Genomic DNA, 286525 nt, shown 5'->3' with positions numbered 1-286525 from the left:
GTGTGTGTGTTTGCTTTTGTGTCTTGAGTTGGGTGGCGTGTACGTGTATAGAATTTTGTATATCTTTTGGGGGGTGTGAGTGTTGCTGTGGTGGGTATGTGTTTTTGTGTGATGGTTTGTCAGTGTGTATCTTGGCCCAGTCCCAGAAGAAGGCCCACTGAGGTGATGGGGGTGGGGACTGTGCCCAGATAGGGAGCCTCCAGCCAGGAGGTCTGACTGGGAATGGACATGTCCTCTCTGGCCCAGAGAGCATCACAAGCCCTCAAAGAGCCCCTGTCCAGCTTCACCACCGGCTGGAAAGGGGGCATGAAGAAACCAAAACAACCTCAGCCCACCTCCCACACCTTGCTGGCACTTGAACCTAGTGGTGGTGGCCTGGTGCCCTGGGCCTGCCCTCCTAAGGCTGCAAGCGCTGTGTGTTGTGGGGGTTGGGCAGGGGCCAGAGACACGACTCAGTTTGGCCCTGGTGGCCAACTTCAGCTTATAATGGACCACAGAGGCAGAGCTGACCCCAGGCGTTGTCGGGGCTGGGGCTGGGGCTGCAGGGAGAATCAGCCCCATTGAGCCAGGCCTGATGCTAAGTTCATTACGTGTGTTATTCATTCAGCAAATATTTATTGTATGTGTGCTTGGTTCTCGGTCTGGCTTTAGGTGTTGGGAGTATAGCAGTCACCTCACTGAATTAGCTGGGAGAGAGGAGACCACTGTGTGTCTCACAAATGGAGAAACACATCCTGAAAAGAATAGCTTAAGTCACAAGAAAGCTGAGATTTGAAGCCAGGCCTGTCTCATGCCAGAGCCCTCTATCCCCTGCCCTTGATTCTCACCATTACAGCCTGTGTGTCCATTGAGCTAGGACCAGCAGGGTGAAGGGTAGGCAGATGATGCTTGGCTAGCCTTGAGCTCCATCCAGGCTATATTGGTTGATGCAGGAGAGCAGGTATAGCAACTAAATCAGCTCCTAGTGGCTCAGCAGGGAAGGTGGTTTGCCTGGGGTGGTCCCTCAAGGTTGTGCATAAAGGTGGTCAGGTGGAGATTCAGGTGTGGGAACGGAGTGGAGGGTATACCTTGTGTTTCTAGGATGCATTGGGACCCAAGGGAATGCCTCCTCACTGGCTATAGGACCTGGGATGCTTCACTCTGAGCCTCAGCTTCCTTATCTGTGAAGTGGGCATAATGATTGTCCCTCTCAGTGGTACAGTGCTTATGGCCTGATGCCTGGTGCACAGTAGGGCAGCTAGGGGGATTGGGCAGAGCTGGAAGTTGACAGGGCCTCCCTAGGGCTCTCTACTCAGTCCCAGGAAATGGGTAGTGGGTAGGGAGGAGGAGGAGCAGATGTGCCCGCGTCTCACAAGAGCAGCCACATTTAGCCACCAAGTCAGGATTGAAATATTCCTGAGGGAGAAGAACCCTCAGGCTTCAGGGCTGCAACAGCTCGTCAGTGGGGAGCGGGGAAGGGATGTTGTCACCATCTGCCTCGTGTCTGTCTGCGACTAAAATAATACTGGGGTGAGACTCGCCGCAGGCACGGGCCCAGCCGCAAGGTTCCCCGGAAGAGGGAGGGGCCAGGGGGTACTGGCAGGCTCCTGGAGGGATCAGCCTCATGAGTGCAGGGCCAGAGGACCCCCCAGACCTGGCCAGCCTCTGCTCCCGAGGGGAGACAGAGCATGTGCTGAGATCCCAGTAAAGCAGGGGCAACAACAGAAACAAAACAGGAGGGACAGACAAATCGCCTGATTCAGCTTCCATGAGCTGATCCAGAATATTGAAACCAGAAAACGTAGCAAGAAGCTATTTTAATTTCAGCCGACGTATAAGTTTTGGGTCTATGGTTTACTGTGGTTTTTATTTTGAATCAAATATGGAGAATGCTCCATAATCTCAGAGCTCAGGGCTCTGGGGACTGAGTGCCCGCCTTTCCCACTGGGCACAGGGGTCCCTTGTCAACTGCCTCTAGGTGTTGGTACCCCTGGGCCTGGGCAGGTGCCCCTTTAGATCAGGACCTGGCTGGGAGCCTGATGCTTGGCCTCTGGGTGGTGAAGCAGTCACGTCTGGTCTTTTGCTGTGGGTCTCACCAGACACGAGCAGTTGGATATTTTTGTTTTTGCAGAGAGAACAGACCCATGACCTCAGAGGTTTATTTTAACTGCGGAAGCACCCTAGCTGCTGGTTGCTGTGTGCTGACATAGCGCTGGGCTGTCAGTTCAGCAGGCAGCACTTGAGTACCTATTGTGTGCAGGCCATGAGCTAGGACAGGCTGGGACCCCTCTCAGCATACAAGGCCAGCCACCTGAGTGCCAGGGAGGGGGATGGGAATGTCAGCGAGGGATTCAGGATATGGCAGGAGACCATGCTGTCGTCCTGGAAAGGTGACAGATGTACTCAGCCTTGAAGAGGAGAAAGGTGGTGACAGCAAAGGAGAGAGGGGAAGATGCCCAAGGCAGAGGGAACCTGGATTACACAGACCACCACTCTGGGGGGCTCTTTGTGGCGAGGGTTTGTATGTCTTAGATGCAACTTGGAGCCCTTGCTGTAGGCCTGCCCCCATGCTAACGCCTTTACATGTGTTTTTCTAGTCAGTCCTTACCAACATCTCATGAGGTCAGTATGCTCAGTGCTCATCTTGCAGATGAGGACATTGAGGCTCAGATGTCTAGTGACTTGTGCAAGCAGTAGAGGCATGGCCTTGAACTACAGTGTGCCACCCCCGGACAATGCCTTCATTCAGCAGGCGGTAACTCAAACCCCCAGAGCACACTGTAGAGTATCCTCGGATGGTTGGGGTCTCTCATCTCCATCTGGTTCTAATGACCAAAGGAAACTTTCTGGAGTGTGTGAGTATGTGTATGTGGGGGAGAGGGATGCGGGTGGGAACCCGGACACCCCTGCTTTACAACCTTTAGTAAATCTCTTGCTCCTCTGAGCCTCAGTTTCCTCATCTGTGAAACGGGGCTACAGTACCTGCTGTGCAGGCTCCTGGAGAGGATTAAAAGTGAAAGCAGGTATGAGAAGTCCTCTGTGAGTTCATTGAGGCCTCAGTCAGGGCTGATTCTCCTCAAAACACCAGGAGCCGTCTTCCCAGAACAATCCAGCCACCAAGCTTTCCCTGCAGCTGACAGGCTCCCGCCACCACAGCAGCCACCACCCTGAATTATTCAGGACCCTCCAGGCCTCTGTGGCAGCCCCTCCCCTCCCCCTGCACGCCAGGCTGTCAGTACCAGCCTCCGAGCCTCTGCCAGGGCTCTGCTGACTCAGGGCCCCAGAACTTCAGCTTGTTCAGGTGTGGCAGTGAGTGTAACAGGGTGCGAGAGTGTGAATATGGCCGAGTATGAGAGAATGATAGTGTGTGGTTGCACTTGAGTGTGCAAGTGTGTGTGATGGAGTGTGTGGTGTGTACCTGTGTGAGTGTGAAAGTATGTGAACATGGCTATATGAGGGCACGTGGATGTGTGAGGGTGAGTTTGTGAGTGAGAGCCTCTGTATGTTGTGATTCACCTCGTGTGGGTGAGGATGGCAGTATCTGGAGCCTCTTCAGGTGCAGATCAACTAGGCTCAGGGCTGACGTCCCTGTGGTTAAGAGTACACAGTGACCTGGGAGTCAAATTCCAGCCTAGAGAGGGAGGGAGCATCATCCCCCTATTTCCAGAATCCCTTAAGGGTTGGGTACGGGGGTGGGAGGAGAGGTTTGGGAAGAAGGATATATAGTCGTTGGATCACAGACAGGACCTGGGGGTCCACTACCTTGCGGGGCTCAGATGACTACCAGACTGTTCCTGGTGTTATCTCATTTCCTGATGACTTGAGACCTTCAGAGGACAAGCACTTCCCTCCACTGTCCCTTTCCTCCCCCTGGCTCAGGGCTGAGAGCCCCTAGGTGAGAGGTAGGGGACTGTTCTCTTAGATCTGTGGCCAGATGGCAGCCCTCCAGGTCTTAGGGGCTTTCAGGAGGGGGCAGGCGTCCACTGACACTCTTGCTGGAGGGCCCCCACCCATAGGCAGGAAAGACAGAGCAGACTTTTATCTGCTGGACCCCTTCTCCTACCTAGGCACTGGCCCTCCTGAAGGTTACTTTCTGCTGTGTGGCAAGATAGAGCTCCTGGGGCAGTGGGAGTGGGATTGAGGAACTAGGAGCCTGCAGTGTGCGGAGGTTGGGGGTGGTCTGTGTGTGAGCTTTGCTGTGGGTGGTGAAGTCTGTGTGTTGGTGTGAGGATGTGGGTGGCTGTCTGAGTTTGTGTTTGTATCAGAGAGTTTGTACGTGTGTGACTGTATGTGTGTCACTGTATGTGTGACTGTGCTTGTCTTTACCTACTCGTTCGTGTGCAAGTACCTGTTTGCGTAACTGGCTGAGCACATGCCATCTGTATTTGAGTATGCATGTGTGTAGAGGCGGGTGACAGATGATTGACAGGGAGAGGGGCTGGTGCAGGGGCCACACTCAGCCCCACAGCTTCATCCCTCCTCAGGCCCCGGTTGGCCCGGGCTGCCATCCTGTTGGACTGGCTGGGACCATGCCCCTGGGAATGTGATTGCCTGGCTTGGGCTGGCATTACCTCAGAGCCACATGGAGCAGAGCTACAGGTAGGGAAGGTGAGACAAGTGACAGACTTGATGACTACAGGGGACAGATAGAATGGGCTACAGGAGTAGGGCTGCTGGAGCCTGATGCCTGTGTCCAAGTCCGAGCTCCTACACTCACTAGAGTTGGACAAGTCACTTCCTTCTCTGAGCCTCAATTTCCTCATGAAAGCAACGGGGGTCATGAGAACTTGGGGTGCAGGGCCCACACACTAAGCATTACTCACCAAATATCCTATGAGCCTGTCTTCTCATTCTGGCTCTGGGAAGTTGGTCATTTGGAGGCCTGGACCCTGGCCTGCCAAAGGCAGTGTCAAGCCAAAGGCAGGGACAAGTCTGACTTGTCCCTATACATGTACATGTGGAGGGCTCATAGGAACTAAGTCAGCAGATCACCCTGTCCATCCCCCTACATTTTGGGAGGGTCCGTCCCCAGCCCCCAGACCAGGGCGCATTTTCCATTCCTCTACTCCCGTGGTCTGGAATGGAGCAAGTCCTGTCTGACCTCACTTTCTCTCCTCTGTAAAGCCAGGCAGGTAAGGTGAGTGAGTGGAACAGGAGGACCAAGTGTGTCTGCTGCCAGGTCCTGAGAGCTAGCTAGCTCCCCTAGCGCCCCACACCCTCTCCTCTGTGGAGCTGTGGCCGGGCAGCTGTCCACTGGGCTGAGCGGGTTAGCAACACAAGACAGATGGCGAGGGATTATCTCAGCTTCTCAGAGAGCAATGGTGGCAGTGGTTGGGGCGGGGATGGGGGGAGGCTCTCACACTCTCCCCGCGTGTGTATACATACACACTCACAAATGCATGCAAGCACATACAGCTCCCCACTCCTGCCCCAGACCCAGCCCAGCCTCCTCCTATTATTTATGAGGCGGGCAGGGAGATAGGAGGAGAGAGGAGATTCTGAGAATTGGTGACAACTGTTGGACTTGGCAATTTTGTCCCTGTCCCACTTGACCCCTGGACAAGCAGGGACTTTGAGAAAGCCCTCCCAGGCCCCTCTTGGACTCTGCCCTTGCTTCTGGGGTTTCTCTGCACTGCCTCCACTCAGAATGGTATGTTTAGGAAAGCATAGACTTGTAGAGAAGCTTGAAGCTCAGAGATGTGTGAGACGTGCCCAAAGTCGCACAGTAAGTTTGGCACATCAGCAGGCTGAGCTCTGGGACTTGGCAGGTGGTGGCCTCTCAGATGTCTGTGCACTGGCTGTGGGGTCTCTGGGTCTTCTGTAAACTGGAACTTGCTACTGCCCAATGTCCCACAGGGTGCATAACCTGTCACAGGAACAGCTGCTACACCCAGGACTCAGGCACAGCCTCTCCTTCACATATACTTCAGGCTCTGGATGAAGGCTATTTGGAGTTGAGTGACAGAGCTGGCTCTCCAGGATATGTCACTGGGAAAGAAAGAAAGAAAAAGAGGTTAGAGCCCTACTAGAGTGAATTCTCCCACATGTCCCCCAGTTTGCCATAGGCAGACAGTGGAGGGACTTTCTTTTCAGCTTTAGCCACAGATTTAGTCCCTCCCCCCCCCCCCACACCCTCTCCTCCCCCCAGGTCTGAGTCATCTGTGCTGGGCCCTAGGGAGGGGTGTGGGCCAGGAAGCTGGGCTGGATTTGTACATGGTTATCCCAGGGGACACTTTTTTGAGGGGGAGGGCAGAGTGAAGGCCTCAGGACAGAAACTGGTTGTCCACTAGTAGTTGCCAAAGTCCAGACCGCTTTTCCCTCCCCTAGAGTGACTCAGGACCTGCTGGGCCCAGGAGTGTAGACTAGAGGCAGTGTAAGGTTGCTACGGTGGCCTGGTCCCACTCTCTGCAGAGTGAACCCGCTCCTCTAGGCCTCTGAGGCTTCTGCCTGTCACTGGACCCCCATGTATTCATGTGTGTCTATCTGGGATTCAAGGTCAGGCTGGCCTGGGGGTCAGCCAGGGAACCACCTGGACCTACCTTTAAAGCTGCGTTATTTGAGGGCCTGCAGAACTTGGTGACAGGACCCACACTGTTCCTGTCACAGACAAGACTCTTGGCACCACAGGCTTCCCACTCCCAAGCCAAGCCAGGCCCTTTCTATCTCCCAATTCCAGTCTGAAATGACCCCTCACCACACATCTGGGGATCTGGAGGTGGGCACAGGGAAGGGTGCTGGTGGAACCCAGGTGCTGGGTTCAGGCCGAGCTCCACCTCTCTGACCGTACAACCTCCAGTTGGTCACATGTATGCTGAGGGCTGGGCGAGACCTCGTCAAAGCTCCCCTCCTCTCCTCAGAGCTTGGCCTGGGGGGCCCTACGTGAACCTGAGGAATCTGAGCTTCGTTCTCTCTCTCATCAGTGGGATTTTTCTCATCATTTTCTTAAGGTTTCAAAGTAACATTCTAAAGAGGCACCGTGAGAACCAATCAGAGAGCCTATGTAAATGAAGACTCGCTGATTGGCTGTCTCCTTCACGCCCTTTACGAAACTTCAACTTCATCAACTCAGCAAAGATTTTTTTTCCTCTGGCCTCTCGCTCCCTGCAGGAGGTGGGGCTGGGGTTAGTCACCCGGGCCGTCCCCCCTGCTGCAGGCAGGCTGGCCCCGTCAAGTCGGGCCTCTTAGGACAGAGGGAGGCGAGGGCGCCGCTCCCGCGGGGCTCTCGGGGGTTTATTCTGGCACAGAATCTCCGCGGGGGCGGCACGGGGAGTGAGCCCCCTCCTCCTTGTAGGACAGCTGCAGAGAGGGCTGCAGGCCGCGGGTATCGAGCTTGGCTGGACCGGATCGATATCTGCCCGCTGGACTGATGCGCCGCGGAGTCGGCTCGACAGGGTGGGCTCTGCGGCAGAGTGATGGCTGTGCAGGCCTCCCCCCTCATCCTTTTCACCGGCACTTCTGGGGAAACCGAGGCGGGGAAGTGGTTTTGGGATGGAGGGCGCGGCCTGAGGGAGCGACATTCTTGTTCTGGGTCAAAACCCTCATGTGGGGGCGGGGTTAGCCCGGGACCGCGCCCTGCTCCCCAACTCCTCTCGTCCGCAACCCCCACGATCACGCACAGCTCGAGGCGGTCCCCGCCTGTATCTCGTCCCCTTGTTCTATCCTTCGCCTTCCTCCCATTCTCTTTGTATGTCTCCTTTCTGGCTCTGAGGTCTCTCCCTCCCTTCTCTGTCGGTGGGTGTCTCTGTGTCTATCTCTACCTCTCAGTCTCCATTTCTGTCTCTGTCTCTGGGTCTCTGGCTAGGTCTCTTTTTCATCTTGCTCATTTTCCCTTTCTCTCTTTGTCTGTCTGGCTCTCTTTTCTCCCTCCCTTCAGCCCCCCCTCCCCCCCAACACACACCTCACAGTCCTGTTTACGACATCCCCAGGGTTGGCAGGTGGGCGGGGCTGCAGCAGAGAGGGGGTGAGGGAGGGAGACGCAGCCTCCCCCCCAGCTGTTAACCTTCACGCTTCAGGCCTCTGCGGATGGCAGAGGAGGGGGAAAGCCCAGCTGCCAGCTTGGCGGAGGTGACCAGGCGGGGGCTGGGGGCTGCCCCTCCCTCTGGGTTTGTCTCTGGGGAGATCTAAGGCCGGAAGGAGTGTGACGGGAGGGCACCTCCCGGCAGAGAGAGGCTATTGGCGGCTGAGTGGCCTCCCGAAGGCTTTTGCTGGCCGGGCGGGTGCCCAAAGGGGGCTCTGAGCGGCGCCGGCCCTGCCCGCGGTCGGGCCGGACGTGGGGGCCGGCGTGAGAATCCCGCCCATCTGTGAGCCGGCCTCACGCCGTCAGACCCAATTTATCTCGCCGCCAAAGTTTCACAGCCATCTGCTCGAGTGGAACGGCTTCCAGCGCTGGCCCCACCGGGCCCCCCAGCCAGCGCGGGGATGTTTTCCAATACGGCAGTATCGCAGCCCCCCACCCTAAAGCAAGGAGGGGGTGTAGGGGGAGGCGGCAGAGCGCGGTGCGTGGGGCTGGCAGGCAGCCCTCTCCGGCGAGCAAGCCGACCCTGAATTTTAAGCGATTGATCAGGAAGCGCAGGCCGTTCCCATCACTTAGAGCAGCCAAATGCGACGGCGCAGGGATTTGAAGGGGCCTTTGCGGAGGCAGTAATGAGGTCACCGTCACCGCGCCAGCCTGCGGTCGGTGGGTGGGAGTGGGAGTGGGGGTGGGGGGTGGGCTGCGAGTACACACGTGTGTACACATGCCTGTGAACAGAGCCACACCTGTATCCACATAACCCCCAAGGCCCCAGCACTGACCCAGGAGAACTCAGCATTCATGTATGAGCTGCTCACTGGCCCCCCTACCCCCACTAGCACCGTCAGAAAGACCAAGCTAGAACCTATTCCTTGTCCCATCCATGACCACCTCAGGCAGCTTTAGCACATGAACTCCAAACCTCCTCCCCTCTCCACTATGTGCCTAAAATACAAATGTTTGGGCACCTGCCCGTTGCACTTCTGAACAAGCCTGCAGAGACAGATGTACCCCAGGCCCCAGGTAATCACACAGGTGCATACCTTCGGATTACACACCTGACCTCAGTGCTCATGCAGTGGTATGGTCCTAACTATCCCCCCCACCCCAAACATGCACACAGGAGCTCCACCATTCTCAGCCAGCACTAAGGAACATACGAGCCCACACACCTCCCTCCCCAGGACACACATGTGCACACTGGCTCCGACGACCCCTCCACCCCCCGCAGAGCTTGCTGCTGTGTCCTTAGGGTGGGCGCCTCCACTGCCTGCCAGGCAGCTTGGGTGCAGACCTCAAAGAGAACAAAGGCCGGGCGGGTTGGGAGGGAGGGCGTGCTGAGCCCCCGGCCTCGTCTTCCTTGGCGATGCTCGTCTGTCTCAGCTCCGCGGCCACTGCATCGAGCGGCTCTGATTGCCGAGTAAATCACCGCGATGATCTGAATAATTATCGTCTCCTGAAAAGGGGGAAAAAAAAAAACCAAGGGAATAAATAAACAGAGGGGAGAGCAGCCACCTGATTTCTCAGAGAGCCCTGGTGGGGGAAATACAACAGGGTGGGTGTCACTGGTTCTCTACAGATCCCAAGGGTTACGTTGGGTTGCAGAGCAGGTGTGGATGGGGTGGGCATCAGGGTAGAGTCCTTCCATAGAGGTGGAAGTTAGGGTCCTATCCATCCTCTTCATTCATCAAGCCAGCTCCTATGCCCACCGCAACCCATCTGTCCTGTCTCTGCTTCTCACAAAATCAGGCCCACTTGTCCTGTCTCTTGGGCTTGGCTGAAACTCATCTGCCCCCTGGGGCACTCTCTCCATTCCACTTCAGCTTGCCTGACTCTCCCATTTCTGAAGGGTGAACCCTATGCCACTTTCTCTGGGAGGTTCTACCTGACTGCCCAGGCCTACAGCACCCTCCCCTCCTAACATTCCACTTCTAACTCCTGATTCCATATAGCCTGACTAATTTGGGGATGTTCACCAGGTCTCCTTAGCTGGATAGAGAGCTTTGGTAAAAAGCAGCTATGTTTTAAACAAAATAATGATAATAACAACAGCAGCTAATATCCTGTCCTGAGCATTTTTTCTGTGCTGGCCCATGCTAAAACATCCTTTCATCATGAATCCTCCCCAGAATCCTGTAATATTCCTGTTTTACTAATGGGGAAACTGAGGCTCAGCTAGAGTAAAGCTTGGCACTTCCCTTTCTCCAGGATAGGTAGAGCATGCAACTCTTGATCTCAGAGTTGTGAACTCAAGCCCCACATTGGGCATGAAGCTTACTTAAAAATAAATAAATAAGATGCTCATCATCTTCTGGAGTCTTTCTGGAGTCCCCCTGATCCTACATTTTGGAGCACCATGACATAAATGCCTCAACCCCATCTTGCCCATTCCTGCCCCCGCCTTTTCCTATCCTCAGGAGGTGTGCCATCCATGCATTGTGACCCCCGACCTCCCAAAGGGCACGACCCTTCCCCACAGCCCCAGCATCAAAGGAGGGGCAGCTCAGTCCTATGCTTCTCCTGCCTGAAATGGTTCCAGATGTGGGGCCTGCCTGCAGGGGCCTGCAGAAGATGCAGGGTGACGTCTGGCACATGGCTAGGTTTCCTCCTGGAGGCTGCCCTGTGAGAGGCCCGTCTACCTCCCTCTCCTGGCACCTGGTAGGTAAATGGAAGCAGAACTTGGTTCAGGGAGGAGGTCTCCCAGGAGGCTGGGGCAGGAGAGAAGTTGAACTCACTGTGGGTTTGCATTCTACCCTCCATGGGGGGCAGGCTGTCGGATCTGGGGCCTGGTGGCTGTATCCATGGCTGATTCTCCAGGTTATACAAGGAGGCCCAGGATTTAATGGTTTCAACCCCCCATACTCCTCAGAGAAATGCAATTGTAGGTAAAGGGAAACTTGTTTGAGTCAGGGGTCCCAAATTGGCTCCTGGCTGAGGGTACTTGTGCAGACTTCTCCCATGGGGGTCCCGATTCAGGGACCCAAGTGTTCCTAGGGGAATGAGAGGTGTGTGTGGAAACCTTTGTCTGTGGGTTGGGTAGAGAAGAGACAAGTGAGACTTAGTGTTGATCAAGAAAGACATCCAGGGAGTCCCACCTTTGTGTGGGCGAAAATGAGGCAGGGCTCAAGCTGGCTCAGGGAAACCCTCAGCCCCTACTCCCCAGCCTCTCTAGAGCCCAAGGCAGTACTTCCTCCCTGGGAGGGAGGCAGAGGTGGCCAATGTCCATGGTGTGGTTTATAGGTACCCCAACCCCAACACCTCTGCCAGCTACTCTTAGCCTCAGAGCAGAACAGGATGTCTTGGCTCCCTGCTTCCCCCAACAAGTAAGATATTTCTTTGGCATTTGTTATGTGCTGGTTCAGAGCATATTCAGTAGATGGGGCAGCATACTCACTCACCCACACAGCCTCACTTCTCCCCTTTCCCCCCAGAATATGACCACTGGGAACCCCGGGAGAGGCAGTAATGAGTGTGGTAAGATGTTTGGAATTAGGCACACCAAGGTTCAGAATCTGGCTCTACTACTTATTGGCTGTGAACAAGTCAATGAGCCTCAGTTTCCATGTCTGAAAATGGGAATTCTAGTAGAAACCCATGTTCAATAGTGTGTCTATTTCATAATGCGTCTGTGAGGGTTCAGTGAGGTATCTGGCTGTAGACTCTAGCACAGAGCTCAGTCCATGGTGACTGTTTATCACCATTAGTTATTACAGAGGGCTGGAGGAGGGAACTTCAGGTTGCTCCTTGGCCAAACTAGGGCAGCCCCACTATGGCATGGCTGGTGTCCAGCCTCTCTCTTCAGGGTTGTAGGTTGTAGGTTGTTGGTCTTTGCCGGTCCCCTGAACTGTGCAGACTCCCACTCTCCTACAAGCTTGGTTCCCCTGTCTGCCACAGCCTCTCCCTACTGGCCTGGTTTGACTCTTTCTCTCTACCTGCCCATAATTCTATCTATCCATTTCCCACCCCCATCAATACATAGGGCACTCCCCCATGCCAGAACATCCCTCCACCACCAACCCCACATCCAGCTCAACTCATCAGGCCAACCACAAAACAGTCACAAACATATGCATTCACACCCGGGTGCACACAGGCAAGGGGATAGGCACAGCAGCAAAGTGGTCGAGAGACACAACTATGCACATGCTCATGCTCAAGTGCACATGGGCTTGAGGACATCCCACTGACATACACACACACGTGTACACACAGCACAAATAGGTACAAACGGGTATGTACAGACACTCAGCAACAAGCACACAAGGATATGCAAGCATGTTGCACACATAGGAATTCACAGGCATATGCGCTCACCACTGTACACATGCATACATGGAACAGACAGGCACAAACAGGTACATAGAGACACACAAGCGTGTCTGCACAGTATGGCACATGCACACACGTACACACACATAGGCACACACCAGCTCTCTCGCCCCCACCCCCTGCAGGGAGCTGGCTGTCCGCCAAGCCCGGCGCTTTCTGCTGGGTGTGCACAACCTTTCACAGGCTCTAATTGAGTCGAGGGTGATTTATAACGCAGCAGGGCCCCTGCCCTAGTGGGCTGCCCCCTCCTGCTGCAGCCCTGGTCAGATCCTTCGGCCACCCCCCACCCCCTCCACTGCAACCAATCCTCCTCACCCTGGGTCACACACACAGGCCCCTTAGAAGGAGAAGGAGGGCTTCCCTCCTAGCCACCAGTTCTTTTCTTTATTCTTGCCTTACTCCTGGGCCAAACTCTGAGCTCTGAGAGGTTTTGCCTACCACCACCACCACCACCACCACCACCAAACCCAGCGTTACACAGCCCAGCTACCAGAAGCCCTACCACATCCTTTCTAACCTGCCTGTTTAGGGACAGCCAGGACCTGGACTGCAGATCCCATGTGTTTCCTGAGCTACAGCAGGAGAAACTGGATTTAGACATGAGAAGGGACTTCCCCAGTGAGCTGGGTGCAGGGGTGGGCTTTGCTTATCAGGGGCTGGGGGAGCCTGGTTCGGGGTGATGGGAGAGGGAGAGACCACTGAGAATCTTGTTTCCTGCTTCTTTGTCCTTTTGGGTAACTGAGCTGACTGTCACCCTCCCTGCCAGCTGTCCCCATGGCCTGTGTGGCTGGGCCTGTGATTAATCGCATTAATTAGACCTTGAGGTTTGGCTCATAAAGTCCCCTTGTCCACCTAAGAAGAAGCTGCAGGGAGGGCTTTTGTCCTGGTGTGTGGAGGGGAGTATGAACCCTGACCCCTCACCTCTGAATCCAACATGGACTAGCAGCTTTACCTTGGCCTATTAGCTCAGCCCGAGAGCTATTTCATCCCACAGACTCGTGTGTTGGATGCTGATGCTGTTAACTCACTTGACAGTGAGAGCACCCAAGACTCAGAGAGGCAAAGTCCTTGTCCAAGTTATATACCTGGTTCACGGCAGAACTGGGGTTTGAAATCAGACAACAGAGTAAAGGACGCCTGACCCAGATCCTGGCTTTATGATGAAGACTTATCTGGCTCCCAAGACCCCTAGTACTCAGGGTGCTGGGTTTTGGAGCAGGAGAGGCTCCTTGGAGGGGCTAGTCCTCCTGTTCTCAGAAATGAAGTTAGCTTACAGCATGAGGGACTCAAATTAGATTTAAGAGGGACCTAACCTGGCAGTTAAAGTGATTGGGAGCCAAGACCGGTGTGTGTGTGTGTGCGTGCGTGCGTGCGTGTGTGTGTGTGTGTATGTGTTGGGGAGATATGCAGTGGAGAGTCTGGGCTGCCCCTAAAGGAGTCCACATGGTAATGGCATTCAACATTTAGTACTTTCCTATTGCCTATTGACATACACAATCCCTTGGAGAGGAGTTGAACCCCATTTTAGAGATGAATAACACTGATATTCTGACAGTTTAAACCATCTGCCCCAGCCTCATGAATTCAAGGCAGCTGCACTCCCACCCCTTCCCCCACTGCCATGTTCTCCCCCTTCTGTGGTCCAATGACCCCACTTCATCTGGGCTATGGATCAACCCAGCCCCTGGCCCTCCTGAACTCACTGGAACACATTTGAACACATGCGAGCGAAGGTGTGAGATGGGTGGCCTTGAGGGCACAGGGTGCGTCTCAGAGACTCTGTTGACTTGGGGATTTGTGCTAGGATGTGTGTGTCACTGTGTGTGCTTAATGTGACCTAAGTCTATTTGTGTGTGTGAGTGTTTGGGATGCTGTGTGGATTTGTGCTTGTCTCTGTGTATCTTTGCATGTTTGTATTTGTCTGTAGATGTCAGTGTATATCAGTGTGTCTCTGCATGGCTTGTGTCATGTGTTTGTATATTTCTGTGAATTTCCTCTTCATTTTGTGTGTGTGTGTGTGTGTGTGTGTGTGTGTGTGTGTGTGTGTATTTGTGTTATCTGTCTCTGTACCAGCTTTTGGGTATGTCTCTATGTGAGCATCTCTGTAGGCCCTGCTGGGTGTGTGTCCATGTGGCTCCCCGTTGGTTTCTGCAGGTGACTTTAGGTGTGACAATGTGACCATGTGTCTGTATCTGTGTGTGACTGCCTTACCTGTATCCGTGTAGATGAGGCACAGTGTGTGCGTGTCACAGAACAGTGCTGTCTGTGACTGTGTTTCAGAACTGGGACTAGGGTGGGTACAAAATTTCTTGGTAACCAGGGAAATTATTTTAGTGTAGTATTTTTCAAAAATCACAATCAATGCAAAAAAAAATCCATGATGAAAAAATATAAAACTATTAAAGACAGGATCAGTATGTGTGCACGTCTGCGTGACTGTGTGTGTGGCTGTGACTGTGTGCCCTCCCTCCCGCTCCCCGCCAGGTGAGCCCACCCCCCCCTCCAGTCACGCTGCGCTGGGCTGAGCCGCGGTAATTTCCGAGTCGGCGGCGGCTTTGTGTGCACCGGCCGCTGTCTTGGGGGCGGGGATGGAAGGGAGGGTTATTTCTCCCCCCTCTTCCTTTTTATTGGGTCATTAACAACGGCCCGGACTGCCGCTGCGCCCCCCCCTTTCATGTCTGCCGCGCCTCCCGCCATTATCTCCCTCCGCCGCGCGGCGTAATTCGATGCCAATCAGGTTTGGGGCGCGGAGGCGGCCGGATCAAAGACCGGGCCGCGGCGCTGGAGGGAGTGGGGTGGGGGCCAGGCTGTGCTCCCCCGAGGTCGCGGCACCCACCGTGTGTCCCGCCCCAGCGCCTAGGGTCAGACTGAAGAGGCCCCGCCCAACCCGTGATTGGGGCGGGGGTGTCAGAAAACCGCGTGGGGTGACGAGGTGCTCGTTGGCTGGACCGGAGTGCTCTGGACCAGTGGCCGGGTCCAGCGAGGCACCGGAGCGATTCGTGGGCTGGAGGTTGAGGGTGGCTTCCTACAGGGCGTGGCCTTTAGGCGGAGCTTTGAAAGATTTCGGTAACAAATGTGTGGAACCAGTAGGGAAATGGCATTCTAGGCAGAGGGACCTGCTTGGGCAAAGGCTGGGAGGCAGGAACCAGCAGTGCTTTAGGAATAGAGAGAATTCTTCTGGCTGGGCGTTTGTGCTGTGTTCCATGGGCACGGAGCAATGGGGAGTTCTTGACTGGGAGGCACAGACTCTCAGGTGGCCTTCAGGGTAATTTATCTGATGATGTCTTCTGCTTGCTGGAAGCTCAGCCCACTCGGTTTCTTCCCCTGGGAAATGGGGAAGCTATCAGCTTCCCCCAACTCCTCCACAAGAGATTAGTGAGAAGGTGAACGTGATAAAACAAATGCAACTCACATTTATTGAGCACTTACTATCTGCCAGGCCAGGCCACAGTCTTGGTTCATCAGCATAACTAGCCCTACAAGGTTAGATAGAGTTCACTTCACAGAAATGCAAACTGAGGCACAGAGAGCTACAGTGACCTGCCCAAGCTTCTGTAGCTGGTGACCTGCATGGTTGAGATTTGAACCAGGCTTATAGATCCAGAGCTCACAGAAGGAGGGTCTTCCCCTGGGAGAGTCCCTGCCCCAGCTTTGTGCCCTACTCCATCCCACCTGGGCCTTGGGGAAGCATGGGAGTGAAGGTTTTAGAGACTCCTGCCGCCTGTGTGGGGAGGCAGTGATTCCACAGTGGCCTGGGTGAGGACCAGAATCATCCTCCACAGACTCACAGCCACCTCCCTTGCTTACAGCCCTTGGCCTTGGGCAAGTCACCTGCCACCTTCCCCAAGTCTGCTCCTTCATCTGTAAAATGGGGTTAACAAATTTCTTTTGGCTTGTCCCTGAGGAGTCAGTGAGTGAATGCAGCAAAGGGTATTTTGAAAGTAAAATGCAGTATAAATTGGATTTTTATTATCACCATCAGCCAAAGACTTGGAGGGTGGGTGTCTGCCAGACATTCCCGGCAGAGGATGGAAAGCCCCTTCTCCCCCTAAGAAAATGCGTGTTTAGTCTTTGGTTCTGGAGAGAGTGTTCTCCTACCACCATTCCTGAGACACAGAGAAATAGATTTTTCTCTCCCAAATAGTGCTGGGTCTTCACAACTCTAAGTATATCAGACCTGAGAATGTTCTGAGCAAACGGTGGTATACCTAATATATGCTTCTGTTCTGAACTAAATAAACACAGGCTTCTGGATTGTGAAGGTGCCACCCAGCAAGGGTCTTCACCAAAGGTCTGCCCTCGACCCCTCAACCTCAGATCTGGGATTGGGTGTTGGGAGTTGTGGGGAGTGTGGAGGCAGGGCCCTGAGTCCTTAGAGCCTTCCAGATAGTTTCCTGTACCTGCTTGGGCTGGGTGTGCACTGACACTGGAGAGATAGATGTAAAAGTCCCACAGCGAGTGCCCGTTCTGGTGAGGGAGGCCGGTGAGAGCACAGTTCTTGCACAGAGGAGCACTCTCTTTTCCTAGAGGGATAAATAGTTGGATTGAGAAGAACAGAAGAATGAATAGAAGTTTACCACATGAGGGCTGGGGACAGGAGGCACATTTCAGGAATGTACAAAGCCTGGAGGCCTGAAGGAACAGTGCATAGTGAGTATTTCTGGAGGTGGGGAGGATGAGCAGGGGGGCTAGACTGGAAAGGGCAGACCTGAAGAAACTTGGCAGTAATCCTGAGGATGTTGGGGACCCAGGGCAGCTTCAGAGCAGAAAGTCACCCTAACTCAGCCTCCTCATCTGTAGTGTGGGTACAAGACACTCCTCCCCCGCACTCCCACCCCAACCCCGCAGGCCTGGATGGAAGGTAAATGATAGAGCGGAAGGGGAGGTGATTGTACTTTCATACCCCCCCTCCCACTCAGGGAGCTAAGGGATGGGCAGAGGGTGTGGTGAGGAGGCAGTGATGCGGGGCTCTGTTCCCACTGTTCTCCGCGCACAGGGAGACAGAGCAGGGATCCAGAGCCCCCTCCCAGATCTGATCTGAACTGCCAGATGGAGGTGGCCACGATTAGCAGCTCCAGGTGACATGGGCACGTGACTTTGGTGATGTCTACCGCCGAGGAAATAGGATCTTGGTTCTGGCTTTTAGGTCAGGAAAGCTGCTCTCACTGAGGGGCTCTGCAGGGCCCGGCCTCAGAACCGACCAGGTTCTTTCTGCCATCTATTGGTTCTACATTTCCTACCTTCCTAAAGGAGGTCCCTTGTCCCCCCCATACTCCACTCCTCCTGGGGAGTCCCCGCCTGGCTGGAGCTGGGTGCCTATGTGTGTTGGGAAAGGGGGTGGTGGCTGCGCCACACACCGCAGATCCCAGTTGCCTCTGGACGCTGAAAAATCCAATTTTCTTCCTAATTGCCACCGCCCGCGCTCTCTCTCCCCTCACAGCCTACTTCTGCTTGGCGGCGCCTGGTCCCCCACGCTCCCCCTACTCCTGCCTCCCGCTACCCACCCCACGGCAGACGCTGCCCCCCCTCGCGGTCACCCGTGTCGGGACGCACCATATATCATGTCCGCAGCCGGGAGGGGCTGGGGGAGCGGACAGGCACCCGCCCTGGGCTCCCTGACGAAATCGTCCTTTTCCGCGGCGGCGGATGACAGGTTGTGGGAACAACAGCTTGAATTACGGAAAGAAGTTTCCCCACTGAGTTAATCTGCAGTGGCTGGAGGTGACCTTCTGGAGACGGCGATTAATCACGGGCCGTGGCGGGCGCCGCGCCACGCCGGGCCCTTTGGGGGAATACTAATTCCACTACAAGATAAATCATAATTTGACAATAATCATCTGCCCTAATCACTCCAATTCTTCTGTTTAATTATTTGTATACACCGTGTTTCTTCAGCGAGGACCCCTTGTGCCAGTGGGTGGGAAGAGGACAGCCGCCTGGGTGCAGACCCCTCTCTGGCCTCTTGGCCTCTTGGCTCTACTATATGCTTGGGGAGGCCTGAGTCAGAACTGCTAGGGAGAACCTTGGAGCTCAGAGTTATGATAGCATGACTGAGGAAACTGAGACTCAGAAAGATGACAGGCCTTGCCGAGGTCCTACGGCAAGCTTTGGGTAAACCAGGGTGAAGACTAAGGACTCAGTATTTAGTCCTAGGCTGTACTCCATGGCACTACCCTGTTGAAGAATGGCCCAGAGTGCCTCACTTCCACTGTCCTATTCCCTGACTCCTGTCCGCAGCATCCTGTTAAGCCTGGTTCCCTCCATCTGCCAGCGTGGACAGGATTGTTGCCTGTTTCCATCCCCTTCACCTGAGCCCTGGGCCCACCTGGCCACTCAGGACGTGAGGATGAGGGGTTGTGGGCATCTGAGCAGGGGTTGCCTGCTTCCATCTACCGGTGCTATGTGACCACTGACAGTTGATGGGACCTTTCGGAAGCCTTTAACATCTGTAGCCTTTCTCTGTGAATTGGATGGGGCTCCCTCTCTCCCAGGGTGATAGAGACCTGGCCCCATGCCAGATTCATAGGAGTTCTCACAGATGCTTCCTGCTGCCCCTTCCTGCTCTGCCAGGCCCCAGCCACTAGAGTCCTATATTTTCTGCCTCCGCCCACCCTCCCAAATCTGGCTCCTGGTGCCGCCATGTTCATCCCTGGGTTGGGCTGCCAGGAGAGTTCCAGGGACCTAATTTTGCCCCTGACGTTTCCCTTGGAGGGGCTGGCTGGGCTGCTGCCAGCTCTGGCTCCCTGCAGCAGGAATCAGAATGACTCAGTGTCTTTCTTTTTCCAGGCCAGCTCCTGGCACCCCTTGATGGGGGGTATTGGTGAAGAGGGTACAGTGGGGGCTGTTGGACCCAGCATGGCCCGCCCCCCTGAGATGTGGCTCATGTGGGAACTGTGGTGTGCCTTTGTGGCAGTGTGAGGGGGGATGACTTCCTTAAACAAAAGCCAAAAGCCTAGCTGGGTGTGTGCTGATGGGGCCACAGCCACAGAGAATGATACATGGATGATAATGAAAATGATGGTAACAGCAGTGAATCGTTCATTCCCAACAGCAGCCTGCCAGGGGATCCTCGTCCCAAGGACAGTTGATGAAAGGCTGATGCTAGAAACAAAGCCCTTATCCTCAGGATGCCCCAAATTCAGGGAAGAGATGTGGCCCCTTTGTTCAGATCAGAGAGAGAAGAAGGAAGCGGGGAAAAATACAAACCACAGTATTACCTGCCTACATTTATGGAGCTCCTGCCATGTGTCAGGCTCCATGTTCAGTACTCGGCCTGTTTCACATCTCTAAGTTCTCATGACCACCTGTGAGTGGGGTGTGATGTCAGGCCATTTTACAGATGGGGAAACTGAGTCTCAGGGAGGCAAAGTCACTTGCTTTATGTCACCGAGTTTATGAGTACAAGGTTGGGATTTGAACTCAGTCTCCTATTCCATCCCCTTCTGCCTCCTAGAAATGTCAACAAAGCCGCTTCATCAGTATTGTACAATTTCTGGTCAGAGGGTCTGGGAAAAGCTGAGCTAGTCTCTTCACTTGTCAGAGTCTGTTTTCCCTGCTATGCAGTTGAGAGACTGGGGATATGACAGGGCATTGGGTCCCTGCCTTGGTCTTCCATACCTGTGAGTCCCTCATGGAGTCCGACTTCCCTCCCTTCTGCTGTAGTTTCCCTTCCCTCATCCTCTGTGGTCACAGCATTCCCTTCTGTGTCTTTGGCTAGATCTGTGCCCTTCCATTCTAGTTCCTCAGTGACCCTTGTCTGGAGGAGGGGATATATATGGGACAGGCAGTGTCTTGTACCTAGTGGCCTCCATCTGGTAATATTCCCTGACGACCCCTGGGCAGATCAGCCATGGCTTGTGATTCATAGGGACAGTGTTGGCTTTGTGAGAGGTGTTTTGGTTAGGCACCCCTTAGCTATCCTGTGGTCCTTTCTCTACCCAACCAGCAGTTGGAGTATTCCCGCACACGAGGCACTCTAGAGGGTAGCTGAGCAGGAATACCCTACCCCAGCTGTAAAGATCTGAAGGGGGTCATTTAGCCTCTCTGAACCTCAGTTTCCTTATCTGCAAACTAGAAGTACTAATACCCGGCACACATTAAGTACTCAGTGATTGTGACCTATCGTTAGTGTAAGTATCAGCCTGTATGGTGAGATCACAGAGGCACTCTCCCTTGGCCTGGCCCCTAAGTTGCCTTTTGTGGGTGTTCAAGAGGGGAGGGGCATCCCCCTGCAGACAGAACTCCACTCAGAAAGCCACTGGATCAGCCCCTTCCCACTGGGGCTGCCTCTGTTCCCCGCCCCTGCCTGGGGTCTGACAAGTGAGGAGAGGGCTGGCGGGGAGGTGGTGAAGCTGTGGCAGAAGAGAGGGGAGCCAAAGGTTGGCCGAGTGGGGGAGAGATGGCCTGGGGGGAGAGCAGCTGAGTCGCTGGGGAGGGTGGGAGGCTGTCGTGCTATAAATACCTCCCAGGTAACAGGACCCGTAAATGAAGGGAGGGAATTAGTCACATTCCGCGGCGCCTGGGAGAGAGGACAGGGAGCAATGACCTGAATCCATGGAAGGGAAAAAATTAGGCTAACCTTGAGATGGGGGGTGGGGGGGGGGTTGGTTAGGGCTGGATCCTGTGCCTCCTCAGAGGAGTGTCCGGGACTCCATCTGCTGGACAGGGGCCAGGGAGGAATAATCTTGGCAGGAGGGGTCTGGAAGGGACAGCTTGTCTACTCCATGCCCGGATGTGTGAGGGTCTCTTTTCTTCTCAAGGATTCCCTAGCCTCTCTCACAAACTCAATCCTATTCCTCTTGGAAGTTCTTCCTGGGGTCTAGCCTTGATCTTTCCTCATGCCACTCTGAAGCGTGTTCCCATTTGCTGCCCTCCTGAAGCCCTTGCTCACCCTGAAGCCCCTGTGTTATCGTGCGTGTACCTCTGTGTCATTCCCTGGGTTCCTGGTTCAGGCAGAAGATTCTTTGCTTGGGAAGGCAAGAAGGTTGTGTCCTGCTTCCTCTCTGGACCCCACTGCGGGGGCTGGGTCCACTTGTCCCTCACTGGGCTGATGACCATGGCCTGCCCTCCACTCCCCCAGCTCCCCTCTTCATGGTTGCCAGAGCAACAGTCAGTACATGTTCTCACTTGCTTACACCTTCCCTACTCCTCTAGGAATGGAGTCCAGGCCCCTTGGCTTGCATACCCAGCCTGCTGCATCAGCCTCCAAGCATCTTTCTTACCACATCTGCACTTGCTCTCTCTCACACCCAGCCTGCAGCTGTCAATTCTCCACGTCTTTGCACTGACTGGCCTTTCAGTTGAGGGTAACCTCTCCTTGTTCTGCCTGTTAGATTTGCATTTTCTCCCAGGCCCCAAGTTCTGAAATTCCCCCAGCTGCCTCCCCAGCTGAGTTGGGTCCTCCTCATCTATGCTCTGGAAACCCTTCTGGCAGGGGTAGTGTGGGAAAGTGGTTAAGATCCAAAGTAGAAGGCCAGCCTTGCCTCATCCTATGTGGCCTCTGGTGAGTAAATGAGCTCTCCTATGCCTCAGTTTCCTCATCTGTAAAAAGGGGTTCTCACAGTGCTTCCCAAGGGTGATGCACTTTGGGTGAGCCCGTGTGTGAGGAGGGCTTAGCACATAGTCAGCGGGTGGCTGTTGTTGGGGTCACAGTATTGATTGCACTGTTTCTGTGTCTGTCTCCTCTGTGGGCTGTGAGATGGGGGGGGGGGGGCGGGTGGCGCTGCGTCCCCGTGTGACTCGTCGCCGCAGCCGCAGTGGCCAGCTCGCGCCTGGCACTGAGACGGTCGGCAAATGTTTGCTGAATTAATGAGTGGGGGCTGCAGGGCGGGCTTGGGCTGCAGTTCCGCCTGGGCTGCTGCAGCTGGGGCGCCTGTGTACATGTGTGTGCGGTGGGAGCATGAGTGAGGGGTGTCTGTGGGGTGGGGGAGCCGTATCCGTGTCCCGTCCCGGGGGTCTGGCGGCGCCGTGGGCAGCCTGGCGCGCCCGCTCCCTGGGGTCCCCGCCCAGCGCCTGCCTGGCTGCGGGACCCCGTTGCCAGGAGCAGTCAGGATGCGGCAGCGTCTCCATGGCAACGCGGCATCTCGAGCCGCGCGCCGCCCTCCCCCGGCGCCCCGCTGTGGGCAGGAGGCCGAGCCTGGCAGCCCCTCCCGGCCCAGCAGCCAGCAAGCTGGGCCAGGAGGCCAAAGCCTGGTGGGAGGGACTGAGGAGGGGGCTCCTTATTTTTCTAGAGATGAGGGGCTGACCTGTCTTTACTTCCCTCTCCATCGGGGGGAGGTAGACAGTATGAGGGCTCTGTCCTCTGTCCATGTGCAGCAACCCCCCCCCCCCCGCCCCTTTCTGGCTAGGAAACCAGGAACAGGTCCTGGTCAGGGCAGGAGACCCTCACTGGCCAAGGGACATCTCTGATCTAAGTCCTGGCTGTGAAAATGACACAATGATCCAGGCTTGAGGGGCTGTTGTGAGGGGGCATTGAGGGACTGCTGGGGAAGTGCCATCCTGGTCTGTGGTGTGAGTGCAAGCCCAGTGACTTCCAGTGCCCACACAATGTTCACCAGTACCCCCCACTTCTCACCGATACATGCCCAAGTCCCCAGTACCTGCCAAGAACTGTCCTAATGTCCCTTTACCTTCTTGGTCATGCCGTATCCCCGAAACCCATTCAAAGCTTCCCCCTGTGGGCTCAGTGACACCCCAAGTTCTCATCCAGTGCCTTGTGTACTCAACATTTTCCCAGTGCCTCCCAGTACTTCCAAGTACCCACTTGCTATGTAATTGTTATCCATTCTTCCCTTATGCTTACTCAGTATTTTCAACTATCCATTTAACACCCTCCCCAATTACTATCCAGTAACTATGAGGTGCTTTCCTTCCAGTTTAGGCTTGGTGCCCCTTAATACCCCGCAGGGATGACCCACTGCCCCTAGTACCTGCCTAGTGGCCCCTAGTGCCCTTCTATTATTCACCCGGTATTTTGCATATCCAGTGTAGATCCCAGTACCTTTCCAGCACTCCTCTTCACCCAGTGCCACTACAACCTCAGTCTGCCCAGTGTACTCCCACTACGCACCTCCTGCTCCACTCTCTGGTTCCTAGTAAATCCCCCTTATCCTCCTGCCTCCCCGCACTGCCCCAGCTAGAGCTCCGCCAGGCTGCAGTGCTCGTTGAGACCAGGAGGGGGCGCATGAACGGTCAGCCAAAGACAAGCTGCGGGCGCGGCCGGGGTGGAGGTCGAGAGGCTGCATCCGAGGCTGTTGTCTTACGGAGCCTAAGTCCAAGCCCAGCGGGGGGCTGCATTTCGGGGGAATCCTGCCAGCAGTGACGCACCCCACCCTCATCCTCTGTTAGCCCCGCCGGGTTCGTTGCCACAGCCGTCGTGGCTTCGGCTCTGGGAGGGGGCGCGCGCCCTCTGGTGGCCACAAAGCAGCTCAGCTCTCCGGGCTGCTGCGCGGGGACAGGGAGGTGCGTTCCTTCCCTTCCTTTTCCACGTCCTAGTTCATTGGGCCTGTCCTTGAGGTGGTACGCGGAGGGGGTGGGGGTGGAGCGTTGGGATTGTCGGCAATCCAGCCTCCTCTCTGGGGGCAAGACAGAGGGACTGGAGACTGGGATGAAAGGAGAATATTGGCTAGGAAGCTTGGGACTGAGGGTCCCTGGAAAGGGACTGTGGGAGCAGAATGGCGGGAGGTGGGGGGAGCGCTGAATCTGCCAAGAAATGGGTCTCTTCTCGTGGATCAAGCAATTTGGGCTTTTATCTCGTGTGCTGCCTACAGAAGGTTTGGGGAATGATAAGGGGGTGGTGGTAGGGTGAGGTGTCTCCATGCCAAGCCTGGCAGCTCCTGCCTGGCCCTAAACCCTTCACAATGGGATCTGCTTTCATCGACCTACGCCTGGACGACTGCATTATGGCCTCTGCCCACCTGCCTTGGCGTGTTCCCTAATATTCAGCAGTCCTGGAGGTTTCTTCTCCTCTGTGTAATGGGGAAATAGATGGAGCTACAGCCAGAGGAACCCAGGTTAGACTCCTACAGTCTGTACTGAATTGAAGTGACCTTAGCTTATAGGACCATCCAGGGTCAGGTCTGTAATCTTGTGCCCATCTGTGATCTGGCATGAAGACAGCACTCAGGGAGCCTCTGCTCAGTGGATTAGTGAGTGAGGTCCTTCGAGATGCCTTTTGCATTTTCTTCCTCACTGCATGGATGAGGAAACTGAGGCACCTAGAAAGTAAATAATTGTTACAGGATCGCCAAGAATGGATGGTTTGGCGGGAATGTGAGAAAGAGCACTGACCAGTCTGGGTTTGGTCTCCATTCTGATACTCGCTGAAGGAGCTTGGCCCACCCCTTCTAAGCTCGATCTCCTCATTTATAAATGGAGAATAACCACTCTACTTCCTTCCTTGTGAGGAATCTGATGATGATGTTGGGGAGAATTATAATGATTATAGGTGCTGTTGGCTGAGTGCTTATGCCAGGTGCCATGTAAAGTGACTCAGCACATGAGATCCAAGAGGTTATTATACTAGGTTGACAAAGGCTCAGGGCCTTCCTGAAGAGGCTCTCAGTGACGACCAGCTCACAGGCAGAGTGACAAAGCCCTTACCAGGCCTGGTGCCAGACTCCAGGCCTCCAGGATGAGCTCCAGAGCTCCTCTGCTGGTGCTTGGGCTGGAGGCAGGGGGAGGGACAAGATGACCTTGGGCTGTCTCCTGTGCAATGCTCCCATGTTCCTAGGCCTGGATCAGATTTCCGGCCCCTGGGAGGGCAGAGGGGGCTAGTTGATGGAAGAAGCATGTGTCCTGGCTCGGGCAGCTGGACCTGGGGGCCTTGCCCTGGAACCTGGGGCCTTTCCTGCAGAGGGAATATCCAAGAGCAGGAAGGAAGGAAGTGGGGAGGGGGAGGAAGGAGGGGTGGGAGAAAGGACGGGACAGGCCCCAGCTGGGAGTGAGTTCTCTCTGAGGCTGGCCAAGGAAAGAAGATGTCTGCATTGGCCTGGCTGAGGCTGTTGGGTTGGTCACCCTGGCTGGAGCTTGGTTGTGTGTGTGGTGGGGGCAAGAAAAGAAGATGAGTCTCCTCATCTGTGTAACAGGTAGAACACTGCCTTCCGGACTGGATGGGTATAAACAATAAGGTCAGGAATGTAAAGGAGGTGGGGCCTGGAACATACCAGGTGCCTCAAGTCTGTTAGTTCCCCCTACCTGTCCTGGCTGCCCTGGCTGTGAGAAAATAGACAGCTCAAACAGAGGCCAGTGAACTCATGCATCCTTTCAACAACCACTACTGAATACCTACTATGTGTTGGGTCTGGGGCTATTAACCTGATTAAGAGTCAGTCCTTGCCCTTACAGAGCCCGTCGACACTGAGGGGAGGGATGTGTCACCAGGCAGTGATAGGGGGGCGGGGAGCACAGGGCCTGTGACAGTCCAGGGGAAGAGCCTGACCCAGCCTGGGGAGGTGAGAGAAGACTACTTGGAGGAGGTGATATTCATGTCTGGGCCCAAAGGATGAGTATGCATTAGCCAGAAGAAGGGGCATAGTGAGTGTGTGTGTCTGGGGGGGAGTTCTAGGGAAGGGCAGGTCCCAAGCCGATGGTTCAGGAAGAACAGGGCTATGGCTGCAGCAGAATGTGTGGCAATGAGCAGTGCTTGGAGGGGAGGCAGAGACTTGGTGCTCAGGGATAGGGCTGGGATTTCATCCCAAGGGCGCTGGCGAGCCACAGAAAGTTCTAAGTAGGTATGGCATGGTTAGAATTGGAATAAGGCCCAATAGAGGGCACTCAGGGCCTCCATGTTGTGCCCTGCCACCTCTGTGCCCTCATCCCTCATGGTTCCTTGATGGGGAACAGGCAGGCTAGAGCATCACAGCCCCCTAGTAACCCCTCAGGTTTTCCTACCCTCTTCTTTGCCAATCCTCTCACCTACGTGGACATTATATCCCTTGGATAAGCCAACACCTTACTCTGACCATGAAGCCCCATCACAGGGAAAGATCAAGCAACCCTCAGTCTCTTTTCCTTGCAGTCCTTCTTATGAGTCAGCCAAAGGTAGAGAGTGTTGGGAGGATGCGGGCAAATCAAATGAAGTAAACAGTTGAGTTAGTTTGTACAGTGTTTCCACTGCTCAGGTGAAAATAAAATACATGAGTATATGCACAAGCTTCACAATACAAATTGCATAATTTTGGTGATTCTGCAAACGAGTGAAATGTCCTTATATTTGCATTTTAAAACTGGCATTGCACAACATAAAGATGAATGGTAAAATTCATGGTAGCCGTTTAAGTTTTTAATTTTTCTTTACTTAGAATGACATTATGTAGCAAATAAAAAAACACATCATGTCAAGTTGAGAGACCACACGGGAAAGGAAAAAGCTTTATATGTATTTAGTTTTATATTTGAGTGTCTTTAATATTTAAGCACCTTGAGGGGCGCCTGGGTGGCTCAGTCGGTTAAGCGTCCGACTTCAGCTCAGGTCACGATCTCACGGTCCGTGAGTTCGAGCCCCGCGTCGGGCCCTGGGCTGATGGCTCAGAGCCTGGAGCCTGTTTCGGATTCTGTGTCTCCCTCTCTCTCTGCCCTTCCCCCGTTCATGCTCTGTCTCTCTCTGTCTCAAAAATAAATAAACGTTAAAACAAAATTAAAAAAAATATATTTAAGCGCCTTGAATGCATTCCCTTGCTCTTTGGACAAGGGGTTCCACATCCATGTTTTTTGCTGGGTCCTGCAGTGTAACCAGTCCCAGGAGGAAGACCCCTTGTGTCCACATTACGGGGTGGACCTGTGAGGGCGGGACCCAGGACTGCCCACCCTTGGGCATTCCCTCTGTGATGCAGCCAGCGTGGTGGGTCAGGCTCTCAATTCCCTGGGCCCAGGACTGCAGGTAGAAATGGATGTGCCTTGGGGCGCCTGGGTGGCTCAGTCGGTTAAGCGGCTCAGGTCATGATCTCGCGGTCCGTGAGTTTGAGCCCCGCGTCGGGCTCTGTGCTGACAGCTCAGAGCCTGGAGCCTGTTTCAGATTCTGTGTCTCCCTCTCTCTCTGACCCTCCCCCGTTCATGCTCTGTCTCTCTCTGTCTCAAAAATAAATAAAAAAACGTTAAAAAAATTAAAAAAAAAAAGAAATGGATGTGCCTCCTTTTGTATAATATGCCTCCCAACTGGTGAAGACCTAAGCCCTCCCTGGGGGTCCTGTTCTCTCCTGGTGTGCCACAGTCTAGGGTTTGGGGCAGCGAAGGGCATTTGGGGGAAGCCAGCTTCCTCAGGCCTGAAGATGATGCCATCTGTGGCCTTTGAGGGCATCTTCACTGACTATCAACCTGCCCTCCAGCCTGGCAAGCCCCATGGGTTCCTGGTTCCTTCCCTTTAAGATGGGGCTTCCCAAAGACAGGGCCTGCAGACGGGCCTCAGAAATAGGCTGTGGTGAAGCTGGAGAGGGGCTTCTGTCTTCCCTCTTCCGTCAGCTGTCCCCACCTGGGTGAGGGAGAGGGCATGGGTTCCATCTCCTCTGCTTGCTTTTGAGGGATAGAGAAGGGAGGAATGAAAACCCCCTGGCAGTGATCAGCCAGCAACCTGCTGCCTGTAGGAGGCCCTCAAGCTTGAGGCACAGGAGTGGTGGTGGGAGCGCAGCGAGGTGGGAAGAAAGGGCCTCGTCAGACTGGCTCCTTCAGGAAGGCAGGGGAAGTGGGCAGCACAGGGTGGTTAAGACTCCTATGGTGTGATTCTTTGAGCTCATCCATAAGAAGCAGTCAGTGCACTTAGCTGTTGCCATTCACAGGAACTTACCTGTTGGGAGGAGGAGGTTGGTGAATTGGTGGGGCCTCCCACCTCTGCCACCAGGAATGCCCTCCATGCCCTCTTCCTCTCCCGGTCTTCCTCACTTCCTCTCCACCCTGCTTCCCCTTTCTCTCACTGCTTTTCCTCTAACATATGAGGCTTGTGCCCACCTCAGGGCCTTTGCACTTGCTTTTTTGGGAGGTGGGGAGAGAGAGAAAGTGTACATGAGCTCACGAGCAGGGGAAAGGGGCAGAGAGAGAGAGAGAGAGAGAGAGAGAATCTCAAGCAGGCTCCATGCCCAGAGCCCCACAGACAAGGGGCTTAATCTCACAACCATGAGGTCATGACCTGAGCCCACATCAAGATTTGGATGCTTAACTGACTGAGCCACTCAGGTCCCCCCCCCCCCCCCCCCCCCCCGCACCTGCTTTTCATTTTGTCTGTAACTCTGGTCTCCTAGCTACTTGATGACTGACTTTATTGTTTCTTGGGTCTTAGCATAAATGCCACCTCCAGGATGGTGCACCCCACTGCCCAGCTGACATCTCTCTGGTGAAGCCACTCTTACATTTCATTGTTCTAATTTTCCTCACAGTACTTGATAGGTGGTAATTTTGTTTACTTGTTCACTGTCTTTCTCCCCTCCCTGCAGGCTGTGAGCCTCAAGCCTTCACCTTGTCTGTCTTGTTCCCCCATGTCCTCAGTGAGTGGCAGCACATAGTAGGTATACTTCACAGAGAGCGCCCTACTTTTATTTTACAGTTTAGTTCACAGTTTAATGAATGAGGTGGGATTAAACAAGCCGACACATGTTTGCTACATGTTTTTTTTGTTTTGTTTTGTTTTGTTTTGCTGTTGTTGTTTTTAGTTGTGGTAAGATACAACATAACGTGAAAATTACCATCTTGGGGGGCGCGTGGGTGGCTCACTTGTTTCAGCATCCAACTCTTGGTTTTGGCTCAGGTCACGATCTCGTGGTTTGTGAGTCAAGCCCCACATTGGGCTCCACACTGATGGTGTGGAGCCCGCCTGGATTCTCTCTCTCCCTCTTTCTCTGCCCTTCCCTTGCTTGTGCTCTTTCTCAAAATAGATAAAAACTTAAAAACAAAATTTACCATGTTAACGATTTCTTTTTATCTTAACCATTTTTCAGTTCAGTGGCATTAAGTACATTCACACGGTTATGCAACCATCACCACCATCCATCCCTGAACTCTCTTCATTTTTCACAATCGAAATGCTGTACCCATTAAACACTAACTCCCCATCCCTCCACTTCCTCAGCCCCTGGCAACACCATTCTACTTTTTGTCTCTATGAGTTTGACTATTCTATTTTTTTTTTTTAATTTATTTTTAAGTCATCTTTACACCCACAAGTCTAAGGTCAAGAGTCACATGCTCCACTGACTGGACCAGCCAGGCACCCCAAGTTTGACTATTCTAGATAGCTCATATAAATGTAATTATACAGTATTTATATTTGTGACTGGCTTATTTTACTCAGGATTATGTACTCAGGGTTCATCCATGTTGTGGTTGTCAGAATTCCCTTACTTAAACAATTTTTTTTTAATGTTTATATTTATTTTTGAGAGAGAGTGAGAGAGAGAGAGAGAGTGCATGAGCAGGGGAAGGGCAGAGAGAGAGAGGGAAGCAGGCTCCAAGCTCATACCTGTCAGCACGGAGCCCAATGCGGAGCTCGAACTGCAAGCTCATGACCTGAGCCAAAGTCGGACGCTTAACCGATGGAGCCACCCAGGTGCCCCAGAATTCCCTTCCTTTTTAAGACTGAATAATATATCCGTTTTATGTACACACCACAGTTGGTTTATCCATTCATCCATCAATGGACACTTGGGTTGTTTCCCTCTCTCGGCTATTGTGAATAATGCTGCTATGAATGTGGGTGTACGAAAATCTCTTGGAGACCTTGCTTTCAATTCTCTTGTGTATATACCCAGAAGTGGAGTCGTTGGATCATATGGTAATTTTATTTTTAGCTTTTTGAGGAACCACCATACTGCTGTGGACAGCAGCTGCACCCTTTTACATTCCTACCAGCGGTGCACAAGGGTTCCAATTTTTCCACATCCTTGCCAACCCTTGTTCTTTCCTTTTTTTTTTTTTTTAAATAGTAGCCACGCCCAAACGGGTGTGAGGTGATGCCTCGCTGTGGTGTTGATTGGCATTTCTCTAATGATTAGGGTACACATTTTTTTACAATTATTTAAAAAAAAATTTTAAATGTTTGTTTATTTTTGAGAGAGAGAGAGAGAGAGAGACAGAGCACGAGCGGGGTAGGAGCAGAGAGAGAGAGAGGAAGACACAGAATCAGAAGCAGGCTCCAGGCTCTGAGCTGTCAGCACAGAGCCTGATGCGGGGCTTGAACTCACAAAGCGTGAGATCATGACCTAAGCCAAGGCCGGACGCTCAGCCGGCTGAGCTACCCAGGTGCCCCTAGGATACACGGTTTGAAGATAACATGTTTTAAGAGAATGAAGGGTAGGGAGCCTCTTAACTCTGGTGGTCTGGAAGGAGGTGGTATTTAAATTTAGAAGGGAAGGAGGCAGCCAGTGGAGGATCTGGAGGAAGAACATTCCAGTAAGTGCAGGGGGCAGGCTGAAGTGTGAGTGAGCGCTGCATATTTTTGCTGGGGAAATAGTGAACAAATAATGGGCAAGAGGATGGTGATGGGAGATGTGGTCTGAGGGGTGGGTAGGGCTTTAGCCCTTGGAAAGGAGTTTGTATATGCAGTTTATAGTATGCACTGGTTTCCTCAAGTCACGTGGAGGAGGGGAGACACAGGGGACAGAGGGATGGACGGACGGAAAAACGGGCTGATTGGGGGATGATGTTGCGGTGTGTGTGTGTATCTGGACAGTGTGCGCGGTGCTTGTGGCTGTGTGCCTGTGTACATACATGTGCATGGAGGCCTGAGGGGTGTGTGTGTGTGTGTGTGTGTGCACGTGTGTGGACACTCCCAGAAGCCTCGGATCGTTATGTGATCTCTCTCAAGAATGTGCTGTGTCCACTTCCCTTTAGCCCACAATGGCCGCCCCAGCCAGGAGGGCACCGTGCTGCTTCCCAGGCTCCTACAACCAGCCTGGAACCAGCAAGAAGGATGCGGAGCCATACCTAGGGGTTGAGCCTCGTCTCTGAGAATGACGACCAGTGTTTGAAGTTTTGAAGGCCAGAGCTTGTGTGTCTGAGACCGGGAGAGGCCTCCAAGCCACTCCTTTGCGAGGCAGCAAGGGGCAAGGGGGCGAATGGCTGGGCAAGCAGGGCCGGCTGCTGCAGTACCGATAAGTGCCGCACGGGGGCAGCAGAGGACGCTGAGCGAGGAGAGGAGGCGGGAGTAAGGGATGAGAGAGGAAGGGTAGGGTGCACAGAGGGGCGGAGCTCTGTGGTTTGTTTCCAGGTGGCTGGGTGTAAGAAAACAAAGTGAAGCCAGGAGCTCATCACCGTCCCAGTGGCGTTGCATTTTATCCTCACAGGCCCAGAGAAGTGGAGTCACTTGCCCAAGGTTTTTCAGTACGGGGATTCAGACTAAGCCTGCCTGACCGCTCTGCCTGTGCTCTAACCACTGCCCCACCCTGAATGAGTTCATCTGCAGGGGAGTACCGGTTTGTTCATCTGTCTCCTGGCCTCACCCGGCCCCCACCACTCCCTGTCTCATCAGACCACCCTCCTGCTTTGGGCAGGCCCTTGCAGGCTGGGAAAGGAAGCTGGGACTTGAGACCCCTTCCTGAGGACCCCAGGAGGAGCGGTTCAGATGCATGCCTACATCAACAGGGTATCAATGGCACAGTAACATCAGGTCTCTTTCCAACCTTCCCCCTATGCTTTGGGCTGGAGAGATTCTAGAAAATCTGGCTGAACCCCTGGCCTGCCTCTGGGGCCCCCACCACCTCTGCTGGATTTCCTCTAATCACTAGGCCCAATTCCCGAGGACTGTAAGCTGAAATACAACCAGAGTCCCCCTCAAAAAAATACACCCCCCCACTCCCCTCCCCTCATATAAGTGTGTGACTAGCAGTTTGGCCGTCCCTGGGAAAAGAAAAAAGCGTGGATGGTTTCAGCTGAGACCATTGAACAGAGGGGCAGAATGAAGCCCTGAGAGGGGCAGGCAATCATCCAGGATCATGTAGCAAAGCAGGGGCTGAGACCTTGTTCATTTTTATCCAGAAAGGACTAAAGGCTCTAGATAGGGAAATCAGTAAGATATATCCCCACAGGTTGGAGACTGAGGGGTCAGAAGGACAGTGATCTGGCTTCCTCCTCCAGAAAGTCTGCCCTGACCATCTCCTCTGCCACTAGTATGAGAAATGGCCTCAGGGTTCCCTTGACATTTTGTCTGGTCAGGGTGGCTGACAAGATTGTCTGAGTTGCTTTAAGCAACCTCAGAGACCCTCAGGCCTTTCTCTCAGTCAGCCTAGAAATCCCTTCTCTAGCCCTCCTAGCAGACAGCTGCCTATCCTACTTGCATACCTCATATGACAGGGAGCTCACTGCCTTAAAAGGCAGCCTGTTCCATTGTAAGACCACTCCTTCCAATGAGAACAGACTGGCCTTCTTCTGCTGTTGGAGCTAGCACTCACCGTGGAGCAGAGAGCGTGTGCCCCCAGAGAAGTCCCCCCGCAAGATCCAGTTACACCATGAACCCTCCCCTTAACTCAAGCATCAGTTGTATCCAACTGGTGGCACTGGCGGTGTCCAGGAATGAAGGGGTGTGTCCCCAGGGAGATGCAAGGGGAAATGAGACAGTGCGTGCAGATGGGAAATGGAGATTTCCGTGGAAATAGGACAGCAGGGCCAGAGTGATAAGGAGAAACTAAAGCCCCCAAGAGCTGCAGGGATTAGGATGGGGCGGTGCGCTGAGTATCCTGTGTCACAGGGTGGGGCCTTTAGTGAAGGGCAGAGTAACTCCGGAGACCTGCTTTCCCTTCCCAACCATGTGTGTAGAGTGTCTTTCCCTTTCGGCAGGTATTTGTGACACACCGTCTTAATTGCTGCATAATACTCTGGTGCATAAAGACATCATGATTTCTTTAACCACCGCCCAACTTCAGGACATTTGGTTACATCTTTTGGCCATTTTGCAGTGAACATCCTTGTAGCTATATTTTTACCCACTTCTCTCTGTATTTTCTTAAGACGAAGGATAACTTCCTAACAATGGAACTGCTGGATTGAAGAGCAGGAACATTTTAAGGCTTTTTTTTTTTTTTTTAATGTTTATTTATTCTTGACAGAGAGAGAGCATGAGCGGGGGAGGGGCAGAGAGAGAGGGGGACACAGAATCCGAAGCAGGCTCCGGGCTCTGAGCTGTCAGCACAGAGCCAGAGGCGGGGCTCAAACCTGTGAACCGTGAGATCATGACCTGAGCAAGCCAGACGCTTAACCGACTGAGCCACCCGGGCACCCTAACATTTTAAGGCTTTTGATACACGTTGACAGATTTTTTTTTTTTCCTTAAAAGATGGCACCATATTTGACTCCTAACAGTGGTATGAACATGCCTGTTTCTCCACACCCTAACCATTGGTTGTCTTTTCTTTTTTTAATGTTTGTTTGTTGGTTGGTTATTTATTTATTTATTTATTTTTGAGAGAGAGAGAGAGAGAGAGAGAGAGAGAGCGTGTGCAAGCAGGGGAGGGGCAGAGAGAGAGAGGGAGACACAGAATCTGAGGCAGGTTCCAGACCCCGAGCTGTCAGCAGAGAGCCTGACACAGGGCTTGAACTCACAAACTGTGAGATCATGACCTGAGCTGAAGTCAGATGCTTAACCGACTGAGCCACCCAGGTGTGTGCCCCAGTTGTCTTCTTTTTCCAATATTTATTATTCAAACCTTAAACATAAAAAAAGTTGAAGACATTTTGTGGTTACCATCACTCAGGCTTTACGGTTTACATTACACTATATTTGCTTTATCACTATCCGTGCTTCCCCCCTCCATCTAGCTGTTCATCTTGTTCGTCTTCTTAAAATTTTTTTTTTTAACATTTTATTTACTTTTGAGAGAGAGAGACAGAGTATGAGCAGGGAAGGGGCAGAGACACAGGGAGACACAGAATCCAAAGCAGGCTCCAGGCTCTGAGCAGCACAGAGCCTGATGTGGGACTCGAACCCACCAACTGCAAGATCATGACCTAAGCCAAAGTCAGACGCTTAACCAACAGAGCCACCCAGGCACTCCAGTTTATCTTCTTTCTTACATGTGTTTCGAAGGAAGTTGCAGGAACAGTACACTTTACTCCCAGACACGTCAACATGTATATCACTAGCTAGAGTATAATATCTGTGTATGGTTGTTGGCTTTTTTTGAGACAAAACTTTGATATAATGAGATGCACACATCTTACCTATATCATTGGTTGCATTTTGACAAATGTCTATACTTGTATGCCCCACCTCCTATCAAGATGTAGAATATTTCCATCACTCCAGAAAGTTTCCTACTCACCCCTACCTCTACTGTTCTGATTTCTTTCCACAATAGCTTAGTTTTGCCCATTCTAGAACTTCATAAAAATGGAATCATACAGTATCTACTCTTTTTGTGTCTGGCTTATTGTATTTAGCATCATGTTTTGGAGATTCATCCATGTTATGTGTATATCAGCAGTTTTTTCTTTTTTACTGTTGAGTAGAATTCCATTGTATGGATGTATAACAGTTTGTTAATACATTTGCCTCTTTTTTTTAAAGGTTTTTTAAAAAAATTTTTTTAATGTTTATTTATTTTTGAGACAGAGAGAGACAGAGTATGAATGGGGGAGGGTCAGAGAGAGAGGGAGACACAGAATCTGAAGAAGGCTCCAGGCTCTGAGCTGTCAGCACAGAGCCGACGCGGGGCTCGAACTCACGGACCGTGAGATCATGACCTGAGCCGAAGTCGGACGCTTAACCGGCTGAGCCACCCAGGTGCCCCAATACATTTGCCTCTTGATGGACACCTGGGCTGGTTCCAGTTTGGGGCCATTGTAAATAAAGCTGCTATGAACATTCCTGTACAAGTCTTTGTGTGAACATATGTTTTCATTTCTCTTGAGTACCTAGAAGTGGAATTGCTGGATCATAGGGTAGTTCTATGTTTAGTTTTATAAGAAACTATTCAAACTTTTTTTTTTTAAGTTTGCTTATTTATTTTGAGAGAGAGAGAGAGTGCGGGGGTGGGGAGGGGCTGAGAGAGAGAGAGAGAGAGAGAGAGAGAGAATCCCAAGCAAGCTCTGCACTGTCAGCAGGAGTCCAACATGGGGTTGGATTCTGGGACCGTGAGATTGTGACCTGAGCTGAAATCAAGAGTCAGACGCTCAACCAACCGAGCCACCCAGGTGCCCCAAGAAACTGCCCAAACTTTTTCCAAAATGGTTATACATTCCCACCCACAAAGAGTGATCTCTGCCACTGAGTTCGAAGCTTAGAACACGATGGGGTTGTCATCTCCTTGGTTTTCGATGCTAGATCTCAGTGAATACCACTTAAGGTCATAATAGCAGGGTTGGCTGCAGTTTCCCTGGACATCACTGGACACCTTGGGCTGTTTCTCATAGACAGATGAATGGATGGATGCTCAGCCAAGTCTTGTTGACCCTGAACTTGTACAATTGCTTTGTTGGAACCTGAATGTCAGCTTTCCCATTTGTCCTCATTAAATTCCATCTTGTTTGTTTTGACTTAACCCTGCAGCCAATCCTGATAATGGTGAGAGCAGCAAACTCGCATACACTTACCTTGTGCCAACACTGAGCTCCCTCACTCAGACTTCAGAACAACCCTAACGGGGAGCTACTATTATCCCCGTTTTAGAGGTGAGGAAATTGAAGCACAGACAGGTTCAGTAACTTTCCCAAGCTGATCCAGTCATAAATGAGCTAGGATCAGAACCCAGGTAGTTGGGATCCCGACATTGTGATTTTAACCGTTCACTCTGTTGCCCCTTTCTAACTTCTGATGTCATCTCCCTCCATCTCCCAGTTTCTGCAAACACACTGAGCATGCCTCTAGGTCTTCATCCAAATTTTTGGTTAAAAGACAAAAGTAAAAGCAAGAAACTTATGGACCAGGTAAGTCCAGGGCCAAGGTCAGAGCTTGGTGACATGCTTCGAAAGACCTCCTTTTGCGCTTGCCTTATTTGACTTGTCCATAATCTTTGATGGTGATTACTCCACCAGAGCAAAGCCATGGAGCTTGGATCCAGGCTCGGCTTTCCACTGGTCTCAGGACAGTCTTCATCAAATACGTCTCTGGAGTCCCCGTTTCAAATCAGTCTCCAGATACCTGTTCAGGGGCACTAGGAACAAAGGGAAAAAAGGTGGGGCTGGGGTAGCTCTTATTTGAGCCCATGTGGGCACCCAGTGGCCCTTCATAGCCTCCAGGTCTTGGCCCAGTGTCTAGCAGATAGCAGGTGCTCAACAAATTCTTTTGGATTATTTTTTTGAAGGCTGCCTTATTTTTAATTGTGGTAAAATATACGTAACATAAAAGTCAACAATTTTAACCATTTTTAAGTGTGCAGTTCGGCGGTATTAGGTATGTCACAAATGTTGTGCAACCCTTACCACTATTTCTAGAACTTTATCATCATCCCAACAAAAACTCTACTAGAAGATAACTCTCCATTCGCTCCAACTCCCGGTAACCGCTAGTATACTTTATGCTTCTATGAATTGACCTATTCTAGATATTTATTTTAAGCAGAAACATAATATTTGTCCTTTGGTGTCTGATTCTTTCACTTAACATAATGTTTTCAAGGTTCATCCGTGTTGTAGCATGTGTCAGAATTTCCTTATTTTTTTGTTTTTTTTTTTGAACCTTTTTCTTTTTTTCAATGTTTATTTTATTTTTGAAAGAGAGAGAACATGAGCAGGGGAGGGGCAGAGAACGAAGGGGACAGAGGATCCAGAGCGGGCTCTGTGCTGACAGCAATGAGCCCCACGTGGGGCTCAAACTCTCCAACTGTGAGATCATGACCTGAGCCGAAGTCGGACACTCAACCGACTGAGCCAGCTGCTCCTGAATTTCCTTCCTTTTTAAGACTGATACTATTCCATTGTATGTATACACCACACTTTGTTTATCCATTCATCTGTTCGTGGACACTTAAGTTGTTTCCACTTTTTGGCTACTGTGACTTAATGCTGCTTTGCAACTTGTTGTTATTTCATAATCCCTTTGTAATCAGGTTTTTCCCAACCCTTCTCATTCAGATGGCTGTTGTGAAGGCCCCTGTGACTTTCATGTTGCTAAATTCAATGGTCACCTTTCAGTCTTCACCTCTCTTGATCCATCAGGAGCACTGGACTTGATCCATCTCCTTCCTCCTTGGTATTATTTCTTCCTTGGGCTTATAGGATCCCTCATTCTCTGGCTTCCCCTCTGCCTCTAGGTGCTCCTCCTCTTCAGCATCCAGTCTTGTTTCTCTCCTTCCTCCTCCCCTACCTCTGAATGTGGAGGATCTCAGGGCTCCATTCTTGGCCCTCTGACACATGTGCCCCCACTCCTGGGCGGCCTCATCACTTTTCCTGAATGTACCCCATAGCGCAGACTTTTCTCATGTCTATCTGCCTACATGACATCTCCACTTGGGTGGCCACTTGGTATGTCAGTCTCCACCCATCCAAAACTGAACACTTGTTTTCCTTTTCAGACACGGTCTGCCCCACTTCCCCACTTTAGCTCCTGGCAATTCTGTCCTTCCCATTGTTCAGGCCCTCCAATTTTGCTTCACTCTTGACATCTCTTTCTCTTAAACTTCACACCCAATATCTCAACTCATCTTATTGGCTTTACCTTCAAAATACAGCTAGAATCTGGTTATTTTCCCCCAGCTCTACTGCTACCACCAGGGTTCTGGAATTCAGCAGTAATCCCCTAACTGGTCTCCTGACCCCTCCAGCCTGTCCCCATACAGCAGCCAAAGGGATCCTTTAAAAATACAAGTCAATGGGACACCTGGGTGGCTCAGTCCATTGAGTATCCGACACTTGGTTTCAGCTCAGCTCATGGTCTCATGGCTCATGGGATTGAGCCCCGCATCAGGTTCTGTACTGACAGTGCAGAGCCTGCTTGGGATTCTCTTTCCCTCTCTCTCTGCCCCTTCCCTGCTGGTGTGCACTCTCTCTTTCTCAAAATAAAAATAAATAAACACTAAAAAAAAAAAAAAAAAAAAAAAAAAAAAGAAAGAAATCCAAGTCAAATAAGGTCAGTTCTTTGTCCCAGAGTTTGGGTGGTTCCTCATGCCTCTAAGAGTCAAAGCCATAGCCCTTATGTAGCCTACAAGGCTCTACATCTTTGGGCCCCCACATCATGCCCTACACTCTCTTGCTCCCTTTGCTCCTTGCTGTTCCGAGAATATGCCAGGCACACTTCCAGCTCAGAGTCTTTGTGCTGACTGTTCCTGGTCCTTGGATCGCAACCCCCCCCACATGACAAATTCCTTTACCTTTTTCTCATCTTTGTTCAAATTCACTTTCTCAAAGTCTTTCAGTATCATTCTATTTAAAGTTGCCATAGCTGTCACCCCATCCACCCTCCTTATCCCCTTTATGCTTCCCTATTTCCTCTTGGATCACTTGTCACTGTCTTCTTATAAATTTTACTTATTTATTGTGTTTATTATTTCTTTTCTCCTCTCGCCCCCACTAGAAATGATTCAGAAGGTCATGGATTTTCCTCTTTTATTTACTGATATCGTTCACTCAGAAGAGTGCTTGGTGCATGTAGGGCCTCAATAAAAATTTGTTGAAAGAGTGAGTGAAGAACGCAAGTGTGATAATTTGGGAAGAGATCTGGAATCTAAAAATGGGTTGGAGTCGAGAAAAGGTGGGCTTCTGGCCGGGTGGCGTGGACATTAGCGCTGTTTGCCGTGCAGCAGTGATCCCCTTGCTCCTGATGAACTCTTGCCTTGTTTGCCTTTGGGACATATCTGCTCCCGCCACCAGTCCATATGGATTACCCGGGCTGGCTCCACCCCTCGAGACTTTTGCTTATATTCTCGGGATAGGGAAGGCTTCTTCCCTCAAAGCTAGTCACAAGCTCAGAGCTGCCTTACCCGTTTTGTTACGTTGTTGAAAAAGACTGCTGGGAGATGAAGCCAACACACAGGGATACTGGGCTGCAGGCGTGGAGAAAGATATGTGGAAGACTAGACGCACTACTGCTTGCAGCTGGCTCTACTCCTGGACTCCTCGTTGACACGAGCCTCTTTTCAGGAAAGCTGGTTTCTGTCCTTTGCAACCACTTAACACGGTACCTGCCCGGGCTCGTGAATTGGTAAGTGAGGAAGGTCTGAGGCGGGTCTGCAGCGTGTGGGAGGTGGACGGCTCCAGTGGCAGTCTCAAGTGAGAGGGGCTGAGCATACAGATGGCATTCAGTTATTAGTGCTAAATGGAGGGAACTAGGGAACAGATTTGCCCCAGCCCCGCCCTAGAGGAGCTCTCAGTCTGTCAGGGGAGAAAGGCATGGACCCTAACTGGGGCAAGACAGACTGAGAGATCCTGTTCGATATACCAGCTGCAAGCTAGGTTGACGTGGATTGTGCCCAAGGTTGGGTGGGAAGCGGGAAGGGGAAGATCTTCCCTACAGAGCTAATTCCTGACTGGCTACTTCTCCCCCAGCCCCCAGTACATGTGAAAGAGCCCGGTTAAAATACACACTAGGGCTTTGCCATTCATTAGAGGTGTGTTCAAGGGTAGGCCACTTAACTTTCCTAGCTTCAGTGTCCTCATAGGTAAAATGGAATGAAAGCTGTCCACCTCATAGGGTTTCCGTGTGGATGAAATGAGATAGTGTGTGAAATGAGATAATGCCGAGAATTTAGGATGAACCCGGTTCACAGAACACTCTTAATAAAAATCAGCTGCTATGATTATCATCCGAGGTCTTTCCTGGCTAGCGATTGTGCCTGGTGGTGCAGGTGCAGTTCTTGTAGACACCAGCAGGTGACGCCCTGACCCCAAAAGAGCCCATTCTTCGACAGACTACTTTAAGAAGGGCTCCGGAAGGGGTTGGGCAGGGCGGCCTCTCGGATCTCCGCCAGTTAGACTCCTGCCTTCCCGGCTGTGGTGGGGAGAGGTAGCTGCGTTCCCCTCAGTTCCAAGAGCGGGCCTGGGTCACCATGGGATAGTGGAGCCTCAGTTCTCCATCCGTATTTGGGAAGAGCATGGGCTTCGGAGACTGCCTGGGTCAAGTTGAGGAAATACTCAGGTTGGATCAGGTAAAGGACTGCCAGAAGGAGCGGACATCCCAGCACGGAGGCTGGTTAGAGAGGGCCTGAGGCTGGCCCTCGGGGCACGGCTGGTGTTGAGGCAGGGGGATGACCCATATGACCTCTGTTTTCTTCCTTTCTGGAGGAGAGATGGAGAGCGGGTCTGCCCGCCACGGCTGACCCAGGACCGTGCCTGACCTGGTGACGCGGGACGCTCTGGTAATTCTGTGTTTGGCCAGCAGAGGGAAGCAGAGAGCCTCCTGGGCTTCGCGAGGCGTCCCTGCCAGCCTTGGAGCTAGCTCGCCCTCCCGGGAACTTGCTGCTCCAGGCCTCCTGGGGCAGGAGTCCGCGTATTCTGAGTCTCTCAGCGTGCCCTCCTCTCTTCCGCTGGGCTTCTTGAGGGCGGGGAGCGGGAATGGGGAGAGGAACGCGTGGGATGAGGGGTGGGTCAGCTTCAACACGAATTTAGTGCCTCCTCTAGCAGAGCCTCATCTTCCCTGGGCCTCAGTAACTGGGATGGGATCTGGCAGCAACGCTAATCCTAGGTGCTCCGACTTCCTGGTGTTATCTCTCCAAGGATAAGGATTTGGGGGGCAGAAGGGGAGCCTCTCTCTAACCCTCATAACCCAGGCCTGGAGGGTCAGCTGCACCTCCGGAAGCAGGGGAGAGCCCACCCTATGGCACTCTGGCCAGTTCCCGGCATCCTCCTGGACAGGCTCCCAGAGGCCCACAAAGGCCTTCAGACAAAGTTCTGGGCCAGGCTTTGCCTGTGCCCTGGGCCCACAGCCCTCTGGCTCTAAGGCACTGCAAGTCCCTGGCACTTCTTACGGGGTTTTGTCCACTAGCCCTGGACCAGTGCTGGCAGGGCCCTGTGCTGGGGGGTGGGGGTAGGACGGGCAACTCTCAGAGCTTCTCAGTCTCCCTTCTTTCCCTCCTGCCCATGGCCCTGCTCTCCTCCAGGACACCTTCCCCCACATCATGCCTGCTCAGGCTATGTCTTTTCCCCACTTGTCCTTCTCTTGCCTGCAAGTCCAAATCTTTGCCATCCTCAGGTCCTGCTTATATCCTACCGCTCATTTCTTCATCCATCCGTTTACTCAACAAGTATTTATTGAGCTCCTGCAATGCTCCAGGCCCTTGCTAGATGCTGGGGATCCAGCAATAACAAGACATAGTTCCTGTCCTTTTTGGAGTTCATAGTCCACGGAGAGAGTAGGTAGGAGACTAGTAAAACTCATACCTAAAACTGGATTCCATTGTGTGATAATTGGGGTGAAGCAGATAAGTTGCCAGCTTCAGGAAGCTCTGCCTACAGGGGTGTTTCCCCTGGAGAGTCATCTGATAGGTTGTGAGCTGTGGAGGGAGGGTTTTGGTTTGCCCTGCTCCTCCTCCTCCCAGGGCCAGGCTCACAGGCATGCAGTAGGTGCTCAGTAAATGTTGGTTGTACCCATGGATGAATCATCATTCTCATGGCCAGGGGCTGTCCAGTGAGAATGGCATTTCCTCCCCACATCTTCTCAGCTCACATAAGAGTCATAGGTAATGCTGGGGATCGTACAGATAAGACCCTGAGGTTCCAAGGATTGCATCCTAGGCCTCTGTGGCTTCCTGCCTCGCTCCTCACCACACAGCGTCCCTACCTCGGGCTCTGTCAGAGTCCCATGGCCCATGTATGGGTTTGTCTGTGACCTCTCATTCATCCATTCTTTGGCTCTATCACCTTTTGGGTGCTCACTGTACCCTGGCCCTGGGCTCTGGAGGAAGTGGGGACCTAGAGAAGAGAGGGTCCTTGCTGTCATGGACCATCCAGTTCAGACAGTAATGGCGCAGCGCAATGCATGCTGTGATAGGGGAAGATGATGGTGCTTTGTGAGCCTGGAGGGCTGTTTGCTCAGTCTGGGGGCATCTCCTCAAAGAGGCCTCCTCTGGTCATCTGGCTGAAGGAGCTCCCATTTCCAGCTAGGTGCTTTTACAGCCCCATTTTTCCCCCCGGAGTACTTTTTAGTATCTGCAGTTACCTTCTTTCTTTATCTGTTAGTGTTTTCATTATCTGAGCGCTTTACTGAGTGCCTGCTATGTGTCAGGCAATGTTCTAGGCCCTGGGCATATAGACGTGAAAGAACAAATTTCCTTCTCTCTGGGAGCTTATGGTCTAGTGATGATAGTGGTGGTAGGAAGACAGACAATAACCAGAATAAATAGGCATGTAGTATATAAATACATGTTATGGAGAAAAAGCAAGCAGGCAAAGGGGAGACTGTTAGTATTTTAGGCAGATGGCTAAAGGGGGTGAGGGGTGTTTTAAGCAGAGGGAATAGCAAGTGCAAAGGCCCTGAAGTGGGAATGTGCCTAGTGTGTTAGAGGATCAATGAGGAGGCCACTGTGGCTGGAGAGGAGTGAGGTCGGAGAGGAGTGAGGTCAGACAGGTGGGAGGGCCCAGATCATATAGGACCTTATAGCCTTTGTAGAGCTCTGCTTTAACTCTTAGGGACATGAGAGCCATTGGAAGCTTTTGAGCAGAGGAGTCACATGATCTGGCTTACGTTTAACAGGATCCCTTTGGCTGCTGTGTCGGAAATGTTGGTAGTGGGGTTGGGTGCAAGTGGGGGGACCAGTTAGGAGGCTACGGTAACAATCCAGGTGAGAGGTGATCGTGACTGCAGCCAGGTGGTGGCAATGGAGCTGATGAGCAGTGACCAATTTGAGACATAGTTTGAAAGTAGATCCCACGGGGTTTGTTGAGGTATTGCATGTAGGGGGGAGAGAGAGACAAGGACAACGCCCGGGTTTGGGCCTGAGCTGATGGCAGGAAGGTGGTGGCATCTACTGCGGTGAGGAAGAGGTCAGTTCCCGTTGTGATCACTCGGAGCTGCTCTTTGTACATCGTGGTGGAGCCCTCAGGTCAGCCGTTGAGTATGAGGGTCTGACCTGAGCCAGAAGAGGTTTGGGCTGGAGAATCACACAGGATGATCCTCGGGGTTTAGATGGGCTTTGAAGCCAGGTGGGTGCACCACGGAGGAGGGAGGTGGAAAAGAAGACAGATGACTGAGGTATTTGGGAGTCAGGGGGTGGAGGAGGAACAAAGAAAGGGGAGAAGGTAGAGCCAGGGATATGGGAAAGCGGTATGAGTCCTGGAAGTCAATGGGAGGAACTATTTCAAGGAGGAGGGATGATCAAGTGTTGTCAAATGCTGCCAATGAGTTAAGATGAGGTGTGAGCATTGACTTTTGGATTTGACATCATAGTAGTCACTAAGGATCAGGCCCCAGTCAGTCTGTCTAGTCCATTTGTACAAATATGAGAAAGAGGCCCCTCTAGGCGGACCTGGTGTGCAGGCACACAGAAGGGAGTCACCTCGGTATAAAGGAAAAGGTGTCTTTCCTCAGCCTGATGTAGTCTTGTACCAGGCACAGCATGGTGAGAAGACAGAAAGCTGGATTTCATCTCCTTCTCCATGCCTTGCGCCTTTGTGCAGTGCCCAGCCTGTACGCCTGTACTCAGCAGCTGTGTTGGTGACCTGGATGAGCAGTATCAGTGGAATGAGTGTGGGTGAGGGGATGAGAGTCAGATTGGAGTGAGTTCAAGAGAGAAGGAGAGAGAAATTTGAGAGCATGGACAACTTCCTCAAGGAGCTTTGCTGTATTGGGGAAAAAGAAATGGCACCGTAGCTGGAGGGGCTGGAGGGTTGAGAGAAATTAGCCAAGAGAGAGTGAGTGAAGAGAAGGCATCCTAGGCATAGGACCAGCATAAGCAAAGTGAGGTTATTAGAAACGGTTGTGTTACGTAAGGGTGGATGAGTCCTAGAACATCACGTTTGAGGTGAGAGGTGTCAGGAGAGGACACTGGACAGGTGGGCTGGGGCCTTTGTCTTTGAGGCACAGGGGCAAGGGCAGGGTTGGCTAGGTGCACAGTAGGCGCTCATTGAGTATTGCAGGATTGGCCTGGGGAATCCCTACCTAGCCTCTCACCCCCTGGCCTCAATCCACTAGCTGGAAGATGGGTGTTTCAGGTGTTCTCTAGGCCAAGCATCCTCTGGATCATATCCCCTTCCTCCGGGTGGTAGGTCTCAGGTTCTGGCCTCTTCTTCTCCCTGGATGCCCCACTCTGCTCAGGCTGAAGAAGAGGAGGAGGCCCTGCCTGGGTCTAGGGAGGCAGGAGGTCAGGTAGAGGCCTCACCGTGGCAGAGGCGGTGGTGGGCTAAGTGGATTGGGAACTAGGCCCCTTCCTCCTGTCCAGCCTCCAGCACCTGCCTTCCTGAGACTCACCTTCAGGGGGCTGGGGGGAGTGGGAAGGAGGATGGAGTCGACACTTGGAGGAAGGGGGGAGAAGCTGCTGATCCTTTTTTTCCCGGAGGGATACTGAGGAATGTATTGCATTTTGGCTGCTGGGTGGGGAGACGCTGACCCTTTTCTCTTTTAAGAGGCAAAAGTAGCTACATGAAATAATAACAATAACCCTCTCTCCTGTGTCCAGGGCACCCAAAGCACTCTCTCTCACACAGAGGCCATCTGTGGCCTTGTGACAGCTAGTTCCACTTTACATGGGAAAGTGAGATTCAGGGAGGGGTTATAGCTCCCATGGTCACACAGCCAGGAAGCAGCAGCGGTCAGGTTAGAGCCCAGGTCTCTGGCCCTGGCCCACTCATGCCCACTGCAACGGGCTCCCGCAGCTGCCAATGATGGGGAGCAGACCCAGGCCAGGGACTAGGTTTGTGTGCCAGATTAAGTGGAGAGACAGCTGTATCTCCCTCTGGGCTCCCTCCATTCTTGCCTTCCATGTATATTTATTAGGTGTGCTAGGTACTGAGCATACATTGTGAAGAAGAAGACCTTGCCTTCAGGGGGATCACAGTCCATCTAGGTGGACAGAGAGTGAATAATCCATTCCATGAGTAAGTCACTCATTACATCTGGAGTAACCGCAGCCTGTTGGGTGCTTCTGTGCTCCAGGCCTTGGGTGGGTGGGCACTGAGCATACCAGCTCCTTTTATCCCCATTCCAGCCACACAAGACAGGGGCTACTACCGTCCTTATCGGGTAGTTGAGGAAGTGGAAGGTCAGAGGGGTTGTTGAGATGTGACTTGAGCTCATGGGTTCTGAACATGGGGAATATGGAGGCAAAGCCCTGTCACCTCTTTTTCACCCCACAGCTCCTGTTGGTTGTCGCCCATCCTTACCTACAGGTAGCAGATGGCAGTAGATTAGAGGGCAGGACAGCAGGGAAGCCATGTTCCCTCTGTGCCTTTGAAGAAGATCCTGGGCACTTGGAGTAGAGGCTTGTTTCTAGGCTCTGTGGGAATCTCCTAGGGTTTGACGGGCAGTAAGGGGGTGTGGCCTGAGAGCCTTCTCAATTGCCCAGCTGTGTCTCTAGGATCTGACCTCCTGGGACCTTAAGCAAGTGGCTAGTGCTTTGGGGGCCTCAGTTTTCTCATCTGTAAAATGGTTTGTAGGATTGTTCTGAGAATTAAATATAACACATGGAAAACATTTAATGTGGACTTTGGCACATGGTAGATATACGGTTAATAATGGAAGTGTCCCCATGGTTGATGAAACCCCAGCTCCATCTGTGGCCCAGCTTGAAGACGGAGGAGACTCATCACAACTCAGACCCTGCATCTCCCATTATTGCCACTCTGCACAGCTTAGATACCCCTCATAGATCAGCAAATCTTCTCGTGTCTCTCACCCTCTGCTCCCTAAGAAGAGAGCCCCTAAATGTGTGTGTGTATATAGGTGGAAGGAAGATCAGAGAAAGCTTCTTGGAGGAAGGGGCATTTAAGAAGGGATCTGAGGACTGAGTAGGAGTTCATTGAGCACAGCATGCTCAAGGCCTGCTCAGGCAGAGGGTGGAACACCTGCAAAGGTCTGGAGGTGGGGAGCAGCTGAGTTCAGTGAACAGCCCCTGGGGGCTGGAGTGGAAAGAAAGTTGTGGAAAGTGGCCTTTTGCAGTAGGGCTGACACTAACCTGATCTCTGTTTTTAGTGGGACTGGGCTTGCTCACCCTCCCCTGCTCCCCCCAGTTTCTGGTCTCTCTAGATTCCTATGGGTGGGGCCCTTTACTACTTATCTCAGAGGTGGAATCTTGCCCTGCAGAAGCCTCACCGCTAGGAAGTTCTTCTTGGTGTCTAGCCCAGGTACATTACTGTCACGCTTCTTTAGAGCTAGGGTCCTGGGGAGGAGCTCTTTAAGCTGTTGACTAGCATGGGGGGTGGGGGTGGGGCTGTGGGGCAAGTCCCTTGGGACCCCCCTCCTCCTGACCTCTTGCTGGGAGTCCACATTCTTGATTGGACCCACCTTTCCCCTCTACCTCAGGGTTTCTCCCCTTTGTCTCATCTTCTGTCCTAAGCCCCCCTACTCTCCCCATATCCCAGGTCTGTCTGTCCCTCTGTCTCAGTAGGTAGGTAGGTAGGTAGGTAGGTAGGACAGGCTCAGTTTACCCATCTCTGAGATGGTCCACCTTGTCTCCTGTCCAGGTAGGGTCTCTCTGGGCTTGTGTGTGTGGGGCGGAGGGCAAAGAGCAGAGGAACAGACCTCAGAAGCAGGGCAAGGATCTGTTCCCTCCTTCACCTGGAGGAGGGCTGAGCCCATCCTGCGGACTCAGGGTTTGGGTCTGAGGCTGAGTGTCTTGCAGCGGGGGCGGTGGCTGGGTCTGACCTGGGGTTGGAGGACAGCTGGGGCCCAGCTGGGCAAGGTGGGGGGGGGGGGCGGAACCTCGCAGCGCTCCCCTCCCCCCCTTTCTTAAAGGGCCGGGCGCGGGGCTGAGCGGGAAGGGGCCAGCTGCACCGTCCCAGGCTGGGTCTGGGCACACAGTGGGGACCTGGGAGTTGGAGGCGTGGCGGGCGGGCCAGCCGGAGTGGCTTTTGTCGCCTCCAGCTCCGCTCCCGCCCGCCTGCAGTCCCCCCGCCCTTCCCCGCCCTTCCCGCTCCTCCCTCCCTCCCTCCCTCCTTCTCTCTTTCCTTCCCTCCCTCCAGCCTTCCGTCCCCTCATCTCTGCTCAGCTTCTCCACAGCCTCGGCTCTGACACCTGAAGGGACAGAAGCGGGCACGGGGAGTCCCGACAGGCGGCTGTGGAGTGGGACGGTCAGTCAAGCAGAGGCCTCCGCATGGCCCCGCCGTGAGAGACTGGACCCAGCGACTGGGACCTGGAGCGGTGAGTGGGGCCGCGGGGCCACTTGGTCCCAGGGCCCTCGTTCCGGGACCCCGCCCCTCCCCAAGTCGGATTGGGGGCCAGTGGGGGATGCTGGGGGGGAATGCACTATGGGTGGCGGGCGCCGCCCTCCGCCCTCCGCCCTCCATGCCCGCCCGGGTCTGCTTAACAAAGCTACATTTTGAGATCAATTCCGTGGCGGCTGGAGCATCCGAAGGATACGGTTGTCATGGAGATGGGGCCGTGAGAGGAAAGCCCGGGGATGGCCGGGTCTGGGCCGGGGAATGGGGGCGCCACTAGAGAACCCCAGGCCAGCCTGCAGGGCCAGTCAGGGCCAGCCGGTCCAGTTGCCTTCTGGGCTCTGCCTCCTGATCCCCCCCCCTTTTGTATAATCTAAGATACACGTGTGCATTGATGGGGTGCCAGTGGCAGCTTGGTGGCAGGAGACCCAGGGTGTTGGGTGGTTGCCGGGGCCTGCTGGCAGCTACCTTTACCATCGAGCAGCTTTGAGGATTTATTTCTGTTTCCAGTTTCCTAACTTTGACAGCCTGGCTTGGCGGCCAGGCCTTCTCAGCTCTGGACTCTGCTGCTGTAACAGGGGCTTACATGGGGGCGTGGCAGGCAGCGGGCAAGGCTGAGAAGGCACATAATGGCCGTGGCAGCCGCAGGGAGGGAGGGGTCCTTAGAGCCTGCTGCTGGGGCTGGGGTGGGGCAGGGAATCCAGATGTGGGGACCACCCTGCCCAGATGGCTCCCTCCTAAGAGGAGGTATTCTGACTCTTGCTGTCCCTGGAGGATCTGGGGACTCCCTGAATGAGAACTGGAGACATTGTCTCCACACAGGCTCAGGGGGCCACTGCCCCAGCCTACCCCTTTGTCTTGGGGCCATCTTGGGGGGGGGGTGCTGGAAGAGAACTGGGGACAGAAGCACCAGCCACAATGGGAGTGGGTCTGAGATTTCTGGCAGGTTCAGGATAAGTCAGTCTGAGCTTGATGGGTGGGTGAATGGGCGGGGGGGTTGGGCAGAGAGCAGGGAGAGGACTCAGGGTTTGGCCAGGGCAGATGGGCAGCCTGGGTCTAGGGGGAGGCATTTGAACTTTCCTAGGCTCCCTGCTCCTTCTTCCAGACTCTGGAAACAAGAGCTACTTAATGGAGGGTTCTCAGGCAGCTTGAGGGAGAGTGGGTAAGGGGCATTGTGACTACCTCCAAGCCCAACCCCTAACCCTGGGCAAATACAGTCATTCTTCCACCCCTTTCCCTGCGAGGTTAGGAGCCCTACCTGCCAGGGAAATTCTGTGACCTGGGATCTCTGAATCAGTAAAATGGGCCAGCTGCCCTCTGGAGGAGAGACCTGCTCACCCAAGAGCCCCCCCCCCCCCATGGCGAAATACATTGACAGGACAGAGAGGGAGGGCTCTGAGGGGGACATTACCTCACCAAACTTCAGTATATTGAGCACTACCACTGGTTAAGTACTCTCATACACACAACCACCTTTAGAGGATTATACTATTACTCCCACTTTGTGGGGGTGGATACTGATGCTCAGGGAAAAGTTGCTTATTCAAAGGCACTTAGTAAGTGGCAGGATCAGGATTTGTACCTGGGCAGAACTGTCTGCTGCTTGGACCTATGTCCCCAGTCTCATTCTCTTCTTCCCTGAAATGCAAGTCAGGAGGGAGACTGCAGGAGACTGCATGCCTTTCCATCTGGAGCAAGGGAATGACCTTGGGGGAAACTGAGGCACTAAGCTAGGGTCTTCTAGAGACGTGGAATCGAGGCATTCCCATTCAGGACATTTGCTTGCAGGAAAATGACACTGCCTCTCGTGACAGAAGATGTTCTAGGCATCCTTTGCCAGATGGTCTTTTCCAGGAAAATCTGTTTTGAGCGGCATCTTATGTCTGGGGCTCCATATTTAGCCTGGCTCCTCACACAGGAGGATACACTCAGACTGTCACCCTTTGAGGGGTGTTTGACGGGGGGAGGAGTGGTGAGCCTGGGCCAGCCCTGGCTTCTTGGCACAGGTCAGGCAGATGTGGGACAGGACTGCCTTGCTGGTCTCCCTGGGACCTGGCTGTTTTCTGCAGAGCCCCTTGTCCTTCTAAGGGAGTTTGCTCACAGGTAGGTCTTCCTTGGGGTCTGATCCCTGTTAGGTAGTGAGCCATTCCAGAGCTGTGCCTGCCTGGCCCCAATGGGCTCTAGCATCTAGCTTGTGGCCTGTCACTGTTGCCATACTGCCTCTCTGACTCCTGCCCAGGCAGGCAGGGCCCTGAGCTCCCCTCTTGGGAATGTCTCCCTTGCCTCCTTTCCTTCCCCCCTAACTTTTTGTCTTGTCACACCTGGTAGTACAATGAATACCCACCTATACACCCTTCACCTAGAAATCTAGAGACCTAGATTTGCCAGTTGTTGATGTTTTACCCACATTTGTTTTCCTCTGTCTCTGAACACTTTGGAAGTAAGTTGCAGACATCATAACAATTCACCTCTGAATAATTCAGCATGAATTTCCTGAGACGAGGACATTTTTCTACATAATGACTATATATTGCCATACTCAAGAAGTTTCACAATGATACAATTTAACGTAATATGTAATCTATATTCAAATTTCTCCAGTTGTACCAGTAATATCCTTTATAGCTGTTTTAAAAGCAAGTTTTGATCAAGGATCACACTGTTGCATTTAGTTACATATCTTTAGTCTCCTTTAATTTGTAACAGTAGCCCTGCTTTTTTTTTTTTTTTTTTTTTAAGTCTTTTATAACATTGTCAATTTTAAAGAGCCGGGGTCAGTCTTCCTGTAGAATGTTCTACATTCTGAATTTGTTTCATGGCTTGCTCATGAATAGATTCACGTTAAACATTTTTTGGCAAGAATATCCCATAGGTGATGTTTGCTTCCTTCTCATTGCTTCTCATCAGGAGGCAGATGCCATCAGCTTGTCCTGTAATAGGTGATCATTTAAGTTAGGTCACTTGGCTAAGGAGTCCCTTTGTTTTACTCTGTTCCTCTCTTTTTCCACTTCCAGAAGCTTCATCCACCTGGTCATCCATGCATCAGGTCAGCAAAACTGACCGAGCCAGTACTTCAAACCACATACTGGAGAAGGGTGATTCAGCAGACACTGATGAGGTCTTCAAGGAACTCTCAACCTCAGGGTGGTGTGGGGGTGAGCCACGACTGGGGCAGAAAGTAGTGTGGGGGCACAAGTGGGGGAGCAGGGATGGAGGGGGGCAAGACAAGAAGAAAAGGGGTGGGGCCCGGAATGTGGGCTGATGAGCAGGCCCTTTCTCCAAGGACACAGGGAGCCACCAAAGGCTTTTGAGAGGGGAGTAATGGGGGCAGATGTGTGTGTTGGAAAAGACGTGCTGAGGAAGAAGGAAGGGGATTGGCAGGGCCAGAATGTTGGACAAGGGATTGGTCATGCTGCCAGTGATGTGACCCGGTGCAAGATGCCACGCAATGGATTTGGGACCGCCGCATGTGGCAGCCAGAGGGCATGCACGGTGGGAATGGAATTGGTGGGGTGGTGGCCTTGTGGGACCGGGATGTGGCAGATGGGAGGTGGAGAGAAGGAAAAGGAGACATGGAGGAGGCAGACTGGATAGGCGCTGGCATCGGGCTAGAGGTGGGGAGAGCGGTCTTGAGCTGGCCTGGGAAGGGTGATGGAGAATGCAGTTTTGAGTGTGTGAGGTCCACGTTACTTTCCAGGTGAGAGGAACGGTGTGTGGGAAGCTCATTTTTCAGGTGTTGGTGGCTACCTGTGGCTACCCTCTCAGAAGGTCTTTTGGAATGAGGGCAGAGAGAAAGCTCTTCATGACTCAAAGTAGGGAATGGGTGGTGGACTTTCTGGCACCAGCAGGGGAAGGAGTTTGAGCAGGGGCCACTATAAAACTGAGGATAATCCATCCTTTGCAGACCCCCAACACCCTTACCTCATTTTGCTTCTTCATGCTTGCTTGGCAAAACCCCAACTCTGGTGAAATCCCAACACCCTGCACGCTCCACATCTGCACCTGGGAAGCTGAACGGGGCTGAGAAAAACCACTACGCCAACTGGTCTCACTTTAAGTTCAAAACTTTGAACTTCAGGTGTGTCCTTAGTGCTGTCCAGCAGTCCCACCATGGGTCCTGAGTCTGTCCCCTCTCCCCCTTCCTGCTGTTTCACACTTCTACCCTCAGTTCTCTCTCTCAGCTGATGATACTGCTTCCTACTTCCTTGAGCAAATGGAAGCAATGAAAACTTTCTCAGACTCCCAGTGCTACAGTCACCCATCTGCCAGCTCCATACCCACCGCCCTGCCTTCCTCCTATCCCTGGGGGTGAAGTATTCCTGCTCCTGGTGAAGGCCACCCCTCTGCTTGTGCACTAGATTCTGTCCCCTTGTGCCTGCTTGAAGGTATTGTTCCGGCTAGAGTCCCCTCCTACGTTATGAGTTCCCCCTGTACTGGATCATTCCACCGGTGGATACTTGCTGTTGTTTCTCCTATCTTAAAAGGTGGCTCTCCTGTCTTCTCCATCCAGCTACCACTGCCTCTCTTTGCTCCCCTTCATAGAAGTACTCCCCAGAAGGGTTGTCTAGACTCATTGTCTCCTGGTTCTCGCTTCCCACGCTCTCTTGACTCCACTCCAGTTGGGCTTTCACCTCCTCCCACTAATCACTCAAGGTCACCACTGACCTCCAAGTTGCCACACTCAGTGGCCAAGTCTTGGTCCTCATCTGAAGCATCTGACACATTCAGTGTCTCCCTCTTCTTGAAATATTCTCTTGGACTTGCAGGACATCCATTTTCCTGTTTTCTCCCCACTTTGTGGGTTGATCCTAATCCGTTTCTTTTTCCCCCTGCCCACCCATGGCTCATCCCTTGCACGGCATGGCTGGTCTTCTTCCTTTCCATTTACTCCTGTGCTGATCTTGTCCAGACCTGTGGCTTTAAATACACCTATCTACATGCTACCAGCTCCCACATTTTTACCCTCAATTTCGGGCACTCTCCTGAGCTCCAGTAACCTTCTCAGCACTTCTCAACACTTCCAACTCAACTTGTCCAAAGCTGACCTCCTGATCTTCCTCCCCAAACCTGTTCCACCTGGTCTTCCCCATCCTTCCAGGTGCTCAGGGCCCAAGCACAGTCATTCCAGACTCCTCTTTGTCTCCTACCCCATGTACTGCTCATCAAGCGGCGAGGCTTTTACCAGCCATCAGATCTTCTGTCAGTGGGTTATGGCTGAATAGGAGGGACTATCTCAGACACGGGGACAGGGAGGCAATAGTGGGATGGTCCACTACAGCCCATTTCACACCAGCTGGTTTTGCAGCCTTCATCCAGCCTCAAGGAGACCACAGCCTTTGTTAAGACCCTGTGCTAAAGTCCTAAAGCAGAAGCAGTATCGAGCAGGGGAAGGGGGGACAGGGGGATTCAGCAAGGCTGAGGTTAAGTGGAGCTATAACATCAAGAGGTTGGGAAGGGGTGGGGAGAAAGTGACAGGGGAGGAGGCAGAGAAGGAGAGGGGCTTTAGGGAGATGGGGGGGGCAGATAGAGAATGTGAGGATCTAGGGAGTATCGAGTAAATAAAACTTGGGCCCAGAAAAGGGAGGGTGAAATTTCTTGGTGCATCTCTCCTAGCTGTCAAGCCAGACTGGGGGGCAGCTGCTCAGTGATTGACCCCTCAGATCTGCCCTCAGTCAGGCATGTGAGCTGAGGCAGGGTTGACTTGCACCTGATCAGTCTCTTGCAGCTCTTGGGGTTCAACTATCATTCTGCAGCCTCTTGAGTCAAATGGGGCTCAAGAAGCAGAGTGAGTCCCAGGTACCCTGTGAAGCTCCAGGAAACAGAGCAGTGGCCAGTCACTTAACCAGAACAGCCTAGTCCCTTGCAGTCCCAGATAACTGAAGGCCCACCCTGTAGGGAAGCCAGCTGGAGGTAGAGTCCCCAGCCGTAAATGTGACTTGGGATTTGACGACAGGCATGAATTTCATCATGTTGAGGGCTCTCCAAACCAGCAAGCGGATATATGCAAATGCTGAGCAAAGGAGGGTGCCAAGTGGCTGGGGGATGGGGAGAGAAGCAAGCCAGGAGACATCAAGGAATGACCTTTGCAAAGCTGGGCCCAGGGGCCCTTGAAAGTCCCAGCAGGGTGTGGGGCGCATGCAGATAAGATGCAAATGTGCACCCAGCCCTGGGGACCTTTGACTGTCCAACCATGAGAAAGGGGAGACCTTCCACATGCCCACAACCTAAGGCAAAGCTGGTTCCCCAGGGGCCAAACTGGGAGGAAGAAAACCGGGTGATGTTGGGCTCCCTAATGACCCTGAACTGGCACTAACTGAAGGGCTTGGGCAACTTTTAAGGGAGGCCCAGGACCCTGGCCCTTGCCCTGCATATAGTATTGCCCTTGTGCCTTGAAATGGAAAGCTAGGAGGGAGCCTGGCCTGGGGTGGGAAAGTTGGTGGGGCCGGGACTGTAAGGTCTTCACTTGCCTCAGAAAAGGGTAGGGTGCTCTCTCTGGCCCACCTCCTGGGCCCTAAGGTTGGAGGCTTTCTCCTGCCCCACCCTCAGGCTGGACCTCTGAAACCCTTGCCTCAGAAGCTGCTCTGACAGGCTGCCGAGGGAAAATCTCTGCAGGGCCCGCTGAATGTCCTGTGCTGCTCTCAGGTGCCTTCTGTCTCCAGTGTGGGCAGCTTGCTCTTTCCCCTGTGGGCCTGAGAGAGGGTTCTGGGAAGCACTTGTGCCTGGCTCTGAGCACCTCAGCCTTGCCAGCTCTTTCAGTCCTCACTGCAGCCCTGTAAGGCAGATGCTGCCAGCACCCTGCATTTTATAGAGGAAAGTGCTGAGGCTCTGAGAGGTCACACAGCTGATGGGTAGCAGAGCTGGGATTTGCGGGCAGATCTTTCTGACTGTACAGTTAGGACACTGACCCACTGTCCTGGACTCCTACTCTGAGGCACCTGTTGCTGCATGAGATCCTCCAAGTTGGGAAGACCAAGTAGGTTTGGAGGGATTAGGGTCACTTTGAGGAATGGAAGCAGGGAAATTTCCAAGGCTCCTGGGTAGACATCACCTTTATTTCGTCCTGGTTACATCCCCTGCCCCCAAGCAGTTGGGTCATTGAAGAGACACATGACTGGGCTGATCTTTGCCTAGGGATGGTACTTAGAGCTCTGACCTCCAGACTCCTTAGCTGACAGAGGCTTGGGGAGAGCATGGTGAGCCCGGGGGACCAGGGACACCCCCCCCCCCCGACCAAGGAGGGGTCTTCCTGTAACCTTCCTGTTGCCCTTGCTGTCAGTGGCCCAGCAGGGTCCTGTGGAATCCTGGAGTGCCCAGGCCTGGGCTAACCCGGGCCCCGCGAATGTTATGGGCCTCATCTGGCCGAAATCTGTTCTGAGCACTTACTATACATCAGCCCCTAGGCATGTAAGGTCCTCATCTCAATCTCATCACCTGGGGAGACTGCCTCATGAGTGACTGCCCAGGTCCCTTCGTTCAGTGTGTGTGTGTGTGTGTGGGGGGGGCATGTATGTATGTGTTGAGAAATGCCCACACCCTATATTTCATTGATCATCTTATTTAACTGTTCCTGTGTGTATGGGCATGTGTGACTATCCCAGCCCATGTGCTAAAATCTGGATGAGCTAGGGAGTCGTGTAGTAGGAGTTTGGGGAAAGGCAGTGGGATATTAAGGAGGTTTCCAGAGTGGGCTCCCAAGGGGCAAAGAATAGCTCTGAGATGAAAAGGTTTCCAGCTTTTTTTCTCCCTGGCAAGTAGGCCCTTCTGGGATGCTGAGTGTCCACTGTTAGAGGTGGGAGGTCTTTCAAGCCTATCCCATTTGGAGTTCATGCCCAGGGCATATGGATGGGCTTTAGGAGCACATGAGCCTCTCAAAAATACTCAAAATGTTGTGCACATATGTGAGTCTGTCTGGGTGGGATCCACAGCTCCGTCAAATGTTCAGAGAAGTCCAAGACTTGGAAATGGTTAGGAATCTCTTATGTACATGGGGAAATGAGGCCAGGGAAGGGTTTCATTTGTCTAAATTCCCCTAGCACATTAGAGGCAAAACCTGATTCCAGAATGATTTTCTCTGATTCTATTCCCTTCTACACCTATCGTTCCTGGGCTCTAAGTACTCTTGGACATTCCACAGGCTCCTAGATTTTGCCTGTCCTGGGTAGTGCTCAGCACCATGGGTTCCCCACCTCAGCTTTGCCTCCTGTATCCCCATTTCCACCAAATAGGCCTGTACTTTCCTATCTCCTGCCAAACCCACCCAAGCCACCTGATGCTGCTGTATGTGGCTGTGGCCACTGTGAGTGCGGGTCCTCCCATCCTCCGCCCTAACCTGGGTTGTCCCTTTCCTGCTCCTGGCTTCTCCCAAAGCAGAATAATTTCAAACCCAGCCACCCATTGAGGTAGGTCTAACTGCCCTGAACCTAGCTCCTAGGCATGTAGGGTCTTCATTTCTGTCTCATCACCTGGGGAGACTGCCTCATGGGTGGCTGCCCAGGTCCCTTCGTGTGTGTGTGTGCATGTGCATGTATGTATGTGCCCAGAAATGCCCACCATATGCTTGTTCACAGATATGCACACAGGCATCAGCACCCATGCATTATCCTTCAGTCTTATAGAACATGTTGGGCCCTGGAACCCTCCTTGTTGAGCCCCCTTCTCCAGACCTTTCCTTGGGCTTCCTACCGTCCTTGGCTTGGATCTCTGCGTGGAAACCACACAAGGTTATTCCATGCAGAATGCTAGCCTTGCCACTTTCTAGCTTTGTGGCCCTAAGCATGTTCCTCAACTCTTAGCTTCTGCTTTTACAACAGTGATGTTGATAATCTCCAGGCTATTCACCAAACGTTTAAAACAGTGCCCGCTGTTTGCCAGGCATGGTGCTGGGCTCTGGGGCAGACAGTGAATGTGACATAGTCCCCACCCTCCTGAACTTACATCCTAGTGAGGGAGATGGGCAGGAAATAAGGAAACAAATAGAAAAAGGAGTTTCAGTTCTGTTAAGTGATGCTTAGCAGATAAAATGCTCTGTGGAGGAGTGTGAGAGGGCAGGGTGGTAAGAGAGGGCCTCTCTGAGGAGGCAGCATTGGAGTGGAGCCCTAAGTGGCAGAAGAGGCAGTCATTTAGAGATCTAGGGAAAGAGCATTCTAGGCCAAGGGTACAGCTGGTGCAAAGGCCCTGAGGTGGGAATGAGCTCAGGGAGCAGAAAGAAGGCCAATGTGGCTGATGGCGTGGGGGATGGGGAGAGGGCAGTGAACCAGCATAGACAAGGCCTTTTTAGGCCATGCTGAGGAGAATGAATTTTAATCGAAGGGCATTGGGAACTATTGGAGGGTTATGAGTGAGGGAGAGATATAATGTGATTTGTGTTTTCATAGCTCATTCCAGCTGCCATGGGTAAAGTGAGGAGGGGGACAAGATTGTTGTAGGTGCAGCTGAGACCCAGAAAGTGGCTGGTTTGACATTTAGCCCTGGCCCAACCAGTGTTCCACTGACATCATGGGTCCACCTTAGATGGAGCTCAAAAAGATGCTGCCAAGCCCAAGGTCATCTCAAGGGCAGTGAGGAGCAGGAGCCCCTGCTCGGAGTAGGGTCTGGTTTATGCTGAGTGAGAATGCAGGGGATCTAACTACTGCCAGCTTGTCATTTTCAGGCTTCTGCTTGGGATCAGTGCCCTGGGGCCCAGCTGTACTAACTCTCTTGCTCTTGCCAGCAGGGCTGGACATGGACAGGGTCACTGCTTCGGGTAGAGTCTCCTGGTTAAAGATTTGAGCCCTTACTCTTGTGGGAGGATCTCACAGAGGGCCTGGGAAACTGGGGTTTGGTTAATCCAGCACCTCCAGCCCATCCAGGCACAGAAGGAAGCTACTTTTGAGTTCTAGAGGCAGCTCCTCCACTGTGTGACCTTGGGCACATCCTCTCCTGGTTCCATGCCTCAGTTTCCCCGTTTGTTAAATGTAGTGGTGGAAAGAGTGGTCCATAGCTGACTTTTCCCTTGACCTCTGTAAGAGTTTGTTCTTCCTTGGATTTCTACTTTCTCAGTATTCATGACCTTAGGTACTCCTACCAGCCCTGGGGAATGAGAGCAGAGGTGATGCTCCCATTCTGCAGATGGGTTCACAAAGGCCAGAGAGGATGATGTATCCCAGGGCACATGAAGGTTCAGAGTGAGGGCTTGGGGCATTGTTTGACATCTCTGACCTGCAGCCCCCCCCCCCCTGCTTTATGTGCCCCTCTCTTGGGCTCAGAAAGAGAGAGGGGGGTCCTGGCTTGGCTATTTCTGGGCTCAACTGGCCCTCAGCCCAGGCAGGGACTCTGGGCCCCCCGCCCAGAGTGGAGCTCAATGCTGTCCCTTGTCTACCCACCCCAGAAACCAAGGACACGGCCCAGTGCCCAGTGTTGGCAGAACCTCCACCCGGCTCCCAGCTGCAGGAGGACATGGCAGGGCAGGTAGGGCTGGAGCCAGCCTGAGGCAGCTGCTGGAAGTTGGGGGATGAGGTAGGGGCCTCCCAAGGAGTCCTTGATTTGTTCTTAACCTTGGCTTTGAGGCTGGTGTAAAATGAGCATCAGGTGAAGCTACTTATGCTTTCAAGTCTCAGGCCTCCTGGGAGCTCAGACAGAGCCCTGACCACAGGGGAGGCACTCTGTCCTGCTGGGCTCAGCCTCCACGTGTGGGTGTGGGAGCGAGGCACCCTGGTGGAATTGGGTTGAAGCCCTGTGCCCCAGATCCAATGCACATCCAGGCCCCTGGGCTAGAAAGCAGGCCAGAGGACTAGAACTCAGGCAGCAAGCCAAAAGTCTCCACTCTCCCTCCTCTTTCCTTTAGAAATGCTCCCCCCACCCCCAAGACGTCTCAGTTGAGGAGATGACCTCCTGTTCTCCCCCCTCTGAGTACACAACCAGAGGGAACAGATTGAAATAGCAACTGCAGCAGCAGGGATTTAGGGCAGACCAGAAAGAAACCCTCACTTAGTGCCGAGCCCCTTGGGGTCCCCAGCGTCCTAGGATCAGGGCCCAGATATTCTAGAGCCTAGATCTTCAGATTTGTTTTTTAAAATAAAATCTTAAGCTCATGAGGTCTTCAAAACTCTAGATTCTAGGAAGGAATGCTCAGGGTGGGTGGGCTGAGGCCCCAGACTGCTGTCTACCCCACTCAATAACAGATTCCTATATCTGGTCCCTGTAGATTCTGGTTTAGGAGGTTTGGGGGAGGGCTCATAATCTGTATTTTAACAAGTCCCTCCAGTGACACTTAGGACCAGGCAAGTATAGGCAATCTGGGTCTCACTTAAATCCTTTTTGCTATACTTACAAGCTGTTCTGGTGCAGCCTCTCAGGCTGACCAGTCCCTCTCCTTCAGCCTCCCCTGAACCCTCAGGACCCCTTTTCAGAGGAGCCTGGGGTTGTTGGGGGGAAGTTGAAGCCTGAAGAAGGAAGGAAAGTGTGCCTGGGTGACTCCATCGGTTAAGCGTCAGACTCTTAATTTCAGCTCAGGTCTTGATCTCAGGGTCATGAGTTCAAGCCCATCACTGGGCTCAGTGCTGGGCATGAAGTGTACTTAAAGAAAGAAAGGAAGGAAGGAAGGAAGGAAGGAAGGAAGGAAGGAAGGAAGGAAAGAAGGAAAGAAAGAAAGAAAGGTGCCTGCAGTTAGTTGAACATCCAACTTCGACTCAGGTCATGATTTCAAAGTTGGTGGGTTTGAGCCCTTCGTTGAGCTCTGTGCTGACAGCTCAGAGCCTGGAGCCTGTTTCAGATTCTGTGTCTCCCTCTCTCCCTGCCCCTCTCCTACTCGCTCACTCTTGCTCTCTCTCTCTCTTACACAAATAAATAAACATTAAAAAAATTAAAGACAGAAAGAGAAAAAGAAAGAAGGAAGGAAGTCATTTGGAGGGGCTCGTGTGTATCTCCGATGACAAAGATCATGGGTGGGGTGGTGTGGGGTGATGCAGAAATAGCCTAGACTGGGTGGGGCCAGGGGCAGAGAGACAGTTGAGGGGGAGCCAGAACACAGCCCATTGCATCTGCCCTCTCATCTGGGATAAGATTGAGCAGGAAGCCTCTGGGAAATTGGGCTGGTTTTGATCAGTTTAAAAAGGGGGCAGGGAAAGGGGTGTCTGGGTGGCTTAGTTGGTTAAGTGTCCAACTTCAGCTCAGGTCATGATCTTGTGGTTCGTGGGTTAGAGCCCTGCATTGGGCTCTGTGGCGACAGCTTGGAGCCTGGAGCCTGCTTTGGATTCTGCGTCTCCCTCTTTCTCTGCCCCTCCCCTACTCACACTCTGTCTCTTTCTCTCAAAAATAAACAACAAAATTTTTTTTTTTTAAAAAGGGGGCAGGGATGGATATGGCAAGTGAAATGGGTCTCCTCATTTTAAGAGGAGTTACAAACTCAAAGCATGGCAGATAGGAGTGGGGCTGGCCTGGCTGGTGCAGTGAGGAGGCCCCGACCTGGACCCATACAGATCACACAATGAGTTAGGCGGAGCAAGGCCAAGGTCCCCTTCTGGTACTCTCCCCAGAATGCCCCATAGCAGCCTCCTCTTAAGTCCCTTCTCAAGGCTGGGTGAGCTCTGGGGGGCTGGATGTGGAGGGGAACCCCAGGCCCCCACCTCTTTTCTCCTCTCACAGCCCGGGCTTTGGGCACTGAGCAACAAAGGCAGGCTTGCTCTAGGCCAGGGTCCTGGGTGGCGCCTCACCAGCCCAGCACCCTGGACAGCGCCTCACGCTGGGCCTCAGGTTGGTTTCTCTGGGTTGATGTCTGGTTCTGATAAAGCTGCACTTCTGTTGACTTCCTTGCCTCCTGTCTTAACTGTCCGTCTAAAGGCAGCCCCGTCTCAGTTCCCTCCATTCACCACAAATTCGCTTTTGTCTGGCTCCTGGAGTCAGGGTGAGAACATGGAAAGAGGCAAGGGGGCTGACTGGTGTCAGCCTGGAGTTTTCGTCTACATCACACACCAGCTGGAAAGGAAGAGGGTTTCCAGGGATCTTGGACCCTTCCCTCATTCCTCCCAACCTGGATCTTTCTCAGAGAGCTTTGGTGGGTTCTTGTGGGCACAACAGAGACATCAAAGAAGTAACAGGGAAGGCAGGACTGTGGCACACAAGATGGCTGGGGGTCAGGGGAGAGGTGAGCGGGGCTGGCCCGAGGAGGCTACAGTCTGAACCCATACTCCAGCCAGGAGGTCCTGAGATCTTCTCAGCCATCCTCTTGTCCCCAGGCAGGCTACTTGGCACTGGTTTTGCTTGTCTTTAGACCCCCCAGCACCTGTCCTGTCTGACTTACCTTTTCATTTCTCCATCTGCCTCCAGGTCTAGTGGAGTCCCAGGAGCAGTCAGCACAGGGTGGAAGTAGTGGCTGCCATGGATGAGGATAAGCTTCCATCTGTACTACCTGGGGAAGGTGGTGCTGCCTGGGACCCCAGCTTGGAGTCTGAGGAAGAACCAGGGGCCGAGAATGGAATGGCACAGAGTCAGGACCTGAACAGTAGCTACAATAGCCCAGGGCATGAGATAAGGGGCACTCTGGTGGACACCGAAGAGCCTGCACAAGGCCCGAACGTGGCCCTCCGTGGCCTCAGCCTTGGCCTTTCCCTCACCAATGGCCTAGTCCTGGGGCCAGACTCAAACATTCTGGAAGATTCTACAGAGTCCAGGCCCTGGAGGGCTGGTGGGCTGGCAGAGGGGGACGATGCTTCCAGGAATCTATGTCTGGAAACTGAGGACCCTCAGCTGGGGTAAGTTGGTGTCTTGGGTTGGGGACTTGCTGCATTTGGCCACTCCAATGCCATATGGCTTGGGCCTAGCCACTTAGCCTCTCTGGTTTTTGTTTTTCTCCTCCATAAAATGGGAATTACATCTCCCTGTTTTGCCCGGCTTCTGGGTGTTTTGGAAGGCTGGAGCCATTAGATTTCAAAGGCTAGCAGGCCTGTTGTGCTCTCTACCCACAGCCCCCCAAACCATCATGGGCTCTTTCTATGTGGGGTTGGAGGGCCACACTCCTTCCTTCCCAGGCTTTGCAGTAGAGTTCCAAAATGCTTTGATGCAGAAGGTCATCTGGTCCAGCCTTCTGCTTCCTGGAGGTGAAGATCTCCCAATTCTGCAACTGACCTCAGAAGAGTAGGCTTCATGGGTTAATCCCTGACAGCTACCCCACCCCCTACTTGAGTGCCATCCGGAGGTTCTACCAAGAATCTCACTTCAGTTCTACTAACTGGAGTTACACTCCATTTCTATTATCTTCAGCAGGAAGCAGAGAGACCTACATGTCTTGGAGGTACTAGTTGGACAAGGAGGGTGGGAAAGGGACAGGGGAATGTCCTGAGAAAAGAAAGTATATAGAAGTCTTAGTGTGCACAGCTGCAGGCCCTGGCCTGGATGAGCCAGTGTGCATGGGTGGCATGCCTCGTGGTCTGGCCTGTGCATTATTGTGTGCATAGGAATGTGTGAACATGCTGATGTGCATGGGTCTTTGTGGTCGTGTGTTTGTGTGTGGGGGTTTGAGTGTGCCTGGCCTGTGCATTTGTGGGCACTTGGGTCTGCATGTGTCAGGGCTGAGTGTGGCTAGCTCTGTGGATAGGAATGTGAGTATATGGGGTTGGGTGCCTGTGTGTACCAAGTATGCTGTGGCTATGAGTGTTTCCATCCAGACAGGTCCTAGGGCAGCCACCTGCCTGGCCGTGGGGTGCAGGCAGGGGTCTGGGGCTTCTTGGAGCCTACGTCTTGTGTTTAGGTGGCATATTTATTTGGGATGGCTGAAATTGGGGGTAGATGGAAGTTTGGAGATTGGGCTAATAGTCTTCAGGCCTCTGTCAGAACCACCTCTCAGGTCTGCTCAGATGCATGAGAAGGTGGGAGATAGTGGGATGGGGGAGACCATTCATGGCTCTGACAATGAGATGAGAGCCCCCCACTCCCACCACCAAGGGCAAGGATCTGTATTATTCAGGTATCTCTGGGACCTAGCACAGGCCTAGCCGAAGTGTCTCTGCTGGGAAGATTTTGAGTGTCTGCTCTGGTGACCAGGGCAGTGACCCTTTTCATCTGTCTCTTCCTCCTGGAGTTCAGTAGAGGCAACCACACCAGTGCACTGTCACACTTCCTGCCATATTTTAGATTTCTGCCCTCCTCCCCAGTTCCTTCTTCAGCAAGAGAAGGCTTAATGAGACTGTGGTCTCAGAGCCTGCTGGAACTGGGGCAGGAGAAAGCTGGCTGTGACTCCAGCTTTTTCTCTCAGGTTGGTATGCTTCCCCAGGGAACACACTAGGACCACATCTTAGATCTGGGGTTTAAAGGAGGCGTTTGAGGGGTGGGGGTATCTCCCAGTCCACCTACAGTTCGGTGTCTCCAAGGCAGCAGGTGGTGGGGAAGAAGCAGGGTGCAGCTAATCCTCAGGGGCAGTGAGGGATGCACTTCCTTGCAAATGGTGGGTTTCAATTTATCTGAAATGGGCCACCTCAGCCTGGTTCTTTCTTTGTCTGTGTCTTTTCCTCTTCCTGTCTCTGTGCTTCTGTCTCTATTTTTGTCTCTCTTACTCTCTGTCTCTCTTACTCTGTCATGCTTTGTATCTCTTTTCTCAGACATTTGTCTCTCTTATTTCTCTCTTTTATCTTGTCTCTCTTTTGTCTCATCTCTCTTGGTCTCGCTCTTTGTCAGTCTTTCCTCTTCCTTACCTGTCCTTTCTACTTACCTGTGCTTCTTCCCAGTGGGTAAGAGTCTTCCCAGGATGCCTTGGTTTAGCTCTGTGTGATACTCTATTCTAGGTGCTGGGGATACATCAGTGAATAGAACCTACAAAAATTCCTGCTATCATGGAGCGTATGATCTAGTGGGTAGATAGATAATGAATCATAAAAATAATAATTATATAGTATGTAGGAAGGGGGTAAGTGCTTTGGAAAACCATGAAGTAGGAAAAAGGGGTAAGGTGTTTGCGGGCAGGTCTCAGTTATAAATGGGGTGCTCAGGGCATATCTCATTGAGAAGGGGACAAGGAAGGAGGGCTTCAGCTTGAGGGAAGAGCACTGTGGACAGAGAAACAGCCAGTGCAAAGACCTCTTCCAGGGATGGGACAGGGCCCTGCAATGGCTTAGGCAGCATCTTAAGCCACAGGGCTGACTAACATTTGTTTGTTCACCCAGTGCACCATTCAGTAGGATTAATAAGCACATACTATGTGCTGGGTGTTCCTTGGCCTTGTCGGGGGTGGGACTGGGGAACAGATGGTAAACAGGGGAACAAACAATATGGCAGACATGCTGATGGGGGCTGGGAGGAAGTGAGGAGATAACCTGAGGATTGAGAATAAAGAGAGGGGCCACAGTGGTGGGTGGTGTGGACCTGCCTTCCTCAGTCTCCCTGAGGAGGTGACATTAAGGCAAGGCCTGAGAGCTATAATGTAGTTGGCCAAGCTGAGAACTTTCAAGCAAAATTTTGACCCAGAGTTACTCTAGTTTGGTAGGGGGATGCCCATGCGTTCTGGAAAGCCTGGAGGCAGCAGGCCCTGTGCCACTGTGGAGGAAGAGGCCTCCCATTCATTCATTCATTCATTCAGACAAGTGATGTCTACTCTAAGCCAGGTCCAGGCAGGCACTGGGTGGGACCACGCCTGTCCTTTTCACTGCCAAACCCTCGTACCCAGTCCAGGACCTGACACCTAGTGCTCAGTAAGTATTGGCTGAAAGAATAAACAGGAAACAATCCATGCCTGCTTCTGTCCCCGGGGAGTTCCCAGACAGATTGGTGCAGTCCTAGCACCTGTAACGGGGGACACCACAGGAGGATGGTGACTGGTCATTGCATCCCACAGGTCGGGTGGCCCTGGAGAGCCAGATGTGCGGGATGGCTTCAGTGCCACATTTGAGAAGATCGTGGAGTCTGAGCTGCTGCGGGGCACCCAGTACAGCAGCCTCGACTCCCTGGATGTGCTGAGCCTCACGGATGAGAGTGACAGCTGTGTCAGCTTCGAGGCCCCCCTGACACCCCTCATCCAGCAGCGGGCCCGTGATAGCCCTGAGCCAGGGGCTGGCTTAGGCAATGGGGACATGGGGCCTGAGGGAGACATGGGAGCAGCTGGTGGTGATGGGGATCTGGGCAGCCCCCTGCGGCGCTCCATCTCCTGCAGCCGATCAGAGAACGTCCTGAGCCGCCTATCTCTAACCGCTGTGCCCAATGGCTTCCATGAAGATGGACCCCCGGGTCCAGGTGGGGAGGAGGAGGAGGAGGAGGAGGAAGAGGAGGAGGACACAGACAAGTTGCTGAACTCAGCCAGGTGAGGCAGGACCTAGGCTGGGAACTGGGAGAACCATTGAGCATATGGGGAAACCGAGATCCAGAGCAGGCAAAGCAAGTTAGGGCAACCCAGTGCACCCAGAGAGAACAAGGTCTCTCTGAGGTCATCGTGTCCTTCTTATGCACCCAGACTTCCCATCCTGGTCCTGAGGTTCCATGCTGCTCTTCTAGGCGTCTCCGGCCTTGGGGCCAGGGAAGTATGCTGTGGGTCGTGTAGCTTCTATGAGGGGCTCTTCTAAATAACTTGATTCTTCCTGATGCACTGGAGCTTCTTTCCCTGCTCTGGCTCCTGCGTGGGTTTTCCAAGGCCTGGGGAGACCTTCCAGCCTCCACCTGGGGCTTCTGACCCTGGGCCTCTGACCCCTTTTCTCCTGTCCCCACCTTCCCTGTGCAGTGACCCCAGCTTAAAGGATGGCTTTTCAGACTCGGACTCAGAGCTGAGCAGCTCGGAGGGGCTGGAGCCTGGCAGCACAGACCCACTGGCCAATGGGTGCCAGGGGGTCAGTGAAGCTGCTCGCCGGCTGGCCCGCCGCCTCTACCACCTTGAGGGCTTCCAGCGCTGTGACGTCGCCCGGCAGCTAGGCAAGAAGTGAGTCTGTCTCCCGTACCCCCCCTCCCCAGGCAAATCCAGTGTCCTCTCAGCCTGAAAGGGGTGTGGGTGACTTCAGTGAGGGGTGCCTGGTGTTGGGGGGCTCCCAGTAGTCCCCAGGAGCTCCTCCTCCTGCCACTGTCCTCATTCCTGGCCTTGCCCTAAATCTGTTTCCTTTCTGGGCTGCCTGGGTGAAGGCCCATGCTCTGGGGGGTGGGGGAATATAGTGGCAGGGCGGTCCCTCGGGGCTGGGGAGTGTGATGTGGCATGTGGTTTTGGGACCATGATGATGGTAGTGAGGACACAGCAGTGGGGCAGGGCAAGGGAGAGGAGAACCTGCATCTGCCTGGGACCCATGAGCTGGGAAGGGGTTCTTGGCCCTCATTAAACCCTACTCTCAGTCTTTTGGGACTGGCTAAGGGGGCTGAAGCTACCAAAGCACAAGCCCTGGCCTTGAGACTGTGGAAAGGGGACTAACCAGATGAGAGTCCTGAGGTGCGCAGTGCAGAGGGTGGGGGTGAGTAGGCGGGGACTGTGAGGGTGAGGGAATCACGTGGGGCATCCTGAGCATGTCTGACCATCAGCATGGCCACCTGCCTTTGCCCTTCCTCCAGAGGGCCTCCACAACCACATTAAGGCACTGAGATGAGCGGAGGCAGTCATAGCCCCCAAGGCAGAGGGGACAGTCCAGACCCTAGACCCCAAGTCAGAGCTTAGGTCACAGGGGGGTGTTGAGGACAGCTCCACTTGGAATCCTTCCCTCACTTCTCTCCCTCTCCTTCCTCCTCTACCCTTCTCAGCCTCCACATTACTGGGCTTGCCTCCTAGCTCCGGCCCAGACATCACAGCAGGACTTCGAAGCCCTGCCTCTCCCCCTGGGCTGTAGTCCCCACCCCCAACCTAATAGCCTTCAGGAGGCTCCTCCAGGAGCCTTGGTTGTGGTTGATCTGCATCCTCCTGTCCTTCTGACCACTCTGCTACAAGAATTTCCTTCAGCATTTAACTGCTTAACTACGCTTGTCTCTCCCATCTGTAAAACAGAAATTCTTCCTCAGTTACACTTCTTCTCCCAGCCTCTTTGCAGCCAGAATTCTGGGGTTTACTGCCCTGCGTGGCCTCAGCCCCCTCTTCCTCACCATATTCAGCTCCTGGGGCAGGCTTCTTCCCCACCCAATGCCTGCAGCAGCCCATCTAGGCCAAGGCCATTAGTGGCCTTTGTCTTTGAATCTAGTGGCTGCTACCAGGCCTCAACTTACCTGGCTCAACATCACAGACACACACCCCACTCCTTTTTCCTTAATTAAATTTTTTATTATGCGAACTTCAACCATATACAAAACCAGAGAAAATAATATATTAAACCTCCTTTTAGGGGCACTTGGGTGGCTAAGTTGGTTAAGCTTTCAACTCTTGATTTTGGCTCAGGTCATGATCCAGCCCCACAATGGGTTCTGTATTGGCCTCTGGGCTCTGTGCTGACGGTGCAGAGTCTGCTTGGGATTCTCTTTCTCCCTCTTTCTCTCTGCCCCTCTCATGCTCTCTCTCTCTCTCAAAACAAACAAACAAACAAACAAACAAGCAAAGAAACAAACATTAACCTTCCCTCCAATCTTCCACATACCCATTACACAGCTTCAAAGTTAATAATATCCACCTACCACCCCCACCCCCACCACCCCCCTTCCTTGCCATTTGTTAGACTATTTTAAGGCATATTTTAGGCACTCTATCATTTGATCCATAAAAACTTTAGTATATGTCTGTAAATGATAAGGATTTTTATTTTATTTATTTTTTAAAATATTTATTTATTTTGAGAGAAAGTACAAGTGTGGGAGGGGCAGAGATCCCATGATCCCATGCTCATGATTCCATGAGATCATGACCAGAGCCGAAATCAAGAATCAGACAGGGGCGCCTGGGTGGCTCAGTTGGTTAAGTGTCTGACTTTGGCTCAGGTCATGATCTCATGGTTTGTGAGTTCGAGCCCTGCATTGGGTTCTGTGCTGACAGCTCAGGGCCTGGAGTCTGTTTCAGATGCTGTGTCTTCCTCTCTCTCTCTGTCTCTGTCTCTCTCAAAAATAAATAAATATGAAAAAAAAAAAGGATCAGACAATTAACTGACTGAGCCACCCATGCAACCCTAACTGATAAGGATTTTTAAGTATAATCATAATTCCATTATAATTTTTAACAAAACTTACCCAAAATTCCATAGAATCTCTAACATTTAGTGTCAGTTTAATTTTCTGTCTCAGAAATGCTTCTCTATCAGGATGCAAACAAGGTCCACACGACATTACATTTGGCCAATATGTCTCTTGAGTCTCCCTCTCTCTCTTTTTTTTCCTTCTCTTAAGTCTCTTAAACAATAGTTTGCCAGGCTGCCTCCTTTTTCTTAAGGCTGTGTATCTGTTGAAGAAACAATCATTTGTCCAGAAGAATTTTCCACGATTTGGATTTGGTGTCCCCGCGGAGTTACCTCACGCTTTCCCTATTGCCTCAGTCCCTAGTCTCCTGTAAATGGGAGGGAGAGCTTGGGGCTTGAGTAGGTTCAGGTTGAAATTCGTTCTCTTTCCTGTCAAGAATTCATCACTTCGGTCTCCTTGAAACACTCGTGGCCTCCAGGATACTGTATCCCTTCTTCTCTGGCTGCTGTTTTCTCAGTCTCCTTTACTGGCTCCCTCTCTCTTCTCAGGCCTGAGAAGGCCTGCATCCTTAAGAGGGACTTCCTCTGATCTCCGTCCTGAGTCTGCACCTTCCTCTTGCATGGGCTCATCCTTTCTTCCAAGTCATTAACCAGCTCACAGCTCTCACAGGGGTACATCCAGCTCCACCTGTTGGACAGCTGTGGACACCTCCCCCCAGGGCCACCTACAGTGTCATGCCCCACACGAGTCCATCTCCCGTGGATTCTTCCTCTGAAATCTCTCTCCTTCCCAACCCCTCTGGGAGAGCCACTGCAGCCCCCAGGGGGTCTCCACTCAGCAGGTGGTGTTCCACATTCAGATCTGACCACTCATGCATCTCCTCCCTGCTTTATACCCTTCCAGATCACTAACCCATCCTTCCCTTGCCCCTCAGGCCCTGCTCCCTCCCTCATCTCTTGCTGCTATGTTCCTGCTGTCTGGCTCCAGCCACATGGTCCTGCTGAGAGCTTCTTAGACATGTTGTGCAGTTTCCTCTACTGGGGACACTTTGTATCATCCCTCTCCCTACTCCCTTCCCCTGACTGGCTTACTTTCTGAGACAGCACCTCCTTTCTGAAACCTTCCTAATGCCCCTCCCAAAGATAAGCTGTCAGAGTCCAACTTGCCAGCAGAGGGAGGCAGCCTAGGGAAGGGCAGGTCAGGTGGGTGGGTCACGGTACCCCAGGGCCCACTCCCCATGTACCTCCTATTGTTTGCTATGCCCTATTTCTAATGGACACCTCATGCTCTCCTGACAGTAACGAGTTCAGCAGGCTGGTGGCTGGGGAGTACCTCAGTTTCTTCGACTTCTCAGGCCTGACTCTGGACCGAGCGCTCAGGTCAGTGGGGTTGGGATGGGGCGGTGTCCACAGGTGGTACAGGCCACTGTCTGGATTCTCATGCCAGCTCTATCCTAAACTTGCTGTGCATCCTTGGGCAAGTCTCTTGACCCCTCTGGGAAGGCTGTGGAGAAGGGGCCATGAGCACGTCAGCAGTCCAACAACTCAGTGAGTGCCTGCTATGTGGTGGGCTGAGGATATGAAGGTGGGAATGTGGTCAGGACTTTTAAGAGAGGCAAGGGCAAAGGGCTTGCCTGTATTGAGTACTTCCTGTTTGCCAGAGGTAGTAGATCTTTATACTCCCTGCTGACTTCATTCATCCTCACCACACCCCTGTAGGGTAGGGTTATCTTTGCCATTTACAAATGAAGAACCAGCTGATAGGTAAAGTGATTCCCTTCAGTCACTGAGGGGGGAGATGACAAAAATGGGATTTGATCTCAGGTCCTATTGGTGTTTGGACAGAGTATCTTTCAGGAGGGTCAGGTACAGGCCTCGGTGTGGGGAGGAGTGGATGGAGTTCCACCCAGGGTCTAGCAGTCCTTGGTGGCAGGGCCCGCAAGGAGTCACCAGGCCACAAGCCCTAGGGGCGGGGGACAGCAGTCTCTGAGCTAAGTGGGGGGTGGTCCCAAATGTTAGATCTCACCATGTCCCACATGTCTCTTACACTTAAAAAAATGTATTTTCCATTCTTTTTTCTCTACTTCGCTTGAGATATTTTCTGTTGACCTGCTTTTTTAGTTCACTTACCCTTTTTTCTGTGTCTAATATTCTGTTAAACCCATTTACTGAGTTTTTACTTTTAACTATTATATTTTTCAGTTCTAGATTTTCATTTTGTTATTTTTTAATTTTTTAATTTTTAAAAAAAAAAATTTTTTTTTTAATGTTTATTTTTGAGACAGAGAGAGACAAAGCATGAACAGGGCAGGGGCAGAGAGAGAGGGAGACACAGAATCGGAAGCAGGCTCCAGGCTCCGAGCCATCAGCCCAGAGCCCGACGCGGGGCTCGAACTCACGGACCGCGAGATCGTGACCTGAGCCGAAGTCGGACACCCAACCGACTGAGCCACCCAGGCGCCCCTTAATTTTTTAATTTTTAAAAAATATTTTTACTTAATCTCATACCCAACATGGGGCTCAAACTCACAATGCCGAGATCAGGAGTTGCATGTATATCTGACTGAGCCAGCCAGGTGCCTCCCAATTTTTAAAAAATAGATTCTAATTCTCTGGGGGAATTTATTCTCATCTTTTCACTCATTTTCTCCACCGTTCCCTCTCTTTTTGAACATAAATGTATATATTATATATAATAAATATTTTTTATATATAAAAAATATATATTATATATATACAAAATATTTTTAAAATGTTTGTTTTTGAGAGAGAAAGAGAGAGAGCATGCAAGCAGGGGGAGGGGCAGAGAGAGGGACAGAGGATGCAAAGTGGGCTCTATGCTGACAGCAGAAAGCCCAGTGCTGGGCTCAAACTCACGACTGCTAGATCATGACCTGGGCTGAAATCAAGAGTCGGATGCTTCACCAACTGAGCCACTCAGGTGCCCCTGAACATATATATATATATATATATATATATATATATATATATATATATATATATATATATATAATGTATGTATATGTGTATGTGTATATACACATGTGTATATACACATACACATATATATTTATTTATTTAAAATAAATATTTTAAAAATATTTTTAAAATTTATGTTTATTTTTGAGAGAGAGAGAGAGAGAGTGTGAGCAGGGGAGGGGCAAAGAGAGAGGGAGACACAGAATCTGAAGCCGGTTCCAGCTTCTGAGCTGTCAGCACAGAGTTCAACGTGGGGCTTGAACTCATAGACCACAAGATCATGACCTGAGCTGAAGCTGGACTCTAAACTGACTGAGCCACCCAGGACCCCTATATATCATATATATATATGATATATGATATCATATATATATATGATATATATATCTTAATGTTTATTATTTTGAGAGAGAGAGAGAAGAATGCTCACACGGTGGGGGAAGGGCACAGAGAGAGGGAAAGAGAATCCCAAGCAGGCCTTGCACTGACAGTGCAGAGCCTAATGTGGGGCTTGATCCCGCAAAACGTGAGATCATGACTTGAGTGGAAATCAAGAGTTGGACACTTAACCACCTGAGCCACCTAGGCACCCCTCTTTTTGAACGTATGAATCATAGTTATTTCGAAGTCCTTGTCTGATCATCACAATATCTGTACTGTTGGAATCAGCTGTATCTGTTTCTATTGTCTCTTTTTCTTCTCTTGGTTTTCCATCCATATATCCTGTTTCTCTGCATGTTCAGTGATTTTTTTTTTTATTAGATGCTATGCATTTTGTATGGAATTATAGTGGCTCTAGGTTATTATATACTCCTCCCACAAAGGTTTACCTTTTCCTTTCCTGGGCAATTAGAGGGGGTCAGGGGGTGCAGTCTTAATCCAACCAGGGATGAGCTGAAGAGAGGCTGCACAAAAGTTTGGTAAAGTCAGCGTTCCCCCTTTTCCACTGGAAGCCTAATGTGTTCACTGGGGTCTCTTCCTTTGGTGGGTCCTGAATCCTAATTGCATTTCCTCAGTGTGGCAAGAGTGTCATAAAAACCCCAATCCCTCTACTTCTCAGAGGCTTTCTGCTTAGCTTCTTAGCATCTTGCCCCTCACATCTTCAGAATTTGGCCAATGTCTCTAAGGGAACACTGGCCATGTGTTCACAGCCCCTCAGGTCTCCAGGTTTGTGTCTTAAGCTCCCTGAAGCCGCCAAGTGTTCTGCGTCTTGCCTTTGCCAATAATCAACAATGCCCCCAAGGAAAAAGCAGCTGTAGACCAGCCCCTCACCCCAGCCCTTCTGGCCTTCTGGTTTTTGTGGCATCACTGGCTTCCTGATAGCTTTAGAGAGATTCGTTCTGTCTCGCTTATCTCAGGTTCTCAGTGGAAGTGTCAGTCTGCTGCAGGTCGCTGTATCCTGAGCGGAGTGTGAAGTATGCATTGGGATGAGGAAGGTTGGTTGGAGAAGATGTTCACCAGGGTCAGCTCATGATCAGAGGCGTGGGTGCTTGGCTGGAGAACCTTGTATACCAGCCCAGTAGATTTAGGCTCGACTGCACAGGCACTGGGGAGCCACAGAACGTGCTGGATATAAAACAGTGTTTTGGAAGGTAGTTGATCTGGAGGTGTGCAGGTTTCTGAAGAGGGTCTGGTGGGAAAGACAGGCATGAGATGGGCAGTGGGACTAGACGAAAGGTTGGTGTGAGGGGTAATCCAGAGGATTGACTAGAGGGATTTGTGTTGCCAGACTTCGGGGGGGGAGGTTGGGCAGTGGTAAGGCTGACCCTGGGGGCCTCCTGAGGGTTTGGTGGTGGCCATGTTGGGTTGTGGCTTGGTGAGGACCCCTGGGGAAGGGGTATTTGGACTGATGAGTAGGAGCTGGATAGATGGCTTGTAGGTAGGGCAAATCAAGGCCGAGATGGGAGATGGATTCTAAAAAGTCCTAGTGGAGTGTCGTTAGAGGGGGCAGGCAGAGCTGGGTGCCGGGTGGAGAAAGAGAACAGGGAATAGGAGAGACCAGAGCAGGGAAGGAGAGTACTAGAGGGCAGACAGAGTGGGTTGGTTTTTTTTTTTTAATGTTTATTTATTTAATTTTGGGGGGGGGAGGGGCAGAGAGAGAGGAAAGAGAGAGAATCCCAAGCAGACTGCACACTGTTAGCACAGAGCCTGATGCCGGGGCTTGATCTCACAAACCTTGAGGTCATGACCTGAGTCAAAATCTAGGGTCAGCCACTCAACCGACTGAGCCACTCAGGCGCCCGCAGAATGTTTTTGTCTGGCAGTCCTTGACTGATTGGGATTGAAGTAGAACGTGGTCTGCAGTTTGAGATGCCTTGGGAGGCTTAGAGGCTAAGGGCTGGCCAAGATGGACTCACGGGTCTCAGGGTGCCTTAGGAGCAGCATGAGAGAGCACAAAGCAAAATAGGCTTTCAAGGAACCAAATGAACCATGGCAAAGTTAGGAATGAACTAGTCTCATGAACCCTGGACAGATAGAGGCTCAAGTTTGCTCAGCTGGCAGTTTTCCTTCCCAAGAAGAGTTGTGCCTCAGCCCCATCTCCCAGCCCCTCTGGTTTTGCTATCAACTCTCACGGGCCCCTGAGAGCCAGTGACTTTTGAAGTAGGCCAGGAGAGGGGTTCAGAGCTGCCCAGTAGAGGAGTAAAAGTCCTTCCAGATAGCTTCACCCCACTCAGAGGCATGGGGTAGTGAACGTGCCTGTCCTGTCTAGGGTGTGAATATGGTGTGGGAGGTTGGGGGGAGGGGACCTTGGAGGGATAGGAGAGACAGGTGGCGTGATCATGAAGGCCAGAACATGAGAAGTTTGGCCGTTATCCTGACTGCTTTGGGGAGCCAGTGACAGGTTTTAAGCAGGGACGAGTCTCGACTACATGTTTGTTTAGAAAGGCCATTCGGTATCTGCAGGGAAGATGTATCAAGGAGGTGCAGGGGTGTACCTGTCTGGAGGCTGCTGAGGGTGTCCTGGGCATATGATGAGGGCAGAGGAGGAGGAGGATTTGAGATCAGGGGTGAAGAACAAGCTGTTGGGACTTGGCGACAGCTCAGATTTGGGGTGGGGGAAGAGTGAGGGAGGCCAGGGTGGGGCCTGGGGCTCAGCTGGTGGCACATCGGGTGAGGAACAGGAATGACTGAGGAGGAACAGTCTGAGGGGCAGCTGTGGCCAATCCAGGCCCCGCCAGAGAGGATCTAGAGAGGGGTGGGTATTTATCCTGAAGCAGAGCTGATGGTAGCCCTGAGGTGCTCATCTGCCTTTGTTCTTCATAATCTGTCCCCTGCTTCCTTCCTGGAGGGCACTGAGGACTGAAATTCTAAATGCCCTTAGCCTCCACACTCCAGAGGCTGTCCTGCGGGCCAGGATGTCCCCCTTGGCCCAGATGCTGGGGCCCTAGAGCCCTGGCCCACTCTGGCAGGTTTATGTGGTATGTGTGTGGGGGGATTCCTACCCTAGACTGGTTCAGGGACTCTAGAAGGCCTTCAACATCCTTGAATTGCCTTCCAGAACCTTCCTGAAGGCTTTCCCACTGATGGGGGAGACGCAGGAGCGTGAGCGGGTCCTTACACACTTCTCCCGCCGGTACTGCCAGTGCAACCCGGATGACAGCACCTCGGAAGGTACGGCCATCTGTCCCACCTGCCGCCCCTGCTGGGCCCTGGCTTCCTCCTACCCTTGGTCCATGTGCCACCTCTGTCCTGTTCAGTGAACATTGAATGATGGCACATAGAGTGGGGTCTGCTTGCTGGACGAGAGACCTTCCAAATGTCTTGCCCATTGTCATTCTCTGTGCCTGGAAGTCCTCGATCCTAGATTCAGTCTTTTGGTTTTTCATTCTCCCTGCTCCCCCTGGCAGTGCTGATTCTTGGTGTGGTAGGAGTCCTGGTGTGGAGGTCTGGGTTGGGGCCCTCTTCGCCCTCTTAGCAGCAGCACTTTCCTGTGGATGGACTCGAGTCCCAGGAACTGGGGGACTAGGCCAGTTATTGGAGGAGACACAGGCCAAGGCAGGGACATAGTCCACGACCCATAGCCACTCCTGGGTCTGAGTGTCAGGATAAGTTTGGTCACAGGAGGCAGGAGTCTGGCCTATAGCAGGCCCAGGGAGCTCAGGTCCCTTGTGAGGGAGGGGTTGGCCCTGACCTGGGGCAGGCAAGTGACTCTGGTGTTGCAGTGGGGGATAGAGCAGGAAGCGTCACATAGCTTCTGGGCCCTGAGGTGCATTTGGCTGGTGGCTGGCCTCTTCCTCTCTCCAAGGTCTTCAGGTTGGCTCTGTCAGGAGACAGGTGGGTGGCTGGGTTTGAAGAAATGGGTCCTCACACTGAGGGTGCCACCATCTCTGATTTAGATGGGATCCACACGCTCACCTGTGCTCTGATGCTGCTCAACACGGACCTGCACGGACATGTGAGTTGGGGAGGCAGGAAAGGGGCATGTGCTCGCACTGACCCACCCCTGCGCTGTCCTGGGGCTCACTCTTTCTCCCATCCCCCTTCCTGATCCCTGCTTGCTGGCCATGGTTCTTTAAGCAGACCTGGGAGTTGGACAACTTGGCTTCTAGGCTTGGCTCTGCCTTAGTTTATTCACCTGAGATCTGCCAGGATGCCTTGCCCCCAAGCAGAGAGTACAGCTGAGGCACAGGGAAAGTGGGGTTTGCTAAATAAGACATGCCACCCCCAGCTGTGTCGACTCCAGGCATTGCTAAAGAGCTAGTGCTCTTCCTGCCCCTGTCTGGCAAGTCCGGATGTGGCCCTGTTGAAGTGCCTCGCCCCAGGCAGCCCCCACCTGTCAAATGGTAGGTTGCCCTCAGGAGGCGGTCTCATCACCCTGACCTACCACCAGGCAATTAGTGAAGTAAAAGGTGGGTGCCCCAGGCTGTGAGGCTGTGCCATCACAGGCCTGGGCTCTCTGTGTTGCTTGTGGCTCAATAACTCCTTCTTCTCTCCTTCCTCTGCTCCGGGGACCCCCCCCTCTTTGGTCTCTCTTGCCCTCCTTCAGGTGGTAAGTGTAGCCGGTGGTGTGCATGCCCTGTGAGCCTAGACCTCGCATCTCCATGTTCCCCCTTCTGTGTCCCTCATCACCTCATCTGCCCCGTCATTGCTCATCCAGGGGTGGTCAGAGCCCCTGTGTTGGGTTGGGGATATTTCGTTGACACATGGGGACCACAGGCCAAGTCTGGTTCTGGGGTTAACCGGGAAAGCTCAGGGCACATAGGGTGGAAGAAAGAGCTAGGACAGACCCAGCTTCAGATCCTGCTCTTGCCTCCAAGTGGAGGCTCTGTGACGCTGGACAAGACATTGAGCGTCAGATTCTGCATCTGTGAGGTGGGAATAATGATTTCCTGACAAGTGGCCTGGGGAGGATGGAGAGAATTAGTATGCACAACACCAAGCATCAGGGTTGGGTACCTAGTAAGGATTTAATTATGAATAACATCATTATGTAAGAATAACAATAGGACTCATTATTGATATTAAGATTTAAATGAGGGAGAGCCCCAAGGCCTAACCTGTAGATCCCTGGAGAGTTAAGAATGTGAAGACCATAGCCTAATGGCAACCTGAGAGGGCATGGGTACACTGGGGCACCTGACTAGGAAGGGTGCCGACCTTGGTGACCTCGGCTTAAGGAGTAGTCATGTGACAGTTTCCTTTATGTCTGCCTGGGCTGGCAGCCTGCTTGTGGAACAGGAGAGTAGATGTGCGCCTTCCCTGAGAATGTCTCCAGAACTAATACCCATTAACCGGCTAATGTTCCCCCAAGACTGCTCACTCTGTATGGAGAGCAGGTATTGCTACTGTACCTTAAAAGGAGCATTAAACACACCCCTCCTCTCCCGATTCCCACCCTTGGTTGGGCCTGAGGGCAATCTTAGGACCCAGTTACTGCTTTGCCAAGTCATGGATGCTCCGTGGTTAAGAACTGCAACAGCCACTTAGGTCAAGGGTACCCCTGAGCTTGGTGGGCTGTAGCTGCCCACCCCCCACATCAATGCCGGCAGCTGAGGAGGAACATCAGCACCTTCCCAGAGCAGAAGTGGGTGGGGCAGGATTGCGGTTTCTGGAGCCAACAGACATTGAGGATCCCGTCTTTCTCTCTTGAGGCAGTATTGCAAAAGGATCAGGAGAAAGCGTTCTGGGTGAGAGTCCCCAGTATTTCCCCACAGGACAGCTGTGTGGCCTGGGGCAAGTTACCTCGCTAAACCTCCCATTCACCTTCATAAAGTTCCTGTGAGGCTTAAGGAGACAGAACTTGTGAAGTACTCAGCTCCCCCTCGGGTTGCAGTTAGTGTGAGCTCTCTCCAAAGGCTCCCAATTGAAGCAGCTCCCCCTGCTTTGTGCTCTCCCCCATCCCCCACTCCTCTGCTCTCTGGAGACTGAGTGCTGGAGACTGAGTGCCGGCTGGATGTGGGGATCTCAGGAACGTGGGGCCTGCTAGAGCCCCAGACAACTTCTCTGGTCAGAGAAAGAGGCAGTAAAGGAGCTGGCAGAGGGGTAGGTGCATGTTCTTCAGGTGGACAGTTTTAGTAGCTATTTCATGTAGGCTTGAAGAGAAAGTCCATTCTGCAGTAGTTGGTTGAAACGTTCTGTATGCAGATAAGGTCAAGTCTTTTCACTGTGTTGTGCAAATCTTACATATCCTTACTGATTTTTTTTTTTTTATCGTGGTCAAATACACATAACATACCATCTTAATCGTTTTAAAGTGCACAATTCAGCGGAATTAAGTATATTCATATGGTGTGCTATCATCACCACTCCGTACTTCCAGAACTTTCTTGTCACCCCGAACTGGGGTTGTAATGTTACAGGGTTTCCTGTACCCATTAGCAGCCACTCTCCATTCTCTCCTCCCCCCAGCCCCTGGCAACCACTAATTTGCTTTCTGCATCTATGGATTTGCTTATTCTGTATATTTAATGTGAATTCAATCATAAAATATATGGCCTTTGTGTTTGGCTTCTTTCACTTAGCATATGTCTTCAAGGTTTGTCCATGTTACAGCATGTGTCAATATTTCATTCTTTTTTATGACCAGATAATATTCCATTTCACGGATGTCCCATGTTTTATGTATCCATTTATCTGTTGATGTATATTTGGGTTGTTTCCTCCTTCTGGGTAGTGATTATGATTTATGCTGCTGTGAACATTTGCGTCCAATCTTTTTTTTGTTTGAACACCTGTTTTCAATTCCTAAGAGTAGACTAGGTATATCATATGCTAATTTGGTGCCTAACTTTTTGAGGAACTGTGGAAATGTTTTCCATAGTGGCTGAACTGTTTTAAATTCCCACTGCCATTACATGAGGGTTTTAGTTTTTCCACATCCTCTTTAATGCTTCTTTCTTTTTTGATAGCCATTCTGGTGGATATGAAGTGCTGTCTGATTGTGGTTTTGGTCTACATTTTCCTGATGACTAATGATGTTGAGCATCTTTTCATGTTTTTTTGACCATTTGTATATCTTCTTTGGAGAAATGCCTATTTGAGTACTTTGCCCATATTTTGGATTAAAAAAATTTAACAATTGTAGTAAAAAAATTTTTTTTAATTGGGGTAAAAGATGTATAACATTAAAGTTACCATCTTATATAATGTAGGTCAGTAGTGTTAAGTCTGTTCACATTGTTGTGCAAGTAATCTCTGGAACTTTTTCATCTTCCCAAACTGAAATTCTACACATATTAAACAACTACTCCTCAACACCCCTCTCCACCTTGCCACTGACAACTACCTTTCTCCTTTATGTTTCTGTGAATTTGACTATTCCAGATTCCTCATACAAGTGGAATCATACAGAATTTATATTTTTGTGACTCATTTATGCCATGTAGCATAATGTCCTAATGGTTCATCCATGTTATAGCATGTGACAGAATTTTTAAGGCTAAGTAATATTCCATTGTATGTATGTATTCCATTTTGTTTATCCTTTCATCTGCTGATGGACACTTTGGATTGCTTTCACCTTTTGGTTTTTGTGAATAATACTGCTATGGATATATGGATGTGCAAATATTTCTTTGAGACCCTGCTTTAAATTCTGTTAGGTATATGTTCACTTTCTGAACAACCATACTGTTTTCCATAGTGACTGAACCATTTTACATTCCGACCAGCAGGGCACAAATTTTCTAATTTTACTACATCCTTGCCGACACATATTTTCTGTGTTTTGATAGTAGCCATCCTTTTTTTTAAATGTTTATTTATTTCTGAGAGAGAGAGAGAGAGAGAGCACAAGCAGAGAAGGGGCAGAGAGAGAGACACCCACACACAGAATCCAAAGCATGTTCCAGGCTCTGAGCTGTCAGCACAGAGCCCAACACAGGGCTCGAACCCATGAAATGTGAGATCATGACCTGAGCTGAAGTTGGATGCTTAACCGACTGAGCCATCCAGGCGCCCCAATAATAGCCATCCTAATGACTGTGGAGTTGTATCATCTCATTGTGGTTTTGGTTTGCATTTCCCTAATGATTTGTGATGTTGAGCGTCTTTTCATATGCTTATTGATCATTTCTACATTTTCTTAGGAGAATCGTCCCTTAAAACCCTTTGCTCATTTTTAATTGCATAGTTTGTGCTTTTGTTGTTGAGTTTATATATTTTGGATACTGTACCCTTATCAGATATATGGTTAGAAAAAATTTTTCCCATTCTGTAAGTTGTCTTTTCTCTCTCTTGATATATCTTTTGGTGCACAAAAGGTTTTAAGTTTGAAGAAGTCCTATTTATTTATTTATTTATTTATTTATTTATTTATTTATTTTTGCTTGCTTGCTTGCTTGCTTGCTTGCTTGTGTTTTGGTGTCATCTAAGAAACCATTACCAAATCCAAGATTACAAAGATTTATCTCTATGTTTCCTTTTGAGAGTTTTATGGTGTTGGGTCTTATGTTTAGATCTTTGATCCATTCTGAGTTAATTTTTATATATGGAGTGAAGTAAGGGTTCAGTTTCATTCTTTTGCTCTGGGTATCCAGTTGTCCCAGCACCGTTTGTTACAGAGACTATTCTTTCCTCATTAGATGGTCTTGGCCATGTTAACTGACTGTAATATTACAATATGTAAGTGTATCAAAGTAACACACTGTATACCATAAATGGATGCAATGTTATATGTCAGATTTACTCAGTAAAAAACATTCAGATGTCTACAGAGGTATGGGTGTGTTTATGGGCTCTTAATTTAGTGCCATTGATCTATATGTCTATTCTTAGGTCAGTGCTCCACTATCTTGATTACCTTTGTCTGTAGTAAAAGTTTTCTTTTTTGACTTTTTTTTATTTTGAGAGAGAGCGAGCTAGAGAGAGGGAGCGAGCACAAGTGAGGGAGGGGTAGAGAGGGAGAGAGACAGGGAATCCCAAAACCAATCTGTGCTGACAGTGTGAAGTTTGAACCCAAGAACCATGAGATCATGACCTGAGCTGAAATCAAGAGTCAGATGCTTAATGGATTGAGTCAGCCTGTAGTAAGTTTTGATATCAGGAAGTATGAGTCTTCCAACTTTGTTCTTTTCCAAGTTTGGGCTATTGGGAGCCCTTACAGTTCCATATGAATTTGAATATAAAGTTTTACATTTCTGCAAAAAAGGCCATTGGGATTTTGATACGGATTGCATTGAATCTATAGATCAATTTGGGAGTATTACCATTGTAGCTATATTAAGTCTTCCAATCCCTGAACACTAGATGTCATTCTATTTATTTAGGTCTTTAATTTCTTTTGTCAATCTTTTGTAGTTTTCAGTATACAAATCTTTTACCTCCTTGGTTATATTTATTTCTAAGTATTCTTTTTAATATTATTGTAAATGAAATTGTTTTCTTAATTTCATTTTATGATCATTCTTTACTAACATAGAAATATAATTGATTTTTGTGTGCTCTTATGTTCTGCAACTTTCCAGAATGTGTTTATTTTTTGGTATATTCTTTAGGATTTTCTATATACAAGATCATGTCATTTGTGAATAGATAGAGTTTTCCTTCTTCCTTTCTAATTTGGATGCCTTTTACTTCTTTTGCTTGCCTAATTGCTCTGGCTGGAACTTCCAGGACAATGTTGAATAGAAATGGGGAAAGTGGGCATTCTTGCCTTTTCCTGATCTTAGGGGAAAAGCTTTTAGTCTTGTACCATTGAGTATGATGTTAGCTGTGAGTTTTTCATAAATGCTTTTTAGTATTCTGAGGAAGTTCTATTCCTAGTTTGTTGGGTGTTTTGTTTTTTTTTTTTTTTAAGTGAAAGAAGGGTTGAATTTTGTGAAATGCTTTTTCTGCATCAGTTGAGAGGATCATGTGGTTCCCCCCTGCCTTCATTCTATTAATGTGGTGTATTACATTGCTAGATTTCTGTGTGTTGAGCCACCTTGCATTACTGGGATACATTCCATTTGGTCATGCTATATAATCCTTTCAAAATGCTACTGGATTCTGTTTGCTAGTATTTTGTTGAGGGTTTTGCATTTATATTCCTAAGGGATATTGTTACGTAGTTTTCTTGTGATGTCTTTTTCTGGTTTTGGTATAAGGTAATGTTGGCCTTATAGAATGAGTTAGGGAGTTTTCCCGCTTCAATTTTTTGGAAGAGTTTGAGAAGTATTGGTGTTAATTTTTCTCTAAATGTTTGGTAAAGTTTACTGAAGCCATCTGGTTCTGGACTTTTCTTTTGTGAGCTTTTTAATCATTGATTCAATCTTTTTATTTCTTATAGATCTATTCAAATTTCCTATTTCTGCTTGAGCATTTTTGATAGTTTGTGTGTTTCTAGGAGTTTGTCCATTTTATCTCATTGTTGTTAATGAATTGTTTAGTATTCTTGTTCTTCCTGTTACTGAGAGAACAGTGTTAAAATTCCCAACCAAGATTGTGAATGTGTCATTCTCTTTTTTTGGTTCTCTAAATTTTTGTCTTTTATTTTTTGAGACTATATTATTAGGTGCATACACATTTAGAATGCTTATATCATCTGACAGATTGGCCCCTTTATCACTATGAAAATGTCTCTTTTTATCTCTAGCAAGTTTTCTTGTCTTCAAGTCTATTTTGTCAGGTATTAGTGTGTTTATACTGGAGTTCTTTTGTTAGTGTCTGCATGTACAGTATATGTTTTTCCATCCTTTGTTTCTAAGATTTCTGTCCCCTTTATTTAAGAGGTCTTCTTGTATGATATACTTAAAAACAAGTCTGATAGTCTTTGCCTCTTAATTTGACCATTTAATGAATTACTAATATAATTAAATTTAAACATACCAGGATATGATTTGTTTTCTCTGACTTACCTCTTCTATGTTCCTTTCCCCTCCTTTTTTTTTTTTTTTTGCCTACTTTTGGATTATTAAAGTATTTTTTAGAATTTCCTTTTATCCCAGGGGCGCTTGGGTGGCTCAGTCAGTTAAGCGTCTGACTCTTGATTTCGGCTCAGGTCATGATCTCACAGTTCATGAGATCTAGCCCCGGGTCAGGCTCTGCACTGACTGTGAGGAACCTGCTTGGGATTATTTCTCTCCCTTTCTTTCTGTCCTTCCCCTGCTCACACTCATGCTCTCTCTCTCTCTTTCTCAAATATTAAACTTAAAAAAAAAAAAAAAGAATTCCCTTTTATCCCATTAACCTGTTAAGTTGTTCATTCTTTCAGAATTCTTTTGTTGGTTTGCAATGTGCATCCTAACTTATTAATGTACTTTTGCCACTTCCTGAGGGATGAAATAACCTTAAAACACTTTAACTTCATTTCTCCATTTATTGCCCTCTCAACTTATGTATCACCATTATCATCTTTTAAACTATTATATTTCTCTCTATACTTTGTTCCCCAGAAAACTCTCTTATTGTTGTTTTATACAATCAGTATTCATTTAGATGTAGCCACCTTTTTGCTGCTCTTCATTCCTTTCTACTTTTTCATGCTTCCATCTGGGATAATTTTCCTCTTGTCGGAAGAAGTCCCTTTAGTGTTTCCTTTCTTTTTTTTTTTTAATGTTTATTTATTTTTGAGGCAGAGAGAGACAGAGTATGAGCAGAGGAGGGGCAGAGAGAGAGGGAGACACAGAATCTGAAGCAGGCTCCATGCTCTGAGCTGTCAGCACAGAGCCCGATGCGGGGCTTGAACTCACGAGCTGTGAGATCATGACCTGAGCTGAAGTCGGCTGCTCAACCGACTGAGCCACCCAGGTGCTCCTAGTGTTTCCTTTCTTAATTTCATCTTTTTTTTGTTGTTGAAATATGACTGGGGTGTTGCCCAGGGCCCCTTGTCCTTGCTGGGCCCTGCACTCCAGTTTTTGTTCTCCACTCCTCCTGACCTCGCAGTTGTTCGGCCTTTTGGCCACTGCTTGTGAGTTGGCAAATGCTTCAAGGAGGAAACCTTCTTATTGGGCTCACGTCTCCATGCTTCCTTTCTTTGTAGGATCTTTACCCTTGAAGTCCTCACTGCTCTGTATTTCTCCAATGCCTTCCCGCAGATGTTTTATTAATATCTTGACCAGCAATTGTTTCTGTTAGGAAGGTTCATTTGCAACAAGATAGCCTGTCATTTCTAGGATTAAAAATCTTGCCTGGTTATTTTTTGATTTTGAACTCCTGACTGGTGGCTGGGGGATGTTCAGTGTGTGGAACTCAGACATTATTGCCTCATATTCCTGTTATGAATGCGGACATAAATGGCTATTATGCATGTACATATATGTCCATGTAAAATGTACACATAAACATAGGAAACATACCTTATTGAGGCACATACAGGATCTTGTCTCCTTAACCCTTTGTAAAGGTATAGAAAATTCTTGCTTGTCAACTACTTACAAAGCCTTATGTTCCCTTATATTCTTGTTTTCTGAATTATTTTCTGTGGTATGTGAACGTCCCACATGATATTAATAGATTCTCTTTGTTAAGGTGGGGCTAAGGTCAATGGATATGGGAAGCTGTACATGGAATCCTCTCTTTGGAGACTCCCAACACACAAAAGCACATTAAGCACTCTGAATCATGCACATAAACTTATTTGATTATGAAGTCTTTTTTGGGGGAATCCCTATTCCCATCTGTAGGTAAGTCTTGGGAAATATTGTCTTAAAGCAAACCGAAATCCACAAAATCCTACACCAATAGGTATCTGGTGTTCAAGGGTCTTCGTCTTTACAAAGATGAAGTGCCACCCAGTGTGTCCTCAAACATGGATATTGCAAGAAGAGTCTGAAAGTATGTACATCAGCTGTTGGGTTTGGAGGACTGGAGCCCCTCTGCTATTCAGTGGTTTAAAAAAGGCAGAACTTGGGGGTGCAGTCATTCTCAGCTCTTTGTCTGTTTGTGCCTCCTGGAGTGAGACCATCTGCTTGGGTTCCCTTGGCCCCAGCCCAGCCCAGCTCAGCATGGGGTACCCATGTGTGTTGATGGAAAATGATTTTTGATTCTCTTAAGACCAACCTCTCCCTCACTTCACCTACCTCTTGGAGGTCTTGCCGCCCCTCTGTACAGGTGAGAGGGTGAGACAGTTGTGACGGAATACACAGAGCTTCTGCTCAGCAGCCAAGAGGCCTGGGTTCAAGTCCTGGTGCTGTGTGACCTTGGGAGAGTTAACCATGGAGTAGCGGGTGAGAGCATGGGCTTTGGTGTCAGACACACTCAGCCCTTCCACTTCCTTGCTGTGTGATCATGGGCACGTCACTTCACCTTCCTGTACTTCAGTTTCCTTAACTGTCAAATGGGGATGATGATAATACTCACCTCGCCTTTTCCTTGTTGTGAGAGCGAAATAAAATAATGCATGTCAAGTACAATCCCTGGAACACACTAGGCACCTGGCAGATATCAACTATTATATAATTTAGTCCAACCTGACTCCATCTGGGCGAGAGGAGAACTCCAACTTTTCATGATGCTTGAGGGTGAGATAGAATCTGGAAAGTGAAAAAGAGTTTTGTAAACCCTTGGAGACAAAGGGAAATCGAGGCAGTATTTTTCATTACTGCCCTTGATGCTGCCTCCACCCTTCTGGCTGGGCAGGGCAGGGTGTGGGGATCGCATGAGCCTCATCCCTACTCTCAGCTAGAACCATTTCTCCATTACAGAACATTGGCAAGAAGATGTCCTGTCAGCAATTCATTGCCAACTTGGACCAGCTGAATGATGGCCAAGACTTTGCCAAAGACCTGCTTAAGGTAAAATCTGTTAAGGGTTCCCATGCTCACAAGTGGGTGGGGAATAGGTGGGGAGGAGAGAGATCTCTGCTCCACTAAATCTTGACAGTCTAGAATTTTTCTTTTTCTTTTTTTTTTTTAAAGTTTATTTATTTATTTATTTTGGGAGAGAGATTATGCAGGCTGGTGCATGAACAGGGGAAGGGCAGAGAGAGAGCGGGAGAGAGAATCCCAAGCAGGCTCTGTGTCATTAGTGCAGAACCTGATGTGGGGCTTGATCTCACAAATGGTGAGATTATGACCTGAGCCAAAATCAAGAGTTGGATGTTTAACTGACTGAGCCACCCAGCTGCCCCTAGATTTTTCAGAAATGTTTATTTATTTATTTAGTGTATGAGAGAGAGATAGAGAGCAGGGGAGGGGCAAAGAGAGGGAAACAGAGAATCCCAAGCAGACCCTACACCATGAGTGCAGAGTCGGATGGAAGGCTTGAACTCATGAACTATGAGATGATGACCTGAGCTAACATCACGAGTTGGACACTTCACCAACCCTGCCACCCAGGAGCTCCTAGATTTTTTTAAAGTAATCTTTACAACCCAACATGGGGCTCGAACTCGTGACCCAGAGATCAGGAGTTACATGCTCTACTGACTGAGCCATCCAGGTACCCACCTGACAGTCTAGGTTTTTAATACTGGGGTCAGGGCCACCATGACTTTGGGACAGAGTTAGTGAACATCCAGTTCAACATTTGACTGTTACGTGTTCCCTGAGTTAGGCAGAGGGATAGGCTTTATGAGACTTGTTTGTGGCACTCCATTATCATTATTGCTGTTATGGCAATCCTCAAACCTTCCACCAATTGTTACAGCTGCCATGGCCACGACCACCACCTTGATCACCGCTGCCACCTCCACCACAACTATTAATGTCATCACCACAGTGAAAAACCCACCCATTTTTTCAACATCACCAGGAATTAAGGGATTCTAGTTTTCTTGTGAGGTTAGAGCCCAGGGCAGAACTCAACAAGCCTTTTAAGCCTGGTCAGTTCTCTGCCTTGGGGGAAAGAGGAGCCAGTTTATGGGGGTGGGGTAAGTGATGAGTTCAGTTTTAGACAGTGGGTTTGAAGGATATGGTGATGCCAGGTAGGTAGTTGGATAATGAGTCTGGAGGTCAAAAAATAGAACATTGTCTCCATCACTCTTCTTACCATAATTATTTTTTTTCACCATCAAGGAGTGCTTGTTAAGAAGTATATGTGAGGGTCACCTGTCAGCATCTGTTGTGCTAACCGCTCAGAGCCTTCAGCCTGCTTCAGATTCTGTGTCTCTCTCCTTCTCTGCCCCTCCCCTGCTTGTGCTCTGTCTCTCAAAAATAAATAAACATGAAAAAGAAAAAAAAAAGAATGTATTTGTGAGATCAAATGACCCCATCTCCCCACCCATGCCATCTACCCAACCTCCCATGCAGCCATCCTTTCATCCATTCACCTACCCAGAAGCTCATTTACCTGCCCCTATGCCCACCCATCATCCACACATACACCTTCTACACCCATGAACACTCACTCACCCACTCGTTTCCCCACCCATCCACCTACCCACCAACCTGTCTGCCCAACTCATCATCAGATCTATTCACCCATGCATCTGAACAATCATCTCCCCACCCACCCCACATTCATTCACCCATCCAACAAACAACTGTGAATCAAACACCCATTTTGCCCCACTGGCTGAAATGATACTTCACTACATCCACATTACTAGAGATTCAGATTTCTTTGACTTTTCATCTGAAGTCATCTCTTTTTCTTTTTCCCTGTTGTAGACCCTTTACAACTCCATCAAGAATGAAAAGCTGGAATGGGCCATGTGAGTAGTGCCCATGGGCACAGGTATGGGGAAAGTGAGTCACTGGGAAGGAAAAAAAGGGAGTGGCTGAGGGTGCAGGGAAGTCACTTCTGTCACTCTCCATGGTGCTGATATCTCCCAGCCCAGGACTCTGGTGACCCCTGTCCAGCAGGTCAGCACCACACGTTGAGTTCCCCTTTGGGTACATTTTTTATCTTGATAAAAAGTGTGAAGTGTTTACACTGGTATGGAATAGATTAAACTGTGACTTGAGTTTCATGATGGCCACAACTTGTTTTCTATACTGCAATATTGCCACTATTCCCAATGATGATAGTTTCCTTCTTGGGAGGTAAGCAGGCAGGAAGCATGAGACCCCAGTGTAACTGCTCTTGGTAGCGGGGAGGGGCAACTGTTGCCATAACTTGTTCCTCTGCAAAGGCAGTGAGACCTGGAGGTGCCCAGCCATCTGGAAAGAGTTGTGGTGATCTTGCTGGGTGGGGAGACTGAGAGGCTCCTGGGGAAAGCGGCTGCCCCACCCTCCTGTGCTCCCCAGGGCACCTTGGTCTTTGGGTACATGTAGAGATCCCAGGTAGGAATTGTGAGGAATTCCAACAACACTGGGAAGATCTGGCATTTTTCTACCAGGGCTCTAATGGGGATCCTAGACTTTAGGGGCCTCATCTCCTGGCCCACCTTTCCCCAACATGTTTGTGGGGCTTGGTCAGCAGCTTCAGGCTGGCCATGGGTCACTGCTCCCTGGGGCTGGGCTTTCAGGGTTGGATGGAAGAGAAGAAATAAGGAATAAAACCAGTAAGGTCTCCAACTTTGTGGTCAAAGAGTGCTTGGAGGATTGGAGCTTGAAGGCCAAAAATCAAAGCTCAGAGGACAGGGGTCAGAAACAAAGACTAAGGAGAGGGGTCAAATATATGGATCTGTGATCTGGAATTGGAACCTCTTTACCTCTTCTCTTCACCTCTGACTGCTTCCCAGAGGAGTGGTTGGTGAAGAGGGAGCATGTCCGTGTGGGGCTTAGGCTTTCATGGAGGTGGTGTTCAGGCCTCCTATTTTCCTAGTGATGAAGACGAACTGAGGAAATCACTGTCTGAGCTGGTGGATGACAAGTTTGGGACAGGCACCAAGAAGGTGACACGGATCCTGGATGGTGGCAACCCCTTCCTGGATGTTCCACAGGCTCTCAGTGCTACCACCTACAAGCATGGCGTGCTGACTCGGAAGACTCACGCCGACATGGATGGCAAGAGGAGTGGGTGTCAGGCAGGGGAAGGGCCATGGGGAGGGATGCCAGTCTGGGGGGAGGGTCTGGCCCCATGGCTGCTCGTCTGGGGTTGCACACCTAGGTAGACTGTAAGGGGATGTGGGGGAGGAGATAACTGGGGTGGGTGGTTGTGGCCGCACTACTCTTACCCCCATCCCTAGCACCCCGTGGGAGGCGTGGCTGGAAGAAATTCTACGCGGTGCTCAAAGGGACCATCCTGTACCTGCAGAAGGTGAGAGACTGCCCCCAGAGTCCTTACCCAAAAAAGGCCAGCGCAGTCTTCCAACCGGCCCCTGCCTTGTGGTGCTCAGAGGGTCCCTGGCAGGACATGGGGCTTAGGCAGATGCTGGGTCTTCCCCTCATTAAAACCTGACTCAAGCTCAGTCAGAACCTTGGGTTTTCAGGGAAGGGCCTTTTAAGTGCCCAGGAGTCAGAGGATACCCAGTGGAAGTTCTCTTTGGCCTTGGGACAAACCAGGGTGTGAAGAGGAGAGGCTGGAGTGCTTTGTTGGGGAGGGCATGGCACCAGAGTGGCAAGAGCTGAATGAAGAATGGAAGGAGAGCAAAAGGGGGGGATGGCGAGGGTCGAGGAAGTGTGGGCTGGCAAACCAGAGCCTGGTGATGACAGAGGCTTGCCCGCCCCCACCCCATCTGTCCAGGATGAGTACAGGCCTGACAAAGCTCTGTCTGAGGGTGACCTGAAGAATGCCATTCGTGTGCACCATGCTCTGGCCACCAGGGCCTCCGACTACAGCAAGAAGTCCAATGTGCTCAAGCTGAAGACAGCTGACTGGAGGGTCTTCCTCTTCCAGGCACCGTAAGTAGGAGTGGGAGCCCCCCTCACTCCTACCCTGGCCTCAGGGCCTGCAGCATCGAGCCTACCCTGCACCCCTCTCCTCATCCATCTCAGGCGGGGTGCCCTGCACGTCATCCACACGACTGACAGCTGGGGTCGCCCAAAGTAGAGGTTCTCAAGTGTGATCCTCAGCATCTCCTGGAAATGTGTTAGAAATGCAATTTCTTTGGCCCCACCTTAGACCTATTGAATCAGAAACTCTGGGGCTGGGCCAGCAGTTGTGTTCTAACCAGGCTTTCAGGTGATTCAGTTGCACGCTGAAGTCCCTACGTCCAAGGCAGATGGAGTCTTAATGAATCATCCTTTACTGTAAATCAGGGTGGGGAAATGGATGGGAAAGACTTGTCCTGTAGTTTCCCTGGAAGACCTCTGTACACTCCCCTTCATCCTGTCCTGTGACTTGAGATTGGAGTTTCATGTGTCACATGAGCTTAAGAGGAGGGAGGCTGGTAGGTGACCTCTCAAGATGGGAGTGTGTATGCTGGACGAGGTAGTGGGGAAGGGACAGGAAACCCGAGTGGGGACACTGCTTGTCCAGTTATCTCCAGGTTCGAGTCATCCAGGGATCACCTGCTGACTCTAAGTCCTCTCACTCCGGGGCCATTAGCTCTGGACCTGGACAGCTTGATTTTCATGTGAAAATCCAGGTCTTGCCTAGCCTCTGGGAGTGAGAGGAGCTCTGTACATAGACTTGACCAGGCCCATCCAACCCCCATCCTGCCATCCTCCCTCACTCCTTTGTCCCCCTTTTGTGAAGGGATTGATGGCCTCCCTATGCCAGGCTAGTGCTGGGGCCTGGGGCCTGGGTAGGGGACAGGGGGTCCTACTGTGAGAAGCTGGTGCCATCTCCCCTCCCATCCTGTCCTCAGGAGCAAGGAAGAAATGCTGTCCTGGATCCTTAGGATCAACCTGGTGGCTGCCATCTTCTCAGCCCCGTCCTTCCCCGCGGCTGTCAGCTCCATGAAGAAGTTCTGTCGGCCCCTGCTGCCCTCCTGCACCACTCGCCTCTGCCAGGTACAAGCTCCCGGGACCCCAACGCCACCTCCTCAGGCTGTGTCCAGCCAGGCCCCCTGTTCAGCAGCCTCCACCTCAGCTCCTAGATGGTGCCTGATCTTGGGCTAAGAGACAAAGTGAAGAGGCAGATATTCTCCTCCATCCCCATTGCGCCCCACCCCCATTTACAGATGGGATGACTGAGGCCATACACCACACGGAGGCTTACATTCTTCTCTGCCAATGGGGGTGTATCCTGTGGATGTCATTGTGAGTCTGTGGGCATCGTGCGTGTCTGAGCATGAATGCGAGAGAATGTGTGTGCCACAGGGAGCTGGGGACAGGTGAGACTCGGCTGGCTCTTTTGCTGTCCTGATCTACCCTTAAATATTATATTTGTAATCCTAAAAAAAAACCCAAAAACTACGTGACTTTTTCAGGGGTAGTTTGGAGAGGAGAGGATAAATGGTAGAACGCTACTTGGGAGGTGGAGGGCAGGAGGGGCTCCATGCCGCCTGTCTTTGTCAGGGCCCCCTTCTGTACTGGGCCCTTGCCTTGGATCTCTCCATTGAGCTACCAGAGCCCCTGTGCACGCACATGCAACGCACACACACACGCAAACCCCACGCAGGCATACACCATACAGGTACACACACACGTGCTCTCTCCCCGCACCTCCACTGCACACACGTGCGCATACATACGCACACAGGCGCAGCCCACTGCTCACACAGCATGAAGCGGTCTGGCCATACTTCGGTGGGTGGCATGTACGTGTGCACCTGTCTGTGAGGAACAGTGTCTCTGCCTGTCTTTGGGTATGATCCTGGGTCTGTAACCATGGAGTCTGTCTGGGGGAGAATGCGAGAGAATGTGTGCATCCTGTGGAGCCAGGGGTAGCAGAGGCCAGGCTGTCCCTTGGTCCATTGTATTTGTGTGTGCCCATGAGAGTCCCTGTGAACCGGGGTGGGGGCAGACTGCATCTGGAGTGCTGGTGTGCCTGTGTCAGCGTCTACACACACGTTCCAGTGTGCGGGCCTCTCATCTCCTTAGCCTGCCGCAGATTTATCCAGGAGAGTTGATGCTGATGAAAGCAAGGAGCGGGGAGCGGGAGAGTGGAGGGCCACTCCCTCAGGTCCTCCACATACTTGATGTCCCCGGCCCGGCCTCAGTTTCCCTTTGGTGAAGCAGATCCAGCAGGCCGGGATTAGACCCACCCCTGTGCCGTCCTGAGAGTGGGCCCTCACAGTCCAGGCCATGTCTTTACAGGAGGAGCAGCTGCGTTCTCATGAGAATAAGTTGAGGCAGGTGACTGCAGAGCTGGCTGAGCACAGGTGTCACCCTGTCGAGAGGGGCGTCAAGTCCAAGGAGGCCGAGGAGAATCGGCTGAAGGAGCACTATCTCACTTTTGAGGTGGGTTCTCCGTGGGGCCGATTGCGAAGCTCAGGGCTGGGGCAGGAGGAGGAAGCCAGCTCTTCTCCTGTCGCCAACATCATTCTATAGCCAGGGACTCCTGGTTTGGGCGCTCCCCACTTTGGGGGTTCCCCTGAGGTGCTCTTGAGCCATGCATGGCCTCCTGTGGGCCGGTCTCTGCACAGTCCAGCTGCCAATTGTTAATCAAGCACTGTGCCCTCACCTGTGTTTCTCAAAGAGCACCAGGCAGGTACCACCCTTCTCTAAGACCCTCTTCACCTCCATGCCCCCCATGACCCAGCCGCCCACTCCGGAAGCTGTTACAACAAAACCACAGACCGCTTGAGCCTGTCTGCATGGCCTGCTCCCCCTTTTGTGTCATTTTCCTTTTTTGCACATGTTTATCAAGCACAGCACCTAAGTTCTCCCTTCTTCCATCTTGCCTTTCCCTGCCCCCTCCTGCCCCCTGATGCTCTGCAAACGGGGCTGATGGAGCACCACTCTCACTGGGTCAAGCAGAGGGGGGCAGCTTGCGGGAGGGAGGTGGGAACACTTGTCCCTTTTGGACAGCCTTTCTGTTGACCTGCTTGCAGGAGTGGACAATATAGAGGCTCAGACAGCCTCTGGAGCAGGAAGGGCAGGAAGTAACCAATCTCAATCTCTAGATTTCCACATTGATTTTCTGTTGAGGTATGAGGAAAAGGGAGTTCCCACAAGAGATCCTGACCTTTAAAAAAACATAAAGCTGTTCAGCTTTTGAAATCTTCTCAGACCCACTCTCTCTGCAGCGTGAACATAGGGATGGCAAAAGCTACAGTGGACTGATCTCTCGCTAATCGCCAGGCAGCTGCGATTCCCTTCACTTCCCTTGTACTGATTGATTTCATCCTCATGTCAACTCTGTGAAATGAGGTCTGTTATTATCCCCATTTTACAGATGGGAAAATTGAGGCTTAGAGAGAGCAGATCACTTGCCTGAGGTGACAGTTAAGAAGTGCTGGAGCCTGAATCCTAACCGAGGCAGTCAGTCGGATTGGAATTTCAGCACCCCTGTCTTTCTCACTTCCCGCTGGCTTAACTGGGGGAGGGGGATGGGCCCAGCAACGAAGGGTCTTTCTGTTCATGTCGCAGAGCTGTGTGAGAACAGTGTCTCCTCACCTGTAGTCCCTGCTTCTTCTAGGATCTCGGCCTCCCCTGACTGTGGTGAGGGCTGGAAGCTCAGAGTCAGGCCCTCAGACACTGCCAAATCTCCCCTTCTAAATGTTTACCAATTTATAACACTTTAAATAGCTTATGAATGTACTACTCTGTCCATGCCCTCACCAACACTGGACACTACTGAATGTTTCAATCATCACTAATCTGAGAGGTTTAACAAGGGGTATCTTATATTAATTTGGATTAAAAATGTTTTAATTGTGGCAAATACATATAACATCAGATTTATCGTCTTAACCATTTTTAAGTATGTAGTTCAGTAGTATTGAGTCTACTCACATTGTTATGCAAGTAATCTCCAGAACTTTTTCATCTTCCTAAACTGAAATTCTACACCCATTAAACAGCAACTCCCCAGCCCCTCCCTCTGCACTCTGCCTCCCACCCCCAGCAACCGCTGTGCTACCTTCGTCTCTCTGAGTTTGACTCGGTACTTCGTATGAGTGGAATCCTCCAGGATTTGTGGTCTTGTGACTGGCTTGTCCTCAAGTTAATCCACGTTGTGGCCTGTGTCAGAATTTCCTTCCTTTTTAGGCTGAATAATATTCCATTGTATATAGATACCACTTCTTATCTTTTCATATACTGCTTGACATTTGGGTTGCTTTCATCTCTCGGCTCTTATAAATAGTGTTGCTATGGGTGTGCAAATATTTCTGAGATCCTGCCTTAAGTTTTTTTGGGTATATGCCCCAAAATGGTATTGCTGAGTCACAAGATAATGTTATTTTTCACTTTATTTTTTTAAGTTTATTTATTTATTTTGAGAGAGAGGGGTGGGGAAGGGCAGAGAGAGATGGAGAGAGAGAATCCCAAGCACGCTCCACACTGTCAGCGTGGAGCCCGACGTGAGGCTCGAACTCAGAAACTGTGAGCTCATGACCTGAGCTGATATCAAGAGGTAGATGCTTAACCCACTGAACCATCTCGGTGCTCCTGTTATTTTTCACTTTCTGAAGAAAAGCCATACTGTTTTCTACAGCAGTGTGCCATTCCAGTGTTCCCTACATCCTCACCAACACTTAGTTGCTGAGTTTTCTTTCATAGTAGTTGTCCTAATAGGTGTGAGGTGATATCTCATTGTGATTTTGATCCGCATTTCCCCGATGATAATGATGTTGAGCATCTGTTCATGTGCTTATTGGCCATTTGTATGCCTTCTTTGGAGAAATGTCTAGTCAAGACATTTGCCATGTTTTTAATTAAAAATTTTTAATGTTTGTTTATTTTTGAGAGACAGAGTGCAAGCAGGAGAGGGGCATAGAGAGAAGGAGACACAGAATCTGAAGCAGGCTCCAGGCTCTGAGCTGTCAGCACAGAGCCCGACGTGGGGCTCAAACTCACAAACCGTTAGATCGTGACCTGAGTAGAAGTCGGACACTTAACCGACTGAGCCACCCAGGGGCTCCAACATTTGCCATTTTTTTTTTTTTAATTTTTTTTTCAACGTTTTTTATTTATTTTTGGGACAGAGAGAGACAGAGCATGAACGGGGGAGGGTCAGAGAGAGAGGGAGACACAGAATTGGAAACAGGCTCCAGGCTCCGAGCCATCAGCCCAGAGCCTGACGCGGGGCTCGAACTCACGGACCGCGAGATCGTCGCGGGGCTCGAACTCACGGACCGCGAGATCGTGACCTGGCTGAAGTCGGACGCTTAACCGACTGTGCCACCCAGGCGCCCCACATTTGCCATTTTTTAATTGAGTTGTTTGTGTTTTTGTTGTTGAATTACAGGAGTTTTGTAATATATTTCATAGATTTCTGGATACTAGACCCTTATTACATACATGATTTGCAAATATTTTTTTCCATTCTGTGGATTGCCTTTTCACTGTGTTGTTCATGTCCTTTGATGCATATGAGTTTTAAATTTCATAACCCCATTTGTCTCTTTTTAGTTTTGTTGTCAGTGCTTTTGGTGTCCTAGTCAAGAAATCACAGCTAATTAACTTGAAAATTTAAAATTGTGAGTGACATTTCTGTGCATGCCCCTTGCCTATTTTTTTTATTGGGTTGTTGATCTCCTTTTTTATTGATTTGTGAGAGCTCTCTGAATATTAAGGAAATTAGTCTTTTGTCACATAAAGTACACATACTTTTTTCGTGTTTTGTTGTTTGTCCTTTGACTTTGTTTTTGGCCTTTCTCTGCCCTTTTTCCAGAAAAGCCGTTATGAGACCTATATCCACCTCTTGGCTGTGAAAATCAAAGTGGGCTCAGATGACCTGGAGCGGATTGAGGCCCGGCTGGCCACCTTGGAAGGGGATGACCCTTCACTCCGCAAGACGCACTCAAGCCCGGCCCTCAGTCAGGGCCACGGGACTGTGACTGGCAGCAAAGCCATGAAGGATACTGCCGGGCCTGATACTTAGCTGGCATGGATGGGCAAGCCCCAGAGGCAGGCAAATGTCCCCAGAGGGGTCAGTGAGCACAATTCCAGCTGGGGGCTGCTTGCACCAGCTCCAGGCAGTCGACAGGCAGCCAGAGGGGTGCAGAGAGCCCTGTGGGCCAAGGAGATGGAGATGCTTACTCATGGCGTTGATCTTGCATCTTGGGGTTTTTCCGGGCCTCAGACCTTCTCCCCAGCCCTCATATTCCTCTCCACCATGGAGCCTCATTTTGTAGGCCAGTTGTATGCATGTTCTAGACACCATCTCACTGGGAAAGGAGGACTGGCCGCTGGCTTCCCAGGCCCTCCCCTCCTCACAAGTTCCTCCCCTCATCTCCCTTATTTCCAAGGGCAGGACTTGACTCCAGGTCTCAGCTTGGATCCTCGGCTGTTCCCCTCCTCCTTCTTCAGACTTGACCAGCAGCGGGTCTGCAGACCACCAGCACCATCCTCTCCTCCCTCCACCTTGTACCTTTTGGAACCATGCCCTGTTCTCCTGTCTCCCTTTGCAATAATCCAGGACCCGGGCCTGTTCCCTCGATGCCAAGTCGTCTCCACTCGTGTGTGCGTCCACCTCACCTTCCATTTATGGAGGCCACTACTGCTTTCTTTTATATGGACAAAAATGTATATATATATAAGAATTATATATATATATATATATATATATATATATATATATATATATGGAATCCCTTTAAAGATGATTTTGGAACTGATATCAGGATGAAATATGATGAAGGAAAAGCCTATTTCAGCACTCCACCTGTTAGCAAGGAGGGCTGCTGGGCTGCTATCTAGTCCCTTGGTGGCCCTGACACTCTGGGAGGGAAGGTGGAGGTGGCACTGAACCCCTCTCACTGCTTTTCCCCTCTTCCGGCTGACCTGTGACTTACTCTGCTCTTACAGTTGATGCTTTGGAATAAGTAGACAGTGTGTGTATATATGCCACCCCATCTGTCCCACAGGCATTGCAAGGTGTGAGTGGGATGGACCATGGCCCTGTTTATATTTTGGTCTTTATGTTGGTGCTGCCAGGTCTCTGAGCTACAGAGGTGGCCTCTTGTACAGATCTACTGCTACAGGAATAAAAGACACTCTGCCTTGCCAACAGCCACTTGTCAACAAGCCCAAAGATGTTTGTCGGGGGTGGGGGGAGACGTTATGGAAGCCAGTAATTTCTGGTCTTGAAAAAAAAAGGGAATAAGAAGTGGCTGATTGTTCTTTAAGTTGATACTTCTTTCACTTTTCTAGTGACTCACAAAGGCTAGCTAAGGACATGCTTGGGAAGGGTAGACAAATCTGCCCTGCGATGATCACAGACTAGCATCCTATAAACCCTGCATTCCTCAGACTGACAAGTGGTGGGGGTGATGGGACCCTCAGTGTAGCTATGATGAGCAAATCCTTTATATTTTTAAAATAGATTAGTCTGGGCAGCACTCTGACCTCAGTGGTAACATATTTAGTTAGTTGCAAGGTTGGCTTATCTATTAAGTACCTAACATTTACAAGCACGCTCCCATTTGATGCAAGGGACGTAGAAGTCTGTGAAAATAGGTAGTGATTTAAATCCAGGTTATTTAATTTGGATCAGCTGAAGTGTATTTTATAGCCAAACCATCTGGCCCCTTCATTTTGCTGAGGGGAAGTAAATGTTCATTTAAATGAAATCGAAAGAGCAATGTAATGTAAAAGAGCTCTCTGTACTATCTCCAGGCTGGCTCAAAGGTCTCTGATTTTTGGGGTCAGTTTCCCACCCTCCACCTCACGAGGGTGGGTGAATGAAAGCAGAGGAGCGGGCTTCTGTCTGCTGCAGACAGATCTGCTTCCCTGAGCACTAGTGATGTCTCCCATCAGTAAAAAAAATCTTTAGTTCACTTTCTTAATTGTATAATTATTTATTGTAAATTATATACATGTACTACTGTACTAAAATATTATGTACATTATAAAACATACACAAAAATAGAAATTTAAAAAGATGAGATGAAAATAAATCTAAATCAGAGTTCTAATATTATTTTCCTGCATTCTAACGGACCATCACATTCCCCCACAACCTCTGCCCCTAATATGCCCATTTTCCAGGACTGTCCAAATCCAGAGGATGGAGGACCACAGGCAAGATGCAGTAAGTGGTTTGCGCCACCGGGTGGTCCCTGCAGACTCAGGGACTTCTGGGGACTGACCCTGGATCACAGCGTTTCTTTGAGCCTTCATTTTCTCATTCAGTGAAGGTCAACAGTGCCGCACACTGTGCTAGGTGCTGAGGATACTGTGGTGAGAAGAGGACTGAGCAGCTCTCTGTCCACCTGGGGCTCACAGTCTAGTGGGGAGGGGGACAGGACGTCACCATTACCATTTGGGAGCCTGGGAACGCTGGGGAGAAAACAAAAACTGACCTGGCAGAGAGAAGAAGAAAGATTGGAGGAGTGGGGAAGACCACCAACTCAGGAAGTCTCCAGAATGTCCTAAGTGCTTGTGGGGGACAGGGTGGTAGTAGGGAAGCTGCTTGACAGGGCTATACCTCTTCCTGATGGGCCACTAAAGATGCCCTAAGGCATCAATTTGGGAGGCACAAGGGAAAAAGAGCCTCTCTGATCACACCGGCTCCCAGGTCCCATTCACACTTGGGAAATGAATGGGTGGCAAATTAGATTAGGTTCTGGCCTTAGACTCTCAGTAGGTATTTTAGAATCCAGAGCAGCTAACAACGCTACCAAATCACTTGATACAATTATTTGGGGTCATGAGAAGTCCAATGGGTTCACCGAGAGGTCACTCACAATTACTGGGGTTCACAAAGAGGTCAGTGGGTTCACTGAAGTCACAGAGGTGGTTTCTGACTGAAAATTTAGAAGGTAACAGCAACTCCGAGCCCTCAGAAGGGTCATATTGACACTGAGGGCTCCCGAAAAGGCCAATAGGTTCACCAAGAGGTCATTCACGACCATTGGGGTTCACATAGAGGTCAGAAATCACATAGAGGAATTATTGGCTGTTAGAAAAGCTTAAAGCCAACAGCAAACTCAGAGCCAGCAAAGGGATTTGGATGAGATCATCAGATGGGCCCTGGGAGAGGTGATTTGCAGGTTTATGTACGATTCAGTTCTTTATTTTCCTTTGTTTTTTTTTTTTTTTTTTTATAACAGGTACTTATCCCCCCCAGCCCCCCACAATGAACACCGTAACTTTAGTCCTTTCTTTACTTTTCCCCATCACGTCCCTTCACCCAGTTTTTGCCACTCTGCGTGATTCAAGAATGCAAGGCACAGGATACCATCATCATCATCAAATTAGCCACTAATAAGCATCATATGCCAGAAGCAATACTGGGTGCTTTATAGATAATCTCCACAGTAACCCTTTGAGGTAGGTATTGGCATCACCCTTTAACAGCTGAGGAAACAGTGGCCTAGAGAAGTCACATAGCCCGTGAGGGGCGGAGCTAGAATTTGAACTCCGCCCCTCTCAGCCTTAATGAAGCCTCTCTGTCCCTCCCATTTGTAGGTCTTCAAAGCGACCACACACATTCTGGGGGCGATCGTGCATGTGTGCACACACGTCAACCACCTGAGCTCTTTGGATAGACGACTTCCTTGTGTCCGGCTGGAACATAAGGGATCCTGGCACTGGTTTAATAAATTAATCAATGAGGGAAAAGGCTTATGCACCCTGGACCGCCATCTGCCTTCTCCATGCCTTCCTCAGGGACTGCAGGTTTAAACAGGCCCTGGTTCTGAGGGGCTATAAAGTTGGGAAAAGCACAACACCCTGTGGGCTTACAAGCTGCAGCAGCTGTGGTCTTCCTGGCAGCCAAGGGTACCCATTATGCCACCTTGCATGTCCAGGCTTTGCCTGTGACATGCTTGAGGCCCCAAGGGTCATCTTGCCTCAGCTGCCCCAGTGCCAATCCCACAACCCTTCCCTCCTCACCCACATAGGCCCGGAAATTGTTGCCTCAGTCCAGCCCCAGGAGCTCCAGGGTAGGAAGTGGGCCAGAGGTCTGAGGCTGAGCTCAAAGCAGAGTAATCTGCATCAGCCCCTTGGCCAGGTTCCCCAGAAGCCAGGGGGGATACCTGGTGAATAATCTTGGAGGAGGGAGGAGGGTTGGAGCCTGTCCTGGGAGCTGAAGCCAGGGAGATTAGAGGAACAGTCTCTTCCTCCCAGGGACTAGCCTGGCCCTCTCCAATCTCCACCCCAACATCCATCCATCTCCACCCAGGTTCTCATTCTCACCTGGGGGCTAGGCACACACAGTCAAACATGAGTTATTTCTGATTTTATTTATAATATAAAAATGTTCAAGTGTCAACAGTCAGGTGTTTGGACATTTCAGGGCAGGGTTCTCATTTGTTTGTTTGTTTAAACAATTACCTTTTTGACAAATTAGCAGTGGACCCAGTTTTGCGGGGTGGGGAGGGAGTGGAATTCGTAGGTGGCTTGGGGTCTGGAAGGAAATGGTGTTACTTTATTGCTAAAAGGGGAATCAAATACACTGTGGAGTGGCTCTTCTCGGTCCCAGCGTGACCATGCATCCAATCTAAAGAATCTGAAATGCAAAGGACATGCAGGCATAAAATAGAAAAGACAACCTGTAAACGAAGGTGCTGCAGAGGACGGAAGGGCATCCTGGAGGCCACAGGGGAGGAGGAGCTGGAACTTTGGGGCCCTGGCAGAGCTGCCCCCTCCCTGGGGCCGGTGCTGTTGGGAAGACCTCTTAGTGCCCCCTCCCTTAGCAGCTATGAGGAGCAGGGAGGCCCCCTCCCCATTCTGGTTGCTGTCGCTGGGCCTCAAGTCTCCCCCCCCCACAAAGTTACCTGACCCCAACTCTAGCTCCAAGCCTAGGATCCCCACCTTCTCCTCGCCTTCTCCTCAGGGTGTCGCCTTCTCCTCAGGGTGTCGGGGGCCTGAAGATCTTGCCTGAGGGCAAAGCTACTCCTGTCCTCATTTCCTTCCTCAGGGCGGATGCCCTCCCAGCCCCCACCCTTGCCCCCACTAGCACCCAGCAGTCTTTTCTTTGCCGGCTTCCTCTCACCCCTGCCAGCTGGGGATCCTACAGTCCCTTCAGCCCCACCCCACCCCACCCCACAACCCAGAGTTCTCTCCAGGAGCTCCAGATTAGCGTACAGCAAAAGGCACCACAATATAGGTTTCTATTAAAGAGTCAAAAAATTGGCCCATCTCTCTTTTTTTTTGTTGTTTCTTTTTTTTTTTCCGAAGCTGTAAATCAGGATGTTACATATAAATAGTTTCCCTATAAAAACGTCTTTGCCGTTAGCTAGTATTATAAGACAATTTTTGCTAAAATGAAAATAAAACATTTTGTTATACCTTTTTCCTTTTATAGAAAATAAAAATATTTTTATTTCTTTTTTTCCTCCTTTCTCTCTCCAGGCGGTGGTCTCTGTTCTCCGTAAAGACAGTGGGGCAGGCGAGGCGGAGGGGGGCGGCGGGGGCCCCTAGAGGGGCGCCGAGTCCTGCTTGCCCCGCGGGGGGGGCCCGCGGCTGTGTCTGCTGCTGGCCCGCGTGCTGTGGCTGTCCAGGGAGTAGTAAGTCCTGCTGTCGGCCGCCGGGCACAGCGGCGGCGAGTCCGAGCGCAGCGCATCGTGCGCCGCGCGCAGGCCGAGGAAAGGCGTACTCTCGGCCGCCAGCGCCCCGTCCGCGTCGTCGTCCGAGCCTGAGGCCGAGCCGCCACCCGAGCCGCTGCTCAGCGACAGCGAGTCCCGCGCCGCGCGTGCGCGCTGCGCCGCCAGCCCGTTGAGGCGCGAGCGGCGCCAGCGCCGGGGCCCCGCCGACGTCCTGCGGGACGCGCCGCGGGCGCGCGGCCGCGGTGGGGGAGGGGGCGCGCACTCCTGCGTGGTCTCGTACTCGTCGTCCTCCGGGATGCGGAAGGGGCTGGCGGGCAGGCTGCCCAGGCTGCCGCCCAGCGCGCAGGCCCCGCGCCGCGGCCCGGGCCCCGCCGCGGGGTAGTAGTAGCTGTCGTAGCTGCGCTGCATGTCCGCGCCGGGTCCCGGCCCGGGGCCAGGGGGCGCCGGCTGCCGCAGAAGCGGCTGCTGCTCCGCCAGGCGGTAGCTGATGGGTGCGGCCGGCGGCAGCGACACTGCGTGAGCGGAGTTGGGGGACGTGATCTCAAAAGTCGGCACCTGCGTGGCCAGCGAGTAGTGGAAGTCCACTGGAGAGAGGCGCGCGGGCGTGGTCAGTGCCGACACGTACCTGCGGAGAGATGCAGAGGCGTGGGCTGGGGGTTACGGGTTACGGGTTGCGGTGGAAGAGGTGGGCCACTGGTAGTGCCTGGGATCCCGCCCGCCCGAATGATGGTGGCCGTCCTCAGTGACCTTAAGCAATTTCCTTAACCTCCCCCAGGCTCTGTTTCCTTATGTGTTAAGAGGGGATAACCACAGTGCTCATTCCAGGCTGTTGTTGGAATGATTCCATAAACGTATCGCATGGGATGTGCCGGTGCCACTGCCTGCCTGATGCTCCAACGTGAACGGTCCTTTTGGTGTGAGGGATGCACACAGTCACCAATATTCTGGAACTGCTACTTTGGGTCAGGCTCAGATTGGGGCATTTTACATGCACCATTTCATCTAATACGGTAATTCTGTAAGACCCTTACGTCAGTCCCATACCACACATGAGAAAACTGAGACTCGGGACATTTAAGTGACTTGCTCAAGGTTCACACAACCGGGAAGTAGTAGGGCTGGGATTTGAACCGATGCCAGGCAGAACCAGGACTTATGCTTCCCTGCTCTCCAGAGCCCTTATTACTCTCTTTCTGGATCGTCTGACTTCCCTCTTCCACATGGACATCCAGTTAACCACCAATCCCCACCTCCTGGAACACACCCTTTGCCCTGCTCTACCTCGACCTGGGCCTAATTGTTCACTCTGGTTATTCCCCCACTCCAGGGTCTCTCCTCCACTGTATGCAGTTTCCAAAGCAATCTTTTAAAGTCAGTTTTGCTTAAGGAGGCCCTTCCTGCCCCAGGGCCATCAGCCATCTACCTGGCCCCAGCCTATCTGTTCAGGCCCAGCTCCATTCTCCCTACATCTCACCCTGCTCTGGGCATCTCACTCACTAGCAATGTTCTTAAGTGCCTCTGCTAGTACAGCTCAAGGTACTCCCTTGCCTGGAAAGCTCTCCCTGTCTCTCTGCCTCCCAACCAGTAAGAAGTTCTATTGCTATTGATAATGATTGATAACAACCTAGTGTAGCCAAGTAGGAGTCAGAGAGCTTTGTGCACATGATCTCTGATGACCTTCACAAGAACCATGCATGATAGGTATTGTTTTTCATGTTCCACAGCTGAGGAAACAAGGCACAGGTGATCAACCTGCTCCAAATCACATAGGTGGTGGAGCTGGGCTTTAAAAGGTTGGGTATGGAAAACCTGGCTGCTTCCTAGAGCCTGCAGTTAAGCTGGGTCTGTCTGTCCTGCTGGGATGTCCTGTGCTTAGCACGTTCCATAGGAGGCTGTGAGCTTCAGTGGTTTGTGTCTATGGCTGGGTGCTTCTCAGTAGCAAAAACAAGATGGACCATCTCTGGACCCCCAGGCAGGCCTGCTCAGTGAGGGCTGGCATGGAGTAGGTGAAGTTAGAGCCAGAGAACATTTCCTCTCCCTCCACTCCAGCCTGGAGTTCCCAGTACTATGCACCTTCCTCTACTCTCCTCCCACAGACCCCACTTGCTAAGGGCCACTGGAGGACTGAGCAACGTAGAGGGCTGGCCTCCTATGACTCCTGGCTTGGAGTCAGGGAAGAAGGGGAGTTTCCTGGTTCTCAGTGCAGCCACTGCTCAGAAACCCAATGGTGTCTTGATCCCTGGGCCTTGTTGCTGATACTGCCAGGGCCTGCAGTCCTTCTTGGCTCATGCCCAGCCTGCCCTGGTCATTCTCTTTGCAGACAGCCTCCCCTCCCACCCTTCAGTCTGCTCGATCTTGGTGTCTTTCTGTTCCCACTGGGACATGGGGCCTCTAGGTGACACCAGGGTAGGGCTACCATATGTTCTGGCTTGTCCAGAACAGCCACTGTTTGTTCCTGATGTTCTAGTGCAATTATAGCATCCTCTTCAACTTTGAAAAGTGTCCCAGTAGGACAATTAAATTAGATGGTCACTCCACACCAGGGTCCACTGGCTCAAACTCAGTCCCAGTCTATCATTAACATGCATCCTAAGCAGATCATTCCACCTTTCAGGGACCTTGCTTGCCCGTCTGAAAAATGGACATGGGAATTTTTGGAGTGTCTCTGAGGTGCCTTATGGGTCAGCCCTGGGTCATCGGTGCCAGTCCTCTGGCCAAGGTGGGGCACAGGACACAAGATAGGAACTGACCTCTCGCTATGTGGGGAGTCACGCAGAGAGTCTACGGAGTCGTGGTAAGGTGGCACGGCAGCCCTGCGCCGCTCCTCCAGGCTGTAGGCCGCTGCCCGCCGTGCCCGGGCCTCCACACACGCTGGGCTGTTGCACTTGCTGGTGCCCACCGATGACAGCATGATGCCCGACTGGGAGTCAGAGGTCAGGCTTTCAGAACGTTCCAGGCTCCACGTGTGGCTCTCATGCCTAGAGAAGCCAGGTGGAGGTGAGGTGGGGGATCAGGAAGGGGCAGGACAGCCTAACAGGTGTGGTCCCAGGTCCCCCCGCCCCCCCCCCCCCCCCCCCGGTTCTTCATTTCATTTCAGGCACCCTCAGCTCAATGCCCTTCTCCACTCTGAGCTGACGTGTAGTATCATGGAGGGAAAAGGAGGGCTAGGGTCCTGTGGATGGGTGAGTCCCAACAGGTGTAAGCCTTTTTTTTCCTTCGTACAACCAACCTCACCCTAGCCTCAGCCTGGGGCCCCGGGTCCACTCCCATGATCCTTAGTCTTTTATGTCAGGAGCGCAGCCCTAGTGGCCAATACATGCTGTTCCATGCTGTTCCCCAGGGAAGAAGGAGGCCAACCATGTTATTGAGCTGTATGAATCTTTGTGCTTGGGTGAACAAAGAAAAGGAGGCTAAGGTGGACTAGGTTCGTAAAAGCAAACTCAGGAGAGAGCATCTAATAGGTCTGGGTGTTTGGGCGAGGAGGCATTTTATGCCAGATAATGTGGTGCTAATGAGGTCCAACCAAAACTACATGTTAGGTGGGAGCCCAGTGATGCTGTTGTTCTTCTGGGGCTGGTTTAGACTGGAAAAGGGAATCTGGTCCCCTGAGGATGGATGAATGTTTGGTGGTGGGTTCCGGTCTGAAGTCCTCTACCTATATCCCTTGACTCAGAGGGACCCTCAGTACAGGGCATAGCCTGGCTGGGAGGTTTCTTTGTGTGTCTCCGGGCATATGTGTTAGTGCTTTCTGTGGGTGTGCATACAGGAGTCTGCAAATCTCTGTGGGCCTGGGTGGTGCCCACCTGTGGCTGGAGGTGGGTGTGGCTGTGGAACAGTGGTGAGAAGGAGAACAGGAGTGGCTCCCAGAGAAGGTGGTCTCCGTTTCCCTCCGGATGACATGGTCTGTGGCTGGCACATTCTTGGAGATATACTGCAACAGACACAGAGTTAGTGACGAGTGAGTGGGTCAGCCCTCCTTCCGGGTGAGGATGGGGAAGTGAAGCACTAAGCTTCAGGTTGGGGAGTGGTCCACTGGATAAGTGACTTGATGTTAGGGCAGTGGTGGCCCCAGCGAATCAACCCCTTAAGGAAGTGGGAAAAGCGAGGCCAGTCATTCTGGTGAGGCTAGGCGAGGCTAGTGGGCAAGGCTGAGCATGGGATGGGCTGGCTGCTGCCCCGGCCCTTCCTTGCAGGGCACATGACAAAGGCTGGCGGTACAGTGAAGGGGTTCTGGTAACACCACTCACATCTGCCATCTGGATCTCCTCAGGGTCCAGCCGGGGGTGGCTGGGCCCGTTGGCCAAGCTCCTATTCTGGTGGGCTGGGCACATGTTCTGCCGGAGGTGATTGTGCATCTGCTTCCGCTGTTTTCTGTATAGGAGAAGGGTGTGTTAGCCACCCCCCCGCCCCATACAATGTATGAAATTCCCTAGCTGTCCCTCCAGGGGAACTCTTCTACCTCTGCCCTGGATGCCGGGGCAGTCTCCTGCTACTGCTGTTCCCTGTGCTCAGCCTGCTCTCAGCCAGGACCCCCCCGCTGGTCTGCCTCCTCCACTATCACCATGAGCTTGAATTCAGCAGGACCTGAGCATAGTGGTTCTGAGCTTTGGCTCTGCTGAGAGAGCTTTGGCTCTACTACATCCTAGCTATGTAATCCTGGGCCAGTTACTTAAACTCTCCATGGTTCACTTTCCTCATCTTAAAGTGGGGTGACCATTTACCCATCCCAAAGTCCCCTGAGAAGTAAGAGCAGATAAAATATTCAGGCACTGGCCCACCCACCCATTCATTCATTTGCTCTTTCTTGGGTTTTTGCTATGTGCCAGATGCTGTTTTGGAACAGTGAAGAAGACAGACACAATCCCTACCCTCGTGGGGCTGGCAGGCCAGTAGGGGAGGCAGATAATAAACACATAAACAAATTAATAAACAAGATACTTTCAGTAAAGTGCAATGAGAAAAATAAAACATGGTGCTACGGTCAGGGGCCTGTGGGACTACTTTACATTGGCCATATTAAGTTCCCAACACATTTGTTCTGTAATCAACAAGTCTAATCATGTCACTCCCATTTAAAACCCTTCATTGGGGGTGCCTGGGCGGCTCAGTCCGTTAAGCGTCCGACTTGGGCTCAAGTCATGATCTCATGGTTTGTGAGTTCAGATCCTGCATTGGGCTCTCTGCTGTCAGCACAAAGCCTGCTTCAGATCCTCTGTGCTCCCCTGCTCATGCTCATGCTCTCTCTCAAAAATAAACATTAAAAACCAAAAACAACAAAACCCATCGCTGTCCCTCTCTCAGTGCCCTCTCACTGCCCTAGCTTGCTGTATCCTTGGGAGGCTTATTTCTGATCCCCCACCATGCTGCCCTCTCTACCCTTTGGACCTCTGCACATACTGTTACATCCCAATGGAGCACGCTCTCTGCCTCTTCTTCACCTGCTAACTCCTGCTCTTCTCTTAGGCTCAGCCTAAATGCTACTTCCTCAGAGAAACCCTTCTTGCCTTCCAGCCAAAGTTAGGCACCCCTGCAATGTATCTTATCACACTGGACATCTTGCTTAGAGCACTGGCCATGGGCCTGATGCAGGGCCTGGTATCTAGCAGGCAGTGAATGAAAGTTTGTTGAAGAAATGAATGAGGTTAGAATAGGGGCTTGCTTTTCCACTAGTTCTTGACCTCATTTTTCCTACCTGGGCCCAGTCTCCTCTGGGATCCTTGAGCCCCAAATCCCAAGGCCGGCAGGGCCTTAGATCCCATAGATAGGCGTAGCAAGAGTCAAGACCACGGGACTCAGTACACTAAATGGTGGCTATGCCCAGACCTTGCTTTCTGGATAAGAATGGATGGGACAAACCCATCATTTTCTCTGCACTACATCACTCTACAACCTTCATTGGCTCCCTACCATTTACAGAATAAACCCAGGCTTCCTAGCTTGGGATTCAATGCCCTATGGTACTATCTAGGTTCCAGCTGTCTTTTTAGACTCATGCCTTTTCCTTGACCCCAGAATTACTCCAACTAGTCTGGGCTGCTCGTGCTCTAGGAACACAGCTGACCCTTTCCCACATTTGTCTGTCAGCCTGCACTCTTCTACAGGAACTGGGAGCACCCTTTCTGCACCTTTCTTCCCCTTGCTCTAAAGTTCTGCCCCATCTTTCCTCTGCCCAGAAGTGACCTGGCCTCATCTTCTCCGGGCTCTGGCCTGGCCCGCTCTCAAGTGAGATGAGGCAGTACATCCCAAGGTCTCTTTTTCCACTGGGAATGCAGCCTTCTTTTCTGTGCTTCCTCACTCCCAACACTGCTCCAGCACCAGCCTACTTGATAGGGCAGATGCCCCTTCACAGTGTCATCTGAGGTACATACTAGGATCACTCCCGCTTTACAGATGAGGACTCCGAGAGATCCGTCAATTTACCCAGGGTCATGGTAAATGGGAGAGCTGAATTCAAACCCAGATCTGTCTTCTTCCAACACTCGGGCTCACAACAATTCTTGTTCATTCCTCTGGGGCCTGTCCCTCCTACCCTCTGCTCCTGCTTCTTGGCCCAGCCTTTCCTCTCCACACCAGCTGCAGAGGCCCCTGAAGGGGCTGTTGGGGCATAAGGAAGTGGCCAGGCCAGACATGGGGAGGGTGTGTGTGGGGGTGCGGGGGTGGAGAGAGACCGTTTTCACAAAAACAGTCCTGGAGGCCCATCCCTAGTTGGCCTACTGCAGGCCTGAGTGTCTGACACTCACTTAGTCTTGCAGTAGGCGACCACGCAGACAATGCCCACGACCAGCAGAGCCACGCAGATACCGGTGATAGTCAGGACCCTCTTCTGGTACAGCTCCTCGGCTTCTGCAGAGGCAGAAGAAGAGGATGTGAGGGGGCAGGGCAGGAGGCAGATCCAAGGGGAAAGTGGTGCAAAGAACCCACCCCCACCTGCCCCCAAAGCTTTGGGCTCTTTCCAGCTCAGGGCCTCCCAGCTCCTTTGCATCTCCTCCTTCCCCAGCTAGTCCTTTCCTACTGGATTGCTTTCTGTTGCCCCCAAATCCTCCCACACGTGATCTGCTCACAAGTGACTGAATTCACCTTCCCAAACCCTACACCCTGCCCAAAGCACATGAATGGAAAATGCAGGGGGTGGGGGTGGGTGGGATGGAGGTGAAATTCCAAAGGCCACAGGCGAGGGCAACCCGGCTTGGCCAGCAACCTTGCCCTGCTCCACTATGGCCTGATGGCTTCAAAGAGCCTGGATGGGTTGGGGAGAGCTGTTCTTCATGGCAGTGAACATGTAGACACTCGGCAGAGCTGGCTTGCCATTTCTGCTTTGCTAAGAAAGGCAAGGACGTCAGACAGGACATCAGACCCAGAGGCTGGACTTAGGAGGGACGCCAGGAGCAGGGACAGAGCAGACCAGGCCCATGGAGGAGGGCATAGAGAGAAAGGCCTTGATTTGTTCCTGCACCCTGGATAGCATGTGGCCCTGGCCCATTCCAGCCCTTCCCTTTGCTTTCGAGAAACCCACGAATGGCAGCATAGCCCTTGGTGCCTAGGAAAGTTCTTGTGCTCAAGGAGCAGCCGCCACCCTTTCTGAGGGGTTGAGCTAGGCTGGGTCTCAAAAAGAACCGGCCATCCCTTCCACCTCCTACTTCTTGGTGGGGCAACTCTTGCCCGTCTAGAGCAGAGAAAACCAGGAGGAAGAAAAGGAAAAAGGTGACAGCAGCAGCCTAGCCATCCCCTGCCCCCACCTGTACCTGCCAGCTGGCCCCTCCACATGGCCCCCTCCCCCCAGCACAGGGATAGGTGGAGGCTAGACCCCAGCACCATGGTAGAGCCCTGGGAAATGTCCTAAAGTCCTTGGACTTGCAGCCCCTCCTGTGTACACCAACCAGCAAAAACTGCGAGTACAAACCCTCTAGACACACATACCTTTACAGCTCTGGCTATCTGCACACAGACCCCTTCACAAAGATACACTCATACATGTCTAGGGAAGCGTGTACGCGCACACACACACACACACATACACACACTCATGCAGTCTTAACCCTCCACCCTGGCCCCCCATCTCTGGGCTCTGTGGTCCATATCCTGCTTCTGGTTCTCATCCCTGCCCACTCCCAGTCCTCTCCAGTGGGGCATCTGTCTCTGTCATTCCTCGGAGACCACTCTGGTCACGGTCACCAACAACTACCCACTTCCAAGTCCTGTGGTCATTTGCTTCCCTCTCGGCTCACTCCCCCTGTTGCGCCCACTCCCCCTGGATGGCTCTTCTTTCCTGGGTGTCCCCCTCTTTCACCGGCTGACCTGTTCAGTTGCTGCTCCTACTCTTCTATGTGGCCTGCAAGGTAGAAGGGCCCAGAGCTCTCAGGCTTCTTTCCTTCCTCCACGTGCCCTCTTTCCCCTCATGATCTCACCCAGCTCAGACTTTAAATACCATCTGTATGCAGGGGACTCTCAAATTTGCATCTCCTGCTCTGACTTCTGCCTGAGCTCCGGACCGCTCTACCCAAGGGCCATGGCCAAACAGAAGTGCTGATTCCCCAGCCTCTTTCCATACCTGCTCCTGGCCCTTCCCATGTCGTCAGTGGTCGCACCACCTCCCCTATTGCTCAGGCCCTGAACTTGGCATCACTGCTGATGACTCCTTTCTCCCCGCCTGCTCTGATACCTAGTCCTTCAGCAAGTCTTCTCAGCTCTGCCTCCCAAGTAGATTCTGGGTTTGACCACTTCCACTGCTTCTAGCTCAGTCCAGGATGGTGTCATCTCTCACCTGGATAGCAGGTCACCTTCTGACAGGCTTCCTTGCTGCCACTGCTCCCCAGCCTGTCTCCCAACCCAGTCTATTCTCTGCCCCCAAGCCTGCAGATCATTTACTCCTTGGCTTCAAACTCACAATGGCCGCCCCCTGCGATTCGAAGACAACCCGAAGACCTACCATGGCCTAGGAGGCCTGGGTTACCATCTCAGCCCTCCTTTTACATCTCGTCATTGGTTCAGTCCCCATGTCTTCTGTGACCAAAGTCGCTGGCATTCCTTCTGTCCACTGAGCAAGGCAAGCCCGCTCCAACCACACCCTCCCTAACTTGCCTCAAACGCCCTCCTCCAGTTGTTTGCAGGGCTGGCTACTTTTTATCAGGGTTTAGCGCAGATGCTACCTCATCGCATCAGCCTTTCCTGGCCACTTAGCTAAAGTAACTCCGTCTCCAGCTTGGCACCCTCCCATCACCTTCTTTTATTTTCAGTAGGGCACTTACCACCACCTGCTATCTTTCCTGTTTGTTGCATGTCTCATACTGTGAATTTGAGTGCCAGGAAGGCAGGGACTCTGTATGCCAGATCGCCAGAGTTGGCAAATTCTGGGGTTCAGTAGATGTCTGTCGAGTTGGTGCACGAGTGGACATACAGACCGCCATTACAGACACAGGCATTTATTCGCACACGTGCGCACTCACTTCCGCGCCCTCCCAGTTCCACCTGCACAGCACTCAGCCCTTAACACAAAGATGCCCTGCTGTGTGCCTCTGTGCACTCACATCCTGCACAGAGAGACCTAACAAGGCGTGTGACGCCCCCCCCTCCCCCACAACACACACACCCCTGCAGGTTCGTGTCGTGCACCATCACATGCAGACCACGCAGACTCACCCCTCTCCTCCCGTCCCATCACCAGCAGCCATAGACACACACGCTTCCACAGGCTTTTAGCTCTATCTTCTGAGGAGAGCTGATAGGGGCTGGGTGGTGAGGGAAGCGGGGCCTCTCCAGACCTGCCTCAAGAACAGCCTTTTCAGAACTGCAGGCTCTGCACCGCCTCTGAGGTCTGACCCCACCGAAGCCTTGACCGTCCGAGTCCCTGCATCTCTCCATTTAAGCCTGGGTGGAGCCTCCCAGCTCAGAGAGAGGACAGAACGCTGCCTCCAAGTCCCTTTGCATTCAATGTGTCTCCCAGGGGCCAGAGGGAATAAGTGGGAGGGAGGTAAGGTTCTGAGCTGGGGGGGGGCAGGAGGGTGAGCACCGGAGGGCAGCTCACCCTTGACCCTTGCTCGTCTGGCCCACAGGCGAACACGCATGCCATTGTGGAGACAGATCATGGAGGGAGTGACAGCCTCAAGCAGATGGCAAAGCCTGGCAGACAGACATGGGGCAGGGGGCAGAGACAAATGGGCATTATTACTGCCAGCATGGTGCAGAATGAAAAGCAGTGGAGATGGAAGTGGGAAAAGGAAGGAGAATTAAAGTCAAATTAAAGCGGGTGCCTCTCTGCACAACTCTCCAAGCCAGGATTTCATGGCTTCCAGACACCAGCTCTCCAGGGGCCTGTCTCTTGTCTGGCCAACCCTTTGGGCATCAGCTCGGGAAGCTCCTCCCCCAGTGAGGCCTCAGGCGAGGGGGCCCCGCTGTACACTGGGGGCACCTATTCCGCCCTTCTCTTGTCTCCCCCAAATCAACATAGTTTATGATGGGACATCTTGGGAGGGCCAGGGGAGATTTTTGGAATCATCCCTTTTCCATTTTTTGGAAAGGAAACCAGCACACATGGTGTCAGAGGCTGTGGAGAGGGCTGGGGTGGATGGCACTGACTGACACATAGAGCTTCGTACCCTTTAGTTCAAATCCAAGATGCTCTGGCAGTGCAGAAGAGAGCAGGGTCAGAGAGGGGAGGGGATGGAGGGAGAGATACAGAGAGAGTTCGGGGGAGCGGGGAGGGCAGGAGAGAGAGAGAGAGAGAGAGAGAGAAACGTTGGTCAGGATTCTTCAGACACCAGCAGCCAGCCTGTGAGGTGAAAGCAGGTTAGTGGTGTTCCCTCCCGGCCTCCTGAACCCCTGCCCTGGCACCCAGTCCCCAAGAGCCCTGAGGGGGGTAGAAAGAGGAAATGTTAGGATCAGCAGGCAGGGCAGGTTCTTTAGAGATGAGCTGTGGGGTTAGTACCTGATGGGGAGGCGGAGGCGCAAGAGTCAGTCGGCAGATGTCCCCAGGGAGGAAAGGTGAGTGGGGGTGGGGGTCTGAGGAGTCCTGTTTCCCCCTGCCCCCAGCTCCAGGGCCAGGCCTTCCACACTCCCACGCCCCCCCCCGGAGACCGCCTGCTCAGCCCTGAGCTCGTTCACCGGGCCCTTTTTTCTGTTCAGAACGAGGGCATGGGGTGCCCAGACTGGTCCTTGTCCCTGTCCTGCCTCCAAAGGCCCCTCTCCTGGGAGCCTGGGCTTGAAGACTCCTGAGTTTGTGGGGACAGGAGGAGGCTCCAGCCAGCAGGTCACTTCTTGACACTTCCAACACCTTAGATGCCTACAGGGCCTAGGCCTTGGGGTCGGGTCCTGATTTCACCACTTAGAAAAGCAAACTGCAACTTCTAGGAAGAGACAGGTGGGTTCACCTGTGGAACACGCGTGTCAGACGGTGAGCCAGTCGCACTCTGAAGTCGATCGTGTTGTACAGGTGCGCTTTCAGAGCCCTGTGAGGTGGGTGCCCACGCCATTGAGATCAAAGGGCCCAAGGGTCAGCCCTGCCCCAGACCCACTGTGTCTCCAAGTGTACCAGGCCTGTCCACCTCTTAGAGTCTTCTCTGTTCACATTGGAGCTCTGGGAACTCTGCTACCCGGCCGTACCTCAGAATCATCCAGACCGATGGGATCAGGCTCTGGGGTGGCAGCCCAGAAATCTCAAGAGTGTTTCTGAAAAGCTCACCTACCATTCTACTGTAGCCAGTGCCTGTCTGCAGGCTCTGAGTTTCAGTTTTGTCCCTAATTTGCTGTGTGCATGTGGGCAAGTCTAGTCTCTGTTTCCTCATCTGTCAAAAGTGTCTATATGCAGTGAGAGGAAGACATGAGAGGCCTGGACAGCGGGAGGCTCAGTGTGTATGAAGGGGCCCAGTCTGTGGCCTCCCCACATGCACAGTCAGCGCCATGACATCCAGGGTGGAGGTGAACTTGTGTTCTGATGATCTCGTCTCCTGTAGGGGAAGGAGAGCATGGGGGCCATCAGCTGGAAGTCCTTTTCTGTTCCTGCTGATTGAGTCTCTGGGCCTGACTGGTTTAGTCATGAGAACTGACCACCTGGAGTAGCGAGCTGGGTCCCAAAGCCTTTGACGAGTTTTCTTCTGCTTCCCTGCTCTGGGAACCAAGTCACAGTGGCAGCAGCAGCTTCTGGGCCTCCTAACTGACCTCCCCTTTCAGTTGAAGGCCAGTACGGTTTTGGGTGGGTCAGCGGTGGCTGACAGGACTGGTGATGTCACTGCCGAGAAGGCAGCCCTGCTTTCCTCTCACAGGGGATGGATTCTGAAGGGACGGTGGCTATGTCTGCTCCTGTCAAAGATGCCCCCCACTCATCATGTTCATAGGCTGCCACTCAGCCAGGACAGAGTGGCACCATTGAGTCACAGACAGGTCCTATTGGGCAGACATTTGCATATTGACCAGTAACCATGGCAACCCGATGCTGGACTCCCAGCAGGGCCAGGTTTACCAGATGATACACAAAGTCTTCATCCTGGACACATCTTATGACACACAGTTACAGGGGCCTGGCCGGGGAGGCCAGGACGCGGGCCCCTGATGAGAGCACGTGCTCATGTGTTTGTGCATGTGAGTGCAGGCGTGTGCTTGTGTGTTTGAGCACGTGTCAGTAGGTGCTTACGTGTGTGTGTGTGTAGGTACATGTGTGTGTTCTTTCACTTGGGGGGTACACCGATGTGCAGGTTTTGACTCTCAGGAAATGGAGTGGCTGTCAGGGGAAGAAGGAATGCAACTGTGGCCATAGGCTCTGTTTCCATGGACTCTGCAAAAGGTAATCTGGTCTAGAGGCTGTCTGGGCAGAGGGAGAAAGTCAGACCCCTTGCTCAGGGCTTGCTGGGAGTCAGCCACCAGGGTACTGGTGGGGGTCCTCCTGCCTCCTACCCCATACCAGCTGTAGCCGCAAGAGGTACTCAGCTGCTCTCCATCGACAGCGGCCGGCTCTCTGCTAAGCCTTCGTAGGGAGCACTGCACTCCCATCCTCAACGGCAACCCTCGAGGTGTAAATGTTACTACCCCCATTTTAGAGATGAGAAAACAAACTCGGAGAGGTTAAATGAGGCCCCAGAACTAGTGAGCTCAGCAGCTGGCATTTTTATTCAGATCTACCTGAATCCAAAGCCTGAACACTTAAAGGTAGCATTTTCTGCTACCTTTTCAATAATTATCTGATGCCGTAAGTGCTCTGGGCAAAGTGCTTGAAGACTAGAAATCCTTCATGCAAAGGTAACAGCAATGATCCTGATGACACTAGGCAGAAAGGCCTGTGGCAGCATTTCTAGACTTTTTCTGGGCTCCTGAGGCCCTGCTGACCCTTCAAGCAGCTCTGAGCTGAAAGCTGAAGCGGCCCAGCTGGCAGAGAAGCTTGGCCAATGGCCAAGTTCTGGAGGCTCTGCTCCTCTGATTTGGGACGGGCTGGGGCTCCCTGTCCAGAACAGTCCCGTAAGCCAGGGAGGCTCTGGACCTAAGGGTGAACAGGAATAGGTCCTCCATTGCCTCTTTCCCCTGGTCCTTAGCCTTGGCCTGGCTGCTTTGTTCCTTCCTGAGGCCCCTCCTGACCTATGGTCTTCCATAGGTGGGGCTGGATCTGACTCTGCAATTCTTCCTGGAGCCTGGGCTCTGGAGAATTCTGGACCACATGCCCTGCCCACAGCTCTCCTCTTATCCCCATAGCCTTCCTCCCTGGCCTCCAGACGGAGGGGCCTGGGGGGAGTGCTGCCTCCCACACACTGTGAAGACAGTTGACCATCTGGGCTGACCAGCCCCCACCTCCCTGCAGCCTCTACTTTCCTCTTTAAGTCATGGCTTCCAGGCTCTAGCAGGGAGAAGGAGGTGATGATTTCTAGGCTTTTGTGCTGTGGCCTAAGGAGGACTGGGTAGACTTGTTTCTCTACCCTGAGACCCAAACTCAAAAACCACTTTTCTCCAAAGGGTTACCTAAATGACCCTCTGGGTCCTGCTCTAGGCCTCTCCTGGAGCTCTGCCTCTGACCCAGGCACCATCACTTTGGTTCCTAATTCTTCACGGGATACAGCTGTCCTAAGAGAGGAGGCGGTGGGGTGGGCTGAGCAAGGGCCTAGTATGTTCTGAAGGATGGGTGACAGTGTCCTGCCTTGCAGGCCAAGAGACTGGTGGGCCCCAGATGGAGTCCATAGCTGGCCGGGGGCTTTTTGCTCTGCTATGCCTCCACCTGGTGATGCTTGAAGAAATTGTTCCCAGCCTCAAATAAAACACTCTACAATTAGGGTCTCATCTTTCTGCTGCAGGGCTCACATTTTTTTTTTTTTTCCCAGCTAACTAGGCAAACCAGAAAGCTCCAGCCTCACAAGTGGAAGAAAGGAAGGGAATGGAGTCCTGGATGGGGACTCAGACCAGAGAGGGCCTGGAGAGAATCACCAATCATCCCTTGAATCCTCATTTCCTCTTTTAGTAGGCAGCAAACCCCCATCCCACCCCATCCTTGAGCCGCATAAAAGTCTCTGGTCTCTGGCCTCTGTGGAAACCAGTGCCCTGGGGCTTGTTCTCCCTCAGCATCCCCTTCCCCACTCTCCCCCATCGCCCCAAGTCAAATAAAACAAACTCTGGCCAGACCCAAAGACAGGCTGAGAACTTGTTTGTCTTTCGCAAACGCACCAGCACACACGTGCATACACTCATTGCCTGGCCCCATCAGCACCTGACATCCTCAACAGGCTTTAAAAGGCAGGCGAGGGCCCTGCTCATGCTTCTCCCATTGCTGGCCAGGCTGTCTGCTCTCGGAAGTGGTGCGGAGGCCTGAGCGCAGCCCCCGACGCTTGCAGAGAGAATCCGGGGCTGTAACTGTGCCCAGCCAAGAGTTGGGATGGGGTGGGGGGTGGCAGGAGGGCAAATCCGTCTCCTCCGAACAGGCTTCTAGTTAGCACTGACGACTGAGAGGAGCCCAGGACACTACCACTCCCTACCCCCCTCCCTTCCCCCGCGACTCCCTCTAGTCTCTCTAGGCAAGGCCCTGTCCCTCTCGCGTGGGGAGATTGTCAGTCACCAGGGAGGAAAAGAAATAGAAGAAAGAGACATACTGGAGAAGTTGACCATTGCGAACTGCTGACACCTGTCCCCGGTGTATCCCACAGGGCACCTACCAAAAGAAAGAAAACCAGAAAGAGAGAGCCAGGATAGCAAGACACAGGCATTGCAACACCCCGGCACGGGCTCCTGCCGATGCCAGCTGGGTTCTTTGCCACCGTTACTGCTTGTACTGGCCTTGCCACTCTGCCCCTTACCTGCAGCCCTGAACTTTAAACCCAAGGATTAGGCCAAAAAATGAAAAACAAAGCAAAACAAAAGAACAAACCAAAATACAAAAAAAGAAAAGAGAAACAAAAAACAGCCAAAGATCAAAACAACCAACACCCCTGGCCCTATGCCCTACATTGGGGGGACTGCACCCGGAAGCTTTCTAAGGAGCAGGGACTTGTGTTTGTATCTTCAAACATACTTTGCTTAGGATCTGGCATGTACAATCGCAAAGGCAGTTTCTCCAAACATCTCTGTCCGAAGAATCCGTTTGGACATCTGGAGAAGGAAAAGGGGAAAAATCACAGAACAAACTGGCATCATCCGCGAGGCTCAGGTTAGAAATCAAAGTGCACAGTGATGAATGAGAAAACCAAGTCGGGCGCTGGGGCACACTCGTAGCTGCAGGGGCTGGAGTCAGGGCTGGGGGGAGGGCTCAGAAATCTTCAAAATCTCTCTACCCGGTGTTGCTCCGTGGGTGGTGGGGGGCAGGGGTGGGGCGGAGAGGAGGATGATTGAGGGAAGCGGGTGGGGAAATTGGGAACCTAATGCCCAATTGTCCTGTGGGTGTGGAGATTTCCCTTCTGACCTGCCTGGGGTCCCATGAAGCCAGAAAGGTAGCCCCTGGTGCCAGGCAGTCAGGTAGGATGCCGGGAGCCTTCCAGAATACCAAGTTCTGGGAAGCCATTCCTTCCAGGCCCTACCAAAGGGTTCTCTCCAGGGCCCTGGGCAGGTTTTCTCATCCATGAAACAGCCCCCAGAAAGCTCAAAGGAGAACTCCGGAATGCTGTTCCCAGACTGTGTGCCCATGACAAAGGTGACCTTGGAGGTGTTTCATCTGTTCTCTCAAAGAGGGTTCTGTGGCCAAATAAATTTAGGAAATCCGTTCCCAGACTTCCTTATAGAGTTGCAGTGCACGCTGCCATATGAAAGGCTAGGAAACGTTTTGTAGGAGGAAAGAGCTTGAATATTCCAGTATGTTCCCAATTTATTTGACCAAGGAAGACGTTTTTTGAGGAACCCTTGTTAACATGGTTTGGGGAAGGCTGCCCTAGAGCAATACACAGGGGGGAAAAAGGCTTAGTGGGGAACAAGGTGAGGCTGGGGAGGAGCCGGAATTACCAACGTCTCACAGCTGGCCTGCCAAGGCCAGGTGCAGGCTATCTACCCTCAGGTGGCAAGAACCACAATCAGGGGTGGGGAGGGCTAAAGCAGGCTCCCTGAGAACCCTGAAGCTTCTTCCAGTTAGGGGTCTACTGGCTGCCTGGACGCCTGTCTTTTCCCCATGACCTGCTCCTCCGTCACTGCCTGGCTCTGGTGGGACTGCATTCTCCCATGTTGTCTCCTCTGTAGCTACAGAGCACCACCCACTCTCCCTGACCTTGTCCTTACCCCCAGGTACACTTTCTTCTGCTCTCTGGCTGCCCCTCTCCTCTCAAGTGAGTCCCTGTCTTGCAGACTTCTGGGAGACATGCCCTGCCCTGTACTCTCCTCTGAACCCCAGCAACGCCAGATACCTAAGGGAAGCTTAAAGACAGGGCCAGACTGACCCCCCCCCCCCCACATTCCCCCCCTCGAAGGTGGGTTTTGGCTGCCTCTGCCTCTTTTTCTTGGGGAAGTTAGGTAACCCCATCACGGATGTTTCCTCAATAATAGATCACTGTGCGACATTAATCAGTAAACCTTCTCAAGAGGAGAGAGTACTCTACCTCTTAGCATTCTCGTGTAAACCAACCATCAGCGACCTCTTGAGCTTATAGGGGGTGGCTCCCATTGGCTGTGATAGACCCTTGGGGAAACCCTGTTGACTCCAATCTAGCTGGGGGGTGGGGAGTGGCTGGTGAGCAGACAGCTGGAGTTTCTCTGGGCCTTGATGGCATCTCCCTTAGGGGAGGCAGGAGGCTGGTCCCTGCAGTGGTGGCAGTGTGCGGAGGTATGCCTAGCCAGTGAGTAGGGGTGGAGGACTGGGAAGCGTGTCTGAAGAAAGTGGAGGGGGAGTGGTTACAAGGGAAACTGATGCACGTTCATCCTGTTGAACAGGGTGGCTCCTGGGAGGAGGGAGAGGAGGAGGAGGAGGAGGCAGCGGCGGCTAACACCTTAATATATCCTTCTCTGACCTAAGCATCCCGTCCCAGGAAAATGGAAGTAGTGCCTAAGGCTTTCCAACCAGCTCCAGTCAGGCTCAGCTCTCCTTTCTCAGCTCTCAGAGACTGATATCCACTTCGGGTGGGGACTAGAGGGGAGAAGAAAGCAGCAGCACCTTTGGGGGTGGAGGATAAAGACCCAGGAAATTGCCAAAATGATTCTTGGAACCCTCAAAGGAATAAGAAAGAGATACATTTGACAGTGTCCAATGTCTAAGATTAGCCCAGCTCTTTGTGTGTGTGTGTGTGTGTGTGTGTGTGTGTGTGTGTGTGTATTTGTGTTTAAGAGAGAGAATGGGGTAGTGCAGGGGCAGGAGGGGCAAAGGGAAAATTTCTTTGCTGATAGTCAAGGGATGCTGTCCCACGGCTCTTGGGAGACTGATGATAACTAAGCACATCCCTGAGTCCCTGATCCCACACCCAGCCTGGACTGCCCCAACTGCCTCCTCAGATCTTTCATGACCACTGAGTTGTACAACCCCAGGTGGCACCACGGACACGGTCTATAACATGAATGTGCCCCCCTGGAGTTATGTAATACAGTCCTAATCTTTCTGCCCTGGGACATGTGTTCCCCACTGGCTGAATAAAAGAAAAGGCAATGGGGGATGGGCATAGCACAGGGGTTGGGGACTGGCTCCCCATACTGTTCTCTGGGCATTAGATCCTTCCAGGAGGCTCCTGGGCTCTCCTTATCCCTGCTTGTTGAAAATGAGCCACATCCAGGAGCCTGAGGCTTCCCTAGAGAAGATTCTGGGAGTGGACCTACAGCCTTGCTACCCTGCACTCAGGACCATGTAACAGGGTACGGGCTACACAAACCCGTCCACCACGAGTGGGGTCTGACTCAGTGTGGATGGCTGGCCGGTAGTGGGCTCCCACTGAAAGAGGGATTGGCGCTCTGAGTTTCAGCAGCACAGGGGACAGATTAAAAGGAGTGGCAGGTCATAGCTTTCTCAGCCCTCCCCCACATCATGAGCTATGACTATGGGAAGATCTGTGCCCAGGGCTGGAGAAGAGCAGGGTGAGACAGGGGCAGAGAGGAGAGCCCATGGGCTGTGTCTGGGGTGACAGAGGTTGGAACTCTGCCTCCCCGTTTTCCCACCCACCTCCCGGGCCTCAGTTTCTCCTTTTGGTAGCCTGGGGATAATGCCATGTGTGCTGCCCTCACCCGAGGGAGGGGGAGGATGAAGGATGAGGGTGTGCCCCAGGGCACTGGAGGGGGTGAAGGGTCTCTGGCCTCATGAGGGGTAGGGTGGAGATGTGGAGAGGATGAGCAGGCAGATGGGTATGGGATGGGGGAACCACCTGAACATGGGGTGGGACAGGGGGAGCAGAAGAGGGGAGGGATGAGCTTGATGGGAAAGGGAGGCATGCCGCTGGTATGTGCACAGGGCTGGAAAGAGAGTCTTGTTCTGTCATCATCCCCTGAACCAGTCCCCAAGAGTCACGCACCAACCGTGCTCTACAAAAACACGGAGAGAAGAGGAGAAAGCAGCGAGAAGAAGTGCAGAGGTCCCTGTCTGGCCCAGACAGGAGACAGTCACCTTGATTTGGACCCCCATTTTCAAATCCCCCTAAGTTTTCTTTCTTTAAAACAAAATTCAGTATCAGTGACACTGTTTCTTTTGGCTCTGAATTCCAGAAAAACAGGGACGGAGTGTGCCTGCTTTCCAACACTCCCTGCAGGGCTCTGAACCAATACACAACAACAAGTGTCAGAAAACCAGGAAGGAAAACTGAGTTTTATAGAAACTGGAATGAAACTGACCAGTCTAGTTTCATTATCCAAGCTAAGCGGAAATGCAAAAAAATCAAAATAAAAAGTAAACAAACAGCACAAATGGTAAGACGTGAGTTCTGTTTCCTATATTCTTTCCTTTTTATTCCATTCAGGTGTCATCAGGAATCCCAAGAGGCCTGCCCCCCACTTCCCTCCCGGCTCACCCACCCCCAGAATGGCCTCTGGGTTCTGCCCTGCCCCCCACCCCCCTGTCCTTCTCCAGCACAGCTCTGAGGACTTGCCCTCCTGAAAGTGATCTCCCCTGAGGGCTCAGGGAGTCAGGGAAGTTGGTTCCAGGAGCCCTGGCTAGGGCTGACCTAGGGCAGGTTGAAATGGGGAGGTGGTGCTTCTGGGTACCAAGGTCAAGTTCTAAGCAGGGAATCCCAGTTGCCCTGGTGAGGAGGGGCACAGGACACCATCTTCATAATGATTTAGGCTCCTGCCCTCTGCTACTCTCAGATTTAGCTGGGGGTGACTCAGAAGGTCCTAGGGCTACAGCCTTGCTGGCAGGACCCTTTGGAATCTCACAAGCTCATCACACCACTTTCCACGCTAAATGCTAGCACTGGAACCCTGCAATCCCATGGCCCTCTGTGGCCCTGGCACCTGTCCTGGGTGGCTGAAAACTTCCCTGCCTGGAGCCAGGGCTGATCTCCTTAATGCTGCTGGATTCCTTCAAGGTTCCAGGGTCCAAGGGGCTAGGGAGGTGTGGTGTGTACGTGTTTGTGTGTGTGTGTGTGCATGTGTGTGTGTGTTTGGGGATTAAAAAAAGAGGGGCCTGCAGGGCCGGGCCATGTCTGTGAGATACTCCAGAACGCTTATGAGTTTCTGTAGATTTATTGCAGAGAGCTCAGACCATTTTCAAGTCTAGAATGTTCCACACGGTCTCTAGCACTAATGTGGCAGCCTCCTAGGGGCAGAAGGAGGGAAAGATGAGGGGCTGAGTCCAGGCTGAGAGTTTCCCTGGGAGACCTGCTGTGGCTGCAAATTCAGGATGGGGGAGGACAGTAAGGGGATGGCAGCAGGTGCAGGGTGGGATTGGGGGGGAAGCCAGCAAAGGAGGCCCGCTGGGGAAAGAGGCACAGATCTGCCTGGCAGTCCGGGTCTAGCTCAGCTAGCCCGGCACAGAGGGGGGAGTGTCAAGGAGGCACGGCCCCTCATTATCCCCGTGTGAGGTGGAGGGGTCTTTGGCTAAGGCTGTAGTCAGTGGGGGGATGCAGCTCTGGAGCTGGAGCCCAGAGGCAGGAGAGCTGAGAGGTGCTGAATCTGACCTTGTCTGTGAGGAGGGCAAATGCCTCTCTCTGAATTTCTACTAATACTCTAGTGGCTTTTGCCCAGATGCCATGGGAATGGGGCAACTGTGGCACCTTGCCAGGGTCCTAGGCTCGGGGTGCTTTGAAAACCCAAAGTTGTTAACTAGTGCCCCCTACCCCTCCTCAGGATCTGGCCAGAACCTGTACTGCCCTCACCAAGCTCTTCCTCCGGCTCCTCATACACCCACCAGAGAACCTGTCAGGGGGTCCCGTGGGCTCAACTGCTTGAATGGGACCCAACTGCTTGAATGGGACCCAGCTGGACCTGAACAAGCCCTCCTGGGTTACTGTGCTCCCATCTGCCCTGTTTGCTAAGGGGAGCAGGATGAAAATCCTGCTGGGTAGAGAAGCCCCAACTTGAGCTTCTTCTTAACCTTGACCTTCCCCAGGTTGTGTCTGGGCCACAGCCAGAGTGGTGTCTTTGCTGGTGTCCCCTCACCCCATAGAGAGGGGCTAAGGTCTCAAGTGGCAGAAGCAGCACCCAGGGTGTATCTGAACACCAGGCAGGGAGAGTAGCCAGGTCTTGAGGTGAGCACCGGATGCAGAGTCCTCGTCTCCCCTCAAGGCTCTGAGAGCAGACCCTCCACTACCAAGGGCACTGGGAATTGTGCTTTGCCTGACCCTGCCAGGCTCTTCACTGCTGGGGAAGACACACCATGGGAAATGTTCATCAGAACACAGTTTGGAGAGTTGCTGAGAAATGGGGCGGTGGGGGGGGGGGGGGTGAGTGGTACAGAGAGAAGGGGGAGAGAGAAAGGGAGGGGGAGAGAGAACCCAGTGCCTAGGGCATAGACTGGCATCCCCATCTCCCTAAAAGGTGGTGGTGAAAGGGTGGACACTGGGAGAGGGGGTGGGTAGGGGCACTGCAGAAGCCCTGAGCCCTTCAGAGTTTACATCTCCCTATATTCTAGGAAAGGCCTGGGAAGTGGGGCAAACCTCCCTGTCTACACCCCTTGGGGACCCCCTGTCAGTGGCCTGAAGCCCACTTTTCCTAGAGCCCTCCACTTCTGCCCCAGTGTCTCTCACCCTAGTCTTGCCCCCACGCCCACCCCCACTGGTCACTTACTTGCAGGAGAGCTGGTTGATGCCCTCGATGTAGTAGCAGACGCCTCCATTGACACAATAGGACTTGGCCGTCTCGTTGCACTTCCGGGCGTGCCCCGACCATGATGATAGAGTGGTACTCACTGGGGGTATGAGAGACACGTACCAGTGACCCACTGAGACCACCTCTGGGCCCCAGGCACCACCTCTGTCATGGCCCTTCATGGCTCATCTCAAAGTTGGAAGATCAGGAACTGCAGGAATAGCTGGAGAGGGAAGGTCTGGTGGTCCCTCCCAGTCACCAACAAGGCAAAGGGGAGGCCACCAGGAGCTCCAACCCTTTGCCCAGCACCACCCTGCTGATGGTGCACCCGTGCTCTGGGCAAACCTCCAAAGGCCAGGAAGATTTGCTGTATTTGGGGAGGGATGAGAGACTAGCAAAAAATGCTCCTTCTGCTGGAATAGGAGCCCACTTCTTGCCTGCCTTTCTAGGGGCTCCACGGCAGGTAGATGAGACACCATGTGTTTTGTAGGGAACAAAGTTACAGGGGTGCTGGAAGGAGACCTATCCATCAGTCTGCACTGCTTGGGCTCTCGAGGTAGCCCAAGGGGTGGCTGGAAGGGAGCTGGGCTTTGAAGGGAATGGCACCTTTAGGACACTCATTCTCTAAGATCTAGAGAGAAGGGAGGAGAATCCTAGCTTCTATGTCTTCCTCCTTTGTCCCAGAGGGGACAAGCCTCCCAGGAATGCTACAGAGGCTGCTCTGCCCATCGCATAAGCCCCCACCCCAGGGTTTTCGTTGCATCTGCTCTCACAAGGCAGCCCTGTCCTCCCCCACCCAGTCAGCTGTTGCCTTGGAAGGGAGCGTCCAGGCCTCGACTGCCCAGGTTATAAATCCTGGACGTCAGGTTGCTGGAGAGGAGGTGGGCTTGAGAGAGGCCTGTATGATGGCTGGGAAGTGAAAACTTGGTGAGAGTGAGGCTGGGCTTTAAGGCTGCTGACCCACACAGCACATCTGACTGGTCAGATTCATTTGATATGTGAAAATAACTAAGGTCCTGCTCACCCATGGGATGCCATCCAGAAACCTGGTTTCAAGTGAAAAGTCTTGCCCCAAGTGTTTTCATTTGTAAGCTAACTCCCGCGGCTGTGTACCCAGATCAGGGAGTCCCTCAGCCTCTGGGGCTCTGAGGGTCTCTCACTCCCACCCAGCAGCAGCCTCCTGAGGTGCTCCTGTCTCCTCAGGGGTACCGAGTCCCTATCCACCCCCTCTCCGTGGTGATGGGGTTGAAAGGAGGAGGAGGAGGAGGGCAGGCACTTGGCGCCCTCAGTGTTTAGACATGTGGGAGACAGATGGAGCGCAGGGACTGTGAGTGTATACACAGCTCTGCCTCTGTATATGTCTGAGGAGCTTGCTGATAAAACCTGGCGGGCAGGGCCAGCTCCCACCTTCCCCTCCACACCATGCCTGCTGCTGCTCTGGCATCCCTGAACCCCAACACTGCAGAGGTCCCCTGCCAACAGCTGGGACCTGCGTGCTGGCAGGGACAGGAGGCCTCTGCTGGTCTCTGCCCACTCTGGGTCAGGGAGACCCAGGGAACCAAGAAAAGGACAGAGAAGAGAAACAGCTGAGGTGATCTTGCCTGCGAGTTGTAAAATCCGTTGCTCTGGGGAACACCAGAGGCTGCCCTGCCCTTCAGTTACACTGCCAAGGAGGAGTGAAGAAAAAGAGCAGGGGAACGCCCGTCCAGAGCCATGGTGTGTGTTGTGACAAGGCCTCGGGGCTCCTGACGCCTGGTTGAGCCTTCTCACCAGCCGGCCAGTCCCTCGTGGAAGAACATGTCAGCACCGAGGCTTGACATCAGCAGACGAATGCAAACACGGTGTGGACCACCGGCTGGGGCCTCTCGAGGGAGCTGGCTAAGGCAGGAGTCTTGATTCCCTCTGCGGTTGTGGGTGGCAAAGACTGCCCGCTGCCGTGCTGAGTGAGCAGCGGACAGACGTGAGGACGGTGGCGGGGACCACAGCTGTCCACATGCACGTCTGTGCTCGTGGAGGCCTTGGGAGGCAGAGGATGACTCTTGAAGCAAGATGGGGCCTCAGCTGGGATGCACGGCCCGGGCTGTCAGAACCATGTCATCATGGGGACTAGGCCAAGGCCCAGAAAGGCAAAAAAGGGTGGGCAATGGGGGAGCCAGTCACAGGGGGGGTTGTGGGGGGGAATGACCACAGGCCTCTCCACTTCAGAAGGAACTTGAGGCCACCCACTCTGATGGCAGGGCCTTCCCAAGTCCCCACAGCCCAGCTCTGCTGGTGGGGAAGGCTCACGCCAGGAAGATTTCCACACTGAAGATGCACATTCACGCTGTTCCAGCACACACGGACTCCTGTGGCGGCTTGTCTACGCTCCCTTGTCAGCATATCCGTATTTCTTCACTGTGTTCTCCCATGTTTGGGGAAGTGAAGATGACCTACGGACTCCAGGTTGGAGACTCTGGCTGCCCCCTCTTGACGCCCCCATTGGGATGGTCCACAGCCTCCCCAGGTGGGGCTCCTGATCATCTGCCCAGTCACTTGCTCCCCCAGGCTTGCTCTGAGCGGCACAGACCTAAGACCTGGAGGGCATCTTGAATACCTTTCCGTCCTTTATTATTCCCACCCATCTATCACTGAGGCTGCCTTTCTACCTCCTCACAAGGCTCTGTCCATGTGTCCCCACTGGTCTCCAGCCCGGGCCTCCATGGTCTGTCTCTTGGATGACCACAACACAGCCTCTTCACCGGTCTTTCTGCCCTCACTCTTGCCTTCACCTCTCACCATTTTGCTTCATTGCTGTCAAAGTGATCTTTAAAATATGTAATAGCGGTCAATCGCTGTCACGATCAACACCCTCCAATGGCTTCCATTTACATTCAGAATACTTTCCCCCAGTCCCCCCGCCTCCCCCACTTCGTGTCCTGTCCCTCTCTTAGAGTATATTCATACTATGCTGGCTTAGTCCAGCTCCTCTAACAAGCCAGGTGTCTTCCTGTCCAGGGTTGTCAAAGTATCAGTGTCTCAGAGAGGCTTCCCAGGCTCCTCCCTCCCTCCCTCCCTCCTTCTCTTAGCTGTGTACATTTGCACCTTCTAATACTTATTCTAACATAATTAAGTGACCAGCTCCTCCACCCGAATGTAAGCTCCATCTGGACAAGGTCTATGTCTGTCTTATTCAACAACGAACTCCAATGTTCAGCATAGTGCTTGACATGTAACGGGGTGCCTAACAAATATTTACAAATATTTGTTATGAGCAAACAAAGATCTGAATCTTCAGAGTAAGGTGGCTTTTGCTACCTCCCAGGAGCTACCCTGGTCAACTTGGCCTGATGATGACTGAAGCATCATCTCCTAGAGTGCAAATTTTCCTGGCAGGTCACTGGGGGAAATGAAAATCAAAACCACAATGAGATACCACTTCACACCCACTTGGATGGCCATAATCAAATGGACAATAACACACAGTGGTGAAGATGTGGAGAAATTAGCATCTCTGTACGTTGCTGGTGGGAATATAAAATGGCGCACCCACTTTAGAACACCGTCTGGTAGTTCCTCAACAAATTAAACCTAGAGTTACCATGTGACCAGGCAATTGCACTTCCAGGTGTGTACCCAAGAGAATTAAAAACCTATGTCCACCCAAAAACTTGTTAATGAATATTCTAGCAGCGTTGTGCCTAATAGCCCAAATGGGGAAACACCTCAGATGACCCAACCACCCAAACTGATGAATGGATACACGAAAGATGTTATATCCATACAATGGAATATTAGTCACGAAAAGGAAAGACGTGCTGCCGTATGCTACAACATGGATGGATCTCAAAAACCTGATGTTAAATGGAAGAAACCAGTCATAAAAGGCCACATATTAATTATATGATTCTATTTATATGAAGTGTCCAGATTAGGGAAATCTGTAGAGGCAGAAAATAGGTGTGTGGTTGCCAGAAGCTGAGGAATGCGGGATTGGGGAGCGTGTACTAATGGGTTTAGGGTTTCTGAAAATATTTGGGAATTAGTGGTGATGGTTATTCAACCTTGTGAAAATCCTAAAAGCCACTCAATTGTATACTTTAAAAGGGTGAATTTTATGGTATATAAGTTATACCTAAAATTTTTTGATTTTAAAAATTACCTGGAGGGGGAGCCTGGGTGGCTCAGTTGGTTGGGTGTCAGACTCTTGATTTTTGGCTTGGGTCATGATCCCAGGGTTGTGGGATCAAATCCTGCATAAGGCTCTGCACTGAACGTGGAGCCTGCTTAAGATTCTCTCTCTTCTTCTGTCCCATCCTGGCTTGCATGCTCGCTCTCTCTCTCTCTCTCTCAAAAAAAAAAAAAATGCTTGGAAGAATGGCTAAAATCAAAAATGTAAGAAACAGCAAGTATTGGTGAGGTTGTGGAGAAACAGGAACCCTTTGTGCTCCGTTGGTGGGAATGCAAACTGGTGCAACCACTGTGGAAAACGGTATGGAGGTTCCTTAAAAAATTAAAATTAGCATATGATCCAATAATCCCACTACTGGGTATTTACCCAAATAATCTGAAAACACTAATTCAAAAAGATATGTGCAACCCTAGGTTTATTGCAGCATTATTTACGATAGCCAAGATATGGAAGCAACTCAAGTATCCATCCATAGACGAAGGAATAGAAAAGATGTGGTATATACGAACATAATGGAATATTACTCAGCCATAAAAAAGAATGCAATCTCAATGTTTGCGACTTGGATGGATCTAGAGGACAATGCAAAGTGAAATATGTCAGTCAGAGAAAGACGTATACAGCCTATGATTTCACTCATGCGGGATTCAAGAAACAAAGGAATAAAGAAAAAGAGACCAAAAAATCAGGCTCTTAAATAGAGCAAACTAGTGGTTGCCAGAGGGGAAAGGGGTGGGGGATGGGTGAAATAGGTGCAGGGTATGAAGAGCTCATTTGTGGTGAGCACAGAGCAAAGTAAAGAGTTGTTGAATCACTATACGATGCACCTGAAACTAATATTGCATGCTAATTATATTGGAATTAAAATTCAAAATGCCTGGAAGGGTAAACCCAGGAGGTCTCTATCAGCCATTAGTGTCTTAGTGGGCGTGAGCTTATCCAGGCTTTGAAGAGGGAAGGGCCAGGAGGAGAGCTGATGGCGATGGGCCTGTCTCCCGCCAGCCAGCCGGTTGCTGCAAGCACTCTTCACTGTTGCTCTTCGAGAAACCTTTTCTTATCTTTCAAGGCTCCATCAAGGCTCCCTCCCACCTGCTCAGTCTGCCCCCTTTCCTGCTGTTAAAGTTGCCTCTCTTTCCTCTTCCATGGGTTAGCGTAACGGGCCGATGCGCTGAATTTGGGTTTTAGCTTCCTATCAGGAACTTTGAGGGACTTAGACTAGGAGCCAAGACTATGACTCCTCTGAGTTTATAGCAGGGTCTTTCTGAGTAAGGCCTTACTGAATATGTGAGCAAAAGAGGAGGTGTGTGTGTGTGATTAAACAGCCACCTTTCTAAGCCGCCCCCCCCCCCGGGACCCCGTAAGGGACTCCCTCTCCAGGGCTTCCATGGTCTTGTGACACCCCAGGTCAAGTCTGCCTACCCTCTGGGGCAAAGCTAGGCTCAGATCGATATCCTGGGATTGGAGCAGCCACCCTGAGATATTCCCAAGATCTCTTTCAGCTGGGGATGAGGCAGCTGGTTTCCATAACCCAGAGATGGGTCGGACCAAGCTGATTGTTTTATTAACAGCACCACACACTTCTTGCTGACTCCTCCTCCTCCCAGACAACCAGGAAGGCAGTCTCTCGTGACCTGGTAGAGCTATGACTGTAAGAAGCGTCTGCTTCAATTTGAGGAAGGAGCATCAGGCCCCTCAGGAACAGAGCCAAAGCAGGGAGCCAAGAGTCGCAGCATTGCCCCTTGAACAGCCACTGCTCCTTGCCTCCTGTGCCCTCTTCTGGCCACCCCACCCCTTAGCCCTGGCTTCCCTGGGGCCCGGGCGGGCCAAACCAACCCACCTTGGGATGAGTCACAAGGGGGCAGGCACAGCTGCCCGCTACCCGCCCTTCATCTCCTCCCCAGGGTGCGGTTGCTGCCAGTCTTCTGGGTTCCATGGGTAAACAAGGAGCCTGGGTATCTCTGCCTGTGGAAATGTCCTCCACGGGGATCCTCCTGATACCCTGCAAGTGGCCCTGTCCACTGCCCCATGTCAAGGGTAGGGGCCTACTATGAACTGAGCACGGCAACAGAAGAGGTGGGGTGTGTGTGTGTGTGTGTGCGCGTGTGCACGCACATGCATGTGGTGGTGGCTAGGTGCACAAGTGTCAGTCTCGACATCAAACTCAGAATCCCAGAATTTTATGGGCAACAGGTCTAGAGATGATCTGGTTCCACCTCACAGGGGGAAATGGAAGAGAAGCGAGGTGGAGGAACTCTCCCAGGCTTGCACGACAGAGCTCAGAAGAGACCAAAGCTCTGGACTCTCTGCCACTCTGCCCTGCCGCTCTCCTGCTGGGCTGGAGGGAGGAAGGCATGGAGCCCTGTGGGAAGCTCTCAGGGCCCAGCCCAAACCTCCACTGCCTGGTTCCCTAACTGATCAGAACACGGACTGCTAAGGGCTGACAGAAGACCATGGGTGGGGTGGGGCTTCAGCTTATCTGAGGGGGTCTTAAAATGGTCTACAGTTTGGGGCGCCTGGGTGGTGCAGTCGGTTAAGCGTCCGACTTCGGCCGGGTCACGATCTCGTGGTCTGTGAGTTCGAGCCCCGCGTCAGGCTCTGGGCTGATGGCTCGGAGCCTGGAGCCTGTTTCCGATTCTGTGTCTCCCTCTCTCTCTGCCCCTCCCCCGTTCATGCTCTGTCTCTCTCTGTCCCAAAAATAAATAAAAAACGTTGAAAAAAAAAAATTTTAAAAATGGTCTACAGTCTCAGACCCCAAACCCACAGGAGAGAGGGCACTGCTGTGGTTTTCCGCACAGCAGCCCTTCCCTCTTACTCTACTGCCGACACCCGTCTAGGGAAGTGCCCCTGTGTAGTTCTGGCAGGCCCATCACTCAGACTCTGTATACACACGAGCCTGGAAAAGATGCCACCCCATTTTCTGAGCACAGTGACTGGGCCAAGCGGGGCGTGTGAATTAAGTACGGTCAGTTGGCATCCATCCTTGTGATCGTATGAGTGGATGTAGAGACAAAGCTACCTCTTTTTCTCTGGGAGAGAGGCTGGGGTGATGTAAACATGGAGCTGTCTGAGGCCGTGGCCTCTTCTTCCCAATCCATTCCCCAAACATGGGAGAATCCCATTTTGCCATAGGAGAGAGTGAGGACAATACCCAGAGGGAGAGAGCATCTTGATCCCGACTCTGAGGACTTGGATTCTATCCGTTCTACCTGTGGATTTCCCAGTTTTAAAAACCAATCAATTCCTTAAGGTAGTTTTAAGTTGGGTTCTTGTCAGTTCTAACCAAGAAAATCTTGAATAATAAAACAATAAACATCAAGTCCAAAGTGGATCTAAGAATGTCTGCCCACTATGGCTGGAGGTAACAGGTGCTGCACACCTAGCATAGTCCATTTTCCTGGGCTTGGGACAGGTTAGGAGGAGCAGGGAGGGCAGGTACTGGAACATATGGGAGTCAGTAAAGGCCTTGGAGAAGATTATAAATCCTTTTCTATATTGTTTACCAGGTGCGTACTGTAAGCCAGGCACTGTGTTAGGCTCTGAGGTTAGAATGGCAATCAGGCTAGACGTAGCCCCACGGAGCTCAGGGTCTCAGTGTTTGCTAACTACTTTTACATTGTATAGTGCTCTCGTGAACCATCAGTTAGACTTGGGGCAGAATATTTAACTGCTTTGAGCTTCAGTCTCATAATTTATAAAATACACCATGGGCTTGTCCGGGTTCAAGATATAGTGTGGAATGTGGAATGGAGCAGCTTTCAGTAAACAGTGGCTGTTACTGTAACTCCTGGGGAGAAGGTATCATTCCTGCTCTCCCCACTCCTGTCTCCATCATTCCATGGTGGAGGTCACACTTGGATAAAAAGTTCAGCAACAGTATGAGATTTGAAAAATGATATAATAGAATTCAGGAAAGACCACAGTTGGCCAAGAAGTGGCCTGGGAGCGAGGCCTGGGGGTGACACTGGTGGGATGAAGGGGTCAGGGAGGACGGCAGCCTGGGAGAGATGGCACGAGAAGAGGAATATGAATGGATTGTAAGGGACTGACACAGTTACAGCTGGAAAGATCGTTTGGGCCAAGTTGGTGTGAACTGGGTTGTGGACAAAGTCCTTGTTCTGTGGCACCATGGGGTAGGGGCATGACAAGATAAAAGCATCTTACGAGGCTACTGCTCAGGTTTAGGTGAATCAAGATGAAACCTGGGCCAGGTTGCCTCTGACATAGGGTTGGAATGGGGGGTAGAGATGTGAGAAAGATCCAGAAAGAAGATGAACCACGACTTGGAGACTTGGAACTATAAAATATAGTGGACGAGGAGCCTCAGAACCTGGGAGAACAGGGGAACCCCTTACAACATGGGGCAGGCAGGGTCTGCAGCGGGTTTTTCTCCAAGCATCTCAGGGCAAGGAACATTCCACGTTCTCCTGATAATGGTGGGTTTAGGGAGCACTGGAGGCCTGTCCAGTGGAAGTACTGGCAGGTGAAGGCAGATACAGGATTAGATGGGCAGGGACAGGCCTGGAAGCGAACCCAAATAACCAGGTAGCCAAGTGATATGCCCAGTGTGTGGGTGGTGCTGGGAAGACAGCGAGCTGTTTGGAGTTAGTTCCTGGTTTGGAGTTAGTTCCCGGGCTAGAGTGGAAGCCTGTGGTCTAAGGACAGGCAGCTCCGGCCACTTTCCGGTCAAGGGAAACCAGGTTGTCTGCCCACTGACACTGTAGCTGCCACGGTGGAGGCGGGAAGCTAAGGGTGCCCTGGGTGCTGTGGGCTCCTGAACTCGCATGTTTTTAATTTTGTTTAATGTTTATTTTTGAGAAAGTGCGAGCGGGGAAGGGGGTAGAGAGAGAGGGAGACACAGAATCTGAAGCAGGCTTGAACTCATGAACCACGAGATCATAACCTGAGCTGAAGTTAGACACTTAACCGACTGAGCCACCCAGGCACCCTGACTGCGTATGTTTTTAAGGAAGAGGCCCACCTGTTGGAGAAGGGTCTGCAGTCCCTGAAAAGAGGCCGCCCGCAGGGGCCAACCCACCCAAGTCTCCTGGCCATGGCCCCTGCCAAGATGGCTGCCTGCACTCAGGTGCCCAGCAAAGCAACAGGCAGTCAGCTCCCACACGCCCGGGGCCTGCCTCTCCCTGGAGCCCCGCTCCTGGCAGCCCAGCCTCCTATAATTGCCTTCTAAAAATATCTTTTCCCCACCCCCACCTCTTGATTTCAAAATATTTAGTTTTCAGGATATTTAAAATGAGAGCTGGCGGCTCTTCCAGGCCCAGATAACAAAGCTAAACATTTATGCTTGGACTGCATTTCTCTGCAGAATTGGCCCAGATCTCAGGGATTGATAGGGCAGCAGCAGGAGGGGAGGGGAATCAAGTGCAAGATGGATCATGTGCGGGCCTCCAGAGGGCTGGGGGGCAACTGGCCCGCCCCATCAAACACCCATAGGACCCCTCCCCTTGTTGGGGGACCACCTACCGCTGTTGACATGGAGCCGGCCCCGGACCGTGTCCTTCCCCAGGATGTTCTCAGCCTCGCAGACATACTCCCCAGCGTCCTCCACCTTCACCTTGTTGAACTGTAGTCGTGAGTTCTTTCTGGTTAGGGAAGGGATAAGAGGGGGAGAGACGTGAGCCAAGGCCCTGGCTGTCTGTGGATTCCCAGCGGTCACCTTTTCCCATACAGCCCCAGTGGCTGTGCAGGGTGGGTGGGAAGTAGATTCTGGGTTCCAGGTAGAATGCTGAGTCCCTGGAGCTGGAGGGGGACCTAGGGGCTCAGGAGAACACAGGGAAGAGCTAGTGGCTGCACATATGTTCTAAATTTATGAACCCTCATGTCCACTTTTCTAGGGCCAGACCTTCTTTGTACCCTTTTTGTGGGGGAGAAAAGTGGGGTCTCCTAAGGAAGTCACATGGCTACCTCTCTCCTCTCCTTTTGGTGTCCCTCCCCCAGTCGCGGTGTTTCCCTCAAAACAGGGCAGCCTCTGGCTTGCTATTTACCTCAGCCTTCCCTTAGAAGTGGCAGCCTGTCACTCTAGATATGGAAGACCTGTTCCCAGGTACCTGGGCAGGCCCTTGATCTAACAGGTTCCCATGGGAACTGTGCCCAGCCTCCTGGTCCCAAACTGTAGCTCCCCTGTCTTCATATTAGCCCTGCCACCAGGGGTACTCTGGGGCCTCTCCCAGGGGCTTTAGCTTCATTCACTCATTCATTCATTCATTCGTCAATTTAATAAAGCTTCTGTGTCCTTGAATTTTGGATACGTCAAGGGAACAAACAGATCCTAATCCTAACGGCCTGACTTGCCCCTCATGGCTAACATGAAAGTGGACAGGGCAGTACAGATGGGAAAACTGAGTCCTAGAGGGGATTCTGGATTTGTCCAAAAACACCTGGCAAGGTGAAAGCAGAGGTGGGTGAAAAGCGGGAATTGGTGGGACACAGGCCCCTCGGTGGCTCATGGACCATTTCCCAGAGCCCGAGGCTGGGGCTAGCCCCCTCTGTGAAGGGCTTTTCACCCAGTCCCTGCATGCCGAGAGTTGTGGGGCCAGGCCTGGGCAGGGACTCCGTGCTGTGTGTGACTCTGGGGCACCAGGCCCCGGTTCTCTTCTTCTTTCTGAAGACCCTGCCAAAACTCTCCTTCCTTCCCAGGGTTTCTCTGCGCTTGCCCCAGGGTACCTGGGCTCTGCAGGGTCTGTTCACATCTCCCATCCCTCTCTCTGCCACAGTGCTCTTCAGGGCCCATCCGAGCTCTGGATAAAGCCTAGTACCCCAGCCCGGCCCCCAGGGGGAAACAAGAAGTAGCATGAAAATTTCTTTACATGATGTAACCTCTTCCTCTTTTTAGTCCCAAATTAAAACACCAGATTCCCAGAATCTGTGTTGTGTGTTGGAGGGGTGGTGGAACAGGAGGTAGGGCAGTACAGCTGTCACTGTCCTAAGCCCAGGGATGAAAACCAGAGCCACGAAAGCTGCTGGGGGAAGGACAGGGGAGCGAGGCTGGGCCCTGGGTAGAGGAGGCGGCAAACTGACCGCCATCGTCACTGGGGCTGTACTCTGGGAACCCGTTTCCTGTGCTCGCCTCTGCCTCCAGGGGGGTCTCCTCTCAGTTCACCTCACTCTAAGATCCTCCAAATGAGGGTCCATGAGGTTGTCTGGTCAGCAGGCCCTGTTGCTGTGGTGATGTCCTCGCTGATGTCTCGGCGACAGCTGCCTGGCTGCCCCCGCAACTCCATCCCTCCAACCCTTCCCAGCTCAAGCCAGTCTCTGTCTCCTTGGCCTGGTGTCTGCCTCCAATCCTCTTCTGTCAATTCAAGTTTGTTCTCTTCATTAAACAGAGCCCTGGAGGCCCCTCTGGCTAAAACAGCATCTCCTTCCTGGCTCCAGCCTAATTAGATACCACAAAGTCCAGCTGCCCCAGGACCAGGCTTCTCTCACTTCTTGGCCACCAGCAGCAATTCCCTGACACTGGGTGAGAAGCGCAGATGACCACCTGAGGCTCGCAGGGTCAAGGTATAGGGGGCACAGAGCCAGAATCTCCTTCTCACCCACTGCTGTACTCAAAGGAGCTTCCTTTACACCACATCCCATGTAACAGGAAAGAAAGGTGGAGTTAGGCTCACAGATACCTGGAGGGATAAAAGCTGGAAATGGAAGGAAGGCCTTCCCACACAAGGCATATGAGACCTTCAGAAAGTGTAGGTCCAGGGCTCAGGGAGAGGCCCTCTCCTTTGAGGAACTGGAAAGAGGCAATGACCCCTAGGTTTACTGGTTGCAGGCACCTTAGTTTATCAGCTGTGTGATGATCTCGTCAGTTCCAGGGAGGGGGGCCCAGACTTGCATAAGAGACCCTGGGGTCAGAGCCAAAGGGTATAGGCTCTATGGTTCTCTTAGCCCTGGAGGAGGAGCAGGGGCCACTACATTCTCTTCTCACTCCTAGCTCCCGTAGGAAGCCCCGAGGATTCAAGATTCTCTCCCACCTTCCTGGTGCCCAGTGCCCGCTTGCCACAATGACCCAGGCCTGCCCCTGTGATGGTTGCACCTCCCCTCCTTCCTCAGCCAGTTTTCTGCCGGCAGGAACGCATCCTCCACCCGTCCGCACATTTTCCTCAGTGCCTACCTCCTGCTGCCTGCCTGAGGGGCCTGTTCCAGCTTGCCCCTCATAAATAAGGGAACACGCGGTTCTGCAGGGGAGGGACCTGCGCCCAGGGCTTGGGGGGGCTGGTTTTCTTCTGGCACAGGAAGGCTTGGGTGAGACACCTCAGCGTGGCGGCCCTAGAGATAGGCAGCACCCGCCGGGAAGGGGGCCTCTGAGAACCAAGAGCCATTTCAAGAGCTACTGTGGCCTGGCAGATGGCGTGCTAGGATGACCAAAGAGCAAGCTGTAGTGTGGGTGGAAGGAAAGAGAGATTTTGCCAGAAAGGAGACTCCTGCTCCTGTCCCTGGCCCCCCTGCTAGGTGAAGCGTGTGTGTGGAGGTGGCAGGCCTCTTTGCCACAGTGAGGGAATCAGAAGTTCTCCATCACAGCTCCCTGTCTTCTACCCAGCCAACTCGCTGCTGGGAGCCCAGGCGCAGGTTGGGTGGAGCGAAGTTTCAGGAATGCAGCAAATGGGACAGGGCCCTAACAGAAAGAAGGCAGGAGGCACACTTCAGGCTCTTAGGGATCCCCAATACCCAGGAATGAAAGACTTGACCACGTACTCTTTCTGGACTGGGTAACCCATTTGTCAGATGAGGCTTAGGGCGCCTGGGTGACTCAGTTGGTTAAGCGTCTGACTTTGGCTCAGGTCATGATCTCAGTTTGTGGGTTTGAGTCCTGTGTCGGACTCTCCCCTGACAGTGCAGAGCCTGCTTGAGATGTTCTCTCTCCAAATTTCTCTGCCCCTCCCCCACTAATGCATGCACACACTCTTTCTCTCAAAATAAATAAACTTGAAGAAAAAAAAAAGGCTTAACCAGGACAGTAACTTGCTCAAAGTCTAGGTCAACCCAAAGGGTGTCTTGTCCAGTCCTAGAGTCACCCTGAACCCAGGAGAGGAATCTAGTTCTGCAAGATTCTCATCAATGTAACACTCAATGCGGATGTCCTCTGCCAGGCTGTACAGGGCAAAAGGGTGTATATGGGTGGCATCCAGCCTCTGAGGCTCTCTCATGCTAGAGGGAAAGAGAACCCCCAAAATGAATGAAACGGTGTCCAAGGCACCATGAGAAGAGACCATGAGAGTTGCCTGGAGGGTTCAGGGAGGTGTCCCAGAGGATATGACATTTAATCTGGACCTGGAGAACTTTGCCAGGGACAAGGTGGGGGAGGGGGGAGCTGCCAGCATAGCTGGGGTCCCAGTCCAGGGTCATGAAAGGAAAGACCAGGGATCAGGAGCACTGAGGAGTTGGGGAGCAGCATGGCAGTGACTTAAAGGTGAGGAAGAGAGGAGTTTGAAGGGTCCTGAGGCCTGGGTTGAGGCTGGCATACAGCAGGCTCTCAAGATCTATCCAGTAAATGAGTGAATGATCAGATATGTGTCCATGTTAGAAAGGTCATCCCCTGCCAGGGTCACCGGGCTCAGTGGACCTCTAGAACTTTAAGCAAAACTGGGTGGATAAGGCACATTTTTCTCTGAAAAAAAGGGTGGAGGCCTTCACCACATTCTGTATTGGAAGCTAGACTAGAGGCTCTGTGAAGGTGGGGACCATGTCTGGGTCAATCGCCAGTGTACGTCCAGCCTCTGGCAGAGTAGAGTGCCTGGCACAGGGCTGATGTTCCATATGCACATGTTAGATACAGAGATGAGCTCACAAACGGGCCTATGGCCCAGGAAAAGTGGGGATGGCCAAGAGTGGGACCGTGGAGGACAAGAGGCCAGAGGCAGGAGAGCAGATAAGAAACATGCAGGGCAGGGAGCAGGGTGTCTCCTGCTGGAGGGGGTGGTGCCAAGCAGCAGGCACTCCACTTCCACGACAGGTGTGAGGAGAGCACAGGAGGGTGAGGCAGGGCCAGAGAGGGCAAGGGGGAGAGGCTAGACTGGGGCATACAGGATCAGAGCTCTCTGTGGGTATCGTGGGGGTGGTATCTAGTGTTCAGCTGGCAGTGTGGATCTGGAACTCCGGTATAAAAACAAAAAAGTCATCACAGGGTTATCAGCTCAGAGAGGGTGAAATCACCCACAGGTGGAGAGGGAGGGAGAAGAGGAGGGAAGCCCCCGAGACAGGAAACTTCCAGCCCTGATGGTGACTGAGAGAATGGTCAGAGGCACGGAAGGACCAGGAAGGGGGGCTGCAGAGGCAAGAGAGCAGGTGGCATCCATGCCACTGGCTGCAGAGGGGCCTGGAGGCAAGGGGCTTGGGAGGTCTGAGGTCTCCAGGTCTCTCAAGAGCCACAGCCATAGGCAGAGTGGGGATGTATTTACAAGGCAGATTCCAGGAAGGCAAAGAGGTGTGGAGGACGACAGGGTGGAGTCAGTGGACATGAAACTGACCCTCCATGATGGTGGAGAGAAGTGGGATGGGCAAGAAATGGAGGAGGGAGAGGGGCAGCGATGTGGAGGGAAAGCTTTCAGAAGGGAGGTGATGTGAGAGGGTTGGTGTTGGAGAGAAAAAGGTGGAGGTCATCACTCATGATCTCCCAGACGCATCCTGGAACCAGTCTTTCCCCGAAGATGGCCAAATGTGGGCTTTCGGACACTGTGGCAGATCCTGTGAGAAGTTTTGGGGACAAGAGGGGACTTCCGCAGGTAAAGCTGAGTTTGATAATCCATCCAGAGGCATTCATTAAGCATCTACAGCCTGCACGACACTGGGCCAACATAATCCAGAGCTGCAAGGAGAGGTTGGGTGTGGCCAGGAAGGGGGGACCAGGGCTGGTCCCTCCTTTTCAGGGAGGATGGAGGGCAGCCGGGTGGACAGAGTGTTTTTTCTCACCTGCCGTTGCCGTACTTGATGCGAATGTCACGGCTGCGGTTGAGCTCCTTGCCATCCTTGAACCAGCGATAGGAGGGCTGAGGGTTGCCCGCTGCTGCCTCGCACTTCAGTGATTGCTTCTCACCCACCTGTCCCGTCTGGCTCTTCATCTTCTTCAGCTTGGGCCGGGTGGCTGTGGGGTACAAGGCAGGGAGGTGAGCACTGGTGGCAGAGGGGGCAGGCAAGTGCCAAGTGTGAGCAGTGCAGGAAGGGCCGCCCCTCCTGGTGTCATTTGCCAGTTCAATTCGATAAGCGTTCACAGAGGGCCTGCCATGATGTCAATGTGGCTACTACCTCTGGGCTTTCCTTCATGCCTGGAATGGTACTAGGAATTTTATAAACATTAGCTTATGAAAATAACCCCATGAACTCACTGCAACGATTAAGCCCCTTTATGGATGGCGACAACTGCGGCTCAAAATGGTGACGTCGCTTCCTCAAGGTGAACTGGGATTCAAACCCAGGTTCCCTTGACTTCAGTGCTCAGGCTCTAACTGGTGTCCCAGACCCCTAGGCCTAAGCTGGCCTAGAGGACATAGGCAGACCAAGATGACAGACACCGCTCCTGTCCTCGGGAAGTTCAGTCTGGTAGGAGAGCTGTAACCTGGCATTAACATCACAGCATGGTTCACAGAGGCCCGAAGTTACAAAAACTGAGGGGAGCGACCCCAATCCAGGCTGGGGGAGGAGCTAACTTAGCTAAGAGCTGAAGAAGGCTAAGGGGTCAGAGCGGGTAGGAAGGGAGGTGGGCCAGGCAGAGTCAGCATTGTGGCTCAGGAGAATCCCATGCGGTCCGGCGGCTGGGCTCACTTGGATGGGTTGAGTGGAGCAGCTGTCTGGGTGATAAGCTTGGAGCTACACTCGTGGGCACAGGCCCACCTAGTGTTGCAGGCCTGCAAATGTCAAGCTACTAGAGGCTTCTCCCATTTTTCTTATACATAATTCTGTTTCTACATGCCCACTCTCCCATGCTTCATCTCCTTGTCCCCCTCCCCTCAACAACCTAAACCAAAAAAAGAAGGAAAAAAAAAAAAAAAAAGGAAAAAGTACTCTGTTCACAGGAAGGTAAGGGCAAGCCCGTGCTCCCTGCTGTGGTTTGTAATAATTTCCACTGGGACAGTCCTTCACACGTTACACAATGCCTTCATGCATGCTCTCATTTGGTCCCTGAGCTCTGTAAGGCAAGTGTCATTGCTGACATGGATGGTGAAGATGAGACTCAGAGAAGTTAAGAAACTTGACCAACGCCACGCAGCCAGGCAGCCACGGAGCTGGCACCAGAGCCCAGGTGTCTGGGTTTGCAACAGGTCAGGCTTGTAGCAGCCTCGTGTCTGTTTTGCAGCATGTGTCTCTTTTGGGAGAATGAGGACCTCGTTGAAATCCTTCCAACAGCAGAAGCGATGGTCTGCTGGGGCTAGGGAGTTGTCCGGTGACTGAATGGTCTAGGCTGGCTCTGGACGAAGGTGCCTGAGGGGGCCTGGCGGTCCCCCATTGAGCCTACCTCTGAGCTGCTGCCTGGAGGCAGGGGGAAGATGCCAGCGGGGAGAGAAGAGAGAGAAAGGGCTCCTGAAGCCTCAAAAACTATAAACATAGACCCCAAAAAACAGTGCTGGTGAAACGATTTTGTTCATTTTGGAAAACTTAACAATATAGATGGATAAAAGAAGCAATCATCCATCATCCTAGTACTCAGAAGTAACGTATAGCGACACGCACGCATTGTAAACAAATGGGTCAGTGTCAGTAACATGTTTCTTTCATTTAATGAAACAAAGCCTTTGAGCTTGGCATTAATTATTTTTTAATACTTTGTCTATTTAAAAAAAATTTTCATGTTTATTTATCTATTTTGAGACAAAGAAAGCACGAGCAGGGGAGGGGCAGAGACAGAATCCCAAGCAGGCTCCGTGCTGTCGGTGCAGAGCCAGAGGCGAGTCTCAATCTCACGAACCGTGAGGTCATGACCTGAGCCAAAATCAAGAGTCAGATGTTTAACCAGCTGAGCCATCCAGGCGCCCCTGTTTGTTTATTTATTTTAAATAGGCTCCACGCCCAACGTGGGGCTTGAACTCCCCATCCTGAGATCAAGAGCTACATGCTCCTACTGAGCCAGTCAGGCGCCCATTGGCATTAATTATTAATAATAGCATTTCCCAAACTGAATTCTATAGGACATGAATATCCAGAGGGATGATAATAGGTATTACTTAAGAAAAGAGTTCCATGATCAAATCGGTTTGGGGAACGAGTGGGTAAACACGGTTAAAGAAGTATCATCACTGACTTTGGTATGATTCTCCAACCAAGGGTCTTAGAACTTTTTTTCTCAGAACCCTCAGTAGCATTTCAAGGAAATAAAGTTATGCAGAATAGCTCTAAACATAACTTACATGTATATATATTTATAGATATATACATATTTTCATATCTTCACATAAATCAAAATTCAAGAAGTGTAAAGGGTATATGGTTTAAAAAAACAAGTCTCCCTCTGGGGCACCTGGGTGGCTCAGTCGGTTGTGCCTCCGACTCTTGATTTTGGCTTGGATCATGATGCCAGTGTTGTGGGATCCAGGCCCACGTTGGTCAGGCTCCATGCTGAGCGTGGAGCCTGCTTATGACTCCTCTCTCCCGGAGCACCTGGGTGGGTCAGTTGGTTAAGCATCTGACTCTTGGTTTCAGCTCTGGTCACGATCTCACAGTTCATGGGTTCGAGTCCTGTATCGGGCTCTGCCTGGCAGTGTGGAGCCTGCTTAGGACTCTCTCCTCCCTCTTTCTCTCTGCCTCTTCCCTGCTCTCTTTTATTTTATTTTATTTTATTTTATTTTATTTTATTTTATTTTATTTTATTTTATTCTATTTTATTCTATTTTATTCTATTCTATTCTATTCTATTTTTTTATTTTATTTTTTTTAACGTTTATTTTTGAGATAGAGACAGAGCATGAACGGGGGAGGGTCACAGAGAGAGGGAGACACAGAATCTGAAAGAGGCTCCAGGCTCTGAGCTGTCAGCACAGAGCCCGACGTGGGGCTCGAACCCACGGACCGTGAGATCATGACCTGAGCCGAAGTCGGACGCTTAACCGACCGAGCCACCCAGGCGCCCCCCTCTCTCTTTAAATAAACATTAAAAAAAAAGGATTCTTTCTCCCTCTACCCCTCTCCCCCTCTCCCCCTCTCCCCCTCTCCCCACCTTGCATTCTCTCTCTCTCTAAAATAAAACAAAAAAACAAGTCACTGTCTAACTTCTTTCCACAGTCACACAATTGTCTTTGCAGGAGGCAACCAATTTCATCAGTTCTGTTTATATCATTTCAGAGACCTTTCAGGTATTTTATACAAACCCTACTGTTTACACATTATCTTCTCATTTTTCATGGTTGTATACTATTCCGGTGTAGGTGTATCATCATTTATGCAACCAATTCCTATCCCTATCCTGGGGTATGCAGCATGTTTTCTCCCATCCCCCACAGGATTAGCAGGCCCAGAGGAACATCCTGGCAACCTGACTCAGTATATATATCCAGTGTGTTCATCCAGCGCACGCAGTGTTCATCCTTTGTACACACCCAGCGTGTACGGCTGGACACGCAGGATGGCTCTTGACTCAGACCGCCTAGATTCAAATCCAGGCTTTGCTACTTCTTAGCTTTGTGTCCTCAGGCTATTGACCTAATCCTTTTGTGCCTCAGTTTTCGTATCCATGAAATATGGGTGATAATAACAGCTCCTACCTCATGGGATGATAGCTGTAAGGATCATATGAGACCATGCATGTAAAGCCAGGCTTGCACAGAGCATGAAACAAAGGTTAGCTATTATTGTTTCTTTCTTACTATCCACAATAATTTCCTAAGGCAATCTTTCTAAAAGTGGAATTGCTGCATCAAAAGGGTATGCGGTCTTCCTCATCCTTAAACATTGCCAAATTGCCTTCTGGAAAGGTCTCACCAATTTGCACTCCCACCAGTGAATGACAGTGTCTGTTTTTTCCACACCCTCACTAACATGAGGTATTATCATGTATTTAATCTTTGCCAATTAGCTAGGCAAAAGATAACGTCTCTTTGTTGTTTTAGTTTGCATTTATTTGATTCCTGGTGAGGCTGACCACTTTTTATAAATGTATTGACTCATTGTATTTCTGAATTGCCTGTTCATGTCTGTACTCTGTTTTTCTAATGGGTGCTCATCTTCTTTTTGATCTGTGAGAGTTTTATATAAATAGTAAGGCTATTAACCTTTTGCTATAATTTTTTCCCCAATTGCCTGCTTCTTATATTTTTAAATGCTGGTTTGGGGTGTTGTTTGTTTGTTTGTTTGTTTGTTTTTTTGACACCCAGAGGTTTTGTGTGTATCAACCTATCAGTCTGTTGGGCTTTCTGGAACATTATTCTAAGTATGATTGAAGTCCTGCCTCAGCATCCTTGCTCTTTACCTATACCACACTCTCCTTCATCTACTTGCTCTGGAGTCCCTAGTCACTTCTTATCAAGAGTTCTTAACCTTAGATGCTACTGAGAAACACAGGAAGCTTTAACAATTATGTAGGTGCCTAGAACATATCCTAGATGTTGTGAATATATTTATGTTTTTCTATTATTTATTTATTTATTTATTTATTTATTTTTAACGTTTATTTATTTTTGAAACAGGGAGAGACAGAGCATGAACGGGGGAGGGTCAGAGAGAGGGAGACACATAATCAGAAACAGGCTCCAGGCTCTGAGCTGTCAGCACAGAGCCCGAAGCGGGGCTCGAACTCATGGACCGCGAAATCATGACCTAAGCCGAAGTCGGCAGCTTAACTGACTGAGCCATCCAGGCGCCCCTAATATTTATTTATTTTGTGAGAGAGAGAGAGAGAGAGAGAGAGAGAGAGTAGTGGAGGGGCAAAGAGAGAGGGGTAGAGAGTCCCAAGCAGGCTCTGTCATTGCCAATCCCGATGTAGGGCTCGAACTCCCAAACCGTGAGATCAGGACCTGAGCCAAAGTCAAGAGTCGGATGCTTAACTGACTGAGCCAGCCTGGTGCCCCCGAATATATATATTTAAAGATATATATAACATAAAGGAAAGTGCACATCTTGTAAGTATATAGCTCAGTGACTGGAGCCAAACTAAAAACATCTTCACAGGTGGCTTTCCTTTAAAGTTAGGTTGACACCTAGTGATTTAACAATCTCTTGGTCAATTGGTGACCTCCAACTAGTCTCCTCCTCCTTCTCATAAACTGGGGATGCAGAGAGCTCTTCTCAAGTTCCAAGGTGCCTCCCCCCACTGCATGGGGAATGTTGACCTTTCTTGCAGTTCTGAGACAAAGGGGCCTCCTGCCTTCCCCCACCCTTCAGCGAGCCAGGGTGCAGATGGGGGTGATACCTGGTGAGAGGAAATGGTGGTCACTCTACTACCTGGTTTCCCAGCATGAGTCCTAACACAATAGTACACACTGGGCCTGGGGCTACTGCTAATGGTGGCAATGGAGAGGGCGTGGTTATGTTCAGACTGACTCCAGAAACAGCGGGTGTAACTCCAATTTAGGGGGGCTGAGGACCTGGGGGCTCCAAAGGCATTCCCTGCCACCACTGGAAAATCCAGGATTGCATTTCAGATCACAAGGAGTCCACTCTAGTGGGAATTCTGTGTGACCTGATAGCTGCTTCTTGATCATCTACTCGCTTCAGAACAACCCCATCTAGTCACTTGTTCCTCATTCATTCAATCATTCATTCATTCAACCTACTATATGACAGGCACTGTTCTGGGCCATGAATAGATACCAGTGAACAAGACAGATAAGATTCCTGCTCTTAGGGAACCTGAGTTTTAGTGAGGAGGAGGATAGACGGCAGCAAATAATCAATAGGGACCCTGAGGCAGCAATAAGCAGCAGGATGAAGTCCTGGAGGTGGGAATGAACTTAGTGAGTTCAAGGGCTAAAAAAGGCCCATGTGGCTGGAAGACTCTGGAAGGCAGGAGGGTAGCATGAGGGGTGCCTGGAAAGGTAGGCCCAGTGACCGATGTGAGGCTGTGAGCTAAGGTGAGAAGTCTGGATTTGTTTTTGTTTTTGTTTTTGTGTTTTTACCTCTTATGTGCCTACTAGAAAATTTTAAATTACACATTTGGATTGCATTATATTCCTATTTGACAGCAATGGCCTGAAGGATGACAAAATAAAAGTAACCATCCATTTGAATCATGCTATGTTCTTTACAAAGGGTCTTCTTTTACATTTATTAACAGTTCCTCCAAGACTTATCTGAGATATTACAAACCTTGCCTCCTCTCTAACAGTGTCTAGTTCTGGTCCCTGCTCACAGAAATCTTAGTTCATGGCTCTCTGGAAGCCAAAGATGGGTGTTTTGAAAGGGAATATGACCCTGATAATGGACTGCATTTTTTGTGTCAGGCAAGTTCCTTGGAGGGGAGGGGAAGTGGCTCAGGTGACAGGAAAGAGAAGACCCTTGAGGTGGCACTTGGAACAATAGCCAGAGGACCTCTGCTCCCTCACTCCTGGGCCCAGAGCCCACGAGTCCATAGGGAGGAGTATGGACAATGTCCCCGAGATGGCTCAGATTTGTTTTTGTAGATGTGATGGGAAGAAATCAGAGGCTTACAAGTCAGGGAATGACCTGATCTTACTTTGTACATTTTAATATTTGACATTTTGTCAAATGTACATTTGACGTTTTGTCATTCTTTTTTTTTTTTTTTAAATGTTTATTCATTTATTTTGAGAGAGAAAGAACATGAGCAGGGGAGGGGCAGAGAGATTGTGAGACAAGAGGATCCGAAGTAAGCTCTGTGCTGACAGCACAGAATCTGATGTGCGGCTCAAACCCTTGAACAGCGAGATCATGACCTAAGCTGAAGTGAGACACTTAACTGAGAGAGCCACCCAGGCTTCTCTAAGGTCATTCTTCTGCTGAGCCACGATCGCTTCTCCCACTGTGGTTTCCAGCCCTTGGAACCAGTACCAACCCCTGGGGACACGTGGGACAAGGCTATGTGGCTGTTCATACCTCAGACCTGGAGGCAGTGCTTTTGGGGCTTCAGACATGACCGGGCCAGCTCTGACTCCTGCCCGGGCACCCTCTCTGCATGGGGTCCAGTATTGTCTGCGTCTATGTTATGGCCCAGGGCCCATAGTGCATTGCTAGTGTGAGGTATGGAGATCATGGTACTGTGTCCCAAGAATGTGTTGGGGCCTGAGCTAAGACAAGCAAAGGAACAGGCTTCTTGGGATGGGTAGGATTTGTCAGGGCAAGAGCTGGAGCGATCTGGTGGGCAGGCGCTCACCCCTGACTCAGCTGACTTGTGTTTACTGAGTGCCTACTGTGTGCCAGGTTCTGTGCTTTGTCCAAGACAGAAATGATCTAGCTTCGTAGGGGTAACCCCTCCTACCCCTCAAGGAGTTTAGTTTGTCCCTCTTTGTTATTGTTTTGTTACATAAGAAATACATTTCTGTTGTAGAAACATTATACAATACAAGTAAGGCGAAAGAAAAGCACATCTAAATCCATTCAGTTACCTCCAGGGAAAAAACCACCATTGACATTTTCAAATGTCTCCTGCAAGACTTTTCTAAAATGTTTTATGTCCTACTATTTGGTAAATATATTGTAAAAACACTTTCCCAAATCTAGAAATATAAACTTCAATCATTCTAATGGCTGTATGATGTCTTGTTGTTCAGATGAATTGATTGGGTTGTCTCGAATGTTCTGGTAATATTAACAATACTGCAATAAACTTCTCTGTAAATTCAACTTTGTAGCCAAAGGGAGGTGTCACAGTCCTAAGGGTCTGTGTTCCTCCCCACACAGAAGGGATCTCAAAGGCCCCCCCAGCACGTAAGAGAGTGGGCAGATGAGAGACATCGGGTAGGAGAAAGAGGAAGATCTGGGTGCACAAGAAGGGGGTCCCAAAACTGTCACTGATACCCTGCTTCCCTGTGGCTGCTCCTTCCCCCCACGTGGAAGGGCAGACAGCAAGCCGATGGCCTAGGTGGCCCTTGGTGATGGCAGTCCTCCCTTTTCCTCCCGCAGCGTCTCCTCCTCAAACCAAGCCCTCTCTGCTGAGCTACCATGCTTCTTGAGAGGTTATTTCATCCAGCCCCCTTCCTGCTGGCACAATGCCCACCTACGCAGCAGGACCGGTGCTCTCTGGAGTGGGGATGTGGGGAGGTCTCCTTTGGCAGCTTTAGGACAATAAGAGGAAGATCTCCCGAGGATGACCCAGGTTGCCACGAAAAGATTTCCCTGGAGGATGGGTCCTGTCAAACATTAAGACGGATCTCCACAGTTGCCACAAGCTGGGCCACACACAGGGTGTCTGGTGGCTTCTGCTTCCTCATCACCTGACGCCAAGCCAGGGCATCTGGCCTGTATGTGTGTGCGAGGGAATCCCCACCAAGCATCTCACTGAAGATAACAACAGCAAGAACAACCAGGGCAGCTCCTTTCACACATCCCAGCCCTGAGGCCAGGAGGTACCGCTGCTGCCAGCAGCTTGACCTCATTCCTCTCGGCAGTGGGCGGTGGGTGCGGAGCCCGCTGAGATCTGAGAGCAAGACAGACGCCCAGGACAGGGCCAGGCAGCCCAGCCGGGGAGGACCTGGCCCGGCCTCCCTCCTAGTAACAAGGCGGCAGGGACAGCGGACTCTTAAAAGGGTTAATGACCCTCACCTCATGACTAAGGCTGAGCAGTCCCCTTTGCAGGGCAACACCTGGAGACAATGCGGCCAGCCTGCCTGGCATCAAAGTCTCCCACTGTCATGCTGCTGGCGGGCTGCGGGCTGGCCCCCTCCCCACCCTTCCCCTACCCATAAAGTGACTGCAGCCTATTGGAGGTTAATTACAGACTCCAAGTTCAAATGAGAAAGAAAAGACCCACTAAAAGCACAGCTGGTTTAAGTGGGCACAGAGGGCCTACTCTGTGAAACGGGCAGCCGGGTATCCTCCCTATGGCCTGCAGAAGAGACATTCACACTCCCAGGCCAGGCCTCCCAAAGGGAGTGTCCACCCTGCTGGGGCCCCTTGGCTTTCCCTGAGCCACATTCCCTCAGCCAACCAGGCCCAGCCTGGTGCCTGGGCCTGCCGTGCCCTATTCTCACACCTGTCCAACAAATACCCACCTCCAACAATCTCTATGATATATCAGGCACCTGGCATCAGAGATAGGGTTTTGAGCAAGACAACATGGCTCCTGCATTCTGCCTCCGGTGTAGCGCTCCACTGAGACTGGCAGGAGGCAGAGCCTCCCAGAAGACCATTTCCCTGCATCCCTATCAGGCCTTCAGCTCTACAGGCCAGGTGCCTGGCACCTCAGGTACAAGGTAGAGAGAAGAAGGGCCAGGGTTAGCTGGGGATGGGAGCTAGGAGGGGAGGCAGACCCTGTTCCAGGAAGGCGGGTGCAGAGGAAGGGGAAAGGAAGAAGGAGGAGGAGACAAAATCTGGAAGCTCCAATACCAACAGAAACAGTTCCTGCTTCAGAGCTTCTCCTGCCCATCCAGGGGTGCCCATCCACGGACACCCAACCATACAGTGCAAATGTAGGGCATAAATAGGCCTGGTCTGACCACCAGGGCCAACAGTATGGCCACCCCAGCCCCCTCTGCCAGGAGCCAGGCACCCTGACAGAAACGCTGGCTTCCTTGGGGCCCTGCCGAGCCAGAGATGCTCAGCTCCTGGAGGATTCAGGCAGGTATGGGCTGCAGTCCCTAGAGTAGTCTCAGGGCTGAGATGTGGGGATATGAGCACCAGTGATGGGGGAGTGAAGGGATGTCACCTATGTCTGGGGAACACAGCACAGGTTCACAGGACAGAGGTGCCCATTGCCGGGACAGCATATGGTGCTCAGAACAGATACACGGTCTCCCTGGGTTCTTACCAGTACTTGGGGCGCAGGCCACAGCCACCCAGAGTTGACACAGATGAGGCACAGAGGAAGTAGCACGGCAACAGAGGAGAGAGTGGCAGCTGGGGACACTGCAGTTCAGCTCTTTGTCCCCGTCTCCTGATTTTCTAGCTTCGGCCCTTAGGTAAGTGGTTTAGCCTCTCTGGGCCTCAGCTGACTCATCTGTAAACCACTTTCTGCCTACGTTAGAGGAATGGAGGAAAAGAAGGCTCTCTATGGAGGGACGGAAGGCTTCTTACCATTATCACCCCTTCAGCTGCTGGGGGTGGAAATGTGGACAAAGCAGAGATGACAGTCCTGGAAGGCCTTTACCATTTGCCCAAACTCTGTTTAATCTCCCCACTGGGGAAGACTGGGCTCTGGGCCAAAGTCTTGGGCCCAGCCCCGAAGAACCCTCGGAGGGGAGTGCCTGCAGCTGCTGCACAAGAGAGAGAGCCCAGAGAGAGAGCCAAGGAGGAGATCCCAGAGCCCCTACCCCCTTCAGGACGGGCCTGCACTTCCCACCTCCTCAGCCTGGCTGGAGAAAGCTGTTTCTGAAGTTCTGGGTCATGAGGAAATGTAGCGGGGGTGGAGAAAGGGGAGGCACCTTATATGCTAGACAAGACGGGCTTCTCAAACTGGGATACATGCAAAGCCGCAGGATGATCTCAGGGCCTCTTTCTGAAGGCTCTGCCAAGATCGTTAGTAAGAAAAAGCAGCATCTTTGTATTAAAGCAAACAGACATATGATGGGGATTTTTAAGATAAAACAAAAATGAAAGAATTCCAAGAAACATTGCATTTCAGGGGGGAAGGTCTTAGCAGGCACGATAGGAGAGACGTACAGGCCCATGTGCTCACCAAATGCAGGTACCACAGTGGGTGTAGGGGGCCCAGGTTGCTGGAGGCCCAGACTCCTTCCCTGCAAATCCATCAACAAGCATGCAGAGCCTGGTCTAGGCACTCTGGGGTCTTGGAAGGCTCAGATGTGGGCCTTGGGGTCCAGGCTAATGAGGGGGGGGGGGCGCGGCTGGAAGGGATTCACCCCAAAATGAATGACTGCCTAGATATTTAGTCACTGGCTCAAACACAGCATGTGGGAAACCAGTTTCTCCATCATCTGTCTCAGACCACTCTTTCTCCTGGGTTCCCTCTTTCAGTCACCTTGTCATCTGTGACAACTGTGTCACTCTTGACTCTCTCCAAAGGTCAAGACCATTCACCTTCTACCAAGCCTCTTTACCCTCCTAGCCCTCCTAACCCTCCCTTGTCTGCCTGGTTCAGGTTATACTGCTTCCTCTACCCCCAACACTGATGCACTGGCAGTGAACATGGGGCAGATTCACTTCTATATGCCTCTCTTCCATTTAGAAACCTCCCTTGGCTCCACAATGTCTGTAGAAGAAAAGCCACCTGCCTTCCCTGGCTAACAGCCAGAGCCCTTGGGGGAAGCTTGCTGGGTCAGTGAATAGGCCCCCTTCCCATACACACCTCTCTGCTTTGCCCCCTACAACTCCCCTTCAGGAACTGCATATTCCAGGCAAATCAAATCACCAGCTGCTCCCCAAATATGTCTATTCTGTATTCTGCCGGTCTCTGTGCCCTCTGCTCATGCTTCCCTGCCATGCCATTCCCCACACAGAAGTACAGTTGAGAGGGTCAGACGCGTAGGCCGTGGCGTCAGACCCATCTCGGTTTGCATCTTGGTTCTGCCCAGTGTCTTGTGTAACTAGACAAGTTGCTTAATGTCTCTGAGCCTTTATTTCTTGTCTGCAAAACAGGGGCAATCTCACCCACCTCCTACAACTGTGGCAGAATTAAATGGGGGTAATGTATGTCAAGAACAGCTCAGTATCTGGGATAGAGAGCTCAGTAACCAGCCGCTCTTAACCTTGATTACTCAGGATGTCCTCAGGTGCCCCTGCCCTCTCTAAACGACCCAACCAGGAGCAATCTCTGCCTCATGCAGATTCCCTGAGCATTTCCCTGCCCTATCTGGGGGCTTTCTACCTTGGGGGAAACCAAGTTCTTAACATTCTAGACTGTGGAGACCGTGGGGAGAGGATGTGTTGGAGAATCGCTCTATTCCTGGCCTCAGGCACCAAGTAGGTGCTCACTGGTCATTGGCTGAATGAATGAGTGATGTAGAGCTGTACTGTGACAGGCGGTGAGTCACAGGGGTCCTGAGCAAGACTGATGCGAGCACTCAGGGGAGGGGTGGGGCCCCTCGACAGCTAAGCCCAGAGCCCTCTCCCGCCTGACACTGCTCCCCAACTCAGCCCTCGCCTTCCCCTCAGTCCAGACAAACATCTGCCCCAGGACGGCAGAGCAGGTGATGAAATGGGGTGTTTCACTGAGGACTACTCTTGCTCGGCCCACCAGGCTGCCCAACCCCCGGGGGGCCTCTGGCCACAGGCAGGAAGAGCAGCCAGGGCAGCCTTCTCCTGTGAGACTGCTCTCCTCAAACGAGGGAGGGGTCAGTGGGGTCTCCGTGTACAGGAGTGACAGGGCTTGGGAATGTTCTCCTTTGTTCATGCGCCCAAGTATGTATCGGATACTCGGCACGTGTCAGGTACTGAGGGCCAAGCGGACATGATCTTGGCCCCGGTGGAGATTCCAGCTGAGTGGGCTTCACCCAGACAGTGGGATGGGTACCGTGATGGGGAGGGGCACAGAGGATAGACCTTACCCTCCCTCCTCACCTTGGGGCAGGATGCGTTGTGTGGAGCAGGCAAAGCCCGAAGAATGACGGGAGTTAGCCGAAAGAAGGGAAACAGCACTCCAGGCAAAAGGAATGGCAGGTTCAAGGGGCCAGGGCAGGAGACCACAGTGCACCGGGGGAGAGAAATTCTACCTGACGGGGTCATCATATGCGAGGGTGGAGACGTGAGGCTACAGCAGGCCAAGGAGGGGGCAGTGCCTCACAAAGCTGTTGCTATCCTTGCCCTGGAGCCACCAAACCCCTTGCCTTGTTGGTGTGTGGACTTCTCTCTCTGGGTCTCAGTTTCCCCATCTGTACAGTGAAGGGACTGCACCATGAGCTCAGATCCAGCCTCACCTGACTCCATCAGAAATCACAGATAAGGCTGTTTCAGATAAGTCTAAACCCATCAGCCTGACCTTCAGAAAACGCACTGTTTGGCCCCGTTGGTCTGTCCCTCCTACACACCGTGTTTGGCAGCACGTCTTCAGGACTGCACTTTATTTCCCAGCACCCTCTGTTCTGCACATTTATTTGTTCAAGTGGTTTCCTCAGCCCGAAGGTCCAGCCTGGTAGACTTTGGAGGATGGAAGGACTGGGGTTAAAAGAGTTCTCCACCACAATCCTTCTATCCTCCAGTGTCTATCAAAACCCCATCTCCTCCAGGAAGCCTTCCAGATTCCTCTGATGGGAATGAGTCCTCCTTTCCATTCTTTGTCAGCCCTGGCCAGGGTCAGCCTTGCAATTGCAGGTAAGTCTGTCCATGCTTACCTTGTCCCACAAGGTGGCGACCCCACGCCCCAACGATGGCCCGTAGCCCCCAAGCATCATGCCTGGCACTGATGCGTTGGTTTAACACCCATGGGCCTGACAGGCCCTCTACAGGGTTCTGCTCTGGGAGGCTAGCTGCCCAGCTCCACCAGTGGTTCCCATACTTCATCACAACCAACCAGAGGGCTTGCTAAAACACACATACTGGCCCCTAGCTCCCCAAGTTTCTGTTTCAGTAGGTCAGGAGTGGGACCCAAGAATTTGCATTTCTAGCAAGTTCCCAGTTTATGCCTTAAATCAGGCTCCTGATGATCTAAACATTCATCTTTTGCCCAAGGGACTTAATAGGACACCAGAAAACTACCCAGACTTGTGCCAGATCTTGCTGGACTCTCTGGACCCCTTGCTTGGTTTTTGGCTAGGCAACTCGACCCTAATAACCTCAATCTTCCCAGGAATACTTGCCTCAGGGCCACCTGAGAAGGCGAGTGCCACCTCAGAGCCTCGGAGCTGCCCTCTTGTGTCAGTGTCGTGTGGTTCCTGTTCAAACCTGACTGTCCCAGTCCCACTGTGAGCTCCTGTTGAGAGCAGGGACTCAATCTGCTCATCTCAGTATCCCCTAAACCCTGCCCAAGAGCCCAGGATGTAAATGCCTGACCAGCTGACGTGATGGGAAGGACCCATTCCTACAGGTGGACAAGTGCCCCTTTCTGGTTTTTCTTGAGGGCACAAACTGGAAAAGCCAGAGCCTAGGGGGTGGGCGGTGCATGGTGAGGCAGGGCAGGGTGCAGACCTGAGCCTAGTGACCCCGCCACTGATTCGTGGCCATATCACAGGCAAGTCATGAACGCTCCTTGCATTAGTTTTCTCATCTGTAAAGTGGGGATGATAAAATAATACCTACACTTCACAGAATCAGTATTGGCTTGTAGTGAGTGCTCGGTGAATGATAGCTGCTTCCCCCTCCCCCAGTGCAAGCTGGGCATGAACATGATCCTACCTCTTGGAAGGCCCTTTCTCACACTGCTGAGTTCCTACTCGCCATCCAGGTCTCAGCTTAAAAGTCACCTCCTCTGCGAAGCCCTCCCTACAAATAATTCTCCTCCTCACCATACATTGTACGTTTCTCTGGCTTTATACTTGGTTCTAATCACGGGTATTTGTGTAAAGATCTGTCTGAGCTTACTGAGGGCGGGGGCTGTGATTTATGCACGTAGTAGGAGCTCGGTGAAAGGTTGTAAAACCGAATTCACAAAAATGAGTGAAAGGACATGCAGTATGGATAGTTACCATGTGGCCAGGGCCTGGAAATCCTGATAAACGGTCACGCCAAGGCTGGGTTGGAGGAGGACAGCAAGGACACAGTGCACTTGTCTCTGCTATTTATAAATGGTGTGCTGGAGGCTGAGAAATGGTGGGAAAACACAATGGGAACATGATTCCGATAGGCTCCTGGTCTCAAGTTTTGGCAATGCTTTGCCAGCTTTAAAGAAAAAGACAACCCTCTCTTCTCTGTGCCAACTGTCCTTTCGGGCCAGCCTTGTAAGCCAGAAAGCAGAGGAAGCCGGAAAGGTGAGTGGGGCTGACCAGGCACCCTGGGAAACCCGCTTCAAGGCCAGGGCCAGGGCTTGTCCATGTTGGGCCAGCACCTTTTCCTCCACACACTCTTCACTCCGGTGCCACACTAAGGTCAGGCTGTCTTGATGTGGCCCTGGAGCTTCTGCAGCAAGGGCAGAGGACAATAATAGGGATCACTTGAAGATTCCTGCCAATATCTGAGTCCAAAGGCCTCTGCTTCCCACAGAGCTGCCGCTTCTTCCTCCAGCAGCTAGCTCATGGAATCCACGTAGGTCAGAAGGTCCGAGGGAAGGAAGGTACGAGCTCATACTTTTTAAAGGGAGACTATCCCCTCTGCTTGCAGCCTGAAGCCTTCAGTGCAAATTTACGTCTGTCCCAGACCTACTGGCCACCCAGTTCCCCACCCCTTGTGACTCACTGCCCTACTCCAGCCTCACTGCTATGCCAGTCTGGAAAGACTAGAGCTCTTGGTCCCCTCGTCCCCCCTGCTGAGTGCCTGAGACCTGGGCTGAGGGCCGATGAGTCCTGGTCTGTAAACTGCTTTGAGCTGTCAGGATGAAAGACTGTTGGGAAGTACAAAGTCACTCTCTGCTTGTTGGTATTGATCCTAATGAACTCTCAGGTGCCAGGGAGCCGGAGCAGAGCATGAGGCCCACGCTGAGCCCCAGAGTGGCAGGAGGACTGCTCTAGGTGCCTGGCTCGGCAGGGTCAGCCAGAGGCCAAGGCCAGAGTTGGAGATGGCCAAAACAAGCAACAGATGCGGCTCAGATGTGTGTGTGTGGGCACATCACCACCTCTGACCCGACCCTGGACAGCCTAAAGAGAGTAGTTTGTCCTAGAAGTCTGGATGCTATTTTTACCAGAGGCCAAAGATGAACGAGATGGGAGAGAAAGGCCGTGCAAGGATTTCTCTGTTTCCATTCAAATGAGGTGCATCCAGAGTTCTCAGTTGGTGCTGTTAATCCACCTTCATACTCCCAGGGCACCCTGCTGAAGACCAAAGTCTGGGCCCTGCCCTGCTGGAGCAGATACAACTTCCCAATTTACAGGGAGCACCAAGGGAGAGGATGCTTCCATCCAGCCCTGACTGGTCTTTTGGGGGGGGGGGGGGCACACAGGAAAGACCAGTGACTTAGAACCTAATTCCAAAGTCTTTCTTCAAAACCACCTTCAGAGGTTTTCAGTTTTTGGGGGGCCAGCTCCTCCCCGACCCCAATCTCACGGCTCTCCTTCCCTTGGGATTCTCAGAGACACAGGGCCTGAGGACTGAGGTTCTGCCCTTACCATGGAGAAGGTAAGAGTTGAGAGCAGAACCTATTTCCAGAAGCCCCGGGGTCACACAGAGGCAGAGCAGGGAGTAGACCCCAGGTACAAGAGTGGGTTTATTATCTATCTCTCAATGCTGCTGCCAAGGCTGGCAAGGCCATGCCAATGCTCTCCCTTCCCCCAATCCCCTGGGATAAAGGGAAATGGAGGGGGGGTAATGGGGGAACTGGCTCCAGGTAGGGATACCAGGCATCAGCCCCACTAACTCTCACTGAGTCATGGAGCAGAGCCTGCCCTTCAGCCCCACCCGGTACTCCTGCACTGAGGCAGAAGAAAAGCTTCTCTCCCATTGCTGGCCTGGGTGTGTGTGTGTGTGTGTGTGTGTGTGTGTGTGTGTGTGTGTGTGTGTGGGTACCCCTCCTGCTGTTTGCCAAGGAGGATATGGGGGTTTTCTGGGTGTCTGGTGGGTGGGTGGGGAGCCAATTAATGTCCCCTTCTCTTTATTCCTTTCTCCCTCCCACTTTCCAGGTCCCACCCCCACCCTCACTCCCACCCTCTAAGTTGAAGATTTTAGTGGATAACTTGCTCACACTCTCCATGTCTGCACCTCCTGATCTTTCAATCAAATGTGGCCCCATCCTGGCTAGGACCCCTCTCCAGCTGCCCAGTGCCCATGTTCTTCCCCGCTGGGATGTTCTGAGCATGCAATAAGAGGACCCTGCAGCCTCAGGTGGGCCTGGAGGGGAATTGTGAGGGAGGCCTCCAGCTCTGTAGGCCACTGTTGACTTAAGTATTCATTCTATGGAGTTTGAAATCGCACCTCCTAGTCACATCACAGACTTAAGACTGTTGCTTTTCATTGACATGGTACTTTCTCTTGGTATCTTGTTTTGGAGCATGACCCTTCCCCCCATGACCCCTTCCCCCCGCCCCCCCCCCCCCCCCCCCCCCGCCACCGATTCCACATTCTCCAAGGTCTCCAAAGTTCCTCTAACTCAGGCCTTGGGTCTGTTTGGTATCTGCTCACCAGCCAACTCCCTGAAGGAAGGCATTCTGAAGAGCTGGCTTCCCACTGGGAAGCAGGTAATAAGATGAAGCAGAGAAGAAACAAGACCAGGAAAGATTATAATTAGACATCAGGAAGGACTTTCTCACCAGGGTAGAAGATTCTGGAAGAGATCATTGAGAGGCCTGTGGAATCTCCTCCTCATAGTCCACACCCACCTGTGTGCTATGAATACTCTACCCCTGGCAGTAGGTATTCTCCTTTCTCTGACACTATTGATTCTCACCCATCAAAGCCCGCCAAGTGGCTTCCTTGACATTGGGAAGGTGTCCTTACCTAGTCATCTTTCCAAGGTGCCCATGATAGGATGTGTTTGGGGTAGAGTAGCGGGGAGAAATGGGGTGGCTCACTGAACCAAATCCATGAATTTTGACCCTGAAAACAGGCCATCTTGAATTTCTTCAGGACTCAGATTGGGAGCTGATCCCATATATACCACATACGCCCAGCTTAAGCTGACCCACATACTACTCAGGGCAGACCTACTGTGTGCATTTCCTTGGGGTGGACTCCTAGACACAGGTGCCTAGCAGAGATGGGCAAAGAGGTGTTCTTTATGAAGAATACAACACAGTCCTAGCCTTTAAATTCTTCTAGCTCCTTCCTTCTACCAGGCTGATGCCAACATTTGACTCTTAAGCTCTTCCCAACAAAGAGACTTCAGAGGCTACCTTGCTACTCTTCCCCCCTCATTATAAAGAAATTCGGAAAAGGAAAGGGATTTGGCCATATCCTCAACCACCACTGAAGCCTCCCAACTCTCAGTCTGGTGCTCTTTGGAAGCCATTTTTATGTGATAGCTCTAGCAGGAACTCAAGTGAGGAGGCAGAGATCCAGCAAAATGAACACACATCATTGTTGAGACAGTGCTGATTTGAAGCTTTAAGACCTATCTCTGGAACTTATTTTGGGCCTTTAACCTCAGTAAGCCTCAGTTGCTCCCTCTGTAAAATGGAGCGAAGACCACCTGCCCCCAGAGTTGTTATACGAAAATGGGAGGTGAAGCATGCCTAGCCTACTGACTAGTAGTCATTAACAACATGCTTGCATGAAGAAGAAAAAAGTGAGAATCCAGGGTTTCCCGAATGTGCCCAAATAATGGAAGCCTAGTTCTACAAGGGAGGACCTGCACCCTCTAGGTCCACCTGAGAAGCCCAAGACCAGTGCACTCAGTGGGGCCTTTCCTCCTTCAGCCTGCAGCTGCCCAGGGAGGCCCCCAAAGCGGGTGTCAGCACAGGGCTCTGTTCACCCAGATCACCTTCTCACCTCCCTCCCTGGGGACAGAATCCAAGGGCCCAAGAGAGCACTCCTGAAGACAAGAGGGAGACAAATGCCTGGTGCCTGGTCCAGTTCTGGGGGAAATGTCACAAAGCAGCGGCTCCCCACTCCCTGGCGCTCACCAGGTGGACAGGGCATCCCCTCCCAGGCTCCAGAGCTGGCAGGCGCTGCTGCTCTTGCTCCAATGGCAGAGCGGAACTCATGGAGGTGTGGCACATGGGTGGGAGTGCGCCCAGAGCACACTCCGAGGCAGGAGAGGCAGTGACAGCTCCCGGAGCGCTCCGCCGCCAGGCCAGGCCCCGCGTCTACTGATCGCTTTCTGTCCGTGCCTCTGGCTCCATCCTGCCACTCACTCCGGGCTCGCGGTCTGCAGGCCGTCCCCGGGGGGGGGGGGGGGGCAGCGCCTCTCTGCCGCCCCCTTCGTGGGGACGCAGCGGCTCGGGGACAGGCGCGCACAGCCACCGGCGGACTCTGGGCGCGCAGTCCCTTTGCCCACCCAGCCACGGAGCCCCGCTCGCAAGCAGGCACTCACGCTCCTCGGTGCCTGTCACCTCAGCGACGGCTCGCACAGCCCCAGACTCACCAGCTCGGTGCTGGGCGGCAGGTTTCTCCCAGTGAAACTGGCTTTCTGGGCGCGCTGAGGTGTGCCCTACCTTTCTCCCCGGGTTCGGGCTCCCGCTTCCTTCCCTCTCGGTGCTTCTTGCCGCGGCCTCGGCCCCTCCTCCTGGACTCCGACATTCTGCCCGGGGTCCCAGGCGGTGGGACCGACGCGAGGCGCGGGAGGCAGAGACGGCCTCCGCTCTCCGCTGGCGCGCTGCGCCCCCGCTGCCTGCAGCCCCAGTGCCCGAGCGCGGCGCCTTTCTTATAGGGCGGTCACACCCTCCGGGGGAGGGGAGCAGCCAGCCTTAACTCTTCCCCTCCCGCGCCCGCCGTCCTCGCCCCCCCTCCCTACCCGTGCAGGCTGCGGGGAGCTGCGGAGGGGGGTGCCGGGGGGCCGGGTCTGAGCCCTGGACCCCCTCCCGGGGCCCACCGAGGGACGCAGGACCGGTGCCCAAACAGAGCGCTGCAGCTCTCGTCGCTGGAGACGGGGCTCAGCTGGGCTGGGGGCCGAGCCATGATTGGGGAGGGGGGAGTAGAGATCCCCCAGCGAGGGCCAGGCTAAGGACAGCATGGGGGTGGGGAGAGAGTGAGAGTAGGGCCCAGGAAGGGACCAAAATGAAGCCCACTGGCCACCCCCAGTGGGGCAGGACGCGAGCTCTTGATTCTTGCAGTGTTTCTCCACCGCCTTGTGGGCCCCCCAGAGTCTTATAGGCAGTTTGCCTGTGCCTCCTCATCCCTGAAGGTCTGGCCTCAACCCCATGGGATATCACCATCTGGGGGAATACTTTTTATGCAGCCACTATTTGTGTTTGGCTGTGGGAGTCTGTGGCCCAGGAGCCCCTCCCAGTCAAGGCAGGCTGCAGCCTGAAGGGAACCTGGGTGCCCCAGGTGGCTTGTAGCCCCTCTCCCACACACACTCTGACAGCCCAGGCTGCCAGCACCAGCTGGCTCCTCTCTTCAAGGCCTGTGGAGGTGAATTGAGACACTGAGACACTGACCACCCCCCCCCCCCCCCCCCCCCACTTCCCACAAGCCGCTGGGCAAGAGCTGCCAGAAAGGACAGCGTCCTGGCTCCAGCCTGGGTGTGGTGCTGAAAGGGTTACATAGCAAAGGCTCTCCCTCTTCTGGCTCCCAGAAAGCCTGAGCCTGCGGTTTGCCTGCCTCTCTCTGCCGGAGGTGTCCCCTTACAGCCATCCCAACTGGAATCCGAGTCAAAGATCATCTTAGCCAGTCCTCTGCCTCCTCAGGACAGGGTCCCAAGGCTTCTCTGGAGTGTCCTCCTTAGATGAGCCTGGAGCAAGCTAGGTCTCTGGGTCAAGGCCAGGGACTCTGGGGCTCCAGGGCTGCCTGAGGGCCTAGCCAGACTTTGAGGCCAAACTGAGGGTGAGCAAGTGGACACAGAAAGAGAGAAGATGGAGGCAGTGCCCATGCAGAGGGCTGATCTCCGGTGCTCTTGGGGCCTCCGGCCTGTCCCACAGGGGCCAGGTTTGGAGAGACCAAGTGTAAGAGCTATCAGCCCTCTCATATCCCACGGTGAGCACTCACCTTTATTCATGTAGCATGGCTCCCTGTGAGGTGGGCAGTGAGGGGTCCTGGGCAGAGCCCATGCCCAAGCCCGGGTCTCACTCCTGCCCCAACCCCTTGCTTATTCAGCTTCCTAAATAGCACTCTTATCTGCCTTTCCCCAGCCAACCACCGCTGGCTCAGTTCACTCCCTCCTCCCGTCCTACACACTCTGATCTCCTTGCTTGAAGTCTTGCCCTCTCAGTTCTGACCTCCTCAAGGCCATCAGACAGAACTTTCTAAAACACAAGCCAGATCACTTCACTATTACCTGCAGGTTCAACCTAAGCTCCTTCTTGGTATTCGGAGCCAATTCCATTGGGCCTTAGCTTACAGCCTTCTAGCCCCTAATCGTGCGCCTCAGCCACATGTACCTACAAGCCACATACACTATATCTTTGCACATACCAATGTCTCTGCCCAGAATGGCCTTCCCCCCTTCTTGGCCTGGCCAACCTCTCTGTTCATTCATTTAGCAAATCTGTAGCAAGGCTCACTGGGTTTTAGGCACAGTGCTACATGCTGGGGGCTGGGGGTGAGCAAGACAGACACGGGTCTACTTATGTGCAGGTTACAGTCTTGGTGGGAACAGACACAGCTAATTACACAAATAGTAAATTGATTAAACTTTGTGTGAAAGATTAAGGGGACATATTCATTCAACAAACATTTCTGTATCTTGATATCCAGGTCCGTAGAGGAAACAGTGTAGAGAGGGAAGGCTTTCCTTAAGAAGCATTTAAATTGGACATTGAAGAATGACTAGGAGTTGGCTGGACTAAGGGGAGGAGCATTCCTGGCAGAAGCAACAATATATCTAAGGCTGTGGGGCAGGAGGAAGCTTTCTTGCCTTTGCAAAACAAAAGGATGGTCAGTATCCTGAGGGGTGTGTGTGTGTCTGTGTATGACTACTGTGTACGGGTGTGTGTCTATGTGTATAGGGTGTGTGTGGTATATGTATGAGTGTGTGTGTATGTGTGTCTGCATTTAAGGTACATGTGTATGAACATGGGGTGTGTGTGCGGGTACACAGGGAGCAGAAGGAAACTGGAGAGGGGTCAAGGAGTGGTCAGACCAAGCAGGACATTGTAGGCTCAGAAAAAACCCCTGAGCATACAATGGGCTTTATCCTAGAAGCAGTGATCTGCTATCATAAGCCTTCAAGCAAGGTGGGAGAGGTCACTGATTAGATCCTCTGCTTCTTTAGTAATTTTCATCTATCTTTATAAGAACACATCACTTTGTATTGTTTTGAATTTCTACCACTATCTCTCTCACTAGAATCAGGCCTCTTTAGGGCTGGGACCCCAGCACCTGGCACGTGGTTAGTGGTCAGTACCTCCCTATGGGACAGATGAGTGACCCCTCCTTCTAATGAAGCATGGCCAAGGGCAGCAACAAGACAAAATAGCCCCAAGTGGAAGCCTGCAGGCCAGGTGAAGATAACTTCTTGGGGTAGAGCTCTCCTGGCAGTCTAAGACACATCATGGCTTTGTATCAATGCATGATAAGAGTCAGAAAAGCCATGACAATTCGAAGGGGGCACTCTCCATCAGCTGGGGAATCCAGAAGCAGTGTTGAGAGGGGTGGGGCTTGAAGAAAGTCTTCAAGGATAGGGAGGATTTTTTTTTTTTCTTTTTAAGTAGGCTTCATGCCCAGCGCAGAGCCCAATGTGGCCCTTGAACCCATGACCCTGAGGCCAGGAGACCTGAATTGAGATGAAGAGTCAGATGCTCAACCAACTGAGCCACCCAGGCTCCTTGAAGGATGGGGAGGATTTTGATGGGAGCAGGCGAAGACTTAGCAGGTGCATTTCCTGGGAGCTTGCTCAGGAGATGATGTGCAGAGCAGGCTTCTGTTAGGCGACTACAGGAGCTACACATAATTAACATAGCAAATACTTTCTGGATGCTTAGTGCATGCCAGAGCTCAGAGTTCCTAGCACAGTATATACGTTATCTCTTGTAATCCCCACAACACTCCTGTGAGGTAGTTTTAGTCATTCTCCCAGTTTTACCAAAGAAGAAACAAAGACTAGGGATGATGTGACTGGGAAGTGGCAACAGAGGACTCACACCAGAGCTACCTCACTAGGGCCCATGGTCTTCATCATTACACTGTACTGCTTGTGTGTAGGCTGGGAAAATGCGTTGCCTGCCAGGCTGATGCTTTTGGACTATTAGGAAATGATGGGAATTCACTGATGAGTTTTTGAGGAAGGGAGTGACATGTACATTGGAAAAATTAATCTGACTGGAGTATGCAAGATAGATGGAAAGGGGAAGAGAGTGGAGGTAAGGGAACTGACTAAGCAGCCCAACCATTAAATATTTCTGTAGGGCCCTGTATGTGCCTGGCCCTGAGCATCATGGGTAAGGAAGGCCTGAACTGGGGGTAAGGGAGCAAAAACAGTAGTAGTAAGAGCAGCTAACATAATATCCTTAATATACACTTCTTCACAACAGCACTATGATTATCTATTATCTATCAGTCTATTATTATCCCCATTTTGCAGGTGAGGAAACTGAGGCACAGAGAGTCAAAGTTATTTTTATTTGTCCCAGTCAAGCAACGAGTAAGTGGCAGAGCAGAATTAGGAGCCTATGCATTTGGGTACCCACAGCCCATTCCCCTAAGCCCAAGTCACGGTGTTGCTCAAGAAGATGTGGAAAAGGGAGAAAGAGGAGAGAAAGGGCCTCTTCCTCAGGACCCGCACAGTTCCATAGCCCTGTGATTGAGGCTCAGTGCCAAGGTCACTGGCAAGTGGAGAGAGCAACATGGCACCATGAGGCATGCCAGCCTCTGCAGCAGAGCAGTTTGGGGGAAGGACAGCAGGCACTTGGAGCCTCCCCAGCCGGGACCAGGGCTCCTACGAGGAGCCTGAAAATGACCCTGGGAGAACCCCTTCTTCTTACCACGGGTTGTGTAATGCTCTGTACAACTTCCTGTCGGAGCCAGTGGAACCCTGGACGGGCCTAGAGACCACATCCCCCAGAGAAGAAGCCTCTCCCCGAGCCTGGTTTCACAAAGAGATGCTAATAGTAACATAACAAGTTAATTCAATTCCTTTAAGGAGCAAAAACATAATGTTAACTGGCTTACAAACTTCTTTTTTTCCTTTCTAACATTTTCCCCTCCACTTTGAGGCTGTGCCATGGGCAAACTTTGAAGTTTAGGAAAGTTTAGACTTGTTTGAGTCATGTGCAAAAATGCCTTTGAGTGAAAAGACGAAAAAAAAAATACCCACACTACCCCTTCCCCCACCTGAGACTTGGGGGCTCCAAGAAGATTACCTATAAAGTTTTCCTGAAAAAGGGGTCTTGGGACCAAGCTGGGGTTTGCCCCCTCCCTTTGGACTCATTGCTCAGTGGGAATCCTCTAGATGCATGTCAGTGACTTCAGACTGGGGAGAGCCTGAAGTAGTCCTTTAAAGGTCACCTCCTGCCCCAGGATAAGTCCCCTCTGAGCCATCCCAGAGCCACATTCTGTTTGCCTGGGGGTTAAAAGCCCTTGAAGATGAGGCTACCCTCACTCTCGGCCACCCCACCTCAGTGCCTCCAAGTCATGAGCCTCATCCCCCTCCCTCCCTCCCCACACAGAGAGGCTGCCAGAGGAGGAAACAGATCAATATGCCACTCCCTGCAGGACCAGAGAAATCTCCACTCCCTGGGGGATTATGCAAGGCCTGGGAAGCCCATTACCACCACTGACTCTAGGATGCAGCAGGATCCTGGCTGGAGCCCTGGCATGCCCCAGGGAGCAAGTGAGGGCCAGTCCCAGCTCACCAGGCCCAGAGAGCGCAGAAGCTGAACCCTGGCCATCACTCCTGCATCCCCGTGGCTTCGGCAATCCACAATGGATTTCTTCTCTCTCACACAAGTTCACTCATGCTTCTGCCTCCTTCACAGCCTTTTTGGGCAGCCAAAAAGCAGGGGGCTGCATGGTCTAGACCAGAAAGGCTGGGTTAGATGCGAGGACATCTGGGCTTGGGCCCAGTTTTGTCCTTGAAATTAGATTAATCTGAACAGATCACTTTCTACACCAGGGACTCAGGCTACAAAATGAGAAGTGCCCCTAGATCCCCTGTCTACCAGCCCAGGAAGGCTGTAAGAATCTAGGTGATTGAAGGAGTAAGGGGCTCGAGATCACTGGAGAAGAGCCCTTGATTGCTGGGTGTGGATGCCTCTGGAGCCAGAACACAGACCTGTATTATCCAGGGTAATTCTGGATAATTCTCTCAGAAGTGTGCCTAACTGCTCAGCACGTATACTTACACTCACACCTTGGTGCGTAAACTTCACTGAGCCCTGGTCTACCAGAGAGATTGAAATCAGTCCCCCCGCCCAGGGTCCAAACCAGTCCCCCCTAGACTGTGATATTTTGAACAAGACTTGATTTCTCTTTAAAAAAGAAAGTAAAAGAAAAGGGCCCACAGGCTTTTCCAATAGGGATTTCACTAAGTGGCTAAGGAAGTCATTTCTGATCTTCCAGAAATGCTAAGGCCTGGCCTTGGGGAGCTCCCTAGGCTCAGAGGCCATGCCAACAGTGCTAAGGTGGTGAGCCACACCTTCCTGCCATGACCTTTTGACCTCATGTCCTTTCTTTTGCTCCCAGGGGACATAGGTCATCTGGTCCAGAGCCTGAGCTGGGCCCAGGCCACGGGGGGCTGCCATGGGTGGGCACTTCTGTCTTCATTGCCACCATTTAGGAGGCTCCTCGTACTTCAGCCCACCCAACCCCAAACCCAGAAGGGAATTCAAGCTCCCCGCTCGAGAGTTTGGTCTCTCCCCTTCATTTTGGACCCTCTTAGGTGAAAGAAGGACGTGGAAGGGAAGAGGCTAGCCCATCCCCGGATGAGTGCTGGGAGGGACCAGGAAAGAGAAGAAAGCATTGGCCAGAGAGAGGGTGGGGAGCCTCTTCTGGCTCCAGGGGCCGGGAGAAGAAAGCCCAGGCAGCAATGGGAGAGCAAAGGAGGGGAGAGGTGAGGCGACAGGCAGGCCTGGGCAGGGCTGGAAGCACATGGGGAGAGGAAGTGGGAAAGTAGAGCAGCCCAGGGATGAGGGAGGGGCAGGAGGTGGGAGTGCGATTGATGGAGAAGACAAAGGAAGGAAGCGGAACAGAGCAGAGGCAGAGGGAGGCGGGCCCGCCATTACTTCCAGTGTCCCCAGGGACCTGCTGGAGCCTCTTGGGGAGTCTCTTTCCCTCTCTGGCCTGTCTTTTCATCTGGAAAACGTGAGGTTGGGGTAGATGATCTCAAGAGGTACCCCATCTGAGGTACCTGAGGGTGCCAAGCTTGCCAGAAAGAGGGGAGATGGCTGGGAGTAGGAGAGGGAGTGGTCCCCAGTCCCACAGATGGAGAAAAGATAATCCTGGTTCACAGGCCCTTTTCCCAGCTCCATGCTTTCCCTCAGCCCCTTCCTGGTGTGGCCCCTTGGCCTGGCAGAAGCCCTGGGTTGTCTGTGAGTCCCTCTTTTAGGCTGCAGGGAGGCACGGGGCTGGCGGAAAGCTGGGGGTCCAGTATTAGTCCCCGCTGCAGGTGAGTAAGCCATCCTGGGTTCCCGCTGCCAGACTCTTCCAGGATATGGCCTTGGGATAAACTGCCCCATCTGCACTGAAACACCTGGGACATCCCAGCACTCCATCTTATGTGACCTGGAGCCACATTCTCCCTGGGGTGAGAGGTGGGAGCCTGTGTAACTTTCCCAGGGTCGGGGGTGATTCAGTGCTCCTGCCTGCCTCCCTCTTCAAGTTAACTGTGTAATTACACAGCAATAATAATAACTGGCACTTACACACCAAGTCCTAAGTACATAATTTATTTATGTAACGACATAATGACTGTTTGCTGGCCTGGGGGCTGTGGGGACCATGTGCAAAGGCTTAGCTGCCATCTGTACCACCCGGGGGACTCTGACTACGTGGATCAGCAACCCATGGGAGCCACGTTTCCTAGAAGCAGTCGTCATCCAGCCTGAAGGTCCTGTCCTAGTGCAGCAGGGGTGAAGAAGGGCCAGCTCTCTTACATGGAGTTTGCTTACATCACTCTATCCACTCTAGGGGGTGAGGTTAGCAGTGCCAATGCCCACTCCCATCCCCTTGAGGACTGAGGGGGATCCTCCAGAAGGTTACACAGTCCCTTTCTGGGCAGAGGGAGAAAATTCATGCCAGGCTGGCAAATTTGGAGAGACTCCGGGTCACCGCCCAGGGAAACAAGAGGCCTTGCCCAATATAGGCATTTATGAGCCTGGAGGCAAAAAATTCTCTTCTCTCAGCCCTGCCCAGCCTAGCCCTACCCAGCTTAGCCCTGCCATCCTTGGCTTGGCTGGTCCTGGGACCACAGCCCAGCTTCCCTGGCCTGGCCTGGCCTGGATACTGGTTCCCATGTAGACCTTTTGGGAATTCCCAATGGACAACTTCACAGATGCTAACTTCCTAGTGGCTATAGCTGGTCTCAAGGAACCTGAAGACCCAGGGTGCCTAGATGGCTCAGTCGGTTAAGCGTCCATCTTCGGCTCAGGTCACGATCTTGCAGTGTGTGGGTTCAGGCCCGTGTCTGGGCTCTGTGCTGGCACTCTGTAGCCTGCTTGGGATTCTCTCTCTTTCTCCCTCTCTCTGCCCCTGCCCTGCTCACACTGTCTCTCAAAAAAAAAAAAAAAAAAAAAAAGAACCTCAAGACCCAACTCTGGTCCCGTCCTCTTTATTCTTACTACCATCAAATCAGCCCTCTACTTTTCCTCGGAGCCCCTGTTCACAGCTCATGAACGTTCCAGCACTAGTAACCACATAGGACATCTAGGCTGTTGGCTGTTGGAGCAATCTGGAGCTGTGAATACCATAATTCATCCAGGAGCAGGATCTACCAATTTCAAGTGGATATGATATCAAGATAGGGCCAGAAAGCCTGAGTTCTCTTTCCAGCTCAGCCAGATTTTCCTGGTGGTTCCTGGGAAGTAATATTCTCCCTTCAGCCTCAGTGTCACTTACCTGTGGACCAAAGGAAAGTGAAATACTCTCCAAGGGCTGTTCTAGCAATAAACCTTCAAAGAAGAGCTCTGAATCTCCAAATCTGTTCCCAACCCTGGGAACCTCGTCCCTTGCTGCGGGCTGCTGCCCTCGTAGCTGGCCCTCTAGTAGCCTCCCTCCTACTTTGGAAGGTCAACCACTGGTTTCCGGAAACCTCTATCTTCTAAGCCCAGCTGTGGATGCATGTGGGGATGCCCATGGGAACCAGCATGCACATACATGGCCTCAGGGGCTCTCAGCACTGCACTTGGCCATTGGCCATTGCACAATCCCTGCAGATTTCTTAGGGCTGCATGCTACAGCATCAAATCGCTGCTGCTGTTGCTGTTCATGATGATGATGATGATGAGGAGGAGGAGGAGGAGAAGAATGGCAGGGGTGGTGACTTTGATGGCTCCTGAGACCCATACTCACCCCTCAATCTGTTTCCTACACTCTGCCCCAGTCACACCAGCCTTCTGGTAATTCTGACTCCCTCTCCCAGCCACTCCAGAGCAGTGGGTTCTGGAAACTGTGGTCAGTGAAGTGTCTCCCACAAGCCTTTGTCTAATTATGCACATTGTTCTGGGGTTCTGACTGATGTCCAGCCAAGTGCTTCCTTTATGTGATTTCATACATAAGCTTCCCCTTAAATCACTGGGCATCTCCAACACCACCAGCCTACCCCCTAGCTTCTGGGGCTCAGCTAGCAGCCACTGGCTTCAACAGCTCAGCTGCCTGTGGGGAGCCCCAGCCAAGCCTTCTTGCCCTCACCTCTGCCTTGCCTTTGCTCCTTGGGGGTCAGACATTGCTCGCTCAGCACCTGCTATGTGATGGGCACAGTGCTGGGCACTGCAGGATACGAAGGCCCTGTCTTCAGGAGCTCACGATCTAGAGGGAAGACAACACTCTCAAAGATGGACAAAAATCACAGCCTAAGAGAGCAGAAATTTATGGATAATTTCCTGCAAAAGGATGAGACCAAGTATCCTGGAATTTCCTGGGGGAGAGAGAGCTAAGTGTGACCTGGGGTGGTCAGTGAAGGTGGGATTGCTATAAAAAGGGGAAGATACCATTTAACAGAAAGCGCAGGAGGTGGGATGTGAGCTGGGGGTGAGAAGAGGGAGGCCAGAGGGAGGTACACTGACTTATCAGGGAAACTGGTGCCTCAAACGCCCACCTGTGCCCTTGGGCCATTTCCCTGTCCCTCATGTCTCAGGACCAGGGAGCCCCCACATTTGGAGTAGCCTTAAGGCCACCCCAGGCACAGAATTCAGCATCCCTTAGGGCTCCCTTTCTCTCGCTGCGTGCTGGGGTTCCACAAAGAAGAGTGACACCCGCTCCCTAATCTGTACACACACAGACACACGCTAAAGACAGCAGCTTCAGGAGCTCCTCTGCCAAATCTCCTAGGATCGTCCCTCCATCCTCTCCCCTCCCCCTCTCCCTCTCCCTCTCCCTCACCATCTCATTCACTCAAATCGGTGTACACCTCACCCCTCTTTTAAATCCCTCCCATCCATTACATAACTCTGTTTGGGCTTATTTTTGCCCAGAGGTATGAGCTGCATTTCTGCATATTTAAGCTGTCCTTGATTCATTCCTGCCCGTTTCTTAGTTCTGTTTGCCCAGGTGCCCGCCCGCCCCACCCACAGGCTCTGAGGCCCCGGGAACATGCCCATGTTAGGCTCAGCTTGCCTCACAGCTAGTGGCTGTTCCACTCCAGGTCCAAAGGAGTGGACACAGAGCCACACCGGGGCCCCACTAGTTGGGTCCTAGGCCGTGGTAGTCCCTGCGGCTGGCCATACTGCAGTCACAAAAATGCTGGTACCTGCCATTGCTCTCCTTTCTTCCCTCCCAGTGAGCCTTGGCCTTTGTATCTCCTAGTCCTCTCTACCCCCATGCTTGCACCCTGGCTGTAATTCAAGGGGGGAAGGGGCAGTGGGAGAAAAGACAAAATGCTAATTAACGGCTTATTTCCTATTAGCTTCTTACAAATAGAACGGCTTAATGTCATTACTGAAATGGTTGCAAGGGGGCTCTTGTTGCACTATAAAATAATTAGCTGACAATCATTATTTTATTTTTAAGAGCTCATTACCAAATAGGCTGTAATTCACTCTCTAGCCTTCCCTCCTGCTGTGGAGACAGGGTGATTTGGTGGACAACGGTGTGGGGAGACTTTGTGCTCAGGGTCACCAGTTGAAACGAGGATTCTGCTTAGCTGTTTCCAGCTACTGTAAGGAGCTGGCGCCTGCTGAGCCACGAAGGCTTGACAGGCTTGAATGGTGGCCAGGGCCTCCCAGGTTCTGTCCACATTACAGTGGTGTCTGAGGCAGGCCCCTGATCTCTGGGGCCACAGAGAGGACACTGAACTCCTCGGGAGACCCTGCCACTCAAATTTTGCTCCTGGCATGCCAGTGCTACCACTCCATGCCCTCACCCTCTGCTCTGTATACCCCGCTCAAGAGCAACCCATTGGGTACTGCGCTCCTGCCACGTGGCCGGCTGGCTGCCTGATGCACATGTGCTCTCTTGTAACAACTCCGAGTATTGTTATCCGATTTATAAGCAGAATTACATAGAAAGGCCGTGTGTGGTAAATTCCAGATGATCATCTAGCCAAAGTGAAAGGATCATGGTAACCTCTGTTTTGCAAAAGATGAGAATGGGACACAGGAGTTGCTTTCCTGGAGTATGGCACAGCCTGGGCAGAGGCACATGAGTGGGAGCCCACAAAGTGGGTTCACAGAATGATGAACATTCCAGTCTGACTGACATAAAAGACTCATGCAGGGAGTCATGGTTGATAAGCCTGGGCAGAGAGGATGGGGACCAGATGGCTCGGAGCTCTGAGAGCTCATGCCAAGAAAATGAGAGGACATAGAAGGTTTTTAGGCAAGGAGGTGACCCAACTGAAGTTCTCTTCTCCGAGACTCATCTGGCAGCAATGTGCAGGGCAGAATGGAGCAGGACGAGTCTGGAGGCATCAAGAATGATCAGTGCAACATTTTTCACGATGGTAGCCACCTTTAAGACTACGCTGGGATGCTTGCTGCAAATGCGGAACGATGATCCCATACAATACATTCAGAATCACAGTCTCTGGAGTGGGGCTAGAGTTGGTATTTGTAACTAGTTTGATGCGGATGGTATGTGAAACACACTTGGAGAAAACTGGCCCTAGATAATCCAGTCCCCACTGCTCAGCTTGGCATTGGAAGCTTTCTGTAACCTGTCCCCACCAATTTTTTCTCCTCACAACTGTATTTTTAAAGTTAATTGAGATATAATGCACATGCCATACAAGTGAACCACTTAAAGTGTACAATTCACTGTTCCTGGTATATTTAGAGAGTCGTGCAACCATCACTACATTCAATTTAAGTCCTTTTCATCTCTCCCCAAAAGAAACTCTGTATTCTTTAGTACCCCTCTTCCCTTATTACGTATAGCCCAATGCAACCATAGATCAACTTTCTGTCTCTATAGATTTGCCTCTTCTGGACATTTCATATAAATGCAATCACACAGCATGTCCTCTTTTGTGCCTGGCTCTCTTCACGTAGCCTACTGTTTCCAAGGTACATCTATGCTATAGCACGTATCAGTACTTCATTCGTTTTTATGGCCAAATAATATTCCATTGTATGGATGTACCATGTCTTTTTTTTTTTTTTTTTTTTTTTTTTTTTTTTTTTGGTTGCTTGTGCTTTGGGCATCACATCTTAGAAACCATTACCTGGGGTGCCTGGGTGGCTCTGTCTGTTAAGTGTCCGACTCTTGGATTCGATTCAGGTCATGACCTCACAGTTCATGAATTCGAGCCCCGCATAGGGCTCTGCACTGACACCTGTGGAGCCTGCATGGGACTCTGTGTCTCCCTCTCTTTCTGCCCTTCCCCTGTTGTGTGTGTGTGTGTGTGTCTCTCTCTCTCTCTCTCTCTCTAAAATAAATAGATAAGCATTAAAAAAAAAACCACATTACCTAATCTGAGGAAGGTCACGAAGATTTATGCCTATTTATGTTTTCTAAGAGTCTTGTATTTTTAGCTTTTACAATTTTATCTTTGATCCATGTTAAGTTTTGTATATAGTCTGATGTATTCTGCATGCAGATATCCCATTGTCCTAGCACCACTGTTAAAGATACTACAAGTGCATCAGTTCCTCTCAGCGATTCTTACATGGACTGCAGTCTGAGAACAAATGCATTAGAGGATACAGAACCAGGCTAAGCAATGTGTGAGAGGGCTTAAAGTAGTGTTGTTATCATGAAGTGGCACCTGGGTGGCTCAGTTGGTTAAGTGTCCGACATCGGCTCGGAGCGTGATCTCGTGGTTCACTAGTTCAAGCCCCGCATCAGGCTCTGTGCTGACAGCTCAGAGCCTGGAGCCTGTTTTGGATTCTGTGTCTCCCTCTCTCTCCGACCTTCCCCTGCTCATTCCCCCTCTCTGTCTCTCAAAAATAAAACACTTAAAAAAAAATTAAAAAACAGAAGTGAGATAAAAGGATGGATGAGAGATAGAAGGATGAAGGATATGGTAACACAAGGTGATGGAGTGGTTGTAATGATCCATAAAAATTCAAAGATGATACCATGATTGCACGTTTCCTTGCATCCCTACCCTTCCATAGCTTAAAACATGTTTCTACGTACTTTGTCTCATTTGGTCCTCTTACTGAGGTAGGGAGGCCATTGCTATCTCCATATAACAGAGGAGGAGAGTGAGGGTCCAACAAGTGGTCAGTAAGCAGCCTAGGCAGCCCCAAGACTCTAAACACTGGTGATCTGAATGCTGACGGAAGCTGAGGAAACAGGCACCAGTGCTGCTTTAGCTGTTTAGACAGGTTGGCCTGGAGCCGCAGGCAGGGCATGCCTAGCAGACATCCGAAATGGCAGCGCTGGAGCTGGCTCTAGAGGTCGGGGTTGAAGAAGGGGTTTGGGGACTGGCTCCTGAAGAACATCATTCATGGTATCGGGGCAAGCAAGCCGGCCAGGGAGAAAGTGCGGACGGAGAAGAGGAAGGCGAAAAAGCAGGCCCGTATTTAGAGGCCAGGAAGCATCAAAACAGTGGACAGGAAAAGAGCTAGAAGAATTTTCTGAGCAGACGGTGGGTCAACCAGTAGCAAACACTGAATAAATAGCTAGAAGGGTGAAAACTTCCCGAAGGAGATGGGTGGGTGGAGGGGGCTCAGAAGGAATGTCACAAATCACTGCTGTGAAGATTGGCTATGGGGACCACACCTCAGTGCCTGATGGGACTGTGTTACATGAAGGACACCCTTTTTGAATTGTTTTGTAAAGCAGATAATTGCTCTCTAATACCTCTTGCCCTTTCTCTCAAGAAGAATTTGCACAGAAAAGTTTTGCTTAAAGCTAGTTATGCTTGCCTGTGGAAGAGAGCACAATGTGTTTTCCAAAATGCTTCCCCTCCCAAGGGCACGGTGGCCAGGCCAGGTTTCTTCAGTCTGAGTACAGATTAGACAGGCAATTCTGAGTTTTTAGCTTACACTCAAAGTCAGGGAAATGGTAGGTGTGGGGTCACTAACTCTCCCTTCCCCATGACCCCTGGGCCCCATATGGCTCTGTGTTAGTAAGAGCAGAAGCAATTGCCAGGGACCTGGCTCTTATGTTTGGTTTGTATGCATTACCTGCTTGAGAAAATGATCTTCAATGTTCCTGAATCCCTGTAGCTAAGTGATATTTGGGGGGCGGGGGGGGGGTGGCGCATGGGAGGTGACAAGATGAGGGACACAATGTTAGAATGATCAAGCATCTGGAAAAGGGTACTGGATCCTCTCTTGTTCCACATCTTAGCTCTTATGGATTTAGTTTGTATCAGGGTAGAGGTGGGGGCAGGGTAAGTTACAGGACTAAATTCCTGGCCTTGTGATAGTTTATTTCAATTGAGCAGGGCTCTCTGAGCACCCAGCGTATGCAAGCTAAGCACGGTGGGGGACACAGTGATGTTGACGATAATCCCAGTCTTGAGGCTCTCGCAATCGCCATGCTAACAGACCAGAGTTGCGGTCTCTTGCACATACTTGCCATGCAAATATTTGTGAAAACAAAATTGAATTAGAATACACAATGCAGGGCTCTAAAAGTGAAGCAATCAATGCACACCATGGAATACTAGGTAACCACTTCAATGACAAATATGTTGGCTATGTCCATGTACAAAGACTGTAAATAAAATACAGTAATTGAACAAGGCAGAGACCACACCAGAGACAGCTGTTCAAGGCTCTCAGCCAAAATCAGAGAGGCTGTGGAGGGCAGTAAGGATGTATATGTTTGGTGTTCCATAAGTTTCCTTCCTGTAAACTAGCTTAGGTTCATAACAAAAATGAGTGTTCTAGAACACAAGTGCTACAGAACTATGGAGGATGGAATGGTCATGGAAGAATGAGACTACAGCTGGGTCTTGATGGATGGATAAATTTTACCCAAACCGAAGAGGGTAGAGAGTATTCCAAACAGGGAGAATAGCATATATAAGTGTTCAGAGATAAGAATGTGCAGACTATCATAAGACATAGTGAGGGCGTCAGCTTAGCTTGGAGAAGTAGATGTGGATCCTGATGTGAAGGCTTACATGCCAACCTAAGGTGTCTAGATTCTGTTTTATAGTCTGAACAGGATTCTGAGTCTCATTAATCTTCACAGTTGTGAGGATTAAGTGAGTTAATCCAGGCAAAGTCTTTAGATCAGTACTAAATGTTTGCTTAGTATTATTATTTTCATCTTTGTGGCTCGTCTCCCAACTAAACCATTTCTGTTGAGGGCAGGGATTCAATCTTTCAGAGAAGGAAGGAAGTAGTGGGTGATCAGTTAAGCAAGACTCACCAGGGTAAGGTTCTCAGTGTAAAACATGACTTCTCTGAGATTTGAAGACACTAATCAGGTATTAAGAAGGGGATATCTGGAGTGGAGATTGAAGACAGGAAAAGGAGATTCTTCCAGACAAAGGAGAGAGCATATAGGAAAGCCCAAAGAGAAAAGAAAGTACAGAAAACTAAAAAAAAGTTTAGCTACCGCCTCTGAGAAGGTTTCTGTTTTAAAAGCAAATGAAAAAGAGGTTATAGTAAGGTTGCAGGAAAACAGGGTTCTCACTTAATACACAAAAGTCAGCCACTTTCCTATGTACCACCAATGAACAAGTGGAATTTGAAATTAAAAAGTCACCATTTACATTAGCACCACTCCAAAATGAAAAACTTAGGTATAAATCTAACAAAAATATGTACAAGACCTATATGAGGAAAACTACAAAGCTCTAATGAAAGATATCAAAGAAAAACTAAATAGATGGAGGGATATTCCATATTCATGGATAGGAAGATTCAATATTGTCAGGATGTCAGTTCTTCCCAACTTGATTTCTACATTCAATACAATCTCAATCAAAAAAATCCCAGCAAGGTATTTAGTGGATATTGACAAACTGGTTCTAAAGTTTATATGGAGAGGAAAGGTCCCAGAATTAGCCAACTCAACCTTGAAAGGGAAGAACACAGAGAAGTGATGTTATTCAAATCAAGACTTTCTGTAAAGCTACAGTAATCAGGCCAGTGTGATATGTGGAAGATACACAAACGTATCAATGGAACAGAGCCCACATAAATATAATCAACGGATTTTTGACAAATAAAGGCAATACAATGAAAAAACAATGGTTTTTTCAACAAATGGTGTTAGAATATTCACATGCAAAAAAGTCAGTCTAAGCATATATCTTATACCCTCCATAATTATCTCAAAATGGATGATAAATGTAAATGTAAAATGGAAAACTATAAAATTCCTAGAATATAATACAGGAGAAAGTCTAAATGACCTTGGGTTTGGCAATGACTTTCTAGACACACCACCAAAGTCGTGATCCCTGAAGAAATAGTTGATAAGCTGGACTTCGTGAATATTAAAAACTTCTACATGTTGTCATCATTAAAAAAATGATAATTATGTAACATGATAGATGTGTTAGCTAATGCTATAGTGGTAAGCATACTGCAAAATACAAACGTATCAAATCAGCAAGTTGAATACCTTAAGTTTATACAATGTTATGTGAATTATATCTTAATTATGAAACAAAACAAAACTTCCGTGAAAATGTCAAGAAAATGAGAAGACAAGTCACAGAGAGAAAATATTTGCAAAAGACACATCTGATAAAGTACTGCTAGGCAAAACACACAAAGAACTCTTGAGGATTTTAAAATAGGCAAAAAACAGGTATCTCACCACAGAGGATACACAGATGGCAAGTAAGCATATGAAAAGATGTTCAACATCATATGTCATTAGGCAATTGCAAATTAACACAATGTAATACTACTACCCACCTGTTAGAATGGCCAAAATCCAGAATGCTGACAACACCAAATGCTGGCAAGGGTGTGGAGGAATAGGCACTCTCATTCATTGCTGGTGGGAATGCAAAATGGTACAGCCACTTTGGAAGACAGTTTGGCGGTTTCTTACTATACTCTTACTCTACAATCCGGCAATCATGGTCCTTGGTATTTACCCAAATGAATTAAAAACTTATGTCCACACAAAAACTAGCACAGGGATGTTTATAGCAGCTTCATTGGTAATTGCCAAAATTTGGAAGCAACCAAGATGTTCTTCAGTAGGTGAGTGGGTAAATAGACTGGTACATCTAGACAAAGGGGCATTATTCAGGGCTAACAAGAAATGAACTATTGAGCTATGAAATGACACGAAGCAAGCTTAAATGCATATTGCTGAATCAAAGAACCCAATCTGAAAAGGCTACACACACCCTGTATGTAGCCAAATATATGACATTCTGGAAAAGATAAAACTATGGAGACAGTAAAAAAAAAAATCAGAGTTGCCAGTGGGTAGAGAGGAGGGAGGGACGAACAGGCAGAGTACAGAGGACTTTGGGGACAGTGAAACTATTGTGTATGATACTACAGTGGTGGATACATGTCATTATACATTTGTTAAAACCAAAAAAAATGACCAACACCATGGGTGAACCCTAACATGAACTATGGACTTAGAGTGATAAGTGCCGTGTCAATATGGGTTCATCACTTGCAACAAATGTATGACTGTGGGGGGAGGGGCACGTCAATAGTGGAGGATCCTGTGCATGTGTGGGTATGGGTAAATGGGAACTCTATACTTTCTGCTCGATTTTGCTGTGCAGTTTTAACTTAAAGCAAATGACAATTATGAAACAGTGTTCATGCCACATTATCTGTCATTAGAATGTTTCTTGTATTTTCCAGTGGTCTTTTAGACACTGTGGTCTGTGGTAGACATCCCTGAAATATGACAGGGCATGAACACAGGGCCGTAGTGAGCTACCAGAACTTGCTAAGAAACCTCCGTGCCTGTCCTGCTCAGCCACTAATTAGCTCTGTGGCCTCAGATAGATCTCAGACTCTCCCTCCCCCACTCTCTGGAGCCCAGTTACCTCCTCCCCAACAAAGAGTTTGGATGGATCATCCCCTCGGCAAGGCCCCTTCTAGCTCTCATGTCCCATGTCTGTGCCAAAAAATTTGGAAGCTCTGGCTCTCTGGTAATTCACTTGAGAGAAAGACCTTGGAGATCAACCTCCAAGGGCTCAGCCAAACCCAAAGCCCCAGCTGTAATTCAAAAGGCCTGACAAACAAGAGACCAGCAAAACCCTAAGGACTGATGGGATCCATTAGGCCTGCTGGGGACTGTCACACATGGGACATTTGAGCTCTCGGAAGGTAGCAGCAGCTCAGATACATAAGCTCTGCCCAAATAAGTGAATCCCAGGCCCCTCTGATCAGATAGCTCAATGCTGCCCCAGCAGTCCTGTTGGTCATTTCCCCCTTATGCTGGTTGCCAACAGGGCTAGCTGGAAAGACTGGCTCTGACAGCTCCAGGGAGCATGTCTGGTGCCAAGGACTCTGGGCTGCAGCATACAAGGAGGAAGCAGAGAAAAGACAGCAAGCAAACCAGGCCTGGTCCAGCCCTACTCAGGATCACTGGGATGGATGAGGGAGGCCTCATTGCACCTTCTGCGGCCACCTCCCATAACCCTGCAGGCCTGACACTGAAGGGCTCTCTGAGGGGCCCATGATCCTGGAGAGGGGAAGGGCCATGGCTGTCTAGACCCAAGAGTCTCTGGTGGATTTCCATCTCTTCTGATCAGAACTGAACTCTCTTTAATAAAATATCCTGGTGCTAAATCAATTAAGTCTTGACAAGAATAAATCTTTTTGGTTTGCAAGACAATATCAAGAGTGCAGAATTTCTGGTAAACGAGAAAAAGAAAAAAACCCTGAATATTTTTCTTAAGGGTGATGAATTATGCCTTCCTTGTTGTGTCCTACAGACGGAATTACTCAACCGGCTTGTTCTGTTTTAATTAACCCAGCTAATAACTTCCCTGCTGGATTCCCTTGTTCATAACTTCTTGGTTTCACATAATAACGTGTTTGTTTCTTCCTTTGTGTTCTAATGAAATGATAATAACCTTCTCTGGCATTCATTTCATCCTTAATATCCGGAGATTTCATTAATATAAACCCTCTTTCCATCTGCTCTTGCTCCCTTTTAAAGGAAATATTTCTCCGTTTTCTTTACTTGTCTTCTTTGGGGAGGCTCAGCTAATCTCCTCTTTCCTCCAGAAAGAATCTTTCTGTAAGGCTTCCTGGGCCGCCGGGGCTTGGCACAGTTTCCATTGGCCACCTCCCTTTCCAGGGCCTCACTGATGTCTCCTCACTGCTGCTTCAGGGACAAAGACCATGGTTCACTTTGAGTCTATCCCTTGGAGGAAGGCAAGGGCACTAAGTTGCTCACACCTTTTTAGGGTGGGGGCAGGTAGGAGAGTGAAAATGACACTGGTGATGTTCTCTGCAGTGACCACAGGAAACATCAAGACCAGGAACAGCCCATAGGGAGGCACTGAGAGGTGGGAACAAGAGGATGGCCCAGAGGTCAAGGAAGAGTCAGGCCAACCGAGATACCAAGATCAAGTAGGGATGGCGCAGTCCGGCAGTTCATCGATAACCTCTAGTGTCTGGTTGTCTTCTTTCTTGTTTTCGTCAGGAGCTAAATCCTGACTATTAACCAGTGTCAGGATAGAAAAATTGCTACAGAGTGAAAGCCCTGTGTTTAAAATAATGCTGCACCGAAGAATCTACTGGATCCCCACTGCTCCATACAAACTCAGCACAGGTCTTGCCACTGTGGGGGGCGGAGCCTCCACTTCTGCCTCCAAGGAGTTTCTACGTGGGTGCGAAACTGACATGACGCTCCCCAGAGCACCAGCAACCTCAGATCCCGAGGTCTGGTGCCCACTGAATGTGCCTACCCTGAAGGTCATGGGGAGGGAAACTTGCAGCTGAGTGGCCAGGAAAAGCTTCCACTCTTTCCCTGAATATTTTCTTTGATTTCTACTACCATCCGGACTAGAAGCCTCTCCAGGGGTCCTTCTATTCTGTCAATAGTATAGACCCCTGGAGTGTGTTGAGGGGCTGCTGGGAATAGAGCAGTTCGAGCCTTTGAGTCAACTGGTCGAGGGGAGAAGTAAAGGCCCTGCAGCCAAACCCAGCCCAGGGGAGTAGAAGTGAGCAGGCAGAGGCTGCAGTCAGGAGCCTGCAGCCAGGCTCCTGAGGTCTGTTCGAGGGCTCTGCAGGGATGGAGAGCTTGAGGAAGAGGGCAGGGCGCTATTCTGCCAGCCCAGCTCCGCAGACCCCACCGTTCTACCCACCCCACAGTGTCTTCCAAACAGCCCTCCATGGATGCAGGGAGGCTGCTTCCACCAGTTGGCAGGGCCCATTCTTGCTGCCCAGGACACCTTTACCCTATTTCCTTCCACCCGGTCACCTCCCAACCCTGCCATGTCCTGCCACATGCACCCGGCGGGTACAGCAAATGTGGCCATTGCAGCCTCTGAGTCATCCCCCTCTAATGTGGCAGTAGGGTGTGGGGAGGGCCCAGGCCTCCCTCTGACACAGAAGGAGAATAGAAGAGCTTTTATCACCCACAACAGATGTACTTCTTCAGATCCCCAGGAGACACTGTGCCCTGTCGCACTTGCTCTGGCTTCTCGGCCAGGGTCAGCATGCTCGGGTATGGGCATCTCGCTCTGCATTTAACATTTCCCTCTGTACTTTCTGGGGCTGGCATGGGTGTCAAGCAGGAAGGATGACACTACAGAGGCAGCAGGGGAGGAAGCACTCGTGACTGAGTGCTCTGCAGGGAGCTGTGCACACAGGGCAGGCCTGGTCCTGCTCAGTCACATGTGATCTTACAAGCGTGGCTCTCGGTGGTCCTCCGTGGTAGCCACCCCTTCCCGATTCTCCCTGCTTCTCAGCCCCCTGGTTGGCTGCAGTGAGTGATGGTGCTGTGTCTATGACCACAGGAGCCTGGCCTCTGGCTACATGGTCTGTGCAGAGGACACAGACATGGCTTCTACCAGGTGTCCTGTGGGCAGGGATGAGCGGGGCTCCTGTGCGGGGATACCTCTGGGCAGGCAAGCAGTCTAACTGTGCTGTGACTTTCTCGCTTCGTTGGGCTACAAGTGGTCAGCCTCCAGATTCCAGGCTCAGGCAAGGCTGCCTCTAGCCCAACGCCGACCTAGGAATGAACGCTGAGTAAACCCCTCCAGGGCTAAAACCCCTGTTTCCTCTTCTCTCGGAGGTCTGAGGTCACTTCTTACGCTACATCCATCCCAGAGTGGGTGCAATGGGCCCCAGCCATTAGCTGTATCACCTGAGCTCACCTTGCAAGCACATTCCCTCTGGGCCTTCAACCAGGCAGTCAGACACAGCCTCTGTGACCATGGAAGGAAGAAGCTGCTTGGCTCCTGAGGGGATGGAGCTTAGGGCCCCGTGCCAGTCACTTGCTACCAGGACTCTACTGTTGGGATGTCCCTCCTGCAGCCTGACCTTCATTTCTTCTGCAGAGTCAAGATTTTCATACAGTCCTGTTCTAAGAGGCCAAGAGGGACCTAATAAAAGGAGGTGGTACCTGGCAAGGGTCACAGCTGCCTCTCTGGGAGACCATAGTGGGAGAGCTCGCAAGCGGGAGTGGTGGTCTCTCCCCCCTGCCACCACCCCTGCTCCCTACTGTGGTTATTCTTGGCTCACTCTAGGCCCAGATGCCTCACCCGTGCCCTATTACTCCATCCTATTTGGAACCTTCGCTGCAGTGAGTTCCAGGCAGCTGCTCTCCTCCTGCCCCCTCCTCCCCCTACCTTTAATCTCCCTCTTGTACCTGAAGCCCTCTGCTTCCCTGCTTAGAGGCTGTGGGATTGCTCCTCAAAGAATATACAAGACGGGAAAAGGAATGACTCTACTGGCCTTGGATGGGATGGCTACCAGCTCACAGCTTTGTCTAACCTCTCTCTGGAATACCAAGATGTGGACTTCCAGAGATTGGGGCTATGTCTCTACTCTGTCTCTTGTCCTGGGAAGAGACTCACTGTGTTAAAAAAATGGAACCATCTCCTTCCTCACACTATCACCTACTGCTGGCCCCACAGTCCTCCACCACTGGCAGAGACAAGAGGCAAAAAAAGAGCTCTCTGGCCATCAGTCAATTCCCCCATTGCCAATACTCTCATGCCTGGGGCAGCCATCCCCGCAAAGCAAGAAAGATAACAAGATGAGCATGAATGCCCACGCCCTGAGTCCCATCACTGAGGCAAACTGTGAGAGTTGCCCAGTTCATAGAAATGAAGCCAGCCACCCTGACATCCTCCCCCAGATCTCCACTTTTCTGCAGCAATGAACCATGTGGGCCACCTCCTTCCTGAAAAATTTCCCTCCCGTGTCTTCCTTCACTAATGATAGATTTTTCCTTTTCCTCTCACTCTGTCCATGCGAGTGCTTCTCAGGATTCTGTCCTTGGCTCATTCATCCATTCATTTTTTCCTCCCTTCTATAAGCGTTTCAGCCTTGCTCTGGGCCAAATGTTGGGCTGGGCATTGGCCATTTACTTCTCACACCCACCTCTAGGACTTCCTTAAGCCCCACAGCACTACCCACCTCTTCTCCTAGCACAACCCAAGTGTGTCTCCCACGCTGGCCTTTCCTGATGGTCAGCCCTGTGTTCTCAACTCCAGCCGGGTATCTGACCCCGGAAGGTGAACCTCAAACACTACAAATGGAGCTTAACCCCTTTTCCTGGAGCCTGCTCCTCCTGGTTCTTGATTCTCTAACTTCTATTACCTGCCTCAGCATATTCTTGGCCACTGGAGCTGCAAATCAGGAGCCGTCTTTGACTGACAGCTTGGCATCACATCTAGTCACTGGCTGTGCCTGGTGAGTCCTGCCAGCATGATGTTTGTCTAACACATCTGCCCCTGCCTCTTTTTTTTTTTTTTAATTTTTTTCAATGTTTACTTATTTTTGAGACAGAGAGAGACAGAGCATGAACGAGGGAGGGTCAGAGAGAGGAAGACACAGAATCTGAAGCAGGCGCCAGGCTCCGAGCTGTCAGCACAGAGCCTGATGCAGGGCTCAAACTCATGGACTGTGAGATCATGACCTGAGCCGGAGTCGGATACTTAACCGACTAAACCACCCAGGCACCACCCCCCCCATCCCCACCTCTTTATTTATTCTCATCACAGCCACCACAGTTGAGGCTCTTCCAGAGTCTCCCAACTTCCCCGCTTCATCCTGGCTTTCTAGTCCATGACCACCCAAAATATCCCATACAAAGTAGCTGGATTAATCTTCCCCAGAAAGCTTTTTATCTCGTCACACCTCTACTCCACAGCATTTTTGAATGCTCTATCAGCTCTCCTGTGTCCATATTCTATGGCTTGTCATTCAAGGCATCCATATTGTGTTTTCCCTCATTGTCCTGGCCACATGGGTCCCAAACACACCCTATGCCTTTGCAGTGGTGCTTATTCTGGCCCCTAGACTCTTTATGCCCTCTCGGCTATTTTTAAGTCTATCCATCCATGAAGAACAGGATCAGCTGTTTCTTCCCTCAAACATGTCATGCCTTCTACTACGATGATTCTTGTGGCCTCGTTATTCTAAGTAGACAATAATCTTTAATTTACAGAAACTTTTCCCCATTCCTCATTGTACTCCTAGCATCTAACACAGGAGGGTGTTCACAGTGCTTGTCAAATGAATGAATTTATAATTCCTGTGGGCTACAAGCTCTACAGAAGGAGGGTGTGAGGAGTGGTTACAGTTGTACAGAAATGTCTGCCAAGCACATTTCCATCTGAGTACAAAGGAAGTGGTACCTACAGGAGGCTACTTGTAAGTTTTTCTCTTAATGCTTTTAACCACAGGATTGCTTCTCCTCCTTGTCACAAGATTGGATACTGTAGCTTCTCAAGGATCCCTCCAACACTCAGCCTCCTTCCTCTGGATGGGGTTTGGTATCTCGTAAGCCCCTCATAGGTCAATCTTCCCAGCAGCTGCTGGGTCACTCTGTCAGTGAGAAGAGTCATCCCCATATTCTAGACAATTCTGACTCTACCTTGGGGACAAAGGAAGAGAATCATCAACTGAGACATTACTGCTCATCTGTTGAATACATGATGGCACTTAGGTTGAGCCATTTCAACGTAATTCTTGACCTAAGATATCCCATCAGCTTCAGAAAGGGCTTTTGTGCTTACATTTTAATAAGGTTGGTTGTGGGACAAACCATGAATAGAGTGTTTTCCCATAGCACCTTCCCCCTTTCCTAAATCTCTCCTACTCCTAGTCAGGACTGGATTTATCCTCCCTTAAACCTAAGCAAAGAACCAGCCTAAAGCATGACTGGCCTGTTTCTACAAATTTGCTGTTTCATGCTTTCCCTGGGGGAAGGGAGGTGAGTGAGTTCTAAAAGAGGTTTTCTCTTTCAATTTGCTGGAGTAAACCGAAGGACTTGGCTAAGCAGTGAAGAGGTGATCGCATGTACACAGCACTGAAAGCGAGATGTTTCCTATTCTTTAGGAAACTATCTGCAAAGAGATGGTTTATGTTTTATCTGTTTTAGCCACGTGTAGGGTATTTTTGGAAAAGGATTCAGCAAGAGAACAAAAGTCCTCCAGGTCTCAAAATTAGAAAAGTAGCAGAGTTCAGTTGAAACTTTTAGACAGGTTCCCTTTGGTTTGTGTTTCTTCTCCTGGCAGGAAGTCTGCTTTCCATCTCTGTAGATCACACTTGTGCTTCTGATGATAAAATGCATGCCTCACTGACTTCCAGATACTCACTGCTGCTGACCCTGCTCAAGGCTCCACTTGCCAAAAATGGCTGGAGAATAACCACCAGGGGGACAACAAAGGCCATACGGGCTACCAAGTAGGGGCTCAGGGTTCAGGGAGGGGCAGCCCATGGGTGGAGCCTGATGGAAAGGGTAGTCTGCACTAAAGGAGACACATAGGCCATGGGCTCCTATCTGTAGTGATAGAGGTGTGAATAGAATGCTAGCCCACTAGACAACACCAAAGAGCCAATTTAGCTGTGTCTGTTCCACATGGTGACAGGCAGACTGGTGGCCAGCAAGAGGTTACACATCCAACTAGAATAAAAAGTCAAGGGCACAAGAGCTTTGAGTCAAATTGACCTGCGTTTGATTGCCAGCCTTGTCATTCATTCTCACTAGCTGATAACTTAAGATTCACCATCTAACCTTGCTGAGCCTCAAGTTACTCATATGTAAAATGAAGAAAATGATACTTTACAAAACTGTTGGGAAATGAAAGGAAATGATAGTATAAAGTGCCTAGGACAAGATCTGTCACACAGAAGGAACTCAATTTGCTGATATTCTAGCGAAAAAATATATAAATATAACCCCAAATCCTGAAGGAGTTCATAATCTATCTGAAAATACAAATTATATGAACATTAGCAAAGAAAACATGATATGATCAAGCACTAGATTGTGGGAGCACAACTTTAAACGTAGCAGTTCAGAGACAAGATCTCTGAGGGTCACAGTCATCAAGAAAGTCAAGGTGGACAAAGTAGGATGAGAGTAGGTCTTTGAACACAGGATATGAAGGCAAAAAGTAGAGAGCAGGCCCTTCCCCTGATCCCAGGCCATAGGGGAAATGCTGGGGCCAGGTTTAAAGAGTGAAGCCCCAAAGGCCAAGAACAACCAAGTTAATGTGATAAAGAGCCAAGTAGGGGGAGACCAGGTTTTCAGGCCTTGTGCCAGGTTCTGGGAGTACAGTGATGAACAATGAGTCTAGTGGGTAAAGCAAGCCATGAAATAGGTACTATGAGAGCTTCCATATCTTGCTGGTGGGAGATGGATGGGTATAAATGACACAGAGGGGAATTTGGTAATAGCCACAAAAACTTTAAATGCACATACCCTTTGATCGGGCAATTTTCACTTACAAGAATGAATGATGTTCACTGATCATTTCAGTAGCAGAAGATTGGAAACAGCTATCAACTAGAACAAAACCCCAATAATCCCAGTTAACATTCACAGAACACTCCACTGAACAAGAGAACATATCTGCTTCAAGTGCTTATGGAATATTTACCAAGCTAGATCATATTCTGGGCCGTAATACAAATGTCAATAAACTTTAAAAGATTCAAATCATACAATTCATAATAGAATTAAATTAGAAACCAGTAACAGAAAGTTATAGGGAAAATTCTCAAATGCTTATGAATTAAACAATACATTTCTAAATAACCCAGGAGTCACAGAATGAATCACAAGAAAAATTAGAAAATATTTGGAATCAAATGAAAATATGACATATCAAAATTTGTGGGATTCGGTTCAAGCAGTAGTTAGAGAAACAATTATGGAATTAAACCCTTATGTGAGAAAAGAAGAAAGGTCTCAGTCAGTGACCTATGCTCTCACTTTAAGAGACCAGAAAAAGAGCAAGTTAAACCCAAAGTAAACAGAAAAAGGAAATAATAAAGATTGTGTTCATGAAACTAGTCAGCCTCATGCAGGCTGTGTATTTTGTGCATACACAAAAATAAACTCAAAGTGGATTAAAGACCTTAATGTGAGACCTGAAACCATAAAAATCCTAGAAGAGACTATAGGCAATAATGTCTCTGACACTGGCCATAGCAACATTTTTCTATATCTGTCTCTTGAGGCAAGGGAAATAAAAGCAAAAATAAACTATTGGGACTACCTCAAAACAAAACAAAACAAAAACACAACCTTCTGCACAGTGAAAGAAACAATCAACAAAACTAAAAAGCAACCTACTGAATGGAAGATCTTTGCAAATAACATATCCAATAAAGGGTTAGTATCCAAAATATATAAAGAACTTCTACAACCAAACACTCTAAAAAAACAAATGATCTAATTAAAAAATGGACAGAAGACATGAACAGACATTTCTCCAAAGAAGACATCCAGATGGCCAACAGGCACAGGAAAAGAGAGGCTCAACATCACTGACCATCAGGGAAATGCAAATCAAAACTACAATGATATCTCACTTCACATGTGTCAGAATGGCTAAAATCAAAAACACAAGAAACAACAAGTGTTGTTGAGGATATGGAGAAAAAGGAACCCTCTTGCACTGTTGGCGGAAATGCAAACTGGCGAAGCCACTGTGGAAAACAGTATGGAGGGTCCTCAAAAAGTTAAAAATAGAACTACCCTACAATCCAGTAATCACACTACTGGGTATTTACCCCCAAAATACAAAAACACTAATTCAAAGGGATACATGCACCCCTATGTTTATAGCAGCATTATTTACAATAGCCAAATTATGGAAGCAGCCCAAATGTCCATCTAGAGACAAACGGATAAAGGTGATGTGGTATATGTATTCAATGGAATATTATTCGGCCATAAAAAGAATGAAATCTTGCCATTTGCAACAACGTGGATGGAGCTAGAGAGTAAAATGCTAAGCAAAATAAATCAGAGAAATATAAATACCCTATGATTTCACTCATGTGGAATTTAAGAAACAAAACAAATAAGCAAAGGGAAAAAATAAGAGTCCATCCAAGAAACAGACACTTAATTATAGAGAACAAACTGATGGTTACCAGAGGATAGGTGGCGAGGGTGGGAAATGGGTGAAATGGGTGATGGCGACTAAGGCATGCACTTGCTGTGATGAGCACTGGGTGATGTATGGAATTGCTAAATCAACTATTTTGTACACCTGAAACTAATACAACACTGTATGTTAAGTATACTGCAATTAAAATTTAAAAAGATGTGTTCATGAATCAGAAGACTTAATATTGTTAAAATGTAATTCCTCTCTAAGTTGCTCTATCAATTCAATGAAATCCTAATGAAACTCCCAGTAGGCTTTTTAGTAGAAATTGACAAGCTGATTCAAAGATGTATGTGGAAATGCAATGGACCCAGAATAGCCAAAGCCGAAGTTTGGAAAAGAAAAGGGGGAAAAAAAAAAAAAGCTGGGAAACTTAAACTACTTGATTTCTTATAGACTTACTATAAAGCTGTAAAAATCAGGGCAACGTGATTAGAAAATAAATAACTGTATATGTAAAACAAAGTATCCAAAAATAGATCTACACAATAGATCCATAGATATTTGACAAAGATCCTAAGGTAATTCAAGGGCATTCTTGGGGGAAAAGAACAATGTTTTCAACAAATGGTGCTAGAACAAGTGCATAGCCATACACACAAAAATGGACCTTGACCCTCACCTCACTTTATATAGGGAAATTAACTCAAAAGGGACCATGGACCTAAGTATAAGAGCTAAAACTATAAACCTTCTAAGAAGTAAACATAGGGGAGATTCTTAGTGACCTTGGGTTTGGCCAAGATTTTTTAAGTGGGACTCAAAAATACAAAATGTAAAAGAAGAAATAAATTGGACTTTAAAATTAAAAATCTTCTGCTCTTCAAATGACAGTGTTATGAAAATGAAAAGTCAAACCACTGGCTGGGAAAAAATCTACAAAACCTACCTGGCAAAGGGATTATATATAGAATATTAAAAAATTCTTATAAATAAGTAATATAAAGACACACGACTCAATTTAAAAAATGGGCAAAAGATTTGAACAGATATTTTACCAAAAGAGATATATCAATGGCAAAGAAGCACATGGAAAGATGCTTAACATCATTAGCCATCAGGGAAATGCAAATTAAAACCACAATGAGGGGTATCTGGGTGGCTCAGTCAGTTGGGCGTCTGACTTCTGCTCAGGTCATGATCTCTTGGTTCGTGGATTCGAGCCCTAAGTTGGGCTCTGTGCTGACAGCTCAGAGCCTGGACCTTGCTTTGGATTCTGTGTCTCTCTCTCTCTTTCTCTGCTCTCCCCTGTTTGCATTCTGTCTCTCTCTCTCAAAAATAAGGAAACATTAACAAATTAAAAAAAACACACACAATGAGATAAAACTGTATACCCACCAGAATGGCCAAAATTAGAAAGAATCATAACAGAAGAAAGGTTGAGGAGGATGTGGAACAATTGGAACTCCCGTGAACTGCTAGGAAAGTAAAATGGTACAGTTTGGTAGTTTCTGAAAAAATTAAACATTACACCTCCATATCAACCTGTCATGCCATTCATAGGGATTTATCCAAGAAAAATGGAAACTTGTATACGAATGTTCAGAGTAGTTTTGTCACAAACTAGAAACAGAATGTCCCTCAACAGGTGAATGAATAAACACATTGTGCCATATCATATAATGGGATATTACTTAGTGATAAAGTGGAAGAAACATAGCATACACATAACATAACATGGATAAACCTCAGAAACATGCTTATCAGAAAAAAAAAAACCAGACCCAAAATATGTGGTGATTCCATTGAAATGAAATTCTAGAAATAAAAATTTAATCTCCTCTCCGTTGACAGAAAGCAAATCAGCGATTGCTTGGGGCATGAGGGAACTTTCAGGGGTAATGGAATTGTTCTATAACATGATTGTGGTAATATTTCACATGATTGTATACCCTTGTCAAAATTAATAGAATTGTACACTTACAATTGGTGTTTATTGTATATAAATTCTATCTCAATTTTTTGAAAAAAGGATGACATAGTTCTATATACAGAGTAAATTTCTAAATTTATCATAAGTGTGGGGGGGGCACACCTAGATTCAGAACTATGTATATAATACACTATCGCTTGTAGAAAAAAAGAAAACATTCGTGTATGTCCTATGTACATTGAGCATCTCTAAGAGGATACCCAAGAAAATGTAATAGTGGTAGCCTCTAAGAAGAGGGAGGAATTCAGTGGCTGGAGTCTGAAATAGGCAGAAACCTTTGTTTTCCATCATGCTTTCTTGTACTTTCTCCCATGCATACTTTTAAAAAGATTACTGATACAGGGGAGGTACAGGACGCTATGGAAGTTCCTAGGGGGTTATCAAAAAATACTTCCTTGAAAAAGTCTTGTCTAAGGCAGGACCTGAAGGACAATAAAGAGTCAACCAATGGGAGTGGGGGCGAAAAGTGGAAGAGATCCCAGGCAAAAGGAACAGCATGTGCAAAGATCCTAAGAAAAGAAAGAGTGACATCGAGCAACCACAGGGTAGTTCTGTGGAGCTAGAAGGTTAAAGGACAAAGATGAGGTTGGGAAATAGGTGGGGGCTGATTTTCATTTTGTAAGCTAGAGGTCAGCAAACTTTTTCGATAAAGCACCAGGTGGTAAATATTTTAGATTTTGTGGGCCAAGAAACAAAATTAATGATATATTGCTAGTATATATGCAAGAAGAGAAAAAAATGATTTCCATATACTTTTTATTGATGAAATTCAAAATACAATAATTGAGCATAATATTTTGTCATACAGGTCTACTAATGAGAATAACGGAATTCTTTTCAGGAGGGCAGTAAATAACCAACACTTCACTTAAACTTCACTTAATTGGGATGCAAAGTTAGCGTTCCTATCGTGAAAACTGATTGCAAATGTTCACCTGGTGATGCCGATCCGAAATGAGATTTTATGTATTTTGTCTTTGGAAAATGTCTTCTCATGCAGATAAGTACCGCCAAATATATCAATTCATGGGCATATGATCTTCCTTGCACATATTCATCACTTAAAAGGTATTTATAGAATTCTATTAGATTCTTCTCTTGATACTAGCCTGTCATTCTGTTACAGATCAGTCACGTCCAATTGAAGGTTAGGAGGAAGCTCCTCGATCGCTCAGTTAAATGACTTTTGAAATATGGAAATTTCCCTTGCACTTGCATCAACATCAGAAGAAATACAGATGGAACTATACTTGGAGCTCAGAAAATCCTTCCCTGCACATTTGTGTGGGAATGGAGAGATCCTGCTTATAATTTCTGATAGTGCGGGAAGTATATAAAGCAGCTTGACATTGCTTGTGATTGAAACATTAGGCTCATCGAGATTATTTTACCAGAACAGAAATCTCACAAATAACGATTGTTTGGACTTGTAATTTTAGGCTCAGTTCACTAATGAATATGATCAAGTCTGCAGCAAAAGCTTAAATTCCCAAACCGTTCAGGGCTCGATGACAGGGCTGGGGGGTGGGGAGAGGCAGTTTTTCTCATTCAGAAAAATTGCTCTCTCTGCTCTGAACTCAAAAATATCACAGTAAAGCTTTACGACTGTTAAGCCGTCAAAATGCTATATAATAGGAGAAGTTCTATATTTGGCTCTTATTTCTGACAAAAATGTACAGAACTATCAATGGTTAAATTCCCAAGAGTGCATATATTGTATCTGTCTACCTACCTAGCCATCTACAGATATGTATAATATATATAAGTCCACTGTTGACACTACTGGTTGAATAACACATGACAGATTAAAATATTTCCCTCAGAGTACCTGCCAATGAATAATACAGAAGAACTATAGGCTTTAAACACATTTTCCATTTTCACACGTTTTGTGAATTTGCCCAACTAAGCCTTTTTATGCTCCGCACGTATTTCTGCCATCATTAGCTCTACCACATCTTAGCAGATTCCACCTCAGGTGATACTGAATTAGCGTTGTCTCAACTATTCTCGACTGTATTTGCTCTATGCCGACTACTCCTTAGGACCAATTCTCTGGTCACTTGCAACTTGGCATGGATTCCTTGAACGAACGGTAATAATGGGCCAGTATCGCTAACATCTGTCGGCTTACCCAGAGCCAAGGAAAACCACTTGAAATCATTTGCCTTGTCTCTTAGTTTACCAGTTATGTTGCTCTCGATGTCCTCAGCTCTTTGAACAACTATTCTTGCCGAAAGGCTAACAGTCTTAAGCGAGTTTATTTTCTCTGGACACATTCTTTGGTTGCTACAATCAGACCCGATTTAATTAACTCACCATTTGTAAACAGCTTTCCTTCCTTCGCTAACAAATGAGCCACTTGGAAACTTACTTTGCTTGCAGCTTGATTTTCATTTTTTATTTTTGTGAAGAGTTCTGCTGTGATGACATAATCCGTTGTAAATTTTCTAATTTTTTGAGCCATTGTTTTCCTCTGACTTGGGGATACTGGGATACATACTTAGTTTGTAATGCTGATGTATATTGTGTTCTTTTAGCATAGCTATAATGTCATTGTGGAACAAATATTCCTTGTAATTTAATTTGATAACAAGATAATCCCTAGTCCACTACAGCCTCAAAAGCATAGCATTCAAAGTCTACTTTTCTTTTCTTGTTTCGACATGATGTGTGCACTGTTAATAGTAAATAAAATAAAATGCCATACTGTAGTGATACATATGTCACTTGAAATGCTGTCAAATTTTAAGTGCATCACTGGTTTGTAGTGGAGCCGAGCAAAATGATGACAGCATCATATATGGTCTTTATTGCAACGACTCAAGTCTGCTATTGTAAGGCAAAAACAGTCATAGAAAATATGTAAACAAGGGGTGCCTGGGTGGTTCAGTCAGTTCAGCATTCTACTTCAGCTCGGGACATGATCTCATGGCTCGTGAGTTCAAGCCCTGCGTTGGGCTCTGTGCTGACAGCTGAGAGCCTGGAGCCTGCTTCGGATTCTGTGTCTCCCTCTCTCTCTGCCCCAACCCCCGCTTGTGCTCTGTCTCTCAAAAATAAATAAACATTAAAAAAAAAGAAAATAGGCAAACAAGTGGGCAGCACGGCTTTGCACTAAAATAACTTCACTTATGGGCACTAAAATTTGAATTTCATAACATTTTCACATGTCACAAATAGTATCCTTTGATTTTTTTCAACCACAAAAAATGTATAGGTAAGAAAATTGATAAAAGTCATCCAGATTGGAAAGGAGAAACAATCCAAAAATTAAGAGCACAATTTCATTTGTAACAACATCAAAAAGAATAAAATATCTAAGGATAAATTTAACAAATCAAGTGCAGAACTTAAACTCTCAAAATTACAAAATACATTGCAGAAAGAAATGAAAGATCTAAATACTACATGGAAACACATTCTCTGCTCATAAATTAGAAGTCTTAATACTGTTAAGATGGCAATACTCCCCAAATGTACACATAATGCTTACAACTCAGTAAGAAAAAGGCAAGCCAACCCAATTTAGAATTGGCAAAAATTTTTAAAAATTTAAACGGGCAAAGGGCAACTCAACAACAAAAACAAACAACCTGATTAAAAAATGAGCAGGGGCACCTGGGTGGCTCCGTCATTTAAGCGTCCGACTTCGATGCCTCATGGTCTCCTGGTTTGTGAGTTTGAGCCCCTCATGGGGCTTACTGCTGTCAGCACGGAGCCGGCTTTGCATCCTCTGTCATCTCTCTCTCTGCCCCCATCCCCTAACTCACACACCCGCTCTCTCAAAAATAAACATAAAAAATTTTTTTTTAGATTAAAAAATAAGCAAAGGACTTGTGTAAACATTTTGCTAAAGAAGATATATAGATGACCAATAAGCAAATGAAAAGATGCTCATCATTAGTCATTAAGGAAATGCAAATCAAATCCTGAGACACTACCTCACACCCACTAGGATGGCTAGAATAAAAAAAAAGGCAGGTAATAACAAACATGGGTGAAGATGCGGAGAGACTGGAAGCCTCACACATTGCTGCTTTGGAAAACTGGCAGTTCCTCAAAAGGTTAAACACAGAGTTGCCATAGGACTGTGCAATCCACTCCCTGACGGGGTATATACTAAAGAGAAATGAAAACTTGCATTCCTACAAAAGCTTATAAACAAATGTTTGAAGAAGGATTATTCATAATAGTAAAAAAGTAGAAACAACTCAAATGTCCATCTACTGATGAGTGGATAAATAAAATGTGTATATATACACTCATATATACATACAATGGAATATTATTTGGCAATAAAAGGAACAAAGCACTGATTCAAATTACAACATGGATAAACTTTGAAAACATGATACTAAGTGAAAGAAACCAGTCACAAAGGACCACACATTGCATAATTCCATTTATATGGAATGTCCAGAATAGACCTATCTATACAGACAAAAAGCTAATTAGTGATTGCCTAGGGCTAGGGGGTGGTAGCAGGCTAAAAAGTATGGGTTTCTCTTTGGAGTGATGAAAATGTTCTAAAATTGATTGTAGTGATGGTTGCACAACTCTGTGAATATTTTTTTAAATGTTTATTTTTTGAGAGAGAGAGACAGAGTGCAAGCAGGGGAGGGGCAGAGACAGAGGGAGATACAGAATCCGAAACAGGCTCCAGGCTCTGAGCTGTCAGCACAGGGCCGGACGTGGGGCTGGATCTCACAAACCGTGAGATCATGACCTGAGCTGAAGTCAGATGTTTCACCAATTGAGCCACCCAGGTGCCCCTCTGTGAATATTTTTTAAGTTTTATTCATTTATTTTGAGAGAGACAGAGTGTGAGTGGGGAAGGGACAGAGAGAGAGGGAGAGGGAGAATCCCAAGCAGGCTCCATGCTGCCTGTGTATAGACCGACACGGGGCTCAAAGCCAGGAAACCGTGAGATCATGGCCAGAGCTAAAATCGAGAGCCGAATGCTTAACCGACTGAGCCACCCAGGCACTCCCAACTCTGTGAATATATTAAAAACCACTGTTTTATTTTTTTTAATGTTGATTTTTGAGAGAAACAGAGACAGAGCACGAGTCAGGGAGGGGAAGAGAAAGAGGGAAACAGAGGATCCAAAGTGGACTTCGGGCTGACAGCACAGAGCCCAATGCAGGCTCTAACCCATGAACCACAAGATCATGACCTGAGCTGAAGTCAGACGCTTAACCAAGCACCCCTAAAAAACCACTGTTTTAAAAACCAGCTATTCCCCACTCTACCAAATGTAAAAATGTAGCTTGTTGGGCCATACCAAAACAGGCAGCAGACTCCTGTCCTGCCGGTCAATACTCTCCACAGCCACAATCGAACCAGAATCCACACAATCTCATTGCACTTGACATCTGGTCATATTCAACCTCTGTCAAGACTCTGACATATCAATGCTTCTAGTGGGAAAGAAATTTACCTGTGCACTTCCTGAGAGACCTAACCTGAATGGACCCCTTTGGACCCCAAACCAGAGGTCCAATTCACAAATCACTGTTACCATTATGTTGATCTCACTGCCACCATTTGAGCCGACCATCTGGGCCCCTGTCCCAGCCCATGTCCGAACTTCTAGCCCAGCCAATATCCTGGCCACTGCTGCCAGTAGCAGCTCCCATTTATTGGGCACCTGCTAGGTTGTCTCTGATCCTCACTGCAGACCTGCATACCAAGGAATCTGGACTTTATCCTGAGTGCAATGAGAAGCTAATAAATGGTTTTAAGCAGTGTAGTGATAAGGTCATATCTGCATATTAAGATTTATTCTCACTGTAGCTTGGAGAATGGATGTTAAGACTGGAGTTTGACCAATTAACAGGCTGTTGCAGGAATTCCAGGTAAGATAAGGGGGGATGACAGTGAGGATGAAGAGAAGTGGTAGAATTGAGGGATGCTCAGAAGGCCAGATTTATAGAATTTGATTTCAGATTGGATGGGGATGAGACAGAGGCTACAGTCAAGATTCCCCCAGCATAGGCAAGTTCAGCGGTCAAGGGCAGCCATGTCCCATTAACTGTCCAAGTGTGTGAGTCCTCATGCCCCTGAGGCTCCCAAGACCAGACCACTCAAGTCTCCATCAGTAGGGTTCCCCAAAGATCCATAATGTAGGCATTTCAAGAACCGAAATGATAAGACTTATTTGACCACTATAGAAATGGTTTCCTGTCTCCCCTTTCCCTTTAAGAGAAAAAGGTCTCTACTCTCTATATCAAAGGATCTCCAGGAGGCTCAGTCTTTCCTTTGCCAAATTTCTATCATTTCTACCTCTTTATCAGTCCTTACAAATCCATTAATCAATTAATTCCACAGATACTTGATGGTCCTGTTATCTACCCGGCGTGGTATACCATATTAGGTTTAAGAATTCAGAAATGATCTCCTTCCCTGTAGCTTATCCTGCTTTTAGGAAAAGACCCAGAGCTCACTTTTCCTGAAGCACAAGTGAAATGATGTCATAATGTGATCTTCCTTTAGGGAAATTTGAGTTACCTTCTTTTCTTATTTCAAAAGTAATTTGCAGGTAAATGCAAATAAGGCATAAACACTGCTAGAACTTCCACCAGCTGAAGCTAATCATTACAAACATGTTGGTCAATGTCTTGCCAGACTTCTGTGCTATTTCTTTCTTCTCTGCTTTTATTTTACTTTAAGGGATTTACATGTAACTTAAGAAGAGCATCTTGGGCTAAGGAATGACCTGGTGTGACTACTATTTGGTGCAGAAAGCTTTCCTTAAGCCCTCAAAAGTCACATCTCTCAGGTTTCCAACATCAGTGTTGTTTCTAAAGGAGGTCCTCCTGGGTATCTGGCCACGGCTATGTGTTCATATTTACTAGTGTCCTCTACACAAGCCGTGCCCACCTCAGTTTTAGAGTGTAAGAAAAGGAAATAACAGACACCCTCAAAGCTAGGGCAGGGGCCGGATGGGGTGCAAGGTCTTCCAAAGGGCAGCTAGAAGTGCAACATCCTTTGTATGACTTCTGCCTCTGTCCGAATAGCAAATTGTTGCTAGGACTGGCCCATCAGTGACAAAGAGACAAGTGAAAATTTGTTAAGAGAGTGGTGTCCCAGAGTCTTCCTAGGGGAAACCTGATTAAAAGGATTATTTCAAAGGATCATTAATAGAAAAAGAATTTCAGACTCCCTAGGGTAGAGCTGCCTGCCTCTGAGCCAGGCTGTTTCAACACTTCTCACATGTCCCCCCAAAGGTCAACTGGAGTGAGCTGCACACCAGAGACGAAACTCCCCATGCCAGGGACACGGATGGCCAAGGCTGGCCTTGTCCCTGATTGGCTGAACGTTCTTGACTTGCCCCAGTGGAGAGCTGGAGTTTTTGCCCATCCCCGCCCCCCCCCCCCCCCCCCAGGAAATGGAATGCAGCCCTAGAGGGACCAATATACATCCCTCACACCCAGGGTTATAATATGCTTTCTGTAGCACATTTAGTTTCTTTCCGAGTAGAAGATTCTCGGGGCGCCAGGGTGGCTCAGTCATTTAAGCATTTGACTTCGGCTGAGGTCATGGTTTCACGGTCCGTGAGTTTGAGCCCCATCATGGGCTCTGTGCCGACAGCTGAGACCCTGGAGCTTGCTTCAGATTCTGTGTCTCCCTCTCTCTCTGCCCCTCCCCCGCTTGCATTCTGTCTCTGTCTCTCTCAAAAATAAACATTAAAATTTTTTTTAAAAAAATTCTTGAAGTAGAGAGAGTTGAAGTCCCTCCTTTCACTAAAACCTTCCCATTACCACCTCTTCAGAAAGGTGCAGGTCCCGAAGCTGGGGAGCAGGGGAGGGGTAGTTGGGGACATCCCCAGGGTGACCATTCCTCCTGCAGATGCCTGCAAGCACAGTTGCCTCCTTCCCTGGGGCAAATTACTCTCCACAGCTGGGAATGAACCGGGGTCCACACAAGCTCATTGCCCCTGACATCTGGTCACATCCAACTTCAAGGCTGCCCTATACCAACACTTCTGGGTGGGGCGGGGGGTGGCAGTGGGGAAGAATTCAGCTCTGGACTTCCTGAGAGACCTAACCTGAGGACCCCTCTTGTCCCCGAATCATTCCAGGCACTTTGATGATCACTACCACCATTCCAGCCCACCATCTTAGCTGCATTCCAACTACTAGCCCAGCCAACATCCTGGCCACCTCTGCAGACAGTAGCTCCTATTTATCGAGCACTTGTTACACTCTCTCTGATCCTCACTGCCAAACATGCCAACTTCACTGAAGAGAAAACTGTGGCTCCAAAATATTGAGTCGCCGTGCAGAGAAGAGGTAGAGCTGGATGATTCCCCAGCCTGTGCGGTTCCTGCTGCCCCATGCCCCCTCCCTAGGGTGGGCTGGGCTCTGGATGCAGACTGAGAGAGTAATGTGCAAAACTGCTGGCTATGTGACTGTGGACAAGTCATTTACCATCTCTGTGTTTCCATTTCATGTCTATAATGACCATTTTGTTTGAGGCAGGCAGAGATAACACAACAGAGGTTTTATTTGGGGGCGGGGGTGGGGAGGGAATTTGTGTTTGTGCATCCGTGGCTATGTATTGGGATCAGGTGACCCAGGGGTGAGGCCACTGTTCCTGCTCTGCAAGCCCAGGGCAGCCACATACTGGAGGTGCCATGGGACCTAGTCAATCATAGTCAGGCTGGAGGCTGCCTATCCATTCCCTGCTGTCCCTCCAGCATGCCACATTCTGTGGTCAGGAAGAGGGTCCCCAGGAGGTGCTGCTGGAATGTTCCATCTGCTGGGAGCCCTTTGGAGGGCTGATGGAACGATAAGGCAACAATAGCAGCCTGGGCTCTGTGGCTCCCTTCTTTCCCTCTAATGAGGTGCCTTCTGCCCCACAGACATGGAAAACTCCCAAGTTCCCCACAGATGCCTCCTCGGCCCATCAGCCTGCCTTTCATCCTACACCACCCAGTTTTCTCAACTCCTAATTGTGTTTGTGAGACCTCAGTCCCCAGGCCCTTCACCAACCAGGCAGAAAATCTACTGGTTACAAACACTACAACCTCAGCCCAGCACCCCTCGCTACATGCCCTCCCCCTGGCTTACCCTGGCAGCCTTGCCCTGCCTGGCAGGAAGGCCAAAGCTCATAGCCTCAGGGTCTCGGCCGTGGAAGATCCAGAGAATACAGGGGCCAGGAAGGAGGACCTGCGGATGGGTAGGGGCATTCACCAGCTAGGTTGCCAGGGAGACAGCATGGCATAAGGGCGTGTAATTTGCAGTCACATAGGGTTTAGAATTCTGGCTCTGCCTCTTCCTGGTCGTGTCACCTTGGGCAAGAGATTTAACCTTTCTGGGCCACGCTTTCCTCACGTGTAAAACAAAGATAATAATAGCTACCTTGCAAGGTGGTTGTGGGGATTAACTAATGTATTTAAAGCACCTAGCTCGGCGTCTGATACGCATTTGGCACCCACTACATGCCGTTTCCTTTCCCTTTCCGGATCTGCCTGCCCAGTCTCTGCCAACACCAGTGGGCAAACAAACTTGGCAGATGACCTCTCAATTATCTGAGGATCCAGGGCGCTTGGTGTCTGTAGCTTTTGTCCTTTAAGCTGCACAAGCTGTGGACTACAAAAGGGAGGCAAGAGGGAAATGAGACAAGGGTGGGAGAAGGTGGGTGAGCAGCCGAGGGCACAGAGGGTAGCCTCAGCAGGAGACAGGAGGGCTTGTGCGGCTTAGGGCCAGGAGTGCCTCAAAATAAGTGCACCAGGAACTTGTTGAGAACAGCTGGCCCCGGAGCGGGTAGAGGGTAGGCTCCAGATTCAGAGCCTGGTTTCAAGCAGGTCCTTCCCACTAGCCTGTCTGGGCTGGAAGCAGGGAACCTGATATTTGCATACCTCCACAGATGTGTCCCAACAGCCTGCCTGCCCTACCACGGTGCAGGAGGAATAATTGCACCAAGGCCAAGCTCCCCTTGGAGAGCCAGATGACCTCAGTCCTTCTGTGCTCCAAACACAAGGGGATGGGTGTGTGTGTGTGTGTGTGTGTGTGTGTGCGCAGTTCCAGCCCCTAGCAGAGGAGGCTGCAGGCCTGGGTTCAGAGGGATGCAACATCTGGCCAGCTGTGAGCCTGAGCCAGATGTGCACCGACCAGATGTAGGGCAAGCTCCCCTGGGTGGGGGGCTGCACAGGAGGGAGTCGCAACCTCATTGTGCGGCCTAATCCTGAACATATTACTCTGGAATATGTGCACCATCAACAGCATTGCCATAAAAAAAAGGCCCCAGTAAGAGAAAAGAAGAAAGAGCAAAGCTCTTGAGAGGTGTCAGCAGGCCTCTGACACAGTTTCTGGGGTAGGGGGGAGCTGGGGAGAGAGTCTGGGCTAGCTAGCACTTAACCTTGGGCCCTAGCAGTGCATGTGCTTGTGAGGACTGGCGCGGGGGAGTTGGGGGGCGGGCGGCTGAGCTGGGAGGTGTGTCTTCCACCCTGTAGAGAGAGAGCTACTGAAAGCTCCAAGCAAGCTCAAAGCGATGGCCACAGCCAAAGAGAGGTTTTGTGACTGAGATCTAAGGGTTAATGGATCTGGGGGAAGGGGGCGTCTGAGTCTGGGAGAGCTAGGAGTGAGCCAGAGAACAACTCTGGGCCTCCTTCCTCAGCCTTCCTGAAACTAGGTATTCTGGATGCTTCCAGCAGGGAAAGCACTGGAATGTCTGTGTACTCATTCCCTCTCCACTGTCCCCACTCTCATCTGCCCTCTATTCCCCTCCCTTCCCCCCACTTCCCAACCTGAGAGAACCTTCCAGACAAGACACAAAGACGCAAAGCCAGGGTATCGGGGCTGGGCCACCTTCCCATCTGGGGGCATTGGGCCTAGGCTTGTTTTGGAGCACTGACAAGATGGGGTGGTCACAGCAGACTTCCTGGAGGAGGAGTCTTTAAAAGATAAGAGGGATTTGGCTAGACAATGAGGACAAGACACGTCCTGTTCAGCTGAGGAGGTCCCAGGCCCCAGGCCCCAGGGCCCAGGCCCCTGAGAAGCCGAGGTAGACAGGGAAAAACGGAGAAAGCAAGGATGTAAGAGAAAAATCACGTGAGAACCAGAAGGACCTCAGAGCCCATGTGGCCCAAGCCCTTCATCTGACAACAGGAAGAAAGAGCAGAAAGAGGCAGACAGCAGGAGGAAGTTGTGAAAGGGATCCCCAACTATGGGCTTATAGCTACTCAGGGCACCACACCCTACCCCCAGGCAGCATCTCTGCCCCAGAACCCCAAAGAGAGCCTGAAAGAATGGGCCAACATTGAGGGCAGGCAGGCTGCTGACTTGGGAGAGGGGAGGGGGCAGTTGGAAGCCGCTGAAGAATGAGACCCAGAGAGGGTTGGGAGACACGCAGGAATAAGCAAGGGGTTGGGCTGTCTGTTCTCTCCCTCTACCTCCTACATGATTGAGGCAAGCACAACTGCTTCTCATTAGCAAAAGTGACCGTGGAGGAGAAATCCAGCCCAGCCCAGCCCAGGTCACGGTCACAGCCCTGAGCAGCCAGCCTCAACCAAGCCAGAGAGGAGGCAGGCTGGGGCCCCCAGGAGACCCGCAGCTGCTGTCCAGCTCTGGGGTCCCAAGGCCACCATGTGAGCACCTAGAGTGGGCAGTGATGAAAGGGAAGAATTTAAATGGTTGGAGGAACAGGAAGGAAGGGAAGTTATGCCAACACCCTCCTTCTGGCTGTCTTGCCTGTTTTTTCCCTCCTAATTCATTCATCAACATCATGGCCAAATCCAACCCCACCAATCTCCTGCTGAGAAAGTGGCAGTGGCTTTCCAAGGCCTAAATAAAGACAAACTTCTGAGCCCCAATTTAAAGATTCTCTGTGATGTAGCTCCCCTGGACCTCATCAGTTCTCACTCTCTAACCCTAGGTCTCCACTCCAGCTACTCTCCATGAAGGTCCCTGCGTGCAGCCTAACCAAGTCTGAATCTTTGCTCACACCGTTTTCCTAACATAAAATGGCTTTTTGTCTCTACCAACTCATTATTAGGCCCCTCTTACATTCCATTCGTCTCTAAAACTGGGAGAGTCATAGTGCCCACCTCATAGGATTTTTGTAAAGATAAAATTAGAAAGTACTTGGAACAGAGCCTGGCACAGAGTAAACGTTAGCTATTAGTATAGTGATTACTGATCTCTTCATTTTCCTCTTGGTCTGAGCCCAGGTTCTACCCTCTCTATAGAGGATCCCTTACCTGACCCCCGCACCGATGACTGTCATCACCCTCCTTCGTGTATTTACCGGCTTGATTTACTTCTGTCCAAATGGTGTGTGTCGGGTGCCCTAGAGGATGCTAGGCACCATGCTAGGCAGCACGGGGGAAGTGGGGAACAAGATAGTTACTGTCCTGCCCTCAAAGAGCTTACAGTCCAGAGAGAATCAAACAAGAAAAAGGCAGTTACAAGGGGGTGTGCAAGAGCTGGGCTCGGGCTACCTATGCACACAGGAGCAAGACCAGTATAGAGGATCAGGGAGGGCTTCTTGGAGGAGGTGATAAATAAGCAGGCATCTGAAAGGTGAATAGGCATTAGCAGGTAGAGGGAGGGAGAGGTGTTGCAAAAGGTAGGTATAGCATGAGGGGAGGGAGGATGATGGATTTGCAAACCGCAGCAAGCTCAGTAGGGTTACGACTGAGAGACAGGCTGGAGAAAGCTGAGGCCAGAGAGATTTGGCAGGAGCAGGATCCAGAGAGACTGTGTAAACTGGACTGGGACGCCGGGGCTGAGTCCTGTGCGCAACAGGGAATCATGGCAGGGGCTGCCTGCTCACTTTGGCCATCAACATATGCGCCTGGAACTATTTTAACTGTTTCACATCTGTCAGATTGCATCGTAAATTTATAATCTAGTGCCTTCTTACATGCCTTTTTTCAGTCTCTAAACAAGTAGATAACTATTGGATGCTCCTAGAGCAGACCATGGACTGCACTGTGTTGTGCATAGAGCAGGAGCCAGGTGCTATACAGGAGTATGCTGCACTCTCTTAAGAGAGGTGGGTGGAACCTGGGTCAGTCCCCAGGCACAGGCAGCCTGGGGACAAGCACTCAGATGCCCTGACACTAAGTCTCTTCCTCTGTAAACTGAAAACCATGCCTCCTGTCAATCCGCCTGCTACACATGGGAACACAAATGGAAGCCCTGCAAAGGTACAGAGAAGGAGGAAGCAGATACCGAGGCCACAGCAGGAAGGTTGGATGCCACTTCAGGGCTGGCTCTGGAGGCTGGGGAAGGGAGCCCAAACCAAGAACAAGAAACAAATGTGTGCATCTCAGCAACTGCCCCACCCAGCCACAGTGCCCTCTGTGTCCCTCTCTCTGGCCAGCTTGTGGGAATCACCGTCAACCCTGGAAACCACCCAGTTACATTTACCCCAAACATATATTGCAGTTACTGGGGACCTGACGAAGTCAGGTTAGGAAGCTCTGGGCTGTCCTGTCCTGACCAATTAGCACTTCCTCCAGGAAGCCTTCCCTGATCGATGCTCTCTCCCTTCTCTGACTTTTTGGACTTTCAGGCATCACCATTCATGGAATACATGACTGTGACTTCCCTCTAAGAGCTCTCAGTCCTCAGAGGGCCTCTCTCAACTTCAAGACTCTAAGCACCTTGAGGGCAGGATCCATCTGTGGCCTCTCTGGCATCCTCCACGGTCCCCAGTCCAGCCTTCTCAAAAGTGTTGAGTTGCTGGTTCCTGTTCCTTCCTCTTTGAAGCTGAGGAAGAGGATCTGAGTATCTGAATGGGCCAGAGCTGGGTCCTAGGGATAGAGAGGGGAAGAAGAGTGGCCTCCCCTGACATACACCCTATTGTGCTTTCAATCGCCAAGGGCCAGAAGCTGGGAGCCACGGTCATGTGGTTGTCAGATGGAAAGGCTAAAGCAGCTGGGCAACAAGTGTTGAAATCCCAATAGGCAGAATGTGGAAGTTCAGGGAGGCAAGACGGGGAGGCCAACAGCTGCCCAGCAGGAAATTTAAATGCACTGCAGGTTCTAGTGCCTGACAATGGGGCTAAGGCAAAGCCCCACTCCAGGCGGCTGCCCCAAACCTCTCCCCACTTGCACGGTACAGTGGGTGTGCCCAGAGAATCACAGCTGAAATATGGGCTACCATCTGGAGATGACAAGGTCTGGAGACACTGTCACCAAACGGCCTTCTCCCTGAGGCAATCAGGGCAGGCCTCATCAGCACTTTGAAATGAGCCTCTGGCTGGTTCCAGATGTGGGACCAGATGTGAGAAAATGATATCCTGGCATTGGCTGGGTCCATCCTCCACTCTCCCAGCTAGCAGGACTTTCTGAAGGTCTTCCTACCCATGCCCCTGCCTGCTTAACTCCCTTGGTCTCATACCCACCAGCTGCAGGACTCTTGTGGCTGGCCAAGTGGCTCCTCGTGTCTGGATTTGGCCCACCCCAGAATCAGTTTATTGTCTTGTTCCTTGGAGGTAGGAACTAGCTGGTCACCATTCCCAAAATGTCAAAATCAGGAAGAAATCTGGCATGTGTGTATGCGTACATATGCATGTATGTACATGCACACTTGTACAAACGGCCCTAAGAACAAGAGGCCAAGTCAGATCCCTGGCCCTGTGAGGGGCACTGGAGAGGGTGTGGCCCTGCCCATGCACTATTCAGGTGAGGAAGCCAAGAAGGTGAGGAGAGGGCTGCCAGGGCCATGGAGGAAGCAAGTGGTGCGTCTAGGGGACTGAGGTCTCAGGCATCAGGCTCCAAGTTTCTTTCCACACGGCCACCGCCTGCCACTCCACTCCACCCCTAAAACCCCCAGCTCTAATCACTGTCTTCGTTTGCAGAGTGAAGAGAGCCTGTTTCCTGGGGTCGAGGCTCTCACCGCCATGTGCTATAGGTGTCGATGTGCAGACGTCAGAGCGACGAGGAGCATTCAAAAGATGGCATGTCCTCTTCCAAGTTGGAGCAGGCAGAGCTAGAAAGAGTTTGAAAGAAGCCAAGAGGGATTGGGGGCGGAGGGGGTAGCTGAGAAGAGAGGCCGCAAACACTAGTGTCTGAGGGATGGAACCCAGGGCATGTGGCCTGATGGGGGAGGGCTCTCTTGCTCCCCCAAGGGAGAGCCCCCCGTTTCCTATGGGCACATGAGCTGTCATCACTTCATTCCTCAGGGGCCAGCCCGTCTGGATTCTCCCCACCCCAGTGGATCAGGACTCTGGAACTCGTGACTGCTCTGGACTATAAGGTGCCTCCTGGAAACTTCCTGGGATAAGGGCCTCAGATGTAAGCTTTCCAAAGATCGGCTCACTTTATCTTGCACAGCAGTGAAAGCCCTGACTCTCACTTTGCCCAGCCTCAGTCTCTCAGTCTGTGAAATAGGCAGAGACCACGCAGAGTGGGAAAGGAAACGGCCGACATCTTCGAGCAGAAGGGGTGGCCACCTCCTTCCCCAATCACTACCACGTGAGCTATGGTTCTAGATCTGGGGTCCGCTCTGGCTTTATTTGGAGGGGGCTACCATATAGGGGTGAAAGCCAGCAGGCAGGAAAGAATGCAGTTTTTTCAAGCATCAATAATTTTCTGAATCTGAAACCTCTTTTCCAAACTTCGCAGAGCACATAATGTACAGTCCCCTTCATTAAGGATTAATTACTAGCCAAGTTTGAAGTCTTTGGAGTTGTTTGCGAGTTATTTGAGCTGAAAAAGAAAACAGAACTATGTTGTTGTTTCTTCTAAATGGAAAAAGGATATTTTTTTTGTGGGTGTTTGCAATGCTCACAAACAGCTGAAGGGGTTTTTACTCTATCTTTCCAAAAATCATTGCTCCAGGCCATGACCAAATATGGAAAAAATGACCCAAAAAATACAAATCCCCAAACCATGAACTTTTCAGAAAGTTGCAAATAGCTGAAATAGAAGCATGCAATAGAAATGGCCAGCGGCCTCGCCTAGCACAATCTCCCAGGATTTCCTGCCCCCACCTCCGCCCACTACTCATGTCTGCAAGGTACCCAGGCATCTCTCCAGAGACTTTCTCTTCTAGGCGTCCAAGAACCAAGCTGCCAGGCACAGCACTAGATTAACATCCTCATTTCACAGGTGAGGAAACCCAGGCCCACTGGAGGGCTTAAATAACTTGCCTTAGGCCCTGCAGCGAGCTCTTGCAGAAGTAGATCCCAGGCTGGCTTTTACCTAGCAGTCACCCCCATTCCCAGAAATGCTGCAGGGAAGACTGGGGCAGGGTCTCTGGAACAAGAAGCCATCTGTGGCTGTGCTTGGCCCATGCACGTCCCTGAGAATAAGGTGGGCATTGTAGAGGAGAGGGTTGGAGACAGGGACAAAGACTCCTTCCCTATCTGGGAAGGGGAGGGTGGCTGACTCTCATCAAAGAACACACTCGTTGTACGCACCACTGTCCCAGGTAGCTCTGACCCCCACCCTCCCCAACTCCTGGACAGCTGGCGTTGAGGGAGGATGTGTAGGGGTTGGTGATGCTGCACCCCTTTCTGTAGGTCCCAGTCTCTGATTCACCAGAGCAAGGTCAAATCGGGAACCTCCTCCACGACATCTCTATAACCATGGCTCAGGCCAAGGCTCCGGGGACGTCATTCCCCAGACCAATTGCCCCTAAGGTGATACAGAAGGGGACGGGGGCTCTCCTCTCCTCAGAGCTGAGGTTGGAGTTCTGCCTTGGCACAAATGGGCTGCCCTAGGTACAGTCTAGAATGGTAATATCTTTTTGAGGTTAAAACTCTGGCACCAGGCTTCTGGGGTTTGAATTCTGACGCTATCACTTGCTGTCTGACCTGCAAGTTACCCAACCTCCCTGTGACTCAGTTTCCTCTTCTGTACACGGAAATAACACCTGCACCTCCATCCTCGGGTTCACAATAAGCGCGATGTAAGTTGGATCTATTATTACCGCCGTTGTCTGTTCAATATCTGCAACTTATGGAAGAATAAACAAGTGGATACCTAAGAACCCAGAACCTACTACTTAGGTGGGACAGAACCTGCCCATTTTTAACCTCCTGCCCGCTCCTCCATTTAACCCTGAAAAAGTTGCCAGGCTCGTCTGGGCCTTGGTTTCTCCATTAGTAATACGGGGATAATAGAACCCTTTGCTGTTCTGTCAAGTTCTTTGAGAGGCTTGGATGAAAGGCAGCAGCAGCGGGGTGAGATGCTGCTATTACAGCTAATGACAGAAGCAACACGCTCGTAAGCCGGTGCCCAGCTCTGACTCAGGCTGTTTACGGTTCTAGGCCTTGCCAGTGGGGGGGGGCTGAGTGGGTCTGTGGTTTGGGGAGAAGAGGGAGCCCTGGCTGGTGCCCTCACCTGCCCTACTATCTTAATGCATCTTCTGTGAGCAAGCTTCCCGCAGGGTGTCCTCTCTCTGGGTTGAACCCCTACTGCCCTGTCTCCCCGGGAATCCTCGCCTCCCTCAACACCAGGCCGGCCCCCCTCCTCCCCTTCTGCCAGGACTCCAGGATGTGTGTGACACATCGCTCGAGAGGACAATCAAGCCTACTTAGAAACATGTGGAAGCCATGGTCTGAGGCTGAAGCGGCCAGAAGAATAAAACATTCTCCAAGGCCAGGTCCTCCCTCTCTCACCAGCTAAGGGACAGAGATGCAGAAGGGCCAGTCAGCATAGGCTGGACTCACTCTGTGACCTCCACATCTGGTCAGAGGCTGCCGGTCTCTTCCTCCCCTTGGGGAGCTTCTAATGGGAGGCTGACCAGGGAAGGGAAGCTTTCATAAATAAGCCCCCTCCAGAAGGTCCTGCGGGCCACTCCTGTTTTGTATCACCAGTTTGGTTCCTAGATTGGGGTTGGCCCCTTGGTCCCTCTGGGGACTGGAGGTGGAAGGGGGGCTGGTGAAACCAAAGAGCAACTGCTATCCCCAGCCGCCTGAACGAAGAGCTCTCTGCCTGGCAGTTCAGTCCACTTCCAGGAAGCCTCTGCAGTAGCCTCTGTCCCAACCTTAGCAATGGCCTGGGGACGCGCACACTCATCCTCCTAGATCCCAGGATGACTCAGGGCCAAGGCAGCCCTAGGCAAATGCCATCTGGCCTCCCAAAGTGCCTCCCCTTTACCAAAGCTCTGGCTTTCCTCACCAGTCCAAAGAGCAACAGGTCACTGGATGGCCCGATGGCACGAGGCGCTGGCAGCAAGGGCTACCTGCCTGCCGCTTCCACTCTGTCTCTCTGGCCCCAAGAACTAGTCCTTGACCTCCTGGGACCCTTATTCCCTCTCCTCAAGCTCCTGCTGTGCACAAGTCCAATTCCCGATAGTCCTTCCTTCTGTTAATGCTACTAAGCCCCAATAGCAGATCATGTGGTAGACATGGATGCCAGAATTGGGAAGAGCTAAAGCAAGCGTGGAAAGAGGAACCCTATTTCGGAGACAGCTATGGAGGTTGGAGGAGGAAAAAACTGAACCTCCAATTGGAGAAGGGCTGGCCAAAAACCAGCAGGCTTGAAACAGGCAGGACAGAATGGGAAACAGTAGGAGAAGACTGGGGAGAGCATTCTAGGCAGGGTCACAGCACTAGTCAGAAGTGGAGGAGGTAAGTCACTTGTCATCTCCAGAAGAATCAGCTCCTACGGGGCACAAAGACTTGGGGGAAATGGAGAGTGACCCCTGATTGCGCTCTGGGAATCCTGGGCAGTGAGGGGAGCACATGGATTCAGTGTGCGGTGTGGGCCTAGCCAGGGCAGGCAGCTCACAGAAACTCCCTGGAGTTAAAAACAGGGGCCTCTTCCTCAGAAATCTAAGCAACTTTACAGAGGTGGCCTCCTTGACCTTCCCAAGCCCTGGAAAGCAGGGAGGAACTGAAAGGAAACACTCTCATCGCTATTTAACAGAGAAGGAAACCGAGGCTCATTAGTGCTTAGTCATCTGCCCAAGGTCTTAGTGTAAGTCAGCCACCAAGCCGGTAGAATATTCTGGAAGCCCAGGGTCCTCAAGAGGTCACCTGACCCACCACTTGCCCCAGGCAGGCCGGATCCCAACAAATGGGGCATCTGACTATGCCTAACCATGTTGAATTCAGATCTAGCCTGAATCCTTCCTGCTGCGGTTTAAAGATGCAACTTCTCATTTTAAAAAAAGGGTGGGGGGACGTGCCTGGGTGACTCAGTCGGTTAAGTGCCCAACTCTTGATTTTGGCTCAGGTCATTATCTCATGGTTCATGGGTTCGAGCCCCACCTCAGGCTCTCTGCTGACAGGCTGGGGCCTGCTTGGGATTCTCTCTCTCTCCCTTCTCTGTTCCTCCCTGACTTGCACTCTCTCACTCTCTCTCAAAATAAATAAATACACTTAAAAAAAATAAACATACACCTTCTCTGCTCCATAGGCAGGATGGAGTCATATAAGAGCCCCCTATGGACTAGAAGGTTATTTTTGGGCTCCCCCTCAGATTTCTCTTCTCCATGTTCGATCTCAACAGTTTCTTTCACTGTAGGTCCACGCCTGCCATGATGGGCATAGTATAAACACAAGGGGCTCCACAACCATCAAATGAATGAAAAGAGGGTAAATAAATGAATAAACCAACCAACGATTTCCAGATAAGCAAAACACTTGGGGCTCCGTGAAACAGATCTGAAACAGCAGTCTCCAGGCATACCTAAACTGCTCAACAACCTGACATAATAGATGTATAGCCACTGCTTAGGGTAATCTGGAGATATCTTGAGGCCATATCCTTACTTTAAAAACACCCATATCAAAAAATAAAAAACCCAAGCAAACAAACAAACGCCATGAGTATCTTTCCTCCTTCTGTATCTTATTGCTTTTGCATCTTCAGAGCCTTTGCTGGGCTGGGGTCACATGTTTTCTCTTTGCCTTCTAAACCCTACAACACACGGGTGCAGACACACACACATGTGCATACACACATGTACTTGTGTGGACAAATAGGCACCAGCCCCTGTGAGTGAACCCATCCCCATCTCAACCAGGTTGGCATTTCTGTTGGCTTTTTTTAAAAAAAGTTTTATTTATTTATTTATTTTTGAGAGAGAGAGAGAGAGAGAGAGAGAGAGAGCGAGAGAGAGCACAAGCAGGAGAGGCACAGAGAGAGAGGGAGAGGGAGAATCCCAACCAGGCTCCGTGCTGTCAGTGCAGAGACTGATGCGGGGCTCAGTCCCATGAATCTATGAGATCATGATCGAGCTGAAATCAAGAGTCTGATCCTCAACCAACCGAGCCCCTCTGCTGGCATCTTTTGATCTAGACGGTTACTTCTGCAGACTGTTCAGATCTATGTCCCTGAAAATCCTCCTCTCTTCATGTCTATGATCCTGATATATGGAAAGAACCGCGCCCTAAGCCCTATACATGTATGTATCATTTATGCTTACTACGTTCTAGGCACTGTGCCAAACACTAGACGTGTATGTTCTCGATTGGTCCTCACAAACCACCCTACAGGTCACAGAAGAGGAAGCTGAGACTCAGAGAGGTGAAGTCTGGCTGATAAACAACAGGTCTGCCTGACTTCAGAGCCTACTCTCTTATCTTGCTTGCTGTCCTGCCTCTCCCTAAGCCCAGTTGTGAGGGGGGACTTGAATGTCCCCACCGCTCCCTGCCCCCCCAACCCCCACCCCAGCAAGCAGAACCACATCTAGGTAAGAATACTCGATTGCAAGACGGGGTGTTGTTCATGTTCAGCAACGTGTCTTTGTTCAAACTGGTTCCTTTTCTGGTTGTTTCCTTTTCTCCTAATCTCAGATTGAAGACCTATTATTTCCAAGCCAGGAAAAAAGAACAAGGGGGAAAAAAGGCAGCTCTGTTCCAGGAACTGTAATATCTCTGTGCTGCCCAGTTTCTCACTTCTCTGACTCTTGGACAAGCCCAGCCATGCCTGGCCCCCAGATTTGGCAGGGGCATTGATCACAAAGACTTTTTAGGGTCTTCTCTTCCCCCTTATACCTTCAGGCCAAGACGAGAGTATGAGAGCAAGGAAAAGAGAAGAAAAGAAGATCAAGGAAAGGCACTGGAAAATGATGATAAACTCTAGTTCCCAAACTAGCCCTCTACTGTGTACCCTAGTCTCTTGGGAATCTACCACGAATCCCTTTCCTGGCCTAGAGAAGCAGCCCCAGAGAGAATGTGTGGTTAGTCACACACAGAAACAAAGACACGCATAGATGTGGGTGCCCACACCAGACTGTCATAAACATACATGCCAGCCTGGTCTTATTCACAGAGGCACTCAGAGCCTCAAGGGACACAAATCCCCTTGAGGCTGAGACGCATATAATCATGAGCACATGCGCTTGCAATCACATGTTTCCAAACACTACCATAAACATGCCCTTTCTCTGAGGCACAAACACTGTCACATGCACGCTCGGGGCGTGCGTACCAGGTCTCTGGGCACAGACATTTGTGGACAGGACCAAAAGACAAAGGCTGGAGGTAGACCCTTGAATCAGAGGGGCCTCCAAAAGTTATGGGACCTCGATTTCTCTGCTCCCGCTTCATTCAATCAATGAAGCTGGTGAACGGGCTGGGTCCCATCCAGACCAGGGAGTAGGGAGGGCCCCCACCCCAAAGCACAGCCCATCTATCCTGAGCCAGTAGAGGCCACGCTTATGCCAGGAAGGATGGTTTGTGTCTGACTGTCAGAGACACCACTGTGTCTCCCGGGAGAGAGTGGCGCTTCCGGCATCAGGCCAGCAGGAGCCTCTAACCTGCCGTTGGCATCCATTCTCCTGGCTGACGGGAAACAAAGGTGCCTTGATGCGGGGCCCTATGAATGTCGGTGGCAGGAGGCACGTCAGCGCTGCCCTGGGGCAGGAGCTCTGCCATCACCTGGTTAACCCCACATGGTCAGGCTGCTCCTCTGGCCTCCCCACGTGCACAAAGTTCCTTTTTCCCTGGACACGGGCCAGCACGTGCTCCCCTCTAAGACCCCAAGACCCCAAGTGATCCAGAGGGCTAGACAGCTCACTACTTTCCAGGCCAGGGGAGAGCACCCCGGAGGGATACCCCAACTTTTCATGTGGGTTCACCCACACCAAAGCCACAGGTTTTCCAAAAAGGTAAACAGCTGTTTGGAGGAGAAGGCAGCCCATGCCAGCACAGCTGGCAGATCCAGAGCCAACAGCTCCGACAGGTCCAGAGCCATTGCATTCCCCTGCCCGACCTGGGCCCAAGGCGGCAACACGATGCTTCTGGACAGCGCCGGCAGCAGCTGCTCCAGGGGCCACCAGGAGACTATGGCTTTCATGCCACCTCACCAGTCCTGCTGATGCTCCTGTACGTGATCAGGGACTCAACGTTTCCCCCAGCCAGACCCCGATGGAAGGACTGTGCTTCTGCCGACGAATCCAGCGCCCCCTGCAGCAAAGCCAGGGGTTATCCTTTTTGCCCAGACACATCCCCTTCCCACCCCAGGGAGCCCTTCACCCCAGACGCAGTCAGTGCTAAAAGGAAAAGCTCCTAGGAGTGCTTGTCAGCATAGCTCTTGCCGGGGACAGAATGACTCTGAGGTCAACTCAGCAGAGGTGTGAGTGTGGGGCTCAAGGCTTCTGCAGAGGAAGAGGGTTACTAGTCCCCAGGGGAGAGAGTTCTGGGAGCATGGCCCCTCCTGTGATCATCACAGCACCCAAACCAGCCTACGTATTTCCTTTCCAGGACCAATCACAATACATAATTGTGTTGTTTTCGTATTTGCTTGTTTATTTTCTGTTTCCTCCACTAGGATATAAGCTCCATGAGTTTAGGGACCACATCTGTCTTATTTACTGTTACGTCCCAGTGCTAGCCTGGTGCTTGGCACAAAGGGAGGGACTCTGTAAGACTTACTGAGCAAATGAATGAATGCTCTCTGCCCACAAAACATCAACTGCCAAAAATACAGGAGTAAAGTACCTAAAGACCCAGACAATCCAGGTCAGGAATGGAAAGAAGTTCTCCAAGGAAGGCCTACCTGTTCCTCATCTACCTGTCAGCTCATACCATATTCCACAAAGCTATTGTGGTTTTTTAAAAATTTTTTTAATGTTTATTTCTGAGAGAGAGAGCACAAGCAGGGGTGGGACAGAGAAAAGGAGACAAAGGATCTGAAGCAGCCTCCAGGCTCTGAGTTGTCAGCACAGAGCCCAATGCGGGGCTTGAACCCACGAACTGCGAGATCATGACCTGAGCTGAAGTCAGATACTTAACTGACTGAGCTCCCCAGGCACCCCACCACAAAGCTATTCTGAGCACCTATTATGTGGCGCTGGAAACTGAGGAGACCTCCATGAAATTCAAAACCAAAACCAAAACCTTGGCCCCTTGCCTTAAGGAGATGGCACCTTGGTAAGGAAGACATATTAGTACACAAATAATTATGACTCAGTCTGACTAGTGCCATCAGAGAGGTAAGAACAGAGGACCTAGGCTTAGAGAGCTGGGTAGCTCTCATGGAGGAGAGATTTCTAAGATGAGCTCCAAGGAGTGCTATGAATTAGCCAGCAAAGGCAGTGGGGAAGAAAAGGGGAGGAGGAGAGTTTATAAAAAGGGACCAGTACATGCAACAGCCTAGAGGTGAGAGAGCATGTGGCTTCAACAAGGAGGGAAGGGAGGTTCAGCGTGGCCAGTGGTGGTGACAGAATGCCAGGAGGGGCTGGAAAGTCAAGCAGGAGGCCCTGGAAAACAGTGTGGAGAGCCACCGAGGGGCTGTAAGCAGAAAAGTAAAAGAAAATTCCCTAATTGGGGCACCTGGGTGGCTCAGTTGGTTAAGCATCCAACTCTTGATTTTAACTCAGGTCATGATCTCATGATTTGTGAGACAGAGCCCTGAGACGGGCTCTGCACTGACAGTGTGGAACCTGCTTGGGATTCTCTCTCTCTCCCTCTCTCTCTTTGCTCCTACCCTGCTTGTGCTTGTTCTCTCGCTCTCAAAACAAATAAATAAACTTAAAAAAAAAAAAAAAGAAAATTCCTAAGTACTCAGGAAAGAAAGCTCAGAGCACAGCTGCTCATGCAGAGGGCAAGTGGCCCTTCCTCCATCCCTAATGGAGGGCAGGAGACTATGAGAGCTGCTCAGAAGGAGGCCTGGGAGGAGATGGGGTCGTGCAGGGCGCCCAGCCCTCCCCAGTGGCTCCAGGTGAATAGATTCTCCAATGCCCTTTGCTTTGAGAGGTAACCCCCCGGGGTGGCAGGAGACCTGAGATGTCAGTCCCGTGGGCAATGTGTGAGGGGCCTCCGTACTTCCAGCCCACAGGGATACGATGAATGGCAGAGCCTGGAGGGAGGAGGAAGCTCAGGGTGGTGCTGGGGTCAAGGCTCATGGGAGCCACAGAAGCTATTTACAGTCAGTGTCCTCCCTAGAATCCAGGCATCTCCAGGGACCGCTGATCTCATGTCCTGCTCAGGGCTGGGCACAAAGTAGAGGCCCAAGAAATGTTTCCCATGGGCAGAGGAATAGAAGCTCATTCAGGCAGGCTCAGGAAACAGATCACACCCATTGGGTCAGGGGAATTTCTCTACTGAAGATAAAAAGCAAGACCCTTTCCTCTCCTTCCACATCCTGCGGTCCACAAAGGGCACTATGGCTAAAGGTGCCCTTCCACTAGGTCAGAGAACAAAAGCTGATGAAGGTGCTGCTGTCGTGTAGGAGGTGGGCCCAGAAGACAGTTGGGGACCTAGTGCGAGGAGGAGCAGACATGCATATAAGGAGAGGCTGGTGACTTAAGGTCCTTCAAAAGCCAGGCCCCACCAGAGATGAGGAAGGCCTGAGCTCCAGTCAGGAGTCAGCCACCAACCTATCATGTAGCTTTGGAAAAATTTTCAACCCTGGTATTGATTTCCTCACCTATAAAAGGAAAACAGGGCTGCATGGTCACTCAAGTCCTTCCAGCACTTTGATCCAGTGGGGAGGAGGCTTTGTTGGCCCCCAAGGTCACCGGGTGAAATACCTCTGCTTTCCTAGCAGGCACGACAGTCTTCGTCTGATGGCTTTCCACTCTGATGAAATACCTGGACGGAATACCATGGTCGGGCCCAGGATTCTGTCTATCAGATTCCCTGGGAAGAAATTAGGAGGGGGACGTGAGAGTACAAAGCTAGAAGCAAGCTGTTGACAGAATACAAAAAGAAAGAAACCCAGTGGGGCTGGGCCCCGAGCTGAGAGGGCTGGGTAAGGGGGACAGCTGGGACCTGGAGCCCCAAGAGTGTAGAAACAGCCCAGAATTTGAATGGTCTCCCCAGAGAAGAGCCCAGGAGAACTCGTCCTGCGTCCAGCCCTGCAAGCCTGCCCCAGGACTAGCCTTTCTCCCAGGCCTGTGAAGTCAGGAATCAGGTAGACCAGCGCAGAGGAGGAAGGGCCAGAGAGACAGCAGGAGCTTCCCTCCACAACCTGCAGGGATTGGGAAGGAGGAAGGAAGGCTGGAAAAGGAGAAGCGGTACTTCCAAAGCTAGAGCACCAATCGACCATCCACACAAGGAGATCTCCATTCAACTAACCTGCAGTGAGGGCCTGCTCCCATCAGGCTGTATTCTAGACACCACTCTGAGGAGCAACGTGGTACATTCTCTGACAGGCTGCGCGCACAGGCCACCGAGAAACTCGCTCCATCGCCCCCACAGGGCAGCAGAAGTATCGGCTGGCTCTAGATGGGGAGGGAAGCAGGAGATCTCTGGGAGCACCTACAGCCTGGGGAGGCTTTTCCGGTGGCTTTTGCCCAGGAGGAGGGGGCCCCCTTCCAGAGGACAGTGCAAGATGGGCTACAAAGCCTGCCCCGCCACCTGGTGGACAGAGAAGGAAGGTGCTGAAGACAAGGCTCAGACAGGTAGTGCCCTGCCACCTGGTGGAAAGCAGGGGCGGAGGATTCTGGAGGCACACAATCCACCCCAGCTGCTGACCACTCGGACTCACCCAGCCCCTTGGCTGCCTGTTGTCTGAGGCTAGACTATGAAGAATGGAGCTTTTGAGGGCATGCCCCTGGTCCTTAAGGACTCACAGCCATGGGGGTGGGGGTGAAATAGAGCTCATTTATATGAAAGATTAAATAGTACAATGGTATATGCCCAACCATTCAATTCAGTTCATTCACCCATCCAACCATCCATTCATCTACACAACCAGTCCAGAACTTAGAATCGCTTACTATCTATAAGGCATTGTGGAGATTCTGAAGGACAGTAAGTTACAAGACTTGATCCGGCCCTCAGGGAGTAAGGCTCTTTTTCTAGGACTTCCCTCTTTCCCATAGACCTTCACCTATGTCATCTCCCTTAATCCTTGCAAAACCCAGAGAGGTATGTATTATTCCCACATTCCACATGGACACATTCAAGCCGTGAGGAGTCAAGTGACTTGTCCAAAGTCTCACAGCTGGTAAGCACCAAAAACCCAGGGCTTTTCATTGGTCAAACAACCATTCCTCTAATATGCCAGGCACTGTGGCAACAGTCTGGTGAGTGCCAAAGACACCAAGAAGTACACACAGGATATTGGGCGAGGCTAATGCGGAATTTTATGCAAAATTCTCTCCACAGCATGAGCAAGAAGAGCTACAGTTTTAATAATGATAGTAAGGTTGGGGCGCCTGGATGGCTCAGTCGGTTGAGCGCTGACTTCGGCTCGGGTCCTGATCTCGCGGTCCGTGAGTTCGAGCCCCGCGTCGGGCTCTGTGCTGACAGCTCAGAGCCTGGAGCCTGTTTCGGATTCTGTCTCCCTCTCTCTGACCCTCCCCCATTCATGCTTTGTCTCTCTCTGTCTCAAAAATAAATAAAAAAACGTTAAAAAAAATTAAAAAAAATAATGATAGTAAGGGCTAATGTTCACATAGTGCTTACTATATGCGAGGCACTGTGCTCAGTGCTTTATATCAACTGACCCACTTAAGCCCCTGTGAGGTAGGGGGTATTAACCCCACACTGCACATGAGGGCACTCAAACCAGAGAGAGAGTTTCACTAACTGGCAGGGCCAAGATACAAACCCAGGCAATCTGGCTCTACAGCCTGCACCCTTGACCATGAAGCTATATGGCCCTAAGGTAAAGGTGAATGGTTTGCACACGTTGCTGGACTGACCTGGAACAGAAACTCAGAGATCACGCCGTGGTCTTCTGACCGAGGGAGTAGACCCTGGCCCTCAGGCAGGGGTGAGAAAGGACCATGCTAATTTAAACCTCCAAGATTAGGGCCAACTTGCTTTATTTCTTTTAATAACCCATTATGACTGACACAGAATTTCCTACAGCTTTTCTGAAGCAAGTTCTAGATTTGGCAGAAGGAAGTAAGGATTGAGAGCTATCTTCAAATATCTGTAGGACCGTTATCTGGAAGGACTAAATTTGCTCTGCATAGTTTGAACGGACAGGCATGAGACCAATGGGTAAAAGTTAAGGGAAGCAGATGCTATCTCAGTAGAAAAAATAGTCCTACTAATTAGAGTTGACCCCTCTGGAAGCCCTCAAAAAAGAGTGAGCTTTCAGTCAGTAGGAGCATTCAAACAAGAATCACCAGTTGGCAGAGAAGCTAGAAGACCATTTTCTATACAGGGATCTTAGTGTCCCTTCCAAAGCTGAGATGTCAAGATGTCACAACAGCTTTTTCCTCTCTTCCTTTCTTTACAAGCATTTAGTGAATCAGCCCTCTGCTAGGTAAGGGAGATTACAAATGTGACTAAGATGTCATATTTGCCCTCAAAGATTTTAGAGTTTAGAGGGGGTAGTGAGCCTCTAGACCCACCCCAAATAATATATGATGGCCTTTGGCTTATACTACCTTTGCCTTTCAGACAGGAAGGGTGAGGGAAATACATTCCCTTTCTGTCCTTATTGGAACACTTCTCTACCTCCAGTTGACATATAAACTTAAATAATATTGAAAACTGGGTGTGATCTGCGAATCATCTAAAAATAATAGTATAAATAATAGCAATATAAACAAACAACATGATTTTACTCTGTGCCAAGCATCGCACCGGTCACTTTACAAATACGATTTTTACTTAATTCTGCCGGCAAAAGTTCAAAGGCAAGCTTAATAATCTTTCAAATCGCTAAAGGGTTCTCCAAAAAAAAGAAAAAAGAAAAGAAAGGTGTCTGTTCTCCACATTGCCTAAGTCACGCCACAGGATGACGGTTTTATTTTGCAAGAAGACTAGGCTAGAACATTCTGGGAACAAGATGGTACAAAACACTGGAGTAAAACAACCAACGAAGGCTGTGGTGTTTCCCTCTTCGGAAGACTGGGACAACAACATGGGTTTCCATTGGGTTCTGGTGGTAAAAGGAAGGGAATAGAGAAAATCACCTGGTTTGGGCACCAGATAAGGTCTGGGCACATGGCTGCCTGCACCTTTCAGACCAGGTTGATAAAAAGTCCACATCATAAGCCTTTGTAGGGCTACCAGAACTACAGCAATGTTCCCACCTCCCACTAGAGGGACTCTCGGAGCCAGGCACTGGAAAAATGCAGGCAAGGCTTATTTGGGCGCTGCCTGGAGTAAGAGTTCTAAATTTCCCTCCCCACTCCAGCCCTCCATAGCCATGTCCCCCTCCCCCATCCCTCTTTCCCTAACCACTCCAGCCCCTGTCCCTCTGCTGGCTGACCTCTAGAGTACCTTTGGGGTTGTCTTCTCCAGCATGCAGCCCGTGCAGGAAAGACCAGAGAGCAAGGGCGGGCGGGCGGGGGGGGGGGGGGGGGGGGGGGGGGGGAGGGGGGGAGGGGATGTACTGTGGAGGGGAGGGGTGCAAGGGTAGGAGGGTTGAAAGGGGGTTCATCACTGGGAGATAACCCCAAGTGCTAAACATCAGGGAGAAATGGCATTGTTAATCTTTACATTTAACCAAAGTAGAATGTGTAAAACCTGATGGGACTCCTTACCACTATCCACAAACATTTTCAAATGTGTTTGCTTCAGACATAAAAATGAGGACAGCCAGTTTTTCTTTTCTGCCTTGAGTTTTGAATATTAACAAGTCTGTATCCTTCTTAAAAGAGCACACAGCGGCAACCCCACCATCCTGGAGCCCATCCACTTGCCTGACCCCAGTATCTCTAACACGAAGAGAAAAGAAGTTGATCCAGCCCTGCCTTTGAACCACAGTAAAAACCACCTCAGATGCCTCCCGCTACCCCAGATGCCAAGCGTATGGCATTTATAGACCCTTAAGTGTTTCCTGAGAGTTCCCAGGGTTGGCACAAAATTTAATCTAAACACTACCTCCTCCGTGATCTCTCTGCCTGCCTCAGCTTTGGTGCGTGTACCTATTTTTCACTAGATGGTAAGTCACTTCTTCCTGGGCATCCAAATGGCTGGGTTCGCAGCAGGGAAAGAATGAGGTGGGCATCTGTTTCACAACATGCCCATCCTTAGGAGGCAGCTGACAAGAAGCCAATTTTGCCGTCCATTCTTTTCCCAAATTCTATGCTACAACCGCAGGGAATGACAAGGAGGAGCTGTGGCCCAGATCCAGAAGGAAATTAAATAGCCTTAAATTAGGTCAAACACGCCTTTGGCACAAACCCACCAAAGGAAAAACCGGAAGACAGCATGTTTCCTTTCCAGTTACAAAATCAATGTATAAAAATCAAGAGTCCTCACGTACATAAGCAATTTACAATTAGAAAATATAACAAAAAAACCCCATTCCATTAAATATGTCAATAAAAATGTAAAATGATAGGAGTAATTAGTAAGAAATGTATAGGATCTACCAACAGAAAAGGAAAGGAAACAAACTAAAGGAAACAAACAGACGAGAATTGATAGAAAAATGTACTACTTTACAATGTAAATCTTTCCAAGTTAATCTCTTAACACCATTCCAGTAAAAATACCAAGGGCATAATTGATTCTCGATCTCATCTGGAAGAATCAACATTTGAGAAAAGCCAAGAAAAATTAAAAATTAGATATTGAAATTAAGCTACAATAATTTAAAAAGCGTGGACGATGCAAGGAAATGCAAATCAAAACTACAATGAGATACCATCTCATACCTATCAGAATGGCTAAAATAAAAATAAGAAACAAGTGTTGGCAAGGATGTGATGGAGAAAGGGGAACCCTCATGCACTGTTGGTCAGAATGCAGACTGGTGCAGCCATTCTGGAAAATAGTATGGAGGTTCCTCAAAAAGTTAAAAATAAAATCCTATGATCCAGTAATTGTGCTACCAGGTATTTCCCCAAAGAATACAAAAATACTAATTCAAAGGGATACATGCACCTTGATGTTTATAGCAGCATTATCTACCATAGCCAAATTATGGAAACAGTCCAAGTGTCCATTGTTTGATGCATCGATATATATATATATATATATATATATATATATATACATATATATATATGTATATATATATATACACACACATATATACGTATATACACATGTATATACATACATATGTATATATGTATATATGTGTGTGTATATGTATATACATATGTATATATGTACAGATATGTACATATGTATATATACAGATATGTGTACATATATATGTGTGTGTATATGTATATATATATATATATATATACACACAGAATATTGCTCAGCCATAAAAAAGAAGAAATCTTGCCATTTACAACAACATAGATGGAACCAGAGAGTATTATGCTAAGCGAAAATAAGTCAGAGAAGACAAATACCATATGATTTCACTTGTGGAATTTAAGAAACAAAACAAATGAACAAAGGGAAATGAGAGAGAGAGAGGCAAACCAAGAAACAGACTCTCCACTATAAAGAACACATTGATGGGTCCCAGAGTGGGGTGGGGTGGGGTGGGGTGGGGTGGGGTGGGGGGATGGGTGAAGTAGGTGATGGGGATTAAGGAAGTCACTTCTCCTGAGGAGCACTGGGTAAGGTATGGAATTGTTAAATCACTATATTGTACACCTGAAACTAATATCACACTCTATATTAACTAACTGCAATTTAAATAAAAACTTTAAAAAGGGTGGATGAAGCATCAGAATAGATAGGTCAGTAGAAAGTATTATAAAGGCAAGAAACAATTTTAAGTGTCTTCATTAAGTGTGCCAGTGCTTATATGAAATGTATTATAAATACATGTAGAATGTAGGTGAAATTTCATATTAAGAAAGTAAAGATAGATTGTCCAATAAGATGCTAGGATAAAAAAATTTTAACTAAAATTTTTTAAATACCATACTTACGACACACAGAAATAAACTGTAGACACTTAAAAGATTTAAATGTTGTTTTTACATTTTTTAAATGTTTATTTATTTTTGAAGGAGAGACAGAGCATGAGCAGGGGAGGAGCAGAGAGAGAGGGAGGCACAGAATCCAAAGCAGGCTCCAGGCTCCAAGCTGTCAGCACAGAACCCGATGTGGGGCTCAAACTCACAAACCGTGAGATCATGACCTGAGCTGAAGTCAGTCGCTTAACCTACTGGCCACCCCAAAGATTTAAATGTTAAATAAAACACTAGAACACTTAGATGGATGTTTATGTAATGTACAAGTAGAAGTCTTTCAAAGCATAGATCAAAAGATAGTCCCAAAATAAATATTAGTATGTTTATTACTTTAAAAATGTATATCTTCATGTCAAAAAAGGTCATAAAACCAAATGCAAATAATGAAGTAGTAAAGCTACTATATGCAACATTTACCAAACAAAATGAAGGTTAATAATGCTCTTGACAGAAGAAGAATCTTGTAAAACAGTAAGAAAAGATAAATACCTCAATAGAAAAAGGCACAAAGACATAAAAGAAACTCAAAATGTTAATAAACATATTAAAATGTTCAGCCTAAATAGGAATCAAAGTAAATGAAATAACATTTTGCATATCAGATATTAAAGGGAAAAATAACACCGGAGATGTGTGCACAGATAGACGAACACTGGTGGTGAAGGATAAATTGGTACAATTTTTCTGATTTGTAATGTAGTGAGAGGGATCACAAGCCTTAAAAGGTGTGTGTCTGTAGTCCCTACAGTTCCAGCTGGGCTGGGAATTCATCCTAAGGAAGTAAGAATATGCAAAACAGAACAAAACAACAAAGAACAACAACAACAAAAAACCTCATCTAGAAGCACAACTGGAAAACTGGAATAACAAAAAAACCTGAAAACAAATTACATTTCTAATAATAAATAATTGATAAAATAAATTATAGTTCTATCCATACAATGAAATACTATGTGACTTTTTTAAATGATGGCATAAAAATACGGCTGTTGCCAAGGAAATATGTTCCTATATACTTTTAAATGAAAAAAGGGACAGATTAGGAGACAGTAGGTACAGTTGGGTCCCATTTTTAAAAGTTTTTTTTTTTTTTTGAAAGAGGGGGAGTGAGAGAGAGAGAGCATGCACGCACATGTATGCCAGGGCACAGGGGAGGGGCAGAGGTAGAAGGCAAGAGAGAATCCCAAGCAGGTTACATGATCCAGCACCCCCCCAACCCCCAACCTCCGCAGAGGTTGACAGGGGGCTCCATCTCACAGCCATGAAATCATGACCTGAGCCGAAATCAAGAGGTGGATGCTCAACTGACTGAGCCCCCCAGGAACCCCAAATAATCTTTATACATAGGAAAAGATCTGGAGGAATTTACTTCAAAACATTTCCAGTCTCACTGCTGGGTGGTAAAATTATGAGTGTCCTGGGGTTTTGCTTTTTCATCATCCATACTTCCTAACTTTTCTACATTAAGCACTTCCTGTGCAATTTTTAAATAAAAAAAAAATAGCCAATTGGGTGGCTCAGTTGGTTAAGCATCTGACTTCGGCTCAGGTCATGATCTTGAGGTCCATGAGTTCGAGCCCTGCGTTGGACTTGGCGCTGACAGCTCGGAGCCTGGAGCCTGCTTGGGATTCTGTGTCTCCCTCTCTTTCTGCCCCTCCCCTGCTCGCACTCTGTCTCTCTCTTTCTCTCTCTCTAAAAAATAAGTAAACATTAAAAGTATTTTTTTAACAAAAAAAAATATAGGAGCTGCTAGCAATTCCCAGATACGCATTCCTCCTTGGCCCTGTTTAGTCTGGGAGATAAAAAGGTTTCATTAAGGAGAAATGATCCCATGGCTTAAAAATATATACCTCCGCCCCAAAGTTTCATGCCAATTCCTGGCTCAGGTTCTTCCTCCTCACTGAGAAAACTGCTACCAAAGGCTATAAGGTGACAAGGATTCCAGCTTTCCTCTTCTCCTCCCCAACTCCCAAGGGGATTATCTCTTTTCCTGGCAAACTGGGAACGAAATCGGCCATGAAAGGTAACAGGGTACTCCAAAACTCTCCAACCAGATGGGTGAAGGGGAGGAGGCCCTGGGGCGGCAAAGAGGGGTATCTGGGTTAAGTAGGCAGCACATGAATCTGAGCTATGCCACCTACACCATAAGACAGCAAGGGGTGAGGTATCAGAGATCAAAGCTCCCTGAAGGGCTGGGAGCAGAAGCAAGACAATGACACTTCCAACTAGGGTTATAATTATATATTTCTTAAAAAATTTTTTTTTAATGTTTATTTTTGAGAGAGAGGGAGAGTACAAGCTGGGGAGGGGCAGAGACAGGGAGACAGAGGATCTGAAGCAGTCTCCAGGCTCTGACAACAGAGAGTCTGATGCGGGGCTCAAACTCACAAACCGTGAGATCATGGTCTGAGCCGAAGTCAGACGCTCAAGTGACAGACCCACCCCAGTGCCCTCACTATATATTTCTAAATAGAATAATTTACCAGAAATTTTTTTCCTCCAGTCACAGTCTAAATTATTAAAAATTGAAAACTCCGAACTGCTCCCCTGCCTCGGCTGTTTCCATCCCCCCTGCCCCCCCTCCTTTCTCCACACCAGGTACAGGCCTCAGAAATGGCCTCATTCCTCCATCCCAACCTCAGGACCGACCATTCTCAGCACCAAGCCTGGGGACAGCAGCTCTCCGACTGGGCCCAGGCCAGGGCGCCTGCCCTTACAGGGCCTCTGCGGCCAGGTCACAGGTCCAGGCCATTTCCGCCTTAAACCCAGAGGGGGACAGGTCTATAGAACAACTCCTTAGATGCCATAAATGTTTCCTGGATGTGGAAAACCCATTTCCTGGTCTGTATGTGGGCCACGGGCCTCCTATGTGGGCTGGCAGCCAACCTGCCTCTGGAAAAGAGGTTTCTTGAACATGCTGATACACAAGTGCCTTGTGTGTGTCACAAATGTCTATTTATCATATGCACTACATGCGTATGAATGTTCGGGCCACCCTCAGTAATATAGGAATGTCCCTGTACCTCCTCCTCCTTAAATCTCTTGGAATCGCTCAGCTGGTTCTAACCCCAGGCAGCCTTGAACTTGGAATCAAAATCAAGTCCAGCTTCTCTGATGCTCTACTTTCTGGTAAAAAGGAAGAAGAAGGAGGAGGAGGAGGAAGAGGAGGAGGAGAAGAGGGAGGAGAGGAAGAAGGAAGGGGAGAGAGCGGAGGAAAAGGAAGAGGGAGAAAAGGGAGAAGAAAGAGGAGGAGGAGAAGAAGGAGGAGGAGAAGGAGAAGAGGGAGGAGAGGAAGAAGGAAGGGGAGAGGGGAGGAAAAGGAAGAGGGAGAAAAGGGAGAAGAAAGAGGAGGAGGAGAAGAAGGAGGAGGAGAAGGAGAAGAGGGAGGAGAGGAAGAAGGAAGGGGAGAGGGGAGGAAAAGGAGAGGGAGAAAAGGGAGAAGAAAGAAGAGGAGGAGAAGGAGAAAGAGCTGGTCTAAATACCTTTCCCAGGGCAGCAGGAACTCACAGTGAGATCCCTCTGTCTCTATTCTGCTGGCCTCCGGAGGCTGAGAGGCACAGATGCGAGCCTCCCGCTAGAGGAGCTGACCCTGCTGTGTGCCCCAGCTGGGCCTAGTCTTCCACCCTGGCCCTGGTCCTGCTGTCATAGTGGGGCTGCTCCCACTACCCACCCCAAGCGTGATGTTGAGGACCCCAGGCCAGTATATAGCCCTCGAGCCTCTGTGTGGGGAGCCAGAAAAGCTGACACAGAGCCAGGTGCCAGGCTGGGGAGGCACCCTGCACGAGGAACCCTGTGGACAGTCCTCTTTACGTCATTACACAAGTGGGGTGGCCCTCCAGAGCCCAAGGGCCATCTGGGGAATATCAGGCAGCACCAAGACAGGTTGGCTGTGGCAGTCAGGACAGGGCTGGGACTATCCTCTGCCAAGGCTACAGGCTTCCTTTGCAGCTGGTAGAGAAGCAAACGGGGAGGCTCAACAGTCCCCACCCCCACCCCCACCCCCACCCCCACCCCCACCCCCACCCCCACCCCCACCTCAGTACATAAGAGGAAAGCCTTCTCTATCCCAGGGCTGAAGTGCTTCTCGGCAATTGGTGCTTTCTAACTACTTGGAATTCCAAAAGGGCAACAGACCTCAGAGTTAAAAAAAAAAAAAAAAAAAAAAAAAGTAATTCTTAGAGCTGGAAGTAAAACTGATCTACTCAAACAAATACTAAAAATAACTGCCATTTATTAAGCATTTATTATGAGCTCAATTAGGCATTTTGCATAAATTACAGTTACTCCTAAGAACAATTCCACAAAGTCGCTATCCTTATATTTTCCTTATAACACAGAGGCGGAAATGGATGCACAGAGAGGTTGAGAGACTTGCCCAAAGTTACCAGTTTGTGAGAGGCTGATCAAGTCTATATGACTTTCAAGTCCACGTTCCCTACCACGCAGGGACACTGCCTCTGGGGTCCTGACAAATCACCCTTTTTTATGAATAAATGAACTCTCTGTGTAGTGCTTATGCTCGTCAGGAGTGGGTTTCTGTGATGTTTCAGAAAAACATATTGCTCAGAGTGGTTTCTCTAGAGACCTTATCCCTGAAGGCTCTTGAAGCAGCCAAGGGCAGTAAACTCAAGTGCAGAGCCTACAGCGTCGGGATCTTCCCTTGATGGGCAGCCAAGTGATTGATTCTATACAAAGACAAATCTATCCCACCAATCTTCAGGCTCATTCCCCAGGTGCCAGTGACGCTCAGTGCCTGGGGAAGCAGCTTTGACCCATTTGCTTCCTGGTTTTCCCACCGGCAGCCCCCAGATCCTCTGGACAAAGGTTCTGGGATAGACTGACAAGGTTGCAGAGAGGCAGAGGCAGAGGAGACCCAGAGCCACTAATCTAATCCTATCATTCCACAGATGAGAAGGCCGAGGCTGAAGGAGGTCATTAAAGCACTGTTGGTCTCCTGGCATCTTCTTATCTTTCCCACAAGCTTAGGCCCTAAGGGTAGGGCCAGATGTTAGTGCTTATGTGTACAATTCCTTTTGTAGAAGCAGGAGTCTGAGAATGAGAGGGAGGAAGAGAAGTATAAATGGTTAAGAGCACTACGTGGGAGTGAGAGAGACCAAGGTTCAAATGCTCACTTTGCTTCTGCACAGCTCTGTGATCTTGCCAAGTGACTTAATCTCTTTGTGCCTCACTTCCCTCTTCGGCAACAGAGATAATAATAGTGCCGACCTTACAGGACTGGTCTAAGAATTAATCACAATAATGTATAGCCCAGTGCCTGGCTCAACTATAAAGGAGTAATAAATAAGAAACTCTGAATAAAGGATGGACTTTAGTTAATAACGTGTTGATATTGATTCATTAATTTTAATGAACGTACTACCCTGATAAGATGTGAATAATAGGGGAAACTGGATTGGGATGTATGGGGATCCTCTGGACTATCTTCACCATTTATCTGTAAATTTAAAACAGCTAACATAAAGGGTGTACTTAAAATAATAAAAGCAGTATAGAAGAAATTGTGTTTGTTAGTGAAGGAAATGATTATGAGACATGTCCCTGACACTCTGGAAACAGCCAGGAAAAGTCAAGCAGCAAGTTGGACAGCATCAAAGACCCTAATGCTCAGTCAACTCAAGTCTGCTCCAATTGCCAACCACAAATATCAACAGGCAATGGGATTGACAGGCATCAAGGCATCAGGATAAGACTACTAAATCGGAGGTCAGATAGATACCACGGTTAAGGGGCCAATTCTCATCTACCATTTAGCATCTCTTCGGTCCTGGGCAGAGACCCTCCTCTCTCAAGCTCCTTTCCCCCATCCCTGCAGACTGTTTCTCCCTGTCTAGAGTGGAGTTGTCACGGGGCTGAAACGAGAAGTGCGGCGGGCAGCCTCTAAAATGCCCCTGGTAGGCACCTGGGTGGCTCAGTCGGTTAAGCATCCGACTTCGGCTCAGGTCACGATCTTGAGGTTTGAGAGTTAGAACCCTGCGGTGGGCTCTGTGTTGACAGCTTGGAGCCCAGAGCCTGCTTCAGATTCTGTGTCTCCTTCTCTGTGTACCCGCCCCTGCTCGCACTCTGTGTGTGTGTCTCTCTCAAAAATAAACATAAAAAACTGTTTAATGCCCTCAATAATCCCCACTCTTGGTAGTCACACTCCTGTGTAACCTTCTCCCCCTGGCTGTAGGTTGGACTCACTGACTTGCTGCTAACAAACAGAAAATGTCAAATGATGGGGTGTCAGGTTTGAGCTGAGGGTATGAAAAGACTGGGCTTCGTCCCTGGCCTGGGGAAAGCTAGCTGCCTCGTTGTTGGGCAGGCCCTGCAGAGAGGCTCCTGTGGGTGAGCCAGGAAGCGCATCTTCTGAAGCCTCGAACAATATTCGAGTGTTAGGAGCCCCTTCAGCCCCCCACTCAGACCTCGAGATGACCGTGGTGCTGGACACGTCCTCTGCTGCCACCTCCTGAAAGACCCCAAGCCACAAGCCCCCGGCCGAGTTGTGCCCGGATCCTCAGTACACAGAAACTGCGAGATAACAAATGTTTTTTTTGCTGTTTGGAGCCACTACCGTTCGAGGTAATTTTTTCATGCGGTACTATGTAACTAATATAAGAGATTCTCCGTGAAAGAAAAAGAAAGCACAAACTCGGTGGAAAACTAGAAGCTCAGGAATGTCAAAACAAAACAAAACCCTAGAGCCCATCTGATCCCATGGCAGCCCTTCTACATAGCCACCTCACATGCCATTTCTGCTTATCACGGTCTCTCCCTTCCTCTCGCTTCCTGAACATCTGGAGACAGATGGGTTTGGTGACGGCAGCCCAGGAACTCTGCTCACACTGGGAAGAACTCTGGGGTCCAGGGACAGTCAGGTGGGTCAGGCTAGCTCTGCCCTGGCTCGAGGCAGGGGCCTGGCTTCAGATCAAGCCAAACAGCCGTCCCAGAGACATTCAGCCCAGCTTTTGGGGGGATTTCTCTGTCTAATTCGCTGTATCACCCCAAATAGTCTATCTTCCTTCTACCTCGTTGTGCTCCTTCTTTAAAAAAATTTTTAACATTTATTTATTTTTGAGAGGCAGAGAGACAGAGCACAATTGGGGGAGGAACAGAGAGTGAGAAGACACAGAATCTCAGGCAGGCTCCAGGCTCCGGGCTCTGAGCTGTCAGCACAGAGACCGACACAGGGCTTGAACCCACGAACTGGGAGATCATGACCTCAGCTGATGTTGGACACTTAACCGACTGAGCCACCCAGGCGCCCCTCATTGTGCTCCTTCTAAGGCTGCCTCCAAGATAAAGAGAACCTCTTGAAAGTGGATCCAACCTTACACCTACAGGAAGGAACAGGCCAACAATCTATGCTCCCAGCACAAGGCCAGTTGCAGTATATGCTCCAGGCCAGACACTCCTCCCACGGCCACTATTCCCAGGCACAGATCCTTGAAGGGTGAGGAGCAGGAAGCCCATCCATCTTCCAAGAGAAGTCCAAGTTCTCCGGCTGTCATTCAGCACCCCCAACTCCAGTGAGCTCTGTGGGGGAAGAATGGTTTTGAAAGGTTGGGGCCACTGTGGAGAGAAAATGATCTATTCACACTAGAAGGACTCTATGTAACAACAACACTAACCTCCACCATCGCCTGGCTTCGATACAGGTTTTCCTCCCAGTTTCTTTCCCTCTCTCTTCTTCCCAGCACTTCTCTCCCCAAACTTTCTGGGCTTGCCAGGCAGCTCCTTTTCCCTGGGGAATCTCCCTCCTACTTTCCTTTCCCAAATGGCTGAAAGCTATGCAACTCTCAACTTGATTACCCCCTAACAGCGGCTGGGTGTGCAGAGAAGTGGTTTCTGTAGATGCTCCTCCGAGGGGGGCAGGAGAAGGATGGAGACGCTAAGCCTTAGCTCCTGGGGTGCAGCCATGGCTGTGAAGAGCTGGCAGAAGCATTAACCGCGGTGGCAGCTCCCCAGGAAGGGCCTCCTGTGGTGTGACTGAAATGAGGGCCCAGAAGGGAGCCAGCGGGATTCAGGCTGGGCTTGCGGCACGCGCTCTCGGGTCCAGCAGGGCACACGGCAGTTGCTCACACCCAGCACCAGCCTGCGAGGTCTGCTTATCTTGGACCAGGACCTGCCCCCTGGCCATCCCTGCTCCTCCAACATCCCCTTCTCCCAGAGCGGGACTTGAACCATTTTTCCCAAACCTAGGGCTAGCGTTCACAGGCAGAAAAATGTAGACACAGCCATGGGAGAGGGGGCCAGTCTTCCCAGCAGCCATTTCCTTCCCTGCTCTGGATCTACCCTCATGTGGGACTCTTACAGAGCCTTCACCTACCATGCTGGATGGTGTCAGTCATGCGTCCGGCACCTTCCCCCTTCTCTGAACACAGGGATGCTAATCCAGAGAGAGTCCAGGTGGCAGTGTGGGGAGCCAGGCTGAAGTTACAGTTCTAGTCCGGGGCCCTCAGAAGCAAGTAATTAGTCAAGGGACAGGTCTCAGAACCCCCAGGACTCCACCAACGGCTCCACGGCTCCAGCACACTGTGAGGAAATCTCAGCTTAGCATTGGAGGAGTACTTAATCTGGTGCAACCAGGCCGTGCACTCCAACCACAGAGGCTGGGTCCTGCTCAGATCTGTGACCCCGCACACAGCCTAGCCCAGGGCGAGTCCCCAATATGTCTCTCCTCTCCCCTGTGCCCAGTGCTGACACGCTCCAGGCTGCCAGCCTGGAGGAGACACTAATGCGGAGAAAAATGAGGAACGGAGGGATATCTAGAGGCGCGGCTGGAGAAGGAAGGGTTCGCAGCTATCCCCGAGGCCGTGACAGCCACAGAGCATGACAGGGCATACAACTCAGCTCTCAGAAGATGCCTTACAGGGCTCAGGGGTTAGGAGGCCTCACTGAGGGCAAAAAGGAATTAATTCAGTGGGAGTCATCAGCAAGGCATGGCTTCCCACATTTCCTCACACGAGGGGTTCTTTCTACTCTCTATTTGCTATAGAATCAAGATGAAACTCCTCTGCCTGGAATTCAAAACAGTCTGCAATCTGGCTCCCTCCCCGCCCTCTCACTGCTTCTCTACCCCCAGCCTCTCTGCACAGTCCTGGGTGCCCAGCATGCGGGCCTCATGGCCGTCCGGCGTCTTCCCATCCCCACAAATGGCACTCCTTTCCTCCTCCCTCCCTCTTTCCAACAGATCCAAACCTGTGAGCACTGGGTCCTGGCCCCATTCTCTGTGAAGCCTGTTCTGATCACCTCAGCCCACACTGATCTCTGCCTTTTCTGAACTCCTACAGCACTCCTAGCCTGCACCACATGACCAAGCCCGTTTATAGCAACTCGCATTGCTCATTAGTTGCTCTTCTTCTGGTTGTAGCCAACTGGAACAGGAGAGCTGCACAGTGCCCGCCAGCACCACACGGCCAGGTTCGAGTTCTCTGAGAGGTGGGACATACTGGAATTGTTCTATGTCTCTCCTGGTCCAGGGTAGGCTCTGTAAATGCCAGCAATCATTTCTTTTCGGTTTTCAGGTGCTATCTTCCTCCCATCCCCAGCAAGGTGCCTGGCTCTCCCTGGTACAGTGAGCTGGGGCACAGGTTCAGAAGACCAGTTCCTTGGTGGGGTCCGCTAAGTGGGCTGAGGAGTGGTCTTTTCCAGGGCTGGCCTTTTATCGTCTGCCTCGGTCAGAAACTGCCTCAACAGGGGGTGCCCACCACCCTGTCTGCCACGCCTCCGCTCCCGCACTCCCCTTCATGAGGCTTTATCAGCCTGCTCCCATCTCTACCAGGCCAAGCCCTGACGTCTGGGGGGATTAACTTGCCCCGATTGCTCAGCACCACAGCCTCTGTTTATGACACTAGGTCTCTGGAGTGTTGCACATTCCTGTGGACAGGGAGGAGCCACTTCATGCAAGATGTTCTGTCACGATTCTCACAGTCTCTGTGCTGAAGGTAAGCAGATGGGTCAGAGCGGCCTCCTCCTCTCCTCTCCCTCATTCCCACAGTGAGGGAGCCAGCCTATCTTAAGATTTGAAAGAGAAGGTGGCTGTGAGTTTGACCAGACAAGCCACTAAAACTGCCTTCCAGAGAGTTGAACCCCAAGGTGCCCAGTGTCAGACGACAAGGTCTCTGCCTCTTGGGAGGCATCAGTGTCTTATGCTGAGAGTGGTCCCCAGGACAGAGTGGATCCAGTGGGAGGCCCAGGCTGAAGGCCTGGCCCATCCTGGGGCTGCTCCTCTGTAGGCCTTTTCCATGCTGAGCCTCTAGGATACTCCTCGTGAGGTTTCCAAGCCTCACTGCCCTCTCGGCCCCTTAGATGCTTGCCTTCATTGCCTCTGTTTCTACTGTTAGCCCTCAATCTCACGGCTAGAAAGGCAAAAAACCAACCTTTACTACGCTGTTATACTTTCAATGAGTTCATACGCATGTAATTTCATTACATGTTCCCGGCATCCTTTCATGTCAGAGAGCTTAAGGATTCGTCTCCTCAAGCCCACGAAATAATGTGACCTGCTCACGTTGTTAGCGACTTATATATGGTATTGAATGGACCCTAGAGTTTCAAACACTTAGGGTTGTTTTTAATGATATATGGCCTCAACTCCCTGCCCTCTCATACTGAAAACTTTCTTACCATAAATAATGTTTTCCTGCCACTAGACAATTCTAAAAGAGAGAAGAAATAGGCACCAATTCTATCATAAACTTCTATCCCCACTCCTATATCCCCACCAGGATCATGGACATCTATCTTGCATACACAGAAATGCCTTGATTGTGATAGGTATATAAGGATATTTAGTCAACATGGATTTAGCATCATTCTCATCAATGCCTTGCACATGTGTGTGTGTATTTAATTGTATCAGCTTTACACTTGGCCTTAAAACCTCAATTCTAACAATTTATTATAAGGAAAGAGATGAATACTAAGAGGTATATACAAAGTTGTTCAACAAAGCATGATTTATAATAATGAAATACTTGGAAGGGCCTGCATTACAAATGGCTTACACTTGTGTATTTGTTAAATAAAGTTTCGTTCTTTCAAATGATAGAATATCAGCCATTAAAATTCAGGTTTCTGAAGAACAATTAATGGCATGGGTAGAGAGTCACCATATAATAATAGGTGAGAAAAAGTAGTATTTAAATTATGATAGTAAGACCTAGTAAGGAGAAAAAAATATATATGCATGGAAAAATAATCTGGAAGGAAATTTACCAAGACTTACAAGAGGATGTATTTTGGCATGTTAAAATTGTGAATCATTTTTCTTTTTTTCATGATGTGTTTCTGGGTTTTCAATATTTCCTACAATGGGCATTTATTACTCTTAAGATAAGAAAACAGGGGAGTACCTGGGTGGCTCAGTGGGTGAAGCATCCAACTTTGGCTCAGGTCATGATCTCACGGTCCGTGAGTTCGAGCCCCACATTGGGCTCTGTGCTAACAGCTCACAGCCTGGAGCCTGCTTCGGATTCTGTGTCTCCCTTTCTCTTTGCCCCTCCCCTGTTCGTGTCCTGTCTCTTTCTCCCTCTCTCTCGAAAATAAATAAACATTAAAAAAATTTTTTTAATAGGAAAACATAACAAATGCTAATTTTTGTTAAATTCTTTTTTCATTTTCCATAACAGCCCCTGTCAGTATTTAGGACAGGGGAAGTTAGCCCATTTTACAGACAGCATAATAAGCGCAGAGAAACTAAGTGACAACCAATGTCACAAAGCAACTGAAGATCAACATCAGGATCTGGACCCAGGTGTCCTCAGACCTAGCTTGTGACCCTTCTGCTCCACTATATGGCCTCCCTAGATGACCATTTTCCTATAGCTTAGTCATGCTTTTACTTTCAGCCCAGAGACTTGTGAAGCTTACCTTCCTCGGGCACATGCTCTCCACCCTTGTGTTCTGGGATGTGACCATACAGACACCAGCCTCACTGGGGGCCAAAAAACTGGGACAGTCAGACCTTAGGGGTAGGGGATGAGAGCCAAAGAGCATTTTGATTCCACCTCAAGGGACTGCCATAGTGCTGGGCACTTGGTAGGGGCCCAGTAGGTACTTGGCTGGCAGGCCCTTCTGCACAGGTCGTTCTAAGAGCTTTGCTCACAGCAGCTGCCAACTGACCTCCAGGGAAAGCCAGACCTTCACTGCTCCTCCGCAAGCAAGAATGCATCTCCTCTCTTCACCCAATAAGGCCAAGGAGTTGGACATCCTAAGGCAGTGGTTCAGAACCTTTTTGGGGTTACTTAACTCTCTGAGAATCTGATGAAAGTTATGGACCTCCTGCAGAAAAGTGCATACAGGCTGATACCCATATTCTCATGTACATAATTCATGAAGGTTTACAGACCTTCTGAAGCTAACCTAGATCCTAGCTTCTAGGTCTGAGCAGACAGAGTGCCAGGGGAAGCATGAAAGCGAGGCCCCTCCTCAAAGCCCTACCAGAGTTCCGCTCCTTCCCTGGCTCTTTCAACTTGCCACTTCTCTGCCTCAATGAGCCCTAATTAGCTTCTCTCTGGGAGGTGACTCAGGGCCATTATCCTTCCTTCACCCCTGATGACCCATTGGGAGGAGAGGGGAAGTGACTTACATAGAGTCATACCATGAGTCAGTGCACAAGCCAAGACTAGAATATGGCTTTTGGGGCTCCCAGGGCTATATTTAGGCCACTGGGAAAAGTGCTTCTCACAGCAGGGTCTGGACATATGCAGAGAAGGGACAAAGGCAGATGGTAACCACAGCTCCAGGATAGTAGAAAGAGACAGAATCTGGAGCTTTGTCGCCTTTAAGCACCCCTTTCTTGCAACGCTAGAATGCTTAGGAGAGCATCATCCTCACTCTGTGTGAGAAGAAAGTGAGATGACAGGAAGGGATGAAGAACTCTGAGTTCCTGGCTCTGCTGTCATGTTCTTCCCTCCAGCCACTGCAGACCCAGGCGAAACCTCAGCCTGTCTGCACGTCAGTCTCAGCCCCTGGGACCTCCCTTCCAGGCTCTTGTGTTAGAGGAAAATAGCTTTGGCCTAGGTCAGTCAATGTCATGAACTAGCAATCAGATTTCTCTTATAAAATATACATACACACAGTTCTTAAGACATCACTGTTATAGAACTAGAGTCCCCTGCTCAAGGCCAGAGAGGAAAAGGTAAAAAGAACTGATTATATAACAAGAACTGATTTCTAGATCAGCAAGGATCTATCTAGCAAGTCATGTCAATTAATACCAATAACTTCTACCCACCCTCACTGACCTTTCCAATCCCACATCTAAAAGGACCTCTGGGAACATCTCCTGAGTAACCCAACTTCTGTAGTGCCTTCCAATAGAACTTTCTATGGTGATGGAAATGTTTCAGATCCATGCTGAACAATATGCCATTAGCCACATGTGGCTATTGAACACTTGAAATGTAATTAGTACAACTGAGGAACTGAATTTTAAATTTTTACTTATTTTTAATTAATTTAAATTGCCTCCTGTGGCTAGTGGCTACTATATTTGGATAGTGCAGCTCCAGATGCTCTGAAGGGACATGAACTTGAGTAATTAATTGATTAATTCTTTTATATGCCTGCTTCACCTTTACCCAAATGAATCAGAAAAACTGCCAGGTTTGTTAGAAATCCCCAGGGCTCTTTGGGGGTTAAGGGTGGGCAGAGTCTGAAGGGAAGACTCTAGGCAGCAAAGAAGGGAAGAGTTCTCTTTGGTCCATGTGTTAGGAAGCCTTTCCCAAGGAAGAGATTATGTCATCTCATATCCTAGACTACATGCTCCAGGGAAGGACCCACTGCAGGAATCCAAAGCCCTAAGGAGGCCCGCTGAAGGAAGCAGGGAAGTACTCTGCATGGTAAGGATCCTGGCCAGAGAGAGACTGAATGACCACGCAAATCATTCCAGGGGAAATTGCTGGAAAGATCACATACCCTCAACTGCCAATGAGACCATTCTGAATATAGAGCTCTGGATGGAGAAAGGAAGGAACAAGCCTCTTTTGTGGGTAGGGCTTATACTGCCAGTGGGAACTAAAAGCACTATAACCCTTCAGAAAGGTAATTTGGTAATATGTATCAACGGCCTTGTTAAATGCACATGTCCTTTGGTACAACAATTTCACTTCTGGAAGTGGCATTTAAGAAATTGATTTAGATATCTGAAGATTAAGCTATAAGGATATTCATTTTATTTTATTTAAAAAAATGTTTTTAACATTTATTCATTTTTGAGAGACAGCACAAGTGGGGGATGAGCAGAGGGAGTGAGACACAGAATCAGAAGCAGGCTCCAGGCTCTGAGTGGTCAGCACAGAGCCCACATGGGGGCTCAAACTCATGAACCGTGAGATCATGACCTGAGCCAAAGTTGGACGCTTAACCGACAGAGCCACCCAGGTGCCCCAACAAGGATATTCATTTTAGACCATTTTAGCAAGCAAAAAATACTGTAAACAATTGAAATTACAAGAGCTGATTGTTAAAATGAATTGTGGTACCTTCATATAATAGAATATTCCTCACCTCCCACATCTAAGCCATGAGAGCAAGTCTTCCATCACCTCTTAAATATATTCTGACTCTGTCCATTACTCTCTATCACAACTGCCACCATCAGGTACAGAGCATCACCCTTGAACGGGATTACTACTCAGCCTCCTACCTGGTCACCTTGCTTCTACTTTGACCCCCTTCAACCCATTCTCCACATAGCAGCCAGAGCTGGCTAGCTTGCTGACTGGCTACCTGGGTAACTGTTTTAACACAATAAGCACTCATAATCCACCACCTAAGGTGAAAGCTAGGAACTTGACGATCACCTTTTCTAACCATTTAGGTCTCCAGACGACCAATCTCCTTACCTCTTCCCATGCCAGGCAGCCATCATCCTGAATCCTCATTCCTTTGCTTTCCTTTTTATGTAGTGTTGCTTCATCTACAAGAATTGCTAACTATGCCTATTTTTATGAAAGTTGTTTCTAATTTAATGAAAAGAACATCACGTGGTATGCAATATTTTTTGTACTTATAGTATTCTGCTAAGATTCATGCATATTGTTGGACGTCACTATAGTTCATTCATTTGCACTGCTGTCTAATATTCCATAGTGTTTATAGACCTGGTTTATCCAAAGTGTAAGACTTTCACGGTTTTTATTATTATAAACAATACAGTCTGGTCCGTGTCCCTCATTGGATATGTGCAAGAGCTGCTCTTGGATACATTCCTAGGAGTGGAATGTCTGCATTATAGGCTATGTGAATGTTTAACTTTTCACCAGTTTAAACTTCCATCAGCAAGTTTGAAGATCCTGTGGCTGCAATTGCTTTCCAACCCCTGGTATTAGAAGATTTCTCAATTTTTGCCAATCATCTGGGTGCTAAAATTTTCTCGTTATACTCTTAATTTGTACCTCCCCAATCACTTACAACGTGAACATCTCTTTACGTTTTTAGGGATCTTAAGTGTTTCCTGTTCTGTGAAATTCTTGTTATTTCATTTGCCCATTTTTAAAAATTGCTTTTTTTAAGAATTTTTTAAGAAATTGCTTTTCTTATTAATTTGTTGGAATGGTTTTTTACGTATTCCTGACACTAATCCTCTGCTGGTTATGTGTGCAGCAAATATCTTTTCCCAGTCTATAAGTTGTCTTTTCGCTTTCTTTAACATGTCTTTTGACATATAAAAATTCTTAATATTACTATGGCCAAACTTGCCTACTTTTATTTTGTAGTCAATATTTCTTGTGTCTTATTTAAAAATCTTTCCTTACTCAAATTGTAAAAGATAATCACCTACGTTACCTACTAAGAGGCTTAAAGTTGTGGGGATTTTTTTATATTTCAATCTTTAAACCATCTGGAGTTGATGTTTTGCATATGGTGTAAGGCAGGCATCCAATTTCACCTTTTTGCATATGCATTTTTTTCAAGTTCCATTTATTATATAGTTTTTTAAATTTTCCTACTGATTTGACATTCTACTTCTGTTATATGCCAGAGTTCTCTATCTATGTGAGTCTGGTTCTGAGCCCTCTAATCTCCTTTATTGGTGGATTTGTTTATTCTCATGCCAAGACCACAGTGTCTTGATCACCTTGGCTTCCTACTGAGTTCTGGTATCTGGCAGAGCAATTCTTTTCTCTCCACTTGGTCTTCAAAATTTCAGAATCCCTGTCAAATAACAGGAAAAACCCTGTCGGGGTTTTCATTGGAATGTGTAGGTCAGATAGAGGAGAACGGAAGAAGTTGCCATCTTTATGGTATTAAGTTTTCCTATCTGTGAGTGTAGTATCTCCCTCCATTTAATTAGTTCTCCTTTGAATACCTCTTCATGGAATACCTCTTTTTTCTCCCATGAAAGATGGGTACACCTTTTGTTAAATTTATTCTTAAGTATTTGATTTTCTTTGATGGTATTTTTTTTAAGTTTATTTATTTATTTTGGGGGGAGGGGAGAGAGCACATGTGAGCAAGAGATGGGCAGAGAGAGGACAGAGAATCCCAAGCAGCCCAAGGCAGGCCTCGAACACACAAACCATTAAGATCATGACACGAGCCGTAAGCAAGAGTGGGGCACTCAACCCACTGAGCCACCCAAATGCCTCTCTCTGACGGTGTTTTTAATGCAACTTCTCTTTACGTTTTCTAGCTTGTTGTTGGTATAAAGAACGCAAATTACTTTCACGTATTAATCTTACATCAACTTAACTGGCTAAATTCTATTTCTAATAATTTGTATATTGTTTGGGGTTTTCCATGCAAATAATGACACATCATGCAAATAATGACTGTTTTATTTGCTCTCTTCTAATTCTTTTTTTTATTTATTTTTATTTATTTTTTATTTTTTTTTTTTAACGTTTATTTTATTTTTGAGACAGAGAGAGACAGAGCATGAATGGGGGAGGGGCAGAGAGAGAGGGAGACACAGAATTGGAAGCAGGCTCCAGGCTCCGAGCCATCAGCCCAGAGCCCGACGCGGGGCTCGAACTCACGGACCGTGAGATCGTGACCTGAGCCGAAGTCGGATGCTCAACCGACTGAGCCACCCAGGCGCCCCATGCTCTCTTCTAATTCTTATGTCTCTCACTTATTTTTCCTGAATTTTTGTGCTGGTGATAACGAGCATATATGCTTTGTTCCTAGTTTTAAAATGAATTCTTCTAACATTTCCCTAAATGGGGAAATGTTTGCTGTAGTATTTTTATAGTAACTCTTATCTGGTGGAAAAACTTCCCTTTCATTCCAGTTTATCAGGAATAGTTGCTGAGTTTTTTTTAAACTTTTTTTTATAGCTACAGTAACACAAATATAGAAAACAGCACAAAACAAATATACAGTTTAGTTATTATAAGACTAACACCTCTGTAACCACCATTCATGAGAGGAGACAAAACCAGCCACCCAGAAGCCCCCCATGTGTCTCCTCTGTTTATAAGCCCTTGCCTCTTCCTACCTAAGAGATACGGTTCTCCTGACTTTCTGGTAATCACTTCCTTACTCTTTGAGAGGTAGTTTTATCACCAAAACCTGAATCTCTAAACACTATAGTTTAGTTTTACCTAATTTCTTCTCATCTTTTTTTATTTTTATTTTTTTTTATTAAGACTTTACTTTTTAGAGCAGTTTTTAGGGTCACAGCAAAATTGAGGGGAAGGTACAGAGAGTTCCCATATGCCCGCTGACTCCACAAATGCACAGCCTCCCCACTATCAACATCCTCCACCAGAGTGGTCCATTTGTCACAAGTGATAAACCTACCCTGACATATCATTATCACTCAGAGTCTATAGTTAACATTGTGGCTCACTCTTGGTGTTGTATATCCTACGTTTGGACAAATGTATCATGATAGGGATCCATCATTATGGTATTACACACAGTATTTTCACTGCCTTAAAAATCCTCTGTGCTCCGCCTATTCATTCTTTCCCCTACAACCCCTGGCAACCACTGATCTCTTTATTGCCTCCATGGTTTTGCCTTTCCCAGAATATCATATAGCTGGGACATATAGTATGTAGACTTTTCAGATGGGGATCTTTCACTTAGTAATATGCATTTACCTAATTAAAAACATTTTTTTAATGTTTATTTTTGAGAGAGACAGAGCATGAGCAAGGGAGGGGCAGACAGAGAGGGAGACACAGAATTCAAAGTCTGAGCTGTCAGCACAGAGCCCCATGCGGGGCTCGAACTCACAAACTGCTGCGAGATCATGACCTAAGACAAAGGCACCCAACCGACTGAGCCACCTAGGTGCCCCTACCTAATTTTTAAATATGTCTTAATCCTTATCCCCCTATCTTGTAATCTACTCAGTGAAGACACCAGATGATTTATTGTGTGTTGTTTCCCTCTGTTCGGTGTTGATTTTTATCAAAAGTTTTCTTTGAATCTAATAAAATGATTATGTGGGGTGTTTGTCTCTCTTTTAATCTGTTAATGAGATAAAAATTACGTTTACAGAAAGCAATATTCCTAAAACAGATCAGATCATGTCACATCCCTCCAACGGCTTCTCGGTGACCTTAGAATAGAATCCAAATTCTTGACCATGGCCTACAAGGCCCAACAAGCGTCCTATAAAAAGTTCCATCTACATCTAACTCTCTGACTTCATACACAAATTTCCCTCTTTCTCCCTGCTGTTAGCCACCAAGGCTTTCTCATGGCTCTTCAAACGTGCCAAGTTTATTCCCAAGCTTTGGTTCTTGTATTAGCTGTTCTCTCTTTCTGGAATGTTTTTCCCCTGATCTCTATATAGGAAGCTCCCCTGTCATTCTCATGTTTTTTTTTTTTTTAATAAGTTTTTTTAAAAATTATTTTGAGAGAGAGAGAGCGAGTGGGGCAGGGGCAGAGAGAAAGGGGACGAGAGAGAATCCCAAGCAGGCTCTCCACTGTCAGTGTAGAGCCCGATGAGGGGCTCGATCTCATGACCCATGAGATTCTGAACTGATCCAAAGTCAGATGCTTAACTGACTGGGCCACCCAGGTGCCCCTCATGTGTTTTCAATAACCCTTATCAGTATCTGCAATTAGTCTGTTCATTTGTTCACTTTACTGTCCTATCCCCTTCATCTCAATCCACAATGTAAGCTTCAAGCAAGCTTTGCTCACTGCTTTATTCCTACAGTCTAAACTGGTACCTGGCACTGTGTCAGTCCTCAATGAATATTTATTATGTCAAGATTATACTACAGGAATTTATTGACAGGTAAAGATATTCAAACCATATTAAGCTAATCAAAGGAGTATGTATCCCTGATAAGATTTTGTTTTTTAAAAAAACACATCTGTAGGAATGCAAACTGGCACAGCCACTCTGGAAAACAGTATGGAGGTTCCTCAAAAAAATTAAAAATAGAACCACCCTACTACCCAGCATTTGCACTACTAGGCATTTATCCACGGGATACAGGTGTCCTGTTTCGAAGGGACACATGCACCCCCATGTTTATAGCAGCACTATCCACAATAGCCAAAGTATGGAAAGAGCCCAAATGTCCATGGATGGATGAATGGATAAAGAACATGTGGTATATATACACGATGGAGTATGACTCGGCAATCGAAAAGAATGAAATCTTGCCATTCGCAACTACGTGGATGGAACTACAGGGTATTATGCTAAGCGAAATTAGTCAGAGAAAGACAAATATATGACTTGACTCATGTGAGAAATTTAAGATACAAGACAGACGAACATAAGGGAAGGGAGACAAAAGGAATATAAAAACAGGGAGGGGGACAAAACATAAGAGACTTAAATACGGAGAACAGAGGGTTACTGGAGGTGTTGTGGGAGGGGAGATGGGCTAAATGGGCAAGGGGCACTAAGGAATCTACTCTTGAAATCATTGTTGCACTATATGCTGACTAATTTGGATATAAATTAAAAAAAAAAAAAACAAACATCTGTATGTGTGTCTGAATCTGAAGAGCCAAAATTCTCTTGGGACAGAAGCACAAAATTCTGTCATCTCTGGGAGAGTGACACTGTATCTATTACTGGCATTTATGTTCTTGTCTGTATTTTCTGGGTTTTCAAAATTTCTTTGACAAGCACATATTGTGTTTATTATAAGACAAAATAATAAAAGTAACCTTGTTATGATGAAAGGACAAGATTCTTTCCTTTAAAAAAAAATGCAGTCTAGTTAAAAGCCCATAAAAACCCCTCCAATACTCAAGAATCAGCTCCAACCTATGGTACACGCCCTATACTGGGTGTCATCGGAACGCAAGGACTACATCTGCGTTGATTTAGTCATAATATTCTGCCTTGTTCCAAAAAAAAAAAAAAAAAAAAAGGAATTATGGCTCACAGGAAGGTCCCTCCCTTGTCACCTCTTCAGGGAGATGAGACATACACAGACCATAAAGTGAAGTCTTTGCATTTGGTGGCTGTGTCTCCCTCAGTTTCACATTCCCCCAGAACCTACCAAGGATGTGCCTGGACCACTGGTGCTCACTGAATAGTAGTTGAAATAAACAGTTTAGCATTTATGATATCGCAACGTGCGCCTGCGTAAACTGCCAAACAAAATGAGGAGTTGGTAGGTTTAATGGGTCTAGAGTTTCCATTTTGCCAGATGAAAAAAAAAAATCTTAGAGATCTGTTGCATAACAATGTGAATAGACGTCACACTACTGAACTACACGTAGAAACGGTTATGATGGTCAATTTTGCGACTTGGTTTTTACCACATAAAAAAAATATATATACCAGGGGCGCCTGGGTGGCTCAGTCGGTTAAGAGTCTGACTTCGGCTCGGGTCAGGACAGAGCCCACTTCGGATCCTCCGTGTGCCTCTCTCTCTGCCCCTCCCCTGCTCTCGCTCTCTGTGTCTATCAAAAATAAATAAAAGCATTTTAAAAAAATATGCCAAAGAAAGCAGTACAGACTAGTACAGACAACAGTGCTAAAGGCGTTTGGTCCGGGAGGGATCACTGTGCACACGGGCGGTCTGGGAAGACTTGGGGAGGAAGGACTTAAGCAGGTCAGGGAAAGAAGACTAAAGTGACTTCTGCAAAATGAGGGAGGACAATTCGGAGAGGAGGCATACAGAGGACCCAGCATGCAAATGTACTGGGGGCCAGTGAATAAATGGCTCTGCTGAACGAACTACGGAAGGCTTAAAAAGGTCACTAGTTGGAATAAGAGTGTGAAGGGTGGGGGGTTGGGTCAGAATGTGAAAGGCCTTTGGATGCCGGGCTGAGGCGTCTGGACTTGAGCCTAGAGGCAACGAGAAGAGACGGAAGGTTTTAGTTTGGGGAAATGAGGTGATAAAAGGGGTATTTAAAAAATACTAATTAGCATTCAAATTAGAACATAGTACCCATTAATCTCAAACCTGCTGACAGGGAAGGAAAAGGAAGCACCCAAGCTCCTAGCGTGACATTCAGATGACAGCTATTGCTGAGACAGACAAGACAGAGTCTAGACCAAATAGGTCACCTGAAGGAGCTTTTCAGGGAAGAGACCCTGTCCCACGCTGCTACTGCAAAAAGATGGATTCTATCACTCTTGTCTCATAACCTTTTCCCACAGAGGCTCACAATCTCAGAAGCGCCTTTTTCTTCCCAGCACTGTAATTAGCTAGACGGTGGGTAGCAGTGATTTCCTGGCTAAAGTATAAAGTATGAAGAAGGCCAGATTTAAAAAACACGGCTCCCACATATGCCCACAGGGCAACCCAGCCTGAGCTGCTGTGTGCCTAGGAAATACACGAGTTTCCATAACCAGAAGGAACACTTAGAGCTTCTTCCCAGGCGTGTGCTCTCTGAACAGGAAATAAGAGGGCTACCCAGTGCCCCCCATCCTTGGCCAGCTACCGTGTCTTTTCAGGAACTGAAGACCAGAGTGAGCCAAGGGGCTGTCCCCACAGAATAAGGGACATGTGACTCCACTGGATCTGTCCCCCCACAACTGTTATAGGACGTTCCAACTCTTTTCCCCAAAGAAAGGGAAAATGTCGGAAGTTATATTATTTACAAGTTAATGCATACGCACCAAAAAACAGAAAATGGAGAAGCAAAACGAAGATTAATGAAATAGTCATGTTTTAGCATGTTATTATATTAACAAATAGAAATGCACTCATACTGGACACACTGTGTTTTTTTTTTTAAGTTTTATTTATTTTTGACAGAGAGAGTACACATGTGAGAGAGGGAGGGGCAGAGAGAAAGGGGGACAGGGAATCCGGAGTGGGCTCTAGGCCGGCAGCAGCGAGCCCCATGTGGGACTCGAACTCACAAATTGTGAGATCATGACCTGAGCCGAAGTTGGACGCTCAACTGACTGAGCCCTCCACGTGCCCCTGGACATACTATTTTAGAACCGAATTTTTTTTCACTGAGCAATCTACTGTGAATATTTTTGGATGTCAATAAATAGAATTCTACCAAAACAATGTGTGGTGGTTGCCTGGTATTTCACAACATGGGAAATATTAGAGACGACAGTCTAGTGAACCGATGTCTCTTTGTTTGATATTTCGGTTGTTCCCAGTTTTGGGCTACTATAAACAATGCTATGGCAAATATCTAGGAAATCAATAACCTCATCCCTACGATCCTAACATTGTTGTTGGTGGTGAATGTGTTAAAAATGTCCGGGAAAGTCCTACTCCAAGGATATCCTTGTAACACTTACTTTAAGAAAAGTGTGGGCCTTCAGGGACCTGACTCAAATCTCATTTCTGCCAGGAAGGCTTTTCTTGTCCCTATCAATCCAAAGTGCTTCCTCTCCCTTCCAAGTGCTGTGATCTCCTGCTCAGCGGGTGTGCCCCTCCTTTGGCATTCAAAACCTGCCTGGCCTGATCTTCACCATGTGTCCTTGTCGCTCCAATTATACCAGAAGCTGCTTGAAGGCAGAGAACACATTGAGCACTTCTTTGTAGTCCCAAAATGATAACACCTGTGATTAGCACTCAATCATATTTGTTAAATTATTTCATTTAAAAGTCTGATGGGAAATGGTGAGGGGGAGGAGTGGTGGGATCTCTTATAATCTTAATCAGGATTTATAGGTAGTCATTGGGAATGAGGAACTAGATAAAGAGCCCACCTTTCTTTTGCCCATCTTTTGCCCACCCGTTCTTTTGCTAGACCTCAGCGCCCTGACAGTGACCCGCCTCACCTCCTTGGCCCTAAACATTCAAAGGCTTTGACAACTCAAAGACCAGCAGGAATAAACAGAATAATCTTTTTGTTGTTGTTGTTGTTATTGTTTATTTATTTTTGAGAGAGAGAGAGAGACAGCATGAGCAGGGAAGGGGCAGAGAGACACAGAATCTGAAGCAGGCTCCAGGCTCTGAGCTGTCAGACAGAACCCAACATGGGCTCGACCTCACAGACCGTAAGATCATGACCTGAGCTGAAGTCAGTTGCTTAACCAACTGAGCCACCCAGGCGCCCCTGGAATAATCTTATAAAGACCATCTAACACATGGTTTGCCAGCCCTGCTCTAACGGTGTCTGTCTAAGCAGCAAGTCGCCTCCATCCCCAAACAGCACTTTCCATGCTTTTTAGTGAAGGGGGGAGAACAAACAGACCTGCCCCAAAGATTAAGGGACAGCACCACTGCCTAATCCTGGATGAAGGACAGACACAGCACAGCTGCTCTGCCATGTGGGGCATCACATGCCAAACAGCAGAGAGAGATGGAAGCCAGCCCTTGGAGCAAGGGCTCAGTGGTCAGTGAAGATACCCTGCCTTTGCCCATGACAGACCTGGAATAAAGCAAACTCCCAGAAAAAGGTAGCAGGGGGATCCTGTTCAGCGAGAAGGCAGATTCCAAGCAACAGCTCTCTCGAAACAGACTTGGGACCAAAGGATGCCAGGGGCCAGGTCCAACCTGGTGAGGGGCCAAAGTTAACTCTCCTTCTTGGCACTCAGTTACTCAGAGCATTGTACCTACAGGTACACCTGGGAGTTTTTGTTAAACACCTGCTCTGCCCTAGACCTGGGCTAAGAGCAGTGAGTTAGGTCAGAAGTAAGGCACAGGCCTGTCCCCATAGAGCTACAGTCTGGCTAGAGGTCTGAAGTGAGAGAGAGAGAATAAGGAACAAGATGCTGTGACTCTGTGTTGGTGGGCAGAGGCTGGGGGTGGAGGTGGGGAGTGGAAAGTCAGGAACTCGAGGAGGAAGTCAGGAGACCTAGGATCTAGAGCTCTCTGCCACCAGTGAAAAAATGACAGAGCTTTGGGTAAATCACTTCACCTCTTTGGGCCGTTAGTTTCTATACTCAAAAAATGACACACTAATCCCAATGCTGCCCACAAAAGAGCTAATAGGTCAGAACGTGGTTCTAAAAAAGCCTCAGAGTGCTGCAGAACGTCTTCATTGTGGTCAATACTTATATATATTTAAACTGAACCAGAAGCCAAGAAAGCCTTTGGAAGGCCAGCCAGCCCTCTGTCTCGGGTACTCGCATACTGGTAAGGTTTCCTGGCAGACCAACCCCACATCAGAGTCCCACAGTATCTACTTTGTTGCCAGAGCCCCTGATAACCTCAAGATAACCTGCCGCCCCCCTTCTACTCTCCTCATCCTTGTCTCCCTCCAAGTCGGGTCTCTACCGGTGATGGGACAAGAAATGCAGAACTCAGTCACTGCGATGAAAAACCTCAATTTTCAGAAGGCCCAATTTGTGCTCTTGACAAGGCCGAAATAAGAATAATGGTGAAGGGGAGGGAGGGGAGGGTGGGTGATGGGTATTGAGGAAGCACCTTTTGGGATGAGCACTGGGTGTTGTATGGAAACCAATCTGACAATAAATTTCATATATTGAAAAAAAAAAAGAATAATGGTGAAGGATTTCCAAATTTGGGGTAAGGGGTAAGAACATAGAAATGCAGGAATAGGGAAGATAGGTAGGGGAGATAAGACAGGGGAATGAATTGTTCAAACCAGTGAAACCAAGAAGTGTTCTAGATTTCTAAGTTGTAGCAGAGGCCGCTCAGGCTCCACATCACGCCCCCCTCAGCCCACGTCCGGTTTTTGCACTCCTGTTCTGTGTGAGCTCAGATGTCCCTCCTGACGAAAGGGTCACACCTCAAGCACAGAGCTCCGTGGGACCTTTTCTGACACATAAGGACAATGCTCAGTCAGTGGGGAATGGGAGCTGGTGGGCAGATGCTCCAGGTGTGCACCTGCCAGCTGACAATCCCACGAGGCATCTGTGTGATTTCCAGAAAGCCCTGGAAGAACTGAGTCCCCAGTACACATGGTAGGATCCCTAGTACTACACCCTCGTGTTGGCTCCCCCTGCTCCCCTGCCTCGTCCCCACTCAGGTCCTCCCTCATTCATGCTTCGTGGGATTTCCTCTCAGATAAACTATCCATGTCCAAGTCCTCACCTCAGATTCTGCTTTCAAGTGAAACCAAACCAAAAGCATCAGTAGAGAATCTGGTGCTTTCAAGCTGGTTAGAGAGTTTTATGGTGATTTGGCATCTTTTATTCAAGGGATATGACACGTTACTCTGAAAAGCTTCCTCGTAATTAGTTCTTGGCTCGCTGCTCACCACCAGGTCTGGTTACTCAACTGGATGGAAGTCTAGCTCGCTAGACCACTGCCCTACGGAGGAAGGCTCACAAAAGGAGGGAAGGGCCCCAAAGTTTACTGGTGTTCTGTGCCTCTTTGGAATCATTATTCAGGAGGCAAGATTATTATACAACCTCAACTTCATCTCCCCCACTGCACACTGTCCCATGCGGAGCTCTGCCAAACATCACCCCCTCCTGGAAGAACCAACAGTCTTTTACAAGGAGCGTGATTTCATTTTGGAAAAAGGAGGAGAGTCGTAGGAGGGAAATCTCCCAGACTACATGGGAAATACATTCTGGGTGAGAACACTTTGGTGCGGAGAGTGTGTGTCCCATTCAAGGAAGCCTGGGGAAAGACAACATGCACATGCGCCACAGGCACACACACATACACACACACACACACACACACACACGCACACAGAAAAATACACATACAGATGTGCAGGAAAAGACGGTTATCAAAATATCAGCCATAGTTGTCCCAGAGTTAAGGGGATTATAGGTCACTCTTACCCTTTTCTTTATACTCTCATGTACTTTCTATAATGAATGTGTAACATTCTTAAGTCTTTAGTTATAAAAGAATGATGTTTGGGGCACCTGGGTGGCTCAGTCGGTTAAGCATCTGACTCTTGATTTCACCTCAGGCCATGATCTCACAGTTCGTGAGTTCAAGCCTCACATCAGGCTCCGGATTCTCTGTCCCCCCACCTCTCTCTCTCTCTGCCTCCCCTCTTAAAAATAAATAAATAATAATAATAAAAAAGAATGACCCTTGTCCCTTCCACACTCTATCTGCAGAGCCCTAAACATGACCTATAAACGTCCACAGATTTGATAAGGGGATAATCTGGGACAACAGCAGATTCTAAATCTTGTGCTGGGAGGTTCTTAGACAAGAGATGTGGAAACACAAAATAGTCTCATTTATCAAGCACTTCCGCCCTCAGTAACTTGGACTCTCAGAGGAAGTGAGGCACAGAAATACGAGTCAATTGCCCACACACCTCTGTGCCTGAACTTTGACCTTCACTGTCCTCTGCACCTTGCTTTTCAGCGTCCCCTGCTGAAGAGACTTGGGGGCATGAAGCTTGGCCTTCTGGTCCCCCCAGGCACTTGGGACCTGCTGAATGGTGAGGGGCCTGAAGGGCAGCAGTCAGGGAGCCAGGGAGCCCCTGAACCAAGCCAGTTGTTAAGTAGGCGTGAAAACCCATCAGCTGGAAACAACGAAGGCGGCAGGCAGGCGGAATGATTCTGGGTGAAGGAACATTGTAAATGTTGTCACCCAAAATAGAGCTGAGCTGAACTTGGCTCCCAGGCACTGCAAGCCTCCTTCCTGCTCCCTGTTGGCTCCCTTCCGAGGCCCTGGAGATGCTCCCCAGTCGCCACACCTCCTCCTGCCTGCTGCCAGGATTGGCTTGTCTCTGCCTCTCCTCAAACCTGGAGACAGTGGGCAGAGCAGCAGCTCCAACCTAGGGCTCATGGAGTCAGCCGGGGGACAGGCTCAGATCCCCCTGGCTCAGCAACCATACGGACTCTATAGCCAGACAGTGGGGAACTCAGGTCAGAGCAGACCTACCAGGATGACAGCGTGGAGCTCTCCCATCACCTCTACCCCTCACCACTCCTGCACCCTCAACCTCCAGCCCTGCCCTGTGTGCTGTGAACCATCCAGTCCCCCAAGTCAGAAGGCTCAGCATTACCTTCAATAAAGCCTTCTCTCTTACCCCCACAGGTAATTATTCACCTAGATGTATGACTTCCCCTTCAAACTGGCTCTCTAATCCATTCCCTTCTTTCTTTTTTACACTTTCTGTTGTGCTTTGGGCTTTGTCATCTTTCCCAGATTACTACAGGAGCTTCCTAACTGTCGCCCCTACCTTCAGTCCTCTCCGTCATCAGATGTGCTCCAACCTCACAGGGTACCACGGCAATCGCCTCTTCAAATGCTTTTTGAGGGCTCCTCCCCACCTAAAGAATGAAGTTCAAACCCTTGAACGTGGCACTCAAGGTCCTTCCCCACCTCTCTGTGACCTACTTTGCTAGCCTTGTCTTCTGCCTCTTCTGCACCTTCACACCCCATGTCCTAGCTACACAAGACGTCTCAGATTCCCCCGAATTTTCTAGAGCCAAAGTGTTAGAGTGAGACCTTACATGAAGCCTGCGGCTTCTGGTCTTGCTGATGAACTCCCCCACCCCCAACACTGCTGTACTTCTGGTGGTGTCTGTACCATTTATTGGGCACTTGGCTCATCCAGTTGGGTGGAGCTTGTGTTCCTTTGGGTCATCACCACTAAGCTAGAAGAGCTTAAAAGACGAAATTGTTGGGGAGCCTGGGTGGCTCAGCCGGTTAAGTATCTGACTTCGGCTCAGGTCATGATCTCGTGGTTTGTGGGTTCCAGCCCTGCATCGGGCTCTGTGCTGTCAGTTCGGAGCCTGGAGCCTGCTTCGGATTCTGTGTCTCCCTCTCTCTCTGCCCTCCCCCACTCGTACTCTGTCTTTCCGTCTCTCTCTCTCTCAAGAATAAGTAAACATTAAAAAAATTTTTTAAATGAAAGAAGAAATTGTTTTCTATATTCCTTTGCCCCTGTACCCACCACCGTGCCCTATTCTTTATAGTATTTCATATACATTTTCAGCTTACGATGATGATACCATTAGTCATCTGTTCACACACGGGTATCTTATTACCCCAACCCAATTATAAGCAACTTGAAGTTATAGGCCATTTCTTAAATTTCTTTTTATCTGCTTAAACACATAGCAGAGTGCCTTGGGTACCTCAGAAAGTGATTGATAAACATATAGCCCAGTTATAAAAGCAGATATGCATTCATTCCACAAGTATTTATTGAGCACCTGCTATTTGCCAAGTACTATTCTGTACATGAGAGATGCGGCAGAGAACAAAAGAGACAAAAATCCTTGTCTTCCTGGAGCCTGTAATTTTTTGTGGAAGGAGACAGATATTTAGAGGGTGAATCAGTAAAATACACAGTAATGGGAGATAATGATAAGAGCTAAGGTGAAAAATAAAACCTAAAGAGGGACAAGAAGTGAGAGGATTGCAATTTTAGATCGGATGGCCTGAGAAGTCCTCATCAAGGAGGTGATATTCGAAGAGTGAGGGAAGTAAGGGAAGAAGCCAGGAAGATTTCTAGGTGAAGCATGCAACACGTACAACAGCAAAGCAGAGCAAACAACAAATACAAGTGCAGAGGCAGGAGCAAGCCTGGCAGGTTCGGAAAATGACAAGGAAGACCACAAGTGGTAAAGAGGGAGAAATGAGGGGAGAAGGCAGATCTGGGGTCAGAGCGACGACAGACCAGAATATGTAAGTGGGCCTTTGGTCACCTTGATCTGGGTGGCAAAGCCAGACGAGGTTCCTAGCAGACGACTCATGAGCTGACTTATTTTTTATTTTTTGTTCCATCTCATGGTTGCGTTCAGAATAGACCGAAGAGGGGTAAGGGTAGAAGCAGAGAGACCAATTTGGAAGCTATTAAAACAACGAGGCAAGAAATAATGGCAGCTTGGATCAAGTGGATAATTGGGGCGGTGATGAGAAAAGAGGAGTTTGTCAGTTGATGGGCAAAATTGCCTGGTTGTCTCTTGTAATCTTCCCCAGTTCAAAAAATGGCAGGACCAGTTGTTCGGGCCAAACGTCTTGGCGCCAAAGTGTGCTCCTCCTCTCTCCTCTCACTCCACATCCAATTCTTTCACAAAGCCTGCATGTTCTACCTTGAAATAGTTCCAGGGGCACCTGGGTGGTTCCGTCACTTAAGCGTCCGACTCTTGATTTCAGCTCAGGTCACGATCTTATGGTTCATGAGTTCGAGCCCCGTGTCAGACTCTGTCTGCACTGACAGCGCAGAGCCTGCCTGGGAATCTCTCTCTTCCCCCCGTCTCTGCCCCCACCCTGCTGGCACACACTCTCTCTAAATAAAGAAATAAACTTAAAAAAAAAAAAAAGAAATACATCCAGACTCCAGCCGCTTCTCATCACCTCCCCCATTATCCACTTGTTCCAAGCCACCGGTATCTCTTGCTTGGTTGTTATAACAGCCTTCCAATAAACTAGGTAATTTCCTACTTTTGCTCATTCTACTATAGTTATGTAACATGCTAACATTAGGGGAAGTTGGTGAGGGGTGTATAGGAACCTTCTGTACTGGTTTTGCAAATTTTGTGAAAGTACCAATAGGAAACTAATATACAGAGGTATAAAGATAAACAGATCACCTTTTGCAAAGAGCTACCGGTCTTGAATGAAGACTTAATCAAGGAATAACATACCCCATCAAGATTATGTCTTTAGCTCTGCTTTACAGTGCATAGTATTCTACAGTTAATAAATGCAGAAAGAGAAAAGCGCCATCAGGCAAACGCCACAAACAACTGTTGCAAACAGTATCCACCAATGGATGCTAAAATTAGCAGTCAAAAGTTGGAAGCGCAAAAGAATTTGCATAGTCTCTGAATATATCTCCAAGATATTTATTGACTATAAAGGGAAAGATAGTAACCTCACAGTGGAGAAATTCGCCAGACAGCACCTAACCAAGTGATCCAGGTTACCATCACCAGTGAGATGAGGACCCAACCTCATTTCTGTGGTAATCTTGTCAAAAAGGCATAACTTCAATGATGAGAAAAAAGACAATCCAAACTGAGGTACCTTCTTCAGAACAACTGGTCAACACTCTTCAAAAGTGTCAAGACTGTGAAAAACAAGGAGAGATTTAAAAACTTTAAAAAATGAGAGGTGCACCTGGGTGGCTCCGTCGGTTGAACATCGGCTCAGGTCATGATCACACAGTTTGTGAGTTCGAGCCCCACATCAGGCTCACTGCTATCAGACTGTCAATACAGAGCCCGCTTCAGATCCTCTGGCCCCTCTCTGTACCCCTCCCCTGCTTGTGCTCTCCCCAAAATAAAGAAATATATTTTTTCAAAAATTACAGGAGATGGAGGGCTAAGAACTAAATGCAACCTGGTGGGATCCTAGGTAGTAGGCTCCTGGAGCAGAAAAACAACATGAGTGGAAAACTGAGGAAATTTAAATAAGGTGTATATTGCAATGTACAGTATTGTACTGATGTTAATTTCCTCATTTTGATAATTCTACTCCAGTTACATGAGATGTTAATGACAGGCAGAGTTGGGTGAGAGGTGTATGGGATCTCTCTGCACTATTTTTGCAACTTTTCTATCAGTCTAAAATCAGTTCAAAATAAAACATTTAAAGAGATAGGTTACGGACGGCTCCAGATGTACCATTGATTAAACATCGCCCCACAACTTCAGGCACCTTTCCCTCAGTTTTACTGCAGAACAAGATGAACCTGAAATCCTCTCAGGGAATGTGGCATTGGGTGGGTGGGTCTCCCCCCAAAATGTCTGTTAGACCTTATGCTCCCTGGATGCAGAAGTATGAATTTGAAAGGAAAGATCCCCCTACTCCCAAGATTTAAGTATCTCTCTTCCCACATATGAGAGTTCCTCCTGTGAACATTAAAGGACCTGATGATGGAGGTAAAAGTGCCCTTACGGAGCACCAGTTCACCAGAGATCTTCACCTTCACTTCCACTAGCCAGAGAAAGGTGGTCAGGGACTAGAAGCTGGTTCTCCACCAGACTCAGTCACCCCAGCAGTGTGGCAGGGCCAACGCTGACCTTCCTCCAAGCATCTGCCTCTATAATAAAGGAGCAAGTGCTGGGTCTCAAAACCTGTCTCTCTCCCTGACGGTATCACTGCCTGCCTCTGTTTACCTTCCAGTCCCACAATGAGTACATTCTTAGAGACAGCCATGGTAGGAGTGCTTTGGATCACCAAGACCAGAAGGGCCATCAAGGTCCTGTCCACATCTGCATGGACCCAACATCTGCCCATCCCTTTGCTCAGTCTATCCCCAGCACCTCAACGATCTTAAGCTCATGTCAAGATGAGAAATTACACTTTCTCCATGTTCTCTTACTAAGGATGGCCACAATGCATCCAGGAGGCTGGGGGGAGGAATTGGAGAGGGTAGAGTGCAGGTGAGGGGCAGGGAGGAAATGCTGACTCTAGTAAAACTCCTTCTAGCCAGCTCCATGTCAGATGTGACTCTCTAAGCCTTCCACATAGGCCACTGGATTCCTACTCTAGAAAACCACGTGCTGGAGGCGTCTAGGTCAGAGGCTCTGAAAATCAGTGGCCCCTTCAGAAGACTGGTTAGGACAGGGCCCTTAGCACACATCACCTCATTCCTGGGGCCAGGCCAAAAAGACAGGATTTTCATATGGCATGCCCTGCTGTGGGCGCTCTAGTCTTGGGTCTTAGTTCTGTTGATAATTCTAAAATATGCCATCTGTCACTCATCCTGGTCAGTACATGCCATACCATGAGAGCAGACCACTACTGTGCTTTCAGGGCTCTTGAGCAATACTACAAACAAAATGGGGACTGTTCAGCTTCAGCAGAAGCCTGAGGTGTTGAAGAAAGCTTTTTTTGAAGTACAGATTGCCCCAATTTGGCTCTCTCATACACTGCTGGTATGAAATGGCACAACCATTCTGGAAGGCAGCTGGATAATATATATCCAAAGCCTTAAAAGTGTTCCCACCCTTCGACCCAGCAATTCTGCTTCTAGGAATTATCTTAAGGAAATCAGAGTTGCACACAAAGATTCATGCCCAAGGTTGCTATCCCAGTATTAGCTCTTAGAGTAAGAAATGGACACAAAAAATGTCATGCAACCAAAAGTTGATGAAATAAAACACATGACATTCTTCAGATGGCCTTCTATGTGTCCATTAAAAATCACATTTCCCAAGAACAGTTTGCCGTATATTATGATATGATCCTGATTTGCTCTCTATGTGGCATGGGAGAGGAGAAGTACGCAAATTAAAAATGTAGGAAGAAAATACACTCCAAGAGTAGTTATCTCTAGGTGGTTGAGATGCTGACAAATCTTTTTAGATTTTCTTCTTTATACTTTTCTGCTGCTTCTGAATTTTTCCCAACCAACACCGATTACTATTCTAATAAGGAAAACTGATAGCCCCATTTTATAGGTGAATAAACAGGGTTATAGAGTCTCATTGCCCTAGGACCTTGAGTGAGTCAGACGTGAAACCAGAAACAAAGAGCATGATTCTCAAAAGCCTCGCTTGCGTCACAAGGCACCAGCGCGTGTGCAGTGGACAGTGGTTCTTAACTGGGACGATTTTGCCCCCCTGGGGACAACCAGTGTGTCTGGAGACATTCTAGGTTGTCCTGACCGCAGGAGGGGGCGTACTACCACTGCTAAACTTCTTACAATGCACCCCACAACGAAGAATCATTTGGCTCAAAATGCCAGGAGTGCCACGGTCAGAAACCGTGCTCTAGGAGAAGGGAACCACAAATTTATTCCCTCACCATTGCACTTTGAAAAAGCTCAGGTGGCTCAAAAATACATCAGGAACCTCCAACCCGCTTCACATCCTGTGCGAGCGGTAGTGCCTTCTGCTTCAAACAGGATCTGACTTGGCAGTTAACGTGCCCCGGGCTGCAGAGCACCAGGGACATTACTCCTAATATGAAGCAGCCTTCCACTTCCAGTTGGAGAAAAATAAATGGTATTTCACGTCAGAGCCCTAACGAACACCAACGGGACGCGGCTCAAGATCAAGAATTCAGACAGAGGAGGGGAGCCACGGGAGGGTGGGGGCAGAAGTGGTGCCCTGAGACCACAAGGCCGCCGGACTGAGCAGCAGAGGCCTGTTTGCGTGTCCTTCCTCTGCATTTCCACTTCTGGCACCTCACGAGTCCCAGGTGACCACGACCAGACTTAGCTCCCAAGTATGTTTAGAATAGTAGACAAGGAGAGAGTCCCACTCAAACCCTGAGAACGATTCTTCCCCCTCTTGGAAACTGTCCTCCATCCACGGGGCCACCTGCTTGGACTTATCGATGGGTTTCAAGGAGAGATAAATGTGATGCCAGAATTTCCTCCTCTGTGATCTTGAGCCCAATTTAGCATTCCACAGGACTGAAGAGCCAGAAGGATCCTTGAGCAAACCCCGCCCTTTATAGATCAGGAAACCGAGTCCCAGAGAAACCAAGTGTCAGGCCCAAGTCACACAGACAGAGCCAGTACCTGAACCCAGATCTTCCATCCTTCTATTCCTTCCTTTCTTCTAGTCACCAGGAAGTCCGGTGCTGTAGGACCACAGTCTTGTCAGAGGATTCTGTTACCCTCTAGCGAAATTTCACATGAGAACGGGTGTGGAGGGACCCACGAAGGAATGTGGACACACTGGGCAGAATGTCATCAATGTCTCCCACTTGGCGTGGCCACTGAGGACAAGCTCACAGAAGCTGTTTGAGGAGATCAAAGGTGTATCCCGCAACAAGCCTAAATTTCTAGTGTTGCTGATGCCGTATCCTTCAAGGAACCTAGCCAAACTTATTTCAGCAGAAACAAAAGGGCTGGGGTCCCGCTGGGGTTCCTGCAGGCCCCTTTCACTGGATAGTTGACCAGTCAACTGGTTTGCTTCATCTATTCAGTAAATACTTATTGAGCACCTATTATATGCCAGAAACTGAGCTGGGCACATGCCATCTGGGTCTGATCTAGTCTCTGCAAGGTCCAGACCTCTGCAAGGTCGGCCCTATTCATGGATTGCTTCGAGATCCCTTACTCCTAGGCACTCCAAGTGTCCCTCCAGTAAGCTCATCGTTACCTGAGCTAGCTTAGGAGAATCTGATTTTGGTTTGTGACCAAGGAAGCACAACTATAACCAAATGAAATACTGCAATAAATTTCACACGGGCCAGCACTCATTGCCAAGTTAAAACCCTCAAGGAAAAAAAAGAGCCTATTTGCCCCAGCAGCGCAGGGAAAATAATCTTCTGACAAATTATAGGCTCAAAGACAAGACTTATGGGCTCAAAAAAATAAAAGCATGAAGACAGGAGAAGTTGGTAATATGGTTAGAATGTGGGATCTGTAGTCAGGCAGGCCTGCCTCTGCTTCTAACTAGCTGAATAGCCTTAAGCAGTTCACTTAACCTCTCTGAGTCTCACTTCTCCATATGAAAAAGAGGATAACAGGGGCACTTGGGTGGCACAGTTGGATAAGCGTCTGACTTTGGCTCAGGTCATGATCTCATGGTTCGTGATTCAAGCCCCACATCGGGCTCTGTGCTGATAGCTCAGACCCTGGATCCTGCTTCCGATTCTGTGTATCTCTCTCTCTCTCTCTCTGCCCCTCTCCCACTTGTACTCTCTCTCTTTCTCAAAAACAAATAAACATTTAAAAAAAAAAGAGGATAACAGCAATAGTACCAACTTCCTAGGGTTGTCGTGAGGACTGAATGAGATAACACGTGCCAAACAACTACCTAGCATTGGTACATATTCAGTAGCAATTGTCTCTGGCACTTAGGAGCCACTGGGAGGCTGTCCTGGGAGGCTGTTCTGGAATGTGGCAAGGCAGGGATGAAAGCCCTTACCAAGCCAACAGAAGTGGAAGCTTAGCAGTCCCACGGTACTGTGAGGGCAGCTCACCAGTCATCAAAGTCCCATGGAAAAATCAGCAGCATCTGAAGGTGTTGCTGCTGTAGCACGGGTCACACGGAGTCTCTCACCTGCCCTGCCTCAGAGTGGCAGTGTCCTAAATCCCCGCCCCCCCCAGACCTCTTCTTCCTAGAATCAGGCTGAAGGCTCTTGAGCAGTAGACCCTTGGAATATAGTCCCCATAACTCTGACATCCTACACACAGAGGCACTTATAAAAATGCTTTAAACTAAATATTTCTTTACTGTCAGCTAACAGAACTAGGAAAGCACACCTAAGTTCACAGATGAAAGCCAGGTAGGCCACGACTGACTCCCTCTCCCATCCACAAGGAGCAGTGTCTTACTCATGCTGGATTACGTACCTTCAGTTCCGGCCAGGACCCTCCGTGATCCAGGTGGAGAACTTCAAAAGCATCTGACACATCCGTGCTCTCCCAGGAGATTCTCCAAGACCTGTCAAGTATTGTCTAAACATCCTCTGAATCAGGCCCTGCTTTGCTCATGGCTCACTGCCATTGCCTTGGTCCAGGCCCTCCTCATCCACTGGAGGGCGCTCTCTGTCACTTGTCCCTCCCACTCCCATAGCTGGAGACCAAAATCGAATTAGGTCCCTTCTACAGAAAAGCCTTCAAGGGATTTTCTCCTGGTACAAACAGTAAAGGCCCAACTTCTCAGCATAGCACACAAGACCCTTTCCAATGGGTCTTAACAGAGGTATCTTCCACCACTTTGGACACAGTTCCTTGCACGTCTACGTGTCATTGCCCGTGTTATCCTCTCTTAAAATTCTTGTGTGCCATCTTTTCCTACTTGTTCCTCATCTCTCTCTGGCCACTCCTTAGCCCTCCTTCAGGCTTGTGACAGCAGCCCCTGAGATAGCCCCTAATGCTCCCGCCTCCTAATATTCCTGCCTATATGCAACATCTCCCCTGGAGTGTGGACTGGACCTAGTGACTCACTTCCGCTAAAGGGAATATAACAAAAGGGATACGTGAACTTCCGTAGCTGGGTTATAAAAAACACTGTGACTTGAACGTGGCCTGCTCTCTAGCACTGTCTCCCTTGCTTGCTCTGAAGGAACTCAGGTGCCAAGTCATGAACTACCCTGTGATGATACCCATGTGGCAAGGAACCGATGTCTCTGGCCAATAGCCAGTGAGGACCTGAAGCCTGCCAGCGGCCACGCGAGTGAGCTTGAAAGCCTCCTGTTGTGTCTTGAGACGCTGGAGCCCTGGCTGACCCCTTAGTTGTAGACTTGTAAAAATGCCTAGGTCTGAGGACTCAGCCAAGTGACATCTGGATTCCTGACCCACAGAAACTGTGAGGAAATAGATGTTTGTTGTTTTAAGCCACCAAGTTTCAGGGTAATTTGTTACGCAGCCACAGTCATATGAGGGCCCAGCTCAAATGTCACTCATCTATCAAGCATTCCTCAACACCCTCTTCTATCCCCCAGTCCATCCACACTTCTCCCACCGTTCATGGGATAAAGCCAAACTCTTTAATATAGCCCTGAAGGCCCTACGTGTTGATTCCGTTCACCTGATCTTTTTTTTAAGTTTATTTATTTATTTTGAGAGAGAGAAAGAGCACAAGCAGGGGAGAGGCAGAGAGAGAGGGAGAGAGACAGAATCTCAAGCAGGCCCCATGATGTCAGCACAGAGCCTGACATGGGGCTTGAACTAACAGAGCCCGATGAGAGGCTCAAACTCACGAACCGCAAGATGATGACCTGATCCCAAATCAAGAATCAGATGGTTGCCTAACCGACTGAGCCACCCAGGTGCCCCCATTCACCTCACCTTTAAAAAAGTTTTTTTAATGTGTATTTATTATTGAGAGAGAGAGAGAGACAGAGCCTGAGCATGGGAGGGACAGACACAGAATCTGAAGCAGGCTCCAGGCTCTGAGCTGTCAGCACAGAGCCTGATGCGGATCTCGAACTCACAAACCACGAGGTCATGACCTGAGCTGAAGTCAGACGCTTAACCGACAGCCACCCAGGCGCCCCTCACCTCACCTTCTTAAACTCATCTAGCATCATTGCACGTGGCACCTGCAGTAACAGTCTTCTTTCGGTTATCCCAGCATGCCCCAGGCTCACATTTATCCCTTTGTACCTACTGTTTCCACTTTCTGAAGTACTTATCTTTTCTCTTTACCTAGTTAACTTCCATTTGTTCTTCAAAGTCCCCATACACGTCTTTCCGCCAGGAAGACCTCCAGCCCCCACGCCAGGGCTTAAGGTGTCCTCCATTTGCACTGCTCTTCCCTGTTCTGTTCTAATCACAGCATTTATCACAGGATGCTGTCGGTGCCTTTGACTTGCTTACCTGCTGGGCTGGCCTGCAAGCCGTTTGAAGGCAGGACACATGTCTATTGTTCATATATGTTAACTTTTAGAAATTTCATTACACCGGTCAAGTGGTCTTTCCAATATCTTGGCTTCTCAGTTCCTTGAATTCTTCGAGTGATCTTGTGTTCTACTCTCCTCTGGCCACTGACTCATTCACCTACCATAGTCCTTGTCATCACCAGAAATTGCAACCCCTCCATGATGTTGAATGTATGCATCCTACTCTCCAGCCACTTTCCAGCTCAGTCCCTCTAGAATTTGGACCCCAACAATTCTTTTATCCTAACAGGATCTACAGTCTATTGGTGCTATCTTTTCACTGGTCCTCACAGTGCCCTCTCCTCCCTTCTCTCCCAGTTCACCTTCATAATAGATCTTTATAATTCCCTTTCTTCACTGTGTTAAACTATAATCCTAGTTAAATCCAGCCTGGTAGAGCAGTGTCCAACTCTTGATTTGGGCTCAGGTAATGATCTCATGGTTTATGAATTCAAGCCCTGTGTTGCGCCCTGCGCTGACAGTGCGGAGCCTGCTTGGGATTGTCTCTCTCTATCTCTTTCTGCCTGCCCCTCCTTCTCTCTCTCTCTCTCTCAAAATAAATAAATAAACTTAAAAAAAATCCAACCCCATATTTGCATCCAAGCAATTGAATGCAGCTGGAGAAAAACCCGTAACTGTGTAGACTGGTCTCACTTTAAATTCATGACCATGGGGGCGCCTGGGTAGCTCAGTTGGTTGAGCTTCCGACTCCGGCTCAGGTCACGATCTCACAGTCTATGAGTTCAAGCCCCACGTCGGGCTCTGTGCTGACAGCTCGGAGCCTGGAACCTGCTTCAGATTCTGTGTCTCCCTCTCTGACCCTCTCCCGTTCATGCTCTGTCTCCCTCTGTCTCAGAAATAAACATTAAAAAAATAATAATAAAAATAAATTCATGACCATGATCCAAAGGTGGACCCTTATAATGGTCCCTGACAATTATACTGGATCTTCCCACTTTATTCACTCACATAGATGACTATTGCACACCTTCTTTCTCCTCAAACCTCTAATACTCCTCCCACATGCTCTCAGCCCATGATTTTATTTCCTACTTCACTGAGAAAATGGAAACAACCAACGGAGAATTTCCAGAGACTCTCCCCACACACAACATTTATGCACCTATCAGCATCCATACACATAATTCTGCCTTTCTTCTTGTTACTAAGATGAACTATCCATGGTCCCTGAGCCAACCCCTCTGCTGGTACTCCAGATCTCACCACTCCCTATGTTAGGAAATCATTCCAACCATCTCCCCTCACCCTCCTACATATTAACTTCCTCTTCCCATCTGGATCATTCCAACCAGTACAGAAGCATGCTGTTAATTCCCTCATCTTAAAACAAATAACAATAGGGGCACCTGGGTGGCTCAGTTGGTTAAGTGTTCGACTTTTGGTTTGGGCTCAGGGCATGATCTCACGATTCGTGAGACTGAGCCCCATGTCGGGCTCTGTGCTGACAGTGCAGAACCTGCTTGGGATTCTCTGTCTCCCTCTCTCTCTACCCCTCCCCCATTTGCACACATGCACACACACTCTCTCCAAATAAATAAACGTTAAACAAATTTTATAAAAAAATAATTACTAATAGTTTCAGTTTGGGGAGAGGAAGAAGTTCTGGAGATGGATGGTGGTGATAGCTGCCCCAAAATGTGAATGTACTTAGTGCCACTGAACTATACGCTTATTAATGGTTAAAATAGTAAATTTTATGTATATTTTTACGTAATAAAAAAAAATAAAATTAAAACTCTTCCGATTCTGCTTCCCTTATCAGCTTCCTACCTCTTCTCATCCCCTCTTTTGTACCACAAAATGCCAAGCCACCACCAACTCTCACCTAGATGTTTGCAGTGACCTCCTAACCGGTTTCTCTGTTTTCACCCTTGCTCCCGAAGGTCTATTGTCAATATGGGAGAGTCTGTGATCCCTTTCAAATATGAGTCATATCAAATAGCTCCTCTACTCAAAACCCTCCAGTGGATCTGGTTTTCACTCAAAGAAAAAGCCAAATCTTCACAATGGCCTACAAGGCCCCTTGTGATCTGGCACCTGCTGCCTCTGTAACCTCAGCTCGTTCCACCCCAGGCATGTGGACCTTTTGCTGCTCCCTGAACAAAATCCATATGTCGAACTCTGTCGCCTCCTTCAAGTCTCTGCTCTACTGTCACCTTGTAAGTTAGGTCTATCATAAACACCCCATTTAAGACTGCAACTCACCCCCTGTACTCCCTTTACCCCTTTCCATTAGTTTCATTTTTCTTTTTATGTTATTTAATTTACTTATTTTTTTAAGTTTATTTTTATTGATTTTGAGAGAGAGACAGAGGGCAAGCAGAGGAGGAGAAGAGAGATGGGGAGACAGAATAACAAACAGGCTCCACACTCTCAGCACAGAGTGCAACGTGGAGCATGAACTCATAAACTGTGAGATCATGACCTGAGCCAAAGTCAGGGGTCGAATGCTTAACTGACTAAGCCACTCGGGTGCCCCTAATTTACTTATTTATTATGTATATTCTATATTATTGGTCTCTCCCCGCCTAGAAAGTAAATTCCACGAGGGCAGAGATTTTTGTTGTTCAATATTCCAAACACCTGGAGGAAGTCCTGGTCTATAGGAAGAACTAAAATATTGTTGAATATGTGAACAAGCCCAGCATAATGCCTAGCACGTGACAAATGCTTACCAAATATTTTATGAATGAGTGAATGAATAAATGAATGGTTTGTCACTAAGCTATGAGCTTCCCATGGGCAGAGATGTGATTTACTCATCTTTGTGTCCTCCATATACAGACAGTAATGGAGATTCAATAAATGTCGGTTAAATAAAAGAAAAAAAACCCATGAAAATGAGTGAGGGGAGACTGGAAGTGTGAGGTGCCAGCATTCTAAGGTTCAGATTCCAAGTATGCTGTTTCCTCCCACAGCCACTCCCAGCCTGGAGCTTTCCATTTCTAGATCTTGCAGGATGGAATTCTCAATGACACCTGGCTGAAGAAGCGCTTCCCTGCATGCTTTAGCTAAGGCTTCACCATCTGACCACACAGGCCGAGTTCCCAGGCAGGTGCACAGCGAGCCCACCAGTAACAGGTGCCAACCAGGCTCCCGTAAGCTTCAGCTCCAACTCAGGCTTCCGGTCCCCAAATTCTGATAACCTAGAAACTGGAAAATCAAGTTACTTCAACAAACGCATCCCTTGTGTTTCTCCTTCCAGGCTCCACATCTCAATAGGTAAGACTGGCATTGGCTCAGGTGCCCTTGCAGCCCATCACTCATTGCTAACCCTCCAGGGGGAGGGGAGTGAAATGGCTCCTAAAGGCACAGTCATGGGATAGGCTGCTCCCACCGGCCACCCTTACTCACAGCAGGGAGGAAGCAATTCACCTTCCTGGCTCCAGAGCCCTGCTTGCAACGGGAGGACAGGAGGATATATAGGCTGTCACCTGTATGAGAAACAGGAAGGGGGGGTGCAGAAGAGAGCCAGTGCCAACCTGGAAGTCAAGCGGGAGGAGTCTGAACTCTTACTACCTCATTCTCTGACCTTGAGCAAGTGACTTCACTCTCTAGGCCTTTATCTTCTCACATTTAAAACTAAATTTTGAACCAGATAAGCTAACAACATGATTCCTATAAAACTGAACTATCATGGGCTTCTCTAACTTGACAGTTTGGGAGGACATTGTCTGCATACACCTCCCTGCAAATTCATCTTAACTCTGTCCTCCCTAGCTCGCCCGTCATGCATTCATAAAAATAACACTCCAGGTGCCTGCCACCTATGTGCAAGGCCCTGTGCTAGGACTGTCCGAATGTGACAGTCTCTGCTCTCAGGAGGTCATGGTCCAGCAGGGAGACAGATATCGGCCGTCAAACGATGTTTTGGTTATTACCATGAGTAAGTGCTAGATGATAGTGGCACTGTGTGAGTAGAGGTAGCATACCAGTCGCCTAGTCTGGGGTTTCAGAGAGGCTTCCTGAAGAAAGAAACATCTGAGCAGAGCGCAGAAGGACAGAAGGAAGGGCACTTCAGAGACAGGAAAGAACACATACAAATGGCCTGACACAGGAGTCGGGTCTTGTCAAAGCTGGTGTGACCCCAGAGCAGGGTGAAGAGCAGGGGGCGGGGTTGCCATTGATGAAGCCCTCACAGGCCCAACCCCGCAGGGCCTGGAGGCCACGAGAGGGATGTGGTTGTAATAAACATCAAGGTTAAAGAAAGGGATTGGAGCAGCCTAGGGGTGGCAGAGTCAAATCTGACTAGACGTGTGTTTTAAAAAAATTTTTTAAGTGTATTTCTTTTAAGAGAGTGCTAGCATGAGAGGGGGAGGGACAGAGAGAGAGGGAGAGAAAGAGAGAGAGGGAGAGAGAACCCCAAGCAGGCTCTGCACTGACAGTGTGAACCCAACGTGGGGCTTGAACTCAACAACCGTGAGATCATGACCTGAGCTGAAGTTAAGAGTTGGGGGTTTAACTGACTGAGCCACTCAGGCGCCCCTTGGTGTGTGTTTTTCAAAGCCCACCATTGTGAAGAATGAGGACTCCAAGGGGCACAGGTCGATAATAAAAAGGCCTGTAATGAAGTAACTCTAGGAAAACCGGTGAAAGCTGGTCAGTATTTGACATGGGTGATGTCAGTGAAGAGAAAGATTCAAGAGAGATTTAGGAGGGAAAAGTAACAAGATGGGGGTTGGGGGGGGCGGGTTGCAGGTAGGAAAGAAGAAATTAACAAAGTGTAACCCAAGTGGTTAAATTAGGGGACATTGTTAGAGGACCAGGTTTGGGAAGGGGGTATTATTATTAGTTCAGTCTGGGACATGCTGAGTTTGAGATAGCTGTGAGACGTCAAGTAGGGAAGATGAGTAGGAAGTTGAATATAACCTGGAGCTCAAAGTTCTCCAACTAAATGCATGAATTTGAGGGTCCTCATAGACACAGTCACTGAAGCCATGAAAACTGCATCCAGAGAGAGTAGGAGAAACAAAGAAAATCTCGAGTGGAGACTTAAGGCACTCCCCCATTTAAAACCTGGATAGAGGGGTGCCTGGGTGGCTCAGTAGGTTAAGCATCGACTACTGGTTTCAGCTCAGGTTATGATCTCATGGGTTTGTGAGTTCGAACCCCACATTAGGCTCTGTGTGAGCAGTGAGGAACCTGTTTGGGATTCTCTCTCTCTCCCAATCTCTCTATGCCTACCCTGCTTGCACTCTCCCTCTCTCTAAATAAATAAATAAACATTAAAAAAAGAAAGAAAGAAAAGAAAAGAAGTAAAAACTGGGTAGAAAGGAAAGAGCTAAAAACCAGAGAAGGTGAGGGAATGGCCAGAACTGCAGGAGGAAGACTAAGGGTGACATGATGGCAGCCGAGCCGACGGCCCGTTTCAACAAGCCGGGGTCAGTTCATCGGATCAAAGTGCTGAGAGATGAGACACGATGGGGAATGGCTGTGGACATCAGGTTCAAGGACTTGGAGTTCACTTAGAGCATCTCTGATGGAGTGGGGATTGGGGAGGATGCCAAATAGGGGGACAGAAGAGGTCGGGAAACAGAGACAAAGCGTAGAAACTGTTCCTCCAAGAAGTCCAGCTGGAAAGAGAACAGAAAGCCGGGCAGGAACTGCAGATGGGAGAGACGTAAGTATGTTGAAAAGTGGATAGAAAAGATTCAGCGGAGATGAAGACAGAGAAAGGACAGTGGAGAGAAGGAAGAGTTGACAGTGTCTGGGTCCTGGGAAAGTGGGAGGGCAGAGCTGGCCTCGGACAGCGAGGGCAGCTCCTCAGCAGGTCAGGAGGGAGGAGGTGAGGATGATTTACGTATGCCAGTCAGTTTATATTCGTCCCTCCAAATGCACAGCTATAAAGTCAGCCCTGCTGATGCTTTCCAGAGAAAACCGCCAAATCTATAGGCCTGTGCATTGCTGTTGCGCAACCTAGACCCCAGGAAGCAAACAACCTCTGTGGGTCCCATTTCGACACCTACTACCAAACACACTCCCTCCTCTGCCCTGGGTTTGAGTCAGAACAAGGCCAAATGGGAGCTGCTTCCAGCCGAGCTGTCTGCAGGAGTTGCCACAGGATCTCGGGGAGATGGCCCATGTATAACCAGGTCCAATAGGGGAAAGGACTGAAAACAACAATGGAATAGAAGTCATAAAGCACGCACATACAGACAGAGGGGTCAGATGGCATGGCGTGCTCGGAAGGAAAAACAGCCCCACTCCTTCCCACAGTAACTTTGAAAGGGGGCGGAGGCTGCCTCGCTGCCTAACAGACTCAGCTTTTGTTTTACACACTACAGTCCAGGCTGAGATGCCTCCCGCGTCGCTGCCCAGGCGCCTAACCTACGGTTTCCCCAAGCCTGGGATAGGGGGCAGTTTCCCCACCTCGCTGTCTTATAACTGTGGCTATGACTCTGGGACCGGGATTCAGTAAGCATCTCTCAGTTCAAAGTGCACAAACAGCACAAGGACACAAAGATTTAAAAAGATAAGTGCTTGCCAAGGTCACAGGAAGCAGAAGACCAAAACACAGATGCTGCTAAATCAAGGTCAGCACTTGACCCCCTGCAGATCCAAGCCAACCCACTCCCCATCCAGGCCCTGTCCCCGCAGCTTGCTCTCTTTTCAATCCTCTGAGGCACCCCTTCCTTCCCTGGACCACAGAGAGGATACTCACTCACAGCGCCAGTGCTTCTAACAAAAGCTCATCCCCGAGGGAAAATCAACAGAAAAGCTTAATTCCTAATGAAGAACTGTACAAGAAACCTATTTAGAATGCTGCCTCCTGGGTCCCTGTCGCCCACAGTCCCCAAAGCACTGGAGAAGGCAAGAAGAAAAGGCAGGGAATTACGGGGAAGTGATAACTGACACTTAGCAGACTGCCTATAATAAGCAAATGACATAAGAGAAATAAACACAGCTTTGGGGAGAGGTGCTGCATGCGCTGGCCTAGCAGGCCCAGGGGCTCCAGGGAGGCACGCTGGGCTAGAAACCCCGTTATTTCTAGGGCACCAAGCAGCGTCTGACCTGAATCGAGAGGTTCTGGAAGCAGAGGCCAGAGGGCCAATCAGAGGCTGAGCAACGCAGGACAGCTCCAACCAGGAGCTGTGGTCACCAGCCCATTCCCAGAATTGAGTGGGGGGCGACCCACAGAACTCTTCAAAGAACCCAGTCCAGTCATCTCTTGAATCTCCTTAGCCAGGAGGGAATGTCTAGGTAATCAGTAAGAGCACATAATCCCCTTATCAGCTCTCTTTGTTTTCCGACCAGCTCTGCCTAGAAAGCAGGACTTTGAATTCGCTCCATCGCTTCTAACTAGTGTGGCCAGCTTGGAACTCACCTAATTGTTCTGAGCCTCAGGTTCCTAGATGTAACATCTGGAAGAGAAGGCCACCTTCCTAGGTTGTTGTGAGAATCAAATGAAGTAATGTCTATAAAAGTACGTGCTTGGCCAATGTTATTGCCTCTCTCTCTCACATCTTCACCTGAGCATTTGCATTTACATTTGTAAGTACAAGTTCTTAGTCCGTATTCCCTGAGCCCACAGCAGAGGACCAGATGGGCAGTGGCTCACAAGTGTCCCTGCCATTTGTTTGGAAAGGTGCATAGCCGTCCATACCTAGATCATCAATAAAAGACTAAAACAACAAGAATTGGTACTAAGAGGCTCTGGATTTGCATTTGAACCTGAAGAGCTTTCAAAAGGTAAAAGAAAACAAGAACAGAATCCAGGCTGAAGAGAAGCTCCCCTGAGGGTGCAGTGGCTGTCTGGGTACTTGGAAGGTTTATGTTAGGAATTTACGAGACAGAGATAGGAGCCCAGTTCCTCACCTTCTACCAGCCCAGAGCCCAGGACAGTCAAACCTAGGGCAATATAAACTATCCATTAACCCAAACGCACTCGTCTTCCACTTTTTGAGGAAGCAGGAAATGATGGCAAAATTGTCATTCGAGATTTTTTTTTTTTTTTAAATCAAGAAGCAGGATACATCCCCAAACCAGGAATATATGTTCAAGCCAAACTTCTGCTTCCAGAGGTCTGTGCAGCGAGAAAGGAGAACCACGATGCACGACGCGATGCTCAAGGGCAGACTGAGCTCCACAAGTGCTGAGGCAGCGAAATGCCCCCATGCATTTCAGCAAGATCTTCTGTAGCAAAGGTTGAGATAAAATAGCTTTTCATATAGAAAAAAAGGAAAGAGTTTGTAGATGTGGCCCGCCTGTTTCCAAGAAAAGAGTTAGCTGATTTCATCACATCTACTGTGCCATCAACTGTAAGGCACAGGCACATTTCCGAGATGTTCATGTACAGAGCAGGGGAAGTGTTTCACAGAGCCAGTGAAATAGGATATGTCTGCCGGAGGAAAAACTCCATGCCATGCCTCAAACTCCCACTCTGTGGCCTTGCCCTTTAAGTCCTTGGCAGAGGGACTATGAAGAGGTTATGCAAAAAGCACACTCAGGACAGTCATCTTTTTTTATTTTTTATTTTTTTATTTTGAGACACAGAGACAGAGCACGTGAGCAGGGGAGGGACAGAAGAGAGAGGAAGAGAGAGAGAATCCCAAGCAGACTCCACACTGTTCAGTGCAGAGCTAGAAGCAGGGCTCAAACTCACGAGCCGTGAGATCATGATCTGAGCAGAAACCAAGATTTGGACGCTTAACCAACTGAGCCACCCAGGTGCCCCAGGACAGTAATCTTTAAGACTGAGTAAACTGGTTTGTAGTTGTAACAATTACAGAACATTCTGGTACAGCACTTTGCAATCTCAAAGCGCTTTCACAGATATTATTTATATCTGTGTCAGGAAAGAAAAGTATGATTAGCCTTATTTTCCAGTTAAGGAAACAGGCTCACAAAGGTCAGTTGTCCCAAGGTCACAGAGCTAGTAAGTGGCAAATTGGAGTTTAAAGTGACATCTCTCTCCTAGGACAGTGCTGTCTGTTTTATGAGATAAGTGTGAGGTTAGGATCAATCCAGCATGTCCCCTGAAGAAGTCCTTAAGTAATGCCTGACCTCTATATTTTTAAGTTCTGTCCCTACTCAACACTGTTTTCCTTGGAATGATCCTTAAAGGCCTACGGGGCTATGCAATACTGGAAGACACCATGCTCTGCCTATCCTCTGGAAGTCACTTGCCTATGGCATGTAACAGAACAATCACGTAAGTTTCATACCACACAGGAAACCCACGATTCCCTGAAATATCACCTCTGCACCCATAACATGCACATGGCCTCATCTCTTAATTCCTTGTTCAGTCCAGGCAGAAGGGTCCTAGGATCCTGGTCTACATGTACTTAGGGAACAATGAAGACGAGACATTCACTTATTCCAGATGGCTGGGAGACCCCTGAAGAACAAAGGGAGAGAGTCAGAAATGGTCTTCCAATCTAGGGGAGGAACAACCCTCACCCGCAAGCCCACAGGCCTTGTTTTAGGAAACATTTGGGCTCATCCCAAAGGAAGAATAGCTTACGTATCTGCATCATAAAACAAAAAATCTCCATCCTCAGCTCTCAGCTTCCCTGCAGGAGTCCTCTGCCCTCATGGCATCAGCTACCCCCTCCTCATTTGTACGCTGTGGACTTGTAATTCTACATCTCCAATGGGATCCTCTCTCCAGGGAGCCAGCCCTCTTTCACTGCTGTCCACCTCTTATGTTGCAGTCTCACTAAACCACTTCCCATCCCGGGGCAAACATTTAGTGAGCTAGGTCCTGTGCCCTGTGCTGGTCCCAAAATATGTTTGGAACTTTCTTTCCTCCATGATGTTATTCAAGTTCTTCTCTCTACCTGGAATGACCTTCCCCTGCTACCAACTATCAAAGTCCAAGGTGACTCCTCTTTCAAGGTCTATCTACAATCCCATCTCCTTCTTCTTCAAGTCTTTTCTGATGTCTCTAACCAGATAGGCATTTGCTCCCCACTTTCTGTGCCTCTCATAGCACAACACTGAGTGCCCTTTAACAACGATTGGACGACCTGCCATTCCCTCACTAGAACTGCACCAGCTCCTTAATGGTATATCCATGTCATACCCATTTTTACATTTCCTGTAACGAGTTCTGCACAAAGGCAGCAGCTAACAAATATTTTGAGGTCCTATTGTCCATTGTAGTTTCTGCTTGGGTCTCCCATTCACAAGGGGAAGCCTAGAGTAATGGCCTGGGTTCAGAACTCTGGCTCTGCCATTTACTGACAGCTTCGATATTGGGCAAATTATTTAACCCTTCCACCTATGAGTTTTTTCCTTTGTGATAAAGGGGTTAATAATAAAGTATTTCTTTTATATGGTTATAAGAGCTGAGTTAATGCTTATATAGTGGTTAGTACAGTGCCAAATTCATAGTAAGTGTCACATAAGTGTTTGTTAAGTAAATAAAATCATTGCCAAACTCGTCATTTTCCTCCTTAAAAATTACTTTTCTCGGGGGCACCTGGGTGGCTCAGTCAGTTGAGCGTCTGACTTCAGCTCAGATCATGATCTTGCAGTTTGTGAGTTCGAGCCCCGCATTGGGCTCTGTGCTGACCGCTCAGAGCCTGGAGCCTGCTTCAGATTCTGTGTCTCCCTCTCTCTCTGCCCCTCCCCTGCTCACACTGTGTGTGTCTCTCTCTCTCAAAAATAAAATAAACATTAAAAAAAATTTTTTTTAATTTACTTTTCCTCACAACTTCTCCATTTCTGTAATGGCACTATTATTTTTCCCAGCTTTCCAAGTTTAAACTTTGACCCCTTTCTCCGCTTCATGACCCCTTTCCCAGCTGCCGCCCAGCTCATGATGAAGTCTTACAGATTCTGGAAAGAAACAGCATAGTTTACCTGCCTCTCCCCCAGTTTTCATGGCTTTAAGGACTTTATAGCTCCCTCCTTGATCTCTGGAACATGTATCTCTCGCCAACTCCAGTCCACTCTGAATTGTGTATGTAATGTATTTGCAAACATTCCTCTCTTCATATCATATCTCTGCACCAGTACCTACAATGGGGCCATATCACCTCCAGAACTAAGTCCATGCTTCTTCCCCTGTCTCTGGAGACCGTCTTTAATCTGGCCCTGCCCTGATTTCCTAATCTTATCTCCCCACTATCTCTACTCCAACCACACTAATCTCTTCATGGTTCTGTAAAGACATCTTGCTTGTCCCTACTTCTGCTCACATTGTTCTTTTGGCCTAGAAGCCTTTCCCTTATCCTCCTAAATCCCAAAAACCTATTCATTCAAGACTGACCTCCAGTCCTAACTCTGTTCCAGAAAATTTCAGCCCCCACTGATCTTCCTCATCTCTGAATTCTTTAGTCTATTTTCCCTTTTTGCAATTATTACATATCTTTGTTTTATGTCGCCTGCTATGGATTCATGTGAATAGGACATCCTCAACTAGCCTGGAAACCTCTCAAGGGCAAGACACATGACTACTAGACCTCTCTAGCATCCTTCAAAGAAAACAACAATAAAGGAGCTAAACTATATATCTATTAGCCAACATTTGGTGACAAACTTGCCTCTCCCTTTCTTTGGGAGGCAGGGAGTGAATGAGAATGGGGCCTCCTACACATCTAGCTGATCTTATACGCTGTGTTCACAGATGGTGTGGCAACCCTACCTGGGGGATTTGCCATAGCCAAAAAGCCCACTCTCTCTGTTGACAAATGCCAACAATCCCTGTAATGTAGGCTGCCATATGGTTCACCCAGTTGTGTAGCAAAATTGGTTTGTATGGACAGACCAAGTAGGCCAGCCCTATGGAATGGAGGGAGGTCACCTTGAGCTAGCCCTGCCGAAAACAAGCAGGCAGAGTCCCCAAGGACAAGCCAAAGGTCAAGCAGAGGCAAAACCCACATGCCCTGATGCACCTGTCAACTGAATCTACCCCTCCCCTGGAATCTAAAGACATGGGCCCAACAAGTCCCCCCACCTCAAGACTCTTGAGACCTCCTTAGAGGAATCCACAGCTGGACAAGGGCAGAGAAGAGGTTACACTGCCTTCCCTGCATGGAGACAGCTGTCCAAAGTCAGAGTTTAACTTCTGTTTTCACAGCATCTGGTCCTGAGGGCCATTAACAGTAAAACATTTTTATCATGGAGCCAGCTGTCCTAATTTAGGAGGGCACACCCCATTTTTGATCAACTATTTATCATTTTACCCATTTTCCTTCCTTTGTGGATTTCAAAGGCAGAAAGAGGTCAGGCCCCCATCATCTTCCTAAATTGCCCCAATCCCTCCCATCCAATTATCACAATCACAGACTCAGGGAGTCTGCTCGGATTTGATACTCAGAAAGGAATACAGGGAAGCACAGCTTCAAGAAAGAAATTCAGCGCTCCAGACATCCAGATTGTCCCTCAGTCTGGGATTTAGCTAAAATTTTCAAAGAAAAGCTATAAACCCATGCAGGATCTCGTTTGATGCCATGCCACTTACCTAGTTGGCTTGAAACACTCTCTCCTCCCCAATTCTCACAGCTGAAGAAGAAACCAGCATTTGTCAGCTCAAAACAAAGCCCAGGGTGTAAGGACAGGCTGCACAAGGTCACAGAGAAAGCAGTGGGCTGAGACTGGACCTGGGAAGGCCGATTTCCAGGAAGGGCTCTCATCATTTAAAAGCAAAACAACAACCGAAAACCTGACAATGCCTGAATAGTCTCCTCTTCTTTGACTGAGGACACAGCCCAGACTCTCCTCCTGGCCACCTAAAAGAAGCTTCTGTCGCTTCTGACAGCCTGATTTTTATGGCAGTTCTGCCACTCACTTACCACCAATCACTCTATCCACATCCTAATGTGCTAATGCCCCCGATAACCCCCATAGTAGCTGCTTTGATACTCAAAGCAGAAAGCTCTGAGTATCAAGAGGACCTTGGATGTATCCTTTGTGATAAATAGGCCTTCTCTTAACTTTGGCTGATTTTGAACTGGCTCTCTCGGCTATGATCTTTGGGAACGGCACACGTAGGTACTCTGGAGTCACACAGGAGAAGAAATCATTTCTTCACTCATTTTCCCCTCAAGTGATATTTATGGAGATCCTGTAACATGCCGAGTACCATGAAAGTGATAGGGATACAATGGCATACGGAACAGCCAAATTCTCCTAGCCCTGAATAATCTGAGGTGCTTAGTAATAAGCACCCTGAATAATCAAGGTGTTTCCCATTGAGGCTAATAAAACACAGACTGTAGTCCACACATCAGAGATTTGGTTTTCATTGGTATAAACAGCAGCAGCAGTAACAGTAGAGTCCAATATAGCCCTGGGTAACTAAATCAACCCCCAATTTTCATCTAAAGCAGCTGCCTCAATCTGCTACTCTCGTACATCTCTGCCAACATATTGCATACCTAGGCCAATCTCCTTCCATGAACCAGACGTTTATTCTAATTGCCAGTTCTAATCGTACAGTAGAATCCATTCTCTCTTCAAGTCATCAGGCAGTTGTTAGCGACGTAACGTAACTAAGGCACACAAAAAAATAAGTAAAATACATCCTTTGCTGCAGTTCCATCTTACACTCAAGAAGCACATAGTCTAGGGCCGCCTGGGTGGCTCAGTCGGTTAGGCAGCCGACTTTGGCTCGGGTCATGATCTCGAGGTCCAAGGGTTTGAGCCCCGTGTCAGGCTCTGCGCTGAAGGTTCCGAGCCTAGAGCCTGCTTTGGATTCTCTCTCTGCCCCTCCCCTGCTCGTGCTCATTCTCTCTCTCTCTCTTAAAATAAATAAACATTAAAAAGAAGCAGCAGCAGCAGTAGCAGCAGAAGCAGAAGCTCATAGGCTAGGGATCATACACAAATACCCTGCTTCCCTATCCGACCATGCTAAATGAAAGAATAGACCATTATGATTACAGAAGTGCTAACAACTGCTACAGGAACATAGAGGATGCCATGATTCATTCAGACTGAGGGGATCAGAAAAAGCTTTGAGGAGAAGTGGGCTATGAGCTGAACTTTGAAGGACGAGGAAGCTAGCAACTGACTGAGAAAGAAAGGAAAAGCATACCAAGCCAGGGAAACAAAATGCACAAAAGCATTAAGGAAGAAAAATGTAAAATGTGTCCTATATTTTCAAAACGGCACATCCTGGCTCCGGCAAAGAGTAAGTGTGGAAGAGTGGGCTGCAGTCTTAAAGGCAAGTTGGGTCAAATTGTGGAAGGCCCTGCATGTCATGTGAAGGCGTTTTCACTTTATCCTATAAATGATAAGAGGCTGATGAAGACTTCTGGGTTGGGCAGACACAATTAATTTGCTTTAGAAAGCTAATTCCAGGAAAGGTGATAGAAGAAAGACTCTGAAAATGGGAAATTCCCTTTAGCAGCTACTGTGATAGTCTACGGGAGATACAAGTACCCAACTAGAGCATCATGAATGAAAAGACTTGTTTTGAAGAAACTTTGCAGTAGTAAAAACTGTCATGAACTTGACAATGTACTAGACACAGGGATGAAGGTAAGAAAGGAACCAAAGACAATGCTGAGGTTCCTAATGGCTTGGAAGACTAGATCGATGTTGTTATCTCAGACGGGAGTGTCTTTTACAACATAGGATATGGTAAGGGGATAATGAACTCGGTTTGAGGCATTTTGAATAGTATCCTTTGTTAGGACCTCAGCAAAATCAAAAGCAATGTCTCAAAGAATCTTTGCAACAGACAAAAGGCCCTTAATGATCTTAAGGTCATGCCTCCAGGTCCTTTCCAATCAAGAATAGGGATTCCACTAATCTCAAGGGTGTTGTCCCACAGCAGCCCACAGGGAGCTCAAGGTAGAGACAACTCATCTTGGTAAGATTTGAGGGTGTGGCTTTTGTCTAACATAGTGAACCCTGATAAGATTCATAGGCAGACCACACATTTTTAAAAAGAAGTGTACTAGCAAGAACACTGCCTAAAGGGGGCCAAGCACTACAAAATAAAAAGGCTTTAGACCCCCCAAACATCTACAGGTAGGAAGTAGACTGAGTGTGCTATATATAGTTTTAATTTTCTATATAGTATGATGTTTTGACATCTTAAAAAACCCTTTCTGTCTGGAGCGACTGCACCAGTCAGGGCTAGCCACTACTTAGAAATAGCAAAAGACTGTGTCAAGACTATGCCTTTGACATGCAAACTAACCACTTCAGAGCCATACTCTTCTACCTTCCCCTTAATCATCCCAGGACCAGGTACCAGGCAAGCAGGTACCACCCTTATAGCTTAGAGTCCACCAAAACTATTCAAACCAGCCAATCCTAAATAATTCACCCTGTCCTGGGTCTCTATTCCCAAGGAAATCCCAATAAAGTCTCTGGCCTAATACTTTCTGCACTTTTCTGTCTTCTGTCACCTGCCCCAACGCAGGCATTTTTTTTTCTGTGACCCTATGTGGCATGTGGTGAGCCCTTCTCTAGGACCTGTGAGTATAGTAACCTTTGTCTTTTTGTGCCTCTCCTGTGTCTTCTCTTGTGGCTGCATCTGACTGACCATCACTTGAAAGAACGCTGAGTAAAGTCCTTGGCTGCAAACACAGGCCATGTTTTATGGAAAAGGAAGGATAATTTAGAGGGCAAAACCAGGAGCCTTTAGGGTAGAACCAAGAATAGTAGAGAATCATTCCCAGACAGTAGGACTGAGCCTACTCACATGCCAGGCTGGATTTCAGAATTGCTAATGGACTAGTGGCTTCGGTTGCCCCTCTTCCAAATGGGAACATCTACCTTAGATAGAAGGCCAAGGAGACATGACAGCTAAATGTGATGTGAGATTCTAGATTGGATCCTGGACTAGGAAAAGGCCATAAGTAAGACAATTGGCAACATTTGAATAAGGTCTATAGATTAGTTAATAGTATTGCATCTGGGGGGCCTGGGGGGCTCAGTTGGTTAAGCGTCTGACTGTTGGTTTCAGCTTAGGTCATGATCTCACATTTTGTGGGGTCGAGCCCTGCGTTGGGCTCCACTTTGACAGCATGGGGCCTGCTTGGGATTCGTTCTCTCCCTCTCTCTGACCCTCTGCTTGCTCACTTTCTCTCTTTCTCTCTCTCAAAATAAATAAATAAGCTTTAAAAAATAGTATTACGTCAATACTATTATTCATTTCCTGGTGTTGATAATTTTGCATGGTTGTATAATTTGGGGAAGCTGGGCAAAGGAGAGTCTTTGTTCTTTTTGCAACTTTCTTGCACATTTTGAATTATCTCAAAACTTAAAAATAAAGTCACTTCAAAATGTTTAAGTATTACCAATTTCTAAAAAGGGGCAACTATGGCAGTTACCCTACATCAATCCCAGCATTGTAGGGCAGTGGGGGGGGGGGGGTTGAGGGGAGTCAGATAAATTGTTCCTATAGTTCACTTCTTCAAGTCAGGAGGAACAATACTCAAGTTGTTGTACCTAAGGAACTGCTTTAGAGAAGCATCATCTGCACATACACTTGATTAAGAGGATGAGATCCTGGACCCTGAGCCTGAGTCTAAGCCTGAGTCTGGTACCATAATAGACGAGCCTTTTTGAAGGAGTAAGATTTGGGGTGAGGATGAGTGTATTTTTCATATAAATGGTTTGTGACCAGAAAGCAGACTGTAGTGGTTTCAAAACATATCCACAAAGTCTTTGACAATCCTTCCACCAAGAAACAGTCTAATTCTGCTCCCCTTGAACCTGGTCAGGGCTTAGTAACTAACTCTCTTCTAACAAACAGAATGTGGCAGAAGTGACTTCTGAGGCTAGATCATAAAAGACAACTCAGCTTTTGCCTGGCCCTCTCTTGGGATGCTCCCAGGTAAGGTCCCTGGCCCATAACCCCAGCTAAGCTCCCAGATGAGAACGGCCAGCAATGGCTTCTAGACATGTCAAGAGGAAACTTTGAAGTGACCCAGTCTCTGCTACTGTCTGACTGTTCAGCCACCATGTGACCAAAAATTACATGAAAGATGCTAACCTCCTAGCTGAGCCCAGTCAATCCCCAGGACTTTGAGAAATAATGACAACTGTCGCTGTTGGAAGCCACTTCATTTTGGGGTGATTTCTTATGCAGTAATAGATACCTGAAACAATGTGCCACAGGCAGGTGGAAACTGGGACTCAGAAAAATTAAGCGACTTTCCCCAAGCTCACATAGCTAGTAAGGAACAGAGCCGGGATTTTAATAAATATCAGTCTGAATCCCAAACTGTTTTCTTTCCACTAACAACAGACATGTCAAAAACAGTAATTGTGGCTAGCCTGCATCGAAGGTTTCCTCCAAGCAGGCAATTTTCTAAGCACTTTATGTGGAGTAACTCACTGAAACCTGACCCCAACGTCACGTGGTAGGTGTTATTATTAGCCCCATGTTATAGTTGGGGAACCGGGGGCAAAAAGAGGTTAATGAATTTGCCCAAAGTGATACAGCTAGTAAGTCACAGAGCCAAGATTCACCCTTCAAAGTTGGCTCTGGAGCATGCAGTCTTAACCACTATGTGATATATAGTTGAAACTTTCTTTTTCTTTTCTTTTCTTTCTTTCTTTCTTTTTAATGTTTATTTATTTTTGAGAGAGAGAGCATGAGAGCAAGCTGGGTAGGGGCAGAGAGAGGGAGACAGAGGATCTGAAGTGGGCTCTGTGCTGACAGCAGAGAGCCCTATGCAGGGCTCAAACTCATGAACCGTGAGATCACGACCGGAGCTGAAGTCAGATGCTTAACCGACTGAGCCACCCAGGCGCCCTAATATAGTTGAAACTTTAGAACAGACTACATACATTGAGAAGAGAACCAGGGACAGCCCCTTAGGAGCTGTATCCTTATAAGACAGTCAGAAGAAGACCCAGTGATGGAAAAACATGAGAGGGATGTAAGAGGGGAAGGAACCAAACACTATGTGTACAACATCGCTGGAGGAACCCATGGCAGGGTCCACAAAGCAGCTTCAGTCTTTAAAGGTGAGTGGGTCAGTAGCAATCCAGCCATGACCCCTTCCCCAAATTCACAGTTGTCAGTAACAAACTCTTCCAACGCAAGTGATCTTTGAACCGTAGAAGAGAGAGTAACATTCACCCTCTGAGACGGGAACAGAAGCAGCACTATTGCCCTTTTCTACTTTGCTCTTACAATGACAACATTCACCCCTCCTCTGGACTGACTAGGTGGTTACTTAACTTCAGAGATGAGAAAAGTCAACTTGTGTACTTACTTTAAAAAAATATGGTTTGTGAGCTTGGCCCAGTGAAGACCATCAAACCAACTAGGACCTTTTATGCACTTGATGTGATTGATTCCTTCACAGACTGAATCTAAAACCAATGCCTTTAACGTTTACTTCTGTACAATAAGCTCTGGGCCTAAGGCTCATTCACCAGAGGCCCTGAGGCTGTGATACCACACAGAAGAATCAAGGAGCCCATGTTCAGTGTGGGCAAAGTAGAAGTGGGGCGGGAGGGTGGCAGTGGGAACTGGCAGAGGTGAAAACAATATTCCCAGGGGAACTAGTCTCAGCTCCAGCTCCCATTTGCCCTCTCAGATGAGAGCATAACACGCACAGCAGAAACCTACTCAGATAATTTGCATAATGAGAAACAAAGACAGGAAGCCCCTCCCAATCTGGGGGCCCTCCATGTGCCTCCTTCAACCTACAAGTTAGATTCTTTCCCATTGGCAAGAAGTTTCTCTCAGAGGTGGTAATGTTTTGCTTGGCCCACAGCATGACTACCTGACTCCACATCCTAGGTTCTTCTCAGTATTGGCCTGAATCATTTGGGCCGAGCCCTGGGAGTGCCATCTTCAAGGATGACTGTCAGTACTTGGCCAAGACACTTTAACATACACGTTACTAGGAGGCCCCATGCATGTCAACAGCCTTTTTGGAAAAAGCATTCCCTTTTGAAAATGACACTTGCAAGTATGGGAGAGGCTTTCTTGGAAAAACCCCATGTTTTGTCCAAAAGAACTGGACCTGAAACTCCACCAGATTTGTCATATGTGATTCCTCCCTCACCGGTCCCTATCCCAGGCCTTGTTCATTATCTTCTCATTAGGCCCATCAGTCCTAACGTCCAAGAAAGCATTGGAAAGTTTGCACTAGAAATTTCCGGCAACTTCTCTGGTTCTTGGGAATGGGGGCTGAGGAGTGGCACTTACAATGATGACAAAAGCAGGTGTGACAGCAGACCCAAGCAAGGAGCACCAAGGGCTCTCAGAAGCAAGGAGCACCAACAGGTTCTCAGAAATGAACCCACATGAATGGACTACGAAAAGGAAACCAACTAAGAGGAAGCTGCCTTTGGAAGCCCCAGTGTCCTTTGAAAGAAGCTCTTCCCTTGTGGGCTTTAGTTTCACTCTGACAATTGGATCATGTTGTGGGCTGAGACTTGTTTCTTCCTTTTTAAAAATTCTTCTTTTTATTATTTTCCCTCTGAAATCCAATCAACCAATGACAATACTGGGAAAGTTGCACTGGCTACAGCCTTGCTATTCTTTTTCTCACTCCGTGATAGGAAGTGAGACATGACAGAGCTCCTTAATCTATCTGTTCCATCCTGACTGGTAAATAAACTCTCCTCTCTGAAACCAAACTTATTCCAAAAGAGAGTCATCAATCAGGCAGTGCTTGTGATATTCATCACTGGCCTAAGCAACTGTGGTGAGGTACTCTGCTGAGATTATACTTATGGCCACAGGTACCAGTGGGAGGGATTGACTTGAGGAAGCCGCGTGCCATAGCCCTGTGCAAAGTGATGACTAATGATCCTTTGGCACTCTGAGCTAGAAGAGAAAAACCCTCTTGAGACCCACCCCCAGCCCCCCGCCCAAAACATCAGCCAAGCAGATGTGGAAAAAAATGGTAATGGTATTTCAAGGAAATGGTAAAGGATGAACATGCCAGCAGGGCTCCTGGGTGGCTCAGCTGGTTGAGTGTCTGACTTTGGCTCAGTTCATGATCTCATGGTTGGTGAGTCTGAGCCCCACATTGGGCTCTGTGCTGACAGTGCAGACAGAGCCTGCTTGGGATCCTCTGTCTCCCTCTCTCTGCCCTTTCCCTGCTCATGCTTGCGCTCACGCGCACTCTCTCTCTGTCTCAAGCTAAATAAATAAACTGAAAAAAAAAAAAAAAAAAAAAAGGATGAACATGCCGAAGAGAGACATGAAGAAACACTGAGTTTCCCCTCCCCAACCTTTTAGGAAACAACTGTGATCTAAGAACCAGTCCTAGCCTTCAGAAGCCCTCAAGCTGCCTACTAGGCAGAGAGGTACAACAACTTGTAATTTGTGGTCTCCGCTTACTACAGATGACGCCTGGTCATGCCTCTTAGTTCTTAAAATATTCAGCCTGAAGCATGAACATGTCAAAGTAACTGAGTGAAACTGGACATTCCAGTGAGAAACCCAAGTGGGGAACATCCTAAAAAGTCATATGGCAAGTGAAACTGGAGAATTTTTTTGCAGAATGCCAACTAACCAAAAGACAGAAAGGAAACACAAGCCAAAATATTAACACGTGTAAGGAAAACCACCTAGTCATAATTCTAAAACTCAAGAAAAGAGAATTACCTGCAAGAAAACGAAGATGCTATAGATTACAAAGGGGAAGAAAAGTGAACAGAAATATAACTGAGAACCCAAATTCTGCCCTTTATCAAAATGTCTGAAAATACTTTCTATGATTGGTCTAGTCTGAGTTGGCATTTGAAGAACCTTGAAATTTGTCTAGGGCAAAAGTGGCCAGTAGAGAAAGCAAAAAGGATCCACTCACTCCCTTCTTTCTTGGCAATAGCCATTAATCAAATATTTGTCGTATGTTAACTTACTTCCCCCAAAGATCTTACAATCAGGCGAATAGATAAGATACTGACCCATCAAAAGGTAGTCAAGAATGCATGACATTAAATGATACGTGTCATATTCATGGTACAGGTCATAAATACTAAAACTCTAAGAAAATAATAAGGAATACTTGAGGTTGGGGATGTGTGGTCAGCCCAGGATCTGAGGGTTAATAATAGCCAAAAAATATTTAGAGGAAGAAGGCAAGGTGAGGAATCTTTGTCCTACAAACATTTAAGGATCTACGATTCATACTTTCATCAGGTTCCACACATTAATCAATTAAGGAAAATTAAACCCCCAAAACTCCAAAAATGCCCCCTGTTACATGACCACACCTGGGCAGCCCCTAGATCCACACCAACTCAGTGCAGAAACAAGGAAAGACAGAATATGAATAGTGTAGTGTGAAAGCATCCCCAATGCTGGAAGCCCCCAAATCAAAGCAGGATGAGTCAGGGATCTGCTCTTTTTGGGCGGGGGGAAAAAAGAAAAGACACTGTCAGCCATTTTCCAGGGACTTTCAGCAGCTCCTCCTAATAACAGCTAAAACCAGTGATAGTCAAAGAGCAGGCCTGGCAGGACTCCAGAACCTGGACCCCACAAGCATGTTGAGATTTTGAAATGCACATTTTGGAGTATGGATCTCAGTCATTGTCATCCTATTTGTGAAACAGAGAAAAGCAGTATCTATCTGTGGGCTTCTCAGAATATTGATCAACAGAGATCCATGGATACATCAAGACTGATGGCCTTGTTGGGACCTCCGTAGAACCAGCATGAACTTCCCTACAGAGAGACCACACACATAATCCCTTCTCTTCTCATCACCTCAACCAGCCCTACCCAGTGACTCTGTATTGAGATAAATAGGGACATCTGGGTTAAAAATACAGTGCTTGGTGAAAATCTCCCCCTTGCCTGCCTGCAGTCTGCTTCTAGAACTGAAAATTTTCACTTATTAGTTGTCCTGCTCACATTGATCTCATAAGATTTAGTTAATAAGTAATATTTTTTAACATTTATTATTGGGTGCTGTGCTAATCATTCTACATGTATTATCTCATTTAATACAGCTATCCTATTAAGTGCTATCACTATCCCCATTTTATAGGAAAGTAATTTGCCCAAGATCACTGAGTTTGAAAATGTAGAAGATGGTTTCCAAACCCAGGTCTGTTTGGTTGTAAAGCCCAAATTCTTAGTCATTATACCATACTTAGTAGAATTTTTATTTTTTTAAAGGAAGGGCATCTATGAAAAACTTTCAGCTAACATCATACTTAATGGTGAAGGTCTGAATGCTTTCCACCACGACTAGAACAAAGATGTTTGTTCTCACCACTTTTATTCAACATTGTCCTTGGCAGTGCTAGCCGGTGGAATAAGGAAAGAAAAAGAAATAAAGGCAAACAGGTTAGAAAGTAAAAAGTAAAACTGTCTTTTCTTCACTGACAACATAGTCATGTACACAGAGAAAACTCCTTAAGAAATCTACCCAAAAAAGTTACTAGGAATAATCAGTGAATTTATTAAGGTCACAGGATACGAAATCAATATTTTAAAAATTATCATCCTGTATGCTAGCAATTAATAACTGGAAAACAAAAGTAAACAAAAATACCCTTCACAGTAGCATCCAGAAAACCTGAAATACTTAGGGATAAATTTAACAAAATACGTGCAAGACCCATTCACCGATGACCACAAAACATTACTGAACTGCTCTTAACGTTCAAATACTACTTGCGTGATTGCAAATAAAGTCTTCAGCCTAGCATTCAAAACAGGTGAAAATGTGACCCTCATCTCCCTCTCCAGACCCTTTCTCCAGTTCTCCTTTTCATTCTGGTTATTTTGCATACTACAAATATGCCCCTCTGCTGAAGAGAATGGTGGCTCTCTCTGCATGAAATCCATGTAGTCAATCGATTGGTCTCTATCTCTAAACCACCCCTACCTCAACTATCCCTGGCTATTAGAATCCCATCTCAAACTACTTCTCCAAGAAACTTTCTTTAATCCTGTAACTGAATATGATCTTCTTTTCCTCTAAGATGCTTCCCCTGCTCCCAAAAGCACTATGCTGGTATCTTACGGCATTTATCATATTCTGGATTGAACTGCTGCTCTATCTTTGTACTTCCAGACTGTAAACTCCTTGATGACAGGAACTGTGTCTGATATAACTACCCAGAAAGTACCTAGTTCTTTACACAGAGCACACATATAAGTATTTGTTGAAGCAAGCATTTGAAAGATGGAATTGAAACCAAGCTCTCTTAGTAATACAACCTCAAGAATACCAAAATGTATCACTGTCACAATCGAATTAATGATGTCCTGACTGTCCTGGGGACTGAACCAGGTATTTAGCCATGTGGTGACTTTCCTCTCACTCAGTTCTGAGGAATGTGAGCTCAGTTTGTCTTCTGTTAGTCGGACCAATAGCAAGATCAAGACCAAGTAAAACATCCTAGCCTAGAGGACAAAGACAGATCCTCAGTCTGAATAAACAGATCAGTGAGGGAAAGAGGAGGGGGGAAACCGATGTCATCAGCACAAGGCAGGAAATCTATGAAGACAAAAGAGAAGCACTAAAGATTCTGTTTCTGAAAAAAGGATAAAAAGCGACCTGAACGTCACATCTTGGGGGGCTGTGTTGCTGTAGTATACGGAAGTCTCTCGGATACCTGTGCCTCTGCCACTCTGGACACATCTGCAAGGGTAAATGGACTATTAACTGCCTCCAGACCACCCCAGGAGGCAAGCAGCATGGCCAGGTCCTGAGCAGAGGCACAGGGAGGAGCTAACAGGCTCTGTCCCAGAGAAGGTCCCTGGAGAGGTAACTTGGCTCTCACTGCAAGTACAGAGTGGGAAGGGAATGTTACTGTACAATGGAGCTCATATACCACACTTGGCTAGAGGCAACTCGCCAGAGAAAGAAGGCTCCTTAACTGAGCCTCATTTATAATTATCGAAAAACATCACCGCTGATTAACAGCAAATGCTCTTAATCAACATGAATCTCTGTCTTTTGACCCCAGATTGGCAAGAGCTCCAAGCTCTTTGCCTGAGTACAGCATGTCCTCTTTCAAGTCATCCTGATGCCTTTTAGTCACCCTCCGGGCTCCTACAGTTGCTATAGCCTAACATGGAGCTCTAGTTCACCAAAGATTTACCTGTGTGCACTGATGTTTTTAAAGGAGGCTAATTTCACAGACTTGTCATAATTTAGCACTTCCACTGGTTAATTCACTTACTTTCCCCAGTTTTCCAACGTGTTGCCTATATCATCTCTTGAAATTCATAAACTGACTTTATTTATAAGTGCTAATTCCAATAAGAGAGTAGGAGGGGAAGATTAATTCACTAGAAACAAGACAAAAAATCCCCATTTCACATACCTTTGAAAATCTGGGGGGAGTTTTTTACTTTTGGTTCAAATTATACTGCCACCACTTCAGACCTTGAAAAGAAAGACCCCAGAACAAGTTGTTGAAGACTGCACAGGGGAAACTTCATTGATATTAACATTCCTTTTCCAAATCAATGTGCGGAATTACCAAATGCCACTAAACCAGAAGGATTGAGAGGGTTAAAAACTTCCACTGTTGGATTTCCGTATTTGTTTTTTGCTTACGTATTTGAGTGGCAATTCCCCGATCCTCTGAAATCTCAACACTACGTTCAAATTGGTTATCTTAAACGTACTTCAAAATAGTATTCAAGTGGCTAGTCCTAGAATTTACCAATTGTACAGGAATACAGTCAAAATCAAACTCTTCATTAACAGCTGAAATCTTCGACTTGGCTTCTAAATGAAAATCAAAGCAATCATGCACTGTAGAGTTTTCTCTTTCCACATATGGAATCATGTGATTTCTCACACGGATTCTGTTGTGAGATTATCAAGAGTGTGAAACAGTAGGAATTGCTGTACCGGCAGAGCTATGGCCCTAAAGCTCAGTGGCAAATCTCTGCATCTCTCCTTTGAGCGTCCCAATTAAGATTCATCACAAAATTCACTGTCACAGAAAACTTCTTAAAGGCAAAGTATCTGGAAAACAATTTGGGATTTTCATTCCTGACCCAAGGGTTATATCTGCGAGGTAGGGTAGTGAATATATATATATATATATATATATATATATATATATATATATATAAACACACAATATATATAGGGTAGTGAATATATATATATATAAACACACTATATATATATATATATATATATATATATATATATATATATATATATATATATATGGCTTGGGAAGAAGTTCCCATAATACTGACTTACTGGCAAAATTAACATTCTCCATCTTTTAAGAGAAAAACATGGCTTCTTTGACAAACATTTTACTTTTGGAGAAGTACACATTTCAAGAATATGTCATTTTTCAATTGCCTTAGGAACAGGTAGCTTAGAGGGAGACTTTTCACCACGTTTTTTTTTTTTTTTTTTTTAAAGCCCAACATGAGCCTTGAACTCACAATCCTGAGATCAAGACCTGAGCTGAGATTAAGCGTCAGACACCAGGCACCCCATTCACCATATATTTGTATGTACTTTCTGGAATAAGGCATATAAATATTTTACATATTCAAAAAGCTAAATACAATTTTATAAGGAAAAAAGCTATTGATGCATTTACTATTAGGAAATAAAATGGAAATGTCCTAGATAATAAAAGACGGTAAAGAGGATTGGAACCAAGAAGTTAGTCACCTAGTTAGTTAATCCGCTACCCTCTCTAGTTCCCAAGATATTTGTTAGCTCAAACTGTTAGTTGTTTTATTTTAGTTGTTTTATTTTCGTTGAAACAGGAGGGTGAGGGAGTGGTGATCTATTCTCCAAAAAGAAAAAAAAAGAGGGTCCTCTCCAGCAAGACCTTTATTCTTGACACTGCTCAAATCCCATTAACACTAATCAGCACAGTGATTAAGCACATTGTGGTTAAGTACTCTAGTTGATAACTACTCCTTTGGAAAAAAGGTTCCCATAGCGACAGGTAAAGGCTATCATCAAATTCAGCTTTTGAGACTTGGTGTCACAGATCAGAGTTAAGATTGTTTTAGTATTAATCTGGAGGCTTGCTTTTTTAACTTCACTTGACTTCATTCATTCAAAAGACCCTTAGGAGAGTCCCTCTATAAACCAGCACAGTACCAACATCAGGGACCAGGAGAGGTAGGAGAAGGACCTCATAGATAAAATATGATTCCCACCGCCAAGAATTACAATCTGCTATGGAAAGCAGCCACTGAAAGAACGAATGACTTTATGATAGTAATGCTACCCCTAAATCTATAACCAAGCCTTGTCCTTACCACCATGGATGGTCAGTTTCTAGTCTAGTTTCACTTTCCCATCTTCAAGCTGCAGCACAGCTGGGTTTCCAGCTGGCTGGGGAAGAAAAGATTCTTTAAATAAACAGCATTTTAAAAATATGCAGTCACTTTTGCTTTACCAAATTTTGTGAACCACCTTCCCCTAACATGTGAATCTGGATGTCAAATTAATTAAAAACTATTTGAAAGAATGTAAAGTGCTCCAGGAATACACCGTTTCCATCTTTAACAACAAAGAACACTACACATTGGAAGAAAACTGCAAGTCAGAAAGTTCCAAAGGAAGAATGATCTTTTTTTTTTTTTTTTTGGTAACACATCGGCTGTGTCTATTCAACAAGGAAACAGCTTAAAAGCATATACATAGGAAAACAACAAGATAGGGTGTGATTATACCAAAATATATGCAACCATTGTTAAAAATGCAGGCCCGTTTGCAGAACAGGATGCCTTGTACAGAGCTGCTAATCTCTAAGACTCCTTTCTAACTCTTTTTCATCTCCTTTCCACAGAAGGCATAGAAAACACCTCATGTATGCAATCTTAGAAATGCAAAGATTTTACTCAACTCTTTACCACCAGAGGTAGTAATTTTGGATGAATGATACACATGAGATCTATAAAAATACCCCTCTGACACATACTGTTATTGCAGCCAGATTTCACATGCTTCAAATCGATATTCTACAGTTGCGGTGAAATTAGCCATTATGAGGACCTTCTAGAAAGGGTCCAGTATGACCCCTCACTGATGCTACTGAGACATTTGCTAACTTTTAAGCTCAGTATCACTCTATATGGTATATTATCGCAAAGTCCCGGCCCACCAAAACACACCTTTCTAGATGATCTCCCCAGGAACCATACCTCTCTGAATCCAGACACATTCAGAGCTGGAACTGGCTAAACAAAGTAACAATTCAACCACAGTTGCTCAATATAACGGCCATGATGACAGTTTCTGAGTGCCAGTTTCCCTATTTTGCAATGGGCAGATCTGCTCCAAGGAGAAAATGTTCCCAATGACCCTGTGGCCTAGAGGGCTTTCTTTAGAGACAGAAAACAGAAAATGAATTTGTTAGTTATTTCCTGCTGAACACAAGGAAGGTGTTGTGGTTAGTTAGGATGATTTTGTTTCCTTATTTAATATACCATCACCAGTGCACGCTTTCTGCTTTCTTTAACCCCGTAGTCGAAAATAGGAAAATGTAGTCTATGCTCTTCTGCCACACGATCACCAGTTCCACAAGTTTCCTCTCGCAAATATGTCCTTTAATTTCTAATCCCCTTGTATAAAGCCCCCCTCCCGAACTGACCCAGATCTATATGTTATCAACTCAAAGCAAAAATATTTGCATTTCTGAAGTGTTTACTTCCATGCTCATTCCTGCTCCTTGACAATTTGCAGTGTGGGAGAGCCTTCTCCTTAGCATGGATTGCAGTATCTTCTGGGCACTATACTACCCATGCCATTTCAATCATATGAGGTGATCATAAGCTCAAAGCAGACAACATTTCTGACCTCCAAATCCTTCCTGATCACACATTCAACTATTAAACTCTTAAACTCTCGCTAAAACGAACAAGGCATAATTGTCAGGAGGGAAGGAGTAAAGGAGGAGGAGGAAGACAGGGGATTACCTGACAATCACCATTGGGTCTCAGTGGACCAGACTAGGGATTATGTGGTGATGTGCCCTGTGCATATTCAGGAGCAACTCACCGAAAACCAAAACAGAAGCTGTCCTTGGACAAGGTTCAATAAATGTTTTTACTATCTATTTCCCACTGCACAATACAGATCCACAGCTCCCCACGGGGTCTCAGATAAAATACTTAACAATAAAAAATTAACTGGTCTCAACTTGTCATCATAAAACATTTAAGACATTAAAGAGCAGTCAACAAAATTCCTCAGAACAATGTCAGAGAGAGAAACTGCTGTTACCACCAAAGTTTTTCCCTCCTTATTAAGATACTTCAAGATTCTTCTGATCAAAGTGATCACTGTTCAACATAATGCCTGGATATACTACCACCACTAAATTAAAATTTGTCTCCTGAAGGACGGCAGCGGGGTCGGGGGGGGGGGGGGGGGTGCTGGTAAGAGGAGGAAAGCTTCCAAAAGTCAAAGGCATTGATCTAGAAAGATAAGGGCAGCAAAACCTCCTATGAGCTGTTACACATTCTTTGCTTCTCAAAGCCTATCTAGAACCAATTGGTAAACTGGTAAACAAGCCAACTTCGATGGCCATCCAGGACATCTGTCACAATTCAGTGATTACACAGCTCAGAGTCACACAGCAAGCACCAAATTCAGCCTTACTTGGGACAAAATGAAACCCCAATATGAATAAGCACAAGATAAGCTAACACCAAATACTCCAGTATGGGGCCGATTTGGTTTGAAATACCTTACTGAGAAGTATTGGGTGAAGGGATAAGAAACAAAAGCTCTTAAACTGATATTTCTTTGACTTTTGTCATGGGAGACCTCCACTCCCACCTACAGAGACCTACAGATTTCAGTGTTTTGTTTCCAGTCACCTGCGTTCCTGTGCAGCGCCCAAAACCATGAAGATGAGAGACGCAGTCAACACATCCTGCCAGTAAGATGTCAGAGCTTGAACTTACAGCATTCAGCAGAAGTAAGTTACTCTCTTTCACTGTCATCACCATCAACAGACCTAGTGAAATCTCCCAGAAACAGCCAAGAGAGGTGTCTGCTCGATGGTCCTGGACGTTAAGAGAAAGCGTGCTAACTGCTTAGCAAAGACGGGCAATCACAATGGAGAAAACACCCGAGCCACATGGAGGACGGAAAACAGTAGCATAAAAAGTCCAACTCTGTCTGCGCCAGCGGTGTGGATGAGCAGAACCCGGAGCCCAGGAGAGGAAGGAGGGGGCGGGGGCCATCATTCCCTAGGAGAACTTGTAAGCGGAGGCCTTCACAAGCTGGGAGTCTGCCCGGCTGCTCCTGCAGACCCTCTCCAGCCTGAGCAAGGCAGGCCCATGGGAGCAGAGCGGGCAAGGCCTCCGAGGGTCACTCCTGACTCACTGAGCCTCGGGCCAGCACCGCCCGGACTTCTCCGTTTTTCCTGCCGCTACTGGGCTATGATGGCAGCTTTCCAGCTCCACTTGCCATACATCAGCCGCAGATCGCTGCTGGCACAGGCCAGCGCCTTCCCCCGCCCCCCACCCCTGGCACACTTTGAGCCCGATCCTCCTTCTCCCCAACCCCAACCCCCTCACCCACCCGTGCCAGGCGCCCTGCCCAGGGGCGGCCCCACCCCCCAGTAGCCCGCCGCTGCCAGGCCTGGGCACCTGCAGCACCTCTCCGCCCCACCCCCATTCTCTACCACCTCTCCCCTCCCCCCTTTCTCTAGCAGAGGGAGGGGGCGACTCACCGCAGTCAGTGCACAGGATCTTGCCCACCTCTTTCTTGAGGTTTTTGCCGTTGGTGTCGATGGGGGCAAAGGCCGTCTTAAACACTAAGGGCTGCTCCGTGGGCTCCAGGAAAAAGATGTAGCGCTGGTTCCTTTCTAGCGGCGCACAGGAGCCCACGCTGATCACCTGCTCGCGCTGCAGACCCCCGCTCCGGAGCGGCCACTTGTCCAGCACCTTTACCAGCGCCACCCGACCCGAGGCGGGCGGCTCTCGGGTGCTGTTGGAGCTGGAGCCGCCGGCCGGGGCTAACCCCTGTACCTTGCCCTCCACCACCACGGGTGCCTTATACGCCTGGTCCTGCACCGACTTGAGGCTAGGCGAGTAGCAGGCGAGCGACACACCGAAGAGCAGCATGGAGAAGCCGGGGGCCGGGTCGCGCCTCATGCCGCCGGCGGCTGCGGCTCGAGAGCGGGCGGCGGCTCTCCGGGCTGCGGGGCTGCGGGGCTGCGGCTGTTGCGGCGGCCGCGGCTCTGGGGGCGCAGCGGGACGGGAGATGCTGCTGTTGCTGCTGCTGCTGCTCCTGCTGCTGCTCTTGCTGCTGCTGCTGCTGCTGCTCCTCTCGCTGCTGCCGCTGCTGCTGCCGCTGCTGCTGCTGCTGCCGCTGCTGCTGCTGCTGTCGCTGTAGCTGCTGCACCGAGCCTTCTCCAGTGGCGGCGGCGGCAGCGCTGAGCAGCAAACCTGCCGCATCTGGCCAGGCCATTTGGGGGGCTCCGCCGCTCCGCCGCCGCCGCCTTGGGAGGGGAAACAGAGCCCGCTAGAAAACCGGAAACAGCGTAACGTTAGCGCCTCGTAGCCCTCCACCGGCAGCCCGGGGAGGCGGCCCAGCTAGGGCAGGGGGCAGGCGGCAAGCGGGCCGCGATGCGCAGCGCGGAGCCGCGCGGCGCTCCCACCCTGCGCGCCAGGACCTGGAGGAGGATGCGGAGAATAGGACGCCCGCCCACTTGCTCTCTCGCGCCCCCTCTACCCCCGGACCGAGTGAGGAGCGCGGCTTCTGCAGGGGAAGCTTGGGACTGCACTGCCTTAGCGCCCGGCTTCGGGGCCCGCAGGGGCGCGGGAGGAATCGCGCTACCTTAGCTCTTGGGATTTATGGGCAGGACAGTAGGGCAGTGTGTGACGAGAGGACGGAGTAGAGATAAAGGATTCTGGCACCGTCCTATGAAAGTGGGAGTGGGACACAGGGTGTGCCCCTGCCTTTTGGCCATCAGCTGGAGCAGCCAGGGAGATTTCCACGCGAGGTGTGGCGGGCCAGCCCTCCACCTCCTGGGTTGTCCCCTTCCTTGGGAGGACCCTAGAGGCCGGCCCCTAATCGACCCCACGTGTTCGGCCCTGCCAACGCCTAGTGAGCTCTAGAGATTTGAATTGAGGTGGGGAAGGATTCCAGTCCCATCATTTTTGGAAAGAGTTAGGGCTACGTGGAGTCTTGTCTCGGCATCGAGGACACCTAACGCCACCAGGGTGGTGGCTGGGAGTGGGTCCATTCCCAAGACTCTGGGCTTTCTGCAGCTGCTAGTCAGGGCCAGGCGCTGCACAACCTCATCTTCTTTTAAAAAAGCTGTTCCCTAAGGGAGGTAGGGGGCTTCTCGGGAGCCAGCTTGAGAGCCAGAGCCTGTCAGGGCCAGAGGCTGGCTGCTCCATAGGAAAAGGTTTCTTTGTAAAAGTCTGATGCTTGCAAGAGGCAGAAGGGTCTGGTCCACTGGAGCCGGCATCTGATTTAAAAAAGCAAATCCAGGATCCATTCTCCTCCTATCAATAAGGATCTAGTTTTCAATACCCAGCTTATTCTTATATCCTTGAAGGATGTGGAACTCAGGAATTCTACTCAGGTCTTAGAGAATTTTACCCCTGCCTGGGCCCCGCAGGAAGCCAGCCCAGGGATGTCTGGCTTAGGCTTGGACGGCTATTCTGGAAAGGAAGGATGGAGCTAAACCTTCCCTAGCTGTCGAAGAGACACCTCAAACTTAATATATCCAAAGCCAACAGTGTTATTTCTCCCACCCCACTCCAAACTCGCTATAGTTGTCAATGGCAGTATTTTATACTTGGCCACCTGGTCCCTTCAAATAAGTCCCTTGGTCTCCCCTTATTTTCCCTCATCCAATCAATCACCAAGTCCTTCTGCTCTACCTTTTGAAAGATCTCCAATGTATCCTCTCCAGCCCTGCTGTGAATGCCTGAGGTCCAAGTGCTCATCATCTCTCACCTCGGCTACCGCCACACTTCCTAACTAGTCTCTGCACCCTTTGCCCCATTGCCCTCCTCCAGTGCTACCACCGTCAGAGTCACCCTTCTAAAGATGAAATGTAGATAGGAGTTGGCCATGCCACTGCTCAGAGGAATCAAGTCCACAGACTCTTCAGCATGACTCTTCATGGGCTCCCTCTACCTAACCAGCTCCGTACGCTGGGAGCCAACCCATCACCCCAGGAATCCTCAGCAAAGCATGCTGTTTCTTGCTGTGCTTCCACAGATAATGTCTCTTGTGTCCAGAAGCCTTACCTCAAGCTTGTCCATCTGGGAAACTATTCTTTCCCCAAGGCCCAGCTCAGCATTATACCTCATCTCTCCCTTCCTCACATCTACCTCCATCCCCAGCACCATACACATAACATGATGGAATTAATCCCTTCCCCTTTCGTGTAACCATGGGCCTCATACATATTACTGGATGGCACCGACCTATACTAAAAGCAGCTGTTAGTGGGTT

The 286525-nt window shown here is 49.4% G+C and overlaps 2 protein-coding genes across 8 annotated transcripts; one reads left to right on the top strand and one right to left on the bottom strand.

Annotated features, from left to right (window-relative positions):
• Positions 1–40123: 40123 nt before the first annotated feature.
• Positions 40124–96622, top strand: PSD2 (pleckstrin and Sec7 domain containing 2). 5 transcript variants are annotated; one of them, XM_053907435.1, is made up of 16 exons: positions 40125–40311; positions 47313–47453; positions 60773–61197; positions 64269–64730; positions 65145–65339; positions 68788–68868; positions 73967–74079; positions 74805–74867; positions 84532–84620; positions 86436–86479; positions 87535–87725; positions 87899–87969; positions 88396–88553; positions 89462–89606; positions 90855–90998; positions 94378–96622. In XM_053907435.1, exons 3-16 carry the CDS (start codon positions 60824–60826, stop codon positions 94585–94587), a joined length of 2340 nt encoding a protein of 779 aa, XP_053763410.1. In that variant the 5' UTR covers positions 40125–40311; positions 47313–47453; positions 60773–60823; the 3' UTR covers positions 94588–96622. The 5 variants fall into 5 exon arrangements, with proteins under 5 accessions (XP_053763411.1, XP_053763410.1, XP_053763412.1 ...); XM_053907437.1 differs by having other exon boundaries at positions 47302–47453; positions 74805–74863; positions 84531–84620; XM_053907432.1 differs by having other exon boundaries at positions 47302–47453.
• A 3068-nt stretch (positions 96623–99690) lies between these two features.
• On the bottom strand, positions 99691–284733 carry NRG2 (neuregulin 2). 3 transcript variants are annotated; one of them, XM_019424367.2, is made up of 11 exons: positions 283782–284733; positions 136878–137049; positions 131442–131560; positions 121775–121895; positions 115252–115310; positions 110791–110814; positions 106939–107041; positions 104446–104569; positions 104002–104129; positions 102949–103176; positions 99691–100823 (listed from the first exon to the last, which is right to left on the bottom strand). In XM_019424367.2, exons 1-11 carry the CDS (start codon positions 284506–284508, stop codon positions 100070–100072), a joined length of 2559 nt encoding a protein of 852 aa, XP_019279912.2. In that variant the 5' UTR covers positions 284509–284733; the 3' UTR covers positions 99691–100069. The 3 variants fall into 3 exon arrangements, with proteins under 3 accessions (XP_019279912.2, XP_019279915.2, XP_019279914.2); XM_019424370.2 differs by lacking the exon at positions 110791–110814; XM_019424369.2 differs by lacking the exons at positions 110791–110814; positions 115252–115310 and adding an exon at positions 115671–115747 and having other exon boundaries at positions 283782–284732.
• Positions 284734–286525: the final 1792 nt, after the last annotated feature.

Source organism: Panthera pardus, unplaced genomic scaffold (assembly GCF_024362965.1).
Source record: "Panthera pardus isolate Hobbes unplaced genomic scaffold, ASM2436296v1 HiC_scaffold_2, whole genome shotgun sequence".
Lineage (NCBI taxonomy): Eukaryota > Metazoa > Chordata > Mammalia > Carnivora > Felidae > Panthera > Panthera pardus.
Note: the sequence above shows the minus strand (reverse complement) of the source record. Positions and strands in the feature narration are given on the sequence as shown.

Coding starts and splice junctions, on each gene's coding strand:
- PSD2 (XM_053907436.1), top strand. CDS start 60,824: ATGGATGAGGATAAGCTTCCATCTGTACTACCTGGGGAAGGTGGTGCT. Junction 74,080..74,804: donor GGATGACAGCACCTCGGAAG/GTACGGCCATCT, acceptor TCTCTGATTTAG/ATGGGATCCACACGCTCACC. Junction 74,868..84,531: donor GGACCTGCACGGACATGTGA/GTTGGGGAGGCA, acceptor CTCCATTACAGA/ACATTGGCAAGAAGATGTCC.
- NRG2 (XM_019424367.2), bottom strand. CDS start 284,508: ATGCGGCAGGTTTGCTGCTCAGCGCTGCCGCCGCCGCCACTGGAGAAG. Junction 110,815..115,251: donor CGCAATGGTCAACTTCTCCA/GTATGTCTCTTT, acceptor CTGCACTGCCAG/AGCATCTTGGATTTGAACTA. Junction 104,570..106,938: donor GTCGCCTACTGCAAGACTAA/GTGAGTGTCAGA, acceptor TCTCCTATACAG/AAAACAGCGGAAGCAGATGC.